Source organism: Anthonomus grandis, chromosome 22 (assembly GCF_022605725.1).
Source record: "Anthonomus grandis grandis chromosome 22, icAntGran1.3, whole genome shotgun sequence".
Classification (NCBI taxonomy): Eukaryota; Metazoa; Arthropoda; class Insecta; order Coleoptera; family Curculionidae; genus Anthonomus; species Anthonomus grandis.
In genome coordinates this window covers 11,703,447-11,991,804 of record NC_065567.1, presented here as the reverse complement: position 1 = coordinate 11,991,804, position 288,358 = coordinate 11,703,447, and the positions used below count along the sequence as shown (strand labels likewise).

General features: G+C 31.5%; 3 protein-coding genes and 2 long non-coding RNA genes across 5 annotated transcripts; 2 read left to right on the top strand and 3 right to left on the bottom strand.

The window, feature by feature from the left end:
• Positions 1–115,122: 115,122 nt before the first annotated feature.
• On the bottom strand, positions 115,123–228,253 carry LOC126749167 (uncharacterized). The gene is made up of 3 exons (XR_007664913.1): positions 228,165–228,253; positions 127,808–127,921; positions 115,123–115,343 (listed from the first exon to the last, which is right to left on the bottom strand). It is a non-coding gene; the product is annotated as an uncharacterized LOC126749167 (long non-coding RNA).
• A 14,269-nt stretch (positions 228,254–242,522) lies between these two features.
• Positions 242,523–242,915, top strand: LOC126748116 (tigger transposable element-derived protein 3-like). The gene has a single exon (XM_050457132.1). It carries the CDS (start codon positions 242,523–242,525, stop codon positions 242,913–242,915), a length of 393 nt encoding a protein of 130 aa, XP_050313089.1.
• Positions 242,916–262,257: 19,342 nt separating this feature from the next.
• Positions 262,258–262,905, top strand: LOC126748115 (piggyBac transposable element-derived protein 3-like). Its single transcript, XM_050457131.1, has one exon. It carries the CDS (start codon positions 262,258–262,260, stop codon positions 262,903–262,905), a length of 648 nt encoding a protein of 215 aa, XP_050313088.1.
• Positions 262,906–275,784: 12,879 nt separating this feature from the next.
• LOC126749166 (uncharacterized) lies at positions 275,785–276,940 on the bottom strand. Its single transcript, XR_007664912.1, has 2 exons — positions 276,602–276,940; positions 275,785–275,933 (listed from the first exon to the last, which is right to left on the bottom strand). It is a non-coding gene; the product is annotated as an uncharacterized LOC126749166 (long non-coding RNA).
• A 7,762-nt stretch (positions 276,941–284,702) lies between these two features.
• Positions 284,703–285,485, bottom strand: LOC126748111 (zinc finger BED domain-containing protein 4-like). Its single transcript, XM_050457121.1, has one exon. The coding sequence runs from the start codon at positions 285,483–285,485 to the stop codon at positions 284,703–284,705; it is 783 nt and encodes a 260-aa protein (XP_050313078.1).
• Between the last annotated feature and the right edge of the window lie 2,873 nt (positions 285,486–288,358).

The window sequence follows — 288,358 nt, the reverse complement described above, 5'->3', positions numbered from 1 at the left end:
AAGTTGCTGAAAAAGCTATAAAGTTAAGGCTAACGGATCATTTTTAAAAACATAAGATTATTTCTGAGATACAATTTGGTTTTAAAAAAGATGTTTCAATAGTGGACGACATGCACACTCTGGTAAATTTAATTCACTCAGCTCTAAATAGTAAGCGGAAGCCCCTTACTATATTTTTGAATTTTTCCGTACGAGAATGGAATGATATGGTGGTAGAGGAATCCTTGCATAACGATTTTAAAATAATACAAAATTTTATTTTAAGGTAGCTATTCCTACGTATTTATAGTAGCACTTTATATTTTAATGAACAATTTAGTATCTTCCAATTTTACATACATTTTATTCATAGGAATACGTTTAATAATAATAGTAATATTTGTCTTGCTTAAATCTAATTTGCATATGAATAACTAAAATAGAATTGACACAAAAGGTCTTATAAGCAGGAATTCGTGAGGTTTCTAGGGTTGGACACACAATGGCTTGGTTCTGAGCCCCTTTACGCAGAGCGTACTTACAATAAATTTATTTAATTACCGGACCTTATCCACTTCATCCTTACTTCGTTACGAAGAGTGGCGAGAATCTGTAAGCAAATAAATGTTGATTTTCGGAATAGCCTCAGGGAGTTTTTGTTACACATATACGGTTCCTCTTAATATTGGAAAATGTATTAAATTTTAAGTAAATTTATATCAATTAATTTTAATCTTAAAGTTAGTCAATACCTCAATAAGAAAAATTGATGAAACTATTATAGGATACAATTCATAACGATATTAGTAGACTGTTATATTATATTAGTACCAAAATAAGTCAATAGGTTTAAGTTTTATCAACGATAATTAAAGTGAGTGTAAAATGGTGAAGAGGAGTATCAATTTTGGCGGTCTTTTGTTTAAAAGTATATATATTATGATATATATTATGATATATATATATATATATATATTATGACATGAAAATTTAAATACGTTAATGATGTATCATAGTTTGTGTACTGTTTTGCTTGTATTTTGTGGTTTGATTAGTGAATTTATTTAGGGTTCTACTTATATTTAGTTTATTATTTTAACCTACAATGTCAAGTTTTTAACTAGGTCATCCTGTTTGGGCCTCAATTTGGGTTATATTGGTTATATTATTATATATCGCTGTATTTCTTATTTTCTAGAATTTGTATAGTCGCTTGCTTTGATTCATTCAAACATTGAATATTTGTAATTATTCTCATTCTATTTAATGTTAAACTCAAATTAATTTTTTTTTAGTTATTACTATCTCTAAATAATGAGTCCTATACCTAAAGATCCTTAAAAGTAACTTCCCGTTCTAGGAGCACACCTTAACAATATCATAAAATTATAGCTTTTTTCATTAAAGAATAGATGTATATATTAGTAACATAGTTGTAATTAAATTTAAAAAATATATATATAAATAAATTGTTTCCATTATGATTTAAGTTAGTTTGCGAAAAAATATAGAATTTCTTTTCTCTTTTTATATTTACATTTAAGTTTTGCCCCACTGTTAGGATTTAACATCGACGCGAAACCATAAACTAATCTTAGCGAGAGACGACTTTATCATAAAAAAAAAAAATTTATTCATATTTTTAAAGTTCTGCTAATCTTGTTACTTTTGATGAAGCTTTACCTGATTACACAAGTAATCCTTGCAAAGCTAAAACATTTTTTTTGGTATATTTTAAAGATAATGACATAAAATAAAATAGTTCTTATCTGTAAATACAAATAAATTGAGAATAGAATATGCTGATTTAAGTTTTTATTATAAATAACGAAATAGAATATAATTTTATTACAGATTTCGAGAGAACTTTTTTCCTTTTGGAAATAAGAACGATTCAGGTATGGTTATATCTCTGAGATTGTAAAGCTGCTCTCTTCCATGCTACACATGGCGTCTATAAGATTTTACAAAGCTATTTATTTTAGCATATTTTCTAGTTCTTTATTTAAATTTATCGGGGAACTTATGTGGTATAAGTATAATCTATTGGTATAAGCTTATAACCTTAGAATAAGCAAAGAAAAAAACAAATATATGAGAGCTGTCGAATTATTTGAGAAAATTAATTAAGTAATTTATTTTTACATATGTCATAAGTAAGTACAATGCTTAAACAATAAAACTGTTACAACAAATTGCTGTCATGCTATTTTTTCAAAAAATACTAGATAACATTCACCATATCTATGCGCGTAGAGAGTTTAAAAGTAACTGTAAATCATAGGATATTTATCTCCCAGCGTATGAAAATAAAATAATATATGTTTCATTCTTTTACAATTTGTTAGATCCATATCATCATTTCGTTAAGCCGACAAAGCCGTTGGGGACCCATGTCCATATGAATATTTTGGCCTCAAATTGATCAAGGATTCGATGGCTAATATTTGTCTGTATACCTTATTCGATGACTTCTGATTTTTCTCAGGACCTGACTAATCTACGTAGGACGAGAAGCTGAGCTATTTGCCACCATATGCGGGCTTACGCAGTTTGTGGAGGAGCCTACCAGAATCCCCGATTGAGACGGCGAGGTCGTGAGTCTCCTAGATCTGGTCTTGGCTTCAGACCCTGACTCGTACACTGTATCAGTACATGCCCCCCTAGGAACATCGGACCACAAATTGATAACAGTCTCTTGTCAGTTGGAGGTTAAAACGCAGGATCCCCTGATGCCGCGGAAGGTATGGCACTATAAATCAGCAGAGTGGAACCATCTTCGGGAATTTTATCGCTCATTCCCTTGGAAAGACGTCTGCTTTAGAACCAATAACATCTCAGAATGTGCAAACCAAATTACAGAGACGATCTTGGCAGGAATGGAAGCTTATATCCCTTTTTCTACTAAATGCGGATCAAACAACAAGCAATGGTTCAACCTGAATTGCAAAAAGGCAGTAAACACTAAAAATGCAGCATATCGCAAATGGCAAAATTCTTCCATCAAAAATCGGAGAAACTTTTTAGCCTCCAGAAATAGCTGCAAGCGAATTATTGATGAGTGCAAAGAGAGTCACAACAACAGGATCAAAAACAAACTGCTAAACTGCCCAAATGGAACAAGATCTTTCTGGTCGGTATCGAAAGCCGTTAGTCAAGGATTTGCTAAGTCGGTCTTGCCACTCCTAACAGCAGATGATGGTTCTATCGCGATAACAGCAAGGGAAAAAGCCAACTTACTGGGTAAACTCTTCGCGTCCAATTCTACTCTGCACTCGCAAGGCAAAACACCGCCATATTTGCCAAGGGTGAATTCATCGATGGGAGAAATTTCGTTTCCCCAACGAATTATAAAAAAAATTCTTAAAAGCGTAGACACCAACAAAACTTCTAGACCCGATGGAATTCCAGCCCTAATACTAAAACGTTGTGCAGACTCCTCCCTTATGTAGACTGTTCACGGCATCGTATAAACAGGGCCAATTTCCAACAAGCTGGAAAACTGCTCGAGTGCAAGCTGTAAAAAGGGTAAGAAGACGATGCCCTCCAATTACCGCCCGATTGCACTAGTTCCAGTAATATCGAAGATTATGGAGAAAGCAGTCAACCAACAACTGTTAAGATATCTGGAATCATCTGGACTAATCAGCGATCATCAATACGGCTTCCGAAAGCTTAGATCCACCGGCGATCTTCTGGCTTACATCACACACTTGTGGACGGAGGCCATGGAGAAGCACGGCGAGTCCCGCTCAGTCGCTCTTGACATTTCCAAGGCATTTGACAGAGTGTGGCATGAGGGACTACTAACCAAGCTCTCCTCAATCGGCATACAAAACTCATTATTGAATTGGATCAAAAGTTTTCTTGAACAATGAACAATCCAAGTAGCCGTCGATGGATACCTCTCCGACAAATTTAACATTAACGCTGGAGTCCCTTAAGGATGCATTATATCCCCCACCCTTTTCTTGATATATATCAACGATTTGCTAGGAACCACTGTCCATCCAATCTACAGCTTTGCGGACGATAGCATACTTATTTCCACATTTAAGTCCGCCAAACCAACGACAGCCGCAAGTTCTCAGAATCTTAGGCAGCAACAAGTAGCTTCAATCAACAACGATATTAGAGCAATCTTGGAGTGGGGCGGTAACAATCTGGTCAATTTTAACGCTAAAAAAACGCAGGCTGCAGTATTTACGATGAAGACTAACCTTGGTGGCCCGGAGCTGGTTATGGCTGGGAAAACATTGCCAATAGAATCATCTTCTAGGAGTCGAGGTCACCAACAGTGTCCTGGCATGACCACGTTGCCGAGGTCGCCAGGGCGGCTTCCAAAAAACTTGGAGTGCTTTTCAAAACGAAAAAAACTGTATACACCAGAACAGCTGCTGACTCTTTATAAAGCTCAAATTTGCCCTTCCCTCGAGTATTGCTCGCATGTCTGGAGCTCTGCACCCATGCATAGTTTAATCCTGCTGAATTCTATACAGAAGAGAGCTATTCGTCTTATCGACAAACCAGAACTGACAAAGAATCTGGATAGTCTGGAGCACAGGAGAAAGGTGGCTGATCTATGTTTATTCTACCGTTATTATTACGGTAAGTGCTTCTCTGAGCTGGCAGGCCTGATTCAACCCAGGGCTGTTCCGGCAAGAAGGACGCGTCTAGCAGTTGCGGCTCATCAACATCAAGTCCACCTGCCTACCCCAAGGACGTCGCTGTATCGGGACTCATTCATCTGGAGAACATCTTCTTTGTGGAACGGGCTTCCACCTCACATATTTCCCGACGCATACAACCTACAGCGATTCAAGATAAACGCCCACAAATATCTTCGCGCAAGCACCACTCCAAGAGTGACATAGGACTTTCCTCTTGTGCTTGTGTTTACCATAAAAAAAAAGAAAAATCTAATATATTTTCAGATTAAGCAAAAATTATATAAATTTAAAATTTTAAAAAGGTGTTCATTAATTTTAAGTATAATTAATTATTTATAAAAATATTTAACAACACCAGAGCAGATCTTATATGTTCTATTCTATTACTAATTAATTTATAATCAAAAGAATTGGGTTAAGGCCATCATAGTGCATTAAAGGAGTTCTATCTTTATTTTAGAGCGCAATTGCCATGAACCTGAAAAAACGAACGTGCTTTAATCAAAGTTCTTCGTATTCTTCAGTCCGTGTTCTAAATTATTTATGTAGTTTTTATCATGGTGTATGGTTATTGCTTTTTTGTTTTTATTCCTTGTTTCGACATTACGAGGTCCGACAAAATAACATAATATTCTTTGTCTAGGGTGTTTTTGTTTAAAATTTTAATTTGTGCTGACAGTGTTTTTTCGAACGAAAATATATTTTTAGAAACGTGAGACCTTAAAATTGTACCGAATTTTTTTAGTGAAATTTATTCTTTACTAAAAAGTCTAGACATCGGATCATCAATATTTTGTACAATTAACAGCATCAATATAACCTTTCTCTCCTGCTTTTATGGCTGATCTTAAAATATTCTTAATAAATATATTATGCATATACACCCTGTATCAGGAAAAGTAACTAGGCAACCTTGTCCGACTAGACTGGACCTACCAAGTCATAAAAAATCTAATAATTCTGTTGCTATTTTTTTTAAATATTCCGATTAACAAATCCGAAAAAACTTGAGTTTGTCAATCTTATCAATGTCAAAATTTTATAAAAATTCAAACGTGTATTTTTTGTGTTTAATACTTAAAGTCTTGTTAGGCAAGTCGTCTATCATGATTGGCTCTACAAACGCCGAGATGCCTGATAGACATTACATATTGCATTCTGTCAATAGATTTTGCATACATTAGTTCAAGTCCCTCAACTACTGACTTCTACTCGTTTTACCGATAAAGCCAGTTTTTTAAGAAATGCAATCAGTGTCATTAATTATACTACTCCATGGAAGGTATAGAAGAATTGAGAAATCGGATAATTGTTGGATGAAACGCAATCAGAAACGATTCTGGTGTTTTTGACAGAGTTTGGGAATAGATAAGGAGTAGATTGGATTCTTGCATCTGAATGTAAATTTGTGATAGAACATTCGAAAAAAAAAACTCTTAGAAAAGGTCTTTTATAATCACCTTGATTTCGACTTTAAATTTAATAACAAAACAAATCTATTACTTGGAAATTTTAACATTCCCCAATAAATTATGTTGGTAATCTATAATAAAACATTACTAAATTTGCTGATAAAGCACCAAATCTTTAGCTGATCTAAAGTAGATTTATTTGGATTTAGTTTTAAACCTTTAAATTATCTAAAAAAGTATTTAAAAACTTTAAAGATTCTAGACTTCAGACATTGATTAAGCTCTCGAGCTGCACCCGACCTTGCAAAAGAACTTTTAATTTGTGTGGATTTAATGCATCCATGAATATTTATAACACTAAACCAGACTGATATATCAGCAGTAAAAATGATAAAATATGGAAATATTATTAACGGAAAATAGGAAAAAATTGATTGGTTATAAATCAGCTTATCAAATACGTTAGAAATCACTGGTAGTATACTAACTGGTTATAGATCTGAGATCTTTATGGCAGCCACTAAATAGGCGTACAATTTCAGCCTTCTATCTCTGTACATAAAGTGACTCTTTTGTATCGGGCTTATAAAAAGCTTAATGAGCACGGATACCATTATCATGGAACACAGCTCATTTGAAGACAAATTCCTGCACCACAGGCGTTAATTTCCAATTTGCGCGATCTATAGTATGTTTTTTGTGGCACGGAATCGATATATTATTAATACTTTACGTTTACTTTTTTTAAGTCATTTAGATATTTCCACATTTTTAAATTCTGGTATAGATGTTTTGATGATCAATTTCCGTATGTTTTAGAATTTTTCGGTGTGTCTGTCAAAATAAGCAGGACCTTTGTTTTCTGCCAATATCGCTGATAAACTATAGTGCTGGATCCATCAAAATTGATTAGAATAATTTTAGTAGAAATAAGTAAAATAAAATAATCGCCATGTATGTTTATGCCAGTCTGGCGAATAAAGGTTGTAGTAATGCATAATATTGAGTCTGAAGTGACAAGCTAAAATGAGAACGATTAATTTTCTCCTACTACTCCTTTACTAACTATAGTCTGACCCAAACGTAGAGATGGCGGAGTCTTGCGGCTTATTGCAATCATTTATTTATTGAATCGGAAAATCGCCCAAGATTTCCTTTCTTTACAGGTTGACTGCCAGTCTCTTTTTCCCTGCCTTACTAAAGAGTGATTTGAGTACCATATATGGTACTCAGTCCGGAAGATAAATTCGAATATTGAGGGCCAAATTTGGTACACGGTATAACTTACAAAACTGCATGCCGTGTACCCCAGCAGTCGCTCGCATTGTATATTTCATATAGACTAATTAAAATTGTGGCCTCAGAAAACCGTTCTGTGATTTTAGCCCTTGGCTAGATGTTATTATAGTTTTTTAAGAAGGTCGTATATCAAAATTTAATAAAAACGCTTTTTTTAACTTAAATATTTATTTATATTGTAGCGTAAAGTTAACAAATAGTACAAAAAAAGTGAACAAGTTATCATAAATAAAAACATTATTGTAATTTAGATGTATGTGTCTTAAAAAAACACTCAGAATAAAAATATTTTTCGCAAGTAGAACACTTTGTCCACACTCGGGGAGTCTCCTTTTGTGCTGTTTTTCTTCCTTTCCTGATAGCAATATCCTTATAACATTGATTGCAGCGGTTTCTTTTTGGACATTTTATGAAATTGTATACATTAATAGTAGGCACACGATTTCGTTTAGCAAGCACATCTTTGATAACAGCCTCTCTAAATTCTGTTATATTTATATCTTTATTTGTTACTTTTGAATAAAGTGACAAAGCATTTACAACGGAAACATTTAGTAAAATGTCAAATGCAACTTTTGGGTACCATTTCAATGACCTCCTTGAAAATTAATTATAAGAATTTATTTGATCCGATACATCTATAAAGGATTTTCCTACATTATATTCTACTATAACATGTGGTTTAATATTGTCTCCTCTTCTTTGTATCACATTTACCATAGAAGGTATATGCTTTGAACTTATAGCTAGGATATCTCGCCGATCCTTCCACTTTAAAACCATTACACCATGATCATTTTGCCTTGCAACAATATCACCTTTATTCAGTTTTTTTCTAGTCACGTCAGTTGGATAGCGTTTTCTATTGACCCGCAGGGTACCTACTAAAAAGTGTCTCTATCCAGTAATTGTTCTGCCAACTTTAGATGATACAGACGTGCCAGGCTGAGCTTCCTTTCCAGCATAAACTTTATATTGCAAAGTGTAAAAAGGGTCGGTGCATAGCTTAAAAATTTTAACACCATACCGATGCCTTTTATTTTGCAGGTACTGCCTAAAACTTAGCCTCCCTTGAAACGGTTACATGGACTCTCTATTATATCTAATCTATGCATAATGACATTTCCGAAATTATAAAATGATTAAACTTATCCACTAGCAAGTCAATAAGGGGCTAAACCTTGTAAAGCCTATTTCCGGGCATCTCTGCCGAATTATCCGAAATATGAAACATGCTGAAAATAAATATATTTTTTTATAATTAAAACATAATATTATAATATGTTATAAAAGTACCTCAAAATCAACTCAAATCGGTTTCTAGCCATGTATTTTGTCAGCTTGCTGTTATATAACTGAGTGTAATGAGCCAGAGAGGGCATATCAACCAAACCCATCCACATAAGTATGCCTAAAAAGGTATGCATTTCTTGTCGAATAGTTGGCACCCAGCTTTTAATTCTGGCACTTCTCTTTATATTGGGCCTTTGGATATATTGTTGAGCGTAAACGTTTGTTTGATTTACCAACAGGGATACCACTTCTTCATCACAAAATAAAGAAAATAAATCAAATGGACTGGCATCTTGCATTGTTTCTATTAGGTCCGGGTTTATGCTTACTTCCTCGGAATTCGTATTATAATTTATGTTTTTAACCCTTTTCTGATCAGGTATTTGCCACTTGTCAGATATGGCATCATTTTCAGATGCTGGTACCTGCTCAATATTTAACTCTTCATTTCTTAAAACTTTATTTTTACTAATTTCATTCTCACTGTGCGAATCTTCACTACCTGGTTCATACTCTGGATCTGCATCACTGTCAAAAAAGTCTGAAACAGACGATGATTCCACCCTCTGGTTCTACAGTGTCAAACAAATGCAACAATCTCTTCTCTTCTTTGGAATCCATTATTACAATTTACACTTTTACACTCGCGACCGTTTCGGAAACCAACAACAAACAACGTAGTAAGGTTAAAAAAAGGATATATTTCACTGTCACGCACATAACACTTACAGTCACATTCTTAGCTGGTCGACATCTAACGTCAATAACAAAAACGAAAATCTGCATGTCGGTAAATATCAAAATTAGAGTATTTTATTGAGTGTACCAGAGATGGCTCTCGTGGCCTTCTGAGAAAAACACCTATCGTGGGACCATGAGTACCAACATAGGTACTCCGGTTAAAAAATGGTGTGAAATACTTAAAAAGATAGTATTTTACCCCCAAAAGGTTCTTACAATAGCCAACATTAAAATAATTTAAAAAAATCGTCGTGGCTTCATATGCCAATATGCTTCAAAATAGCTGCAGCATAAATGGCAAGTTAACCATGTACCACATTTGGTACTCATGGCAGTCAACCTGTTAATTTATTTTATTTTTCGCGTCTTTCTTTCTTTAATTTAACGCTTTTCCTATGTATTTCTATTGCATGATAATACATCGTTTATCATCACCTGGTCTTTATATACCAGCAATTGTATTAATTACCAAATTAATATTTTTATGCTGACATAACTATGACAGCTGACAATAAATTTATTAAACGGAAATAATTTAATCTATGACTTTTCTATAATAAATATAGGTCAACCATTTAACCTACGAAAAATTATATAGTTTCATAAATGGGAATATTAAAGGAAATAATGCGTTCATGTTAATATTATAATTCGACAAATCAACTGAATAAATAAAAGGTTACCGAATAGTTTTACCGTAGAAACGTGACGCTTTTTACTGGTCGTGTTTATAGTATGAAAATTATCGCGAAGAAAATCTCACGAATTTTGATTTTATTGTTATGCCACGTTGAAATTGGATGGTCAAGAATTTTATGTATGGATAATCACCATTATCAACAGAATTAATCTTGGATTTCGAATTTTCATATTTTCTGAACAAACGGCTGCCAGTACCGTAGAGTAATTAAAACTATTTCTTTTTTAGACAAGCTATTTATACTTTAATATTGTTAACATCTTTTTATTATATTATTAATTTTATAAGCTTGATCACAAACTATCCATCCCCAATTTAGTAGCAGAAACTTTTAATAATTGTTTTGTAGGTTTAGTAAATAAACTTATTTTTGAAATGGACAATAAGAATAATTGCATTTATTAAAATGAGAAAATAAATAATACCTTATTTCTGGGATCCTATTCATAAACTGAGGTCTGTTACCATAGATTTAAACAATAAATAGATTTGGCCGTCTCATCTAAGTTTTCCGGAAGCTTTAATAAAATACAATGTTCTCTTATGAAGCACGTCATAGATAATGTTATTGATCCCTTAACGTATCTTGTAAACTACTCCTTTTTGGAGGGATCTTTTCCGAAAAAATTTCGAAAAGGCCTTCTACAAGAGGTTTCTACGAGAGCTTTCTACAAGGAATAGCAAGTACCCTATAATAAAAATGTATGTAAAATAACATTGGCAATATTTGAAAGGGTGTATAAATAAAAAATATTTCCTTGGAAAAAAAATTTGCAAACAGACCTAGTATAATAAACGCCGTTGTGCCAAACCGCTTTCCCACAAAAAATACACGTTTTTAAGCTACACGATTATACTTTCACAGCTTATTAGCCACATACATTAACTTTGGTGGTCGAGTTATAAACACAAAAATTATGTCCATAATTTTTTTCTGGCCGCATTAATTAGGAAAGTTTATCTGGCTTTTTTACAGGTTACGTTTGCCAAAACATGGTCATTTGGAAACCCCCTTAATAATGTATTCACTACCACAGGCTACCGTTAGAACGAAAAGCTAGATATTTCTCGAGAATATTTTGCTTTTTTTGTTTCTATACATATTAAGTTGTCCCTTCGTACTATAAATTAGGAACAAAGTATACTCCAATAGTAATGGTAGAGAATAGGGAATCGTATGGACCTTAGCGATACGAAATCTCGCAAGTCATCTAAAATTTTAAGACTTGCTTTAAGCCAATCTTTAAGTAAATCGCCTTTTATCGGTTTTTATACAATAACTGATTTTAGTTGGTGATTGCGGCCTTGACACGCTGTAAATACTGCAAATGACTCTTAAGGAAAATTTTACCAAAGGAAAATTTTCATTTATGATGTACTTAGTACCTGAAACTTAATTTTTAACTAACATGTTTCAAGTAAGACACTAGTTTTTAACTTTGTGAATTATATTAAAAATAGAAAAGAAAGCATACATAGGGTTTTTCTATTAAATAAACAAAAAGAGTTTTGCGGATGAAAATTCAAAAGAAAAGATCAAAAAACAAAAATTAAATTGTGTGAAATTGTGACAGTTTGTAACTGCGAAACCTTGGCTAAAAAAAATGTTTTGCTTTAGTGATGAGTACACTTTTCCTTTGATTGGGCATGTAAATAAATAAAACAAGAGATTTTAAAACTTAGTTCACAGCAACCAATTTGTTTTACCATAACACCCATTTAAAACAACTTTTAATAAGACAATTCCTAAAATACCTACAACCAAGAAACAATAAATGTATGGACCAATATTTTTATTGAAGTAACTGATAAGAGCAACAACTAAGAGGTAAAGAAAGAGTACAGTTGATAAGCAAAATAATCTTCTAATTGATAACAAAAAAGAATTTTAATATATGGTGACCCCAGTGCCCGAAATTGTTTTAGGGCTCTAATTGAAATGATGGATAACTCTTATTCAATAACAGGATGTGTTTTTAGTAACTGTACTTGTTATTATTTAGCCAGTAATGTTTTTAATTGGGCTGTTGGTCATGAACAAAATTATAGTTTTGTAATGTTATTAAATTTATCTCAGACAGGGCCAATGCTCTCTCAATTAAAAAAGTATATGTCTATAAGTAAATTTACTAATTTAATTTTAATTTTGTGGTGTGATTTTTTACTATGTCCTATATCATATTATTAAACTATTAGTAATTGTATTAGCCAGTATACGATGAAGAATTTTTTGCGGTATAGGAGTTATTACAATAAAATGCTTATCCTAATTTTAGGAGTAATAGCATTTCGGCAAGTGTTTTTGCCGTCATCAGGCTCTTTAGAGAATATTCTATGAATAAATTTTTTCACTCTGATAAGGATTATCATTTTATTTGTGGAGGAAAGACTTTCCCTGCTAATTTTTTTTTGTCATATTGACTCCACTTAAAAATTGACTTTTTCCTTAGTTATTACAATAACTAAATATATTGATACTTTGCCACTCTATGGATCTCCTCTCTAAATTATTGTTTTTTTATGTGAGATGTAATATTCTTATCTCCAAGAGGATTATGATAAATTCAATACCAACCAATTTAAATTTTAATGTTTATGTGATGACCCTCTACATATTGCAATTGACGATCCTGTAAATATAGAGAATGAGTCCCTCAGCACTGTAGCTGATTGCGGGAAAAGCAATTTTTTATATGAAGGTCCAAAGGAGGTTGTATCAAGTTTATTTTATTGAATATCAATATGTTAGAAATAAAGTAAATGAGCTACAGTTATTTATGGATTCTCTGAAATTCCCAAATATTGTAACCCTTACCGAACATTGGTTGAAGCATGATGAGCCTATGGGGTTGGCAAATTACTCTGTTGTCTCCAAATTCGCTCGAGGGGAGTTCAGCCATGGTGGCACTATGATATTGATGCATAATGATTTCATTTATAGTTAGTTATTCTTTTCTTCTAATAGGAAATTTTAATTTCTTTCTTAATGAAAAAGTATTTGAATTTTCAGTAGCCTATTACAAAAAAAAAATTAATTTGTATATTATGGCAGTCTACAGATCCCCCTCTGAAAGTTGTGATCTTTTTTGCTGAGCTGAGAATCTTTAGTGTTACATGCTAATATTGTTATTTCTGGTGATTTTAACATAGATTTTTTAAGTACAGTAATCACGTGATGTCATTGTGTAATCTTTTGCGGTTTTTTAACTCGAGCATGCATATTGGTCAACCAACACGTATTACAGGTCATTCGTCCTCTCTACTCGATTATTTGCCAGAAGTTGGACAGCGTTAATATTATTTGTTGCTGTTCAAATACAGTAGAAATACTATCTGACGCTAAAGCTGTCTCATTTTATATTTGGAGCTCAAGGTCAAATAGAATACAAACGTGACAGACTTCATACTAGGAGCAACTTTGCGAAGTTTAGGTCTCTTTGCCAAAGTAGCAGTTGGAATAGAGTTTCGGATGCAGATAATAAACTAAAAAAAATTGCTTACCTATTTTGAAGTCAATAAAGCCTTCCAATTGTTATTAAACAAATTAAAAGAAACAAGCCACGGCATACAAGGTGCTTAAAAGTTTTAGGGAAAAATATGAGAACCTTGCCTTACAATTGATGCGTCGCCAAATCAATCAAAAAAGTCAGATTATATTGTTAACTAGTTGTGTGGAATGCCGCACAACTTTCGAATTGGATTCCAATTTACATACAGGCACACCGAACTCTTACTACTGTAATATTGCTTCTGAACTCAACCAAGGATGTTTTAAATAGATATAGAGCTTAGTATTATATGAGACATGTAGAGGAAACATTTTTCTTCAATCCTACTGATATTTTGGAGGTTAGAGATATTATGAGAAAAATTAGAAATAAAACATCAGCAGGGTGGGATAAAATCTCTTTAAAGATACTCTCGGCATTACCGCCCAATGCGCTTCAGGCATTTGTGGATTCATTAAATGAATCTTTCACTTCAAATACATTTTCTTATTTCCTTAAACAAGCAATTATTTTTCCGACTCATAAGGGAGGGAGAGGACTGCACCAGTCTTTCTAATTTTTGGACTAATAGCTCTCCTCTCTACCATATCTAAGATTGTTGATATGTAAGATTAGTAAAGGTGAGAATAATATCTTTTTTGGAGAGATTTAATATTCTAAGCGCTGCACAGTTTGGGTTTTAAGAAGCCAAGAGCAAGGGTGATACTATTTTTGATCATCTTCAATTTCTTAATGGCACACTTAATTCCGGTAAAGTTGCTCCAGCAGTGTTCCGTGACATATCCAAGGCCTTTGACTATTGAAGAGAGACTGTTCAGAGATATGATTTTAGAGGACCCTCTTTGAGTTCAGCTCCTATTACCGGGTGGTATCCAAAGGTTTAATTTTGATGGTCATTGCTCTGAGGAACTACATACTACTACAGGGATTCCCGAAGGTTATGTCCTGTGGCCGTTACTGTTTTTTCTTTATGCCAATAACATTCCTTTGCTCCCCATAAAGGGTAGAGTTACTTTGTTTGCAGATGACATCACCGTCATTTGGCATGGAAAACAAATTGACCAATTAAAAATATTTCTGAATGCTGATGATTAGGGAATGGTGCAATGCAAATCGACTTTACTTTAATGCCTCGAAAACAAATCTGTTAAGTTTCATACGTTTATTGAATTCTGTCACTATTAATATAGAGCCGATTTTAACTCGACAGTATTACAAGTTTTTCGAATTGACAATTGATTCCAGACTTAAATTCCAGGAACACATAATGTGTGCAGTAGGGTGTCATCAGGTTGGTATGGTCTTAGAATAATTTCTAACAGCTTAGACGTTTACGTGGCAAAAAATGCTTATCATGACCTTGTGGAGTCAAGTCTTAGCTATGGGATTTATTTCTGCGAAACATATCCAATATCACACAAAGATACTGTACAAATACTGTATTAAAAAAATAATGGATATTTGTATGTGATGTGACAATGGAAACAAGTATCCATTATCTCTTTAATACAGTTTTTGTTCTACAAAACGAGCAATTAGAGCTTTTTGTAAAGTAAGGTGTCGTGAATCTTAGGCATTTTATATAAGGCACTTTTTTGTGCAAAATTGAATCTTGACCCTTTGTTGCTTATATATGCTTGAAACAATAACTGTTGTCTTTAAAAAGCACAGCAAAAATATATAGGAAACAGTTTATTTGGTACTCGTCTTACATATACCATTCGCTTGTTCATTCCACGTTCAGAGCAAGTGAGAAGTTGTTTTATTTACATGGATAAGAAAATGTTTAATCACCTTCCTCTTTGAATAAGAAAGTTTTATTAGTTATTCAGACATTATACTCTAGTAGTAGTAATAGTTTTTTTTTAATGATGTTATGTCCTGATTACCAAATATGTATGTATGATTTGAAAACAAAAATTGGAACTTTATTTTGCTCTCTGATATTTACTAGTTCTACGTATCACTGACTTAGATTAAATGAGGCTCTGTCAATAACTCTGTTTACAGAAATAAAGTTACTTCTTGAATTTGAAGAAGACTTATTGACAATGACGAAAACTTTAGAGGGCATTCGCGATATTCACAAAAACTTAATCTTTTACATGGTATTTTGAAAAATGCAATTTTGATTTATAGCAATAGACAAAATTAATAAGAAAATAACTAATATGATTTTTTTTACGAGCTTCCAGATAAGGTATCACAAGCATGGGGTGTACGTTGAAGATAATAAAGTTAGGGCATGTAGAAAAAAAGCTAAGTTAAGACAAGTTAACTCGTTAATTATTTTGTGCCTTTTGCCTTTCCTACAATAGAATCTGTTTTTAACAATTTTTTTTAATTCTTTACATAGAGCTAAACTTTTGTTTAGTGGGTTAGTTACCGGTATTGAATATTTGCTATATTTAAATTATAATGAATTTAAATAATATGCTATATTAAATCTTATATATATTTAAATAGGTTATTTAATAATTAATAAAGATCAGTAAAATAATCCTTGTTCAATAGTGTATGGCAGGTGTTTTTCAATTTTTACTACTGGCTATCCTAAGGCTTAATGACTAATAGACGTGGACATTTATTACAAGACAAATAAAGGAATACAAGGGTTTAGACTGTCAACATTGATTATTGAATCGAATAAAAAAATATTACCTTTTAACGTAAATGGAACATGAAAATAAAATAATAAATCACAATAATTTTACCCATAAAAGAATGGAATTAAGAGTCATTAAAATAATGAAAACAAAGTTAGGGAAAACTCTATTTAACTACTTATAAAAAGTGTAAACAGTTTTCTAATTCCCTAAAATTGCTTATCTCAATATTTATTAATTATTCCTTTAGCTTTAACTCCGAGACTAATAAAGATATCGATTTGATGATTATCGTCGAAAGGATTACTTTTTGATTATGATAAAATAATTACATTATATCATTTAAATTTTTAGGGAAATAAATCCAATATCAAAGAAAAGAGAATATTTCATTTATTAAATTACATTAGGTGTTGAATTTAAATTAAATAAGTTTGAAATAATAAATTGATTAGTCAAACAACAAATTGTTTACATATTCACTGCAGTGAGGATCACCGCAGTCAATGTAATGTATTGATTATTTTCTTTTTAGCTACCAAACATTATAGATTTTTTCCTCCCATTTACCCTAAAGTTTGTAGCAAAAAGTGTGAAACCAGAAAGATTTGTAGTAAAATTATCGAGGTTTTTCGTGTAAACTTATTTTTAGGTAAAATATCTTTTTTTTTCTTCACCATAAAAATTACACTACTGACAATTTCTTAAAGTCACTCTCAGTAACCAATGTTTTTCAAACCTCCTTGAATATTGCTGAGAATACCTGTTTGCTTGCTACCGTTAATCAAGCACCCTGTAAAAGATAATTGCAATAAAAAATATTAAATATAACCCTATAATTTGTAAAGGTAATTATATTATTAGTGCGGATATTGTATGTGATTGGAATGAAGGAATAAATATCAGATGACACAAAAAAGTATATCAACCGCCAATTTATTTATTTCGGGTACAATTCAGTTTTAGAATGAAATTTGTCTGGAAAACTCTCCAGTGGTGTTTAAAATTCTTTTTGAATTTCAAGTCACGCGCTGTGGAACCGATCACAAAGTTGTCTGGTAAACGCTCTATTCAAATTGGTCTTACTCTTTTAAACAAACTGCAAGTTTGTTTCCTTTTTTTATAGAGAGCAACGTAGGAATATTGAATAATTTAATGCAATTTGATAAAAAGACTATTAAAAAAATTCTCATCGTGGTGTATTTAAACATATTTTTAAAAAAGTTATATATTAATTTTAAGTGAAAATATAAAATTTTTATAAATATGCATATTTGCCTTCGTGCTTGCGGCTATGCGATGTAGCATCGCTATGCTAAAGTTATTAAAAATCCATATACAGATCTATTAAATGTTCAGAAGTGTTTATCTTTCTTAATTTTGAATTTTTAAAGAGCTTAAAAAGTGCAAAGCTTATAAGTTTTTTTGTTCATTTGGAATTTATCGATTCATAAACAATTAAGGCTTGCTAAATTATGGCAGTTTTATACAAAATTCAAAAATGTTTAATTTTTAAATACAGCACAATCGAAATTTGACATGTTTAGTAAGTATAATTCTTTTATTAGCTGATCAATATACAGAAAATAATATCAAATTCTAAACGTATGTCTCAAAATAAACAGTAATTTAAACATAAAAGGTCTAGTATATCCTAACCAATAGATAAATAAATAAGTTATTTTACTTGGTACTTCTCCAGAAAGAATAAGCTAATCTATGTATTTTTTTTAATTTTAAAGCTAATCTATCTAAAAATAACAGGTGTTCATTTAAAAAAAAAAGAGCTGAAACCTTTTCTGCTTAAAAAAGTTTTTTTCTCTATTTCAAAAAAAAAATATGTAATACTAAATACAAATTCTGACTTATTATCAAGTCTAAGTGTTTTTTTACATCATTTCAACTAGCATTTTATTAATTTATTTTTAAAATAACTGTGCATTGAAAAGTATTAGATAAACAAGTGATTTAAGAATATAAGTGATATTTTTTTGTAAAGATGCAAACTTGATTTTATGCAGCAATCATATATTGAAAAGTTATAACTGTAAAAAATTATAATTATTTGTTATAAATATAATTAAAGTATATAGTTCTTATTGTAATATTTTGTAAAAAGTTTACCATAAAAACTGTGCGTTAATCGAAAATTAACATTAACATTTATTTTATTTTAGAATTTTTAATTAATAATAATAATAATAGGCCCCTGATGAAGTTAGGGTAAACCACCCAGTTATTGGCACCTTAAGGACTTCTCAGGTTTCACATACCCATTAGTTTCCAGAAAATTGATATTATAGTCAGCTTGTGACTAGTTTATGTTCTTTGATGATTGTACTTTGTTCTCAAATAAAAAAAAAAGATTTTTTTTTTTTGAAATTATAATAGCAAAATAATAAAAAGTAAAAAAAAGTTTAGTGCTTAATTGTTGGCATGCTTTCCCAGTCATTGGCACCCGAAATTATCCCAGTTATTGGTACAAAGAAGAGGCACAAAGACATTTTTTTTTATATAGACCTTTCTTTTCTAAACATTCTACATGATATGTTCTCGTACAATTTTTAAGTCCTGGTTTCGACCTGTTTATATTTTTCACGCAAACATAGCAAATTTTATTTTGTAACAAATTTTCCATTGATGAAGTGGATGCCGTCAAAGGTGTGCAGAGGAAAAAAACGCTTTTCTGGCGGAGAACTGAAAATTTGTCTAACATTGGTTTAATGATCATCCTTCCTTGCAGTTAGAGTCTTGCCTTTCTTTTCCTTTTCTGTCTTTTTTGCAGCCTGTCGCTTGAGTCTCTCTTGTTTTCTTTGATTCTTCTGCTCTTCCTCTTCCCTCTGAAGCTGTTCTTTTTCCTCAACAATCTTTTTGAAACCCAACGACGAAATAACAAGGCATTTTGGTTACTGCTCTTTTGCTCTTCCTCAGAGGTGTTTGTGGTTTAGGTAAAAATAATTCTATGGACGACAAATTATCAACTGGTGTCCGAATTTTGCTATCAGTATTCATCTTTTCATTGACGAACTGTTCTTTATTTAGGTCTAAAAATCTTAGGATATTATAATTTTCCCCTTCTAAAACAATAGACATATTTGCTATTTCCTCTTCTGTATAATTTGTTTCAAAATCGCCTTCTGCCATTTGCCTAAAGGATGTTGAAAAAAGATCTTCTTTACTTATTTCATTAAGGCAGTTAAATAATCTTTTTAAAGCTGCAAAATTTCGCGTCGTCCGATGTAAGTCCCGCCTGTCCCAGTTCCATACATTTTCGATCACCTATAGGCTTTTTGAACAAAGTCAAACTTATTTGTTTTTTTCTTTAAAGCCGTTTGATATAGTTGTTGCATCAAGTTTTTCTACTGCCGTTTACAAAATAGGAGCAAAATCTTCCTTTCGTAGTTTCATGAATGGATGATTTCTTCTCCAGTGCAAAACCCCTTAGCGCCAAATATTTTTTAAGGTTCTGAAACTCGCAACATCGGCAGGTTGAAAAATTCGAGTGGATATAGGGCTATTAGGACTATCTCCAGCCTAAAGCATAAAGTACTTACTTGGTATGTGACATGTGTTTTGTGTCCATCAACAAATATTATTACCTACTGGAAACATAACTTCAGATTTGATAAGGCTGGGATGCAAGACAAATTCAAGGCAAAATCAGTTAACGCATATGTCCATCCTTCTGGAATACTGTCCTTCACCGATTGTAGAAGTCTCTTGTTTGAGAAGATGATCATCGGCGGTGTTATTGTACCCAATGTTGAGAAGGTGAACATCATCAACAAATGCCATTATTTTATTCATGATTTTTTTAAAATGTAAATAAAAGTCTGTATGAAAATACAGTTAAATAATTCTTGATTTAAAAAATATACAGGGTGTCTAATAATTGAGAGCCTACAATACAGGGAGTATTTGATTTTGAGAATAAAAGTTAATAGGAACATATGTCGTAAGCCTTAAATTTAAAAAATAATGTTTAAAAAATTTTAAAAATGATACCTGGTGAATTTAATAAAATGAAATTTAAAGTTTTAAGATAAAACTCATTGCTAGAGATGAGCAAATAAAAAAATAGAATAGGGTGCTAATGATTGGGAGAATATTATTAGCAGCAATAATACAATAATTGGCATAGGTGCCAACCACTGGAAATATAACATTTTTCTCTGCCTATCATTGGCACCCTACAAATTTTAATTTATATTGAAAAATATGTATTTTTTTAAACGAAAAATCATTTTAAAGCTAACAATATCATCAACAAGAAAAATAACTATTTGATTAAGAAGTCATAAAGTTTTCACGTTACTTATGAGTACCAAACCCTTAACAAAATCATAAATTCCTACCTTGTTTCAGTTATCCGCATGACACGTCAAATTCGATTCGCAATTTTACTTAAACTTAAGGAATAATAACACCGCGTTGGCGGTTCACTAGTCTCGGCGATGTTGCCAAAATTACCTTAATTAATAAGTTGACGATAATATTGTCAGATTCATTTTAATTTCTGCAAAAAATTAGACGGGGTGCTAACAATAGGCTGAGTGCCAACGATTAGGTGTTTTACCCTATTTGCTTTAATATTTACTTTGATTTTTGCAACTAGTTTTGACAAAATTTAACAACTTATAGTTTTAAGTATTTTTTTAACTGATAAATAAATTCTTAGATAAATATTCTCCTAGATTATAGGTATTTAATTATCTTTATTTTGTGATTTTGTAAGACCTGTAATATTTTTCATTTGCAAGAGAGTGCAAAGCAAGGTAATTTCAATTTCTAACTAGGCAATTTTATTAGTAATTTAAACCATTAATCATACTGCCTCCTAGTATAACATTATGTAAGTAAGTATTAACATGAAATAAATACTGTTACTGTTTAACGATTTTTGCAGAATATATGGCCAATGAATTAGCTTGTTAAATTTTATAGTATATTTTACATAGTCCCTAGATTATTTTTGGCAATTCCAATGCAAACCTTATATGCCTTAATTTTTATTTCAATGCAGATTCACTTTAAATAATATTATTAGGAATACTTAATATTATTATTTAAAGTATATAAACGAGGATTATATTTGACAGACTAGCAGTATTAATTTGCTAATAATTCTAGTTTAATCAAATATATATATACAACTTACCTTAAATTTAATGCTTAATTATAAAATTAAAATTCAAAAGCTGCATAACTTAAATGGATATAAACATTTGCACCCTAACAATTTTTTTTAATCGTCGAAACTGAGCACGTCAGATTGTGCGGTTTGATGATTGACTTTGCAAAAACTAAAATATATCTGTTTGCTATTTCATTGCACAACTTAAAATTTTTAATTATGGTATCAACCTTGTTGTTAAATATTTTAAAATTTAGGATATTTCATACAAGACTAAAATTGCTTGTGCTTTTGGTAAATGCTTATCCATTTTTTTATGCATTTAAAACCTATTTAGATAAAAGCATATATGGCATACTTTTATTTATATATTTTTATCTTTATAATTTCATTTTGGGCAACTAGTCCCACGCTATAATTTAGGTCGTCATTTGATGATAATATTTATAAACATGAATAAGGAATAATATTATTTTAAATTTTTAAGAACTTATAATATTTAAAAATTTTAAAAATATCTAAAACCATGAAAAATAAAATAAAATGCTTTTAATTATATGTGAATTAAAACTACTGCACAATATTCATTTAATTTTTTCTTCTTATTTATTTTTATAATTACGATGAGGTGATTTACAAAAGGATTCTCCAGTGATTTTCGTTTTTTCTCGCCAGCTAATTTACTAACCTTAGCTTAGTCAATTTTGCCAGCCCTGCTCTCAGTTCATGAGTTAAATAATATTTTTTTTAAATCTTTTTATTTGCATAAATAAATTTTTAAGAAAAAACATTTTGAACTAAATAAAAGTTTTGTGATGAAAACTTATCGGTATTGCAATTTTCTATCCAAGCAGAATCTTGATAGATATTTACAGCTGAAGTCTGTCTTTCCGGACATTATTTCAAAAGTTAAGTTTCTTTAGTTGTATCAGCTATAATAATTTATAAGCTATTTTACTCGTTTGGGACGCTAATACACAAAAATATATACAAAAAAAAGTTAAAGAATAATACTAAAAGCAAACTCTTGTAAATTTATTATTAACATTTTTAATTTAATAAATTTGTTCGAAACTGTAAATATTTTTCTTTTTTATTACCGAGTTTTAAGTTTTGTTGAAGAAAATATACGAACTTTTCTAATTTAAATGGTAATGGAGAATATCTTATAACAAAAACAAATAAATTATTTCTAAGGCGATTTAATTAATAACTTATTTAAGATTTTCCAAGACCAATGATTTTTTCCAACTTCATTTTATATAAAAATACAAAATTTTATATATGTATAATAAAATTTTTATTGGCAAAAATCGCAAAATGCCTTTTTTAGATGATATATTATTGAGTAATAAGCTATAAGTGAATCTTTGATTTTTAATTATTTTTAAAATTGAAACAATTCTAAGATTGAAAATCTATTAGCAACGGGCTATTCATAAATTCATTAAAATTCACTTCGCTGCCCCCAAGCGAATGAAATGATCAATTAATTTAGCACTTACTAAGTTTAATCTAAAAGTATAATTATCGGCATAATAAATCATAGCCTGACAAATAATCATGCTTTCGAAAATTTAATTTATCAAGAGTAATTGTTATTCCAAATATTAATTACCAATTTCATAAGCGAACAAATATGTATTACCATTGTAAAATGATTATGAATAGACACTAGATACATGAAACTAGATTTTTGGATAAACCCAAAATAAATTAGTGAGGCTAATTTTTTTTAAAAAGATATTGTGTACTGATTAAAATTTTGTTTTTGAATTGAATGGATGCAAGTAGATCTTTGGAAAATTTAAATTATCTTTTAAACTTGAAAATTGTATATCAAGCCCTCCCGGTTATCTTTAATAAATAAAAAATCCAAGGATATTCAAAAAATTGTTTGAGTGTTTTAAGTTTTTATTGATTACTTTTTAACTGTAATATCTTATTACAAGTTGGTCTCAAGAAATTAAGGACAAATTTTAAAACTTACAAATTTAAATAATTTTTTGAACCCTAAACTCATTTTCATTCTTAATAAATTTAAGAGTAAAGACCTTTTGGATAATCTTTTGGATATCTTAAAAAATTTGAGATTATTACCCGTATGCGCGCCAATAGTAAACATAAAAATCTTAATTGCATACCAAAAAATGCGCGATAGCTACCTCTTAAAACCCCCCAAATTTCAATTGCATATCTTCACCGGTTTCAGAGCAATAAATAAATCGTAATTTTTTAAGAAAAATTTTAACACCCCGTATCTCGGAAAACAAAGCATTTGCGGATATAAGTTTATATAGCAAACTGTCAATATTTTTCCACCCCCTAAAATTTGTCGCACTTAATTACTAACACCTCGTATATTCTATTGACTTATTTCTTAATAAATCTCTCGCTAAAATTAGTGTAAAACTAAATTTGAGTAACAGAAATAATCCCAAAAAAGCGCGGAAAAAGTTATGAATGATACGAAAAATAAAACTAGTATTAAAAGTACTTTTTATGGAAAATAATTTAGCTGTACTCTAATGTTAAAGCTTTAATTAAAATTTAGTAATAATACTTACTATAAAGGTATAGGTATAAAGAATAGTAGGGTATTCTCTCTATTTACCCAGTGTTGGTTAAATTAGCCTCTATGATTATTTATACCGTAATAATCCGTTATTAATGTTCCATTTTACATTTCAGTGTAGTATAGATAATATAGTAATGATCACTCAATAGAAAGCACAAAGTTGAATTAAAAGATACGTCGAGTACATTTTGCTGGGTGCACTGTAGAGTATCAGAGAGAAGCCAATGCCTTTCATATACATAAATTATTTTTCATTTTCATATACACAAAGTGTATGATACAACTTCTAGCCGAAGGTAGTGTATGTTATGCTGAAATCACTGCTAAACTTTTTAAGAGCAAAACACACAGGCTTTAATGGAGGCATTGAATGTTATAAAAAGATTTTTTAACGATAATTTGTCGACTTACATGTAAGAAAGTCTCAAAAGATAAAACTCAAAGATATTTTTCAAATATATATATTATAACAATACTAAAACATAATTGCCAAACCAATGCTTTCTGCAAGTGCGACATGCAACTAAGAGCTTTTAATTAAATAATATCTTGGGGTGGTCATGAGTAGACCACCCTAAGATATTATATTTATAATAGATATTATTGAAAAGGAGTGACTATGTTAGGCGCATAGTGAACAAGCTTAGAAAATTTTAAATATTTTATGCTAAAGTACTCTTCTTTCTTAGTGTATTAGAAATACCAAGTATACTAAGCCCTTGAAGCGTCAATAATCAACAATTTTATTGTTATATAGGAAGTAGCGGCAGCATAGCCAAGTGTTACTTGGACAGGCTGCTATGTGTTACTTGGATAGCTATCTTTTAAAAAGCATTGCAATATAATCAACATAACAAACCACATTTATTTTTGCTGATAGTTGTATCATTTATGCAAATGCAGAAATGTATTGGGTCAATCGCAGTTTCGTGAGTTACCCCCATAATTCACCCAATCAAATGTCAAGGCGAAAGTACTAAAAAGTAACCAGATTTATATTAAGAATGTTATCCCATATTTAATATTGCTTTTAATACACCCATAGTTAATCACAGTTTAATATATATAAGTCCAGTATTTTTAAAGGTAGGCCATTACCGGATTTAAAAAAGGCATACTGCTTGCTAACATGTCGTTTGATTTTGTGTTTCTCTAAAATGCGCATAAACCTAGCGTACCCACAACTTCTACCTGCATCTCTCGGATGATTGTTTACCATATAATCATAATATGTTATACGAAATGTCCAATGCAAAACAGTCCACCCTCAAAAATTTTGAAAAATAAATTTTTTAGTGAAAAACGGCGAAACACACCAAATTTAATATTGAGGGAGACAGTTATTGACAGAAATTTCGTTTCTCTGGCGTCATCCCCTCACTCCCAGAACCCCAATGTGATTTTTTTAAATGAGAATAGGGATCGAGGGATACCTTTAAAACAATTTATTTTTCAAGATTTCCTGGGAGCAGTTTTTTGTCTCGGATACCCTATATTATAATTATGTATACTTTTAATATTATATAAAGAAAATCAAACTTATTTAAAAAAAAAAAACATTTTAATAATTGCAACAAAAATAATAATAACTAACTAACTAATATATAAATGTCATTATACAGGGTGTCCGGAAAAAAGAGGCCAATTCGCGGCCACATATAGGGTGGACCAAAATAATGCGACATTTAGGGCGTTTTTACGTACTGTCAAAGTTACAAATTTAAATGCTTCTTAAGCTCTTAAGAAGCTTCTCAATTACTCCTAAAATAAATTTACATTTTTTAATTACATATTTTAATTTGGTGTGTTTTCTTACAACTTATAAAACAATAATGACTCATAGACCAAGAAAGGTACCCTTTTCCGAAATGGCGGACATAGTTTTGATGTTTGGTCAGTCTAAAATATTAACTGTAAACTAGTAAACTGTAAATATCTGTCAATTCTCAACTAGGAAAATGTGACTCCAACGCTAGCCGCGAGACGCTATGCCCAGATATTCCCAAACCGACTTCATACCAAAAGAAAATATTTTTTAAAATTGATTCACCGACTAAGGGAGACTGGAAGTTTCAGCGAAAGACGGAAGAGTAATTGCGGTCAACCTCGTGCGGTTCAACCAAGGCAAGAGGAAGAAATTTTAAGAATTGTCGAAGAATTACCAAACATTAGTACTAGGGTTTTGGCTGAACGGGTGAGAAATATTGGGAAAACCACCCATTTTTACCCATTTCATTTTATAAAAGTACAGGATCTTTTATCCGACGATCCGATTCTTATAGAGGGTTATGTGAAATGAATAATAGAAATGTGGATTTTATATGGGCGATTCTGTTTACTGACGAATCCACGTTCACGAGAAACGGCATGACAAATATCTACAACGCACACATATGGGCTAAAGAGAATCTTAGCGCCATAGTTGAGACATATCATTAAGTAAATTTTAAAGTCAATGTGTGGACAGATGTTGTGGAAAACTTTCTTTTAGGACCTGTTATTTTACCAGGTAATTTGACTGGTGATTAATTTCTGTTGTTTCTACAAGAAATACAGCCCGATTTGCTTTGATGATTTGCCTTCTAATTTAAGACAAAATCTTTGTTTTTAACTCTTGCTATAAATGTTAGGAGCTATTTACATCAAGTATTTCGTAATCGCTGGATTGATCGGGGTTGAGATGCTCCTGTTCCGTGGCCAACCCGTTCGCACGAGCTTACATCTTTGGATTTTTCAGTCTGGGGACGTATGAAAGATGTACTTTATGTATATGGTCTTCTAATAGCTGGAGAGCATTTCAGGTTGAAACCAAATATTTTTTAAAGCCTTAAATTTTCTTTAATAAAGAGGGCTCGTATGTGTATACAAATGAATGGAGGTCACGTAGAATAAATAATTTAGGGTCATTATTCTATGATTTTTATTATAATAAGTAATTTAGCATTAATTTAGAAAAAAAAATTTACGTTTATTTTGTTAACTTGTTAAAATGTATCTAGATTTTAAAATAAAGATATCAAATAAACGGATTCTCAGGCCGACATTTACTAAGAATACTTTTTTTACAAGAAAAGATTGGATAATTAGAATTTTTTACTAGAACCTTATTATACAGGGGTACAAAAAAGTGTTGGTATTTTTAACACATGCAATATACCGCAGATGACGACCTCTGCAAGATATAGTGAACGGATTTCAATTTCTCGTTCTAAAAAACTCCCTCACCAAATTTTAATTTAATATCTTACAAAACACTCGACTTACTTCAAAAAAACGATTTTCTATTTCTCATTTTGACGCCCTGTATATTGAATACCGAGCGTCCAATTAAAAAATGGCATAACGAAAGTCGCATTATTTTGGTCCACCTATATATGGCCGGAGGATTAGCCTTCTTTTCCCGGACATTCTGTATAATTCTATAAGCTGGTTACAATAATATTCCAAAAAGGCGATGTCTAGCCTATGGCTGCTCAAACCTAATCTCCAATGGATTATTTTAATCTAAATTACAAAAAAAACTATGTTGCGCTAAAAGTCACGTGTAGAAAAAATAACCTAACACTACTATAGTACAGTACAGCATAGAAGCACGGAAACTACATTTAAATGAAAATAATCGTAAAGTACATAATTATTTATAAATTTCAATCTTTGGAAAGCAGCAAAAAGCATAGTGAAATGCCAAATCATAATTCTCTACTTGCTTACTTGTTTTCAAAAATTTGAGACTTTAATGCAACACGTCAATTTAGGAATGCAGAGGGATGTTTAATTTTATATTTAACTAACTTCTGTCAATCACCTCCTTACCTTATTTTGATATGTCAAATAAGAATCCCCATCGTATAACACATCATTGTAAGCAGCACTAAAATATGCTCAACAGTGCCAAAAAAAATTTAATCGGTTATAGCAAATAGTGAGCTAAAATATCTAGTAATAATGAATATTGTATAGACGTCATGCTTTAGACGTCAAATGGCTATCCTTTAGTGTGATACACAATTTTAAAGGGCGTACAATCTACCACCCAAGGTCACATCAAAAATGTAAGTTTATAGACTAATAAACCGTAAGGGTGTAAAAATGTGTTTTAAAAATAAACAATTTAATTAGTTCACAAAATTTATTTTATTAAGTGCTTAAAATATGCTACGTTATTCGCAAAATACTAATAAAGTCTGTTTTGAAATTTTTCACGAACATTGGCAAGTGTTGGTCCGCTTATATCTCTAATTTACGAGTAATTTGATCTTTTAAATCATTAATATTTTCAGATGAGGTTTTATAAACTTTGCTTTTTAAATAACGTCGAAGGAAAACATCTAGTGGTGTTAAATCTGGCGACCGTGCACGCCATTCAATTACACCACGCCTGCCAATTCACATCCCTGAAAACTGTCCACTAAGCTACTCTCGAACTTTCAAAGCCATTGCGGGGGAGCTCGATCTTTTAGAAATACAAATTATTTTGATATCCCAACGCCAATTTCATCCCCAAAAAAATATGTCTTTTATTACCACACATTTTTGCTTACTATTCGCTTATACGTCAACCAATTTTGTTTTTTCGGTTTGGTTAGATAGGAGACTGTATGCCCTTTAAAATGATGTATCACATTTAAGGTAGCCTTTTGAAATATATAAGTTTGACATCGATAACTTTTGAAATGAAACCACTCTATATAAAGCTTTTTTTTTAAATGCGGTATTGTATTTGGGGATAATAAATTTATCCTTATTTCTGGTATTTATAGAATGGATATGTAAGGTGGTGATAATCTTTTTTTTTTAAGATAAAGAAATCTTTTTTTCACAAATAATTATTTTATTAAAAGATGTACCTAGGTGAAGGAACAATAATTTCGTAGGCTATTTTTCAATTAAATGATTAAAATCAATGAAATGAACAAAAGGGCTGTGTCATACCTTATTTTTACCGTTCATTAACTCTTGTTTCATAAATTTATTTACTGAACTGATAGGTTTTTGGCTTGACACTCTTTATACATAGGTAAAGTTAATTATAGATTTAGCTAATATTAATTAGATCATCACCAGGAAGAGAGATAGCAAATGTAGTTTCAGAAATCCCTTAAGCATACTTTATAGCGAAGCAGTTCACTGATATGCTAATATTTCCTAACATTAATAATATCTGACAATATATATGGAAAACGCTTTCAAGCTTGGGCGGTTAAGGTGACAGGTTCAAAATTTTGCAGGCGACTGATTTCCTTAGAGGAAGCTGAATGTATTCACTTCGTTTTAATCTTTAGATTTAATAAATCTCTTTGTTTATTTGGCTCATACGTCAGATAATTGTGCCATAACTTTAAGCAATTATAAAGCTAATTAAAATTTAGATATAATGAGTAACCCTCTATTAAGAGAACACTATTAACTTCTAAATAACTTGTTTGATTTTTTTTAAAGCAAAAGAAATTTGGTTAGTACGTATTCATTGTTCTTTGTCACTTCCGTTTTAACGGGAAATTCCCTAAACTTTATAATGTTAAATGGCATGCCCCACATACCTATACATATTTTGATAAAACATTATTTTCTAACATGGTATATACACGACATACCACTTTTTACACATAACTCTTTTATGGAATTGAGTTACAATAAAACTGGTAACGATAAATTTGGCCCAATTGATATCATGAGAAAAATAAAACACAATACTATATTTAAACTCACTATATTTAATAACAATGCTAAAAACAGAACACTAATAAGAATTAAATATAACAAATCTCATTTCTTATAGTTCTAGAATTATTTTGAAGACAAATCTAAAAAATTCCAAACATTAGAAAAAGACACAGCATGTTTATATGCTTATATTAAGAAAAAAATATCACACACTACAAACAATTGAATTAAATTGTTAAATGCGAGTTAGATAGTCTTGGCTATAAATTTTATAAAACTGTCTTTTCTATGGTAAATGTAGAATTGAAATAAATATTTAATATCTTTTTAAATGATTAGATCAAACTACCTAAAAGTGTTTGCGATGGCCTAATCATAGTAATGCCAAAAGAAAATGTTTTCGTCTTTTTCTTTTAATTTAGTTTTATCTTTATTTGGCATTATCCTTTTTTAATTGTGATTTTAAAATATTTACAAAGAATCTTAGACAAACGTATCATCATAAAAAATATAAGCAAACAACTGTCATAAGGGTAGATTACTCTATATTTATTAATATATTATAAATAAGGAAATAAATAATACACTATGAAAATATTTCAAATAACTTGGAAGGCTTACTGAGTTTAGCCGGTATGTGATAGAATAAATCAGCCAACGTCCGGCAAGTTATGCATAAAACTAAATTTAATAAAATGTTTATGGATATAATAAGGAAGCTATACAGGGTGTAAATAAATAGATGCAAAAAGTTCAGGGCCTGATTCTTGGGTAAATTTTAAGAAAAAAACTTTATATGAACGTATGTCTTAAAAGTCCTAACTTTTGAGATACCGGGTGGTAAAAATTGAAGAAAAATATATGTTTTTTTACAATACCTATTAAACCCCTGTAGATATTTTAGTAATATTTGGTATGCATTTTCTATGCATCAAAATGCATTGTCGGAGGCTCACTAGTTAATTTGTATCAGTGACGTTCGTGCAAGGTTTAAAGTAAATATTTTTGATGAAAAATATGGCACACAACTGTTTATTTAACGTTTTAACCTTTTTTGTCTTTTACTTAACCTTTCAAATAATGTATTAACCTATTAATCTGTTACATGTCCGCTGATGATTGTTGGTTAATTACATACAATAGGGGACTGGTGGACAAGATTGGAGGTGATTCCTATAAGAAGCCCAGTTTGTGAAGAATCTGTGGCTAGTAGGGGCCACATTGGGGCGGGGTTGTTTGCGAGATGACCTAATTCCATGTAGATGGGAAGGTGATCGGACGAGAGTTCATGCAATACACGGACTTGTGTGGGCATGGAAATGTTTTTGAAGAAGAACATGTCGAGTACTTCTGGGGCACCATTTATCGAGATGTGAGTGGGTTCTTGGAGGAGCCATACATTGAATGGAATGGCTTCCGCCATTTCCTGTATGATGAGACCCTTTCGATTTTGGCGCCTGTATTCCCAGTCGAGGAGTTTGGCGTTCAAGTCGCCTCCTACCAAGATGGGGGTGTCAGGGGAGAAGAGGTTTGCCAATTGAACCAGGGTTATTTCCCTGGTGGGGCGTGAGTAAACGGAGCCTATCAGTATAGGGCCGCTACTCATTTGAACCGTAACAAAAGTGGATTCGAGAGATGGGTCTGGGCTTGGCGAGTGACTTATTTTTAAGTCACTCGCTTAAGTGGTGGACTTATTTTTTGATGGCTGTTAGAGTCCCACAACCTCTCTCATCTAACCTGTCATTCCTTATGACATTATAATTAGCTAAAGAGAAACGGTGTTGGGGCTTTAAGAACGTCTCTTGAATCAGGAGAACATCGAGGCCGTGATCTTCGAGAAGCCTTTGTATTTTCGTCTTTTTCCTGCCAATTTTCTTAATATTGACAGAGGCGATTTTTAACAGCGAAGGATGAAAACGAAGGGTGTTATTAAACGTTTTGAGGAGCAGGGGAACATGACTGCATCAGCTGTAGGAACTCTTGTTGCATGTTTGTCATGAATGCGGCGAACATTTCATGTTGAGTGGTTGTGACCTGTGACCTTGACATGTTGACCTGTTTTGGGGGAGGGCGCGGTAGGTGGCGCAGGGGTGGAAGCAAGTGCTGGAGCAGTGAGCTTGGCATTGTTTTGTTGTCCCCACTTGAAGAAGGAGACGGGAGGGACTGCCGCTCGTCGGGAGAGTAGCGAGCGGTTTTTCGCAATCTTGCGATAAATGGTCATTGCCGCGTTTCATGCATTTGGGATGCACGTTGCAACGAGATTGACCGTGACCAAAGAGTTGACAGCGGTGGCATTGGGTGCTGCGTGTTTTGGCTCGCTGAGCTTCAACACGTATCACCACGGTAGTCAGGGCACGAAGTTGGAAGATTTCCTTTTCTTCCCTGGGGAGTACGACTAGAACCATTTGGACTGGTTTCCTGTCGGCATTATACCAACGAGAGACGGAGAATGGGTAGAGAGACGGGAGAAACCTTTGGATTTTAATTCCTCATCTATTCTAGAGGTTAGCCATTGTTCAGGGACTCCTCTGAGGATGACATAGATTCTTTTCTCTTCAGGAAGAGCAAAATAATGGAATTGTTCCTTGTGATTCTCAAGGAAAGACTGTGTTCGTCTTTAATCCTCAATGGTTTGAGGATGGATTTTGATGCCGTCCTTTTGGTTTACGGCGTATCCGATATTGACCATAAGTTGATTCAGATGGGCTGTTATCTGATCGAATCTAGATTTGTCTCTAATGATAATAGGAGGGATCCTCTCCCTTTTTGGAGCTTGGGGGCGGGTTGGGGTAGAGGCTGGCTTTTGAAGCCGGGTTTTGGGGAGCCTGATGGTTTGGCATGGGCGGGATTGGATGGGGCGCTTATCGAATAGATTTTTTATTGAGACGGGGCAGAGCTTCTTCTCCTCCTTTTGGAGGAGACGACGAGAAGTCGTTGTCATCCTCCTTGGGGGGGGCCTGAGTAGGGGCTGTTTCGGTTTCCATTACGGAAACGGTCGTGATTACATGGGGGGCACGGGTTTCAGTAGTAACAGGGGTAGAAATGGGGGTGGATACAGGAGCAACAGTCGATAATTCTACTTCAACTACTTCATCAGAATTTGCGGACTTACCGGATTTGATGACGAGGCGTCGCAGCTCCCTGATTTCTTCAGTGAGACGGGTTATTATCTCCTGTAGTCTGGCCTCTCTTTCAGCTGCTTCGGCTTTTTGCTGGGCCTCTCTTTCTTTGGCTTCGGCTTTTAGCCTGGCTTCACGCTCAGCCGCTTTGGCTGCTTGGCGATCTAGGCATTCTTGGAATTGAGCGATCATCCGCTCTTGGGCTGCTAGGTTGGCCTGCAGTAGGGAAGCTCTGTCATAGTCCATCTCGCGACGGTTATGACAGGATCTTTCCTTTGGGATAAGCGGAGACCTGCTGCGGTCTGACTCGTCACCGCTGCTAGACATGAGTTAGTGTGAATACACTTGGTAGCACATTCACAGTCACTACACTTTCACTTTCGGAACACACACTCGTGAAACGCTTGATTAGGATCGGAACGCGTGGCGTCGAAAAGGCGCACACTAGAGGTCTAACTCTGGCGAAAGTCACGTCGGAACTGAGGCGTACCATATTTTTCATCAAACATATTTATTTTAAACCTTACACGAACGTAACTGGTATAAATAACAAAAATAGTGAGCATCAGAAAATGTCTTTTGATGCATAGAAAATGTATACCAAATTTTATTAAAATATCTACAGGGGTTTTACAGGTATTACAAAAAAAACATATATTTTTCTTCAATCTTTACCACCCGGTATCTCAAAAGTTACGCCTTTTAGGACATACGTTCATATAAAGTTTTTTTCTTAAAATTTACCCAGGAATCAGCGCCTGAATTTTTTCGCATCTATTTACTTACACCCTGTATATAGCTTCAATTTTAATAATATTAGTTAATGGCTAAATTAAAGATTTATTAAGGATTATGAAGTTCTGTACGACAAGGCTATCCCCATCTATGTTTTTATTTGCTCTTAGCCTAGAACACTTTCTAATTCTAATTAAATTTTTAATACGTGGAATATTAATAAATATCCAACATTAATAAATTGCAGCGTTTGCTGATAATCTAAACGTATTTTTTAAGGAATGAGAATGACTTAAGCTAAATTCAAATATAGTAGAAATGGTATTTAATTATTTGTTATATTTACTTAAACAAATTGTGATAAATCGAAAATCGTTCTATTTGGTAACTTGAAATCTAGCCACATTCATCTAAAGCATTTTGTTGTAGAAGAGAGCATTAAAATTTTAAAACAAAAATTAAAATTTAATGAGTATTAATAAACATATTCATAATTTCAAAATTAATAATGAACTGCTATTTTTAAATATTAAGGACAAGTTGGCTAACTATTATGTACGCTTTATCTAAATTATGGTACTTTGCGCAAGTAATGCCCAGGTCTTGTTTAACAAGGAAATATAAGTTAAGGCATTTGCACTGCTTTAACAAACACAATTTCAAGCATGGGAAAATCTACCGAAATATGGAATAAACATTTTTATACTATATTTACAAACACAAAAATTTAATAATTTATATTTGAGCAATATGGCTCATCTATGACGATTTTTTATCTTGAATCTCTTGAAAAATGCTTTCCAATGATACCATAGAAAGCAACATTTTAGAACATTATTCTGTGTTTATCAAGAAAAACAACAAATAAAAACACTACTATAAAATTTTTGTAATGATTTAATTAATTGTTGAAAATGATTTCCGCTATTTTTGAGATAATAATAAAGCTTACTTTCAAATTCTTCACGTAGATTTACAAACGTATTTTTTCGGAATATAGCACAGCATTGCTCTTACTCTATGGAGTTGCTCTAGTACCTCAATTTGCGTTTTAAAAACCTTAGATTTTAGGTAAATTCACAAAAAGAAGTCAAAAGGTGTTAGGTCGGCAATCTAGATGGTGAATGGCCACCTAGATCCATAAGAACTCTTTTTCATATAAGAACTCTTCTTCTAATACTTTGGCTAGCAAAATAATCATGCAACCATTGCTTAGCAGGAATTACATAATAAGGAGATGCTCCATCCTGTTGAAATTGTAGTAAGCGTTCTTCGAAAGATAAAATTCCGTGTATGTGCCTCAGATTTTCTAACTTCTGTACTATAAGTGGTTCGATAGACCTCTGTAGCATTTCAGTATACTCTTTAAAGTGTTGTCGCTATTTAAATTTCCTCATATAAATATTAGGCCGTTAATTACATCTTCCAATATATCAGCCCAAACATTAATTTTCTGGGGGTACTGGGTATGTTCTTCTCTAAATACGTGTGGGTTCTCGATATTCCAGTAATGCCAGTTTTGGCTAGTAACATGTTCATTTAAATAGAAAGCACATTCATTACTGAGACAAATATTCTTAACTAGGTTCTACCGTTATTCTATCTGTCATTATTTCATAAAACTGGATTCTTCTATCCAAGCTACCGTCTCGAAATTCTTGCAGTTTATAAAGATAAAAGTTAAGTAGCTTTTTATTGATTTATGAATTGCGATGTACTAACCTCGGTTGATTTCTCCTTTTATTTGTGATAGAACGAGATTTTTTTTTAAATTTGGCTACTAGTTGGCGAACATACTTCAAGCTTATATTTTGACCTGGATGCATCTTTTTAAAACGTTGAGCTATCCTTAAGAAATATTAGAGAAAAAAAAGAAAACTCCAAGCTATAAGGTTTGATGATGCTGTATTAGCGAAACATGTCACCACTTGATTAATTAAAAAAACATTTTGAGACTGAGACTTGGAGTTTTCTTTTTTTCTCTAGTTACGTAGGCCTCTTTGAGATAATGGACGAGTTCTTTCAACTTAAGAAATATTTATCCTGACTACCATGGATGAAAATAATATCTACACGTTCAGCTATGCTGTACACCATTATTAAAGAAAATAAATGCTGCTTTTCGCTTAAACTGAACCTCAACTCAAGTCAACTTTTCTCTGGTATATCGCATAATTTAAAGATAATTGCAAGACAACTATTGTGGTAAAAAAGATTATCAAAAATAAATGCTATAAACATATAAATAAATTATTATTAGCTCCTAAATCATATTGTTGCGTCCATAGATTTCAAAACAAAACAAAATTACAAATTTTTCCTACCGTTCGATAATACATAAATTTTTAATATGTGTCACAAAGTTGGACTAGACTTCGCTAGTGGTTGAACTTGGAAGAAGTATATTTTTAAGGATTTATTAAAGATACGCAACGAATTTATGCTGGAGCGATTTAGAAACTTTTGACACAAGTATTTCCCATGTGCCGAAAAGTTTTTACAAGATTTCTCACGATTCCATATAGATTTACCTTACATGACTTGGCGACTTTATCAAGGTGGTAAACAAGTTTAATAAAATATTACTTTCTTGTCAAAGAACTTGGTTTAAGCAAAACTAAATGTTTTAGAGGGAATTAGTTTCCATAATAAATCCATAAACAAGTTTCTAAATAATATATATTTGTTTTATTTACATTAAGCTATTTTTTAATTAAATTGTTCACTATTTTTTAATTAAAATAAAACATTTAAAATGTCCTTACCAAATTGCAAACCAAACAAGTTATATAACATTAAACAAATTTAAAAAGTTGTGTTTATTAAAAAAAAATTATAAACGTCGACCAATTTCGTCATAATTTGTAACAAGCGCACGTGTTTTGAATCATGACCCGTCGCCGCTCTATATTAAGCTCAATTACGATTTTTAAATATTTTATGTAAAGCGGATTTTTAAATATTTTATGCAAAGGTAAAACAATAAAACGGATTATACTGGAATATTTTATTTAGTTTTAAGGCAATAAAATTTTAACTGAATTATAAGAATGCTAAAGCGGCACCTCCAACTCGATAGACATAGAAATAGGCAAAAAAAAGGTAGAAAGTAAAGAAAATTTCTTTTTATGCGCGATTAGCACTCGCTAACCTTTTCTCTATGTCATTCGGAATTGTTCGGCTTTAGACATTCTTATACTACCCAATCAACAAACATTAGCCTATTTTTATGACTAATGGGATTTTTCACAGCCAACAATGTCAATTATGGAAATGTCATTCCACATTATATATGTCTTTTAAGTTAAGTGTGCTTTGTTATTGTTTCTAGTTTCATCGGATGTGCACGTTTTACGAAAAAGGTTTCTTATGGTTTTATTATTGGTTTTTAAATTAGATTTTTTTTACAAAGGGTATCAATAAGACCGCGAATTTTATGATGGATCCTCCTAATTTTACCCTATGCCTTTCCCAGTGTGTATCATAGCTTTTTTTTTCATTTAAATATATTTACTACTAAATTTATATTTGAATATTAGTAATAAAATATAAGTTTAATATAGTATTATTATTATTTTATTACATTTTAAAATAGCCTAGAAATGAAAGAGGAGGAACAAACGATTGAATTAAGAATAGAACGAAGACGATTATATATAGGGCATTTCCAACATTTCTATAGAGTAATAAATCCATTTTACTCCCTTCAGTGGAATCACTGGGAATTTCTCAATTTCGGGGCGTACACTAGCGTGGATTAACTATATGACCTTATAAACTTAATTATTATTTTAAACGTGAAATAAGTAGTTAAGAAGAAATATTGTTGATTTTAAAATCTGCTACAAAAACATCCCATCCCCACAAAAAAAAATAAATATTTTTTTTTCAATAAACTAAAAAGAGACAAAAGTAGTAGCAAGATCACACAACCTCTTTCTATAATTCTGTTCCGAAGGCTGCTGACGGCAACCCGAACTCTACCCCATAGGAACCAGCTGAGATCGAGAGTAGGGCTTAGACATTTTTTCTATATACTTACTATAAGTACTAAATAAATATATACAAAACTGGGTACAAAATACATAAATGTACCTGGTCAAATTTCTAATACTAAATGTAAAAAGTAAGAAAATAGAAAAGTAAATAAAAATAGTAACAAGAAAGTAAAATAAAAAAAGTAAAAATAAAGTAACAAAAACAGTCAAAAACATTAATATAATGTTTAAAAAGTCATAAAAAAATTTATAGAAATTTAGCAATACAAAATATTGCTATTCTACATTGTAAAAAATTTAATAATAAGCCAGTGCGTGCATGATACTCAAAAATGAATATTTAAAAAAAAAATCATCTACCTTATAAAGCTCTCTCCAGTAAATACGATTTCAAAGCATTGCGAAATCGAGGAAAAGATGTCAATGATTTAACTTCCAAAGGCAGATGATTGTGCATTTTTTTAGCTCCGTAAAGAATAGAGCTTTTTATTAATTCTGACCTTGGGATTGGCACATAAAGATCATGCTTTGCTTTTCGAAGTGGATAATTGCGAGATAGTCTATTAGGAATTTCTGATATATGCTTGCGAACCAAGCAAATAGATTCAAGAATGAATAAAGATGGAAGAATTAATATTTTAAATCTTTTAAACATTTCTTGGCAGTAAGCTTGACTATCAAGTTCTAGTAAATAGCGAACCGCTCTCTTTTGTAGTTTGAAAATGCGCTCAAACAGCAGAGTCACACAGCATGTGCCCGAATGGAAGGGCCTAACGAATATGGGACTCAAAAAGGGCATAATACACTGTTCTTGATGACGAAAGATTTAATTCCCTGGAGACTGATCTTATGGCAAAACAAGCTGAACTTAATTTTTTAGATAAAACATCGATGTAATTCCCACTTCAAAGAGCTGTCAACAAAGTCCCAAAAATTTCACAGATTTAACAACGTCCAAGCTGGTGTTGCTAAGTACAAAGGGTTGGATAGTACCTTTATAAGATAAGACTTTAGTTTTTGAGATGTTTAAGCAGAGAAGATTCGAATCGCACCACGATTTAATGTTGATAAGGTCTTTAGCAATAGTTGCATGAAGTGCCGCAACATCCGGATTGCTCCATGTAAAGCTAGTATCATCGGCAAAGAGACAGATTTTGCCGCTAATGTTAAGATGGGCCATATCATTAATAAACAGGAGAAACAGAATTGGGCCCAGAACTGAACCTTGAGGTACCCCACATTCTATTGGTCTGCTAGAAGACATGGTCGTATCAACCTTTACAAGCTGACTTCTGTAGCTAAGATAAGACTTAAACCATTCGAGAGGCGTTTCTCTGAACCCATAGTGCTGTAATTTGTTGATCAAGATAGTATGGTTTAAACAATCAAAAGCCTTGGAGAAATCACAGAAAATAGTTGCTGTTGAATGATGATTGTTTATACTGGAGTAAACACTGTTAAAAAGGGATAACATAGCATCATTAGTGCATTTATTACTCAAGAAGCCAAATTGATGGGGAGTTAGTATTTTATATTTAAACAGGAATGATAATAGCCTTTTTTTAACCAATCTTTCTTTGATCTTCGATAATGTTGGAAGGAGAGCGATTGTACGATAATTTGAAGTTTGCTCTTTATTTTCTCTTTTATGCAAGGGAATAATTATTGCAGTCTTAAGGTAGTTAGGAAAGACCCCATTTTAAAATGATTTGTTAATTAGGTTTCTCAGATGGTTTAAGGTGTTATCAGGCAGATTTGAGAACATTTTTAGAGTAAGACTATCTGTACCAGATGATAATTTGTTTCTTATTTCATTTATTGTACTTTGAGGCTCTGTTATTAGTACAGGGGTAAAAAAAAACCATATGTAAGTTTTCATTAGAGAGATATGAAAGTGGATCATAAGAGGGTGTTATAGTAGTCATTAGGTTTTTATCCACGTTTACAAAGTAATCGTTAAGATTCTCAGGTGAAGAGGGGATATTGCTAGTCGAAGAAGGCTTATTTCTTAATTCGTTAATAATAGACCATGTTTCTTTAGCAACGTTACCAGAATTAGCCAGCCTGTTATTATAATAAATATCTTTTGCGGCTTTTATTGCTTTTTGATACAATTTCCTGTATAGCCTTACATAAATATGGAAAAATATGCTGTCCGAAAATTTTTTTAGTTATGATAAAGAGCGCATATTTCTTGCAGACACACGTAAGACTTTAGTGGACCAGGGTTTATGATGCTTAATTTTGATGGGTCTATAAGGAAAGGACTTATTCGCAATACTTGTCAAGGTCTTCAATCTAACAATTTTTCTACAAATCTAAGAATTTCTGGAAAACTTAGCTCTTCCAATAAAAGAAATAGATCATTAGTTTTGTGTCTTAAGGACTGAATATTAAGTAGAAATACAGTAAGCTTGCTATTGTCCGATTTATCAGAGCGAGATATTATATTAAGCCTTGTGTTCACTAATCTTTGTAGAAATCTTCCTATCAGACTGGCCGACGTAAACTGCAGGACACTCTTTACACCTAATCTCATAAACTCCCGGAGAAGATAGCGGGGGTAGTTTAACTTTAGATTTAGTTAGAGGTCTTTTTAATGTATTATTAATTTTAAAAGCTAGGGTTATGCCAAAGGGAGAAAAAAAACGGGATAGTTGGGACGAGATTGATCCAAAATAAGTAAACGACCTAAAAGTATTATTATAGTTTGTTGTTGGATTAAATTAAATGATAATTTATACTTGTTTACATATTGAAAATACATTTTATATATAGGTTTAAGAGGGAAAAAGTTACTGACTGCTAATTGTTTAATGGTAAGGAATTCTTTTTTAAAAGCTTCACGAGAAAGTGGGATGTTAAAAAGTCTGTAAAACAAGGAATGGAAAGCAGCAAATTTATGTGAGGACGGTGATGTTGAACTATATTGTATAATATTATCTGTTGTTGCTTGTTTACGGAATATTTCAAAGGATATGTTATTTCTTTCCCTGTTAAGTAATAAATCTAAGAATGGTAAGGTGTTGTTCTGTTCCCGTTCGATTGTGAACTCAATTTTAGAGTGAAGAGAGTTGACATAATTATGGAAATTTATAACTTCCATTCAAAATTATACAGATATCATCCACATACCGTTTATAAAAAATGATGTTATTTTTAAAATTACTGCTCGTTATGTTTTTTGTTTCTAAGTTACTAAGAAATACTTCACTAAAAAAAGGCGATAAACAAGAGCCCATTGCTAGTTCTTCTTTTTGTTTAGAAAAACGGTTGTTAAATTGGAAAAAAGTTTGATATAACACAGTAGAAAGAAGTAAAAGTAGATTTTCTACCAAGAGTGAATCAAGTTTCCTTCTGAGAAGCTCTTTGACTAAGACCAGACAATCAGCCGGTGGAATGCTTGGAAATAAGTTTTTTACATCTAGAGATATAAGCTGGGCTGTATCTGGAACATGAACATTCTAAATGCTCTTGGCAAAATCTACTGAGTTTGTTACAGAATATGGCGCTTTGAAGTTTGAGACATTTCTAAGAACGTTATTAAGCCAAGATAAAAACTGGTAACAAAGGGAGTCAATAAGGGAAACCACAGGTCTAATTGGCTTGCTAGTTTTATGGACTTTTGGCAACCCATATAATAAAGGTGTTTTAGGGTTCATGAGATATAGTTTTTGTTTTGTTAAATTAAAATATTCTAAGGTTACCAAGGTCATGTCTAAGACTTTTTTAAATTTATTAAAGAATGGACCTGTAAGATCTCTGCTGACCCTTTCAAAGTCATCTGTGTTAAGAAAATCCATTACTTTATTTATGTAATTGCCCCTTTTTAAGGCATGTAATTACGATCCCTTATTGCCTTTGGGAAAACTATATCGTTGTCTCTCATTTTCTTTTTTATTGATCTTAATATTTTGTTATTGTTTTGATTTATTCTTTGTTTATTGTTAAGGAAACAATTTTGATTTAAAAAGGAAATTATTCTTTTAAAATGTTCTTGTTTGATATATCCGTTGACTGCAGAGCGTTTTCAGCCTCTATAGCCAATGTTTCCCTAACACATCGATTGGTTCTAGTAGGAAGATTAAATTTTAAATTGTTGTTGAGAAATTTTAATTCGACTTCGAAAAAAGAAACACCGCTAAGGTTCATAAATCTATCGTGAAAAACATAACTAAAATTACTTCTGCGATATTCGGGAAAATCATTGAGTCTAAGTGAAGTTATATATTTGTTTTTAGGGTTACTAAATTTCTTGTGTAATCTATTAAAAGTAGTAGAGCTGAAAGCTGTTACTCCATTCCTGAATTTACAATCCAAAGAAATAAATTTCGCATAATGAAATACATTGTTAATTTTGAAAAATAAAAACTTTATGATATTTTTATGAAAATGTAAATATCTTCATTATTCTCATAATTTTTGTACTCTTTTGCTCGTTCTTTGTAGTTTAAGTTGGTTAGTTAAATTTATTTAGGGTTCTACTTACACTTAGTTATTTATCTCCACCTAAATTGTCTAGTTTTTAAGTAGTTTATTTTATTTGAAAGCCCCATTTGAGACTCAATTTAGGTTATTTAGGTTACATTCTTGTAAATCCCTTTACTTTATATTTTCTTAAAATTGTATCTGAGAAAATATCTTGAAACTATTGGTTTCATCGGCAAAAATAATATACAAAATTCTAAATATTTCTAAATTATTCGATGGGTCTTTAAAAGGGATCATATTTCGTGACATTTTAATTAGTTTTGTTGTGCACCTGGGCAATAATTAAACGACAGTCAATTTGAGTCGAGTTAGAGTTTTAGACGTTGTCAATTAAGGTGTACCTGACATATGATGTAAGTCTTTCTGAAGTTAGTGTAGGAGTGTGTTCCTGAATTGCGTTAAAATATTATTTTTTATTTTTATGTAGGAGATTCAACCAATTTAAGGTATTGTGTTTAAGAAAGTATTCCTTATAGATTTATAGATTGACAATACTATAAGTAAAAAAATAGGTTTTTTTGTTAAATACAGTAAATTGTAGTACCGTCTTATTCGATATAGGGATGCATACTCTGTAACTATGAGTTTACCTACATATATATTAAAGCAACTAATTTGTCAGTCTACATTTGTTCTAATTATATCATGACAACGCTATTCTAATTAGTAGACGTTTTCCGTCGGACCTAAGAGCCGTCGTGTAGCGAAAATTATTACTATGAGATTTCGCTAGAGCAATTGGATATATTGTCATCTAGATTACCTTTGAAAACAGCCACCTTAAAAAAGTTATTCTTAAGTCGAAGGAATTGAGAATGTGTTTATTGCAATGGAAGGAAGATCCTGCAACAAGCATTTCATAATATTTACTTTACATAATGTTTGCCAGACAAGCTCACTAGAGAACTGACTAGAACGAATTGGGTGACCCTTCTAGAAAATACTTCTATAGTTGGAACCTTTGGTGTAACACACAAATCGCAAAACAGTTTTACTACTGACCAAGAAATAAAAATAAGATTAAAACTCACAGTTTTAAGGATCTCCTGAAGTTGCTAATATCGTTCGCCAAACACATGTCGAGAATAAAATAAAGAAATTTGGTTAGTGATAAAACTGTTTTGTGATTGAGACCGAGCAAGAAAAAATGAAAGCTTGGATGGGAAAGGCACTACATGAAAGGCATGTTTACGAGGTTCAACAAGAGTACGAGGGTGGTCCCAGAAGTACCCGGCCTGACCTAGAGATGTCGGTAGTAGTTTGAAAAATATCAGTGTATTAGAAAGTATACAATCTATAAAACATATGTTTCAAGTTTGAAGACGCCACGTTGTTTAGTATTTGTTTGGCAGCCATCAATAAAGAACGTTTTCAGTGAATTTGTGAAAACGGAGAAAATTGGTCATCGTTATGTGATACAATACTTTTATTTGAAAGGCCTCAGCCCAATCAATATAAAAGCTGAACTGGATTCTACTCTAGGTGAGTCTGCTCCTTCGTTAACAACAGTAAAATATTGAGTAGCAGAGTTTAAACGAGGCCGTACGAGCTGCCAAGACGAGCATCGCAGTGGTCGACCAAATGAGCTGACGACTTCAGAAATTTTAAAGAAAATTCGCAAAGTGGTACTGAATGATCGTCGACTGAAAGTGCGCGAGCTAGCGGACATAGTAGGCATTTCAAAAAGTGCGGTACATCGCATATTAACTGAAAATTTTGACATGAGAAAGCTGTGTGCAAGATGGGTGCCGCGTTTGCTCACTCTCGAGCAAAAACAGCGTCGTGAAGATGTTTCAATTGAGTGTTTATAGCAACAAAGCAGAATTTTTGCGTCGTTTCATAACCATGGATGAAACATGGGTTCATCACATCACATCTGAGACAAAAGAACAATCAAAACAATGGACTCAAAAGGTAGAACCGGCTCCAAAGAAGGCGAAAACCGTTTTATCTGGCGTCGGTTTTTTGGGATGCGCGAGAAATAATTTTCATTGACTATCTTGAAAAAGGTAAAACTATCAACGGCGAGTATTATGCGAACTTATTGCAACGTTTGAGTGAAGAAATCAAGCAAAAACGGCCGCATTTGGTTAAGAAGGAAGTGTTGTTTCATCAAAACAATGCACCGGCTCACAAATCCGTTATTGCAATGGCCAAAATTAACGAATTAAAGTTTGAATTGCTAACTCATGCACCCTATTCGCCATATTTAGCCCCCTCAGATTATTTTTTGTTTCCAAACTTAAAAAACTGGCTCAGTGGTCAAAGATTTTCCAACGATGAAGAAGTGATGTCTGCAGTTAATGGCTATTTCGAGGGGCAAGACAGTGTTCTTATTATAAAAAGGGTATCGAACTTATAAAACATCGCTGGGAAAAGTGTATAGAGCTGAAAGGAGATTATGTTAAAAAATAAATAATTTTTTTTCCAAAATTTTCGTGTATTCTTTCTTGGGTCGGGTACTTCTTGGACCACCCTCGTATGTCGACATGGCAGCGTCGAACTACTGATTGACTTCGGGACAGCTTTTCCCCGAAACTGGAGGGTTTCTTGTGGCTATCCAGACAGATGTAGGTATGGATGAGATGGAGTCTATTCAGCATGTCACCGGTGAATTTTGCACTAACGATATATAAAGAAAGACATGATCTAGTTGTAACGTTATTCTTAATCATAATAACCTAAGAGCGATACTTAATGAAAAGATTGTTAAGTACAGGGATCTAGAACACCAAATACGAAGACAATAGGAAAAGAGAGAATTGTGGACAGTTTTTTTTTGTAGAAAATGGACATTATGAATATCTCACAATGCCTTTTGATTTAGAACATTTTCCCAATCCGATGTCTGAATGACCTCATAATTACAAGCCTCCAAGGACATTCAAAATTTTAAATAGGGATTTTCAAAATTAACAAAAGGCAAATAAAAAATAAAAAATTATATCTGTGAGTATATAAATAGTTTAATTTCTAGGTTACATTGTGACACTGCAAGGCAATAATAAATTTATAATATTAAATATTTTTATATTTCATGTGAAGGTGTGATTTATCAAATTAATCGAGATTGCCAAAATTTAATTAATTTCTTAGATAATTTTGAGAGTACAATTACTTTCGCAAAACCTAATGCTGTCCAGAATTTTATTACAACTTTTAATGATATTGAAGAAATGATTAGATGGCTCAGAACAATTTACAATTCTAATGTTCTACCAATTTTTAAGAATATATTAACAATTGCTTAAAACCCAAGTAAGTTTTTATGAACACAAAATAATATTTGCTATATCTATCTATACCTATAGCAAAGCTTAAACCTATACCTATAGTAAGCATGAAATTAAAGCAAATGACAAAACCTATTCCAATAATGTTCAGCTAATAGAAGGAAAAGTTTTGCAATTGCCAGTAATTCAATAATATGAACTACAAAATTCAAATTCTTACAATTGAAGTAACTTTACCTTTTAATTATTGCTATAATATATATTGTAATATTAGAGTTTATCCAGAAGAAGAATATGATTCCAAGTTGCAAGAAGCTTACACCTGGATCTACTACAGTCAGAGCAAGAAATTGAGCAAACAAATTTCATTATGTTTCTCTCTTTAAAAAAGAGGAACGTTTTTGTTATGACAGTAAGAAGTGCCGACTCTTCATAACATAGTTGGCAGAGTCATAGTTTAATTTTTTTTAGTTGTATGTAATCATAATATTGAGATCCTATTTTTATTAAATGTATGTGAGGCCTTACGACAAGATTCACCGGTCGGCCATGTACACATCGCAAGATTTCTCGAGTATACCCGAAGGCACCGGCTGCACAAGCACACAAGACGTATAGGAGTAGTTGTAAGTAAAAGCGAGAAAAAAGATCGCTTCGCGCGCACATTGAAGAATAATGGGAAATATAGCAAATTTTGAAATTCAATAACTCCGTTATTTAAAGTAATAAAATTTTTTTCGATTGCACAGCGTTAAAGATAAGCTCAAAATCTATAAGAACGAGTGTGAAATGAAAAGTTGTATTTTTGGACGTTTGGGTGGATTTCTTCGTGTGGCGTCACATATAACCCCATAGTTTTAAGCTAAACTAAGTTTTTTTTATTTAGGAAATATTCAATCAACGTTTTAAGGTTAGATCGAATTTTTAGTTCTAACATGTTGCTTTATGCTATTTTCTTAGCCGTACTATTTAAAAATAAATTACTAATTATAAAGATATATTATAAATACATAAAATACATATAAATAGATTATAAATATTATTTAAAAAAAAGTAATTCTAGCATTTAAAGTTCATATTATTTTCATTAAATTCTAAGATAATTTTTACTTATTATGGACAATAAGTTTAAAGATTTGGATAGACATAATGTTACAAAGAAACTAGGTACTTATTAAAATAGATTATATAGTATAAACACTCATTTAAATACATAAAACGATATTATTCAAATAAACCAAAAACCAATGAAATATTTTGCCTCGTCATAAGTACGTCATAAGACTAGCAAGTTAAACCACAATATGAAACACGTCGCAAGTTAAACCCATATAATAAAATAAAAAGAACATATGAAACCAGGAGTGTGGTTTGTAATAAAAATAGTTTCTAATACAAAATGTACGTATGGGTAAGGACTAATAACAGACAAAGAATTAAATTTGCGAGAGGTGGCAAACAAAATTACATTTTTCTTGAAACATGTTTAGTTCGAATACGCTGACAAACGCCATTGGTAAAACGTAAAAATTATTCAGTGTAAAAAAAACCTCTTGATGCATAGAAATTATATTATTAATTTCCGCAGGTATCTCTAAAATGGTATCAGGAAAACGATAAAAAAAGTATTTTTTTCTTCAGCCTTTACGACTTAGTACTATGGAAACCAAAACCGTAGTAAATTGAGCAATGGATTTATTTATTTTAGGCAAAATATTTTCGATGTTAAAGCAGGTTTAATGCCAATTCTCAATTGCAAAAGATTATTCAACTTGCATAAATAGTTAAAAAACAAAATCAAGCTTTATTAAATTCAATTTTATTCACTTAATTAAATAATTTCAATCCAAGAGCTATTCTCTATATTCCGTATGAGTTTTAACAATAGTTCAGCATAGCAACCAGGTGTGATTTAGTGTAGGGTGCCAAAAATTTCAGTAAGGCGTTGAGGGAGCTAAATTATATACAGTGAAATATGATTAGTTAAACCACATCGCTTTTAGAAGGAGAAGATAATCCGTGCGAAAACCTGGAGCTCGTAAGCCACAACAGCTTTACTATAGCGTAATATTTTCTCATAAAAAAGGAAACTAATTAAGTGAAGGATATGATGATTTCTATTTAATGTAAGGAGTGCCTAAAAAAAAAATATAAATCACTATACCGAGTGGTGCGTCGCCGAGCGGAACATAGGAAAACCCATCTAAATTTTAAGGGGGTCAATTATTGGCTTCCCTGTACATTTTATGAAAAAAAATTTAAAATAACTTTTTGAAGAGACCAATCTGGCAAACCCTTGTGCAAAGTTTAAAAAAATTTTAATATCTTGAATTATTCAATTAAATGTAATTGCAAAATTACCAAATTTTCGGTTCAGGTAAAACCAAAGGGGCACCAGTAAAATGAATATTGTCACTGACGTGTGGAAAAGTGTCAATAAATCAGTGACAGTCGATATTTGAAAACAAGTATGAATTATTCAATCAATATGAATTATAATATGAATTATCAAAACAATATGGTTAGTACGAGGGTTCTTGGGCAAGAGGTAAATAAACATCATACAACGGTATTGCGCACTTTAAAAAAACACAAATATTATTTGTATAAATTCGAAAAACATCAAGAGCTGCAGGAAGGACATGAAGAGCGAAGAATGGAATTTCGTTTTGAAATTATGGAAAGAGCAAATAATGATAGGAATTTTTTAAGAAATATTTGTTTTACCGATGAATCTACATTTACCCTCAACAATGAACCAAATGTTTAGAATTGCCGGTATTGGAGCCAAGAAATACTCGGTTCATACACAATATCCCCAAAAAATAAATGTATTCGTGGGAATTATCGGACACCATATCATTGGACCCTTTTTAATGGACTATAACCTAACAGCTGAAACCTATTTGGACTTATTTCAAAATCATATTGGACCCGCCTTGGAAGAAGTTTTTTAGGAAGATAAATGACCTGGTACCAAATGAGAAATGATATAGAGTGCTTAAAATGCTTTTAACGGCAATATTATTGGTCCACGGTACCGGATACTTTGGCCAGCCAGGTCACCTGATCTTTCACCGAATGACTTCTTTTTGTGCGGTCATTTAAAAAGTATCATTTATAAAAGTGTAAAATTTGAGAATCTAAACCAGTTACAAAACGCTATTTCATTAGAATGTAAGTAACAATAGAAATGAATTTTATGAACGGTTAGGATATTGTTTAGCTGTTAATGGGGGGTTGTTTGAACATTTGATTAATTGATATTTTTATGTAATTCTCTATTATTTTTAAAAGAGTTATTGTTTTTTATTTTATTTTTCCACGCTTAGTAAAATATTAAGAGTTCTGTTCTCTTTTTTCGGATCTATTTTCGATCTTCTGAGTTAAACATTTACAATTATTTATTGCAATGTCTTTGGACTCGAATTTAGTAACAATAGGTTTAATGGTTGAAATGGACCATATAGGCTTAATGGGAAAATAAATTTAAAATATTTGAGATACTGCTATTGGTTTAATTAAATTTTTTTAATAATCGATAATAATAATTATTATTGGTTTAACTTCATCTTTATATTAAATAAAAGTTTAGATAAAAAAGTAATGTTAACGTGCCTTACTTTGAATGTACGGTAGTGAGATTGATAAAACAAAAAAAAACATTTCTTGTATTCGGCTGTACGTCAGATTTGACAAACCCTTATAACAAATTGTTTGCTGGTGGCTGGTGTCTGGTTTGAACCTGAACCGAAAATTTGGAAAATTTGCAATTACATTTAATTGAATAATTCAAGATTCGCTTATTAAAATTTTTTGAAGCTTTGCACGAGGGTTTGCCAGATTGGTGTCTTCAAAAAGTTATCTTACATTTTTTCTGTAAAATGTACAGGGAAGCCAATAATTGACCCCCTTAAAATTTACATGGGGTTTCCTATGTTTCGCTCGGGGACGCACCACCCGGTATAGTACATTGAGTCCTAAATGTGTAATTGTCATTCTTTTATGATACTAAATTTTTCTGTTTAGTATTTGGCTTAGTACCGCTATTGTCGCTGTTTATCGCATAACTATCTTAGGTTAGTGAGTATATTATGAAAGCTTTATTTTGTCAATATCTATCTATTTAAAAAAATAACAGGTTTAATATCTTCATATGTACCTTAAAAATTCTCTTTTGATTTAATCTAAAATCCTAATAAGGTTTTGCAATTTAATATTGAGTTTTTAGTATTTTAAAGAGCTACATCTGTAATACAGAAATAATTTTTCTTAATACACTCTACATTAAGTAAGCAGGGTAGATAAATCTATTTGTATAGGTTCTCTACATCTGGACTTCCTGACGCCTCTTTTCACAACAGTACAATTACGTTTAGGATATAATTATTTTTAAATCAGTAAAAAAAATGCAGTAAAATCTCTTATACTTGAAATCTGGTTGTCTGGCTCGAGGTTTTTTTTGAGAAAGCAAAAAACTTCTTTCGATAAAAAAATATTCGAAAAGCGCGATCGGATTATAAGCCATGAAACTGAAAGCAAGGATTTTAGACTTAAATTTAAAAGTGCTTTTATTTTAAAATTTGGCTTTATATCTCAGTACTATTATTGAATAATAAAATTTTACTCTATGCAGATAGTCACTGACATAACAAGTGTTAAAACACCCAAAAAACATATTTTTTTTAATATCAATGAAGCGATAACATTTGCAATATTTTTTATAGACAAGTAATAAGAAAAAAATTAATAACGTGTGTGTCAACTTTGCAGCTGAATACACTCCTGTATATGTCTAGTCATCGACAAAATGAGATGATCGATATCTAGCAATATGCAGTCGTACATTATCTTGCTAAAATAAGACGTATGTATGGTCGGCCCTCTAGTGGTTTATAGGACATCATTAACATAACTCGGAGCAGTCTTATTACTTCAACCAAGCCTTACCTTGTGTACATGTTGCCGTTCTGTACTCCAGTTCAAACGTTGATTGGTCTACTGTCAGGTGAAACACTCACCGTGGCCCGTATGTAAAAAGACCAAGGGTTCAAATACGATTATAGACTATACTACTATACGTCCAGTTAGGTCTTTTTCTCCAAGCCATTGGGCCGCGGTCTAATGCGTAGCAGAAGAACCATATCGGAGGGCTAGTTGTTTAAAGTGCCTAATATTGACGCTTTGTGGTACGCCGCGGTTGACCAGCTGGCCTTCTTCTTATTCCTCCATTTTCTTCCACCCATATTCGATATACACACATTATCAATCACAGGCAATAATTCTACTCCCGTCAATATCGCTAACATGGTGATCATTTTAAACACTTCGAACTCGAGACATTTTGCTATGCTTAAGATTAGTGAAAGCATGAGCAATAATAAAAAGTATCTGTACCAATTAGCTCTTAGAAAATGCTTCCTTCACAAAAATTAAATAGATTAAATTTTAAAAATGGTAAACAAAGATAAAACATATATAGTTCTTATCTTGCCGAAACATCAAATTAAAAAAGTTAGGCCTTCTAGGTGTAACTTCTTAGATTAGTGAGTATATTATGAAAGCTTTATTTTGTCAATATCTATCTATTTAAAAAAAAATTACAAAATTACTTTTTGATATTTTTTCTTATTTCGAATAGGTGACAAAGACTAGATAAAAAGTGTATTATATTTTGTGTTAAGAATCAATACCGTTTATAAAATAAATTATTAGTAAATTCTTCTGAGAGTACTAGATATCTCCTCCAAATGTACTCATAATGGCGACAAATCTATTACAAGTTTAATTTTCATTTAACTCTTAATAAGATAAATAAATAAGAGATACATCCCAACTTCTCTTCTAGTTCTTATTATAATCACAGCAACAAATATATAATTGATGAAATTTCTTTCCTCTTATATATTATCTGCATTCAATATTCTTTAAGGACGGAAATTAGTACCTACTTGATCAGTACTAATATATTTACATAAAGGAACATTTTACCATGATTCTTAAAAACGGCTTTTAGCATTGCATTGATTAACCAAAAAAAAAGAAAATATTTAAAATGTTTTATTAAGTACCCTGAGTAATTTTCAAAATAATACATCAAAAAGTAAATTTTTTAAAGTTAAATGACAATTTTTAAAACAAGTATAGGAAAAACTATGTATCTTTAATCACATCAAGTGATGAAACTAATGTAGTATGATGTGTGAAAATATAAAACTATAAACACCACTTTGTTTCCCAAAAAACCTCTTAAACATGCAACAAAAAAAATCAGTCTTTAATAACGTGTTTCCTAGAATGTATTATAAAATAAATCAACGTTAAACGTACTTAAACTACATACAAGCTTGAACAAAAACTATCTTTGTTGATTTTATCAGTGACCTGGAGGCAGGGAAATTTAGACCATATATTTTGCTCGCTCAGAAATCGTTTCTTGCATCTAATAAATTAGTTTTACTACCTGTGGGACGACTATAAATTGGTAAAACACTAACTTTGTTAAAATTTATGCAAAGTTATTTATGTTAAGAGATTACTTATAATAAAAGGATCATAGTTAGTTTTATAGACTAGAATATGGTATTTAAAAATTTAGTCGATCTGATGGTAAAAAAATTCAATATTTGTTTACTGGAAGGTGGTACGATTGGACAATTGTAGAAAATGTATAATAATTATTCAATAACTTAGTTTCTAAAGAGTTATATTTTAAAGCACAAAAAATAATATCTGGCAAACAGAGTAAATCGAATCAATAAACGAATATTGATTTTTTCATTTGAATGAAAGTAATAAAGACGAAATCGAATAACCTTTTTGAATCTCAGGGCTTAACATTTGAGCATTTTAAAACTATCGTAGAATTACCAAAATAAGTTAAGAGATATATTGAATACATATCATTAGGTTTTCTATAGTTTCCAATTTATTCTTCAGATAATTTTACTAAAATAATGCGATACATAGACATGTGGCCCGGACAGTGTGTACTTACTAATACAAATACAAAATACATTTGTGTATAACACAAATCTTTAAGGACATAAAAATTATAAACTACTATAAACGAGATGCCACGGGAGAAACTAGTTAACTAAATATAAATAGAACCTTAAATAAACTTAACTAACCGACTTATTTATAAGATAAAAAAATAAATAATATAATAAGAAAAAACTAAGAGGATAATTAACAAATTTACATTAGTATACTTTTTTCCTCTCTAATCATCACGATCATACGACCATACCTCCAGAATCACAGATAGGTCACCCGAGTTATGATAAGTGCTAGCCGGACGATGTTTTTCATCTTCGCTGTCGGTCGCTGGATCCGGTGCAACACATCGTTGATTCTGGTGACCATGAAATAGATCTTCTCAGTCCTTCAAGGAGCTTTTGATAGGGTTATATAACCAGAATTTGTTTCCAGTATTAAAACCGATAAATAAATTTAAGGCTTCTTAGGTGAAGCACACCCTGTGTAAAGGTATTACTTTACGATTCAGAGGTGGTGATTATTATCCACTACAACTAGCCGAAAACATGGTGAAACTCTTTTAATTGAGCCAATAAAAAGCCGTAAAGGTTGTGATCGATTAATTTTTCTAGGCCTAGTCTAACCAGAAGGAATCTACAGCTTTGACTTAAATGGTAAACTTATAACGATATGATCAACATATGACACATGAAGTGAGCATTGGAGTATACTCTGAAGTAATGGCAGAAATGAAGTATGCTGATGAAATTCGTCATCTAAGCAGACCTTTACCTATATCATCAGACTCTTACACTACATAGCTGCGATGTTTACATGAAAAACAATCTGCATTTTTCTCTATTTCCCGCCCTTCATAATCCGCTAGATTCTACTTTTTCTGGGCTAGAATCATTAATGGCACTTGTTCATCTTTCCATGTATTAAGTAATGCAATCAAAAATAGTTAAATGCAGTTAAACTGCTGGCTAGTGCTTTAACGATACCAAGAATATCAGGAAGATAAGTGATCATTTTCGTTAAATCCTTTAATAACTTCAAATTTATTGCTTCTCGTATTAGAGGTATTTACTATCCCCATCAGGATTGCTCAGCATCCTTAAATTTTCTTTCGTGATTCTTCTCAAAGTATGCATGATACCTCTTTGATAATTTGACCCAATCTGCAACTCCTTTCATGTGTATTCTCACTAAAAGTGAGAAAGTGTTTATTCTTATATTTCGTTGAAATAAAGACTTTTGTTTCAACGAAATTTTACTCAGACGCCCAAAAAGGCAATCTATCGATCATTTTTGATCTTAGTTGTGAACTGTATCTACTTTTGTTAAGAATAATTAAGTATAAATTGATTGATAGTGTATAAGTGCTTAGGTATAGAAGATATTCCAATCAAGGTGACACACAACATACCAAAACACAATAACAAGTAAACATGTATTTCATATATAATATTTTCTACTTTACTTATTTATATAATTTGCATATTTTATTTTAAAAAGAAGAAAAAAAACTACGAATCTAAAAAACTAAAATTCACACGTTCAAAAAAAAAAAGATTTTAAATTAATATTACAGAAAGAAATTATATAATAAAAATAGATGCTTTGGAAGGAATCTATGCTATAGGGATTCCAGTTTTTTGAACAGGTACAATTTTGTAAATTAATATTTTATATAGTTATATTTTTAAATAATACAGTTGTTATTTTTAAATTGATTTCCAATTTTTTTGTTTACTTCTAATACGTTTTCTGTCATTTTTTCAGTACCGGATAAAATTAAAACTAAAAGTATTACATATTTAAATAAATTTAGGATACCCTTACTCACAATTTAACTAAATTTTTGAATTATATGTAATAATTAATTTTGTTGTTAAAAAAATCATATAAAGTAGTCACCTCAAATGAAAAAGCAACCGTATTTCAACTTTATCTTTAATATTGGTTAAACTATTTTCTCTTGAATTAAAAGTTTTCGAATGCAAACTTTCTTTAAGTTGAGGAATTATATCCGCTCGATAAGGTTAAAGAATAAGAAGAAAGAAATACTATTTTCAAATTATCTTTACTTCGACAGCTTTTTATTGTTTTTTTACAAATTATTACAACCGGAAGTCTTTTACTTTAATAAATGTATGCTAGAGGAAGTTCTAAACTTTGGGGAAAGCAAGTTTTCTTGGGTCAAATTTATTTAATAAGGTTTGAAAGTTAGTTCGGTAAAAGAGGCGGTAGAATACTTTATGACTTGTGACACCTTAATTTTACTTATTATGGCGGACAAAATGATTCTCTGGAAATGAATTCAGACAGGTAATTTTTACAACTTTAGTAATGGATAATTTCTATAACAGAAAGAGCTTTAATTTTGATAGAAATATGCAAAATTTTATGAAACTTTTTTCCAAGTAATTTAGTAGTATTTAAGTAATTTAGAGTATTTGAAAGTAGAATATGAATGCTTAGGAACTTGTTAGACCTTAAATATTTGAATGCTATATTTCAATTATATTAACAGATATACTATAATATTATCATTAGTATATCATCAAATTTATTACACGACTTACAATCTATTTTTCTTTAATGAACTAAGAAAAAAATTTTTTTTTTGTTCACAACTTGATTCTTTAGCAAATCAAAATTATATTAGTTTTTCTCTTTTATTATTCGCAATCCGTAATTTTCTTAGCATTTTATTGCATGAATTTTCACATTTTCCCTCCAAGTGACATAGGGTGTAGCATAGTTCAGCCAACAATTTCAGTAGTACTACAGCAATTAAGGTAAGTGCGCGAATTTCCCAATCGGTGGATAGGAAGGGCAGAACCCGTCCAATCGCCTGCTTGGTCCCCTGACTTAACACTTCTTGGATTTAGGTATAGGAGATGATACATGAAACATACGTAAAATTCCACGCGAACTTAACTAAAAATGGGGTCCTTTCTTTTCTCCTATTTTTAAACAACCCTGTATATACTTATAAACTTAACGTACAAAAAAGCGAAACTTAAAATAAAAATCGACGGGTACGAGCGTTTGTACAAAAAACCCATCGCTTAGTTTTCCGACGCACTATATGTGTTTTTTTCATGAACTTTCCTAACTATTTTTTGATTGATCCTCTTTTTTTCTGAAATAATGTTAACATCGACACTTTTAAAATGCGATACTGGCCAACAAAAATAATTATTGTACAATTGTAAAAGTTAAATACGCTTAATTATTGTATTTTCTGACACATTTTAATTTTCTTGTCTAAGATAGTTAAATAGTCTACCGACGAATTAAAATAAAAGTTAGTTTAGTGCTATACGATTAGTCTGGCATTGAAGACCAATACCGACGAACATCTGCACGAAGCTCTTTGCACATCGACATCGCAGCTGTTAGTACCGCGAATGGCGAGTAGAGGGAGTGTGAAAATGAATACTCTTCCTGAAATTATAAAAACACAGACTTCTTTAGAAAACACAGACAGAGTCACAGACTTATTTCATCGAAAATATTAACTTAAATATTATTTTTAAATTTCGAAAATGAATAAATATTGATTTTAAGTTAAGATGCAATTTTAAATCATTTTAAAAATATTCAGCCATTTGATTTATAATATTTAGTATTTTTACGAGAAAGGGGCAATGCTAACAGCAATTTGACAGAAATTTAATTTCTAATTTATTTTACAGCTGTATTAAGAAATATTGAGGTATGTAGAGTGAGTAAGAATTATTAAATTTTTTTTTGTATATACGACAATAAAAATATACTATACCGAGCGGTGCGTCGCTGAGCGGAACATAGGAAATCCCATGTAAATTTTAAGGGGGTCAATTATTGGCTTCTATTTGTCTGTCTGGTCCATTTCAACCATTAAACCTATTGTTAGTAAATTCGAGTCCAAAGACATTGCAATAAATAATGAGAGAACAGAACTCCTAATATTTTACCAAGTGCGAAGCAATAAAATAAAATAAAATACAATAACTGTTTTAAAAATAATAGAGAATTACATAACAACATCAATTAATCAAATGTTCAAACAACCCCCATTAACAGCTAAACAATATCCTAACCGATCATAAAATTTATTTCTAACGTTACTAAGTTCATATTGGGAAATGGTATTACATTCTAACGAAATAGCGTCTTATAACTGGTTTAGATTCTCAAATTTTACATTTTTATAAATGACACTTTTTAAATGACCCTACAAAAAGAAGTCATTCGGTGAAAGATCAGGTGATCTAACTGGCCAAAGTATCCGGTACCGTGGACCAATAATATTGCCGCTAGAAGCATTTTCCAAGCACTCTCTAACCATACGGGCATTATGGGCTGGGCAACCATCCATTTGGTACCAGATCATTTGATGATCTTCCTGAACACCTTCTTCCAAGGCGGGTCCAAATTGATTTTGAAATAGGTCCAAATAGGTTTCAGCTGTAGTCCATAAAAAAAGGTCCAATGATATGGTGTCCGATAATTCCTACGAATACATTTGTTTTTTGGGGATATTGTGTCCGAGTATGAACAAAGCGATGTTCATTTTCGTGGCTCCAATACCGGCAATTCTGAACATTTGGTTCATTGTTGAGAGTAAATGTACATTCATCGGTAGAACAAATATTTCTTAAAAAATTCCTATCATTATTTGCTCTTTCCATCATTTCAAAACAAAATGCCATTCTTCGCTCTTCATCTCCTTCCTGCAGCTCTTGATGTTTTTCGAATTTATAAGAACAATATTTGTGTTTTTTTAAAGTGCGCAATACCGTTGTATGATGTTTATTTACCTCTTGCCCAAAAATCCACATACTAACCATCTTGTTTTCCTCCACACTCAGTAGAATATTAAGATCTCTGTTCTCTCTTTCTTCGGCTTTATTTTCGATATTCTAAGTTAAAGATTCACCATTATTTTTTACGGTACCTTTGGACTCGAACTTATTGACACTATGTGCAATAGTTGAAATGGACGGATGGGCTTGGTGGGGAAATAAGCTGAAACCATTTCAGATACTGCTCTAAAACTGTTTCCCGCATAATGCCACTTAATTATGGCTATTTTTTCGTCGATTGAATAATTCATACTACTATCATATTTATACACCAGATTGGTCTCTTCAAAACGCTATCTTACATTTTTTTTATAAAATGTCCAGGGAAGCCAATAATTGACCTCCTTAAAATTTACATGGGTTTTCCTATGTTCCGCTCGGCGACGCACCGTCCGGTATAGTAAAGTACGATTTACATACATACGTTGCAACCTTTGGTATGACACTCAAATCATGAGAGCGTTTTATCATTAACACTAACTACTATACCGTTTTATTCTTCTCTCGAAGATGCTAACATTGTTAGCGAAACACGTGTCAAGAGTAAAATAAAGAGTTTTGATTAATAATAAAACTGTCGAGTGATTAAATTAATAACGTAGACAACATTCAATAACTTTAACTAAAGTTTCGTTATTATAGTCTTTTTTATATAAAGACCGAACATAACTGTTTAAGAAAAACAGAAATATATTCGAAAAATACTTTTTCAGTAAATAATATTTAAATAAGAAAAACTAAGACATTTAGAAATGAATCAAGTATTTATTGGCATTCTTACATTTTAAAGCATATCAAACACAAACGGTATTTTTTTTGGAAAGCGTACTCCTAGCAAATTACTAAAACATTAAAAAATCAAATTAAGCAGCGATATGTTCGTACTAATTAATGAAAAAAATGTCAAAAGCTACATCAAGATTATTGCAGAATCACATTTTACAGCTCTTTCCCTTTGGTAACATTTTTGCCGAATTGCGGAATTTCGTTTAATTAAAAAGGAAGATTTTACTGGAAAATCTCTTTTGTGTCCGTTAGCGGATTTTCAGATCGGCTTTTTATTTTGGCTTACAACAGACCCTTAAAATGGCTAATAAACGAAATCGAGTTCCACAAAGTGACAAAAAGCTATAAGGAAAAAATAGTCATTTTATTTTTAAAATAAAACAACAATACTATTTTTAATATATTTTTACATTTAATTTTGGAGTCAAAATATATAGATATTGTTTGAATCTCGTTTGCTGTTATTGAACCGAAGGGCATTTATGCAGATAATACGGCGACGTGTTTGAGAATACCACAAACAAAATTCGTCTAATTGACAAACCCAGCAGGTTTCGACCACAAATTTTGATAGGAAATAGATACCTATTAGAATGGAAAACCGATAGCACTTTGCCATTTCCCATTAGGGTCAGGCTGCAAAATCTACAAATATATATTTGATTTGATTTTCAAACAAGGTACTCGTTTTAAGTAGTTTTGAAGTATTGACGTCTCTTGGAAATGTGCAATCATTCATATCATCACAATAATTATTTCAATGAATTGAAATTCATAATATTAATATAGTAGAATTAATATTAATATAATCTTTAAAATCTGATTCAATTAATTTAAATGCTTTGTTTATGTCACATTTATCAAAATCCTGATATATCGTTCCTTGGCATTTAATGTATAACATGTATAACTATAAATACCAGAGTAAATAGATTTTTAATTAATCGCATTGTGAAGTTATCACTATATTTACACACACTTAAAATAATTATTTATTAAAAATGAACTCTACAGTCCCTGTATCAAAACTTAAATCAAACTTTTGACTAGTTACATATTTTGTTAGGTATTACGTCAAGATTTCAATAAATAGCAATTTAATCTTATCAATATTAAAAAGAAGATCTTTTCGGCTATTTAAAGGATAACAAATATTTAACAATACATTTCGTTATATTTAATTTAATCTAAGTCCAATAATTTTCAAATAATAAAATTTACTCAAAGAAGAATATATTTTTTCTATACCGAGGATCTGAGGTTTTTTCAATGGACCTCTACGCTCGTTTTTTCTTTTCCATATCCTATGTTACTTTAGTTTTTATACTATCTTATTTTTTTTTGAATATCATTGATTCTTCCAAAAACACTCAAAGCTTTTTTTTAAATTGACACTTAAATAAACTGCTTTAAAAAGTAATAAAGAAAACTTAAAGAATATTTAAAGAATATTTTTTGAATGGTTAATCAATAATCAAAAATACATGGATAAATATACATTTACAATATTTAATTAATTTTAACAATGCCCTGTTCTACCTATTTCTTTAGCAATCCATGTATTAAAAAATTTAATCAAACAAGTAGCTATGCGTTTATCTTCATTTCAATTTTTTACATCAACATTATAAATGCACCTCTTTAATTTCGTAATTTTGTAAATATGCCTTCCTAAAATTGAGGAACTAGGTCAGTTTATTTTTAGTATTGGTCTACAGGTATATGAGAAATTTACCATAAGTACAAGGAATTTAATACATAATAATTCATCTTTATTAAAAGATTTAGTTTTTATTAATAAATATTGTAATGTATTTTGGGATTTAAGAATAATTATTGGGATTTAATAGCAATTCTTTTAATTTTATTAGAATAACCAGGAATAATTGGTCAAATAAGATTTGTGGTAAAAAGTGGTCGATTTCATTTTATACGCGAATTATCAAAAAGCAATTTTTCAAAAATTCTTTAAAATAATTGTTTTGAATTAAGATTTTTTTTATATTATTTATTTTGAATTGGTAAATTTTGACAATTACAAATATTGTTTGCACAATTGTTTAAACTTTTTACCACTTCTCTCTTTAGCATTATTAAATTATTTGAATTAAAATTAAGATATCTATTAGGATGAGTTGATTTACGTTAAATTTTAGTTTCAGGTTATCGTATTTTTACGATAAATTTTAATTTTGTAAACCTTTTTTAGTTAAAATATTTTGAAAAGTAAGCCCAAATAATTACAATTCGTCACAATAAAAAGATATATGTGGATTTCACTTAAATCAGAGGTATGCATAAGCTTCGTTGCAGGACCTTATATAACTTTAGAAAATCGAAAAAGCCCTCAGCAGGACAGCCTGTCAAGAACAACTAAATATATATTTTTATTAAAGATAAATAATAATCCCAGTAACCTATATTAAGAATATGTCAATCTGGTGGAGAACATAAAATAACTTTAATCTCAGTATAAATTAGTAATACAAGATACACTTACAAATATCCTAAATAACATAAAAAGAGCCCATTGTCAAACGTATTTCAAAATGCACTGAAGTCAATGGAGGGCATTTTGAACAGTTGTTATAGTAGCGTTATTTGTATGTTTCTTTATTTATTATTATTTTTGGTATATTTGTTTGAAAATAAAATATAAAAAAAAAAATATTATTTACTTTGGTTATGATATAAGAATTAACAAGAAAGTCGTAATATTTTTTTTCATTTAGTAACTATTCTAAATTAACGTAAATATCAATAATTTTAGGTATTCATTTTATTTTATTAAGGATTGCATTGCTAAAAGTCTAGTTAAATTAAATCATTCACATATTATGAAGACATACAAATACGATTATTTCGATAATGGTTGCTCCTAGCGATTTTAATAAGGTATACATTTTCTATGTAAAATTAAAAAGGGAATTTATTTTTTTACTTTTTTACTTTTTAAACCGATATACGGGGCTGAAAAAAAAGTTAGGCTCTAAAATAGTAAAAACTAACGCAACGAGCGCCCTTTACCGAAAACACGAAAGCTGTATACGAAATTTTCTTTTTTTTCTATGTTTTAAATTTTATGTTAGTATGTCAATTGGTTTAGAACCTATGAGGAAAAAAAATTATAACTTAAATAATACTTTGACACCCTGTACTTCAGTTACTATTAAATATAGGATAAGGCAAGTTGATCTCAATCACATTATTTTGACGTAAGGAATCTAGCGTTGTTCAATATCCCATTACTTTTGGGACACCCTTTATATATTTAAATATATTCTTTAGACTTTTTAATTTCGCAAATTAGTAGAAATAAGGAGAAAGTTATTTTTTAAAATTTTCTGAACAAATTAAAAAGAAAAGCAAATTTTCTTAAGTTATATGACAATTTTGAAAAGCAAGTACAATTTTATATTTCTCGCTGTTCAATTATCATCTGATATTTCGCTTTTTGGCAAATATGTAGATTATATATTGCTGCTCATAGGAATCATAATATCTAAATCATTTAATTCAAATGATAATTTAAATTAATCTGTTACCTGAAAAAAATAAAAGATTTTGTGAAACAAATCGATAAAAATTATTTTAATCCATGGTTAGAATTAAATTATTAAAGTTTTGTTCAAAAGTATTAAAATGTTATTCTAAATACACGGGTTAGTCCAAATTATGCCTTTGCCATATTTCTTTTAGTTTATGGCATAAGTACTATAAACCAACACATCTGAGCCCAAGGGGTATTATCTTCATATTTTTCTCGAATATAGTAGATACTAAATAATATTTGTGCAATAGCTTTTTTGTAGTAAGAAAAGAAAAATAAGAAGGTAGTTTGATGTTAAACGATTATTTATAGAAATGTTGAATGAATAATAAACATCTTTAAAAAATATATTTATAATATTATTTTGCAGGATTTATTAATATATTTTAACTCCACCTTTATTAGAATATTTACAGATATTGTTTTTAATTATGCTTCATATAGGGAAAAAATACAGTATAAAATATTGAAGGCTTTTAAAGTTTTTATTGCAAACTTAACATTAATGATCAAAAATAAAAATATACAGTTAGGAACTAATTATATCTACTTAACATATGTATGATAAAAATATTTAAGCAAGTAAATATAATTCGTATTGAACTGTAGTAGCAAACCAGGCAAAGAGCCAAACCAGAAAAAACAGTAATAAAACGACAGTTTTTTAATAAAAAAAACTATGCTATATTTAGAAATGTGCAATCTCATAAGATTTAGAAATAGGCGACTCATTAAAGAACTTATAAACTAAAAAGAAATCTTTCTGCGGAATTAAAATTTTTAACCTTAGACTATTTTCTTTATCTAACGAAACTAAATCTGAAACAGTGTTTTACTGTTTTAAAAACTTAGACTTTTTTAGATTTTCTAAAATATTTGTAGGAAATTTTTTATATTTTTTTAATTTCACCAACACGATAATCTTGTATCTCTCAACTCTTAGACAGCACGATTCTGGTAATTGTTTTTTTTTAATTAACCTAGTTAGATAATCTTGCTAACGCATAGGACTAGATTAGGGTAGAGCTACATTTTAACATAAAACTTTTGTGTATGAACCTTGAAGTTAAATTAATGATTTATTTTTATATATCCTGCATTGTTTTGCACTTACTAGTTGAAATGAATATTTATATACAGTGCTTTCATTTCAAAACAATCCACCCTTAATAACTTTCTTAAAAAAAAAAAAAAAACACGTCAAATTAGATATACAGGGGGACGTTTAATTATGCATTTACTGAAGTTCTGTCAATCACCTCCTCACCTCCAGCTTACCTCACTTTAATATGTCAAATGGGAATCCCCATTGTGTGATACATCATGGTAAGGAGCGTAAAATTCTCTATTCAACGGTACCAAAAAAAAATTAAATCAGTAAATGTGTAAGCAAATAGTTAGCTTTTAGTGTGGTACCTACATCATTTTAAAATTCTTACATTTTTTATAATAGATCATCAAAAAAAAAATACAAGCAATTTATAAGTTAAAATGTGTGGTAACAAACAGTACATTTAGTTCAAGCAAATTATTAATTTTTTTAAGTAAAGAATGTGTACCGTTATTTGCGAGAAAAAAGTGTGTAACAATTGTATAGCATTATTCTGCTTAACGTTAAAATTTAATTTATAATAGGCTTAGAAGAAATCTCCCTATTACATTCTCGGCAATTAAATTAAATTACTTAAGCATTTCGAAACTTTACTAAATAAAGTATTGGCAGTAGTGACTTGTTTAGCCTTGCTTGAAATTGCTTTTTTACGAGTTTTCATTAGAAGAATATTGAATAATTTTCGTTAGACCTTGGGGACTAAGAAAGGAAATGCCAGTGTTTTTCCAATTTGATAATTTTGTTTATAATTAAAACTTTTTAAAGAAATAGTTTTATTAAAAAGATATATTAAAATCTACTCTCAATTAATACTGAAAAATTAAATAATATTTTATTTATTAAGAAAATGCATAGCTTTTAGGTTATATGATTTTTGCGAAGTGAATAGCTTAGGAAACATTTATGTATAACTTATATTGAAAATTATAATAAAATTCAGTAATCAAAAACTTGCATAACTTAAATAGATACGATACCTTCTTAGAGAGTCTTTAATGTTTGTAGAATCTTTTATCCGTTGTAATAAAGTACTTAAACTTTGCTCTTATCTTTCGCTAAATATTACACTTTTGAACTCAAATTAAATGTAATAAAGGAAAATTCATCAGGTTAGGGCTTTTTATATAATAGCAGCCTAAAGCATTTTTGAGAGATATTTTACAGAAACTAATACATGGATGAAGATCCTTAGATGAAGTGGCATAAAATAAAAAATCCTTTAGAAGTAGCATTTAATCTATTTTTTCCGCCAATATGAATGAATAATTCCTTTTTTTAATAAGTTATTAAAAATTGTCCATATGAATATTTTTTTGTAAACTTGAGTCCATGAAAGCTTCTAATTTAAAAAAGAAGCTTAATTGAGTCTAATATGCTTATTCTATAATAAGCCGTCATTCTTATTTTAAGAATTGGCTTACCTAGTAATATAAATACTGATCAATTACAAAAAAATTGAGGCTTTGCTTATTTACATAATTTCATAGAAATATTAGATTTAGCTAACAAAAAAATAAGAAGAAATAAAACTTCCAGAGCCATAGTAACCTGTTACGTCTACTTTATTATTTGTAGTTTTTCCCTTATTTTACCCGTCCTCTGCAAATATTTCGCGTACCAATGCAGATGTACTCTATCTATATTACATATATTTTTTGCAGAGGAAGGTAAAAGCTCACTTGGGGTCAAAACTATAAAATCATTAGGATCAGAGCTCGGAAGCGATGTGGGTTCGAAGATTTGTCACGACGAAAATCGCTTTAATGCAAAGATAAATGCGTCGATTAAAAAAGATTATACTGATTCAAGAAAAATAGTTATGGGCGATATTGACTTTTGTCACAACCATAAATAGTTTCTTATTTCCGCAACTCACTATGCTTGTTTGTTTGTCCATAACGAATTTGTGCAAACCACTATTTGGTCTAACAATGGGGTCTAATGATAAATAAGTAAAGTAATCCTATAGTTAAAATTAATTAGCCTTAATTTATTTAGCTTATAGATAAACTTATAAATAATATTTAAATATATTTAATATAGGGATCTCAGTTTTTTAAGCTTTTAAACGGGTTTCTCGGGTATAGAATAATATACAACAACTGACAACAACAAGTGATATAATAAACAATAACTTTATTTTGACCTGACCCAATATTGCACTTTCGCTCTCATTTTCGATGCAAGTTCTTCCTAATTATAATAGTAGTTAATAACCATATTGATAAACAGTTTTTCTTCTTAATTACTTATAAAAAAGAAAAGTTTACCCCCGAACTTAAGTTTCGTGACACACTTATGTTACATTTTCTTTATTAGCATAGAAAAGAAATTAATTTTGGTTCTGTTCAGATTATAGAAATGATTATTTCATTGTGCCTAATTAAAATATATACCTTACGCAACACTTACCAGTGTTTCCCAATATTATGTTAGAGTACATGATATAAAAGAGGCTAAACAAGGTTATGTAGTGTAATAATAAATAAAAAAAGAAAAATAATAACTTTGAAAAAATTTTCAAATATTTGCCTTAAATGTGAAAATTATATATCGATATTCCATAGTTGTAAATTCTAAGCTAAGGTTGTTTGTAGAGAAAACACAACAGGTTTTTATAAAAATGAAACTGCAAACACTAAAGAAAACATTAATAAACAGTTAAGGAATGGAATAAATTCTTTTTTTCAAAGTTAATAATCGTTTGACTTTAATAAGGGTAGTCTATATTTTCTCTATATATATATCTGCATTACATGCAATCAAAAAATGCAAATTTTATCAAAAAAATTTGTGTCATATCTATATAAAGTATGCATTAAAATGCATTTTTCTTTTAATTCTCGTGAAGACGTACGTACATCAACATTTTTCTAAAATTTATTGAACATTATTAAGTTTATATAATTCAGTAGGTAAAATATTATTCTTACAATTTTATTAATAAATGCGTCGCATCCAATAAGATTATGCAGTAAAATGTAAAATTAATTTTTGTTCTAATATTTATAATGCTACGGGTATATCAAAGTTTATTGAAAATTATAAAGTTTATATAATTTTATAGAAAAAAAAACTTATTGTTTCAGGTCCAATTAAATTATACATTAGAACGTTTTTTGTTTTAATCGATTTTTGTTAAAACAAACAAATCAAACTTTAACTAAAATTTGTATTAATAAATAAATGCCACTTACTCAATTAATTAATTTATTTAAATCCATTTTTTCTTTTAATTTTCGTCAAGCCACATATAGATCAAAACGTATAAAATACTCAGTTTATATAAGTAAATATAATTCACAGTTTCACATAAACCCTTTATATAATTTAGCAAAAGTATAAATATTTTTTATAATTTTATAAAGAAGCGCATCACATCCAATTAAATTATGCAATAAAATGTATTTTTTGCAATAACAAAAGGAAGTAGGAAGAATCAAGTATATTTACAATAGTTTTTCCAATAAAGTGCGTCATCAAAACATGCAATCATAAAAGCCATTTTGTACTTCCAACAGATTTTCTGGTGAAATGGAATTGGATCATTAATAATTGTTATCTCTTATAACTGTGACTGTAACTTGCAAATAGTCTCCCTAAGAACTCTAAAAGTAAATGGCATCTAGGGAAAAATCTGAAGATCTTGGAGGACACTTAATATTACGAGTCTCACTAATAAGATGGTTTCTTTGGACTGGAATGGAAAGTATTTTTTTTAAATTGCTTTTACCATAGTATTTTTCACCAAGTATTTTTAAAATATTTTTAAAACAATTTTCATTAGCTTTTTCCATCATTGTTTCACAAAATTTTATTATTTGCTACTAGTTTTCGGAAGTTATATATATTTCCTAAGTTTTGAAATATTTAAATGATTTATACAAATGTTTTTTCCAAATACTGGTAAAAGTTTTATGGTCAATATCCAGCTCCTCTCTAATACTTCTACTTGATCGGGTTAAGTTTACGTCTAGGACACTATAAACCATTTTTTTTAGCCTTTTGTGCTCATGGACTCTTTCGAAAGAAGATTCTTGCACTTTATTGTAGCATCTTTAATAATCTTAAAGACAAAAGATAATCTTAAATTTCGAAACGACATTTAAAATTGTTTTAATTTTGCCACATTCAATTTTCGCAAGGAATTGCTCTATTTTCAAATGTAATTAAAATAAAATCGCAACATTGTACTGTCAATTTGCTTTCATAATATCATTTAATAATTTGAGCTCATTCAAAATGAGTATAAATAACAGCCATAATAAGTTCAGGAAAAAATATTAGCGTTATAGGAAATAATAAATTATTATTGTGATTTTGTCAAAAATAAAAAGCAAATATCTACCACGACTAAAATAATAAAATAAAATACGACCAGAGGCGGTATTTTGAATAATACGTTGTCTTAAATATTCCGAACTATATGAAGTTTAAACATCAACATAAAATGGAAAAAAAAATGTGAAAAAAAAATAAAATTCATAACAAACTGGTTAAAAAGGTTAACCTCGATAATTATCTTGGATTGAACATTAATAAAGAATTAAATTACAAAAATAATATCTGTCATGTACAAAAAAAACTGTCAAATGCTTTGCTAAAATCACGTCTGAAAAAGTCGTATATTAGGGGATCGGAAATTCCAATAAAGAAGCTACAAAATCACGCTTTAAAAATACAACTATAATAAACCCAAATTATAGCCTACATAACAGTTATATAAGGAATATAGGTTTCTAGAAGTTGCATAAATTATTATGTTAGGTTACAAAAACTTAATATAACTAATTAAACAAAAACTAAGATAACCTTAAATAAGACTGGTGACTTTCTCAGTCATTTACCCAGGGCAAGGCAATAATTATGTGTACATAACAAGATCAATGGAGAAGGGGGCATGTTGTTACGGGGGCAAGTTGTTACGGTAAAATTTTACAAGGTAGGCAACTAACACAGCTAGCGTATATTTTGCTGGATCTTGGCCCTACCGACCCGCCATCGTGGATACTTGGGCGTCACATGCTTTACGTTGATATTGTGTTTAATGTGTTTTTGGATGCAAAATTGTACCGGTATGTGCCTACTTTTGTGCTTAATTGTGCAAAATTGGTAAGTAGTATAAATATGATTTTTATACAGATTCAAAGTCTATATATTTCTCCTAATTCGTGCATATTTGCTTTTAACTTATTCCCGATATTTACCAAAAATTGTGAATCTAACCTCATTTTGTTCTCGTAGGGATAATTGTTACAATTACCGAGGGGCAGGTTGTTACTGTAACAACTTGCCCCATTTATTTTTAAAGGGGAATTAAATATTTACACTTCTCTATAAATGGTTTTTTGTTGTTTTCAGATATGTAAATATGATGCGCACGTATGTCAAGAAAACCACGAGAGGGGATATTCCAAACAAACAATTTGAGAGGGCGGCACAATTGGTGTTACAGGAAAAAGTGTCAATTAGGGACGCCGCTGCTCGATATGCAGTAAATTTTATGACTTTACATCGTTATATTAAAAGAAAGTCTGCGGTAACTACCATTAATACCGACACTAATAAACGCTTAGTCGGTTACGCTAAATACAAAAAAATATTCAACGATGCAGAGGAAAAGGAACTTGCGGAATACACCGAGCATTCTGCTAAAATTTATTATGGGCTCACTACATCTGATTTACGGAAGCTTGCTTTCCAGTTTGCAACGGCAAATAATATATCTATTCCCGATAACTGGAAGGAAAAGAATATAGCGTTAAAGGACTGGCTATTTGGGTTTTTAAAAAGGCACCAAACCTTGTCAGTCAGGACACCTGAGGCTACTAGCATAGGCCGTGCTACTGCCTTTAATCGCCATAATGTTTTACAATTTTTCAATAAACTTGGCCAAGTTTACGATAGATATAAATTCCAGCTTCAAGATGTCTATAATATGGACGAGACTGGACTTACTACTGTCCAAAGGCCTACAAAAATCATAGCAAAAAAAGGAACTAAGCAAGTAGGGGCCATCACTTCTGGGGAAAGACGTCAACTTGTAACCATGGCATTGTCAGTCAACGCAAATGGCAACTTTGTTCCTCCGTTTTTAATATTCCCACGGAAGAAATTCAAGGATTTTATGGTAGCAAATGGGCCCCCAGGTTGCGTTGGCGCATCACATTACTCCGGATGGATGACTTGCGAAATTTTTTTATTGTTTATGAAACATTTCGTCCAGTTTGTCCGATGCAGCAAAGAGAAACCTGTATTGATGGTCTTAGATAATCATGACTCTTATTTGTCGATCCCCGTATTGAATTTTTGCAAAGCAAATGGGGTCGTCCTTGTCAGTTTCCCGCCACATACATCCCATAAGCTTCAGCCCCTTGATAGGACTGTGTTTGGCCCACTTAAAAGATATTTTAATAGTGCTGCAGATGGATGGTTAAGATCTAACCCAGGTAAAGTCATGACCATCTCCTACCGTTTTAAAAGATTCGTTTTCCCTTGGTGTTTTACCTCACAACATACAGAAGGGGTTTAATGTAACTGGAATTTGGCCCTACAACAGAGACGTATTTCAAGATGATGAATTCTTGCCAGTAGAAGTAACAAACAGGCCATTGCCGGAAATTAATAACACAAAAGTGGAATTGGAACCTACAACAACTGCAGAAACTCAAATCGAAAAACACAGGACGCCATCTCTACGGCCTTCTACAAGCTCCGCCTGTAACCCAGTGATACATAGATCTTTTGACACAGAAATAGCTCATTTAACGCCCGAAGAACTCAAACCTTACCCAAAAGTAATGGCAAGAAAATTGAAAGGAGGTCGGAAGAAAAGAGTTTCTGCAATTTTGACAGACACGCCGATTAAATCGGCTTTAGAGGAGGAAGAAAAAGCAAGACAAAGAAAAAAAATATGGGAGCAACTAAAAGAACAATAGAAGATGAGTCAACAAGTGGAAAAAAGAAAAAAGGGCAGTCTAAGGAAAAAAATATTTTAACAAAAAAAAATCAGACTCTGAGAGCTCGGAAGAGGAGTCGACGTATCTAATTTGTTTAACTCCATTTTTCGAATCGAGAAACGAACAGTAGATCCAATGCACTGCTTGTAAAAGATAGGCACATGTTGCTTGTGGCGACGATAATGATTTTTATGTTTGTATTCACTGTTGCTCTGATACGGACTAGTTTAAGCTGTTTGATTTTATTATATTTTGAGCAACACTTTTATTTCTTTTTAACTATTTTTTGAAATGTTCCTTGACAATAAATTAAAATCATACATTTGATATGTTTTTAATATATTATTATAGATATCATACGAGCAAATATGTATACTAACTTAACTAAGTAATAAACTTCGTCTGAAAGATACACTATTGAAAAAATAAGTTACGGGAATGAACTTTGTAACAACGTGCCCCCTTCTCCCTACTGACAAGCGAAAAAAATCTCTAATCTATTACTGAATAAATTGTTATAATGAATTTCTCCACATATTATGAATTTAACAAAAACAAACATGGTTGGAACTAGAAAACAATTTAGCAGAATTAAATAATATGTCTCGAAAGCTAATCTCATTTAAGCTAAGTCTAATTGAATTATTTGTTTTGTTTAAATTTTTAAATTAAAGTTGTTTTGGTTTTATGTAAATATGTGGATTTGTATAATTTAATGTTAAAAACCAAATTATATATCTTATTAAATTATTAACTTTAATTGATTTTATTTAAATTATGATAAATATGATAAAATAAATACGTGATATTGAGAACCATAATATTGATGAGATGCACTGTTCTCATGGTCATAATTTGTTAGTAAATTGTAATCAGATATTTTTGTATTTTGAAATTTAATAAACAAAAAATTAAGATTTCTCCAAAGCTCCAGAAATTTTTCCTATCAATTCTATACCGGTATAGCTAAGGATCAATGTGTCAATCAGCCTGGATTGTTTCTTTACATTAATGAAGACAAGAAACATTTTAAATTAAACTATAACTTTATATTAAAAAATCTCTTCACTTTTCTTAGTTTTAATTTGTCTATTCGAAAATTCGCATTAATATTCTAATTAGCTTAAAAGACCAGTAAATGAATAGTATTACATGTTGACTTTTACGGATGAGACCCTTTGTATAGCTGATGAGAATTTTCACATTTTTTGAATTTAGATAACTTTACTGATCCTACTCCAAAAAAAATTATGTAATTTATTATTTATTTATTACGGCAATCAAATACTTTGACTGTCTTTATTTTGGTAATTGTTAATATTGAGTTAAATTATATAACCTATCAACGACTAAGGATGTTTAAGTGTCACTAAAGTTTGGTTAATAGTCGACTTCTATATCACCTTTCACTGAGTCAACACGTGGTTGTTCTATGACCTTTCCTTTCCTTCTAAACTACCCAAACTAACTAAAAAATTGTTATATTATCCTATTTATGCCCATATCCAGGCAGGATGATGCCAGATGCATCATGGGAGAAGCATTGACTATTGAACGTGGGTGTAAAAGATTGGAATAAGCTCCTCGCTCAGAATATAGATACAATAGAGACGAGAACACAGAAAGCAGTTTGAATAGCCAAGGTAGCTTAGATTATAAGCGGCTCCTGAGGGAACTCAGGGATATGGAGGAAGAAGAAAAGATAGAAGCCGATAACATATAGGTTATGCAAGCATGAATAATATTATGGAGTCAACCAATTGGTGCAACTTGAATCTTACATGAATTTATATTTGTATGAGAAAAAACACAGGGCACCTTATCACCGGATATTTTCGAGAATACATCAGAACTTCATTCATTAATTTGAGCCCAGAAACCAAGACCGTGGCCGCATAATCACATCAAAATGGTACAAGCCGTTACTCCGGCAGACTATCCCGCTCGAGTCATCTTCTATCGTTGGTTATTAAGAAAACTGGTATAAAACAAACTAATTAGGCACAATCGAATTATTATTCTTCCTTAGATATTATAAATTATAAAGATTGATAAATGTTTTGTCTATACATAGAGTTTACTAATTATTTTTTGGAAATTTTGTGGGATAAAAAAATAACATGGTTGCAAAAATAAGAAGTCAATAAAAAAAGGTATGAGATAAATATTAGATATGAGATAGAGATTAGTATAGAGAGATCCTTACTCTTACAATTCGTTTAATAATGTACATGTACTGAGCCAAGTATTAGAAGGTCTAGTCTAACAACAAATCATTTTCCCACCACACGAATTATTTCTTGTCGTTAGCTTATATTTAGGTCTTTTTAATTCAGATCTTGGATACGAAAATCAATATATAGCTGAAAAGAATAAAAATATTTAAAAAAATTCTGACAAATATCTTTACTAACAATATGCAAGAGATAACTGGCAGGAATGTTCAATTCCTAATTCTGGTTGGGTACGATCGATCCCAACCTGTCCCACGTGCAGTGTTTTCCTTCTTTATTTTATATCGCCTGAGTTTTTTCAGGAAGATAGTTATGATAAGCGAGAAGTTTTTCTACAATAAAATTAGCCGTGCCCCACTGTGTAATGAGATTAGGGGTTTCAGGGTACGCCAGTGTCCTTCTCCCATGATGCATCTCGCATCATCCGGCGTCAATAGGTTCAGGTAACCATCGGGGTAAAAAGAAGCTTGAGAGTAAAAAAAAAGAACTACCACGAATTGACGTGGTGAATGATGACTCGGAAGTCTCCACTTGCATTGTTTATTACAAAAACATATATTTTTCCGCTCGGCCACTAACGCCAAATAGGAAATCAGAAGTATTTCCGATTTCTATTTAGTTAAAACTTTGCCAATGAATTTCTATTATATGTTAACGCATATGTATTTTATAGTCCAAAAAAGAAATTGTCCTGTCGTGTATGTTTTCATGTTTATTTTTGCATTCCATAAGTTTCTGTCAACTTTCTGACCACCGGCGATCCTTATTTTGATATGTTAAATGAAAATAAGTGTGTGAAAAATTATTTTAAGTATCACGACACTACGACAAACATGATTACAGTTCTATTACCAAAAAAAATTAAAATTTTTCTAAGAAAATTATTAGGCGTCGTTTGTATTGAACTAAAAACAAGGCATATACTGGAGCAACAAATCTATAAAATGTTTTATTAGAAATAATTTGCTACTACCTTTTAACTTAAAAATTTATGTTTTTAGCTTTATGGTATGTTAAACGACAGTTTAAATTATACGTACTTTAACCAAGTTACATTTCTTGCCCAAAGAAAGAGTTAAAAAAGTTGCTTGATGTGCGTTTTAAATGCAAATTTACTTTTTTCCTTCTTTTTTTAATGAAGGCAGTAATTTCTAACAGTCAGATAAAGTCATAAGTTGGATGAAATAAGGTTATTTCCTAGTTTTTAATGCTCGTCACTTTTATTAAATGATATGTATTAAAAAAAATATTGATGTTATTTTACTACTCGTTAAATATAAATGTTTTTTTTTTGCATAAAATAATAATAATAAAAACATTGATTTTTAAAAGTCTTGTAAAAGAAATAAATATCATATTAATTATAAGATTAATAATGTTAATATTTTATCTTACTTTAGCAGATAAGCTAACTTAATGGCAAATCTTCCATTAGGCCATTGATTTAATTAAGGCAAAAAACATTAAAACATAAAGATTTATAAAGCGAAATTATTATTAGAATAAATACTTATTGAAATAACACTAACATCCCAGAAGAAATCAGGGCCTTTAATAAAAATGCCTTTAAACACCGAAAAGAAGCAGGTAAAATAAAATTGAAAATTACTTAAGAGTTGAACATATTTCAGTAAATGTGTTTAGAAAACATATATTTACAGTGCTGTTTAATGCTCGGTAAATAGCCTTCTGAACCTTGTGTCCGGCATGGATTTTGCTTTTTAGTTTAGTTTAAAAATGTGTTTTATTTGTATTAAAAAGGATTACAAATAAATGTTACATAGACATATTTATACATTTAGATTTCAGTATTGTCACATTTAAAAGTTGGCTTATACATATTGATGCTTGGCCGCAGTGTTAAAGAGCAGAATCTGCTATATGCAGAAATCTGAATCTGCTGGCCTTTTCATTTAAGTGAATAAAAAAACTACATTACCTTACATTCCAAAGATGAAAAACATTACTTGAAAATGCTTATGCGTTTATTGAATTCAATTCAGTCTTTATCAAAGAATGATTCTGGATGGTTATCAGTTGATTGAAGGTGGAAATTGTTACAAAACTTATCCTTAGAAATTTTAGGAATTCTACTCTTTAATGACAAAAGTTGTTAAGTTATATTTGAATTTTGTATAGTTGTAAACTTTTATAAAAACCGTAATTTTCCCGATAGGAAATTTTACAATAACTTTCAGAATTTATTTGAAATCGTTAGTGGTATGTTTTTTTTCTATTGGTCTGTTAAGTAACTTTTAATATTTTTACTTAATCCTATCTTAAAAAAAGATAATTTCTTTTAGAGTTTTTTTTAGTTTTCTTCTTGTTTTGGTCTTATCCTAAACTTCGTTTTACCATTTAGATAATTTTTATGTCCTTTTTGCCATTTTTGTAAATATATGCTATGTCAATAAATATTTATAAAATAGTTTCATGTAAACAGTAGTGAATAAAAGACTTATTATTATTATTTCGTTCTTTAAGTTACCTTAAGAATTGGTTGACTGTTTAACCCAAGGTTCTTTTAGATTTTGACTACTGCGTCAGTTATTTTTCTGATAGTCTTACCCTTGTTGTGACTAGAATGCACTACAAGGGTTGTGGTAACTGTTTCATTACATAACTATACCCCATAACAGCTTATTATCAGCTAACTACTAAACTTTCAGTTAAAGAATAATCTGTTGTTTTACTTTTTGATCTACCTATAACTATTTCTTTTAATTCGTATTGTTAATTCAGGTTACGACTTCCCTTTGCTTATTACTCCCATTGTAGAGTTTTTGCTTTAATAATTATACTGAAGTTGGGTACATCGTTGGCACGACTTGTAAAGCATGTATGATTATACTCTCATATTGACCTGAGCAAACATATTTTTCTTTACAATTCGATTGTGGTTTTTTAATATTCATAACAGAAGTTTCTTTAAAATTAAAAAAGAATGACGTTAAATGATTCGCCTGTACAAATACTTAAATATTGAATATTATTTATATTAGAATACTGATTATAATTTTTCTGTATTTCTATCCTCTTAAGCATATATTTTGAATTATGAGATATGCCTTTCGGACTAATAAAAGTTCGGTAGCACTCATTAACTTATTCTAGATTCTCTCTTTAACTTTGGTTAACTTAAATTTGGATAAACTTTAAACGGAACGAATGATTCTTAACATTACAAACTCAGTAGTTGAATTTCTAATTTAAATTTTAGCTGGAATAGGGACGACCTTTCTGCTTAGATATTTGAATATTTTGAATTGTAACCCTAAAATTTAAACTTTCTTAATATTGATCATCAGAGAAAGTAAAATTGCATCAATATTTAAGAAGTTTCACTTCAGTAGTGATTTTAAGTAAAATTAGATTACACTGATAGTCGTTATATGGTTTTGCTAAAGTTTTAACTTATAAATAAAAAATTGTTTGTTACAGCACATATTAATCAAATTCTATAAATACAAAAAATAGTTATATCAAAATCAAAACAAAAAGCCTTCGTGCGATTTGCTGATGACACTTTTGTGTATTTAATATAATTATGAAAATGTAAATACGTTAATTATTCTGCTAGTTTTTGTACAATTTTATTAGTATTCTGTAGTTAAAGTTGATTCGTTGGGTTTCTATAGGGTTCTACTTACGTTTGGTTTATTATTTTTATCTATAGTGTTTAGTTTTTAAGTAGTTCATCTTGTTCGAGAGCCCCATTTTGGCCCCAATTTAGGTTATTTAGGTTATATTATGGTAAATCCCTGTAGTTCTAATTTTCTTGAATTTGTATACTTGCTTGCTTTGACTGTCAATATTCTCCTAAAATTATTGGTCTCTTTGGGCAAAAACAATGAAGATAATTCTAAATATTTCGAAACTGTTTCATCGGGTTTTAAGAAGGACGCGCTTCGTGATAATTCATTCAGTTTTAATTGTTTAGTCAGTTTTTACCATGGAAATAATTAAACGACAGTCAAGGGGAGTTAGGTTAGTGTTTTTGACGTTGACAATAAAAGTGTCTTCCCGAATTTCGTTATAATATAAATAAATTTTACTCTTATATGCGATATTTCGAAAATAAAGTTTATATATAATAAGTATAGCGGCATAATTATGCTGCCTGCGTTAATAATAAAATTAAAAAAAACATCGGTCATAGCTTTATCTCAGAATAAGAAAGAACAAGCTTATTATTAAGATTTCTAGTTTTTTCACTTTCTTTGTTGTTTCTGTTTTGTTATCTCTCTTTCTCTCTCTCTCTCTCTGTTTCTTTGTCTCTTTCTTATTTTTCTCTTCTAATTAGATTTACTTCGTTTAGTAGAATAAATAAATAGTTTTATATTTGTAAAAATAATGACAGGTTTAAATTATTGTTAAAAATCTGATATTTTCGTCAAATGCTATTATATTAGTTAAAAATTTAAAAGAGATAGTAAAGAGGTAATCAAATTACTAAGGTTTAAATATAAGTTGTATTCAATAGATAAATCAGCTAGAATTCCTGGATATGTACGCAATCGAATGTAATATATATTGAAACAGTTGAACAACTGAAACTGCTTGGCAATTCCTTTAAATCTCTAATTGTCTTGGGACCAACTTTCTGTATACTACACAAACTGTTTAAAGTTCGAGTGACTTGAAAGCGCCGGATTGCAAAAGTATTTTTTTATTTTAGTTTATTTTTCCTACCGTCTATGTCAACTTTATATTGTCATGAACATTTTAGCTACTTTATTGCCAATTTGAGAAGTTGCGGCAGCCGAAACCCTTTTATAGAATCGTAACCTTCGTTTTACAGTATTTTGTAAAAGCTGTAAAAATAACGCTATGAGACGAACCTAATATTATTCAATAATGGTATGAAAAATATACAGAGTAATGCATTTCAACTATAATTTTTGTTGTAGCTGATTTTAAACTAAAGGTTTTTTTGGATATACATACAGGATGGGGACTCTGGACTAAATTTGCTATGGCACTGAAAAAAAATATTTTAGAAAAACGTAAAAACACGCTTACTAAGACTTTTTGACTTTAAAAATTTATTCATAATTTTTTTAACCCTCTCCCAAAAAATTAAACCTAACCCTACTTAATTTTTTTAAATATAGATTTCGTCGTCAAAATTTTAATAATTGTCAGCAGAAAATAGTCGCCTTATTTCTAGTACTAATGTATTTTGTAAAAATTTAAAATATTTGTTAAGTTGTGTTAAAATTTTGCGTAGAATCGGAAAATGCATAAAAAATATACTATTTCCTGTTAAAAAAGATAACTTTGGTTTCTACTACTGTTATGTAAAGTTATCTTCCGAATGTAGATCAGAAACAAATCTATAATTTTTAAGGGGCACTTTTTGATAAAGGGCGCGTTTACAAATCATTAAGCGGGTCTGGGACTTTTTTAGCACACAATATATGTTTCAATGTAAATATTAATGAAGTTAATAAGGGATTAGTGAATTCGAAATAGGGTTCTAAAATGTCGCTATATTTAAAAAATCGTCTACTAAATTTAGGCTATAATTGTAACTAATTTATATTAAATATATTATTTTTGTTTTATGACAACGAGCCCGTAAAGAATGTAATAATGTCGTCAAGTTTTCTATTTATTGGCTTCTAGAAAGCCAAAGGAAAAAAGGGATCATATGAAAAAGCGTACAACTGATTTGTGTTATCCGCTCTGATTTTAAAGAAAAATATCCAGCATCTACACTAAGGAAGAATGAGCAGTGTGTGTAACACATTATTCCGAGTCAATATAGTTTTAAAAAAGAATGTGATCATGGAAAATTGAATGATTTAAGAATAGGTTTATGGGAAAGCAGAAAAACAGAGATGATATTATCATCACTTCACCAATAGGCGCACGATAATTAAGTTATGGATATTGTTACCCTTTTCGACTAACAATCTAACCCTGCTTATCCGCCTTATGATTAGAGTCATATTATTTAGAAAATAAAGCTGAGAAATCATAAGATGCCGATATAGTATTATTAATAATAATAAATTTAATACAATGCCTACTGTCCCATCAAAAGAAAATATTTACATTAATATTTAAAGTTTGAAGTTTAAAAAAATATATAAGACAAGCTAAAAGTCCGTATTAAATTATTGAATTCTGTAATCAGGTTTTTTTCTAATATCACTTATTTTTATCTGTTACTTTTTGTCATCATTTTTATTATTATCATGATTTAGTTTTTAGTTCTAAATATTTAGGTCGTAAGTTATTTTCTCGTTCCGGTATTTCCTATGCCAGTATAATAATAAGCCTTAATATTATAGACGATTATCATATTTCATAATTAAATACGGATAATAAAGTAAATTATTTTTGATCAAGAGAAGCAAGTATGTGAAGTAAACGATGATGGATGACCATAAAGAGACTGATTAAAACACTTTAACTGTACTAGAGTATACTCCCTAAATTTAATATCGTAAACATCAATTAGGCTTTTTTTACTCTGGTCTGTCGCTATGGTTTCTTAATCTGCTTGATTGAAAATGATAACGGGTTATCATATTTTAGACTTTCTGAATCTATTATTTTGGTGAATGATTAATTTATTTATTTAAATTAATATAAGATTAAGAAACTTCTAACGTATAAATCATGATCGTGATTCTCATATACAGGGTGTTTCAGAACTATGGGATCAAACTTCTGGGGGTTGTTCAGTGCAACAGTAGAATCCATTTGAGTATAGGAACCCATGTCCGGAAATGTGTCACTACGCTACTACGGCCCTAAGACGCGTTTAAATTTAGAAAAAATATTTATTACCTAAATAGGATCTGATGCATTTATTTTTACCTTTTGTATATGATACCATCACGACAATTATTCAAAATGTCTTCCTCCAACCTCAATACACCGATTTAAACGCCGCACATAATTTCGGCGGACTGCACTAAAAATTTGATCCTCATTTTGAATGATTTCAAATGCTGCTGTTATTCATCCAATTAAGTCTAGCTCTGATTCTACTGGAATTTCGTAGACTAAAGACTTTACATGTCCCCACAAGAAAAAATCGAGCGACGTTAAATCTGGTGACCTAGGAGGCCAAGAAACTGCTCCACTTCTGGCAATCCAACGGTGCCCAAACCGCTGAGCCAAATACTCGCGTACTTGTACAGCAAAGTGAGCCGGCGCTCCATCATGGTGAAACCACATTTGCTGTCTAACGTTTAGTGGAACATTTTCAAGGAGTTCTAGGAGAACTTCCTCCAAGAAACGCAGATAAATAGGTCCTGTTAACCCTTTCCAGTAGAAGGTATGGCCCAATTAAAAAATCATCAACATTGCCTGCCCATACGTGTCTCTTGTGAAAGAGGCTTCATCGGTCCACAAAACATATCGTAAAAAATTTCGTTGTGCAATGATGTGATCCAGAAGCCATTGGCAAAATTGAACTGTAGGATGATAATCGACTGCAGTCATACCTTAAAATTTCTGGAAGTGGTAAGGATGGAGTTGTTGCTCGTATAGTACCCGCCAGACAAAAGCGTTACTGGTATTCATATTCTTAGCGACGTCACGTGTGCTATTTGATGGTTTATCGGTAACTCGCTGAAGCACCTCTTCTTAAAATTCGACCGTTATCACGGTTCGAGCAACACCAGTATCATGCATCTTGGTCTTAAACATGCCTGTCTAAGTGAGCCGCCGATGAACTGCAATGAACTTTTTGTATCCAGGATGCTGTTGTTCGGGATAACGTTCATGATACAACCGCGATGCTGCTCGTGCATTGCAGTTTGTTGCTCCGTATGCCAAATGCATATCCGCCAATTCTTGATTGGTAAAGTTTTCTATTAGCAATAAATGTTTAAAAATTGAAAGCTATAAAATGTTTAAACATGGCATTGAGAATTGATATTGATAAGCGTTCATCTTAAACAATTGTTGTTATAGTATCATGTACAAAAGGTAAAAATAAATGCAGCAGATTCTATTTAGGTAATTAATGTTTTTTTATAAATTTTAAGGCGTCTTAGGGCCGTAGTGGCGTAGTGATGCATTTCCGGACTTTCTATACTCAAATGGATTCTTCTGTTGCACTGAACAACCCCCAGAAGTTTCATTCCATAGTTCTAAAACACCCTGTAGAACAGTTTCCATTTACTTATTAATGATTTTTTTATATTATTTTGATCTTAATATTAAAATAAAAAAAATTACTAAATATAACCATATCCTAAACCATATTTAAGCTAAACAGTTCATACAAATATAGACCCTAAAATGCTTAGTTTTTAAGGGTAATAAAGGGTAATAAAGTTTTATTCTATTTGGTTTTTAATATACGTAGTATCATTTTCTATTAATTATCAATTAATAATAAATAAAAAAAGCAACTTTTAATTTTATTCTAAAACTCACTATTAGGGCAATATTGCTAAAATCGTTTTCTTTTAACATTGACTACATTTCCAAAACCTCTTAAAATAAATCAAGATAGATTCGCTCTCTGCTAGCAATTGTTACTTTGTTATCATAAATATTATAATGCTGGCGTTAATTATTATTCTTTAAGGTTTCTAAAGAAAAATACATAATTTTAAAAACTCTAACACTAAGCATATTAGTACCCACGTTTATAAACTTGAACCACATTTAAGAACTTGTCGACTTAATATCGGTTTAAGAATGCTCGCTATAAATGATGACACACCATTAAGTAACACCAACGCCGAAAATGTAATAATCATAGTGAAATTATTGGGCATATCAGTCAATGACTTTACGAGGAGCAATAAGTTTCATCTGCATGCTCATATGTAGTATAAAGTAAATATCTAGAATGGTACAAGATAGTAGCTGCACTTATAAATCAAGAAAGAGAAGCTAAATATGAACTTCAACGCAAAAAAAATTGATCTTCCATAAATACAAACCTTCCATTTTATTAAATTCATAAAAAAAAAATATTAAAAAGAACTAAAAATATCAAGTAAAACTTCTCAAAATGTGCAGAAATCTGTAACTTTGGATACAAGCAATACCGTAAGGTCTTTCCTGGATTATTTTTTGGGCTATGGCGCTCCTCAAAAGCCCCAGCGTTCAAATTTTGCAGATGTGAGATGTAGAACATAATAACAAGCTCCGAAAACGTTAATGCAACCTTTTTGTTTTTCGGTTCCTGGTCTATGTACACTGTGTCCCATTTTGGATGAGATTGCACGGTATCTTTGTAATTTTTTAAGATATATCTTTGCGCTTTTCGCGACCCTGTATCACTTTTTTCTAAAACTTTTAAAGCCACAAGCAGAAATATTCCAACTAATTTTGTTCCTGAATTACAGGGCGAAAACGAAAATGTTCACTTTTCGAGATATTATTATTTCTCAGGCCCTATAAAAGAAATGAAAATTGCTTATAATAATGTAACGAAATTCGGGAACACACTTTTATTGTCAACATCAAAAACACTAACCTAACTCGCCTTGACTATCGTTTAATTGTTTCCAGCGTAAAAACTGACTAAACAATTAAAACTGAATGAAATGTCACGAAGCGCGTCGTTTTTAAACCCCGATGAAACAGTTTTGAAATTAGAATTATCTTCATTGTTTTTGCCAAAAGAGACAAATAATTTTAGGAGAATACTGACAGTCAAAGCAAGCAAGTATACAAATTCTAGAAAATTAAAAATATTGGGACTTATAATAAAATAACCTAAATAAACTAAATTGGGGCCAAAATGGGATCCTCAAACAAGATGAACTACTTAAAAACCCTAAATAAGCCCTACGAATCAACTTTATCTACAAAATACTAATATAAGAGTTCAGAAACTAGGAGAATAATTGACGTATTTACATTTTCATAATAATAATATTTTTACATAGAAATCAATGGCGTATTTAAATATTTATTTTTTTTAGAGCACTGTTTTAAAAATTGGGCACAAACTTGGTATTTTTTAAATGGAACTTATATCACAACTTAATCTTTAGTTAATTTTAGCCTCAAAAATCAGAAAAATTCATATTTATATGAAACTTAAACGTGCATAAAAAACGTTTTGTTTATTGCATTCATGGATACTAAGTCATAAAGTCAATACAAATCAATAATAATGGATGATTAATTCAAAATTTTTTAAAAGTATGATATTATAAAATGTTTAAACCCTTCTAAGCAAAAACTCGAAGCAGCGCTGCAATTATATTTAAACAAGTAAAGAATCGACTTATTTTATTTTGTTAAAAAATAAAAAAAAAATAAAAAAGATAATAATAGGTTTTTAGAAAGATGTTAGTCATCTCGAGCTACTGTAGTCCAGTTAAAATCCAATCCAGAGTATAAGGTAAATAATGTTCGAGGATTGCATTCTGACGATCGACTTAAACGATTGGAATTTTCTTATTGGTTTTTAACCAAATCTAGCGAAGATCTGGATTTTGCATTTGAAGGCATTGGTATCAAAAAAACCAACATATTACTTTTGAATGGCAGCAACAAGGCCGATTTTGTTTTAGTGTTTTCTATTGGGCACTAAAAATTATATAAACAATTTTTGAGGGTAACTTAACTGTCCAACTATCACTGATTGGCCCGTAGATCCAGCGGGTGTTCCGTCTTGCTGGAAATATATCTGATGTGCCAAAAGTGTTTCCTCCAGCAACTCTGGTATATTATTTTGTAATATATTTAGGTATAGTTGGACAGTTAAGTTACCCTCAAAAATTGTTTATATAATTTTTAGTGCCCAATAGAAAACATGAAACACTAAAACAAAATCGGCCTTGTTGCTGCCATTCAAAAGTAATATGTTGGTTTTTTTGATACCAATGCCTTCAAATGCAAAATCCAGATTTTACCACTCATTAAAAATCCTTCTTAAAGAAATTGACTTTTTTTAAAACAGTTTTTTAAGATCAATTATTTTAAACGAATTTATGGTTTAATTACCTTATAGCTTAATTATATTTCTAATATTAAAATATAGACAGTTTAGAAGCTATATTTATTATTTATTATTTTTTATTAAACTTATGTGCTATTAATAATGATTATTTATTTGTTTTTTTAGGTGAGTATATTATAGCGGAAGTAAGAGAATAAAGGCACATCCCTATAAGTGATTTATACTGTAAGTATAGTTTTACAGTCTTACATATTTTAAAACATCATATTTATTAATGTATAGTAATTTAAACAGGGTGTTATTGAAATAGTGCAAAAAAATTCGCAGGATGATAGTATTCCTACAAATAGTAAAAAAAGTTCCAATGAATATAGGGTGGAAGATACATAATAGGGGAAGTAGTGTCGAAATAAAACCTCTGCCATAAATGTGGACTCTAAATCAAATGGTAGTATTGAAAAATTATTTGAAAAATCGGAAAGGCAAGTTTTTGCCTTTTTTGCCTCCTACCTTTTTGCAAGGGTAGGAGGTTGCTTCGTGAATCCTTTTTTTGATGTATTTTTTTTTGCAACGTGGACTCATTTTTTAAAAACTGCATACTTTTTCCTACAAAAAAAAGTACTCTTATGGCATATCACCCAGAGCGATAGTTTTCGAGAAAATATGGAATACACTATGTGTGAACTGGCAGACAGGCATATAATTGAAAAGGCGAATGAATTCGTCAGCGCCTAAGAGACACAAGTTCATTTTAATCCATGAACCAAGACCGTGACCGTTTTTTGACGGTACGTGCACCTTATGTTAAGGAGCACATTTTAGCATATGTAGAGGAAGATTTGGGGATATCTGTAAGGAGAATTGCAGCTCGGGAAAACGTGAGTCGCCATTCTGTGTGAACAACTTTTGTATCCATATCAAACCCAAAGGGTACAAGCTCTTGTTCTGGCAGACTATCTCGTTCAAGTCATCTTCTATCGTTAGTTATTAAAAAAACTGGTTCGTTTAGGTTAGGTTTGTTGTAAGTGAGCCCCTTGTGAGCATCCAGTACGAATCTAGATCTATTGTGGCTCACTCTTAGGTATTTAGACTTCCCCAATCAACTCCGACCTATTTAGGAGTTTATTACTTTTATTGGGAGAAGCATTAACCTAAGGTCTTCTGTCATAGGTAAGGCATTGTCGAAGATGGCCTGCCTGGTTCTTTCTAGTGCCGGACATCTACATAGGAAGTACTCTGCAATCTCGTCCTCCTCCGTGCTTAATCTGTATTCGGCGATTTCCGCCAAACCAATCCTATTTATGTGACGCAGTCTGCAGTGGCCGGTATATATACCTACGAGAGCTTTTAGGTACTTCCTATTAGGTTCCCTTATGGTATCTGTTACCTTCCTTGTTTCCTTGTTGTCTGATCATTCCTGTAAATCTTGATGGTTCTGTTTTCAAATTGCATTTGGTTAGGCATTCCTGCACAGATTTCAATGGTATTTACTTCCACTTGAAATGTTGATGAGTGTTTCCCAAGGCAGACAGATATATCTATCTTTAGGTTAGTGGAGTATATTCCAGCTCCTATTTGAAAATTGGTTTTGGACCCGTCTGAATATACTCGGATGTCCACTTTCTCTAGTTCTATCCGTTTTTGATCCCAGTGCACTTGGTCTGGTATATTGACCAAGGATGCATTTGTGTTTAATATTTTTTTGGCATTAGCTCTGAAGGCATACCAAGTGTGCTGCACACCTTCTAAGTTCAGTTGATTCCAGCTAGACTTTGTTTGCCGAGATGCGATTTATGACATGATGCAGCCTGTAAGTAGTTCTTATGGTTTCCCCTTGCAGGTATGTATGTAGAGGGACTTAAAACCATATTGGCCCGAGTTAAGGTTATATCACATAGGTAACATATATTTCTTTAGTGTAAATGGTATATTTTCTCTAGATAACTGGAGCTACTAGAACTGGTTACACAAATTGGTTGTTTATTCGCTTTTATTCGTCATCTCTTCGGAAGAGGCTAAAAAGCAGAAACACGTGTCGGCAGGTACTACCTTTACTTCTTCTACGTCTTTTTTTAGGAAGAATCCCGATAAAAATCATTTATTATTTAACTTTTAGTACTAACTTTCTTTCTTTATTAACTTAACATATCTCTTTTTAATATAAGCTTCTTATAAATCTCGAAGTTTTAATATATTTGTTTTTAATATCATAAATAATGGATAATAGGCGAATGTCAGTATCATATTTATATTATAACCAAACACTTCTATTTGACACTTACGCACTTATACCAGAAATATACTTTTGTGTTAGAAACTCACTCTTACCAACAATTTGAAGGGAACACCAAGAATCAGAGCAAGCAAATACATATCATCTAGAAAATTCAAACTAGTAGGATTTGCAATACATAGCCTTATTTGGGGCCCAAATAAAGCCCTCAAAGAAGAGCAACTTCATTTTTTTTTCAACACAAAATTTTGCTCATTAGGATACTAAAATAATAAACATATATGTTATTCCAGTTACTTTTTGACTTTAAGATATAACTGCTGGTGTACTTATATTTTTTTTATTTTGATTATTATTAACATATCTTCTGTTGTTAACATAATTTATTTGAATTATTTTAATATCACCATTTTCATAAATCTTTTAAATAGCGTACCCAAAATTTCCTTAAATTATCATTTTGTGTGATGCTAAGGATCTCCTGGTCATGCAATAGACAGCCGGGTGTATTAAAAGAGTTCTTTCATCTTTGAGTAATTTATTGGTTACAAAAGTGAAGGTCCATTTTCGAATCACATTTTACAAGATTAACCTACTTGGATACCGGTAAAGGCATTGGTTTTGTGCCAAGGTTGCTTACACACTCATAGTTGCAACGAAACAGGCAGATCAACGCTCTGTCTTTTTACAAAAAACCGAAAAACAATAGTCCTCTGCAAGCGTACCATTGTCATCTTTTGACAGGGGTCTAAAATAGTCCGCGAGCTTAATTAAAAACTGCATGTGGTTAGGCAACAAGCTTCGCAAATACATTCACAACTTCTAACACATTTATGGAATTAAACTTTTTATCAGCATAATAGACAATCAAACAGTAATTCAATAAACACTATCCTCTGACACCATATTCCCTCACACGTTTCCTCAAAAGTGTTTCCCACTTCATAAGTACTTTAGTACTTATATTAAAGTGCCTTTACAAAAGGAATTTGCTTAATTTTTGCAGAATATAGTATACTATAATATCAAGGGTTTTTGTGAAACAAAAATAAACCAATATATTTTATTCATAAGCTCTTCATCTCTTCTGTAACGTCACACCTAGTTTATTCTCTATTGGGAGTGTTTCTTGTGTGACATATCATCGAGTTTATTCTTAAGTTTAATGATAAATAAAATTAAGCACTTGAAACGTGTTAAAAATTTATTGTTTTAAAACAGAGTCAACAAAGTTTAATTAACAGTAAATATTTTTTTTGTTCGCAGGGATATTAAACCTAATTATAATATCGACCAGCTATGTAAAAGGAATGTTTAAAAAAATATTTATAAGGCATGATATAAATAGAAAAGCTATTCCCACCAACCAATAAAATATATAACCTATTAAAAAAGCGTTTTACAGGTTATATATTTTAGTAGTTGGTTACTTTCAAATTAGGTACAAAACAAGCCATTACTGCATTCTACTTACATAAAACACGTTTTTTTTTCAAGAATTCCGAAAGTTTTTTTTGTCGATATTTATTTTTTTTTAAATTTCACTTGTATGAAAATTCGCTTTTCAGTGACAAATAAATATTTCCAATTGACAAATAAAACTCAGTAAAATGCACGTAGAAGATACTGGCTTATACAGCTATAATTAGAAGATATGGAATTGATTTTTTAATAATTTTTTGTTCTCGTCCTTAAAAGAAGTTTCCCAATATTCGCAGACCACAATGACTTATTTTCTTCCCTGTTATATTGTAATGAAAATCAATTATAATTAATTATAACCTAATTCAGGTTATACAAATTACGAGGCAGAGTAACTTGAGTGTCTCACTAAAGGTTCCAACCCCCGGACTATAAAAAGTATATCTACCAAAATGAATGTTTGTAGGGACATCTGATATTTGATTCAAAGTTTAGTTAGTCAATAAAGAAGAAAAAAATGACACTATAGCCCATAATTTTTTCAATATTTTTCAAAACTTTAATTTGAATTGCTCACCTTTATCTAATTGAACTGGCTACAATTCTGTAAAAAAACAGGGTGTATCACGGTTGATGGTAGATAAGACGTTGAATTTTCAATTTTGTCAAGTACAGCAATTATATGTTCCGTATTTTCAACTAATATCCCTAATTTATTATTTTATAAACAATATAATTAACCTAAACTAGTACTTCTATGGTAGTGATATAATGTAGAAAATAAAATTACAAAAGAAGGGGCAGGTATAGCATTCTTAAGTGACTCTTTATTTATTATTCAAATGAGTTTTGCGAGTTAAAGGCAGTGCGGTCAGCAATTTATGGTAAGCAGGTGTTTACACTTTAACAAAGCACCCCAATTATTGTTATTTATTTATTGTATACTAATAGTATACAAAAAAAAACGACCACAATGCTTCATGAAAAATATCCCAATAGTAATTTAAATTGTTAATAGCTCCAAGAATTAATCGCTAAATGTAGTAAAATTATCTTAAACAAACGTTTGCTTTAACAAAATTAAATAATAACCTTGTTCTGAATAAAGCAGTAGAAATACCTGATTGGTTTGAAATTTAGTACCATTTATTGAAAAAGCATTTAAACCACACTGTGATATGCCAAGTAAGAATATCTTACTGAATAGTAGGGAAAGCACAAAAAATTATTTAAATATTTCATGTATATAATACAAATTCAATTGAATTTGGTAAAACAATGATGAATCTCATAGGTAAAAACTAGTAAGTTATGCAAGTTATTTGTCTTAATAAAACAAATTTTATCATCGATATCTCGGGATATACGCAGAAAGTTGGCGAATGATCCGCAACGAAATAAATAAGAAACTCTCGCCGCTAGGAGGTCCGTATAGGTCTAAATATTGGACGAGTTTGATTTATCAAAATAAATAGTAGCGAATAATTATTAAAATGTAAATAAAAATGTTGAGTAGTTTTAAGTGATTGTGTTTAGTGTGAGCAAGTTTAATAAATCATTTATCAATTTTGGCATATTAATTGATAATTGAATTTAGTGACTAATTCCTACCTAAATGCACAGTAAAAAATGCTACATTTTTATTGGACCTTAACAACACTATTACATACGACAATAGTTTTTGCACTATTTTCATTTTTGTATTTTATTACTTAAACCTATGGTTAATAATCATAGTTTACATTTTTTACGTCTATTTTATGAACTTAGGATTCTCCGCTTTTATTATCTTTAATAGCACAATTTGGACCTTATTCCATAGTAGATGATGCACTACTAAAAATGATGATCTTACTAAAAATAGCCTTTTGACGAATTTTAGTCGAGACTAGTACGTTAAGAAATAAACGCTAAAACCAATAAATAAACTACTAATTTAGTAAATTTAACTGAAGAAAATGGATGGCATCGAGATTAGTTATACCACAAACTTTAAATTGCTTCTGAGAACAAGCGTCATTTTTAGTTTAATTAGTAATTTTCGCTGCATCAACTAGAAGTTTTCGTTGACTAAACATTACAATTTAATTGCGTGAACTATGGATTTTTGTTGCACCAACATTTGTTATGCAAAGGTGTTGGGCATAATAAGACTTCAACAAAGTAGACCGCAATGCAGGAAACCAACTGGTATCACCCTGCGGGAAAGTTTTAGTCGGTCACCGGTCAACATTATCTATAAAGTTAACATTAACATTTCCGGGGGTTTAAGAATAATAATAATAATAATGATAATAAGACTAATAATAATAAAATGTCTTAATTTAAAAAAAAAGCAATATTAATCTTACTATAATATAACTTAATACTACATTGCCAAAGAAGGTGAATATTAGCTTAGAGCTACTCTTAAATATTTAACCTTCCTAACAATAACAGTTTATGGAGAAAACGAAAAAAGTAACTATAACTAACTATACTTTGGATTGATTTAAAAACAAAAATCTATAATATTTCTTATACACATTTAATGAAGTATTAAATATTAGTTTATAAGCATTAAAGAACTTAACGACATTTTAAGTAAAAGATCGCTCGAACAGAGCCGCGGAATGGTGCGGCATGGTCAAGATATTGTATCTAATATTTCGAGTGTGAACCTGGTTTCTTGGTATTAACTTTTCAAAAAGATATTCAAAACTTTGACTAACATGTAATCAATAAAGAAAAGTAGAAGTAAAGAATTTGAATAGGTAAGGTAGCATTAACCACCTCAACTGAAATATAGAGTCCGATATATGATCAAACTTTTTGAGGTTAAAAATAAATCTACAGCAAGTATTCTGCACGCGTTGCAGGTGGTAACGATTAATTTGGTCTAAGTAACCATAATTTAATAATATAATAACATAATATACAGGGTGTTTATAAAAAACTTCTCTAGTTAATAGTCTTTCTAACGATATGCCACATGTAACAAAAATAATTAGGTAACTTACGAAAAACAAATAAGTTTGTCTTCAAGGACGCGTGAACTAATTTCTTGAAAGCAGGCCATAGGGCCATCTTTGCCAATCCAAGTATTGGGAAATGCATTGTCTAGGTGCTCCCGGATCGCCAATCTCCAGTGCGCTGGGCACCCATCGTGTTGGAACGTCATTTGTTCTTCATTGAGAAAATTTGGAACCCCGTTCAAGAGTTCGGGCCGATTATTTAATAAAAAATCTAGATAATTATCTTCATTCAAATTATCCGGTAAATAATGTGGACCAATAAGTTATTACCAATTAGGCCTGCCCAAACGTTAACTGAGAATTTTCTTTGAAAGGACACGACTTTTACGTCCATATGTCGCAAGAAGCGGCAAAACTAAATGCGTCTTTGCTAGTCGTTTTCTTCAAGATCTTGCACGGGAGTGTAATGAAAGGGATGCTTTCCGTTGGCATGAAGGACAGACCAGACCTTCCATACACTTAGGTTTAGATTGGCAGCTACAGTTCGGATGCTCGTTGTGGGATCTTCGTCAAAAGCTTCCAGAATTCGTTCGTCATCAGCAACATTACGTTGTCTGCGAACTCCAGGTTCACGGCGATTTAAACTACCAGTTACTCTTAAGCGTCTAAAGGTCGTTTCAAAAGTATGACGATTAGGTTGGCGTCTATTGGGAAAACGCTCTTGGTAAATTCTTTTTGCTTCTCGTCCATTTACATCAGCTCTACCATATGCTATTAGGATATCGGCGTACTCTTCGCTTGTAAAGGCACCAGCAATAGTAGGCAACAGTAACAATAAAATAAAGTTAACGAAAATGAACAACAAAAACAATATGCGTGGAGCGGAGTTAAAAATATGTGAAGTAGCGGAGAAAGACAAGACTCGAATAAATAATACTCGTATTATGGTTAGTGACAGGTAACAGTTTAAGGTAGTAGCACGATAGCTGGTTATATGTTGTGACGAAAACCCTCATTATATATCCCTGAAGATGGACATCTTATATGTCCGAAACATGTAGGATAGATGATTTTTAAATAAATTTAGTGGAGGATGACAGAAACAATTTTAGTTACCCTTTGACTTATTAACTCCACTGCAAGTATGGACTACTTCTTCAACTATAAGGCAGTAATTTAAAATAGATAAAACAAGAGCCACTAAGAGTTTTTTCCTAGTTTTAAAATGTGTTTATTGGCATAAAGCATATGCATGCGTAGATAACACCTCTGCAGAAGAATATTAACATGCTTCTTGGACCTTAAAAAATTTTGTCCATTTTCAGTCCCAGAACCTTTACAGTATAAGAGAACAGAATAGTTTCATTATCCAATTGCATGTGAACAGTTTCCAGTATATTTTTATGTGATCCTCAGTTTGAAAACAAAACTATTTTTATTTTATTAGGATTATGCTCGTTTGAAAATTGATTCATTAGGTTCGAAGCTTTTCTCGAAGCAGAATATTCAATATTTACCCTTATTTTTTGGGTTCTACGCCATAAGTAAGTTTTAAAAAAGGACAAAACAACGTCACTACAGCTATAATATTTCAGTTTCGCTTCAAGCAAATCATGACAGATGGCATCAAATGCTTTCAAGAAATCAAGAGGTATCATAATGGCTTAGATCTTTTTGTCAAGAGCTCGCATGGTATTATGATATTATCGGTGACGTTTAAACGTAAACTAGCTGTAACAAACGTAAAAAAACTGTACTATGATGTCAAGAACTACAAGGGTCATAAAGAATTTCTTCACTGAAAAAAAGAAGATGTTACTAGGTGATTGCTATAGTAACTAGTAATCTATTATACTATTAAGAATTTTAGATAATAATTTATTTCCCAAACAAATTTGTCTTAATAAATTAATTGTCTTAACAATTACAATTAACGAATCCATAATATAAAAACATTCTTTAATAAAACAAAGATATTTATAGTCATAAATAATATAAATATTGTGTATATATCATTTTAAAAATGCTTGTTATTGTTGGGCTTGCTATTTCAGCTATAATTTTATCATAGTTAAGGTCATCTATTTTAAATAAATAAATGTATTTAAAGATATTGAATTCACAAAATAGAAAAAAAAACCATTATATTACAAAATAAAACATATCCTTAACGTTTAACTTCAAGCAATAACACTGGCAATCACTTAATATAGAAACTACTTAAAATAAAAACTAAAAATTCTAAAAAAAAATTAATATAAGGTTATTATATATATATATATATATATATATATATATATATATATATATATATATTAGAATGTGATTTATTTCTACACTTGAGTTGGCTAGCCTTTCGAGAAAGTGATCACCGCAATTCGTAGTGGGACACCTTAAATGAGTAATCCTCTTGATTATCACAATAAAAAAACATTTTATCGTGATAAGTTAAGAAATAAAGTACCAACTGTCGGTTATTATTCAAATGAGAGCTGCAGAAAGATGCTGTGCGGTTTATATATTTTGGTAATTTGTTGATCTGTCCATACTTTACGGTCACGTTTTGCTCTGTCAAGAAATTCCTTTACTGTCTTAGGAGCTGATTGTAATCTAAAACATACTCTTATTCGTATGCATCTAGTTTTAAGTAATGTATCCACCTGCCTACTAAGGAATTAATAAATTTATATGGGATAGAGTTATAATACGTACGTCATTATTGTTGTATTATAGTAAAATGCAAAATGCACAATACGAAGACCATATATCACAATCTAAGCGCATTTCGTTTACATACATTGGCACAAACTCGTAAGAATAAGGTGATTACGTTGACAACCATTTATAGTTTGGCCATGATAAGCAGAAGAAGTTTTATGACTGATGATCAATAATATATTCTAAGCTCTCGTAGTAACAATGTAATAGAATATAGAATTTTTTAATTGAAAATATATTTGGTTTTTAACAGGAAATATTTTTTAAAGCTTTAAAATCGTATTGTATATAGAATAAAATTACAAAATAAGTGTCATAGAGAATATGTCCTTATCGATTTTTGTAGCCGAGAGGATAATGTCTGTTTTGAACTTTTTTATGGAACGGTTACGTTCCCTAATAATATACGGTAAGAGAGTGGATGTAATTAAATTGAAAACTAGCCTACAAAATATTTGCCTGAAAAATACTTTTTAACGTGCTTAATATTAAGAATCTAAAAATATGCATGTAGATTGTTACTATAAACCGAATTATAGAGGGTGGTACGTAAGTTTTGTATGAACAACGTATATGGCAATGTATTCAACTTATTTTGTTGTTTAATTTTATGTGTACGTGTTAAAAATCATAGAGGGATATAATTTTACTAGTTAAATATAAAACAGCACATTCAAAATCGCATTTGAACATTCTCTGGGTATAATAATAAAGAACTGGCCTTTTGCGGTTTAGCTGTTAAAAATCCGTTTTAACCAGAAACTACTGTTCATAGCGATGCAGCAGGCAAACCCATTAAATAAATGGAATATCTAGAACGTGCTATTTCTAACCGCTGGTCCGTTAATTAGCCATGCTGATTTAGCTTAAACGATCAACTATTGAATTGGATTATAGGGGTATTAAATATTGTTACCCACAAAATAGTATTTGAGGTTATGGAATGCGTTTAAATAATATTGCCAAAGGGCGGACCAGAATTGACGAAATGTTATTTATATTACCCATACCGTCCCGGTCAAAATTAGAGCAACATTTTAATACCAGCGTGAGAATTTTATTTGCAGCGTAAACAAAGTTAGCAGAATCTAAATTGAAATATCATTTGCATTACTTAATTTTTCATTTTACCTTTGTTTAAATCGATTTAATTTTTTTTTAAATATAGAGGTAAAATTTAATTATATTAAGTTCTTAAGCCTTAAAATTTACGAGTAAGGGTTAAATAATATAATATACTAATACACTAATAAGAATTAAGCCAAAATCAAATTGATAAAAAAATTTTGTTTTTCCTAATTTTATTATACGTAACTTATGCTTTTACGCATGGTGCTACGCCTACCTACATATCCTGAAATAGAATTTTTGCTAATATATAAGTAATATATAAAAACTCCTATTACGCTACCCGACTATTACCTGCTTTTAAAAGTGATCCTTCTTGGAGTCTCACTTTAATAAAATTTTTCTTTCTTCGTTTTACACCGTACCGGATCATCACAATTTTTTTTTGATGATTTTTATTTATATATATATATATATATATATATATGAGATATTTAGTATCTCAACTATGCGACTCAATTTTCCATTATGTGCAATTTAAGCTCAATCATGTTTTTTGCCTAATATAATAAAGTTACATTGATCAATTTCTAAGTCAAACCATATTCCATAATAACCACACCAAATGAATCAAATGAATAAATGTCATTGTTTGCTGCTGAATTTTTACTTTTTTATAAAATATGTTTCGTGTGTTATTTCTTCCTTTTTCATTATTTTTTATTAAAATTTTATAATACATAATACGACACTACTAAAAAAATTTATATATGTTTTCAAAAAAACTTTTAAAGGCTACTAAGATTTAAAAAAAGATATAGGATATTTCTAGAAGTATTCTATTTAAACGTGCTACTAAAAACTAAGTTTTAATAGATTTATTATACACTTTATGTGAAATTTAGTAAAAACATACAGTTACTTAAGACGTATTGTATTTTATATAAACATCTATACAGTTATTTCTAGCTGCACAAATTGATCGGCACATATGGATAAAATTCAGGATAGTTTTAAACTCCAACAAATAGCAGTTTTTAATAATGAAAATAAAATTTTCTTCTAAATTTATTTTAATCTAAAATATATGTGACAAAGATAGTTAGAAGATAGTATCAGAAATAGTTAATGAACAAATTGCACCTTTGTCAAGTTTTTTATAACTTTTAATATTTTTTGCTCAGAAACAAAATAAAAAACATTTTGTTTGTCATTTTCGGTTGATTGTCAATAAAATTTTAAGGTTTTTTAATTTTATAACATACATTTATAACATACATTTATAACATCTAATAATTATTTAAAATATTGTTTTTTGGACACGGTAATAGTTTTTCTAGACTCATTTTACATATGTTAAATATGTAATTTTGTTTAAAAGTTAAATTTTCATTTCAAAAAGTTCATTTTTCCAATTAAAAGCCTTTCGACGGCTCTAATAATTCCAACCTAACCGAACCCTTATCAAAATATTTTTTTGTTTATTTTAACGTTAGTCATTTTATCTATGTCCTCACAAGAATAAAAATAAATAAAAAGTAGTATTGGTTTAATTTTTTATATTAATATAGTTACTACATATTTTTTTAATTTCCTATTTCAATGACAGTTGGATAGTGATCCAATATCTTATAATTTAACAATAGATTTGACAAAAGAGTGGTCGAGACAAGATTTTGGTAATTTTTTTCCCAAGTACAAACGTTATTAATATTCAAAATATAGTACTTTACGCTAAGAAGGTGTATATTCCTGAATATAGTTTGAATCTTGTTTCTCTTCTAGGATATTAAAATTAGTATCGCCACAAATAACGTGAAAATTCAACCTAGGCAGTTCAGATAAATAATGAAGCAAGTTTGCATTGAACAGATCTATATCTGCAAACGGTGGTCTTTATAGTGTGTTCAATATAAAGATGTTTATCATAGAATTCTTGAGATGCAAAAGAGATAAGAATTAGATGATTAAATTAGAGAAAAGTTGCTCATTTTCGAGCCTAACAATATGCCGTTTAGAAAGTTTTGAAATTCCGAGTAGTTCCAGAGATATGCCTAAAAAACCGAAATTTAACGATTTCGCTTTTATTTTTTCCTGACGTTTGGATATGGAATAAATAACATATTTTATTACTTATATAACGATGATTAAAAATAACGTGATATTACTCTGCAATGTTAAATCTAAACATTATACTTTCGAATACTTTAATTTAAAGGAGGGGATGAAATGATGGCGTTGAGTATTGGTGTAGTAAGCTATTTTTACTCACGTCTTAAAATATTAAATTAAAATCATGGTATTGACGATTTAAAAACTTTATTCATATACGTAGGTAGGTTACGTCATAGGTTGGGAATTTAAAACCTTTCTTAGCATATCAGGTGTAATGCTCTCGCACTCTTGAATAACTATTCTCCTCAGCTGATCCTTAGATTAAAATATACGGCTGTAAACAAAATGTTGTTATACCCTTCCAGAGAAAAAAATTGAACGGAGTTATATCTGGCGAAGGAGAGGGCCACGGAAATGTTGAATGTGTACGTATCCATCTTCCCGGAAATCTATTCAAGAAATGCTGCCGCACCATCCTGGTGAAACCAACAGTTTTTGACTTTGCAAGCAGTAACTTGTCCAAATTCTTCCAAAATACGTTCCAGTAAGTTGTGATCAGGGTGAATTCTAAAGATCCTAACCCACATCTGTTTATCACACAAGGCCTCACACCTGTTACCAGGTCTGAGGCCTTGATGGATTCTGAATTTAAACGGGTGGAATTTCTGTTTTCTCAAAATGAAATGGAATGAAAGTAGATTTTGGTATTCCAGTCAATTTTTGTAACAAATATTTCCATATTTTCAGTTCTATCTAATATTATATTATTTTCTTTTTTTTTAATGCACTGCTTTTTTATTGACAATGCTAGTTTTTTGAATGCATGCTGCCGCAATTGCAACTGCTTAAGATTTGAAGCTAATCGCGAAGACGGTCTGAAGAAGCTTAAGTTAATTTTGGTTAGAAAACCTAATAAACCAGTGTTGAGATTATAATAAGGAGAGACACCTTAAGCATCAATGCTCCAAGCCTTTGATAGACACAAGAAACCAGAAAAACTTTGGAGAGGTGAAGAGGTGCAAACTAGCTGGGTGATACCAAGCTCCACGTATAAGAATTAACCAGTTGCCACGTCCTGGAGAGAGCTTGGTAATAGCGAAAAAAATATGCGGCGGTGAGTGTATTCACCACCAATACATACCATCGTGAAGCCCAACATCATATCTGACTATAGAGTTTCATTTCTACCAGATTTTATCGTGGAATCAGAGAATAGAAAAAGGATCCCAATTATTGGATTACATGAAGCTAAAGACACCATTGGATTACCAATATGCCAGCAACAAGTATTAGTAGCAGAAATTATAGATACCGTTATATTAGGATTAGATATTAGGAATGCTCACTAGTCTAAAATGGATGTATATAACCGCATATTGATGATAAAAAATAAAGAGATTTCGATGCACTTCCTACATGATAATATTAAAAATGCCTGAGTTGTTAAGTTATCTAACGATATTACCATAGCATCTAACTCAGAGATGGTGGTTAATGCCACAGCTAGAGGAAAAGATGGAGAAACTGTTTCAATTGAACTTATAAATAACTGTAAAGTATACGGTCAAGGAATTCTTTTAGCGAAGACGTTATCCACTCAAAAAAAATTTACTGTTTTGATTCGAATGGTAAACTTGAAAAAATATGATCAACACCTAAAACAAGGATAGAATATTGGCACATGCTTTGAAGTAGCGACAGTCATAAAAAATCTGATAGAAGTCATTGATCATTCAAAAAGATCATTCAAAAAGACATTTCCCCATATGTTTACAAAACCTTTTTTGAAGAATCCTCTGTTAATTTAACTTTGGAAAAGTATACTAAATTAAGATGGCTTTTGAAAGATGACTAACATATGTTTTCCTTGCATGATAATGACCTGGGCAGTACTGAAATGAGGTAACATCGAATTAACATTGGAGATAATGCTTCGATAAATCAAACACCTTAAAAGATTCCGATTGCTTAATAAGGTAAGTAAGCTAAATAAGGTTTCCTTAATGCTTTAAGGCGTAAGAACATAAAAAGTGATTGAACCATCGCAGAGTCTCTGGACACCTCCAGTTGTACTAGTAAAGAAACAGGATGGATCTACCAGATCTTGTCCAGATTTTGTGTCGACTATCGAAGACTGAATGACATTACCAAGAAGAATAGTTATCCCCTACCAAGAATTGTCGACACCATGGATACACTGTAAGACTTACAATGGTTTTCAACGCTCGATCTGAAGAATTGTAATGAAGTTACGATATTCATTACAAGTCATGCTGGTCAGATTGTATATATATGTACAATATATATGTATGTACTAATTATCTAGACAAAACTACCATTCTTTTTTATAAAACAATATATTATTTCTTCGGGCAAAATTATTGTCCAGAATATTTAGTGTGTCAATTTCCTACTGGTGGTATATCCACCAATCGGTGGAATCGGTAGCTATTATTCGACAATTAAATATAGATTTACGCGCCATGGTACCAGTATCTCACTTATGGATGCGCGAAGTTTTTTGATGCGATTCCTTCTCCTTGCCCCGGGAGGTAGAGTGTAGACTATCCGCAGTCTTTTTGCACCGCAGTCTAGTTGACCGAATTAGGGGGATCCGAAGTGTACCAGTAGTAGCTGAATAGAATAATAAGGAAAGTGATGTAGTTAAGTGGTCCTGTGACCGCGGTAGTACAATAAGTAATAATTCACTTATGACTGGCTATTAAAGAATCTAAACTTGATTGTAACTAATAAATAAGAGGGTGCCACTTAGTTTTTTTTATAAACGAAAAAACTTTAATTCAAAAATTTTAAAACTAAGAAAAAGACTTGGTATATAGGTTACAATTAGCAATTAAATGACCCTGAATAAGGTAGATTTAAAGAGGCAAAAAAATCTCAATAATACAACCAAATTATATTTACATCAAAGATATGTACACACCTCATGTTCTAATCTGATAAATGTTAATAATTTGCTATGAATTAAAATATGAATAATGTTGATATGATTAAAATAAATTTGACAAAAGTAACATTTAAATTATGATTTCACTACTAGGTAGATTTCAGCACTTGAAAAATAAATTGCAATTATTAAAATTTTTAGTATATATTTGTATTACGCAGGGGAAAGTTCATGAACCTTTTTACCTAAGGCATATCAGCCTTAACCGTGTTATATCTACTCAACTACCAAAAAAGGTACTGAAAAATACTGAACAAAAAAATAAATAAAATTATAGATAAGAAATTGACGTATTAAATTATGATATTGATTAAATATTTGTAGCAATAAATTAAAATTAAAGCTATATTAATAAAAATTTAAATAAGTGAGACAATCTATGGTTAGTAATATTTAAATTAATGGAATAAGCTGGCCTGTATATTCCTCCAAGAAATGAACGGCTAGCCTTTAAAATCAAGGCTGTGAATGTATGCCATTTGTAGCTCAGTTATCCGGACTGGGAATCTCTAATACTAGCTCTAACTCTGGCTCCAGCTCCACCGCTTTCAGCAATTTCTCGGGGAAATCAAAAGCCTACAGCCATCAACAATTGAAGAAGAATAAAGAGGAAAACGGAAAAGTAAAACCCTAAAACAACGGTTGCCATTACAATTACTGTCCATAAAAAATGAATGGCGTTAAAAATGTGATACACTCACCTTGCTAAGTTTCATTCTTTATCCATCAAAATCTTGGGCATCCTGCACCAGAATTATGAATTAAACGGTTCCCTAAAGGAGCAAGATTAAGGACTATAAATTACAAACCATATTGGCCACCTCCTGCTTTACAAACTTCGGAAATAAAAAACTGGCCTTTTACGTGCGCTCCTACCTGCAACACGGGAACAAGTCATCGAAAAATGGACGCAGTACCGACTAAATCAGTAACGACCCCACCTCTCACTTGAGCTGTCAATATCAGCCAATCAGACAAAAAATATAAATTAAGACCAATCAGAAAAGTGACGGACCGTCAACAGAAAGCATGGATAATTAAACCAGGAGAGTGATGCATACAGTAGTTATGTGTCATTGACAGTGTGAATTTAAAGAAATATGAATAAAAGAAGTTGACTGAAATTATTAATGTAATTATTGAAATTAATGAAATATCAATGGAGCGTTAGTAAACATAAGGGGTAGAAAAATAAAACGCTACATAATATATGTTAAAAACAGATGATAATTAAAAATCTAGGATAGAAAAAAAAATTAGGAATTAAATAAAGTTATTAGGAACAAAGAGTCTATTTCAGAAACTAAAATGACCACCGAACCTAAGTTTTTGCATAAAAACTTTACTTTTATTTAAACATAGAACTCGACTCACTTTGTGAGAAATATATTTGATATATACAGCTACTAAAAAGTTCTGAAATTCCTTTGCCCGAATACAGGTTATTCTATTCTATTTTAGTACGATGCTTCTCGTCCTAACTTTAGTGAACATTTTCCGTAAATGCTATGCCATGTCAAAGAGTAGATCTATAGAACTATTAAATATGAGGAAATTCTCATATTTCTCGCTCTGATAGCCTGGGAGATATATGATATAAGGTAAGTACATAGGTCTTTGACAAGTATTTTCACTGATGCCCCAAACTGTCCTCAAGTTTGCAAATAACAATGGTTTTGTATAGTTTATTTTATTGTTGCTTTCCTTATTTTATTTATAAATACAAGAATAATTTACCGTAAAAATAGTCCTTGATAGCTTAATTTAACAAATTCTATAAATGCAATTAACCTTTGGAAAAATAAGGCACGTTTGCTATCTATTGTAGAAACAAGTATCTGAGGAGGCAACATGTAAGGAAGTATCATAAGTATGTTTCTTACAATTTGCCTTTTTTACTCTTCCTTAAGTTTCTCCTATTTTAATTTAATTTACTCACTATTGAGATCCTAATAGATAGAGAGAACTAACATTTAGTTATAGGAAGGACGTATATAATTTTTTATTCTAATAAAAAAATGCTGGTAAGTTTCATAAAAAAATGAGAATGGTTGAAAATGAAAATTGTAAAAAAAAATTATCGAGCTTGTAACTAACTTCAATATTTTTGCAATATTTTCTGTTCTATGAGAAAATTAATATTAGCGAACATTAACATTAAAAACTTCATACAAATTGTATTATTATCATTTTTAATAAATTTAATTAAAAACCATATTTTTATATTACGTTGTATGTTATTTCTTGTAAAAAATATGATTACGGGCAATTAGAATTATCGTTTTTAAATGATTCTATCATTTTATCCAGGTTTACTATTTTATCGAAACACACTACTAACCCATTAATGTGAGTTTTATAAGTTTTGTTAAAATTAGAGCGTTTCGAAATTATTTTGGAGGTTTGGTGGAAATATTAACCTCGTTTTCATTTTAAACTATTAAAGACTTTTTTTCACATTCACTTTTATTTTTATTACTTTTGGTATATATAGGATGCCAGAAAATAAGTCTGCACTAATGCTAACTTATTTATTTCAAATTCGCAAACTTGACGCATTTTTTTCCAATAATTAACAAAATGACAGCAAATAATTATAACTATCGCAGCTTTGAGTTATTCGAAAAAGAAAATAATTCTTAAACACATTACATATTATTAGTTCCATTAAAAGCAACACTTTTTCTAAACATAAAAGGTCTTATGCACACCTCGGGCAAAACTAGATTGCCTAAGCAACCTGCTATTGATATGCATATTCCATAGGAGGTTGCTAGCATAAATAGAATATCCATTAGTTCCATCCATGATGTACTAGATTAAACAAAAAGTCTTTGCTATTCGCATATTTTTACCCAGTGTAGTTTATTACTGTCAAATACCGACACAATTTTGCATTGCAGCATTTTATCTGAAATATTGATGATCTATCTATCTTATTACTTGAAATAAATATTTTATAGCACGTTAACATAACATAACATTGATGAATCGACTTTCTTTTGAACCCTACTTGCCTCACAGTCATTTAAATAAACCTACTTTATTTTAACAAATATTATCGTTATAACCCTTTAAAACCATGATTTTTTATTTTTATCTCATAAAAAAACGTTAATCCTGTTTAAGGAATCATTGATATAATCTTATAACCTTTTTATTCGCACATTGAATATGTATATTTTTAAGGTACACACTGTAATTTTTTTTCCTAATTAATAGTTTATTTTTCTTAATTTTGCTTAAGAAAGTTAGCGAACAAAATTAAAACTTAATACCTTTTCCACAGCAGGATAAAATAGATTCTATTCCAGCACAAACGGGTTTAAGGTAGTTTTCAAACTGAATAAAACTTTATTGAAAAGAAATTGCATGGGGCATTTGCAGCAAAAGGCAGAGGGTTTTTTTATTTCCATACTTAACTCGCTTTTCTAGTTTTGTTAATTCGTAATTTGTTAGGCAGTAAAGAGCATAGCATAAATTCTAAACTAATAGTTAAGTTATATTACCATTTATACAGTAATTTTCAAATTAAAACGCTGATCTTTAGGGGTATGAACTAACAAGTGAAGAAAAGCAATTTTTGATCCAAAATATTTTTAAAATTTTTATCATTCGTAAGAGATAACTAGATATTTTTGAAAAAATCTTACATAACACTCTTTTTTCATAATATAAAAATAATGCTTAAAACACCTATTATTTTTTTAAATAAATAAATATATTAAATTTTAACAAAACATCACTAGTATTTTCTAATAATTTGACCATGCCTGAAAATTATACGTCTGGCAAAAAAAAGTAAAAAAATTTTTTTATAAGACAAAAATATTTTTTTTAGTTATGACTCTTTGATTTAATTTGTTAAGTTATGTTTGATTATAAGAAAGGTATTATAAGATCGGTTAAAAACAGCTCAAGGTGCTTACCGCTTTTCTGCTGACTAATATTATACTTAAAGCAGCAGCAAACAATATTTTCTATAACGCTGTTGTTACTCACACTTATCTGAAACAAATGACAGTTTCAACGACTTTGATATAACTTTAAAATGCTAAACACCTTACCACCTGGATAATATTTCCAGGGTAATATTTTATCGGATACACCTATTCTACAGAATTCTAAGCCAAACACACCGCAGATTTGTCTCTCTTAATGTCGGTATATAGCAACGACAAATCTCACGTCTTTAGGTTACACCGAAATTTCTTGCTTGAATTGTTGAATTTTATAGCTTTCTGTTTTTGTCAAATTTAAAAAAAAAATAAGGGGCTTATTAAAATTTTTATCATATGTTCATATCACAAGCTGTTAACTATATTGATACGCCATTTTATCATAATTGTTTAATGCAGTTTTAGCTTCTTTTGCATTTAGATCAATATATATTTTACATGATTTTAAATATTTTAAAAGTAAGATTTTTCAGAGTAAGCTAAAAATTGTAGTCTTCAGAAAACTTTCGTTACAGAAAAATATAAAAAAAGGTATAATAATATTATATCCTTTTTTTATATTACAAAAATATATCAGCTTATAAAGTATATTTCAATTATATAACCCTCAAGGAAACGCGTCTACTACCACTAAGGAACGCGTTGGGTCTAATATAATAATATTTTGTTAGAGATATTAATAGAACAAACAAAAGGTAATATTCTAACAGAAAATAATCGCAATATTCTACTTAGTTAACCTAAGAAGTAAAAATTAAACTTATGACACATTTTAGGCTCCGCCTCACCGACACGCCCTGTATAATATTTATATGGCAATTTTTTCTTTGCAAACTTCACAACTAGGTACAGTATGTTCGAGGCATATATACTTTTTACAAAAACGGCAGGTATATTTTGTTTTACGATCTTTACAGAAGTTGCATCTTCCCCGTTTATTTTGAACGTTTTCGACAACTTCCACCAACTCGCAGCAAGTTGTCGAATTTCACGTGGCAAGTATTGCGAGGTTACTCGACTCTTCATGTAGTCCAATATGAGCTCCATACCAAGTTGTTTCAAAAAAATTCTTCTATCAATGCTGCTTTTATTAATATTATTGTTTCTATATATAACAAGAGCGTTAATACCAGCAACATTGAGGAGCCCATACAAGACTACTATGGGCCATCTACGCGTATTTCTAGCAACATTATACTTTGGGGTAAGTTGGTCGACAGTTTCGACTCCACATTTGGTAGAACTATAAAAAGTAATGATTTCTGGCTTGACTGCTCCAGATAAAGCATTAATGGAATCGTCATGATGTAACGTAGATAGCAATATCACCTGCTTGTTTTTTTTTGGGATATACGATACAATAGTTAAATCTTTAGTAAAGCCATACATACTTGACTTTTCTGGTCGTACGGTAAAAACCTCTTTTGGAATTTGACGCTTATTTTTCCTAAGGGTGCCCACTATGGTCAACTGATGATTATTTAGTAATCTGCCTCCAGGCCACTTCAACCGAGGTGAACCAATTATCCATTGTCACGTTTCTTCGGGATTTCGATATAAGGCACAGCCTTTCAACCACATCGGAAGCGTTGTTACTTACTGAATACTGCCCTGCAGGTTGTTTGCCACAATACATTTCCATATTTAGAGTATAAAAAGACTTTGAGTCTGTCAGTGAGAATACTTTGAGTCCATATCGGGCCGGCTTATTGGGTATATAGATCCTAAAACGACATCGGCCCCTAAAAGCCCACAACATTTCATCGATTGTTGTATGTTTTTCCACAGAGTAATGTTTTTGGCAATTTTGCACCACTGCTTCAAAAACTTTTCGAATTGGAGCTAGGTTGTCTTCACTTTCACGCTCTTCCCTTGTATGAATATCATCCATTCGCAAACACCTTAGTAAAAAACGAAATCTTCTTATAGCCATTGTTGCTGGAAAAATTTCCACTCCTGTACCATTCCTTGACCAAAATTCAAAAATTGATGTCCTTCCTCTATAGTAAACTCCAGCTAGATAAAGTAGACCAATTAGTGCGCTCATCTCAATTACATCTGTCCATGTTATCTTTCAGGTTTAATTTCTGGTATGTCTTATATTGCTGAGCAATCTTTATTGTTAAATGTGTAACAATAAAAACTAATTTTTTCTACTACCTTGGGTAAAGTACTTAACTTACACATCAGTGCGTAAAAAGTAATTTGACATTTAATTTATAATTTGTTAAAATTTTTTTGAGGTTTTTTTAACGCACTAGTGCGTAAGATAATTTGGTATTTTTCGATTTTTTTCAGTGGTTTTCTTCGGTAGTAGAAAAAACTTTTCAATTCGTGAGAATTGAAATTTCAGGAACGAAAAATTTCCTTTATTTTATATATTATTTTAAGCAGATAATTAATTTTTTTCTTATCAGGGATGAATAAAAAACGTCAACATGTTCTGCATATATTAAATTTTAGTAGACATTATTTATATTAAGCCGTTGTTTTCTGAAAGTGCAAACATTTTTTTTTTCTCATATCGCGACCCTGTAAATTTTTAATAGGAAGTAAATTATTTTCAGAACTCGTGCAAAAAGGTGTTGTCCAATAACCCCTTTTCCTGTTTTCTAACTTACGTAATTAAATTCAAATCATTTCCTTACTAAAGCGGCAATCTGCAATTCTAATTAAATTATATAAACGCATACATAAGTCACCTTAAATGGCTTAGTACTGATTATAGTCGCCCAGGCTCTGCCAAAATGTAACATGGTAATTTTAGGAATGTTTTACACATTCTTTAGAAAGGCGTAAATTAACTAACTCGACCGAAGATTTTCCTTTTAAAAATTAATTTAAAAACTTTATTTCTTAAGAACTAAATATACAATGGTTATTTATAGGTATAATGCCTACAACAGAAATCTTCACTCTCTAGGATATTAGAATATATGTACAACTGATTGTACATATACGAGAAATGTCCATAGATTTGGTACTCTGGATAGTTCTGGAAACGAATACTCAGGAAAGGTTTCTAGTTGGCTCTGAAAACTCTGCAGATTATCAAGATAAATGTCTTAAAGGTGTAGACTTAAATTAATAATAGGAAAATTGGTTCGAATGGTATTAAGGTCTGGGAAAATTATTGGTTGTTTATTGATATTGATTAACTTTTGACTATTGATAATAATTTGACTATAGATACACCAAAAACCGATTCCTAATTTTAATCTTTAAGATGGAATCTGGGCATTGAATTACAAGCACGAACACAAAAATTGATTATTTAAACAAGGATAACGAATTCATTAAAATTCCATAAATATCTTTCATATATCTAGGAGAGTTTCGCTACTATTTTGTTAATTTAATTTATAGTCGTTTTACTAATATATTTTAGATTTTCAGATATTATCAAATATATTCTATAGAAAAAATATTTTTTTTTAAATTTTCTTTATAAACATTTCCATGTTTATTGACAATATTTTAATCAAGTTTTTATATTACCACTTTAATCCCGAGTTTGATATTTTTAAAATTAACTTTATATTACTTTTGTAAACATCGAAAAATCTTTATAACTTATAGTTAGAAACTGATCTCAGGGCTCTGAAAGACTTTAATAGGCGAAGATATGTTGGTTCAAATTATAGAAAATGCCTTTGTGAAATCAAACGTAAAACTTTGTTACTTGCTGTCCTTTGAGGTTCTATGAATGCAACTTCCGTTTTCAGAAATTGCGATTATTTTACAATATAAATATAATCTCCGGTTTAAATTTCAGGGAGCGTATTATCACCGCATAAAGTTTTCAAGAGCGGTTAACTTCATAGTTTTAAGTTAAAATTCCTACCAGTGTTGAAAATAAACGCTTTTATCGATAACGATAAAGTAAAATCGTAATAAGTGTGAAGTAAATTTAAGGCTTTTAGAAAATGTTCAAAAAGATCAAGTGGCTTTTCAAAATGCTTAAGATTACATTACATGAGCACAGTCTGTTGAAACATTACTTATTAGTTGATTCATAATATCATATAGAGGATGTTTTTAATGGTAAATATTATTTAAATTAAATAATATTTAAATTAAATAATAAATTTTGGGTTACCTGGTATTCACTTTATTTCACTTAACGCTAAAACTAAAAATGTTATGTCATGTACTTAATTTTAAAAACCTTTATGCAAATAAATCGTTATTAACAAATGAACCCAATTTTAATATAAAAGATTTTTTTTTGCGGAGAACCTGAGATTTTAGTTTCACTTAGTCTAGTAACTCATCCAATATTTTTTTATATATTATACAAATGTAAATATTATTAATTATTAATTAATGTATTAAAGTTACTTTATAACATTCTAAATATTATTAGTTATATTTCCGATTCAAATTTTATAGGTATACCTAGATATACTCTTCAGTCCGCTTCAGGTCGCAACGAGTTGGAAAAAATATGTCGCGACGAAGATTTTTCAGGAAAATACTTGTCTGTGGTCAAAGCATATAAATGCGTGCAGTGCGTGCACTTGTTTCATTTTAAATTTTAAGCGTGTAGCCTGTAGTCGTGTAAATCGCAACGTTATTAAAAGCTTTTGTTTAATATTGTGGTAAAACAGACAGTACAAATTAAAAAGGTAAGTATCTCTACACATACGTTAATTTGATAAAAATTTTTTTTGAGCTGTCATATAAAATTTAAATATCGTTTTTATATTTTTGAAATATATAGGATGTTTGGAAAATGGATAGCCAAACGGAAATGGTGGATGATTGAACCTACTGCATATTTATAATGCATAATATTTTTTTATTTTTCCTGAAATTTAAGGAGTTTTTTTTCCATTTTTTAGATACCTATTACTCCTATTAGAAATCTCCCAATTTTTTTACTCTTCAGATTTTTTAAATTTTTGTTAGCACAATTAATTTTATTTTAAAAAGTAATGTTGACTTATTTAGACTCAAATAATATAATAACTAAAAAAAAAAACATAATTAATTTTGAACTTGAGGAAAAAATGAAAAAATGATATGCGTTATGAATAGCCAGTAGTCGCACTCATCCACTAATTCTGTTTGGCTACTCACCTTTCAAATATTAGTTATTTGCTTAATAAAAAAGTAGCATTTAATCTTAATATTTTTTTTTTATTTGAAACTTAAAAAATATATCTCTTTATTCATTCAGGCAAAATATTGGATAACTTGGATTTATTTTAATTTTGGATTTGTTTTATTATAGATGTCTGATAATCGAAAAAACCTTCTGGAGCACAGTACAGAAAACGAAAGCGTGAAAAAGAAGAATTAACTAAAAAGGCTTGCAGTTCACTCCAAGCGTTTTTAATCCCAACAAGATCACATGACAAACCATCAAGTTCCCAAGCCCGAGATGAAAATGTGACGGAGAGTATATGTATAATGGTCAATAGCGGAGAAGAGAAGGAGAACTCATCAAATACCAAAACTATATGGAAGATGATGTTTTATTAGCAGAACAAGGATCTGAAGTAAGCTTTGAAAATATTAATGTCTATAAGGATCCTGGCTATTGGCCAAATATTTTATTGGATAAAATTAAATTAACTCTGATAGAGTTAGGGCCTACGCAACTAACGGAGGCTGATATGACGTTTCCTTTAAATAAAGACAATAGAGGATTCTCATCTATTTATTATTAAAAAAAAATGTGTAATGGAGAAATAATTCCGAGGGTTTGGCTAGTATATTCTAAATTAAAAGATTGTGTATATTGTTTTCCTTGCAAAATATTTAAAACTTTTTCTGGTGGTAGTGGTTTGGTTGAGGGTTATAACGATTGCAGACATTTAAGTCAACTTATAGACAGATATGAAAAGTCAAAGGGGCATATTTGTAATACAAAATCTTGGCTTGATTTAAAACAATCAATTTCTTCTAAAACGACAACTGATTCACTAAACGAGAAATTCATAAACATGGAAAAAGATAGATGGGTTTCTGTTGTGAAAATTATAATTTATCTTGTCAAGTTTTTAGCCGGTCAAAATTTAAGTTTTAGAGGTGAAAATAACAAGATATACGAGCAACAAAACGGAAACTTTTTAAAATTAATCGAAACAATTGCCAATTTTAATGAAACAATATGCGATCACATTAACAGGATTAAAAGAACTCCATCAAATATGCCTCATTATTTAGGTGTTCATATTCAAAATGAATTAATTTTCCTTCTGAGAGAGCAAATAAGACATGACGTTATATTTATGTTAAATGCTAGTAAATATTTTTCAATTATTTGGGATACGACTCCTGACGTGAGTCATCAAGACCAACTAACTATTGTAATAAGGTTTGTTTTATTAAATAATACATCAAAGCAAGTCAAAATTAGAGAGCATTTTTTAGGATTCATTTCAATTTCAGATTCGACAGGACAAGGCTTAACTAATGTTTTATTGGAAAAATTATTGAATTGAACCCTAGAGCTTTTTACGTGCCTTGTGCAGCCCATAGCTTAAATTTAGTTGTTAATGACGCTGCAAAATCATCTTTAGAAATTACAAGTTTCTTTGCTATTGTGCAGGAACTTTACGTTTTTCTCTCCGTATCAACTAAACGTTGGCAAGTTTTAAAAGATGAAATTCCAATGTTAACACTAAAACGTCTTTACTTAAACGTCTTTACTAGATGGGAAAGCAGAATAGATGCTCTAAAAGTTCTTAGACATAATTTAGGAAAAATACATGACGCTTTATTTGCACTTTACTCTGATAATAACAGGGACTCCGATACCAAAACTATGGCTAATTCATTACTCTTAAAAATTAAGTTGTTTAAATTTATTTGTTCCATTATTATATGGTATAATGTGTTAACAAAAATTAATATTGCAAGTAAAGTGATGCAGTAATCCGATGTTGCCCTACCTAATATTATTTTAATCTTAAAACAGACTAAAACATATATATCTAGTATTAGATCAGATGAAGGTTTCACTGATATTTTAGAGGAGGCCAAAAAAGTTGCCAAAGATATTGATTGCGACCCTTCGTTTCCTCCCATTAATATTGTTAGACCCCGAACAAAAAAGCGTTTATTTGACTATGAGTGTGTAGACGAGGCCCCTAAAAATCCAGTTGATCAGTTTAAAATTAATTTTTATTTTGTTATATTAGACACTACATTATTAAAATTGGAAGAAAGATTCGAGCAAATGAACCAACATGATACGTTTTTTAATTATCTTAACAACTACATAGCTTTCTCCAAACAGAAAAATCAATTAGGTTTGCAAAATGTGAAGCTCTTGAGAAAATTTTATATGATCCTCAAAAAATGAAAAAGATATTTTAGCTCAAGATTTATCTGATGAAATTGATAATGTTGCATCCTATATTTCCTCTGAAATGAATGCCTTAAATGTCCTTACCTACCTATTTGTAAATAACCTCATCTATGTTTTTCCCAATTTAGTAATTTCCATTAGAATTTTCTTAACATTACCTGTCACAATGGCTAGTGGAGAAAGAAGCTTTTCTAAACTCAAAATAAAAAAAAAATATTTACGATCCACAATGGGTCAAGAGAGGCTTTCTGACTTATCAATAATTAGTATTGAAAAAGAAATTGCAGAAAATATAGATGTGTCTAAAATTGTTAAAACATTTGCATTAAAAAAAGCGAGAAAAGCAAACTTTGTATAATCATTGGATATGTTAGCTACCTGCCCCTTTATGTATACATATACATATTATAAAATGCATGTTGCCTATCTAAATAATATGTATGTATGTATTTAATTACAACTTAAATGTATGTATATTAATTAAATGTTTGTATTTAATTACAACTTATTTGTAAATACATTACATTACAAATAAATTGTAAATAAAATTATGATTTAATATAAAATAAAGTGTTTATGTCTCTAAAATATTTTTTTTTAATGTTAAATTATTTCAAGTTATTTATTTACAAATGTTTATCAAAGGCCGGATTCGGTAGGGTAAAGGAGGGGCGGCAAAGTTTTTTTCGCACCTGGGCGGCAGATACCCTAGGAACGGCTCTGTAATCAATTATATATTAATTATAAAAATATATTATTATATTAATTCAACTATACTTGTATCTACCATTTTAAAGTTCAAATGATTTTATAGATAATTTACGGACTTTAGTATCAAAAGTTTATGAACCAAGGCCCATCTTTTGTTTCATTTACTAGTTCTTTCTAATATACGTGTCTGGCCAACTTAGGGGTAGAAATTAATATATTAACTTGCAATAATAAATACTAGCTACAAGTTAAAAAGATAACAATAATGATTTTCCTACCTCTGTACTAACTAGAGTTCAATCCCAATTTAAAACTGGCATATACTCATAATGGCTTAGAATGTATATTCTCGTATCTTTTTCAATTATCGTTTTATATACCATATTTCGTTTATAATTACCAACGTTTTCTATATACCATAATTATTAAAGCTAAAGCAGAATATAATAAATTAATATTAATATATAAATTATTTCCGCAGTGTTGTGATTCTGTTATCCGGTAGATCTAGTAAAGGATATAATTGAAAAAACCTAAGCGGGTTGTCTGGAAAACTGGCGGCGACCAGTTTATGTAGTAAACTATCATGCTACTTTTTATTGAAAACTTTATTAAGAACAAGAAATACTACCCCAATATGCAGGCAATGATTCACTTTGGCAAGATTCTACAACTTTACTTGACTTATTTTATGAATTTAATTTATAGCAATATTAACGTATAAAAAAGAATGTAAAATGTCATTATATTAGACTCTTTTAACAAACAACATGCTGGAAAAACGGATGCATAAATTAGATTAATAACTTTGGCGCTAAAATAAATCTTAAAACAATGACCCTGTTTTAACAAGTACCTTTTATCCTGAAAGGTTTTTCCTCTAAAAGTATTTTCTCTGTCCTGAACCAGCGATTTGAAATCCTTAGAATCACATAATTTACACAGACTTTGTAAACGGAATACTTTCCTTTACCTAATTTAAAATAAAAGTATGAGGTGTAGGTTGATAATAAAATATTTATTTTACGGAAAGCTATATATTAATGTTGTTATATTATTTTTCAAGAATTGATAATTTCAATATGATTAAAGAAACTGTAGAATGATTAAAAAATTTAAAGTAAAAAAATTAAGTTTAACTGTGGGCAGAATTTGAATTGCGACTCAATATCCATTGCAAACAATTTTACTTATTTCCAAAAATTTGAATAATAGTAATAAAAATAAATAGTAATGGGCTTATAAGCATTTAAATTATAAACAAGAACCTTAACTAAGAGATATTTATTAATTTATTGAACACTTACGAGCAATCGATCCATCAGTATACCATCGTAATTTATAATGCTATACTGATGAATCGAATATTAATAATGCAACGTGAGCAAGTTACATTATGTAACTAGGGGTAGTTCAGAATCAAAAAGAGAAAACTGGCAATAGCTGTGAGACAATCGTTTCAGTTAGCTCTTCTAATTAATTCTTTATCGAGGATATTGAAAATATGAAAACATTTGGATAAATATACCTGGGGACTCACATAGTATTAGATCTTAAATATGTACAAAGTGTTTTTAGTTTCTTTTTTTTTATTTATTTTCTTATCATCACAAATAAAATGATAAACATAATTTAAATAAAGAATTATTTGTTATTGTTTATATTTTGTGAATATGTAGGTACTTTTCTAGTCCGATGATGACAAGAACACTTGCCGAATACATTACTCCTGAAATTAGGATGACCATTTTATTTGTGGAGAATAGAGTTCCCCTACTAATTTGTTTATGTTTTTAACATCAATTAAGCGAGTCTTAAATTACTGTTAATAAGTACATGCGGTGTTGTACTTCTTTAATATTCAGAAATTTGAGCTTTTAAATATCTTAACACCTGACCGATGTAAACACTATCGCATTCACCACATGGAATTAAGAATACGTATTATTTTATATGAAAACATTTAAGCAGATATAAAGGAACTTGCTTTTGAACTATTTCACTTAACTATAAGAGATATTAGATTTCTTCTGGCGTGCCTCAGGGCTCCATCCTTTTTTCAATCTATGTATCAAACATGGCAAAAATATTCATATCGTCTAAGCAGCACTATTACGCTAATGATACTCAAATATATTTCTCATTTGAACCAAGTGAAAGTTCCCAAGCAGTGGCTGCCATTAATTATGACCTTACCAGCATTTAAGAGTTTTCTAAAAATCATTGCTTACAATTAAATTCTATGAAATCAGCATTTATGCTGTTTGGGGGCAAGGGTAGCCGTAAGAGTTTTTTACAGTATTATAGGGACCTAATTCATATCAATAACGAGCCTATAAAATACGTCGAGCACTGCAAGAGCTTGGGTTTGATTCTGGATAGTGACCTGCGATTCACGCAGCACGTAAATTCATGTATTCAAAAAGGATTTTTAAACCTTAAAAATATTTATACACATCGTTACGTTTTAAATAGAAAAACAAAAATTCTACTGTGTGATTCGCTGGTCCTATCACAGCTTAATCATTGCGATGCAGTGTATGGTCCATGCTTGAGAACTGCTGAAGAGAGTAGAATTCAGAAACTCCAAAATGCGTGCCTTAGATTAATATATGGCCTAAGAAAGCGCAACCCCATAAAACACAAGCTTAAGGAAACCAGGTGGTTGACTATGTTATATAATTAATTTAAAATCTCCATCTTACTTATATAATAAAATAAAATTTCGCACAGATGTTCACAATATTAATACCCGGTATAAAGGAAGGCTTAACACTTCTGCTCCACTCAACTGAAACTTATAAAAGATTATTTTCTTATCAAATTTCAAAAATTATAAATAGCTGCCAAACTAATACCGAAAACATTTTTAGCTTATATTCTTTAAAAAAATATATTTTTAAGAAATTACTGCAGGAACAATAAAGCATAATTTAGTGGTTGTTTCGTTTCTTTTTTTCTCTTTTTTTATTTTTGTACTTTCTTTTCTCTATTCCGATGATGATAACAAAAACAATTAATGCAATAGACTATATACATGTATGTATGTATTATGATATACATACATATAACAGACTCTATCTTTTGCTTTGTGATGTGTTTTGTTTGTGGAGTTGAATTTGTTTCTTTTTCCTTGTGTAGGCATATTATTGTATAAGCATATTATGCTGTCACATTTTCTTTTTTTTGCTGGTTGATGTACTCTTTATAATTTATAGCGTTTATAATATTCCTATTTTGAAACTTGGTATAGTATAGATAATTAGGTTAGATAGAAGAACAGGCATTTATATATCTGAATCTTTGTGCGCTGAATCTCGCCTTTAAACTATTAACCTTGTAATTATTGTATTTTTTTTCCTAAATAAACAGACCTTTATTATTATTATTATTATTATTATTATATTTATAGAATGTTTATTTATGCAATTGTTTTAACATAACGAAGAAACCTGTTTGTGACTGTTAAAAAATATATTCTAAATATTAATAAGCTTTGCTTATTTTTTACTGTTACTGAACAAAAAAGCTTCGCTGAGATATAAAACGTATCTTATAGAGACTCTAATTGCTAGAACATACAACACAATACAAATATACTATAAAACAAAATAATTTCACTAACCAAGTGATTTAGTGACTTATTAGAAGGCAACAACTAACATATAGAGGGTAGATATATAAACTATTTTTCTAACCACTCTACAAGTACCAGAAAAAAAAATTTCATTAGTTTTGTTGATAGCAAAATTTAACTGTTCAATGTGGAGAAAAATACGTTAATTTTTTAAAATTACATCTCTTTCAAATTTTATGCACCACACTACGAACGCTTTAATAATATCTTAAATGAGTTTCTGGCCAGGACAAGCATTACTTGCCAAAATATTAGAAATGAAAATAAATTATTTTATCCATTTTACTCGTCTTACATCTATGTATGATCCTTTTCTTATAATGCAATTTTCATACCTGATCAATTTACAGTCAAACAACAAGACAGAGAATATCATTCTATATCAAAATAACAAAGATTTTTAAATTATATTTTTTCATTATAAAATGTTGGCGCACTTAACATAGGCATATTGACGTAATCCTTTATTAATAAAGAATTTAGCCAGGAAAACTATAACTAATTTATATGAAAAAAAATCGTATATCTATTTCATATAATCACACTATATCTGATTAAAAATCTCTATCTACAGAAAGTGCTGTTAAATTATTATTATTTCTATTACATAAGTAATAATATCATAAACATATTCTCTATAAATGTTTTCGGTATTAGTTTCTCTATTCTATATTGGTTACTTAATAGTATTATGATATTTTTTTTTACATTACAAGAACTGTGTAGGTTAAGTCTAACTAGCCAAGTCAAACTTCACAAAAAACATAAGAAGATTCTGGCTTCAGCTCTGTCTAGTACCCAAACTAAGCACCTAGAGTAATTTTAAAGAATAGGAATACGTAATGAGCTTTTTTAAAGACCTTTCAGAAACAATCTGTCAATTCTCTAAAACGTACTCCAAATGTTCAGATTTCTCGAAAACTGTTAGAAGAATGAAATCTCATAAACAGTACATTTTTATATAGCAAATGAGTTGGTTGACCTTATTTCGTTATCAGTGCGAGAGTATTATTAAGAAAAAAATCGATAAAAACTGAGTCTTTAGTCATTCAAAAAGTGTAGTCTGTAAGATAGGCGATATTTAAAACTTTTATACCTATAAAATTCTACCCTCGTACAGCCTTTACCCTCGCCTAAAACCTCGGCAAAAACAATAACAAAACTCTCTGCTCTTCTAATATGTTGTTTATTCATTGTTATATAATAATTTTTGCTAAATTATGTTATGTTAGTATTTTAAGTTCAGTATCTCAAATATTGTTTATGTACGTTCTAAATCTTATTTAAATTTTTATGTAGTTTGATGTTTTTTTCCATGTTTAAATTTTTGTTCTAAACTTCATGACTTGCTATGAAGTATATCTAAATATTTTCAGCGTGATATTAATGCTGAATATTGGCCCTCACGATAAATAAAACTATTTAATATCTATTACTATTTGTTTTATTTGGAAACCTCTGTATGCCTCTTTAAATAATTAAATACATTTAAATTAAGTTCTATGAATATTTTTATATAAAAATAATTTTAAAAAAATAAACTTTTACATCTAAGGTAAAAAATAAATTAAATATGTCCTATAGATTTCATATTATTTGAATTTGACGTAGGTGTACCTCCTTAAACGTATAAAGATGCTGTAAGTATCAGAAATACTTTTTTTCTAATGACATGTATCTGACGATTATTACTTTCTTGAATCTAAAAAAGAAAACGATTATATTTATATAAACCATAAACTTTTCTCCTAAATTTATTTTATTAAATATGAGTTACAGTTATGGACAACTTTACGTTATGTTTTAACACATATGCATAATATTTCAAATACTTATGAAGTGCCCTAAAGTGTATAAATAAAAATTTTTAATTTTTAAATTTAAAGAATTTGTTTCTAGATAAAAAAAATTATTAAAAAAACTTCTTGTTTTATTTTTAGTCTTTTAGTAAAAATCACTTATCTAATTGTAAATTATTCTATTTAATAATAGGTCTTAAAAGCTAGGCGGACTAAAAACCAATACTAATAATATGTACAACACAATACTAATACTATTATACTGAGTGCCGCTTCTCGTGGGTCCTGGGCTAACAGACCTGGTGTTGGGGGAGGGTGTGCTGACCTGGACGAAGGTGGGGGGTTGGTCGGAGCAGGGGATCAGTCTCGCCGTAGTGTGTCGCCGGGGAGGTCGTACGGAGCGTTGGGGGGGCTCGGGTGGAGTGAGAGATCGGGATCAGGGGGTTGCGGTGCTCCAGAGCAGTGGTCAGGTACTTGCCCTTCAACTTTGTCAGGTGGTCTGCCAAGGGTTGAGCTTGGAGATCTCGCAGGTTGGTAGTGTTGCGCACGTACCATGGTGCGCCTGATATAATCCGGGAAGCTCTGTTATCCACTGCTTGGAGCCTCTGCATGTGGCTAGGTTGGATGTCTGCCCAAGTGGGGAATGCGTAGGAGATAATAGGGCGAATGTACCTTTGGTAGATCCGGATCTTGGTCTTGCGTGATAGTTTATTCTTGGGGTGGAGCAGGGAGTATAGGGACGATAGCTGGCCTTTGGCTTTGCCCGCTTGAGCCTTGGCGTGTTTTTCCCAGATCAGCTTGCGGTCGAAGATAACACCTAAATAACGGGCCTGGACGGACCAGCCGAGATTAGTGGTTCCCTATTACAGATGGCCAGCAGGTGCTTTTTTCCTTTTTGAAAAGAACACCAGCTGGGTCTTCCTGGGGTTGACCTCCAGTCTCCAGCGATCCATCCAGGAGTGGAGGGAGTTTAGGTGTCTCTGAATCCTGATTTTAATATGCTGTTTGTTGGGAGAGGTGGTGAGTATTGCGGTATCGTCCGCGTATTGGAGTATAGTATTGTGTGGGGACGGAGGAAGGTCGCGCATAAAAACGTTGAATAAGAAAGGGGACAGAGGGGAACCTTGGGGAACACCTGCTCTTATTGGGTGGGAAGTGGAAACAAAACCGTCGGCACAAACACGAAAGGATCGGTTGGTCAAAAAAGAGTGGACAAGTTTTACAAGGCAGTCGGGAATCGATTAGTTTATGCAACAAACCGTCGTGCCACATTTTGTCGAAGACCCTGCTTATGTCTAGAAAAACAGCTCCGGTGTGCAATCCACGGTTTGCTCCTGAGAGAATGTGGAAAGAAAGCCGGGTTGTTTGATGGGTGGTGGAGTGTTTAGTTATAAAACCGAATTGATTATAAGGGATTATTTCGTGTCTGCTGCGGAACGTGGTGAGCTGATTGAGGATAGCTCTTTCGGCGATTTTTCCCATTGCTGAGAGAAGACTTATTGGCATGTAACTCAAGGGGTTTGTTGCTGATTCTCCCTTTTTTGGGAGAAGGATGACATCAGCGGATTTCCATTGGGTGGGGAAATATGAGAATTGAAATATACCATTGATGATTCTGGTAATATCGTTAACCTGAGTTATCGACGAGATGTTTTAGGGCTGGATTTTTTGTTTTTAGTGGCTTTGAGTATTCCACTGATTTCGGCTTGGGTTACCTTAGGAACCGGGGCTGCGGTGGGAGCTTGAAGGGCTGTTTGGACAGCATTCGTGATGCTAAGAGCCATTGCAGGGTTTTTAGGAGGGTTAGGAGAAAATTGCCCTTCAAGTAAATTAGCGAAGATCTCAATCTTTTGTTGCGGGTCGGAGATTTTGGTGTTGTTGTAGTTAATGAACGGGAGGGGTTTTTTCCCCCCTTTAACCAGATTTTTGGCGAGGCGGAAAAGCTCCAAAGGATATTCAATATTTTTTTCAATAACATCGAGTTTTTGCTCCCACCTCTCGGAGTTAAAGTCTTCGAGAAGTGATTGCACTCGTCGATTCGCACGGTAAAACTGTTGCTTTACGAACGGGTCGCCAGATCTTATAGCGACTTTTCTTAAATGGTTGCGGCGTCTAATTTCCTCTCTGATATCGTCTGGGATATGAGTTTTATTGAAATTCCTTGGGAGCTCTCTCTCTTGAAGAAGAACATGTCGAGAACTTCTGGGGCACCATTTGTCGAGACGTGAGTGGGTTCTTGGGGGGGCCATACATTGAATGGAATGGCTTCCGCCATTTCCTGTATGATGAGACCCAGTCGAGGACCTTGGCGTTCAAGTCGCCACCTATCAATATGGGGGTGTCAGGGGAGAAAAGGTTTGCCATTTGAACCCAGGTTACATCCCTGGTGGGGCGTGAGTAAACGAAGCCTATCAGTATAGGGCAGCTACTTATTTGAACCGTAACAAAAATGGATTCGAGAGATGGGTCTGGGTTTGGCGAGTGAAAGTGGTGTACTGATTTTTTGATGGCTATTAGAGTTCCACCACCCCTCTCATCTAGCCTGTCATTCCTTATGATATTATAATTAGCTAGAGAGAAATGGTGTTGGGGCTTTAAGAACGTCTCTTGAATCAGGAGAACATCGAGGCCGTGATCTTCGAGAAACCTTTGTATTTCCGCCTTTTTCCTGCCAATACTATTAATATTGACAGAGGCGATTTTTAACAGCGAAGGTTGAAAACGAGGGGTGTTAGCCATTAAACGATTTGAGGAGTATAGTATTTGATGATCTGAGCTGTAGGAACTGCTGTTGCATGTTTGTCATGAATGCGGCGAACATTTCTAAAACATTTTTTAAATATTAGGTATTGTTAATCAGATAAACTATCGCAGTGAATAATTTTTCGCGAAAACCAAATGGAAATCTTAAAAAGAAGTTATCCTTTTATTATTTTTTCAACCACGTTTGTTAGACTGGATATCAACGTTACGAGTATATTATTTGGAATCTCATTTTTTAAATACTGGCTTTTTTATACCGATACCAATATCTCTTTAACCAGAAGGAAAGGAGTTTTTTTGATTTTTTTTTACCTATGATAAATAGTATCTATTAAATTGCAATGCTTTTTTTATCGGTAATTGGTTGACCACTATTATTTAATCTATTTTGCCTTTTTTTTACTATTATTATGAAACCAATTTATTGTGTCCCATATTCCATTTATATTCCCCTTTTGTTCCTTTATTAAAATTTGCTTTTAGTAGTCTTCTTTTTTTCTAATAGATATAATTTTTGTTAAATATTTTTTATATTGTAAGTATTGTTGTTTTAGTTAAACATCATTAAAAAAATTTAATACATGTTTGTACAATTGTTTTGTTTTTTTTGGTTATGCGGTAATAAGACCAACAGTAATTCATGAATTTCTTTTTTTTTTTTGTAGTTTTTTCAATTTTATGATACTTGATATATATGATATTGTAAATCTTTAACAAAATAGCTATCGTGGCATAATGGTTCATAATATCAGTTTTTAAGGTAGGACTCTTTCAATAAAAATGTGATCGACAACTTTTAGAAATACCTTGTATTGTGGCATAATTATTAATTAAAGAAACAGCCATAATCATACAAAGTATTAAGATATTTCAAACTGTCCGCTTTATTAGATTTAATATTTATGTTTATGTCGGTGTTCAGAATGTAGGGATATCACTAAGTAAAATAAAGATATAAAAATTGATGTAAATTATTTGTAAACTTCATTACACCAGTCGAAGGAGACCTATAAGGCACATTTACAATTATGCTTTATTCACAGTATTTCAGTTTTATTCGCACTACTTATACACCGCACTACTTATGCACCAATATTTAGAATCTCTATTGAACAGCAATCGTCATATATGGTCTTACTATCAATCCACCATTGTTGTTAATAATCCCCCGACTATAGTACATCGTATAACCAGGAATATTAAAACAATCTTTGCCTAAAATGATCCATGTCTCGGTACAAACAATAACCTCAAAAGAAAAATCAAATTCTGCAATACCAAATTCTCAGGGACTTTATAATTACGTATATATTCATACACTTTATTGTAAATATGAATTAAAATTAAACTATAAAAATACGCTTATAAGTATGTCTATATCAATTGTATTTCAACTATAATATAGAAAGGTAAAATATGATATAAAAGTAAAGTATGATATAAAAAGGTATTTAAACAAAATAATACAATGGAGCAAGTATTCCTCTCAACCAAGTCGATTTCAAGATAAGATTTAATTACCACTTTATACCAGAGCTATTTGTAAAGATATATGATTTTTAAATAATAATTTAGTTCCTTGTTGTAGTAGTTTTTACTCGTGTTCTCTTTCTCGGTTCCTTTTGTTTGTTTGTGAACATTTTTCTAGTATCTTTTTTGTTTTTCTAACTCGACCGTTGTTTTACTCTTGGTGTTCGTATAATTCTTGCTGTTTATGACAACTTTTTCTAGCTCCTTTAAAGTATATTTCTTGCCTGTTCAGATATCTAACAGATTCGATTAAATTACGTGTTTTATTTGCAGATTTACCATATTACTTATAACTCTTTGGTCTAGGTGTACTTCTAATTGTTGGTTAAAGAATGTTATTGTATTATACAAAATATATTCTTCGCGGGTCTCCAATCTAAAAATATTGATATTTTTCTTACATTGTTTTCTTTTTAATGCTTCATTCTTTTTAAATGTCTCTTATCCAGTTCTTCTTGGATTTTGGCTGTTGCCTGAGTTATGCTTTTAGTTTGTTCCTTCTGGGTTTTTTTTTTAATAAGATCATATAGGTCCCGGATAGTCACGTCCTTTTCACTTGGTTAGAGATATTTTAGACAGCAGTACATTAACTGGAGTATGATAGGAGCACTTTTACAATAATTAAGTCAAAATAGATCTCCTTTGGATATAAGACTTTTAAAGTGATTATTGGCCCTAATTAATTAGATGAGTGAGCTTTTGAAACATAATTATTAGGTGTCAAGTGATCAAACAAAACGCTGTTAGGTCACTAAGACCGATATTAACTTATATTTGCTTTTTACTATCTTAAAGGCAAAATTTATATGAGCACAGTATACAGGCCGCTTCCATCAGTTGCCGAAAAACTATTAAATGCATTATTCATTTTAATTATTGAGGAGTCACCCTACTAATGCTTAAAACTTAAAATACATACATTTTATTCGACTGAATTTTTAAAATTAAAGTTAAATTAATTTCTAGTGTTTCTAGGAAAAAGCAGAGTGAAACTAAATTACCTAAATTTAAATAAAACAACTTCCAGAAATTTGTTTTGACTAATACTAAAAGGTTTAATTAAACACCTAACTAAATATAGAAATTTACTAGGGTATTAGTAAATGAAATGAAGTAGCCTTAATAACTTTTTACGCCTAAATGCTCCGTAAACGATTTGGATTCCAGTTTCTAGATAAATATATTTTACCTCAGCACTCGTAATATTCAAACTATTACTTCGAAATTGAATATTTATTTTACTGAGCTACCATTATCTTTAAATATCTTATGCCAAACATCGTATATACTTCGGCTAAAAATCAATTAGAGTATGGATGATGAATTCATGAAAAAAATACATGAAATAACAGTTGAATAGATTAACACCGTAATGAAGTAATTGGTACATAAAATATTTTTTAAATGAAATAAAATCCTTTAAAACATACAGAAGTCATTAAAAACAGAATTAAACTTCGAAGTAATGTTCATAACTAAGGCGGTAATTTATGGAATTAAGCCTTCCCATATATTTTGGGGATTACGTTTAATTTAAAAACGAATAAAGCTAAAAAAATGGATTTTCCCGTGAAATTTACGTATGCTTTGCATCAAAGCCGAAAATACAAAAAAACCTTTAATTTTAAAAGTTCTTTAAAATTTTGGCAAATGCTTTTTATCAATTTGATTTATTAAACCATTTTATCTAAAAATAAAAGAATAGTGGTGATACTTCGAGAGTCAGGGGGCAGAAAAAATAAAGCTACATGCCGACATGTGTTTTGTACTTATTCACTATTCAGTGCAACCAGAAAACCAACGGGAAAGAGGAAATACATAAGAAGTCACGAACTAAAGTGCCAACTGTTTGTAAAGGGATGATGATTTTGATTTGAATTATACTAGCGATAAGTAATAAAATAGCAATTATTTCTTTTAGGGTAGATCTTTGATTTTTTTTTCTCAAAAATGCAAAAAAGTGTAATGACCTTGTTTAGAGATTTTTGCAGCAGATTTCTCTCTTACTTCCAATTTCTGCTTTAGTCTCACTTGGCATTTTTCGTATTTATCGGTAAAAATAATGCTAATGAAATTTGCATTAGCTAGTTCATACACTTTTTGTAGATGATATGAGTATAACAGCTGTTCTTAAAGTACTTCAGGTATTATCATTTTTTGATGTATTAAGTTGAGCCGCTAATTTTCGAGTGCTCGTTAAAGGAGTATCGGCTACAGCATCCAAAATATTTTCTTCCAATTGTATCGTACGTACTGTTCTTCTCCGACCAGCATCAGTACTTTTTTTCCCAAAGCTTCCTAAAATTTCAATAAAGGAAGTCAATAATATCACCTTACTAAGTAGAATCGCCTACCAGTCGCCTAATGGTGATCAATTCATTGAAATGTCTTTTGATTTGGAATAGTGCGAATTCACAATTCAAGGGTCCCTTCTGTGAATTTGCAGAATCTGACCCTGGAACTTTGCTTCTTTCTAAACGGTAAAAAGTATAGATGCGGGAAAGGTATTATGTAATCTTATCTTACACAAACTTTTAAGAAAGTTGGCTAAGCCTGTAACTACTCGTTCTGCCATAGGGTGAATAATTTTTTGACAATCACCCTGTATGTTGGTAATGCAGCCGAATTGATTAATTTAATTTTCTATTTCGTCGTACTCCAGGCATACCATATACTCTACATAAATATGTATATACAGTGCATCCGTAAAGTAGCGGATAAATACAATAAAAATTAAATAGACCGTTTCTGAAAAAAATTTCCGAACCCGTCGATTTTAATATTGGGTTTAGGGTTTTTCTACCTGGAAATTAAATATACAGAATGACTCAAAAACAAGATATGATGTCATCAATATGTTTTTTAAATGGAAACCACCATTTTTTCCAAATATTTAAGGTTACAAAGGTATCAGAGCAGGGATAAGATCATTTTAAAGAAAATCTAAATACCTCTAACCAGTGAGACTATCATCAAGAAGGCAAGGTCCTAAAACTCTTCCTTCCACTCTACCGCATCACGCATTGACTTCTTGAGGGTGTGTATGACATTCTGTAACTCAATGAGAGTTTTTAGTCGCTCATTATTGACAATTCTGTTTGTTCACATGACCATTTAGAGTAAACGTTGAAAAAATATTATTCGTTTTACAAAATTATTGTTATTACATGATTGCTGCATTTGCTCACAAAATTCATTTCGGCGATCAAAATCATCTTCTGATAGCTCTTGAAGTAAGAATATTTTAAAAGGCTGTAACTTTGCTTTTTTCAATAATTTATGCATAGTAGATCGCAATAAATTAACATTAGAATCCGTGCCTGTGATTGTGGTTTTAAGATTATCTTGTCCGTTAACAGAACGTAAAGCTCATCTTCTTCAGTTATTGAACCCTGGTCAGCTTTTTGAGTATCCCGAACATGCCCGAAATGTGCTTCAACTTTGCTTCAACTTTTCTTACCATGCTTTGGCTAATAGGCGACCGATCAGGATAAGTTGCATTAAAGGACTGAAACACCTCCTTTTGAGTACGCGACATATCTCCGAAACCAAATATGCACAAGATTTCGATTATTTCACGTTTGGTTTATTTTCTCATATTTCATACAATAGCAGTAGCTAATAAAGTGAAGTTACTAATAAAACGCAGGATGACACTGCTTTCGCCTTTTAAAAAGAATAAACACCACTTGCAAATGTAAAAATAGTTGCACCAAAATAGCGGTCCCTTTTAAAGACTCATAAATCAATTTCGAAATGTAATGTCAAGAAAATACTGATAGTCAAAGCAAGCAAGTATACAAATTCTAGAAACTTTAAAATACATGGATTTAGACTAGTATTACCTAGATTATCTAAATTGGGGCCCAAATTAGGCCTTTAAAAAAATAAATACAAAAACTATAGGTGGAAATAGTAAGCTAAACGTAAGTAGAACCCTAAGTAAACTTAATTATTCAACTTAAACTACGAAATATGAGCAAAATATTACAAAAGCTATCAATATTATAATTAAAACAGCAAGTATATTTGATTAATTTGAAGAAATATTCATTGAAATATTTTTTAACAGCAAGTAAATAATCAACAAAAATGCTCTAAAATTTAATCGAAATTAGCATCCATTATTTTTTTTTCCCAAAACTCGTTTTTTTTTTAACTTTGCACCTTTCTGTGTGGCGTTAAAAACATACAAGCACACACAATTGATTTGTTTTAATCCAGTCAATCCAGCCTCACTCAACCAGAACACTACATTTTGAGGCAATTTCAATGATTTTTATTATTTGGTTTCGGGCAATATTGTGTGAATTAAGCACTTGCGTGTAACAAGATGAGCTTATACTCCTAGAAGCTTGTTTTCTATTTTTTAGCAAATTTGTGGGGAAAAAGATTTATTTACTTTTTTTTTTATAAAACTAAAAACACAGACGAAACGAATTTAAAAAGCGTGATAATGATAATGCATAAAATTATTTTTGAATAAGCGTATTATGTTTGCCTATTAAACTATAAACTATGTCGGACTCTTAAACAATTTTTTGTTATGGCCTGATACCTTCTATATTGTTAGTAATAATTTTATTAGAAGGTTACTTATGATTTCTTCCTTGTGTTCTATAAACAAACTTTTTTCTAAATAACTTTTATCATATTTAATTAGGAAAAATATAGGAAATCAAAGGTAATCCTCCAACGAGTGAGTCAGACCTAAAACTGGAAAGAGAAGTCAATCTTATCTTAAAGATATTTTTTTCTAGATGATAATCTCTGCGTTTTATATTGCTACAATCATGTGGCAATGTTAAGGCATTTTGTTCAAAAGCCCAAATTGAGTAAAAGAAATTTGTTCTTAAGAGAAGCAGCTTTCAAAACATATTAAAAAATTAAGCTTCTATTAGAGTTTTATTGAATTATAACTAAATGGTCATTACATAATTAGGAACTTCTTTTTAGTATTTCGATTCCACTCGGCCAACTGCACTTGAAGACCTGCGACAGCGCCTAATTGATTATTATCATCTGATAACCCCAACGATTTAAAATATCCGAAAACATCTTCAAAACCTTTATTATACTATGGAGACACAAGGTTTGCACTTTTATCATTTACCCGACTGACTAATAGGCATTTTGGAAAACAAAAGTTGGTAAAGGATTATAGCTAGGCAGATCGTACCAATACAAAACTCAGGGAGGTTATTATCTAAATAAAATTACTTATAAAATAAAGTATAACTCTTCTCTTCTTTCCACTTAATATTTTAGTGGTGGCTATCACGTGCACTTGTAGGTGATCAAGAATCGACGGATCTGAGCATTTTTTGTTGAAATGTATAAAACTGAACCTCTGGGATTATAAATAAATCGTTCTTTGTTATTTTACCAACTCGAAAACTCTTTCCATTATTATAGATTTTTTTCCTTATTACCAGTAAGTTTTAAATATTTTTATTTCTCATTTAAGTCAATTCACTAAACCGTTCTAAATTTAATGATGAACGATAATAATGATATGACAATGCTCAACGACGCTAACTAATAAGATCGTGCAAAATGAAGTATGGCAACTTATTTTTATTTAAAAAATGTGCTGATTGCTTTACGTTCGCACTTTAAACGCATTTTTCTCATATATTTCAAATATGTTCTTACAAATATAACAATTCATAAATTGAATCACCAAAGATAATAAGATTGTAAATTTCCTTTTAAAGCCTTCAGTTATTTTAATTTCATTATATTATACTAGTTAAAAGTAAATATTATCTTAATTAACCTTGAACTGAAAAGCTGTTCATGTTACTTCGTTTTATTCATGCCAAAAATGAACAGCGTGAATGTTATCAGTAAATCAAATCAATTTTGTAGTTTTTTTTACTATAAGTTAAATATTTATAGAAATAAATATAGATTTGTAGTAAAAAAAGGGTCAGGTTATATGTATGCATAATATTTGGTCTAATTAATATGGATGTCATCATAATATTCCCGCCGTAATTTATAAAGACATACCACGCTGCTCAAGAACGCTTACGCATCCTTTATAAAAAGGGTGTTTGGAGTTTATCATGAACTATGTAGTGTAGCGTCATGCTATTTTGCAAGTATGAACAGTTAGTATATTATATTTTTATTCGAGTTAGAACACCAGACGACAGGTATCCGTTGATTACATTTTCCTCTATTTCCGTAATATACCATTATTTGTAAGAGTTGCTTGATTCTTTGATATCCGTGTCCACCTTGATGACATTAAGGACTAGTCAGTATGTTTGTCGTCAAATTTACATACCTACTGGTAATGCGTAATAAAAAGTGGTTTTATTAAATAATAAAATCAGGTATTAAAATTTGAAAATAAAAATTTGATTACAAAGGTCAATTTCGTACATTTTGTACCTTTTCAAGTTAATAGGGATATCTTCTTCACGAAAACTCTTGATCAAGCAAAATCTAGACTCACCACGGTCCCTTTATTCGGACAATTCTGGTTTTAAGAGTCTAGAGTCTAGTAATAAGTTAATTCCGACGAAACCTCTCTTAGGTGATATAGCACACGTGGTGCAGCGTATGGGCGGATTCCCAGGAGTATAGAAGCTATGCATTATTTTTTCTTTATATCAAGCAGAAGAAAATTTTTTTTTGTAAAATGTCATTTTAGCACCTCGCAAGATATCATATTAATGGACAATATAAAAGTTGAAGTTTTCAAATAGTGTTGAATGTTGTTACTGAACACCAAGAGATAAAATTAGTTGAGCATCTTTGTACTTATAAAAGCGCTTTCATAGGGTAACTTTTTTGGAAGCTCGTAGGTTGGCCTTTGAGTTAATGGAGAATATACAGCTCAGCCATCCCCTTAACAAAACTGCGAAATTGACTAGAGCTGCCTGGCTCTGGGTTTAAAAAAAGGAATCCTCCACTTTTTATTAGATCCCTATTCAGTTCCCAGATAAATGTTGGCCGAAAAAGAAAAAAAGCAATTGGTAGTAAGCAGTGAACGTGAATTCAATGTCACAGCAGTTTGTGGAATTTAGGCTTCAGGAACTTACACTCCAGCATTTTTTCTTGTGACAACTTGTGTTTTCTTTACGTTATGACAATGACTCTGGATGGATGGACTCAAATGATTTTGTTAAATATTTAGACCACTTGATAAATCACGTTAAGCCTGGTTTAGACAACAAAATATGATTAATCCTTGATGATCACAATAGTTGCCGGACACTGGCTACAATAAATAAGCACGAAAAAATAATGTTATAATGATTTCCCTTCCACCTCATACAGGTCACTCTCTACAATCACTTAACTGGGCTGTATTTAGTTCTTTAAAACACCAGTAAGCAAAGAAGTGCGATTTATGGCATAATAATTAACATAATTATTGTATCATTATATGATATTGTTCAAATGTTTTCCAAAGCATTTTTTCATGTTGCTACTAGCTATGGAAGAAGCTGTAAAAGCCTTTCAAACCACAGGAATATTTTTATTTAACGATTAAATTTTTCCTCAGGATTTTGTCTGCCTGCTGAAGTCACAGGTGGCAACAGTCTTCTGGTGGGATGCTTGGAAATAGGTTAGAAACATCGAAGGAAACAAGAAATGAGTTAGGAGGTATTTCTGTTTTTATTAAATTTCTGGTAAGTTCATATAAGTTTTTTATTGAGAGTGCGTTAGAGAAATTGGTGAGTAGAGGGAGGATAGACGTTAACCAAGAGGAAAGTTTTGAGGCGGGAGAATCGATATAGGAATCTACGGGTCTCACAGGATAGTTTTGTTTATGTATTTAAGGTAGACAATAAAGAAGTGGAGTAATCGGATTCAATGGGAGGAGTGTTTCTTGAGCGTGTTTGTTTCAGAACTTTGAATAATTTATCTAAATCTTAAGTCAACACCAAAGATAAAATTCCCGTCACACACAGATCTGGTGTTTACAGACTAAAATATTCTCATCCTGACTGCAATGTGTGCTACATCGGACAAAGCGGAAGGAGAATCGAGACGAGAGTCAAAGAACGCATAATAAACTCATTGAAAAGAATAGAAACCGATTTATAACTAATACCTCTTCTCGTTCGCCAATCATATTATTGAGACCGGACATGAGTTCGAGCCTGGGGCGGATACCAAGGTGCTCCATGTTTGTCAGAAGGGGTTAAGGTCGGATCTTTTGGAAATCCTGAAAATAAATAAAGCCATCAAATCACCGGTTTACACTTATATTAATGAGTAAACTCAATTTGAGAGCAACACTTTCTTTAATTCCTTGGGTCCTAACAGTAACACTGACATTTGATTTGATCTGACTTATTAACACACATTTATTTGTTTATTTGTTTACACCCTATAATACTACAGTCCGATGGTTCTCTCTCAATCGCTCCCAGTACTCAGTAGAAATCTGCTAATCACATATTTTTCAATTTTATTATAATTTTAAATGTTCACTAGATGTCGTGCAATGTACTATTCAAGTATTGTTTGTTATTGTTTAGAATTTGTGTATGTGTTAAGTAACCCAGTAAGTATTTTACAATTTCATAATTTTATCTGTATTTTTTATGTCACCTGTCAAGAAAAAAATGTTCGTATATGTTTTTGAACTGTTTGAAATATATTTTAGAGTCTGATGATGGCAAGAACACTTGCCGAAATGCATAACTTCTGAAATTAGAGGATTAGCGTTTTATTTGTGGAGAAAAGACTTCTCCTACTAACTTTTCAATTTTATATTGACTCGACTTCAGAATGGACTTCTTCCTTAATATAAAAGTAATGTGTATATCTTTATTTAAATATATGTACATGTAAAAGTTTTTTTAACAAAATACAGGTAGCCGATTTAATAGTGGTTTTACAACGACACCGTACTATATAGGTGTACAAACATTTGTTCTGATTCGACGTTTTAACTAATGGCATCCTCTCGATCCCCTAGGTTGCTCATTTGTTTACTAGGTAGTTAAATTAACACTAATGATATTTCCAATTCTCTAAGTGCCTGATATTTAATTTACATTATTTCCTTGTGTATGAACATTATTTAAAATGTAAAATGTAAAATTTACGATTATTTTATCTAAATTAACTTTAACAAGTCAATTAAAAAAATTAATTCCTGAAACTTAAAACCACTAGGTATCATAGTGTTACCATGAATCAAAATCTGAACTAGAATTTTCACATGAAACACGTCAGGCAAAAAATTACACATCTAATATTAAAAACTAAAAAAAAATGCTTATTTTGCTGATACAATCTCAAATAACTTGCACTATAACTACCTGGGGAGCAGTGAAAAATGGACACAAAAAAATAACTAAATAACCTAAAAAATGGCCTTATAAATTATATTTGAACAAAAGTCAATTTGCTACTGAAATAAGAAAACTCTAAAAAAACTTAATCTGTGAATATAGACTATTCTTATTACAAGGCTAAAGCTTTATAAGAGAAATAACAAAGTGGTTCAGAACACTAAACTGGATATCTGCCTAATTCGAAATATAAGGCCATTATTCTTAAACATACTTAAATGATTAACAAGGAGAAAAATTAAACTCCAAATCAGTTTTTTGTTTTTTCATAAATTTAGTAAAATGAACTTTTACTAGCAAGCTTCAAATGGGCCTGCTTTTGCTGATTATTTTTATCTTTATTAGTGAATATTGTAATGAATATTTATATATTTTTTAATCTGACTTCACAATTTTTAAAACAAACAAGTACCATTATAGAAATTAAAAAGCTATACTATAAAATAAATGAGTATGCGTAATAAACTTAAATATCTTATTTGTGTAAACATCAAAAATGTAAAAAAGCAAAGCCCAAACCACTATAACAGATGGTAATTGATTAATTGATAAATTTCATAAAAACCCAGTCGTTCTAAGTATAACTTTAATTTATTTTTATGAAGACACGTAATATTCATTGTTTTAAAGCAACTTATAAAAAGTGTAATTCCAAAAGTTTATTAAAAATTAGGTCTCGTTATCAAAGCTGGTAAACACGATATGTAGCTGCCAGTCTGCCGTGCAAGAGAATATATTTTAACCAAGAAAATGAGCCTAGGCCTAAATCTAATGTTCCTTATTTTTCTGTTTTTTTTGCGAGAAAAACGGTCAAAGAGCAATATTATTTTTTCTTATGTCAGGTAACAGGTAAAATTAAATTATTTTCCCCCATGCTCAAACAATTATTAAAGATGTCATTTTTTTTAAGGTAATTATATAATTATTTTTTGTTATAATTCTATACAGGATGACAATTTCACAACCTATGATGGCTATATCAAAAGAACAAATAAAAATTACTAAAGACATTTTCTATATTAGGGAAAGGGAACAAAGTAATATAATAGCAAGCTGGTTTTCACTTATTTCTTTGCCTACGGCAGTACAACTTTATAATAGTAAATAGCAATCATGCTCTTGGGATACCTTATCTTAAAATTCATTAAAAATGCATGTAGGAGGTTCTTTTGTTCTTAAATATAATTTTGCCTAATTATTTTGCTATCGTAGCATTAATCCCAGGCAGTTTACGCCAGTGCTAAGTTATTCGTATCTAAAAACAATTAGTAATTTATCTGAAACAATAGTGTACTACAATAGCTGAGCGTGTGGAAATATTTTATTATTATTTAAAGAAGATCAGTGTTTCTTAAGAACAGCCAACATTTACCAACTCGTGGCAAAATTTTAAGGAATCGACTCGTCATGCTTCTACAGCAACCGGATTATCTCGCCTGTATTAGTCTATAAGGAATGTACTTAAATGACCTGCATTTTATTCCTATAAAACGCAAATCCTTCAAAAACTTAATGACGATGACAGAAGAACTGAATTTTGTGAAATTTTTGTAGCTAGAGTTACTGCAGAAATTATTGATTAGTCGAGGTAATCAATAATATTTGCTTCAGGGAGAAGTATTTTTTACTTAAATCAGCACATTAAAAAAATAAAATATTTGTTAATAATTTTGCATTACTAAATATAAACTTAAATTAATTTTAAAGTCAGTAAAATGTTTGAATGTGCTTTCTCAAAATCAGTATAAGTTACCAAGGCGTAAAACACGCGTCAAAACCTTATGTATTGGACCTAGCAAAGATATTACCACCGTTGATCATATAATTCTCTTAAATGGCTTAAGTAGTACTGGAAACCGAGATCTATCCTCAGAACTTTTTGACAAACAGTTAACAGATAGATAGATACCAGACTATTGTTGTAGATGGTGAATCTAGCTTTAAGACAAAAATTGGGTTCCTCAACGAACCATACTGGAACCATTTTTATATAAATGACTTATTTTATACTGAAATGAATAGTACAATTATTTGTTTTGCTGATAACTCTGCTCTTATTTTTTTTAAAAAAAGTCAATCAGATTTAAAAAGAGTATCTTACTGGTTAACCACGCAAGAGCCTTTAATTATCACGTCATTTTTCATGTCATTTTGCTACTCAGACTCTCTTCTTGATTTTTCAACAATAAATATAAATATTGACGTTAACATAATACAATCAAAATCGGTCAAAAAACTACCGTATTTGTGTATAATATTGAACCCCAATCTAAAATAGAATAAATATTTTTAACATGTTACCAAAAAAGTCAGACCTCTCATAAACAAGTTTAAAGAATTGTAGACTTACTTTAACATAAGCGATCTGTAATTTATCTTTGCAACACTTCTTACTTCTGGTATTTTAGTTTGAATGCCAAGTTTTAGAGGCTTACTTACAAGCACTGCGAGAAAAGATTTTTAAAATCATTTTAGAAAAACAAAGATCCTATTCATTGGATGCATTGCTTAATGCAGCTAAGATTTTTGATATAAGGCAATTATATGCCTAAAGTATTGTAACCACTCTTTTATTAAGATTTCTGTTTTTTTTTTAATTGACTGATGTTGAAAGTCTTTATTAAAGTGGCACATATGCTAACGGCAGCTTATCAGTCTAGAGAACATGTGTGAACACAAGGACCTGGTGGTGGGTTGGCATGAATTATTCTAGAGATGCTTACCTTTTAAATTGTGGGCGCCATCCAGTTTAATGTGTTTATTTGAAGTGCTTTAACTGGCAAATTGGTTCTTACTTAAACAAAAAGGATGTTAAGAAATATAATGCATAGTAAAACAAAAAATAAGCTTCAACTATAAACATTATATTATCAAAATATCCTACTTCTGGTCAATGTTCATTGTTTAAGCTTTCACTTAAATAAATCGTTCTAAAAATTATAAGACAAATTCTTGTTAAGAGTATAACCCCTAAAATCAAAACTTGATGCACTAAAGTTCTGAAACATTAAAAAAATCAATATCTTGCTATTATGTAACTACCCTGTGACCAAAGTCACTACCGCACATTACATTGTACAACATGTACTAAATCAAATAAAAAATATATATACTTTTTAGTGCGGTTGCTTACATAAGTATGATATTGATATATGTTGATATTAATTAAATATGATTATGACTCTATGAAAATTAGGATAGTGAGATTAAAAGGTATTAAATAAACTGTAGTAGGTATTAAATAAATGTAAATTATCAAGAAAAAACTTAAGACACTAGACAATAATTAATAAATTAAGGAGCCATTAAATGATATAAATTAGCCAATATAACTAGTTGCAAAATCAAAATCACAAGAACAAATCAGAAATCATGACATTGCTTACACGTTCCTTTTATCTTCCTTGACCTGGTAACCCTTTGTGCAGATTCAAGCACACCACCTAACTAAGGTCCAATCAATAACGTCACGAAGAAGCAATAAATCCTGATAAAGCTCTAATTTATGATGGGAAATGGAAACAGCATCTGAGATGGCTCGAGGTGGTCTTGGGATGGCCCTTAATACTTCGCTGAAGACCCGGCTTAAGATCTAGCGTAAGACCTTGCTTAAGATCTCATTTAAGAACTCACTTAAATCTTGGTTTAAGACCCGAAAATTAACACGTAAAACCTCAAAAATGGCGGGTTCAAAAACCATACGAAAAACAAAGAATAGGAATCAAGCTTACCTCAAGATGTTGGAAGGTCTTTTATAAAGTGTATTAAAGTAATCTCTCACATTACATGGCTTGTGTCGTCATGAGGTAACTATGATGTCGAATCCCAACCTCGAGCAATTCGAACTTGTTTGACTCGTTGACCACACCATTTGGAAAGAAAGCCAAAACGCAATTTCTGGATACTTGGTCGATGGATAATCCCATGCAGGCCCAGTTTTACAAGAATTGACAATACAACGTTGCCTTGCTTAGCTTTAAGTTGCAGCGAGTACGGAAATCAATCTAATCCCAAAAGGCAAAGTATTGAAATTACAGGAAAAACAATGGCAACAACAGCCCGGTTTTAAAAAGGTCAATACGTAAAAGTTGATCCTTGGGCATGGCGTACTTGACCAATGACAAAGACAGACAAATAGAAAAATCACGTTAGTCAGAGAGAGAGAGAGAGAGAGAGAAAAACAACCCGATTCCAGTAAATTGTTTGAAATTCTAAGCAAAGAACAACTATCTAGGAGTTCTTATTTTTATAATGCCATTAACTAGACACTAGATGTCGCGATCAGTACTATTTATACAATATTAAATTATTACATCATAAAAACAACATAAAACGCTACAGTATTATTCTCTGACAGTTCAAAAAAAGAGATATCAAACCATTCTCTTACTCACGGTAAAACAAATATTTGACCTCAAGTTAACCTTTAATGAACCTAACCTTAAAATAAAACACACTCGTTCAACGATCTTTTTGTCCAAAGGTCAACAAGGTCCCAAATTACAAGTTCAAGTATAGTTTAGTTGTTAATAAAGTCAAAACATAAATCTTGGCTACGAAAAAATGTAAGATACAAAATAAATAAAATTGATGTAAAGAACCATTAAAAGCCATAAAATTTGATCAAAAAAGGAACTAAAAAGTTTTTTGTATGGAAATAATGATTTTTTTTCCCGACTTCTAATTTAAAACAAAAAAATATTTTATGACATTTTTAACCGATTTTGACATGGAAATTTGCATATCTTCTTGTGTACTTTGACTGACTTTTTGTGTACGAATATTGTCTTTTTGTAATATATTTAGTTGTTTGTAGGAAATGAAGAACTTTTTACCAGCGAGAAGCTGGTTGACGGTGTTACACGCACCGATATATGAGCTTGTTTTTGGATAGTAAAACGAAAATTTTAATTTTTCTGCGAGTGTAACTTATTAGTATATACTACATATCTATGCTATTTTGTATAATTCGTTGTTATCTGTTTCACTAATAAATATAAATCTTATGGAGGATATAGTTATAATTAGTTAGAAATTTTAACCCCCACCGTAAAATTCCATAAGAACCCACATACTAATATTTTTCGTCTCACATGTATTGAGTGCGATATTTGTAAGGAGAAAAATAATGTGACACCTGCTCGCTATCAATTTGCAAATTATGTGCAGATATTACGGCATCAGAAATGAAAGTACTTCTATTATCGAAGAGGTCTATGAAATTTTATTGTGAAACAGGTCAAAAATATAAACTTCATAATCTTTTACTAAAATTAGTAGAATTACAAAATCAACTCCTAGATACCAAAAGTGAAATTATTGAGGTATCAAAGCAGGAAATTATGCTGATCTGGTGAAGGGCCAAAAAATTCAAGGAAGGGAAAATATAAAGTTTAAGTTGGTAAAATGTCTTTTATTACCACACATTTTTGCTTCTTTTTTTACTTTCTTGTTTGGTCAGATAGGAGATTGTATGCCCTTTAAAAGGATGTACCACACTTAGAGCAGCATTTGAAAAACAAAAGTTTGAGGTCAATAAAATATCCATTATTCCCAGATATTTTTGATCACTATTCGTTGTACGTCAACCAATTAAAGAATAGACATTTTAATGCTACTTACAATGATGTGCCGCACGATAATGGTTCCTATTTGATATATCAAAGTGAGGAGTCCTCACCGGTGATTGACAGAACTTTGTCAAATACAGAATTAAACGTCCCCCTGTATATCTAAATTGAAGTTTTTTTTTATTAAGGGTGGTCTGTTTTGAAATTAAATCACTGTATAAGGATTCGCATTGTCCATAGTAGTCAGTTCAGTTTAGTAAAGTTTGAAATATTGGCGCGCGATTAAAATAGTTGTAAATAAAAATAGTAAATATATATTTCTAATTAACTAAAACTTGGGGGAAGAACTACTGTAGAAGCAATGACAATTCTTCTTAATAAATGTATGACAGAAGGCGTGATACCCCAAGCATGGCAAAAGGCCCAGGTGATTTTACAGTACAATAAAGGAGATAACTATAACAAAGCTTTTGACTCCGTAGAGGCTGTTTTTAAGGCCATGATAAGTGCAAGAATCGGCTCTCGATACAAGCAGCTTCTCAAACACATATACGAAAATGCGACAATCACCGTTAAAATCTCGGAAGAGATAGAAACAAACAAAATTCAAATTAAAAGAGGAGTAAGACAAGGGGACACCATCTCCCCAAAGCTGTTTACACTGGCACTGGAAGATGTTTTTAAAACTCTGGACTGGAACGAGAGAGGCATCAAAATCGACGGCAAACATCTGAGCCATTTACGCTTTGCGGATGATATAGTACTCTTTAGCCAGAATATAATAGAATTACAGGAGATGTTGGCAGAACTTCAAAGAGAATCGAAAAGAATAGGTTTAACCATGAATTTAAATAAAACAAGAGTCATGTCACGGCTAAATCACGGTCAAATCATGTCACGGGCAGCCACGGGTAAACTGTCACACGTCTTGAGAAATGAAACTATTTCAATTAATTTGAAAAGAAAGGCCTTCAATGCCTGCTTACTGCCCGTGATGACTTACGGAATGGAAACCATGACACTCACTATTAAATCAGCTAACAAGCTTAGGACCACCCAAAGATCCATAGAGCAGATGATGCTAAGAATAAGCCTGAGAGACCATATCACAAATGAGAGTATTAGACAAAGAACTAAAGTTGAAGACGTCATAACACGCATAGCCCACCTGAAATGGAGCTGGGTAGGACACGTCGCCCGATAGGACGACTTTAGATGGTCAAGACACATCGTTCAATGGAGGTCTCCATACATAAACGCAGCGTTGGCAGACCATAGTTACGCTGGCTCGATGATGTCAAAAACAAAGTGGGCAACAGATGGCACCAACTGGCACAGAACAAAGAAACATGGAAGAATATAGGGGAGACCAATGTCCAGGAGTGGATTGTGAAGGGTTGCTGAAAGAAGAAGAAGATATTTCTAGTAGTCGTGAGTGATTCTGTTTTCATAGTGAAGTGTGTAAATAAAATAATTGACTATTTTTTATTGTTTAATACTTGACAAACGGAAAAAACGCTACAATATATATCAAACAATTCACTTAAGGTTTCTTAATTATGTAGCTCCGAAACTTTATAGCTTGTTGCCAATTATGATAAGATGAATAAATAACTTAAAAATGTTTAACACAAGATCTATAATATATATCAACGCATAGATAATATGAATTCCTTTGTTCAGATGCTCTCTCAATAATTATCTCCTTTAAAATATTCTTCTGTTGTAGTTTGTTAATTTTGGATAAGTAAATGTAATTTAGTGGCGGGTCTCTGTTAAACCAGGACAGAAAATAAATACACTGTTGCTGTTATAAAATATATTTTTTTGATTAAATTTGAATTTGTAATTAAAACTTATTTTTACTAACATTAAAAAATAAGGGTGAATGTCGCCCCCCCTAAGGGTTAAAGTTGTGGGGTTAAAAATTTAAACAAAAAATTGTTTTTCTAAAATCAGAAATCGACGGGTGCGAGCGTTTCTGTTTTGTAAATCAAGAACCTCTAAAAACTAGCGTTAAAAGTAATAAACAATGGTATTATTTCAAAATTTTTGACAAGCTGTCATACTGCGAAAACTTAAGTTAGAAACTTCAAACTTGGCAGTTATAACTAGAATAAAAAGACCTTTAAAATAAGCTGGTCTTGACTCCCACTCTTATTTGAGATTTTGAGTCAACCTTATGACTGAATGTAATTTAGTAAGAATATTAAATGGGAACTTACCAAAAAAGCAGCTAAATCATAATTTTAACATAAAGGACAAGAAGCGTTTTAGAAATTAAAAAGAAAAAAACTTATATTACTGAAGAAGATTATGCTATAACTGCTTTTACGCTGGATTTTCCCCAATGTTTTTCGAAAAGATCACTAAGCATTAGAGCACCTCAAATTGAAAACGTTAGTAAATCACATTCGCAAGGAATTTTTAAAAAAGGAAATCATTTTGAAATCCAAAAATTGTATCAATTACTCGTAATAAATAATGTTGTTAGCTTTTTCATATTTTCTTAATTTCTAAACGCATGGTACATGAATTTTATAAAATAAGATCCTTTTACGTCGTTTGAGCACAAGCAGGAGTTTTAATGAAGAATTTCTTGTAAATCCATAAATAAAAAAGCTTTTCCTATTTGGGAGTCAATCGGTGGACACACTGTAAATAACGGTCTGTCGCTTTTTAAAGCACGGTTTCTCTATGCATAAAGCAATATTCATTTTGGTTTTAAAACTTCCATCTTCTGCATTTTGATTTGGATTCAGGCCAAAAATGTGAGTGCTTTACCGAAATCTACAGTTCGGCAAACTAAAATTAATGTAAGCAGTTACTGCGACATGTTCAATAATGACTGACCTCGCACATTCTTGAATAAGACCTTTTATTTAAGAATGGGTGTTGAAAAGTCGAAAACTCTGTGATTTAGAATTCGTGTGTATATGATGGCGATCTCTTATAATAATTAATTAAGTAAACAAAATATACGAATTTTTTTCCCAATTGTCTTATTTATTACTTATACATTAAAGGGTTTGTCTTTACTTTCTGATTTGTATAATTGTAAACAAAGTTACTTAAATTAGACCCTTTTGAAGCCAAGTTGCTTTATAATACAGGGTGTTCCGTTGGTCATGTTACAAACTTCTAGGGCAGATAGAAAACGTCAAAAGAAAAACAAAAGTTCATATAAACATGGGTCCGGAAAAGCTTCCTCAGGGAGCTAGAGCTCTTTGAAAATAACCTTTAAAAACTAGTTTTTTTTTTATAGCTCCGGAACTACTTTAGCTACCGCAACCAATTTTGGAAGGTAAATTATTGTTAGTACGTTTATTCTTTTGAACCTACTAAATAAAAAAAATATTTACCAGGGGCTTCAGAATCAGGGGGGTATTTGGTAAATTTAGGCCCATTTCTTTAAGACTTTAATTTCTGCTCGTTTGGGCATTAGATTATGATGTTCCTATGCTTTTTACATAAAAAAGGTGCTCTTAGTAAAAGTCGGTAAATGGTAAATATCACCGTTTTTGTGAAAATTGATGAAAAGCAAGTTATGAGATACAAAAATGAATTACCTATTATTATTAATAAACAATTAAAAAAAAATCTGGCGTAAATAAAAAATAAATGTTTAAAAAAAGTTAAGGTAGCCTCTTTATTAAATTGGTACTCAAATTAATTAACTCTCACTTTAATTACCTTGAAGCAAAAAATGTTTAAATGATTTTAAGTGTAAAAAAAACCAACAAATTAACAATTTTAGGAACGTAAACAAATTTTATTAAAGATTGGTCTTATAAAAATAAACTTATGCCGGCCGCCACGATCGATACATTTATTGTATCTACGCACCATATTAAGGTTGACGTGGTTAAAAATATCAGGCGTGGTTTGGATTACTTCAGCAGCTGCGGAAATTCTGGCCACAAGGTCTTCTTATGACTCGACTGGAGTTTCATATACGAGATTTTTCATATGCCCCCAAAGAAAAAAATCTAAGGGTGTCAAATCTGGTGAGCGCGATGGCCAGGTGACAGGGCCTCCGCAGCCAATCCAGCGCCTTCCAAAATTTTAATTTATAAACTCGCGGACAATAAGTGAAAAATGAGCTGGCGCTCCATCGTGTTGTAGCCATAAGTTCTATCGTATATTTAGGGGCAGATCATCTAATAGTTCTGGCAGTACATTTTGTACGTTTTGCAGGTGGTAGGGCCGAAGAAGCAGTTCATTAACAACGTTCCATACCCTAACATGATTTACATGCATCGCATCAGCTACTGCTCGAGTACTTACTGATGGGTTATCTTTAAATCGCTGAAGCACTTCTTCCTCAAAATCCGGGATTCGGATGTTTCTTTGCGCGCCATTATCTTGGCGTTTTATTTTAACGGAGCCAGTCTCCCTGAGCCGTTGATTGACCCTTTCAAAAAGTGTGTGAGCTGGGATTCGCCTTTCGGGAAACCGCTCTTCATATAGTCGAGAAGCAGCTCTACCATTACATCGAACTTCCCCATAAATTAAAAGCATATCGGCGTATTCAGCAAAAATGTAATCTTCCATTACTTAACCATAATAAAAAGGGAATTAATATCATGTAAAAAATACTAACAGTGACAAATTTAAAAAATACTGACAGTGGCAATGAATTAGCATTATTATTATTATTAAAATAATTAATTTAGGTGCTGTATCTTAGTTTGGTTTTAGTCAATTTCCACAAAAACGGTGATATTTACCGACTTTTACTAAGAGCATCTTTTTTATGTAAAAAGTATAGAAACATCATAATCTAATGTCCAAACGGGCAGAAATTAAAGTATTAAAGAAATAGGCCTAAATTTACCAAATACTCCCCTGATTCTGAAGCCCCTGGTAAATATTTTTTTTATTTAGTAGGTTCAAAAGAATAAACGTACTAACAATAATTTACCTCCCAAAATTGATTGCGGTAGCTAAAGTAGTTCCGGAGCTATTAAAAAAAAACTAGTTTTTAAAGGTTATTTTCAAAGAGCTCTAGCTCCCTGAGGAAGCTTTTTCGGACCCATGTTTATATGAACTTTTGTTTTCCTTTTGACGTTTTCTATCTGCCCTAGAAGTTTGTAACATGATCAACGGAACACCCTGTATATGTATAATAAAAGATGCTTTATCTTAATGTGATGTGGCGCAGAGCAGTCTATACGTATAGCCTATTAGTATTAACAAGGAGAAAAATTAAAATCAAGCCAAAGACTTACAAATGAAGAACCTTTATAAGACTTTGACCTAAAGTTTGATTTTTCTCCTTGGTATACATCTAAAATTTTGAAAGTAATGGATGAATATTAAGGAATAATCAGTTTTATTAACCCTTGAATATCTATGAGGTTATAACTAATTAAAATAATAAGTTAATGCCCAGGTGTTACATTTGAGTTGTAGGTCAATATTTCTGACAACTTATGAAATATAACTCAATACTTTCATTTTAATGTTACATTAAATTAAGTTTATAACATCAGAAAGCACACATAATAATAAAAAAAATATAAGAAAAAAATTTTGAAACAAAATATTTTATATACGTATATCCCAAATGTTATAGAAAATATTTATTGTAATTACAAAACAGTGGATTACGTTTTTGCAACTTAATTTGTACATACTAAAATTTGTTGCTTATTTCTTCGTTTTTTTTTTACATTTATTTTGTTAAGTTCTTACATTTATCAAATGTTGTATCTTTTAAATCATATTTTCTCGGACTTTCTAAAGGGTTATGTTGCTCTAGTTCTTGTTTGCTTTTCTCGGTAATTCACAAAAAGCTGATTTTACGTGTGACTTGAGAAGCGTTCTACGTGTCATCTATTAAATTTTAAATAATTTTAAAATCTGAATGATAAAATTTCAATATCAAATCAATATTAATAAACATTATTATTTGAGATATCGAATATTGAGCTTCTTACAGCAGTTAAAAATCACTAAAAATCTTTATTCTTAAATATTATCTGATTTAAGGCTAATAAATATTCTTTATGCGTTCTTCGAATTAATTCAAAAACAGTTTTATAAAGGAAATTTTTTTCTTTTGTAAATTCTCTTATTCTCCTTTAGTCCATATTTCCCCCTTATTAGTCTCTTGATGATGTAACAAGTATATATAGATAACAATAATATTATAACCCATACCTGGCTGGATTTTTTAAAAGTTATTTAGTTATTTAGTCATGATGTATTTATTAATAAAAAAACGAAAAAATTATAATTTATCTAATTATTCTTTCATAGCAGACAGAGATTTTTTTTTAAGATATGTAATTGCACCACATATATTATTATGTTTACGTACTCTTTACCGATATCCAGTGAACCCGTTACTATTTTTTGATAAATGTTGCATGAAATTTAGCTATATATTCTAAGCTCCATGTAAATGCTGTGATTACAGGGTTAAAAAACTTAAATGGTTCGTTTAGAATTGCTAGCGTAGCTAGGTTGTGAAGGACCAGGAAAATATTAAAAAATTATATTTTATCCCATTTACGGCGTCAATAACGACTTACCTGTTGGTGTTTCGTTACTATATCAGGGCCGACCAGATTCTTTTACACACTGGTACTCTGCCTCAAAATCACGTTTTTTGAAATGCTTTTCGGTTCGAAGCACAAAACAGAACCTCCGTATGGGAAACGCGCACCTGTCGAAGTCATCATTGACGCATGCACGCGTTACAAATTATAATTGGTCAAATTCAATTAAGTCGGATTCGCGGTGCATTCAAGAACCTCTCAATGCGGCAGTTCTAAACATGCTGATTATCCTAGATTTAACTTTTACATGCTTCCATCGTAGTAAAAAAAAATTATTAAGGACTTAGATGAAAATAGACCACATTTTCCTCAAATATAATTTAATAATAAATGCTAGAAGTGTCACTTTATGATCCAGGAGGCGAGCTGCATGCTCTTGCCGCGCTATATAAGATACTCTGAAAATTCTATTAGGTTCACAATCGTGTTCAATGCTCGATCCGAAAAGTAAGATATTGGCAGATAAAATTGCACTCAGAAAATTAAGAAAATACCGCATTCTCGACTAAAACAGAATTTTGGCAGTTTACAGTTTACCCTTTGAACTCTGTAATGCTCCAGCCATCTTTGAGTGGCTTATGGAAACTATGTTATGTGCAACGAGAATAAGTTTATCTTAATGATGTCATCATACTATAGAAAAAACTTTTGAAAGAAGCTATTGTGTGGCCAGTCGAGAGCTGCAGCAGTTAAAGTTATTGAACATTCTCATATGTAATCTCACTCTCTTATGTAATTTCTCCAAACTTTTTGAAATAGTTCTTTATAATAGAATATATGCCCATGTCAAATTAGACATAGCACCTAATCAATTTGGTTTCATCAAAAATCGCTCCTGTACAGTAAACCTGGCTTGCCTAAATGAGTATCTGTGTCAGCATTTGGATAATCGAGGTCAGGTTGATGTAATATACCTTGATTTCTGCAAAGCTTTTGACCAAATTGACCACTTTGTACTTCTTCATAAGCTAACATTTTTTGGTTTTTCTACGGATTTCGTTGCTTTGATAAAATCTTACTTACGAGGTCGTAAACAGTTTGTTGAATATGAAGGCTTTAAGTCTCCTATATATATGAAGTGTGCTCGGGAGTTCCGCAAGGATCTAACTTGGGCCTGCTTCTCTTTTTATTATTTATAAACGATCTTGCCAATTTACTGTCTTGTCAGAGTTTACTGTTTGCGGATGATATAAAATTGTTCACAAAAATAGATACTGAAGACGATTGCGAATTCCTTCAGGTAAATCTTAACAAAGTAGAGAATTGGTGCAATGTCAATAGACTATACTTAAATGTTAATAAATGCTCTATTCTCTCATTTTTTAGAAAACTGTTGCCAATCAATTTGACTATAGAGCAAATAATGTTGTGTTGGCCAGAGTGGATGAGGCGATTGATCTGGGAATTACTTATGATGCAAAATTAAGTTTCGCTAAGCATATATCAAAAATAGTTTTTGACTCTGCCAAATTGTTGGGTTTTGTTTATCGAAGCTGTCAGCACTTTGAAAATATTAATACTTTAAAACTACTTTTTTTCACTTACATACGCTCAAAAATAGAATACGGATCTCTAATTTGGAACCCAATTTATACCTGATAGATGATATTAAGCGCATTCAGTGCAAGTTTATGAAGTATCTCTGGTTTAGAGAGGAAGGTGTCTTTCCAACCAGAGGTTTGGATAGTCAATTATACTTAAATAAATTTAATATTATACCCTTAGCAAAAAGAAGAGAAATTCTTTCCATAAAATTCTTATATAACCTTATTCATAACAAGATTGACTGTCCCACCCTTTTGGCAGGATTAAATTTTCGGGTAAGAATAAACTCTAGGCATTTTAGATTATTTTATGTAAATCCCGCTAGGACTAATATTTTGTTTAAATCCCCTATTAATATAATGTGTCAGAATTATATTAATATTAATTTACATGAACGGTTCGTCTTGTTTTCGGTTTGCGTGTCACCTTATTGGCCTGAACAGTTTTGAAGAGTGGGACACAGCTAGTTTAAACTAGGTGTAACAAACTAATCAATGTGATAACACAGTATTTCATCTTTTAACTAAGGTCTTTTAAATCTGCAGAACTAAAAGCTTACTTGTCCCAATGGAATTAGTCGGTTATACGAAATAGACTGTTAAAAAGCATTTGGAAAAGCGTAGATGCAAAAAAAAACACATAAATGACCGCCTGTCCTCGAAAACGGATTTCAGAAGTTCTTGAAGCTGTCTATGGTGGTGTTAACGGAAGATATTTTACAATTAGTAAGACCTTGGTAAAAGTGAGCAAAATGTTTTACTGGCTGAATAGTCATGAAGATGTTCAGCACTGGTGCCGACAATGTGAGCAATGCTCGTCAAACTCAAAAACCCGGACCAGAGGAAAAACGATGCATAAGTAATTACCATAATGTAGCAAAACCTTTGTTACTATGGAATACTTTAGCAAGTAGCCCGGGATTTATCCTATTTCAAATAAAGAAGTGACCACAGTAGCTGAAGGCTACAGGAAAAGATTCCAGACGATGATACTTGAGAGGGAAGCAGTTTTTAGAAGAGGTGTAAATACGTTAATTATTCTCAGATTTCTGCTTATATTTTGTGGTCTAACTTGATTATATCGATTTATTTAGGGTCCTGCTTACGGTCAGTTTTTAAATCATTTTTACCTATACTGTTTAGTTTTTTAAGTACTTCATCTTGTTTGAAGGGCTGACCTCTTGAAGGTTTGGGTCAGTATTTTCTTGAAATTATTGGTCTTTATCGGAAAAAAAATATTAAAACTCTAATCATTTCTAAATTGTTACAAGGTTCTCATAACAATTACAGGACAGTCAACGCGACTTAAGTTAGAGTTTTTGACGTTCTCAATAAAAGTGTATTTCTGACATAAATATATAATAATAGTGTGTTTCTGAATTTCGTTACAATATATTAAAGTATAAAAATCGTCATATTTATTTTTAAATATTGTACAGGGTGTATTAGAGGCTTATACTCTTTTTTAGATTCTAAATGGCATTTAAAGAAAATAAGTGTAAAGCTTTTATTTCCCAACTCTTTTAATTCAAATAGGATATTCACTATTTTATATTAATATTGAATTCTTCTCTCCAATCAAAGTCATTTTTACATTATTTTTACATTTTTACATTTTAACAAAAACATTTACTTTCTCTAGCGCAAGTAAGAATTTTGGCATTAGTCATGCAAAAAAATTTGTATTTATTCAATTATTGCCATTATAATTTACAAATAATTCTGTAAGTACCAAGGGTTTCAAATTGTAAAATTTGATGAAAAAAATGTGTAATTTGACTTAGTAGTAAAAGTATATAAATAATTTTATTTCGTAAAGCGTAAGATCGAGTACTGTAATAAATAAAATAAAAATAAAATAAAAGTCAAAGATTTCTGATAAATACGTTTATTTCCAGGTATGTAAAGCTGTTTCATCTTTAATCTCGAATTGCGACGTATGAATGCCTCATCACTTAGCTATTAGAATTTGTTGTAAGTACTACGTTTGACTTTATTTACGGCACGTATGCATGCAAATTAAAACTTTTTATCTGTGGGTTCACTTTTTATTTGTGAAACTAGAGTTTTTGCCTTAGGAGACATATTTCGGCATTTTTTTGTTTTAATTTGAACTTTATTTTTCCGACTTTGTTTAGAACCACATAATATTCTCAATCGGATTTTTGGATCGTGTTTTTGGTTCATTGTAAATGACAACTGTTTTATTTTTAGCTCTCATTTTCTACCACATGTAAAAAATCTTATTTAGCTAAATATAGCCTTTCTTGTAAATAGTTAAAACTAAATAAAAGATGATTTATTATAAATAATATTAATAATATACCACATATTTAATATATACAATCATCGATAATTAAAATAAATAGATTCCATACAGATACAATGGCTTCCTTTATGTGTTTATAAATATTTTTAGCTTTTACAGTTAAGTGCTGACATTTTAAAGAATCCTTTGTCTTCTAAAGTTTATATTACTTAAAAAGGCCCGGCGCCTTTGACCACCCTAATCCATCTTGCTCTCTTCGCTGCACCAAAGTAATTTTTCAAAGAATAAAAACAATGATCTATTAAAGCCATAGTTCAACAGCTGGAACATTTTTTAAATTTTTTAAAAAGAAAAATAGTATTTTTTAAACTTTAAAAGCAATATATGAGGGTACTTATATAAAGATTGATCCACTTTTTTTGTCATCTACGTAATCGTTATCTGCATCTCCAGAAAACTCCAAATGTAATTTTCTCTTTGCACAACAAGATGGTCTTTCGAGAACTCATTCAATAATAAATTTTTTGTAGTTGGCGAAATTTTGAAAATTTATGAAAAATTGTAAAAGAGATTAATAAAAACATTGTAATGAAATTCAGAAACACACTCCTTTTTGGATCACACTTACTCCAGGAGTACTCTTTTATGCCAGAAATACACTTTTATTCATAACGTCAAGACTCTTATCTGACTCGCGTTGACTGGTGTTTTAATTCTCTCTAAGATACACAACAAAATGAAGTAAAAGTTTACAAAATGCGGCTCCTATTAAACAATCAAGAAATATTTTATAAACGAGAAGCAAAATTACGAATTTTCCTCATTGTTTTTATCAATTCAGACCAGCAATTTCAAGAGAATTCTGACAGTTAAAGCAAGTAAGTATACAAATTCTAGAAAATTAGGAATACAGGGATTTGCAATAATTAAACGTAAATAACCTAAATTAGCTCCCCAATGGGGTCAACAAAGCCAGATAAACAACTTAAAATCTAGACACTAAAGATGAAAACAATAAACTAAACGTAAGTAGAATTCTAAATAAACGGATTCTGCTACGTCTATGAAAATTCATTTAAAGGGTGCACTAATAAGATACTGCCTCATTATTTTTCTAAATATTGCTCATACTGTCGGCACCAGCATTCAGCATGGACAACTTCAAGAACTTCTGGAATCCGTTTTCGAGGAAGGACTGTTAGATATATATTTTCTTTCCCATCTACTCTTTAACAATCCATCTTGTATGACTAATAAATTCCATTGAGATCTGGTTCTGGAGATTTATCAGTAATATCCCTACATTCTGGCTTTGAAATTTCTCAAGGCTTCAGTTCATAAATAAGTCAAATACTATGTCATCTTACTGATACTGGATTAAACTAGTTGCGCCCCACTGTTCAGTACTGTTAAGGCCAATAGGATGACAAGCAAATCCCTCTGAATATTGATTTGATTCTTTTTTATGGCAATGTTGACATGTTTCAATGCAAAGTCTTCTGGATAACGCATCTGCGTTCTGGTAATATTCGCCTTTCCTATGTTCTCTTGTAAAGTGATACTCTTGTAATTTTTGAAGCCACCCTACTATTTGTTATTTCAGGGTTTTTGAGTTGTAACAGCAATTTTAAAGAAGCATAGTCAGTCATAAGGATGAATTATTAGGCATACAAATATTTATGGAAATGTTCAATAGCGTTTACTGCTGCCAATAGCTCTCGTGGTAACCTCGTTTGGCGTCTTTTTGCAATTTAAAGTTTATAAAAATTATAGTTTAATGGTTGGTAAATTTACAACTCATACTGTCATAATATTACTGATAATATTTTTCTGAGTTTGGTTAGGCCTGCTATTTGTTCCATCATCTTATGTTCTACGTCTTCAACAATTATGAAATTTACATCCAAAGGGATTTACATCAGAAACCTGATAATAATAGAGTTCAAAAAAATTTTTGATGTATCTTTTGTCTACATTATCATTCCTGTTTGTATGCCAATTCATCAAAATGTTGCAAAAAATATGTGTTAGATAGGATGTTACTACATAAAAAATTGTAAAATTGATTAATTTTTTCAAACTTGTTTAATGTCTACTTTTATGTCTAATACTAAACACTATTTTTTAAGGATTACTACGTTTATGAAATTTTATAAAATTATTATCTGACAGTGACTACTAAAGTAATGTATTTTAGCCAAATAAGCTGTTTTTTTTACATTAATTGAAAAAAAAATACACTATTCATTTATAGACGTATTTCTATAGGTTTTTTGCATTATTTTTAAAATGTGTGCCAAACACCATGCATAAGTACGTATACCAGTTTCTTAAGTAGTGGAATTAAAATTGTCCAATTATTACTTAAAAAAAAAGTGTTTTAATTTTGCATATGTTTTTAACTGACAATTAGGCAATATGTATATACCAGATATGTCTGTCAACAGTATATTTATTTTTTTTATAGAATGTTGTTATTTAAACTTTATAATGACTGTCAGGTTTTTACTTCTGATTTATAGCTATTTATAGTTGTTTTGATATTTAAAAAAAAATTTGAGGCATACATAAGATGGTTAAATGTTTTAATATTTCCTAGTAGAATGAAAAAAAAAATAAAACAAACATATCTCGTACATGAAAAGGATATATATTTTAACATAAACTTTGTGCTTACAAAACTAATGAATGTTTTCATAAGATATTCATGTATGTTGATGTTTCAGGAAAAGTTGGTATGAGAACATACAGTGTTTTCATTCCAAACCACCCTTAATACCTTTTTAAAAAAAAATATATAAAAAAAGCCTAGTTGATAAAATGTTGCTTATCAAAAATCTTATCAAAAAATGTTGCTTATATAAAAATTGCTTTAAATGTTGCAAAATCGGTTAACGTAACCGATTTTGTTTTTTTCGGTTTGGTTATATTGGAGATTGTATGCCTTTTAAAATAATGTATGACACTTAGTGACACTGACTGAACAGAACTTTGTCAAATATAAAATTGAACGTCCCCTTTATATCTAGATTGATGTGTTATTTTTATTGTGTAATTTTTTAAGAACTTATTAAGGGTGGTTCGTTTTGGAATGAATGCACTGTATGTCATCAATAAACCAAAACTATTTCTTAATTAGCTAATATAGAGGGATTTTATAAATCGGAAGTTTTTTGATTTGACGACAGCTGTCAATCTTATGGAATGATAAATTGCGAAGTGAACCCATTAGGTAAAGGACCTTTATTATATACCATAATTTAAGCTTAAATAGTTAACTTGATTGTAAATATCATATCAACCATTAGTTAAATATTAAAATAAAATGTTTATACTTGATTTTTATACCTAAACATTCGACGTTTTGGTAATGGTAAATATATTAGACTAAAGTTTCAGTTAGTGAAATTGTAAATGTCTTTATGAACTTTTATGAAATTATAATTGTATATTATTGTATATTTGATAAATTATTGTATTGTATTATATATGTAATAAATCTTCTTGTTAAACGTGAATAATATTAACATAATATTAAACATGTTAACGTGTATAGCGCTGACTTTTTCTCCGATATTTATTGCTGAAGTTTAGCTAATAATGTACACCTGATGTAAACCAAAAATAAACCTTTATTCAACTAACGTGTATTGCTTGGGTAAATACCATTTAATCCTCCGTGACCTTATGCAGAAGTTTTAGCGAAATGTTTTACATCAATCTTCTGTAACAGGTACAAAGCTGCCGACCCCGGTAGCACCGTGGGCAAAGCGTTCACGATGCAATCGTGTGGTCTCGCGTTCGAATCCCAGCATGGGCATGGTTGTTTGTGTTTGTCTTATAAAAAAAAAACATTGTGGTTCGGAACCCACGTTAAACTCTAAGTCCATAAACAACAATATTGGGCGACCGTCGAAATACGACGCGAGTCCATTGTATTTGAGGAAGAAGAAGAAGAAGGTACAAAGCTCCTTAGCTAGTGTTTGCGAGTAGATCGTGGCTAATTTTCGGTTGCTTTTACTTTTACCTGCCAGTATCCACTTTTTAGATCGAGCGTTGAAAATCACTGTGATTCTGATAACGTGTCCAGTGTGTCGTCAATTCTTGGTAGGGGATAGTCTGCCTGTCTATAGGACTGTCTTTCTTGGTAATATTATTCAGACACCGATAGCCTACATAAAATGTGGTATACCCAATGGCATTTTTCATGACTGCCGCTATTTAGCATACGCAACTGTATTCTTTTTTTTCAGGTGTTGATCATATCTTTCAAGTTTGCCATTCCATCAAAATTGTAGATTTTTTCTGCGTAGATCACGTCCTTGCTAGAAAAATTCTTTAACCATATACTTTACAGCTTTCCTTGATCTCAATTAAAACAGTTTCTTTCTCTTTTCTCCAGTTGTGGCATTAACCGCCTGTGAATTTACTGGTGTGGTAATATTCTTAGGTAACTTAACAGCTCCCATATTTTCTTTACCTTAATATAGGGGATGCATACAAATCTCTTCAGGTTTTGTCGCCAATATTTTCATCCATTTTAAACTTCTGGGCATTTACAACATCCAACGCTAATATCACATCATCTATGATTTCTGCCACTAGAACTGTCTGTTGGAATGTTGTTAAGTCAATGGTAGTTTTAGCTTCATGTAGCCCAAAATCGGGTTCCTTCGTACCTCCGCTGACTTCAGGATTAAATTTGGTGGTGGTGAAGTCTTACAGTGAGGCTTTAGGATGGTATGAGACCGTGAGACTTAAGAGACCATTTCGTTGTTGCAACCGTAATAAGGAGGGGTACATTAAACGCCAACGCCCCAAGCCTTTGACAGACACAAAAAAACAAGAAAAACTTCATGAGGTCCAAGCTAGATATACGTATAAGTATAAGTATAAATTGTGGCGTTAACTTTACAGTGTTACTATTTTGCCAAGAGTTTGCAGACGGTAGCTCAGAATTATTGGAGGCTTGGGATTGTTCGAAGGTTCACTTATGACTGGCTATTAAAGAATATAATCTTGATTATAACTATTAAATAAGAGGGCGCCACTTAGTTTTTTTTTTTTTATAAATGAAAGAAAACTAAGAAAAAAGATTTGGTATATAGGTTTCAATTAGCAATTAAATGACCCTGGATAAAGTAGATTTAAAGAGGCAAAAAAAAATATCTTAACAATACAACCAAATTATATTTACATCAAAGATATGTATACACCTCATTTTCTAATCTGTTAAATGTTAATAATTTATTATGAATTAAAATATGAATAATGTTGATATGATTAAATAAAATAAGTTTGTCAAAAGTAACATTTAAATTATGATTAAGCTACTAGGTAGATTTCAGCACTTGAAAAATAAATTACAATAATTAAAGTTTTTAGTAAATTTTTGTATTATGCAGGGGAAAGTTCATGAACCTTTTTACCTAAGGCATATCAGCCTTAACCGAGTTATATCTACTTAACTACCAAAAAAGGTACTGAAAAATACTGAACAAAAAATAACTAAAATTATAGATAGGAAATTGACATATTAAATTATGATATTGATTAATTATTTGCAGCCATAAATTGAAATTAAAAGTATATTAATAAAAATTTAAATAAGTGAGACAAATCTATGGTTAATAATATTTAAATAAATGGAATAAACTGGCCTGTATATTTCTCCAAGAAATTAACGGTTAGTCTTCAAAATCAAGGCTGTAAATGTGTGCCACTTGTAGCTTAGCTATCTGGACTAGGAATCTAGCTCTAACTCTGGCCCCAGCTCCACCATTTTCAGCAATTTCTCAGGGAAATAAAAATCCTGCAGCCATCAACAATTGAAGAAGAATAAAGAGGAAAACGGAAAAGTAAAACCCTAAAACAACGGTTGCCATTGTATTCACTGTCGATAAAAATGAATGGCGTTCAAAATGTGACACACTCACCTTGCTAAGTTTTATTATCTATCTATTAAAATCTTGGGCATCCTTTACCAGAATTATGAAATAAACAGTTCCCTAAAGGAACAAGATTAAGGACTATAAATTATAAACCATATTGGCCACTTCCTGCTTCACAAACTTCGGAAATAAAAAAAACTGGCCTTTTACGTGTGCTTCCAAAACTAAAACCTTACTGGTCTCAATGGAATTCGTTGATCATACAAGATAAATTGTTACGGGTAAAATGTTTATAGTATGGGAGAGCGTAGATTGTAAAGAAAAACTTTGGGAAAAAATCCGCCAAAAGTTTTCTTCGGTGATGAACATCATTACTAGGAGAGCCAACAAGGTTGAAACCTCTAAGGAGTACGTCGACAAGATCATTTGCAAATGGTCCACGAACAAGCATCGGATAAACTTTCCCTAAAATTAACAGAATCAAATCACGTTTATAACACAAAGGCAAATTCCACCAGTTTGGGCCTAATTCGAATTATTTAGGTTATATCATTGTATTTTAAATTTTCGAGAATTTGTATACTTGCTCGCTTTAACTGCCAGTATTCTCTTAAAATTATTGGTTTCCATCGGCAAAAACAATGCAGAAAATTATAAACATTTCCATAATTATTCCATAATTCTTTAAAAAAGACCGCGTTTCCTGACATTTTAGTCAGGTTATTTAGTTTTGTTGTTTACTTTGAAAACAACTAAACGACAGTTAGCGCGAGTTAGGTTAGAGTTTTTTTGGCAACGTCAGCCAATAAAAGTATGTTTCTGGTATAAAAGAGGATTCCTGGAGTAAGTGGAGTCCAAAAAAAAGTGTGTTCCTAAATTTCGTTATGCCTATTTAGAGCGTTAATTTAATAACTTTGCTTTGTTCACAATAGTTTAAGCTGCTTAAGAATTTCAGAGTATAAAACTTAAATACTATTTCGCAGGTGGAATGTCTGTCTAATTTAACCTAATTTGAGACATAAATATTTATATTGTCTTTTTTGTTATTATTCTTGTATTTCATGATGAAAGTAAATGTTTAAAATCTTTGACTATGGATCTCCCTTTATTTTGACTTATTTATTGTTTCTCTTCGTGGATCACATAGTAAAAATAAACTTCTAATAGAACTAAGAAGTAAAATATTAACAATTTTGCAATTTAAACAAAACAAACAATTAGAACCTGCCAATTTGCCAAATTATTTGCAAACTAAAATAAATCGAGATAAATAGCCGTATCTAAATGTTAACCTATATTTTATGAATTAAAAGATGTCACTAACTTTATTTAATTTCATTATTGTACTTGTTCTAGTTATATTTATAGCATGTTCAATCAAACTATTCCTGAACGACTAATCTATACAGGATGTCGCAACTCTAATTACACATTTTTTTGCCTCTGTATATGATATGAAAAAAACTCAAGATAAAAAGTGTGTGTTCGGGAATACTAATTTTGTTGACAGTATTGGTATGTACACTGTATAGTGCCTCAAAACCATAGTTTTCCTTGTCAAGTAAGTTTTTTTTTAATGGAGCATATATTCGCCAAATTTTTACTTTTTATTGAATTCTACATCAAAAATGTATAATACACTGGACCCGGTGGCCACTTAATCGAGGTAAGTGGCTGTATCTCAGAAACTAATAATCACAGAACCTTTATAGAAAAAAATTTGTTATAAAAGCGGGCAAAAAAAAATGCTGGAAAATATTTTTAAGTTTATTGGTCGACCGCTAGAGGGCATTACAGCTACTTCAAATTTTAAAATTCAATTTTTCCCAAAAACCTTGAAATAACGCGCATCTTAAAATATTATTGTAATAATTTCCAAATATTTTCACACAAAAAAGTTTAAACAAAAATTTTTGTCACTTGTCAAATAATGGTTTCTGATTAATATTTCAAAACTGATTAAAAAATAGTAAAGATTTAGTATGGTAAAGTCAACACTATTTATTAGATATAGAATGATATAATTTTTACATTCCTATAATGACTTTTTTAAATCTATTTGATGCATATATTTTTAGTTAAATCTAAAGTATAAACATGCTTAACATACAAAAAAAACTATAACAGAAGAAAACCGCTCCAAGTAGACAAAATGGCTTTAGCCGTGCGAATAAAGTATGTCATGTTTTATTCTAAATTATTTTGGACTTTCATACAGAATTTAAATATAAAATAATATATAGGGTATTCTATTTAAAATAGATGGGTTGATATCTACTTCCGCCATTATCGGAAGTGTTTCATTTATCAAAATACTCTGCCAAATACTTACAACTTTCTTGTGCATACTTTTTCCGTTATAGATCGATCGGATGATTCCCGGTGAAACGTCCTGCCTATATAAATGTATGAGACAGCGGTGCCTCGCGGATTTTCGAAAAACTAGTATTTTTAGTTACTTTCTTTAAATAAATATTCATCTAAAAGCAAGTTTTCTCAACTCGACTAAGGCAATAGGAATTTACATTTTCTTTAATAACTTTACTTTGGGTAGTGATATCTGAATGCGGTTTTCACCACTCTGTTCAGCTTTGTTCCCTGCTTTTAATAGCATAAAATATATATTTATTATATTTTATGCTACTTTTATGTATTACATTTGAGTTTTTTGAAATAACTTGTTGAATAGAGTGAATCCCAAGTCTACGCTCCCTTATGGAACTTTAGCAAAAGCTAACAGTAATATTTTTTGATATAAAAATAAAGCAGTAAAGAGGCTTTTAACCAAAACTTATTTCAAAAGAATCGGCGCACCCAAAGCCAGCTTTCAGCTGTTTTTCTCACTCAAGCTAAAAACTCCCTTCACCAGTTTATTTGACAAGTGACAGAAATTCTTAGTGAAACTTTTTTGTGTGGAAATGTTTGAAGATTATACAATAATATTTAAGAATGCCCGTTAATGTTTTTTGGAAAAAAATGGAATTTTAAATTTTAAAGTAGCTGCAATGCCGTCTAGCGGTTCACCAATCAACTTAAAAATATTTTCCGGTATTTTTTTTGCCCGCTTTTATAACAATATTTTTTGTTTAAAGGTTCTACGATGATTAGTTTTTGAGATGTCAGAATAATTCTCGAGATGCAAGATGGCTTTATGAGGAACGTTTTCCAGAGCGCCTAATGCAATCGCACAGAACATTCGAGAATATTGAAAACCAAAATTCGAACTGGCTGAAATATTTGGGTTCGTTTTATTTATTACAGATCGTGCATGATTTGAATTTGAACTTGGAAAATAAAGTTCAAAAAATTCAAATCATGCACGATCCGTAATAAATAAAGCGAACCGAAATATTCCTTCACTCGTGGCTATGAATCCACATATGTCAGTGCGTGGTATCTCAGATGAATATACCCAGGAGTTCAGCGCAGCGAATTCTGACTAACCACGGATACCACCTTTTTAAAATTTTTTGGTGCGACATTTACAGCCAAATGACTACTTGAAAAGATTAGAATTTATAGCCTTTGTATCAACTCAGTTATATGATGAACCAAATTTTCTACAAAACATTATGTGCAGCGACGAATCACCATTTCATAATAAATAAATCGTAGTAAGAGTCATTATTAGTCTACAGAAAACTCATATTGTGTACAGAAACTCACTTCCAGAATATTTGGGAATAAATGCGAGGGTTTGACTTTTTAATATCGAATAATTGGACCAATTTTTTTGAGGGCACCTTGACTGGCCAAGGCGTTTACCATTTTTAATGTAGAAACTACCAACGCTGCTCTAGCAGAATGAAGTAATATGTGGCTTCAACAAGATGGTGTTTCATCTCATAACTATTAGATTATATCAAATTCACTTGACAGTACATTTGGAAGGTACTGGATCGGAAATAGAGGTCCTGTCAGGTGGCCAGCCCGCTCTTCCGACTTAATACCGCTAGATTTTTTCTTTCGGGGATATTTAAAGTTTTCACTGAAGATATGTTGAGGATTTAAAAAACAAAATTACACGTACTTGTTAAGGAATTCCGGAAGAAGTAGTTTAGGTAATAAACAGGTACGAACTCTGTCAAACTGAGAACGGTCAGCAGTTTAAACATTTACTATAAGTTTTTAAAAATTATTCTAGTTTTATAATCGTTTTTAACTGTTTTAATAGTAGATTGAATACGAAATGGATAATATTATGATCATAAGCAATTATCTCTTAAACCATTAACATTTGACGTATGATATATTTTTTATGTAAAATTACATGAAGAGTAAAAATTTGGTAAAATATAGAGGGTGTTCCATTAAAAAAAAAAACTTACTTGACAATGAAAACTGTTTTTGAGTAAGACAGTACATAACACTGTTAACACAATTAGTATTTCTAAACAAATACTTTTTATCTTAAATTTTTTTTCATATGATATACCGGGGCGAAAAAAAAGCATGAGTAGATAAAGTTTGGACATTCTATATGGGCAAAACCATTCAATATTTAAGATAAATTAATAATTCTCATAAGCTGAGAACAAAAGCTAATTTATTTAATTGAAGTTTTTGATTGATAACACTTTTAAATGGAACTTACACACATATGCGATATTTTTTCTGTGACTTATAAATATTAATGTTAGAGTAGATTATACGATGATATATTATTTAGAGAGACGTCAAAGATTGATTTTCATCCAATAGTATTATTTCGATTACCCATATACGAATGGTCTGGAAACGAAGTTTTCGAGCCATATAACCAGGCAGTCATTAAATTCTCATAAAGTTGTCGTAGATTTATTGTTCTGCTCGACTTCTTTCTTATATTAAAGCCTTTATTTTATTTTATATGACCCCTTCGAAAATATATGACCCTACCCAAAGTCCAAAGGCATCGCATAGGTATTTAGATAAATTATATTATTATGTATCGTAAAAAATCGATTTACTTTGTGTAAATATTTTAATAAGACACATATTTATTTATTTATTTAAACATACAAACATATATATTTAGATACAAAACTATCTATAAATCAATGAAAGGTGTAGATGAGTTAATTAATTAAAGCCCCTATGAAATAATATTCTTTAACTGCCCCTTAAAAGATGTAATCCTAGAGTCAAAAAAGCTTATCTGTCCTGACAGACCATTAGCACTTCGAGCCATTCATGTAATTGGCTGATTAATACCATAATTGGTATGCTGGAATGAGACTGAAAATATTTCTAATTGTCTATTCAATCTGGAAGGCACCCTCAGGTTAAAAAGAGATAATAACTCGGGACAATCTATAGTAGCATTTAAAACCTTATGCATAAAACATAAGTCGAGTAATGTTCTTCGTGACTCTTATATGGGTAAGTTCAGGTTATCCCTGTTGTCAAATCAGTTGTAGACCGTTGGATAAAACCCAGCATTTTCATTGCCCTACCAGTCACCTAATTGATGTGACTTTTAAAAGACAACCTGGAGTCAGAAACCTCTGTTTTGACACCAATTGCTAGATTATTTATTTTATAAAGAAAAGCAATAGGGTTTCTTTGCTTTGAAAAAGTAATCTTATGGCACTTATTGATATCTAAAGCCCTAAGCTTCGGCAAGACTACCCCATGGTTAACCCTATCAAAAGCCTTGGAAAAATCTGTATCTATTGAGTCAACCTGAAGTCCCTTCTCAAGCAGCGGTAGAGGTAGTTGACATACAGCACCAAATTAGCATCAGTAGATCTGCCTTTTATAAATCCAAATTGCTCAGGATTAAATAAAGATTTAAAACTCCAGGCAATCCTATGACTGACCAGGCAGTCAAGCAGCTTTTGCAACTCTTTGGTTACACACACCCCGATAATTGGAAATTTCATTTCTACTACCAGATTTAAAAATGGGTTTTAGAAAACTTCTCTTCCAGAGAGTCGGATAAGAACCAGTACCTACAGATTTGTTAAAAATGAACAGTATTGCCTTCGTAAGAACACAAACATATTTCTTTAGGAAGAATGCCGGAATCCCATCTAGTCCAGTGCAGAGCTTATTCTTAGAGGAAGTAATAACCCAATAAACATACTGCGTTGACAGAGTTAAATTGCTCAGACAAATTGATTTATCAAAATCAAAAGATGGTATGTCATTGACTTGCTCATCCGAATAGACGGATGAAAAGTATTCTGCAAATATATCCGCAGTATTCGAGATATTCATACTAATCCTGTTATTGTATGTCATTCTGGAGGGAAGGCTAAAACCAGTTCTTTTATTTCGAATATATGACCAGAAGTACCTCGGATTGCTAGCGAAATTCATTTCCATCTTATTAATATATTGTTGATAGCACAACTCTCTTAAGTACTTACATTGATGTCTCAAAAATACAAATTCATCATATTCCTGCTGTTGACCACTAATTTTAAACTTTTTGTGAATTTGTTTCTTTTTTATGATCAAACTGCGAAGTTCTGAAGAAAACCAACATGGAAAAGAAGAACTTTTGTACCTCTTTAGAGGAATAAACCTTTCCATTAAGGAGTAGATCACATTATAGAAAATTAAAACTATGATATCAATAGATGTATCTCCCAAAAACAATTGATTCCAGTCTATCCGAGCAAGACAATCGTTAATTGCTAGGTAATCTTCCTTACCAAAATCATAAAAAATATTCCTCATACAACAAAGGTCAAAACTAATTGCTGTATGGTGCAAGCTATTCTCAAAAATCTTGTCTATTGCACGTTCGACACTAATTAAATCTGAGCTACTAAATACAAGATCCAAGGCAACCCCGTTGGTATTTAAAACCCCATTTACCTGAAAAAGGTTATAGAAGCTAAAGCAGTTGGCCAGAGAAAGCATAGACTCTCTGTGATTCTCCAGACAACCACCAACCACGAAACCAAGATCATCATTCTCCCATCTAGCAAGTGGTAAATTTTAATCACCTGCCAAGATAAACAAACTACTTGAATATCTACTATATACATGTTCAACGGATTCACAATGGCTTAAATAGGCTTGAAGTGGAGATGGAGATGGTATATAAATGCAACTATCCTTTAATATTATATACCTTGTATTAATTTTAATAAGAGGTGAAAAGCTTTCCGTCCAGATTTAAATCAAATTTTTAGCTCAATTCCAATGGGAATTAAAGAATAAAAATATAAATATCTTTAACAACTCTGTGTATTTTGCTTTAAATCTAATATATATAATTCAGGTATAATATAAATGAATACAACCACTGCTCAAGCAGTCTAAGTCTAACCCAATATTTCACCTAAGGCAATTACAATTAATCCAGGAAACAGGAACAACCTGATATAACGAGTTGCGTGATAACAGAGTCGTGGTTTCTGGTGTATATTCATTTATTAGAACATTTATATCTAGAATTTGATGTTTTATAAAATACACTTAAAGCAAAATAGATATTGCACTAAAATTTCTGTTAAAAGATATAACAGGCTCAGCGAACATATTTTTATAAGAGTGTCATCATGAGCCCCTTTTCAAACATTATTACTTATCATTTTTTATACAATATATAGTACAAACAATTATACCAATTTTATAATTAATAAGAATTTATGGAATTATGAAAAGGTTTTTGATTAAAATAAGGTAGGCGAAGGTAATTTATTATAATTAAAATAGCATAAAATTCAATGAAAAACCTATTATAGCTAAGCTTTGAAATTTTTTGTAATACCGTAATCTTTAGTTTTTCATAATAAACGTTGTTTTTTTATTTTTTTTAATTCTCTACAAAACCCTAGTTTTATATTGCATTGCCCCTCTGCTTGAAAAGGTCATGGTTGTCTTTAGAGGAGAAGCGAATTAAATGTTAAATGACTGAAACGTGTGAAACGTGATATGTGATCAAATAGCCCCTTCAATGTGCATTTAAATATGTAAATAAAACAAAAAGGTTTTAGCTGTTTTAGAGCTTGGTTGATTTCAAAGATTCGATGACATACTTCAAAAGTTCTTAATATGTTTTTAACCTCAGTATATTCTTTGCTGCTTTAATTATTTTAAAATTTAATCCATTTTCATGTTAGTTTATATAATTTGAATAAGGAAGTTTTAAATAATTAATATTTATTCTTACGACAAATACGTACGTATTTGTTATTATCCTTATATATCTTTTGTAAATTTTTAGCATATGCTTAAGATAGCACTAAAAATCAAAATAATAAATTTTCATTTGTTGTTTAACATTGTTATCTAGTATTTTGTAGTTAACGTTAATTACAATTTGAAACTTTTTTTTTTCGATGAACTTGAAATGAATCATTTTATTTGCCAAAATAAAATAAGATAAGTATTTTATATAACAAAAAACAAATTTTAGTTGTTTATTCTAAAAAAAACATAGATAATGCAAGAAAATATTATTGCTTTTACCAAAAATAACTTTTTTAAATATATAAATATATATTTTAATATATGTCTCAAAAAGTAAAACAGAAATTAAAAATGTGACATATGAATTATGAGCTCCATTTTGGATACACTAATAGTGCTTCAATCAGCATAATTAATTTTCAGATAATTAATCTTATAATATAGATCGTCAGGGCCGGTTGTACTGCTTTGTCAGTATCAATTTATAGTATTAATTTTAGTGTCCCCAACAGTTAAAAAAATGGGACATAATCAATTTTTTACATCGAACACTAAAAACAGCTAGATCAAGCATGTCAGACTTTCTTTAAATGATACCTTGAAAGGTCGCAACTGCAAAAATTATTGTTTGTATAAAATAATGTGAAAAATAATTGGAAAAAAAAAGATAACAAATTGTATAGAAAAATCGAAGTAGCTGTAGATTTATCCAAGAAAATGCTCTTGATGTTTAAAAAAACATATAAGTTTTATCCGTATCATATAAGAATCAATCCATTTTTATATCGCGGAGACAGATAGTATTTTGTTTAATGCGAAGTAAATTAAAACAAAAACCTACATTAAGCCACTAGTAGTAGTAGTACGTGAGTTATAAAGACAGTTTTTTCGTTTCTAATATATGGTTATTTTAAGTTTTTAAATTGTCACCCTGTACATTTATCTGTGATTCTAATTTAAAAACTTTTAATCTGGCTTTCTATGAAAGCAAGAAAGTTAAAAACTAAATTCAATGCATATTTTTTATGGATAAAAGAAAGAAGAACTAACATATTTAAGTCATGTTGTGATCAACCTCTTGGGCTCACTCAACCGGTAAATTTTAAATGGCACCATCCATTTTGTAAAACCTCAAATTAAAGGTTTCATTAAGTAGTTTTTATTTGAGAAATTTTTGTTTAATTTGATATAGGGTCAAAAAAAAGTTCAATTTAAATTAAAGAGGCTGTAATACCTAAATATATTTAAACCATTGTGGCCCAGGTTTTAGATGCTTTAAATAAAGATTACCTATTTCACTTTGGTGAACTGTATCTTAAGGATATTATAAATGGTTAATGTAAAATAATTTCTAACGAGTTTAAGTTCTTATATTAAGACATTTTAGGAAAATTCCTAAATTAAATTATTTTTATAAGACCGTATTAAATAATTTAGACAACCCGGATAAAAGTTGAGGATTGCGCCTAAGTTGCTTAAAAATATTTGTTTTTCTAACGATATTGTTCTTTTTTTTATTAAATGGTTCTGTTAATAGACATAACAGTATGTACTGGTATGACAAAAACCAGCATGTTTTTAGGAAAGAAAATATAGTACCCAGTTTAAAAAATGCATAGGCGCAAATATTGTGTATTACCACAGATGTAAATCGCTCCACACGCGCACTCCGTGCGGAGCTATTTACATCTGTGGTATTACTATAGAAATCTAAATAAAGATCTAATATATTGTCAACATGATAAAGCTTTATCTCACTATATTCTACCTGTAAAACAATATTAAAACGCTTCATTTGCACGTCAGTGGTTTGGAAGAATGAGTCCGCCAAGATCACCAGGTCTAATTCTTTCTTCTTCTAAGCCCTTGATTCTTTGGAGGGTCACATGAAAACTGTTGTGTTTAAAATATAAGCAGATTTACTTGATGACTTTCCGCAACGAATTATAACAGAATATGCATCTATTTCGAAATGTAAGAAATGAACTTCAAAATTTACTCTATTTTTTTTAGCTCAAAATTTTAAGCATCTTATTTAATAAAATGGCATGTTACAAAAATTAAGTTTTTGATCCTATATTGAAATATTAAATAAATCTACAAAAATATTGTTAATACTACTCTAAAAGTCCTTTAATTTGAGGTATCACCAATGGGGTAGTGCTTTTTAGGATTTAGAGGTTGGAGAGCATGGGGCCCATGGGGTTGCTTACATTAATACTTAAATATGCTAATTCTTTTTCCCTCTATCTATAAATATTTGTAGCCAACTTGGTTTTTCCGCCTATTTTAATTTAAGAGATATTTGCATTCAAAATTTTAAAATTGACACCCTGTATATGTAGATTGAGGTACTTTAAAAATATTGGACTGTCCATTATTATAAATATTATCATACACATCAAAAAGTTTTCTTAAATATGGTGGATTTCCTATTTTAAAATCTATATTTTGTCTCTCTTTACCATTGAAAGAATAAAAGAAATGATTATCAAATTATGGTGAAATATCATTTCTGTAGCGAATATTAAACGAAAGCCGTATACAAGAATTTTGTACTTTTTAAATATAGAAATCAAAATTGCAAACCTAATTGCATTATTGTAAATTACGATACCATAATCAAATGATATTATTATACAGATAAGTGTGGCATAAAAAACACTTTCCTCGGGAAGCAATGTTTTAAATTATTTTAATGTTTGTAGCACCCCTGAAAGTGGCTGTTTTCTATTTATGTGTACTACGAAAGATAAAAAAGTATTAAAATAATTCCCAAGTTCCTTTGCTTCCTTTCACAGGTTCTATTCTATTATATACCTCAGTTTGTAAGAGTGGTATAGAGCCAAGTGAGCTCGATGTATAAATCTCAGTCTCATTTGCGTAATATTGTAGTTTAACATAAAAGTAATTGGGTTGAAAGGTAGACATTTGCAATTACGACAAACAAATCCAAATTAGTTTGCAATGTAAAAAAGAGCGGTCTCCGTAAACTATCTGCCAGTAAGTAAAACATAGCTTGTAAACTAAAGAACCGCTACAGTTTTAGTGCCCTTATTACAAAAAGGGTAGCACATCCAAGCTTTGTTGCTGCATCCTAATAATAAGCTTCAAAAAGTTTTATTAATTTTGCGTCACATACCTAGATATCATCCTAGATACAGTTTATAGATACTAGTAGAATTAATTTAGTGAATATTTGATTTAGTGATTATTGGATTATACTTTAAAATTGTTTTGTTAATTTAATAATATTAATTATCTGTAGCTTATACGTAGGCTTAATACTATGTAGTATTAAATTTCAAATAATAAAAATAATGCGCTAGTTTCAGTTTTACACCAATACTTTATTTGTCTTCTTAAGCTTTTTATTATTTTCTGTATAAATGTAATATAATTAATTTATTATTATTAATGTTAATTTATTATATCTATTAATATTATAATATTTATGAAATTCCTTGGTGGTGCGCTAAAAAGATTTTTCACCTTCAAATAATAAACGACAATAACAAATTTTTTAAGTATTAATAATATAATATATTACAACTATTTTAATATTAGTATCAGCTAATACCCGAGTTCATCCGTATAATGGATGGCCAACAATTAATTATAGATACACATATGAAATGTTCATGACTTTATTCATTCATCAAAGGGACATGTGTTATGTATGTCACGCCAATACATAAACCTTAATGTACAATCAATTTAAAGGTTGATTGATTTACGATTTTTTTATAATTTTGGTATATTATTTATTAAAGCTAATTTTCTAGTAAGTAAAAAGTTAGCTAAATAAAATACAGTGCTTATACCTACCTGCTTTAAACATGAAAATAACCAATCTTCTTTTTCTTCTTCTTATTTTAAGACAATGTCTTGTTTTTGTTAAGCTTTCGTACCAACGTTTTGGAGGTCTTCTTGGTAATCTGCGGATGGCTGGTTTCTCTTCTTTTGCAATTTTAGCTGCTCAATTGTCAGGCATTCTGTCGATATGATCTCTTCATGCTCTTCTTCTTGTTCTGGACCATGCGATAACGTCTTGTATGTCACATTGGGATCTCATGTCGGTGCTTCTCAATTTGTACCTGTAAGAGTTTTTCTCACAATTGACCTTAGCGTCTTCACTTATGTTGTTCTGAGGAGGTGCTTAGTAGCGGCTGTTTCTGCTCATGTTTCCGTAGCGTAGGCCATAATAGGTCGTACACATGTAACATCTCGAAGGTATCCTGATACGCTAGCTGCCGCCATTATTTGTGTTTGAACTTCTTCTTTCAGGTTTCTATTACTCGTGATTAACACCTAGATATTTAAAAGATATGATCTGTTCTACGCTTTTATTAATATTGTCCGAGACTTCTTTTTCTGGACAGAAATCACCATGTTCAATTTCTATGCGACTATTTCGAATCTGTAAAGTAATCTTTGCAAATTGTCGTCATCTTTAGATATTATCACCGCGTTGTCAGCAAATCAAATTATTTTAAATTCTTTCGTACCCATTCTATATCCTTTTCCCGTAGATCTTACTTCTTTGATGATCTTATCCATTAGGACGTTAAATAGTATTGGGCTAATACTGTTCCTTTGCTTGATTTCCATTAAGTCGGGTTTCTCTTGGAAATCTTATTGCAAAGTTTGTTATTTGGTTTTTTATAAATGTGCTATTTTCTATATTCATTTTTCTGATAATTTCAATTGTTTTGGGATGTAAATTTCCATCCTTCAATAATTTTAGGACATCGCTAAGTCTAACCCTATCGAATGCTTTTGTTAAGTCGATAAAGCACATAAAGGCAGGTTTGTTATACTCAACTGATTTTTTTGTCTTAATATGCAGATGTCTGAATATTGCATCTGTAGGGGATCTATTTTGTGGAAACCCCTGTTGTTCTTTACCAATGCCAATCTGTAGAAATTCTTCGGCTAGAATTTTTGTGAAAAGCTTTGAAGGTGCGCTTAACAGAATAATGCCTCTTTAATTTTGTGGATCCATCTGTTCTCCTTTTTTAAAAATTGGGATCATTATACTTTGTTCTCACTCTTATGGTACCTTAGATATGTTATATATTTTACTAAATAAAATTTGTATTTCATCCAATAATATGTCACCTCCATATTACACCAGTTTATTATTGATATTATGCAATCCTGGCACGTTTCGATTTTTTAGCTTGGACACTGCTGATTTAATTTCTTCTATTTGTATCTTTTGATTTTTATCTTCATTGTTTTAGGTGTTATCACTGTCAGGTTCTAGTCCTATCGTCTCTTTTATGTGTGTGTTACTATAGAGGATTTCAAAGTATCTCTCCCATGCTTCTGTAGTTATTCGTAACATATTCGTCAATAGGTTTTTTTGCGGTTTTGTAGCATACTCTATATTTTTCGTTGGCCTGCGTACAAATCGTGTTACATGTCCATTGAGTATTTCTCCCAGAACTCTCTTTTAATTTCCTGAATTGCTTTGTTTACCCTGTTTTGAACCATTTTGTAATCTTCGTACGTAATATTTGTTTTCTAAGTTGTTGGTAAGTTTTTCTTTTTTCCACCGCAAATATTTTGATCTCTTTGGTAAATCATGGTTTTGCGTTTCGCTTTCCATTTTTGTTCATCTTGCGTTGACCTAGTTCTTCCTTTGCAGCTGCTATTATGTTATTGCTAAGTTTCATCCAGGCAGTCTCAACATCATCTTCCTTCTGTATTGTATTTTCAATAATTTTTTGCTTCAGTCTTTGCTGATATAATTCCTTTAGAGTAGTATCGCTGATGGCCTCTATATTAAGTTTTTCAACTATTATGGGTTCATCTTTTGGTTTTCTTTGTACAGAGCCCCTTAATTTAGCTAATACTAAACTGTGGTTGGGTCCTGTATTGGCTGATCTTAGTACCCTTATATCCAATATTTTAGAAGGACGAATATTCCGGTTTGTGATGTTCTAATCTGTAGTTAATTGTTGGTCCCTGGTATTTTTTAAGATGTATTTAGGTTGAAGATGTATTTAGGTATATGTGGATATAATGTATTATTAATCTGCAGCTTTACGTACACAAAATTGGATTAGTTGTTCTCCGCTATTATTTAAAACTTCGTTGGAATGGTTTTTAATGCCATCGAGAATTTTGTGACTCAACTCTTGCATTCAGATCACCCAAAATTATAATTTCTTCTGATTTAGGTATCCTGGATATGATGTGTCATGGAGTTCGTCGTCGAACGAATCTTTCTCTTCTTGTATGACATCACAGATATCTAATATGTTCTTCTGATACTTCTCGTTCACAAGCAGACCCACTCCTGAAGCTACTCTATCATCTTTTGGTTTTCCACTGTAGATCAATACTGTGGAGACCTTGAAAATGTTTATTATTATTACATAGTATATAACTACTAAGTGGTTGTGTTGCAGGCAGGATAGTACAAAATAATCAAACCAAATATATTCGGAGCAATGTGTTGATTAGTGTCTTAGCAGAGCACTTTCGGTGTATGAGCCATCATCAGTGCTAACTGAAAATGAGTTGAATTTAATATTTTATTTTATTTTTATATTGGAAAAAGCATTTTAAAAGTAAAGATAGAGAGATAACATGTACTTATGTGTCGGGTACGCACAGAAGTTCTACATAGTGGGAGAAGCATTGTCACAAATTTAAACAAGATTTAAAACATCTAAAATTACACATACCACACCACTAAATGTAGAAAGACGAACAATACTTCAAAAAAGGGAAAACGTTAATACCCTTAAATGTTTAAATTTTAATTATGTTAGAAGGCGGGAAACACAACGTTAAAATAGGTTAGAATCATTCTATTGATAATTCCAGTATCAGTGTCAAACCTGTCGAAAATAAATTTGTGACAAATCGGTCTAGTGATATAGATATCTTCAAGAAAATCCAGTCGGATGTAATTTTTAGAAGTAACTGAAGAAGGATTTTAGAATTAGGCTTTGGACTTAAATTATGTTTACCAAATGTAGAAAAGGGTTTACTTAAGTGCTCAACTATACGTGTTTTTAAGGATCTACAACTACGTCCCATATATGAATAGTCACACGAATTAGACTGTCATGCCTGTCATACCTGTTGTTTTGAAAGTTGTTTTTAATTTTATGGGAAATTTGTCATTCTGATTTATGTTTAATGAACGTATCGTTAATTTTGTTATTTAGATAAGAATTAATGAATGGTAGAAAAGTGATTTTATCGTCTTTTTTAACGTCAGGAAAAACTTGATTTTTTAATTTAGCTAGTTTGATTTTATTAGGTTAGGGATTATATAATTAGATTAGAGTTATACTTGTTACTATTATACAATTCATTTAAGTATATTTATTTTATTTTGAAAGTTAGGAGAAAATGGAGGAATATTTAGAAGACGATGATGTTGGTGAAAGTGGTTGGAATGATTTAATATTATGTGGTTTGATTTAGTTGGTTTCCGATATATCTAAAATAAATAAATTATTATAGGCTTCTATTTCCAGTATAAAAGAACTTTTAAGATTAATTTGGTTTCATTTGTTTAGAGCGAATGGGCTCCCAATATATCATAGTTTAAGAAGCAGAGACAATGATGAAAGTATCTATACCAATTCAAAATTTCTTTATCGTTGTTAGTTTTTTTTTTGTCCTTCAAGATGTTTTTAATAATATTTACACTTCCAGATTTGGGTACTGTTATAAAAAGATTAGTTATAACAAAGGAATGCTATAAATAACTCTTAAGCAATTGCAAGTTTGTTAGTCTTCTTACAAGATTAGTAAAATTTTTAACATTAAATTAAGGGAAAAAAGCTGTTAAATTAGCAATCAATTTATGCATAAAGTTGGATAAAAGGAAATTAGAATATTGTTAAAACTAACCACTAGTTTTATTGGAATATCGATTTTATGTAAATTGGGTAAACTTATTATAAAATTGTGTTCTTTCTAAAAATTGATCATACTGAATTATAAGACTGGAAGCTTTTCTGACAGAGCTGCTAAAAGAACTGGAGTTTAAAATTATTTTTAGTCAAAAAAGTTCTAACTTTAGATATACATATAAAGCGCTTTTTCCATAATGACTAACCAATTTCCTTTGTCTAACGTTAATTTTGATGGAACTAAACTGGACTTTCTCAAGCTCGGGTTAAAACATCGTTCTAACAAATAAATTTCCTAAAGTGATTTATTTCAATTTTCAGTTCAGCTTGATAGTTTGTTTCAACAATTTGAAAACGTTTATTCGTTATGACATATTTAGTATATTAAATAGATTTAAATCAAATTTAAAAAATCAAAGTTTTACCTAAACTCTTCAAATAAGGTCGTAAAATCTATTACGAACGAAATAAAAAAATAAAATTTAAGAACTACAATACAGAATCAGCTGAAAATGTGTTCTTAGTTTTAACCCTTAGAACCAAATAGTAATGATAGTCATCGGCCGTTCAACAATACAGAAAAACTGGGGTCGTATTTTCGAAACCATGCGAGAATCTTCAAATGCGACCAAAGTTGAGAGGCAAAATTCGCACACGAATTAAAAAGTGCATTTTTGAACAGTATTCGAAATTTCATTCGCATGCGAACATCAAATGTAGTGGCAACGTAACAAAGTCGAGTGCTATTGGAGGCAATGTCAACCGGGATGAAGACGATAAAGACTTTTTAACCTAACCTAAAATTTAAGTTTACAAACATCAGGGAATTTTGAGGTTTTTTTCATGGCGTTTTTTGGGTTTTTGCAAAATAACAGATGAATATTGCGGTTTTGTGTCGAGGGAGCAAAAGAAAGAACTAATTTCATTTATGGAAGAGCACCCGGAATTAAAGTCGGGCAAATTCACCTAAAATTATTCGGCTAAAACTGCACAAGCCTTGCAGATAAAAGTAGTGCACAGATTACACAGTCTCTGGAGCACATAAAGAGCACATCAATTCTATCGTAATAGGCTTGCGTAATCTATATAATTTAGAGCATCTGAATACATTTCAAATAGTTCAAGAAATGAAGAGTACATCCTATTCCTTCTATCTGCCAGAGTTTCAGTCTCTTCCAGTGCATCGACGACGTTTCTTTGCACAAAATCGTTTAATATTGCCATTTGATTATTGTTTTTTTTTCAATAAACAACAAAAAAATCCTACGAACATACTTAACCAACTCACAAATTAAAAAAAAAAACAAAGCTAGCTTAAAATCAAAACAAGGCAAGTGGCAGAATTGCACCCGAACTTTGAAATTCGAATGGGATATACCCACGAACTTATAAATATACCTGGACTGCCAATTCAATGAAAAGTAAATGACCACTACTAGGAGGCCGCCATTTCCCGTAATTGTGTCCTTTCGATATTGGTCACTCTGACAAATTTTAGTTGTGCCAACTGTAGAGAAACAAAACAATTAAAGTTTTTAAGTTTTTTGTTTACAAAAATACAAAATAGAAAGTTACATATAGGTAAGAATTTAAGATAGTTGTGTTAGATCTGTGATTTTTGTGGTACTTCTTTAAGAATTTCGGTAAAATTTGTGAAAGAAAGTAATCCTCACCTAAAATGAGACAAAGTTTTAATCAATTTGCAATAGATGCGTGCACTTTAAAATATTTGTTTTATTATTCTAATAATCTTGAATCTTCAAATTCAGTTAAAAACACTTATTTTCTTTCTATTTTTACTATTACGACTTTTACTTTCTTTCTATGCACAGTTGCACAGTGTTTCTACATTAATAGGGTTTTATATAGTCAAAAATAAATAACTTTATATATTATTCTATCATAAACAACACAGACAGACAATTCACAATTATTCGGTTTTGAGTGTGACTAAACCAAATACTTTTAAATAAGGATGGTGATACATTATCCACGTATTTAATTTTAGGAGGAAATTAAAGGAGGAAGCTATATCGCCTGTTCCAGACGATATACCCAAGCGTCGTTTACAAATCGCCAAAAACTAGGGAATCCGCTATACTCACACGTCAAATGTCAACGTCGTCAACTTCATTACCGTTTTTTAATATATTTTTGTTGGCAATACTAAAAATTTTCAGAGTGACCAATATCAAAAGGACACAACCACTATAAAAATAGAGGCCACCATGCAGTGGACGTTGATTCGCATACGAAATTAGAGGATTTCGCACGAACAATCGATATTCGTATTTTCGACCGCTTCGTATGAGAAATTTTTCGCATGCGGTGTCTCGAATGGGTATATACCATTCGAATTTCAAAGTTCGTGTGCGATTCTGCCATTTGTCTTGACTTGTTTTGATTTTAAACTAGTTTTGTATTTTTTTTAAATTTGTGAGTTGGATAAGTATTTTCGTAGTGTTTTTTGTTATTTATTGAAAAAAAAAATTATAATCAAATGGCAAGATTAAACAATCTTGTGCAAAGAAACGTCGTCGAAAGGAATAGGATGTACTCTTCATTTCTTGACCCAGTATTGAAATGTATTCAGATGCTCAATTTAATAAATTATATTGATTAAGCAAGACTATTACGATAGAATTGATGTGCTCTTTATGTGCTCCAGAGACTGTAATCTGTCCGCTACTTTCATCCACAAGGCTTGTGCAGTTGGGTGAATTTGCCCGACTTTAATTCTGGGTGCTCTTCCATAAATGAAATTAGTTCTTTCTTTTGCTCACTCGACACAAAACCGCAATATTTTTAATTATTTGAATTCATTTAAAAAAAAAAGTCAATTTGCAAAAACCCAAGAAACGCATGAAAAAACCTCAAAATTCCCTAATGTTTTTAGAGTTAAATTTTAGGTTCGGTTAAAAATCCATCCCGGTTGACACGGCCTCCAATAGCACTCGACTTTGCTACGTTGCCACTACATTTCATGTTCGCATGCGAATGAAATTTCGAATGCTGTTCAAAAATGCACTTTTTAATTCGTGTGCGAATTTTGCCGCTCGACTTTATTCGCATTCGAAGATTCTCGCATGGTTTCAAAAATACGGCCCCAGGTATATTTATAAGTTCGTGGATATACCTATTCGAGACACCGCATGCGAAAAAGTTCGCATACGATGCGGTAAAAAATACGAATATCGATTTTTCATGCGAATTCCTCTAATTTCGTATGCGAATCAAAGTCGAATGGTTTCAAAAATACGACCCCTGATCTTGCTCACGTGGCATCTTCGCTGTTATGTGCAGATTACGTAAGCGAAATCGGTAGCTACATTTGAAGTAGAAGCAGTATTTGGTTGACAAAATATGTAAGCTTCTCATCATCTTCTACCACAAATTAAATTTAATTGCATAAATGTTACATAACATAACGCATTAATAGGTTCAGACCGTTCTTGACTTAAAGATCTCTGTGTATTTGAGAGAGAAGAAATTCTTATCGCCACAAAGAAAAGAATTCTATTGTCATAAATTTTGTTTAATTTCCAAATTAATTTGCTACAACAAGAGTATGGTGCTATAAGCATCTTATTTTATTATCGATGCAATAAAATCACTTATGTATCGGTAATGTATCCTGAAAAAGGTACAGCGGCCAAATTAGACGTTGGTGCTAAAAGTACCCACGCACCTTTACATTTTTTTAAAGCGTAATTTTCTCGGTACTTGGATAAGTTTATTATCCAAGACACCACGTATAATTTTTTTTACGATTTAATATATAACATCCATTAATCATCTTTCGTTACGTTAACATTTACATAATATTAACTAACCCTTACCATTCCGAAATATCTACGACGTTGTATCAACATAAGGCGGCTCGTAGGTTAATGTTTATTGATTTAGCCTTTTATTTAATGTCATGTAAAGATTTAATTAGATTAAAATATTTATAATTTAGTATGCGTAATAATAACTTGAATATTTATGTTTTTACTGCCAAGTTTAAAACATGGCAAAGGCTTTCGTTTGGGTTTATAAGTGTCCCTAATAACGAAGGTTTGGCTTTTAGAAACACCTATATTTAAGGGACAAATCCCTTAATATAACCAAAACAGTTTAAAAAATTTCTATGGAGTATGTATTTTAAGTTTAAAAATTTCGAGCTCAAAGTGACTTGGTTGATTTTGATCCTTAATAATTAACTGAATTATTAAGGATCATAACATCCTTCATTATTGAAGATGATATTTCCATGAATCCCCTTGTGCAGTAGTAAAATCGATTCATGATTTTTTAAATGAATTTGTACCGTATTTTTGTTACTAACAGTATATGAAGTTAATCAGTGAAGCGGTTTAAACTACATCAAACCAGCTAAATAAGCAAATTTTTGGTGTTAAAATATTGTAAAAATCAATCGGGAAGAATCTAATTTACAACTGCCATAGAGATAAGAAAATGACTCTACTGACTCGGAGCTGATCTCATCTATAAAGAAGGCAACTTATTTTGTTGTTTGGGTGAGCAAAGGATACTACATTTAAAATGCAAAAAAAAAACTTTCGGGATTAGAGTTATTTTAGTAACGTGTCGAAAGTCGTCCTAGGATCTTTTATTTTATTTAGGGTCGGAAATATCTTATTTAAAAAATTATTTATATGAAGACATAATATTACATATATTATGTATATGAAAAAATGTAAAAAATCTTGGATATTACAAATTATTCATAGTAAACTTAAGGAAAAGAAAATATTTTTATCATACTGGCATATGTTTTGAAAGTAATAATTAATAGTCAAAATTAAGATTGTAATAAAATTTTAGAAATCAAACTTCTTTTGAAGTCATCAAATATATATTCTTATTATTATTTGTTTCGTAAACCTTATTTACTTTATTATACTCTATATTATACGTAAATATTATACTATTAATACACAAATATATAATTTAAACGTAAATTGCACAAACAAGGAAGCAGGCTGGCTAAATATGTACAACCGAAGACTGTATGATGCCTTTTCATTATTTTTTATTCTAATTCGGTCTAAATCTCCCCTTTATTTATATAAGGAAATTGGATACCGTACAGATAATCATACTATCCACATCCGTAATAGGGAAACTCTTAACACCTCCCAAACAAAACAACGAAATATTTAAGGGTTTTTATTCATGCCAAAATAGTCAAAATTATAAACAGGGTTAGGTTGAAATAAAGAGCTTTAGTTCCTTAAATTTAAACAAAAAAAATTATTACAAATAGCTGAAATATGTAAAGTGTGTGGTTTTCTAGTTCTAATGAATTTTTTCTTACTCTAGATATTTCATAATGTAGATATAGTATTATATGTAGGTGATTGAATGTAGCGATAGGCAAGGGTCAAATCTGGACTTCATTTATGAATTTGAGTGCGTATTAATTTTTATAATTTCCTTTTATATTATATCTGAAATTTAAAATTATTATGGTAAATTAGGTTAGATGGAAAAACAGGCACCGGGATCCTATATAGTTGCTAATTCTTTAGTAGTTTTCTTTTTCATTAAATTTTCTTCTAAATCTAATATTTTAGTATAAGTCGCTGAATACCCTAATCGAACTATTATATAATAAATATGTTAATTATATTAACCATATTTTTATCTCATTCGTAGCAAAATAGTGTTTATATGTAAGTACAGAAACTAACTTAGTTTTAGCGTTTTTTTAGCCATATTAGTGTGGCTCTCTATACAAGGCTTTCTTTACAAGGTTCTAAGGTTAAAATAATTATAATTGAAAATATTGGCAAAAAATAACTTTGTTTAATTAATTAGTTAACCAACATATCCACATTATAAACACCTGTAATATAAATAAAGCTTTTATAGTATTTATGGACATGTCATAAACTAAGATCCATAAGCATTTTATGTGTTGGTTTTCTTTGTTATTGTTATTAGCAATCGGGGTTTAGGCGAAATACAGGACAGTGTCAACTTTGTTAGCTATGCCCAAGGACCTTCTGCGGACAATGATTAGGTAATACGTTTCTTTGTTACTGTCACTTGACTACTTTACAGCGTTTGACCCTCTTATTCACAGTCTTGTCACAATCTCTAATCACAATCAGTCTTGCTAACCAAACTGAATTTTTATGGGCTTTTATGGACTCAAAATGCAGTCCGATGGTTTGAGTCATAATTTGCTAATTCGGAACGGTGAATTAGAACGGTCATTGATGATGTACAGTTGGTGTCTAAAACTCTCAACATAGCTAGTGGGGTACCCTAGGGATCAATTATGGACTTTTGCTATTTGCATCGTCTACAGCTAACTTGCTTTATGCTTTTTTCAACCGTTTAATTAAATAATTCTGTTAACAAAAAACATGTATTGATAAATGTCTAGATATTCTATAAATATCAATGGTCAACCGTTAACCAGAAGAACGATTCTCAATATGTGCTTGCCGCTGAGAGTTGAAATACAATTCGCCACTCTTTCTCTTGCACTTTTCATCTTCTCTATTTGGGCTTGTTAAATTTGGGTTAAACTTTAGTTAGTAGAAAAAGAGTAGTTGAAATGTTATCGCGCTTCTTTTAACTTGTAACCCAGTTTTTTTGATACATTGATTTCTGCACCCTAGACTTAAGTTGGCCAGGCGTGTATATGTACTAACATTATTGTTTCTAATAATTCATTAAACATATCGGGAAATCTGTTTATCCATCAAAAAACCTTTGACGCCTACGTTCGCCAATTTTTTTTACTTATTGTTTTGAACAAAACTAATTTTGCTAAAAACCTTATGTCCTAGACGCACCTTATATCCTATTATCATTCTAAATCGAATAAAAAAAATGTCAGAATATTTAATTGATGAAAACAAAGAAAACACACAGTCATGGTCACTCACATATGTTGTGAGACCGTGACTTTGTGTTTTCGTCAATTTTTTATGTTGTTCTTTTTGGGAATAATGGATGAGATTTTTGTTTCAGAATATTTAATTTCCTTTGTTGCTTTCATTGCTCTATTATTTAAATTCGCAATTAAAAAAGCAAAATTGTAAAGTTAATCGTTTTCAAGAAAAAAAAACTGCAGTAAATAAAAGAGAATATTAACAAATTATTAAAATAGAGTTTTCATATCTGACAATTTTAATTGTATACTTTTATTGAGTTTTATTCTGAATTTTCGGATTAAGCAATATTTAAATTAGCCAGAGTCATGATGTTTGCCATTTAAATCATCTGGCAGGTTTGTATCCAGGTAAGCTCATATCTTTCTCTAAGTAAGTTTATATCATAACCGATGTATCTTTTATTAATATTCCAAGACGCTTCATAGACATTTCATCATTTTTAATATTATATAAATAACTATTTACACTTCTTTTAAATTAACACTGTCAATTGTACCTAAAACTGTTCCATCACACTACTTTCCTAGTTTTAGTATCCGTGCTTTCGTTGACTTGTCTGCTGACATTGACAACTAAGACAAACCCCACGTTATTTAATACACAAGACATCGTTATTTATTACCCGACGCACTTTTTTGAGGACTTATTATAGTGCTGCAGGGACAAGGGCCCGTAAAAGGCCAATTTTGTTGACTTTGAATGTTTGAGAAGGAGGTAGACAATATGGTCGACATTATAATATAGTCCTTATTGTTGTTTCCATTTATTTTGTAATTTTGGGGCAGTGTGCTTAAAATTTTCATGGAATATTAATATAACCCAACGTTCGAAGTTTCAATATAACAAATCAAAGTGTCGCACACTTAGAAAGTTGTTTCCGTTTTTTTAATTGACAGTAAGCTTCAATAGCAAACGCTATTTTAGGGTTTTTCTTTTCTATTTTAATTGCTGATTGTTCCATTCATTTTGTTTCCTAGGAGAATTACTTGAAAGTACAACCTAAACTTTGGTAGTGTCATATCCAGGATCACTATTTGGTAGAACGCTGCACGTCTTGACAAAATAACTTCTTACTAGTTGACATAATGGCCAGTTCATTACATTTTTTACTAACCATTTATTTAGCCTAGTTTTTATTATTTTTCTCCATTATTATATTTCTTTCTTGCTTAAATATTTCAGTATCAATGGTGCATTCTTTTACTTTATTAACCCATTAGTGCCCAAAGTTAGTTTTTGTTTTATTTTTAAATTAAAATTAGAAAAAATACCTTGTTATGGATTTAATAAACATAAAAAACATGTTTTTTAAGTTTTAATTCACTAGAGCCTTTGTTTTAGGGCGTCCCTTTAGAGGGACGCTGGGCAAAAGGAAAAAAAAAATAATTAAAGTAAGATAGCATGTTTATTATGTTTTGTATATAATTACATTATATCTTAGTTATCATGGTAAAGTTTGAAACAAATTTTAGGATGCAATGTTACACTTTTCGCAGATGAATTAACTTTTTCTTCCACATAGGGCACATCGGCGGTCGGTTTCATTGTAGACTATCAGATGCCCAATATTATCGAATCATACGTCATGTAACGGTCGAGGCACTCTGGTTTTTCCTTGCAGGGGTTTAGTATCAAAACTTTTCAAAAAACTTAGCGATATGTATTGTCGAAACGCCAATAAAAAAACAGAGCCAGGATGATTTGTTTTTAATTTTCGCATAAGTTACCAAGCATTCACAACAGATACATCTAATAAATATAAGACTAGTGGCCAATACCATTTCCTTTGTCGAAATCTTGATCTATAAGCCGCAACAAGATCATCTAATTTGTCCACACCACCCATATATTTATTATAGTTGGCTACTATTTTCGGCTGAGCAACGGTCTTCTTAGATCGGGTGACCCTGTCCCAACGAAGTGTATTACTTACTTCAGTGGTTTCAAAATTGGATGCAACAGAAACAACTTTATTATCTTTCCATTATACGAGCATGCTGGTGTCATTTCGATAATACTTATAGCTTCCCCTTTGCTGATTATTCCATTCCTTCTTAGTTTGTACCGGACATTTCTCTAAACGATTATCTCTTATTGTGCACAATAATTGTTTTTCGATAAATACTCAAAGAGAGGAAGGCCTGTAAAGTAATTATCCATAAAAATTTTATAACCCTTACCTGAAGGTAATTCGACTTGCTCTAGTAAAGATAGTATTACATCTCCACCCAAACCAAATTTCTTTTCTTTTTCTTTGTTTTGATCTTTTCTGGTATAAATCTCAAAACCATACATATATCCGCTACTCGAACAAATAGCCCAATTTTTGTAGCCAAATCTTATGGGCTTACCCCGAATGTATTGCTTGGCATAATGTTTTCCATAATATGGCACCATGCTCTCGTCAATGGATAAATGCTCATCAAAGCTATTGTGTGTTCTAAAATTCAGGTTTAGATGATCTATCAAGGGTCTCAATTTATAAAGCCTGTCGTCTTGGGGTAATTTTGAATTGTCATTAAAGTGAATATACTTTAGTAGAGTCTCAAACCGATTTCGACGCATGCTGTTTTGTAATATTTTTGGGATATCTTCTTCACTCGACCAATAGAGTCTTCTGTTTAGATATTTTCCATATCCCGATAAAAGAAACGCTCCTAGTACCACATGCAGTTCGTCCAGAGTAATATTTAGTTCTACATTTTTCTGCCGTGCATACCTATTGCTTTCCGTAATAATCAACGTCAAAAGTTCTTCATTGAAAAACAATTTAAAAAAATCGACCGGGGTAGTTGCATTTTTTGCATCCTGTGAGGATTCACTAGGGCTACAGACAATCACAAGGTCACTATTATTTACTCGGCCAGTATCAGGATCAGGCTTCCGCCATCTTGATTTTTAGTACGCGTACTCTGTTTGTTGCTTTGTATTGTTATTGCCTTTTAGGTTTTTCTGAAGGACAGATAAGGGCAGTAAATCTTCAGGGTCAGAATCGTCAAAGTCATTTACGTAAGCTATTTCACATTCCTGAGATAGGATTCGGCGAGGTAGGTCATTTATATTCGCTGCATGCTCGTCGTCAGATTCGTCGCTATCAACTTCGGTCTCATTTCCATTATCTGGAGGTAAAATATAGATGTTAGATTCCGGCAAGTCGTCATCCTCCTCTAAACAGTCCATTAGTTGAGCTAAGGTAAATCTGCAATAAAGGAGACATAGCGCTTAGCGTCCCTTATAAGGGACACAACATATGTAGTAACGTATTTTACACGCGGTTACAAAATCAGGGGTTCGATGACCTTTACTATTTTCTTTGAACATTATTTATAAAGATTCAATTAGTAATCAATGCTGAAAATGTTTATTTACATATACATAAAATAAAACTTACCCTTGAGTCCTAGTAGAGTACATGGAGGGATGCATTTTCAATAACACATGAATAATTTCGCGAGAAATAGAAAACAAAAACACCTGACACGTCGAATCAAGTCTGCTAAATACGCTTTGCAACTTTAAGTGCTCTATGTATCCCAACTTTTTTTTTATCGCAAGGAATTTGCTGGTCCCTTATAAGGAACGCTGGAACGCTAGGTATTAATGGGTTAATCTACAGTTTATGTTTTTCTTTCTAGATTTAGTATAATTCACTACCTTTGCAAACATAAAAGTGTGAAGGCTATGTCTTAAAAAAAAAAAATTATTAATTTTTTCTGCAAACGCTAATATAACTGAAATTTCATAAAAAAATTCCGAAGTACAGAAGTCTATAGAGTATAGATTAAATATTATACTGGCATTTTTTAAATTCGCCTTAATATTAATTGATAAGTATTTCTCAAGTATTTAATAATTACAAAAATATATGTATATGTATACATATGAGATACAAAAATATGTTTTGGTAATGGACATACATTTACTATAGGTATAATTTAGTTGTATTATTGAGACTTTTGCCGCTTTGAATTTAACATTTAAGGGATCATTTGACAATTAACTGTAATGCAGATAATTATTTCTTTGGCTTCCTTTTCTGTAAAAAACATAGTGGCGCTCTTATCAAACAATTTTAATCGAAAACATATATCTTATAATAAGTGAGCCTTCGAGTAATCCATTGGATCCTTTGAATCAAAGTATCCAATAACAAAGAAAATTTTATTAAGATACTCTAGTTTTACCTTATAAAAAATGTTAACATTTACAAAAGTTAAGAACGTGGTATGGTGGGTCTGTTTATCATTATGCAATTTTTATTTTAAGTGATTTCTATCTAAGGAGATGATACACAGGTGTGGATCAAAATTCAGGCGACCGCATGGTTAACGAGGGAATATTGACATTGAAGGTATCCTAAAAAATGATCTTTGTTTCTTGTTGATCTTCATGGGGATCTGTTGGTCTTGGCAAAATAAAGGAGATCTACAACTTAAGCTGATTTGACCTCCAGCCATTACTCTCCTGGTATGGATTGTATCTTGTTAAACAGTGAATTCTAAATTGATTTCTGACTTCACCTCTCAACGCGTAGACCTTCTTCGAACATCGTGAGCTCACATAAAATATGAAAACTCATCCAAAAAGATAATCGGATTCTATTCTAAAAATTAAAAAACGTATATATTTCCCACAGACAAAAATAGCTCATTTACAGAAAAATTTAAATTAATATTAAATATAAGGAAACAATTAGCAAACTCTAAATTCAGTTAAAAAAAATAATGGTCGAAGATGGTCGCTATGTAGCATGCAAGCGAGGAGTTTGAAAATCCGAGTAAATAGAAAGAGTAAAAACAATTTGATGATTTTAAATCTTCCATAGTAGTCCGACGAGGAATGTGCCCATTAATAACCTTTGAGGATAAAAATATTACTGTGAAAATGTAATAAATTAGTACTGCTGTCCACATCATGCATTGTCAGAAAGTAAAATTCGTAACGTATTTTAGTTCCTGAACTAGGTATAATTTTAAATGTGAACTACTTAGCGTTAAGGTTATCATTAAATTATATTTACCTTATTATTAGGTTAAACTGTACATAGCTATTTAAGTACATAAATAACTTATAAAGAAAGAATTCTTTAGAAAGAAGCCTTAACTAGGAAAGGGTCTATACAGAGCTTAATTCAATGAAATTCAATTTAAACTAATCCATATTTGAATGAGTGAATATTCCCTTTAATGCTAGTGGGAGTATGATGCGGCGATAATACGAAAATGATACGATGATGATACGAAATTTCTAATAATAATAATATACGGGCATATTTATACAGGGTGTTCATTTAAAAACTTCACACTACGGATTTATCGAAAACCACTGTTTAAAAAAAAACGCCGAAATACGTTAAAAGGTTTGTCAAGGGGGACAACTTTCTAACCTAAAATTAATTCACCCCCTTTCACCCTCTGCCCCTGAGGTTTATCCCCTTAAAAATTTTAAATGGGTATCGAGTAATAGCTTGTTTAAAAGGTTTTTCGAAGTCTTATATTTTGACGTTTGATTTTTTTAAATCGGTCGATTCGTTTTCGAGAAGACTAAAAAAATCTTTTTTTTATCTTAATTTGTTCAGATAGAAAACAAAAACATGAAAATTTTTATCAACACAGATATCCTGGGCGAACTGTATTTATTGTTATACCTGCTTAGTTATTCATAGTTGCTAAGGAAAATAAAGAATTTATTACCCTCAAAAATATAATACCCTCAAAAAATTAATGTATGGACAGGAATTTTAGGAAATAAAGTGATTGAGACATTATTTATTAACGGAAATTTAAATGGAGACATTTATTCGGATATGTTGGAAAATACCATCAATTCGTTTATCACTAAATCCATTGAAAACCAAATCGATGATGATGGAAACCCCTTTACTTGATGAGGCTGAAATATATTTCCAGCAAGACGGCGCTCCTCCTTACTATGTTCTTCCTGTTCGGCAAAGGCTAGACCACGAGTTTCCAGATAAATGGATAGGGCAAAGGGGGCCTATAGAATGGCCTGCTAGATCTCCTGATATAACGCCGTTAGACTTTTTCCTATGGGGTCATTTGAAATCTATTGTGTTTACTCCCCAACCTGAAAGTTTGGATGAACTTCGTCAACGCATCATCGACAGCTGCCATGATATCCCACAACATGTTTTTGAAAATGTCCGTCAGGAATTTGAACATCGCCTATATCATTGTTTGGCCAAAAACGGGCAACATTTTTAACACTTATTGAAATAAAAATTGATATATTTCCTTGTTTTTGTTTTCTATCTGAACAAATTAAGATAAACAAAGATTTTTTTAATTTTCGGATCAGCTTAAGTTATGTAAGAAAAAGTATGTTTTTGTACTACTTTATTTTATGAAAGCAAATGATGACAAGGAAAAAATAGACATCTTCGTAGTTTTAACTAAAGAATCGTATGAATATTGTGATGGTTTTATAGTTACAAGCAGTTCGATACAATCAGCAAGTAGTACCGTTAAATAATATATAATTTAAAATACCTAAAAAAATAACATAAAATAGAAAAAGTATTACTTTTAAAAAATCTTTAAAAAACTATTTATCCTAGTGGTACTTAAAAATTAATATTCTTTATAGACATTAAAATTATTTTTTTACCTAAACAATATGAAAGACCCTGATAAATCTCTATGGTGAAAATAATAAACATCTTTTCGTTGCATTAAAATGTATATTAGCTTGTATATTTGTAATTTTTGTATATTTGGTAAATGATATATTCGGGTAGAAAAGAATCCAGTAATGAGGGTGATATTTGTTATATTTTGTCTTAACTTACTAAAAATCAGAGTGAGATTGTAGTTGAAAAGTGGATTAGCAACAATCTGAAGTCGATTAATTTGAGATCTCTTGTTCTCTACATTCTCGATATCGGCTAATGCTATTACCACTTATCTAACCACATGCTATCCCTTCTACTCAATGGGCTATATCAATTAAAACCTTTTGTTATCAGCAAGTTGTGTGGCGCAAAACATTGATTAATTAGTGTTAGAAATAATCATCTTTTCATTAATTTTAGGCTTTTTATATTTTTTTATTGCAGCAAATTATTTTCTAGACAGAAGAATTTTTTACCTTTTTTTATTTTTTATTATGATGGTTATATGCCTTACCCACATATAAAAATATAATATTGATCTGTAAATTTATTCAGGTGATATTAAGTCCATATTAGTAGTTTAAAATATGCATATATAATAATAAACATAAATATTTAAATAAAATATGATTTACATATCCAACAAATACTAAAGATTTAAAAATAACTATGGAAGTTTCGATAAATATTTTAGATCTATATTATTTAAAAAAATATCTTACTGAATTATATTTAAATAAAACCAAGAGATAAAAGATAGAAAAGGTAACTTAGGCATCAACTTATACAAAATATTAAATTTTTTCACGCATAGTTGCCTTAAATTTGTCAAAAGTGAACAGATTTATATTGAACTAAACAGAAAAATTATATTTATATTTTCTAAAGATTTCCTGCGTTAAGAATACTTTAAGGAGCCTTTAATTAAGTCAAAAAAAGAAAGAAATTTTAATTTATAATAATATATAAATATAGTTAAATAGAAGTTCATATTTTGTAGAAGAATGTGTATATAAAGATTACAAAATGGAAGATAAAGACTTCCATCTCCAAGAAAAATGCATGTAGGTCATTTAGTTAAATGTATTATGCATTTCGGCTATGTAAACAGCCATCATCAGATACAGAACATCACAAAAAACATATACGTTCAACAAATAAAACTCAAAAAAAAACTACCCATTATCGGTAATGGGTACATGAACCAACATGCATTTTTCTTGGAGATAAAGACTTCCCTATTTTGTAATCTTTATATATAAATACAACTTATTTCCTTATATCTCTCTATCTCTATGCATATCGGCCATTTAAAATTAACTTTAAATTTTCTTATAATTAAGTTTTATTGTTATTATGGGGCTTGTAATAAAATTTTAAAATAAATAACATTAAGATTTTAAATTAAATAATGAGAGAAAATTGTACTATATTTATAACAAAGCCCAACCAGATAAATGATTAAATTTTGGGAATTTTACAAGAAACTATTATTAGTAAGAAAAAAAGTTAGAGAAAAAGAAAGAACTTGCTTATTTTGATTATTGAAACGATGTTTCGAAAACCAATTTATTTTTTTTAAGCTAAAAAAGAAAGAAGTTGAAAACATCAAAGGAGATATAGTAGAAATGTGTATGTAATTAACAAATATTATTCTCATTGAACAAATGCAACAAATGCTATAAAATATTAAACTGACACAAAAGTGCAAACCCTATGGTACTTTGTGTTATGAGTAGTCCTAATGCTACTAAGGTGTCTATGGACATTTTTCTTAAAGTTCTTCAAGCTGGAATATTTCGAAGAGATGAGCATTGAAAGTTGATTCCAGAGACTGGTTCTTTTCTATAAAAAGGAGTCCAGACATAACATCTGTAAGTACATACACTCGATATTCATGAGTCGCATCTTTCCGCTCCTTTTTTTCTATGGGCTAAGCTACCCAAGCTTCTAGTTAGCTCTGGATCTTCTATAAGATAGAATAATTAAATAAAAATAAAATAATTCCAGATCACCTAAAAACTGTTGACCAAGTAAACAAATATTTTTCTGAAATAGGACAAATAAATAGAAATTCTAAAATATTCTAGATTATTTAATTTACCTCTCTCCAATGTAGCCTTAATAAAAGAGTACAATATGATACAATCTATTGCAATCAACAATAACTTCCCTTTATCAAGTTTCAAAAAACTATATTTTAATTTTTTTAATTAAAATTTAAAGTACAAACTTTCATACCACATTGTACATCAGGAGGAAAGGAAACGTAATAATAAAAATTTTAGATGTTTAACTTACTTTGGAGGTATTTCCCAAGGGGTGGCGAAATTCTTTAAACCTTTTAACATCTCAATCGCTTTTAACACTTATAATTCCGTAAAGCGAAATCTGGTTAAATCATTGGATAAGCCAGATCCGCTTTCGAAATCGGGAGTTTATAGTTTGCATTGTGGCGATTGCCCTACTATTTATGTGGGACAGTCCGGGAGGAAAATTTCAACAAGGGTACAAGAACATCTAGGTCTGGTGAACAAGTTTAAAGCCACCGATATTGTCGAGACCAAGTCAGCGTTTGCCAATCATTTATTGTCAACAGGTCATAATTTTTCCTACCCCAATATTGTGGCAGTGGTCCATGACTGCCAGAAGGGCAAAAAGCTGGATCTTCTAGAGAAGCTAGAGATTACAAGAGCGAAGAAGAGTCCAGTTTTAACTTGCGTTAACGACGTATTCAATTTTGTGCCGAGACTCATTTTTAATAACATCTTGTAGTCCCCTCCTTTCTTTTTAAGCTATCGCATGAACGGTGTGTGGCTTAGCGGTCAACGCAGCAAACGGTGACAGTCTTGCTGCAAGGCTGTAGGTTCAAATCTCGATAGTTCCTTTTTACTTTTTCTTATTTTCTTGTATTCAAGTTCTGTGTTATTGTTTTTTATATATTTACGTCAGTTTTTTAAACTTATATTTTACCGTTCAGTGTGTGTGTATACTTGACCCAGTCGGGCGTGTTTTTAACCTTCTTGAGGTATACTTTTTTGTTTTACTTTAAGGTCTTTTTGTAATTTTATTTGGTTTGTTTAAATTATTTTTTAGGTCTGGTGAGGTCCGTAGGAGCGAAACACGTGTCACTACTCTAACAAATTAAAGAATTTTTTTGAGACCAAGACTTTGTGTTGTTCTCCTTTGATTTATTAATATCAATCTTGCCAACGAACGTTGCTTGGAAACGTATATACTCAACTATGCTTATAGATTTAATATTATATCTTCTAAAAAGTCGGAATTTAGATCCCTATATAGTTGTTCAACGGCACTGTGTGATATAGTAGACGATATTGTCACTTCTGAAGATTCTGGAATTGCAACTGTCATGATACTATTAGGTTATCTTAAAGCTTTTGATATGATGGATCATAATATCATGATTGCCATTTTGGAATATATCGGCTTTAAGGAAGATTCGTTTTCTTTAATTAATTAATTATTTTCAGACAGAAAACAGCGAGTTTGCTTTCAGGGAAAAAATTATTTTTACGAGTACCTCAAGGTATACATAGCATACTTGGCAAACTTCTATATAGCATATACACATATCTACCTATATAACATTGTAAATTCCTTAAAATAGTGTAAATATCATCTCTATGCAGTCGATACATGAATTTATTTGTCATTTATACCTAATTTAGCTGCAATAACAACAGAACAAATAAATCATAATTAAGACGAATTACTTAAATCTTCGAAAAATCATTTACTGAAAATAAATCCTAGCAAATCGACATCCATTCTATTCTGCAATGAAACCTCTAAAAACCAGTTACAGAACAGTATAAGGTCACAATACACCAGAATTTAAGGACTGAGTTAAAAATCTAGGCTTAATATTGGATCATAAATTAAATTAAAAAAAAATTTTGTTTAAAAAGGGCATACTCTATTTTGAAGCTAATTTATTCACATACATATTCATTATCACAAGAAACTAAGGCTATTTTCTGTAAAACATCTTTTGGTCAGCCTGGACATAAAAAGGGTTCAAATAGTACAAAATTACTGTCTGACACCTTTATTTGGCATAAGGGGTAGACACAGAATATCTCACAAATTGCTTAAATTAGGGTAGCTTAATATAATATTAATATTAGTGGATGGCGCACTTTACATTCGGCAGTATTTTTTTATAAAATTAATAAATTTAAATGTCCTCCATATCTCCACTGCAAAATTAAATATCGCACCGATGTTTATAACATCAATATCCGAAAATTAAACCTTTTAACTATACCAACACATAAAACTGAAACATCTAAGAAGTTATTTGCTTATCAAATTGCCTCTGTAATTAATAAATACAAAATAATGGACTTTTCTTGATCGATACTAGTCTTCAAAAGAAACTTTAAAGCCAAATTGGTTTAACATCATTAATTTGCACATCATCTTACTATGCTATCTTATTTCTATCTGATCTTTCTTATCTTATGATTTTTTAGTTACTTTCTCTCTCTCTCTCTCTTTTTCTCTTCTCTTCAATTTCTCTTGTAATTTTTGAACTGAAAACTATAATATTTTTTATTGGTCATTATTTTTTGACCATGTATAAGTTTTTTCCTTATTTGTATAATTTTTGCCTTTGCTCTAGCAGCTGCCTCTCTTCGGATAGTTTCTAGTTTAATTATGTATTATTTCATTTATAAGCATGTATATTTGGAAATAAATATTATTATTATTAATATTATAGAAAGTTAGTGGAGAAAGTCTTTTCTCCACAAATAAACTAGTAATTCTAATTTACAGAGTGATGCATTTCATCAAATGTTCTTGCCATTATTAGACTAGAAAGTTACTTAACACTTACACAAATTATAAACAATAACAAGTTTAGTGCACCAGTAGAATTCATTTAAGTATAGAAACCCATGTCTGGAAATGTGTCACTACGCCACTACAGCCCTAAGACGCGTTTAAATTTAGAAAAAATATTAATTACCTAAATAGGATCTGGTGCATTTATTTTTACCTTTTGTATATGATACCATCACAACAATTATTGTTCAAAATGTCTTCCTTCAACTCCAATACACTGATTTAAACGCCGCACAGGATTTCGGCGGACTACACTAAAAATTTGATCCTCGTTTTGAATGATTTTAAATGCTGCTGTTATTCGTCCAATTAAGTCTAGCTCTGGTTCTACTGGAGTTTCGTAGACTAAAGACTTAACATGTTCCCACAAGAAAAAATCGAGCGACGTTAAATCGGGTGACCTAGGAGGCCAAGAAACTGCTCCACCTCTGGCAATCCAACGGTGCGCAAACCACAGATGAGCCAAATACTCGCGTACTTGTACAGCAAAGTGAGCCGGCGCTCCATCATGCTGAAACCACATTTACTGTCTAACGTTTAGTGGAACACTTTCAAGGAGTTCTGGAAGAACTTCCTCCAAGAAACGCAGATAAATAGATCCTGTTAACCATTCCGGTAGAAGGTATGGCCCAATTAAATAATCATCAACAATGCCTGCCCATACGTTGAAATAGACCAACGATTCTGATGTTTTCTTGGAAAAATTGAATAAGGATTTTCTTCGTTTTAAACATGGCTATTCCTACTATTAGAAATACCGTCTCTTGTGAAAGAGGCTTCATCGGTCCACAAAACATATCGTAAAAAATTTGGTTGTGCAATGATGTGATCCAGAAGCCATCGACAAAATTGAACTCTAGGATGATAATCGGCTGCAGCCATACCTTGAACTTTCTGGAAGTGCTAGGATGGAGTTGTTCTTCGTGCAGTACCCGCCAGACAGAAGCGTTACTCGTATTCATATTTTTAGTCACGTCACGTGTGCTATTTGATGGTTCAGCGGCAACTCGCTGAAGCCCCTCTTCTTCAAATTCGACCGTTCTTACGGTTCGAGTAACACCAGTATCATGCATCTTGGTCTTAAACATGCCTGTCTCAGCGAGCCGCCGATAAACCGCAATAAACTTTTTGTATCCAGGATCCTGTCGTTCGGGATAACGTTCATGATACAACCCTGATGCTGCTCGTGCATTGCAGTTTGTTGCTCCGTATGCCAAATGCATATCCGCCAATTCTTGATTGGTAAAGTTTTCCATTAGCAATAAATGTTTAAAAATTGTAAGCTATCAAATTTTTAAACATGACATTGAGAATTGACATTGATAAGCGTTGATTTTAAACAATTGTTGTTATGGTATCATATACAAAAGGTAAAAATAGATGCAGCAGATCGTATTTAGGTAACTAATGTTATAAATTTTAACGCGTCTTAGGGCCATAGTGGCGTAGTGACGCATTTCCGGACATGGGTTCCTATACTCAAATGGATTCTTCTGTTGCACTGAACAACCCACAGAAGTTTGATCCCATAGTTCCGAAACACCCTGTATATATTGCTAAAAAAATCACAATTTTCTTAATTTATATATTTTTTTAACAGACAATTAGGTAGTTTATACAGACTAGGATAACTTTTCCTTCAAGTTTGTTGGGATAGCTAGCCACAAATTTTAAAAGAAAAAAATTATGTCAAATCATACCACAAAACCAAAAACATAGAAACATCTACTGCGAACCTTGATGATAGCATTAGTTCGTAACAACTTATGTAATATAGTAAATCTTAGAATAATTTACGAAAGTACATGAAAAAATCGAACATAAATTATTTAAGCGATATTATAAATATACTTCAAAATGCATCTTTATTATTTGGAGGCGTAATTAGTAATTTTTTTAAGTAAGTGGTGCAAAGAACGTTGTTATAGTTAATAACGTTGACTATTGGAACGTGCTTATACTATTTTCTAAATTCTTTTCCGTAGATATATATGCGTTCCATATATCCTGGCTTTAACAAGTCGGTGCTACGTTTCAGGTGACAATAATACGCCCAATGGCTCCATTCCTATTACTTTTATATTTTTTATTTTTTTTTATCTCAAAAGAATTATAAAAATTGTTAACAATACTGCAGAACTAAAACTGGCTATGTAGCCTTAAAAGGCAAATAAATATTTATATTTGTTTTTTATTCCTATATAATTCAAAATTATTTACTTTTTTTATTGAGCCGATATACTTACTAAAAAAATCCCAAAAAGGATTCCAATTCACTTAAAAAATATTCTTTTATTATACTTTCAAAATGAATAGCTGCTTACATGCTTATTAGAGATAACGTAAAATAGGTGTTCGAAATATATGAACTCTGGTATAATTTTTGTGAAAAGGATTAGTGCAAAAATATTCATTCTTTTAATTGTCGCGCCATGTAAAAGTAATTCTTTAAATCGCAAATTAAGGTCACTCGATCAACAAATGTAACTCACTTAAACAAATATGAAAAGAAAACTCAATATAGTACTACAAAAAAGAGGACAATTTACTTAATTTTTTTTTTCAATATGTTCATGAAGGCTAATCACAGGTTTCTAAATTCAAAATTTACACCTAAAATATCTGGTTTTTTGATGCTCTTAATTTATTTTTTTGTCGCTATTGATGTTAAGCAAAGTGTGCAAATATTTCAATATTATATTGCCTCTATGTTTCGGCCTAAGAAATGGCTAAATAAATACCAATGTTTACGTTTGTACTTTATATAAAATGTAGAAGTAACATTAATAAGAAAACATAATTTATTAAATCTATTTTATGACCTTTTAAAATGATCTGTTGTCCTTTCAAATCTAGTAAATTTTGTCCGTTATGCTCTTATATAGATCAATTCCACATAAAAAGAAATAAAAACAACAAAGCACAGTTATTTTATACACATACAGCAACCCAATTCTTGGACATTTTATTGAAATAATATTTTGGTGGGATTGCACATAAAAGTCAATGCGTCCTTGTTGCCTGTTTGGCCATCACAATAAAAATAAACAGGTTATAAAATTGAACATTACCCGAGAAAAGTGTATAAGGTCGCTGTTTCTATATATATATATATATAGGTTTATTTTGCGGAAAATAAAGCCCATCTGTCAATATTTTAAAAATCTGGCTACTACACACCAAGGGCCACATTCTTGTAATTGTTTCACGTTAAATAGGCACTCTATCAAAACTAAACAAACAACGTTTATAGTGAAGAAATAGTCCATACTTGCACTGGAGTCGTAGGTTAAGATAAAATGAAAATCCTGGAGGCAGACTGCAGGATTTTCATTTAACTTTAAACAACGTTTAGTAATTAACGTACATATTCATATTACAATATTCGATTTTTTAAAAGAAGAGATATCTAAACTGAAGAGATTATGCATGTAAGGATATTGATCAATATACTTACTATACAGTGTGTTCAAAGAGTCTGGAAGAATACATTTTGCAGGTGAACGAATTATCTGTTTTGAAAACGCTCAAACCCGTCAATTCCCTTTTTAGTCTCATTGCTGACATCCCATTAAAGCTCCAGTACTCCCAGTATCTCGCTAAAATCGCGCAAAGACGTTAGGATGGGCCAAAGAAATTAATAATTAATTGGCAAGATCTTAAGTTAACGTGCATTCTTATGTCCTGATTCAAGAACGCTAAGGGCGTGAGAGGTATCTGATTACATGTCTCGGTTGCAAACCATTCAAAATGTTGATAGGTCTCCAGGCGGAACTTTGAGGGTTTGTCTGGAATTACGATAGGTTTTCGAAATAAGCTGGTGTCCATTTAAGGGATTTCCAGCAGACAAATCGGAATTAATTCTGGGACCTATTGTTTATCTATGCGCTACAGAATTTGGTAAAAAAATTGTACTCATACACGACAATGTCCGCATTTTTGAAGTAGCACAATATTCAGGTATTTCCATGTTCTGCGCAAACCACCAACTTATATCGAGTACGTATTTAAGAAATAGTGTTTTAGACAATGTTTTTAACTACGAAGTGGACTGTAACACTTAAGATTTTAAAGAAAATACTATAGATTTAAAACTGATTTAATCAGCTAACTAATAGTTACAAAAATCGAGAATAATAATTCAACGAAATATGCATGACGCATTTACAACAAAACAACAAAACGAATTTGAACGTCTGTGTCTATCTATTATTTACAGACTTCTCTCCAAACGGATTCATCTCGCGACGGTCTCACGTTCGGGCGCTGGTAGGCTGGGTGAGGGAAAATGCGGCGTTGCGCGATGTGTTCTATTTTACTTTTACCGAAGTCCAAACATGCCCCCCACCTTGAAGAGCACGCACTTCAACACAAAATGTTTAATGGATACACTGTAATAATTCACTTTAAGTCTAATCCATAATGTCACAAGTCGGTAAAGGGCAAATCTTTGCAAAAGAACGCTTTATTATGCCACTAGAAGTTTTTAAATTTGCCACACGACAAACATTGTCCTTTCCAGGTATCACTTCCAATACTCGTCCCATCTTCCAATGTGAGGGAGGAAGATTATCATCCTTGACAAGAACCAGGCTTCCTTCCTTCAAATCACTCACATTCTGTTTCCATTTTGAGCGCTGTTGGAGTTCGTTGATATATTCCTTACGCCATCTCGACCAAAAATGCTGTTTTAAAAGCTGAACTCGTTGATATTTGGACAATCTGTTTTCTGGCAAATGTGTCAAATCGGGATCTGGTAACTCCGACAAACTTCGCCCAACCAAAAAATGAGCAGGAGTTAAAGGGTACAAGTCGTTTGGGTCTGAAGAGAGGGGAAAAAGGGGACGTGAGTTTAGAACAGATTCGATTTGCACCAGTAAAGTATGCAACTCCTCATAATTCAAGTTGGCGCTACTTGCAACGCGTTTCAAATGGTACTTTACAGAACGCACTCCGGCTTCCCATAGCCCACCAAAATGGGGAGATTGCGGCGGAATAAAGTGCCATTGCATGTTTTCACTTGCAGCAAAGGAAACTAATTTATTTTCATGATTCTTTAAGAAACTATACAATTCTTTTAATTCTCGGTCAGCCCCAACAAAATTCGACCCGTTATCTGAAAAAATGTGACTGGGACGACCCCTGCGAGAGACAAATCTGCGAAATGCAGCTATAAATGCTTCTGAGCTTAAGCTGGTGACAGGTTCCAAATGTATCGCCTTGGTAGCAAAGCAAATAAAAAGACTGACGTAGCATTTGGTCAACCTTGCACCTCTACCCTTTCGATCTAATATTTGTAAAGGACCCATATAATCAATTCCTATTATGCCAAATACATTACCTTCACTTAGGCGAGACTTGGGAAGATCTCCCATAATGGGGTGTAAATTGGTTGGATTAAATCTAGCACAACGTAAACATTTGTGTACAATAGTTCGAGATAGATTTCTCCCAAGTATAGGCCAAAATTTTTGTCTAATTACGGACAGTAATAATTGAGGAGGAGCATGTAAAAGGCGCAAATGTTCATATGAAAATAATAGTTTAGTAAAAGTATGTTTCGAACTAATCAATATTGGGTGTTTTTTATCAAAAGTGTAAGACGAATTTTTTAATCGACCCCCTACTCTAATAAGTCCATTATCTATAAAGGGATTAAGACTAAGGATTTTACTTTTTGATTTAAGTTTAAGACCCTTTTCTAAGCTAAAGTATTCATCGGGAAATGAAATTTTTTGTGACAATCTAGCTAAACATTTTTCAGATAAAACCAATTCATTTGTAGTTAAAAAACCAATATTCTGCGTTAGCTTATCATCTGAATCCTTATTTTTTATTCGAAATAGACAATTGTTGGAAAATCTTAACAAATACGCTGTTATTCTCTTAAGCCGTTCGTAAGATGAGTATCTTTCAAAAATAAAGGAACCATCAATTTCTTGAGCTACCAAACCAATATTATTAGAAAGATTTCGAGTTTCTGGTAATTTATTTTTCTCCGTGTAAATATTTTGAGGCCAATATTCATCATTTTGATGGAGCCAATCAGGTCCAGACCACCAAAGCTCTGCATTTGATATCATACTAGGAAAAACGCCTCGAGACAATAAATCACTTGGGTTTTGTTTACTGGGTACATGTCTCCATTCATATGCCCCAGTAAGCCTTTGAATTTCAGAAACCCGGTGCGAAACAAAAGTTTTCAAGGAGTAAGGTTCAGACTTTAACCATCCTAATACTATGGTTGAATCAGTCCAAAAAACAAGTCTATTAAAATTCAAATTTATGGACTTTAAAACCTTATCAGCAAGTTGAGCTAATACCAAGCTTCCCTGTAACTCCAATCTTGGCAGATTTATAGATTTTAATGGAGAAACTCGTGTCTTGGCACATAATAATCGAACTACAACTTCCCCATCTATATTTGTAGACTTTATATAAATAGAACCACCATAAGCCCTCTCAGAAGAATCGGAAAATCCATGAAGCTCATAGGAAACAGCTCCAATGCAAACAATATGTCTAGGAATTTGTAATAAATTTAAATTAAAAAGTTCATTGTAAAATTTAAGCCACAAACTATGTATTTCCTCGGGAAGCGATTCATCCCACGAAATCTTTAAAAGCCACAATTTTTGCATTATAATTTTAGCTATAATAATGCAAGGAGACAACAATCCAAAAGGATCAAATATTTTACCGATATGCGATAAAACGACTCGTTTAGTTATTTTATCCTCAGGTGGGGTTGAAATTTTATAAGTTAAATGATCAGATGTACTTAGCCAAACTAGTCCTAAATCATTAACTTGATCATGCTCACCAAATTCTAATACATTAAATTTATCATTTGATTTACTATTAATATTTTTCAATATGATAAGTTCATTTGAAAACCATTGTCTTAATGGAAAGCAAGCTCGTTCCAAAACATCAGATATACTTTCGCTCAAATACGAAGCTTTTTCTAAAGAATCGGTAGAAAATAGCAAATTATCAACATAAAAGGATTTTTTTATAGTTTCTGCAACTTCAGGCAATTCAATCTTACAGTCTTCAGCTAATTGAAGTATGCAGCGAATAGCAAGAAAAGATGACGATGACTGACCGTATGTGATGGTATTTAAATTATAAGTTCTTATTGGTTCAGCAGGATCAAATCGCCACAAAATTCTTTGTAATTTTCTATAATTCGGCTCCATAGCAACTTGCCTATACATTTTGGCTATGTCAGCAGAAACTACGTACCTACCCTGCCTAAATCTTAATAATATACTTAAAAGATCTTCCTGAATGACAGGTCCTACCATCTGTAAATCGTTCAGTGAAAGGCCACTAATACTGGGAGCTGAGGCATTGAAGACTACTCTAAGATCAGTAGTGAGACTATTTTTGAGGACGCCATGATGAGGCATATAATAGGCAATTTCACTAAAATTTTCATTTAAAACCTCAGACATATGACCCAAAGCAAAATATTCAGACATAAAGTTAAAATATTTAAGTTTAAATTCAGGATTAGAAACAAACTTTCTTTCTAAAGAGTGAAATTGACGTTCAGCCAAATGCCTCGATTCTCCCAAACTTTCAATTGGTTTTTTGAGTGGCATGGAAACAATAAATCGACCATTGGTATCTCGCTTGTAAGTATCAACAAAATGTTGTTCGCAATCAATTTCTTCCTGCGACCATGGTTTGTGGGATTTAGCAAAATCCTGCTCAATATCCCAAAACCTTTCTAGATTTAAATTTAATGAGCACGTGGTACTTAGATTACAAACAACGTGATTAATATTCTCAATGAAAACTGCTCCAGAAACAACCCAGCCAAAACGAGTTTTTTGCAAAACAGCTCTGTTTGAACCCACTGAAATTTGCCCTATGCATAATAAATTGTAAAAAATATCGGCTCCTATAAGAATATCAATCCTATTTGGTTCATAAAAAGAAGGATCCGCCAAAGAAATATTTTTAGGGATTTGCAAACTATTAATGTTTACCCTACATCCTGGTATATGTCCCGTTATTTCAGTCATGACTAAACAATTTAAAGTGACACTATAATCATTATACATGGACCTAACAAAAATATCACATCTGGAGTTAATACAAGAAGCCTTTTGCCCCAAACCTCCAACAGTAATTTGACAAACATCTTTTTTGAGCCCTAGTTTATTACAAAAACTTTGAGTCACAAAACAAGATTGGGAACCACTATCTAAAAGAACCCTGGCCGTTTGAAAGTTGCCCTTTGAGTCACGAACCTTAACCAATGCTGTCGACAATAAAATGGTGCTGTCTGACTTTAATGATGTCAAAGATTGGCACACATTCGAATTTTCAATATTTGTTTCATTTTCCAAACTTGCACTATTACTAACATCTCGTGAATTTTCTAAATGCAAAATAGTGTTGTGCTTTGACCCACACTTAGCGCAACCACTAGCCCTGCATACTCTAACAAAATGTCCTGGCTTCAAACAATTAATGCAAACCTTTAAAGTACGCACCTTTTCTATTCTACTGCTTACTAATAATTTTAAAATATCTTCACACTTATTAAGGCTATGTTCACCCTTACAATTTGGACAACTAACAGTACTAACCAATAAACCTTTGGTACCATAAGAGGTTCCTGCACGATTGTTACCAAAATTATCAGATTTGTGCCTAAAATCCTTTTTACTATTACTTTTTTCGCGATATTCGATAGTTTCTAATAAGTCAGCGCGTCGCCTTAAAAACTCCTTTAAATTTTCCCAATTTGGTGAATTATTTTCGACACCCTCACAAAGATCTTCACCAACTACGGATGCTCCAGAATTAAAATTATTTTGGAGGTAATCACAATGCTCCTCCCACTCGCGAAGAGTCGAAATATCTAACTTTGTGCTAACTAAATGTACTATGACAGTACCCCAACGGTTTACAGGCTCTCCTAACTGAGATAAAGCACTTATGTTTTTCGAAATATTATCTATTAAACAACGAATCTTAAAACTTGACTCTTTTTCGATTTTATCTAAGCTAAACAGAGATTTCATATGTTTATTTATCAAAATTCTTTTATTATTATATCTCTCACACAAGGTTGTCCAAGCTACCTCATAATTATCACTATAAAATTCTAAGGACTTTACCACCAAAGCGGCAGAACCTTCTAGGGAGGCGCGGAGATAGTGGAATTTTTGTATTGGTTGTAAAGTATTATTTTCATGAATTAAACTGCAAAATGTGTCTCTAAACTCCAACCATGAACTATAATTTCCATTAAATTTGGGCAAAGAAATAGTTGGCAGTTTAACAGAATTTAAAAAATTATTAGTATTTGGCAACCCTGTTTGTTGCTGAGACTCACCACTAGCAATATTTCCACCATCATGCCCATCCCCATTATTTTCTGTACCAGCTGAATTAAGCTTTAAAAGATTTTTAGCACGAGCCACTAAGGAATGGTATTGTTCTTCAAAGCTAAGCCTATATTCTAGTTCTTTATTAAAATCATCGGTGGCAAGCTCTATTTCATTCTGAAAGCCTTCGAATTTGTCAAAAACATCTTTTATTTTTAAAATTCGTTCTTGCATTTCTATAAAATTGACACTATTTAACGTTTGTTGACCATCTAAAGTTGCTAAATATTTTTCAAAATTAGTTAACTGTGCCTTACAAGTCCCGCGAGATCTATTTAATTTTTCGCTTTCAGATAATTCCGGCATCTTGAAAAATGAGACAGCTTACATACAAAACTAACGAAAATCTAAATCCAATTCATGTACTACACAAACAGGAAAGGAATAAAAGGAATACTCACCTTTGGTCGAGTGTTTTTATTTTTTATTATTTTGCCTTAGACTTTATTATACCTGGTATCAGGATTTTCCATACGAATTCACCTGTATACTATGCCAATCTGCTGCCAAACCATAAACACGCAGCCATACAGGATTTTCCAAGAAACTACGACGATAGATCAAAACTAATTCACAATCCAGCGAAGAAGACCATGTTTTTAACTACGAAGTGGACTGTAACACTTAAGATTTTAAAGAAAATACTATAGATTTAAAACTGATTTAATCAGCTAACTAATAGTTACAAAAATCGAGAATAATAATTCAACGAAATATGCATGACGCATTTACAACAAAACAACAAAACGAATTTGAACTTCTGTGTCTATCTATTATTTACAGACTTCTCTCCAAACGGATTCATCTCGCGACGGTCTCACGTTCGGGCGCTGGTAGGCTGGGTGAGGGAAAATGCGGCGTTGCGCGATGTGTTCTATTTTACTTTTACCGAAGTCCAAACAGACAATGAAAGAGTAGCTGGACTGTATACAAAAGCAATGTCTACAAATTTAGTAAAATAAGACAAGTTGATTATTTAAAACAACATTGACAAATGAACAAAGATCATTCCGAATAAATACTCGGCTGATAGATAAAGATATCTTACTTCTTTCAATTGTTATGCATTATTAATGTCCTAGTTTACTATAATGAATTCATGTGTTTTTGATAAATTAGTGTTCCGCAGTGTTTTCAACGTTAATTCAAATGTGTTTTAATATTTTTCAAATAAATTTTCAAATTTTTATTTAATTATCTTCTAAAACATTTTTTGTCCCCAAGACCATTTTGATGTGTGTAGAAGCAGAAACATAGATAGCAATAACAATTTGGATAGTATATTCCAATAAAAAATTCTTTGCTTTAATATGTCTACCAATACATAATATTTTACTACCAAAAAAATAAGGCAAAAAGCAGCACTTAACTTAATCTTTTTAGATAAGATTAATTGCAAAAAAATATTAAATACGTTAAAGTCTATACATACAATAACTTTTAGATATGTATGCCCATATTTAAGGTTTCTCTATTTTAAGCCTCTTTTACTTCTCGATTACCCGACCCATTTAGAAAAATCCAAATCAATCTTTTTCAAGAAGGTACGCTTTGTAAAATGCTCTTGGCCACCATTAGTATGCGAAAACTATGTAAAAGACAAATGACACAGTCATGGATTAATGGGTGAACGCAGCTGCTATGGTAATAATAATTTCGCAGAAATATTTCAAAATAAAAAACACAATTGAAGATTGCACTAGGTGATTGATTTTGGCATCAAATACCTAAATGTAGAATGCTTTGATATATGTCTACTTTTATTTTATAGAAGAGCCCACTATTACTTAGACGCAATATCTAAAGGAAACGCAATCAAATAGGCTAATTTTTATCACGAAGATATTGCGATTATTATGCATTGATTTTTATGAAATAATGCATGACTGTACATTGTATTATTCAGAACAACACAACCTTTATTTTACCCAATTTAAAGCACGTCAAAATAAACTTTATGGCTAAGCTTATAAACTTGTGTTGAAAACTTTCTAATCATAATATACCCAAAGCAGCGATAACTCTGTTATAAACCTTTTAAAAGGATCTGTTTTTGATATTGAACACCGAAACAATATAATTTACAGCAAAGTGTAATATAAAAAAACATAAACAATAAAACAGAAGAAATAACTTAAGCTAGATAGTAAATATAGTAACTCAAAATGATTTATTGAAATATTCTTCATAGAAACCTTGTGGCAAAATTAGTTTTTAAGTTCTTCAGACTTTTTTAAGGTGTCTAATAGTTCTAATTGAGTTAGGAAAATGATTATTAATTTATCGGCTAATAAATATCAGAGTTTCTTGTAAGTAAGGAGGTATGAGTTGAAAGAGGTAAGGTGGTTTAGTTGGATAAATGGTCAAAAAAAAAATCCAAGCTTTTCAAATTTTTTCTTTCATTGCCAACGTTTTGGCCTATATCAGACCTTTTTCAGGGTAAACAGAAACATCAAAGCTCTTCATTTAATTGTGATAAGTAGAATAAGGTTTCATATGATTGTATCTCATTTATTTGTTGTTGAGGATATGTACTTGTTGGTGCGTAAGTAACAATGTACTTAACAATAACGTTTTGAAACATTATTGTCAAACGAAGAGCTTTGATGTTTCTGTTTACTTTGAAGAAGGCCTAATATAGGCCGAAACGTTGGCAATTAAAGAAAAAATTTGAAAAGCTTTGATTTTTTTTTTACCACTTATCCAACTAAATCCTTAAAAATTAAAAAAATTGGACTGGGTTACTTAAACAACACACAAAATTAATTTTGTAGCCACCCTACTTTTTTCCATGAGGTTCCACCACATTCTAGACGAAAAGTTCATGAACTTGGACCGGGCGCAAGGGATCCATTTTTTTGGCCTCCTCGCTCCCCGGATTTAACGCCTTGCTTGTGACTTTTACCTCTGGAAAGTTAAAAGAGTTATTTAAAAGAGTTGATAATTATATCATTATGTAGCAGTAAATATTCCAGAAGAACTTTAAGAGCGCATTGAAAATTCTTGTGATTTAATTCATGGAGATCAGGATTTTATTTTCGAAGCTTGTAAAGAGTCGCAGATCCGCCGAGCAAGATTGTGTGTTAATTTTGAAATTTTTCTGCAAAAACGGTAATCATTTAATGTAATAAAGATTCGTTTCAATATTGTGAAGTAAGTCTCTAATAATGCAACATTTATATTTGATTTGGTATACTAACTTCTTTTGATGATTTCTGCAAAGTGTGAAAATAAATAATTTAACTTTCAAAATACCCTGTATATCTTACTATTTTATTTCAGGATAGAATTTCAGGTTCGCTTTTAATTGAATTAATTTAAAATTACTTTATACATTTTATTATATATTTCAGCTAAAAATGCAAATAAATCTTAAGACATTAAAATTAGGAATAAAGTTAAATATTTTATGTTTTTAGTTTAGTTTTTTAAACTTCTTTGAGGGCACAAATTGGACGATTTGTCCCCAATTTGGGTTAAATCCTGCTAGTTTGAATTTATTAGACTTTGCGTACTTGCCTGATTTGACTGTCAGTATTTTCTTCAAATTATTGGTCCCCATCGGCAAAAACAATTTACAAACTTCTAAATATTTCCAAATTATTCTATTCCTATAAATTATAGGTTTTTAAAAGGGATCGCGTTTTATGACATTTTAATCAGTTTTATTGCTTATCTTAGAAACAATTATCTTCCAGACAGGAGTGTGATCCTGAGCTCCATTAAAATATGTTTATTAAATTAAAATCTGTATGGTTGTGACATATTCATAGTGAGCTTGTTTTGTTGGATATTACGTCACTGTTATAGTAAAAATTAATTAATCTCAGATACTTGAATATTAAAAAGAAAAAGAAAGTAGACTTAATTTAACCTAAGGCCAATACATTTTAAATACAATAATTTTTTTGAGGGCTAATATATTTTTTTATATACCCAAGAGCTCATACATTTTATATAAAAAAGTATATTAAAAAACATTTTGAAGAACGGGATAGAAGTTAGAAAAGATAAGTAATTTGATATTTTTAATTTAACTTAATTTTATTTGCCCTTATGACGGTAGCAGATTTAACGACGGAAACGTTGGTTTATTAGGATACTGAAAAAAAGAAACCAGCTTAGAGGTCGATAGATAAAACTCAATATGCTTACACATATACAAAGTGGTTTCCAGGAAATTCCATTGATCAATTATGACAAATTTATGACAAGGTTAATTTTGAAAATTTAGCCTATTGATAGACTACTATGTTTTTGGTTTTAATGAAACTATGTCAGCTATGCCAAGACCCTTTACGTTACGATATTTGTTAATTCCCTAAAAAATCATATAAATTTTTTAAATATTTAATTTCATTAAGATTAAAAGCTTTCTCTGATATTATTACAACATGTATCAAAATGTAGAAATGCAATAAAATCTTTACGTCCAAACGTTTTAGATTTTGTCTCTTTTTAGAATTTGTAGCCAGCCCGACTTAGTCTGCCACTTTGTCGTAACTCGCGTTATCTTTTGGGAAAGTTTTATTAGTTCGTAGACTAATTATTCTTATACATATACATAAAATCCTTATATACATGTAAATATTACAAGTTTTGAAATATCCAACATAATCGTGATATTTTTTCTATAAGTAATGTATGAATTTTTTTCTATAATAATGTTTTCATTATCAAGGCCTTCATTCAAAGGTTTTCATTATGCGTATAATGTTTATGTTTTACGTAATTTACACGAATAATGTTTTCTAATCTGAAAATATATAAATAAATAATGGCTTTGTTTGTACTTTTCAATAGTGTACATAGGCAAAGTCTAGCCAAAGGCTAATCTACTTAACCTATTTAAAAAATGTAAGCAAAATTATTTTAGATAGCACAACAGAAAGAAAAAATTAACATTTGTAATGGCAATACTAATATTAATATAAAAATAAACAGATATACACCCATTGGTCCATAAAAATTAAAAAATTATAAAATAAGAAATACCTACTGACAATTTAGCTATTCTGTTTTGTTAAAAAATGCAGCTTTAGTTTTTTCTTGAAACCCGCTAGTGACATTTCTTTTATAGGATTCGGAACAAGGTCATTGTAAATTGCCACAGCATTATACAGAAAACTACGACAAAAGAAAGCTGTTCGATATCCAGGAATTGACAACTTATTTATAAATCTCAGATTTGCTTCATGTAAATTTTTCCGAAAAGTAAGTTTTTTGCGGAGGTAGGCAGGAGTAGATGACGCTAGCAGTATATGCATATATGCATAAAAACCGCCATTTGCAAAGAGAATAGATTTTCCACGCGCAGCTAACTAAGTTCACATAGCCTTGCAGAGACTATCATACTTCTCAGTCCATAAATAAATCTGCAGCATTGATTTTGCAGCTTTTGCAAACAGTACGCAGTGATTTTGTCTAAACATGGAAAATAAACAATATTGAAGTAATTCATAATAGGTAATACTAAAGACTCACACAGTTTTTTCCTTACCTTAAAATTAATTATATTTCTGTTTGCATACAATGGCTTTAAAGAATAGTATGACTTTTTAATAACATTAGAAACGTGTAACTTAAAGCGCAATTCATCATCCAAAAGCAATCCAAGATTTTTTGCATATTTAACCATACTTAGCTGATTACCTCCCACAAAAAGCTTTAAACCGTCCAATGCAAATCTTTTTTTGTTCTTAGAAGTAAAGCACATAACACAACAATTTGAAGGATTGAGTTTTAAATTATTTTGAGAGGAAAAGAAGAAAATTCTAGAAAGATCGTCGTTTATTTTATTTGATGCCTCCAATACAGATTCAGCTTTAAAAGAATGATAAATTTGCATATCATCCGCGAACCCCTAGATCTGGCAGTATTTTACAACTTTAAACAAATCAGAAACATACATCAGAAATAAGAGAGGTCCCAAAACAGATCCCTGAGGTACTCCAGATGTTACATATTTAATATTTGAAAAAGTCTGATCTTCCAAGACCACCATTTGCCTTCTGTTGGATAATTAGGATTTAAAAAACATTTGGGAAACATTATCAAAGCCATAATAAGCCAATTTTGCCAAAAGCAAATGATGATCCAAGGTGTCAAATGCTTTGGAAAAATCAAGCATTATAACTGCTGTGGAGTCACCTTTATCCATTGCAGAAATTATCTCTTGGGTAACGTTTAGAAAGACAGATGTCGTGCTATGTTGTTTTCTAAACCCAGATTGCTTATGCGGAATAATATTATTGGAGGTGAGAAAGTCATAAATTTGCGGCTGTATAAACTTTTCCAAAACTTTAGCGATGACCGGGATAATGGAAATTGGTCTAAGGTCGCTGAAATTAGTTGGATTATTAATTTTAGCCAAATGTGTTAAGAGAGAAATTTTCCACATACCCGGGAAATACCCAGTTTTTAGGCAACAGTTTATAATATGCGTAATATGTGGAGATAGCTTTGGAATACAGTGTTGCAACATAACGCTGAAATTGAATCACAACCGTGTGCATTTAATTTTAGGCTTAAGACTATTTTAGAAATTGCCTCAACTTTGGCTAATCGAAATGAAAAATTTAGATCATGCTTAAACTGTTTGTTCTGAAAATTAGCAACTTCTTCGGGGCAACTACCTAACGGGCTATAAATTGAAGCAAAATATTTTTTCTCGCCTAATCATTCCCACCACAAGATTACACATCTGTCTATAATATGCCCAATCCGTCAAATTTTTAGATTTTTTAAAACTTGACAATGCCTTATTTTTTTCTTCTATAAAAAGCTGCACATTTGCAGTTATCCACGGGGTATAAGGCTTAGAAATTTTTGACGTCGTAAAGGGTGCATGTCTACCAAATAATGAGCAAATATTACTAGTAAGATACTGAATTTTTTCGTCTAGATTATTGATATAGTACACATTATCCCACACAATTTTATTCAGGTCCTTATAAAAATCAGTTTTATTAAAATGTTTAAAATTACGATAGAGTTTCGTTTTTATCTCCCTACTCGGTGCCGCAACCTCGATACTACAGAATATAGTTTGATGGTCACTAATTAGATCAGCGTTAAGTACTGCTGTACTTGTAACATTTGAGGGTTCATTAAAATAGATAACATCAATGAGTGTTTGTGCCATAGCAGCAATACCAGTAGGCTCATTTATTAACTGAGTAAAATCATAAGCTGTAAGACAATCAAGTAAAATATTATTTGTAAAATGATTAACATTAACATCACCCAGGATAATAATATTCTCATACTGTAGACATGCATGCGATAATATATCATCAAAACATTCAACACAACGCCCTAAATCTGACCTTGGTGGTCTATAGACTGTTCCAACAAGAAAAACTGTTTTGCCTATATTAACTTTAATAAACAAATACTCTAAATCATCAGAAAAGTCAATGTCAGCAAAAACTAAAGAGCTTTCAAAAATCTGTCGTACATAGACAGCCACGCCCCCACCCCTACCACGTCTATTCTTTGCAAATAATTTGTAGTTCGGGATCAGAAAATTATCAGCCTCAGAATCGCTTAGCCAGCTTTCAGAAATACACATAATGTCAGTATTGGTTAACGTAATTAAATTTACAAAATGTTTAGAGCCTGTAAACAGTGATCGGACATTTAGATGCCCAAAATTAACATTTTTAACTGTATTAGCTTCCATATCAGTTTACCAAAAATACACAGCAGACCAACAAATTATAACAAAACAAAAGAAAAACAAATCAAATTAAAAGAAGGAAAAAACTTCTAAATTAGGTTAAATAGGCACAAGTATGAAATCTAAGAAAAAATAAACAAAAAGAAGTTTATCATAGGTGCCTTTGAACCTATAAATAAATAGACGTATAACATATAAACATATTTGCACATATAAAAAAAGTATATATATATATATATATATATATATATATATATATAATAAGTTTAAACCTAGGCAATAATACATATTGCAATATATATACATATATCTGTCTTATTTTCTATTTAGTTCCCTTCTTGTTTAATTTTTACCTTTGAAGTCTTGACCAGGCTTGATTTATGCACTAATTCGGTTTTTCCCTTTTATTTCGGGTATTTTTAACTAATGTTGTACTATCAAAGAATCAATCATTATTAGTAAATAACTTTTACAGATTTATTAATATACAACAAAGCCTCCGGTTTTCAACTACGACGAGTATGTTTCAGTTTGTGTTGATACTAACTGCATGTGTGATACAACTTTTACCTTTCTTCGGTTGTTATAGGTAGGCCTTAATTTAGAGACGCTGCCTCAGCAATGTTTTTTAACCTTATTCAATTTTTTTTTGGTTGGATCATAGAGTGCTGAATGCAAAAACCAGTGCTTAACCCTTTTTATTAATATTAATAATACTATTGTTGATATTAAATACGCCAAAGGATAGTACTAGGCCCACTTTTAACTATAATTTACTTAAATAGCCTTTTAAAAACAATAACTTGTTAGGATTGTAAGATATTGTGATGACAGTCATGTTTTATATGCAGATGCAGATATATACTTGGGAAAATTTGAAAACAATCGACAAAAAAATTTCTATTAATTTAAAAATATTAAGTTTTACTTAATGGTTGAAAAATAAAATATATAAATGTTCCAAAACAACAATTTACTAAAAATGAGGCTAGAAGGAGAATAGTGTGTATTTAAAATAATAATATAAACTCTAAGTCTTTTATGCATTCACACACCATTAGATACCAATCGAAGGTAGGACTTGAAAAACAAAAATAGAACAAGATAAATAGATTTGTGTTATGCTGGCCTTTTCTTTAAAATATCCTGTTTACTGTTGATTTTAATGCCTACATAAAACCAATGTTACATATTTTGTATTCTAATTAAACTTACTATTAGACTTTGACAATATTTTTTTTAACATATCTTGGCACAATGTCTTGATAATTATTATTCCCTATCTACCAGATTTTTATCGTTTCAGTCATACGGGAAAGCTACATGAGTGCGGCTGTTTTTATTAGTTTGTTTATTATTTCTTAGTGATATAGTTTTACCTTAAACAGCTATTTACATTTCATGTTTTTGCAAAATTTAATAATTATATAAATTTTCACCACGCTTTCCATTATTTTATGTTAACTCTTTTCTAACATGTCGAACAACTTTTGCCTAAAGTTCTTTATATTTAACTGCTATTCTTTCTTTCAAATATTCTGAATAAGGCTGTATTTAATGTAGATGCTCATATAGAAAGAAATCTGGAGGCGATAAGTCAGGTGATTACGATAGCTTATCTTTTGCTCTTCTTTGAGCAATTTATTCGTAAAGAAATTTATTATTTAGCAAATTTCAAAGTGGAATAAACTAATGTGGATTTCTATCTTATTAGAAATTAATAAGTACTTCTTGCATAATTATGCCGACAGCTGTATCAATCTCAAAAATTAGAAAAACTGACAAATTAAATGTTTTTAATGTATGACGGTTCAATAATAGTACTCCTTAGCTAAAATATTCACTTTGTATGGGTTTTGCCTATGATCTTCTCTAAATAATCTAAAATTTTTATTGCACGAGTAACGATATTTTTTTTGTTAATATACCAATAAATATTTTTGGTATAAAAAATTCTTGTACCAATTATGTTGGTTTTCTTCAATAAAATTTATCATTGTTTTAAAAAACTCCACACTTCATTCAAAAAGCCATTGAAGAACTTGTCATCCTTGAACTGAATATCCTATCCCATCCTTGAATTAAATATCCTATCCAGGTAACGTTTATATAATATTAGTACTTTCCCTACTGTTTCGCTTTCCCTCGAGTTTTAAAAGTTAAAATATTAAAAAGGCTTAAAAACGAGGATTTGGTATATAAAGCTAATTAAATCTATTTATTACCTCAAGTCAAGTATTGGATTTGAGTGCATCATATAATAAAATATAAATATAATAATAAAATATACCAGCATTATTAAAGTGCAACATCTTGCTGAAAGAAGATTATTTTGTAAAAATTCTCATTTTCACTAGAAAATAGTCGTGTTAATTCTGGTATCCCCGATTTTTTCCTGTCAAGATTCACCAGTGAAATTATTATCAAAAAATATTGGGCCAATAATTCGATCTTCAATGCTTGTGGGCTAGACTTTAGTTTTTGCTTGATGTTGTATATACTGCTCGATAACACTCTTTGGATTTGTTTCGGCATAGTAACGACAAGTTTTGCTAGTTAACCTAAAAAGGAAACCTATGCGATAGATATTTGCCTACATGATAAAATTTTGACTTAAACTTTAAAACGCCATCAGCATCCACCAGAGGTACGAACTCTCCATTAATTGCAGAAGTAGCTTCGTCTGAAAAAAATAAACCCCAGTCTAAAAGTATTTGACCCATGATCAATCAAATTCATCATGGCTGCGCAAAATAATAATCTACGATCAGGATCATCCTCCTCAAGTGGTTTTATTTTAAATGCATTTTTTCTGCTGACTTTAGAATTTTTAAAACTGTTTTCTGATGTACATTGTATTCTCGAGCTACTTGTCTTGTCGGAGTGATGGGTAACTCTTTTATATCCTCGCTTACCGATGGCTGTTTTTTCTAGGGGTATCTCTTACATGTACATGAGTTTTGAGTTGATCGTCAATTTTACTCCCAGTTCTTTGACTCAGTAGGGGCAAATTAGTATCACTTAATCGAAATAGCACCAGAACCGCATCTTGAGTTTGCATCCGGTTTCCAAACTTAGCCATGATTAGAGTTTCGAATTTTGAACTTTCTGCTAAATACACTGAGCAAAATCGCAGCAGAGTGTTTTTTCTTAGACCTTTTTTGGCTAAGGTAAGAAGAATTTTTATAGTGGTAATGAAACTATTTTTGCAGTATGCGTATAATTAAGTTTTCTGTTAGCTCTATGCAAAAATTATAAGATTCTTTCTTAAAATAGAATTTTTTTTTCTCTACCAGGATTTTTTTTTCTTTTCATAAAGATTAATTTTCTAAGCAATAATTAAATTTCTCTGCCTTTCTTTCCCATCACTGTTAAAAAATATTAATAAAGTCTTTTCTACGAGAATAGCAAAGTTTTTTTTCTGAAACAGAGAAGGTACGTCTCGGCGTAGATGTTTACACTATACAACGGTCTTAGTTTGATCAATAATGTGCCGCCAATTTGAAGGAGTGATAAGGTAATAGAGTATAAAGGAGTGAGTAATTGGGTGTATGCGAGAGTAACACATTGTTACTGATTCGATGTCGTCGTCGGTAAGGTAGGTGTTCGTTCTCATTTCGCCGGAGGCAGTTCGGGCACTACGCATACAATAATTAGTTGTTTATTAATAATCACCATAGTTTTAATTATTGTTTAGACGGTATGTTATAGCATAAAGGCGGTGCGTTGGTGATAAAAATTGCTGGATAACATACCATGAAAGGGCATTTTAAAAAAAGCTGTTAGCAACTTGGTGCCTAGGAGAGTATATTAAAAATTTTGAATGTAGTACCTATATCTCCATATACTATTAGTGTTTTATTGTTTAAATTCAATATGTAAAAATAAAGGTGTCAAGGGATTACGGATAACAAATAGACTTTTATATTTATATGCGCTGATGTAGGCCATTTTATTTTATTCAATATATGTTACTATATCTTCGATCAATATTCGTAGTAATATTTTGTATACATATAATAGCCCTTACAATAATATATATAAAGTTATATTATTTATTATAGAATATTGTATTATTTACACTTTCCTGTCCTAGCATTATTATTAGTTAGAGCTAAAAATAGGTTGCCTGAAAAAAAGGAATTTTCCACGTTTTATAAAGATATTTCAAAGATAGCAGTCTTTTCTATACAGTGACCGCCTAAAGTTCCGCATAAATTCGATAAAAATTGGAGACATGATTTTTTGAGAAAACGCTCGGACCCGTCGATTTTTATTTTAAGTTGCGCATTATTTCACATAAAATTTTGTATACAGGGTTGAACAAAAAAAAAGATATGACATCATCGGTCATTTTTTTAAATGGAATGCTATATTTTTTATTACATTTATGAAATACAGGCAAAATTCCAAGTAAGTTTCGTATAACACACCTTATTTCAAAACTCAACTGTTTCAGAAATATTTACATTTAACCAACAAGAAAGTAAGTATTTAAAGTACGTCTATTTACAAATTAAGGTAAAATCGAGGATAAAAATAATGTTATAAACACTGCCAATGGTTTCTATTTCCATGATTGCATTTGTAAAGAATCTCCATTTTCGAATTTCACTGTCAGTTTGAAAATTAATCGTTTTTATCAGAATAAATTATGGCTAATTCAACAGAAACCTAACAAATTGAAATTGTGATGATGCTAGGGTACGGGGATCTAGTGCGCACGCAAAAAGGAAGTGAACTGTTTAATGCCAAATGCCCAAACCATCCTATTTCTCAGTCAACAGTTAGTAGAATAGAGCACAAATTCATAACTTCAGGTCATATTTGAGATTTGCCAAGATCAGGTCGTCCAAAAATTTCTGAAGAAACAAAATTAAACGTTCTGCTCTCCGTCGAAGAAAATCCAAACAATGCAACTTCACAAATTTCAGTTGATAATAATATAGCCGAAACGTCAGTAAGACGCATCTTAAAAGCAAATGAATACCACCCTTATAAAATTAGACTAATACACGAATTAAATGAGGACGACCCTGATCGAAACCAATTTTGCGAGCAAATGATGAACATTTGCGATAATAACCGTCAGTTTGTGTTACGAGTCTTGTTTTTCGGATGACGCAACTTTTTGTTTAAACGGTGTCGTAAATCGGCAAAATTGTCGGTACTGGTCAGTGTCAAATCCACACTGGGCAACTGAGGCTCATACACAGTACCGTAAATCTATTAATGTTTGGGCTGGTATCGTGGAAAATAAAGTAATGGGGCCATACGTTTTCAAAGAAAACTTAATAAGACAACGCTATTTCAACGAATTTTCTTCAAGAAGATCTTATCCCTGCTTTGGCTGCCCTATACCCAGATGAACAAGACCCTGCTGTCCCGACAGATAATTTGTGCTTTCAGCAAGACGGCGCACCGCCACATTTTTTTCGAGATGTCCGTAATTACTTGGATACAGTGTTCACAAGAAGATGGATAGAACGAAGAGGGCCAATAGAGTGGCCGGCCAGGTCACCAGACCTAAATCCCTGCGACTATTTTCTATGGGGGCACCTGAAAAGTAAAGTTTATATTGAGAAGCCAAACAACGTAGAAGATTTGAAAAATAGAATTAGATATGAAATTAGACGTATATCACCCGAAATAATTGATAGTGTTTTACATGAGTTTGTAAACCGTCTTGCTTTCTGCCAAGAAGTAAATGGGGATCAGCTTGAATACTTGATACATTAATAAGAGTTTTCACAGTTTATAACATTTTATCCTCCATTTTATCTTAATTTGTAAATAGACGTACTTTAAATACTTACTTTCTTGTTGGTTAAATGTAAATATTTCTGAAACAGTTGAGTTTTGAGATAAGGTGTGTTATACGAAACTTGCATGGAATTTCGCCTATATTTCATAAATGCAATAAAAAACAAAGCATTCCATTAAAAAAAATGACCGATGACGTCATATCTTTTTTTTTTGTTCCACCCTGTATACAAAAATTTTTGCGATATAATGCGCAACTTAAAATAAAAATCGACGCGTCCGAGCGTTTTCTCAAAAAATCATGTCTCTAATTTTTATCGAATTTATGCGGAACTTTAGGCGGTCACTGTATAACTAAAAAATATAACCATTATAGTAAATAACTGACTTCCAATAAAAAAATATTTTCTGTGAATAAACTAATTATTTAAAAGAGCTGGTTTGGCTTTCTGAAAGAATAAAATTACTGTTCAATATCATTAAAGTAGTTCACTGCATCTGCTAATTGACTCTGCTATTTCTGGAGAGCTACTCTTCTAATTTAGTGAAAAAACTTTATAAAAAACTACTCTTCTACTACAGTTGAGAGATATTAGTAAAGTGAACTTTACTACCTTAATAAACTTCTCTCTTAGCGCCTATTTTAATAAATTTTTTAGCTAAAATAGCCAAAAAACTTGCTGGGAAGATAAAAATTTATTTTCAGTTTATGGCATTTTGGCATAAATAAATACTCGGTATAACTTTCTGTCTGCAGATGCACTTGATATTCAAGAGTCCCATCTGCCTCTTAAGTAGACTTTGCGTGTAAAGCTCTACGAGGAATGATATGGGCTACTTCGGAAGACCATTTACTGTAATAATATCGATTAAACAAAGTAAGGCTTGCTACTTCCATTATATGCGCCAAACTGTCCTAGGTCCTAAAAGGTTCTAGTTATCTTTGAATATTCGATAAGACGTATGTTCCTTTTACAAATGAAATCAAGCAGCTTCAAAGTGTATTCGGGTGCAATTCTCAAAAGATAGACGAATCTGAAGCTTTAAAAGCGGTTTCGGTGTATACAGCCTTTCCATTTTGAAAAGAGTCCCAAGTCTCTTAGAGAAGGTGCCTTAGCCTGATCAAGACATATTGCTTCCAATCTCTATAACAAGCGAACTGACGAAGACTGCGGCAAAGTAAGCCAAGACATTATAAAGCTTGGATAGTAAGGCGGCAGAGGCAGCCTTCTTTATAAACACTCTGTTACACCCTGCCAGTGTAAAATCTAAGACGTTTAGGACATATGTTCATAGAAACTTCTTTACTTAATTTTGTCCAAGGAACACATTTCTGAATTTTGTCGCAATATTAAAAAGATCATATATTTTGGCTAGGTTCATCACAAGATTAGTATTAAGGTTGTTTAACGATTACGCACGTTAAGGTGCTTAAAGACGAACACATTATATTAAGAAACATTGTGCGAAAGTGAGTTACTGCCTATAAATGCTATTATTCTGCCTAATGCATATCGTTTGCAATATACTGTTTATATGTATATAGATCTGTCTAGTAGCTAAATTAGTACGAACCTCATATCATATAGGTAATAATAGTAACACAGGTACTCAAAACTGCTTTGGTAACGTAGAAATGTAAACTGTATGCTTAAGACTTATTTGCGAAGACTTCGCTATAAAATGTTTAATAAATATTAAATAAAAGCCGAAGTCTGAATAATCGTATCAACGTCTTTCTATAGAAGTATAAAATCAAGCTCAAATTTGTTTAAAATATATTTCATAAGAATTTATTTATTTATCGGACATTAGCTTAAAAATAATATCCCAATAATTTTTTGCGTGAATAGATTCTTTTTTTGTAAAAAGTGCCAAATAATGTACAATTACTATTGTATTCATTGGCTAAATTTTACGAATACTGCGCGTTGCATATGCAATGTATACGTAATGCCCAAGAGAGTTTAAAATCGAGAGGAGAGATTGGTTTATTGTTTTTTTTTACCTTTATTTATGTTGCTGATTGTATGATAATGCAAGTAGTTATTTCCTATACGGTCGTTAAAAGTAGTGGTATGTTAATTAATGAAAGTATATTTCGCAATTTAATGAGGTATAGATATAGTTAAAAGACAATATCTCAAAAGTTTTTTTCCACGTTAGTTTCGAATCGAAATGTATCTATAAACTTTGCTGTTAGAAGCATAGTAGAAGCTTTGGTATTTAATAATTAGGCTTCAAAAAATATCAGCGATCTTTTTTAATTTATCTTTTATACTTACATCAACATAAATATATTTTCTTTCGGTGTTTTTTACTTCCTCTTAATCCTAATATGTAGCCAAATATTAAATCTTGATAATCTGATTGTTCTTCTACACTAATTGTACTTAACTAATTATGAAACAAAGCACACAGTTCTTTTTATTTCTTAAGTAAATGGATGGTTTGTAAATAACTCTCTATATCAATAAAGAAAAACGATACTATGTTTTCTTAGTGAGAATATCTATATTTTTTCACATAAAAGTGTTACATATATTAAGAACATTCTTTTCTTTTTTATTATCCTCATTTCGGTTTTAAGTCAATTGTAGTCAATATACATGCCTTCGATGCCTTCGATTTCGATGGTGGCCCATCGAAAACGTACTGTTTTCGGCAAAATCAAAAAATACATCAAGAATGTTTGTCAGGGGGACAACTTTTGACGTAAAAACCATTTCAAAAAACTCAACTTCCTAAGCGGAGGTTACATCCCCTAATTTTTTTCAAATGGGACGGAGGGTCAAGTGATACCTCCTTAAAAAGGTCTTGCCATTCCCTCAAATAAATCCTCGACCCGATTTCCACACTCATTATTTAAAAAAAAAAACTGAATAATCTCTACTCTTTCTGCAATTGAGTACAGCATAATTGACAATAAATTTAAAGATTCAACAATTTTTAAACACTTTAACCACAAAAAAGGTATCTAGTACAACTAATTGACCTAATTTAAACATGAACAAAGAAACCGGATATTTTTATTCACTAAATGTGCCTAAAGAGTTTGCCGCGAAAACGACAAGTTCATATAAAAGACAAAAAATTGTCGCATTCTTATTTGTTTAATTGAAATGATTAAATTAGTGTTTCGACTTAAAGATGTGTTCTATGTTCACTCTGGGTTCAGTCTCACTCTCTGAATAAATTTTAATTATAGGTATCGTTACACATTGTTCAACTTTCAAGGGCTCATATTTCTTAAACGAGTGACTCGATTTTTAAAAACTAAGCAGCGTTGTATAGGGAATGACAAGGCCTTTTTAAAAAGGTACCACTTAACTCCCCGTCCCATTTGAAAAAAATTAGGGGAAATCACCTCCGCGTAGGGGGTTGAGTTTTTTGAAATGGTTTTTATGTCAAAAGTTGTCCTCCTGACAAACATACTTGATGTATTTTTGGATTTAGCCAAAAAGTTTTTTCCCAACCTGCAATACCTTGCGGTACGTTTTCGATGGGCCACCCTGTATATAACTGATAAAGTGTAATATGTCATTTATTTTAAACTATATTTTTAATAAATCAAGTGGATATTTTAGAACGTTAACATCTGCCAACCCTAGAGATGGATGTTCTTGTTGGTTAGTTTGGGTTTAAATAATTTTACTGAATATTCAGATAATTAAATATTATGCTTGAGAGAGGCTTGCGATAGCCACCTAATTATAATACCATTCCACTCCATTACCTATGGTTGCAGCTCTCATCTTGATAGTGTACTTTGCTTGGGTAGCTGACAATAAGAGACCACTTAAAAAAATTGTTATAATAATAATAAAAAAATATAGCATCGTCAAATTTGTTGGATGTATTATTGTAGGTTGGGGTAGCGGGTAAAGGACTGAAGATGTGAATTAAACCTCAGTTTTATTATTTTCTTAATTTACGTTTTTTTTTTGAATATTTTATAAATAGATACTAAATGAAAATAACCGAAAAATATCCAAAACTACATACTACTAAAGTATTTCAAGTAATTCCGTTCATTAAACGGTAATACAAGCGCCAATTGCTATTCTTACATATTTACAATGAAAGTAACAGACTGTTTTTAACCTAGAGAATTACCTTAGCACTAATAACTACCCGTTACATTAAGCAGATAAAATTAAAATTTTAATAAACTTCACAGAGAATAATTAATATACGAGTATCACGATTAGGAATCACAATTATTGAATTCAACTAGTCTATATAAAAAAATAATTACAAACTAATGGTTGGTCAATAATAACTATACATACTTTAAATATAATACATATAACTTTAAAGAATGAAAGCTAGCACGGACAGTAAAATGGTAAAAGAAAAGGTTATTCGGGATATTTCTTGACACGAAGCAGAACTAATAAAGATGGAACTTGCCCTGAAGAAGCCAAAAAGTAGAAATACATATCGGCAGGTATTTTCTTTTAATGATCCCATAATTTTGTTATTACACGCAGCTACTTTGTTGAGTTTAGGGATTAATAAATGAAAGTTCAGATCTTGATTATTCCCTAAACCCGATGAAGTAACCACTTGGACTATAAGCAACCTTCTGGTTTGTTAAATTGTAAAATTTTGTGTGTTTTTTTAATTGTATTGTATATATATGTTTCTATTTTCTTTATTATTTTTGTTTACAAATTAACTAAATTTTTTAACTATAAAGCGTTATTATTATAATTATTATTAAATATTTTAAAATAATATAAAATCAAACCGTAGTATCAAAAATGTAAGCGAACATATTAAACTATAGAATTAAATAAATCTAACTAAAACCCTCTCAATAAATTCTAGTTCCTATTAGAACTTCTATTCTTTTTGCCTCTTAGATAATTACTGATGCTGTCTCTAAGGCTTAAATTTATTGAAAATTTAATTCAGGTGAATAGAGCCTCTAACAATGCCGTTATGCTATCAATATTAGAGCTTCGACTTGTTTACAACTGTGCTAGTGGCGCATGTAGTGGCAACCCTGTGTGTAAAATTAGCATACAAATACTATTACTCTCCATTACTGTCTTCAACCGCTGATTTGGAACTAACATTCACACAATGACAAAAACAATTCAATACTTTGAATGCTTTAGGCGTTGATTAAAAACGATGTATTATTAGAAAATTGCGAATTTAAAAAGTTATTTATAATAATTAGTTATATAGAGTGGCCCATAACACAAAAGTTTATAGATACAGACATGATGTAAGGTACCAATTTGCTTCTGAAGCTTTGAAATACAAACAATGCGTTTGACAAAAATCGATTTTATTTGACTTTAAAACTTTCCGTGTTTGTCAAATAATTACTTAAACTGCCAACCTCCATACAATGATCTTATCTTCAAAACGTTGTCTTACAAGTTGGAACATTTGCAGTGTCACTTTACGACATATGTAACGATTAGTACTTTCAGAACTTCCAATGTGCCACTTTAAGTACTTTAAGGTTATTTTTTATGTGATCCTACAAGAAAATCTAGGAGAAATAAGTCTTCCCACTTAATTGAACCTCCACTTATACAGCACACTGAAAACGTGTGATTTTAATAGTTGCGGACATTTAGAGAATACTGCAGAGGAACCCCACCTTTGACACTTCTTGCTCTTATTGAAAATGAAGTTTTTATTTATTTTAATATGCCGGGTGGTTCTCTATGATATTTGTTATAGCTGGGTGGATGGCAATTTGTAATAAACCCAAGCACATATCGCCTGCTTTTTAAATAATTTGCACAATGAATGAAATTTCCAAACATACCATTCCATAGATTTAACTTCTGGAAGTGTTGTGTGTGTGTGTGTGCTTTGTGAAAAATTCTTAGATTGTTATCATTTACTAACGTAGGGGAGAGTTCCCTTGAACTGAACATTTTTATTGGAATGGCTCTAGCGGCTAAACGATTCATTTAGGAATTGAAATATTTATATCAACACTTGTCAGAAAATCACGCTTTATATTTCTACACTTAAAAGTTATAAAAAGATAAGTCAAGATGTTCAATTTTATTTTTCTTATTGTTTACCAAGTATCCGATTCATGAACAAGTTTCTATAATACGTTCCGTGAAATGGACACTTGACGATTTTTATACGGTTTTCATAATAATTAACTGATTACAATACAGTATAAAAATTTAAAAACATTTGTAACAGAAAAAATTCAACCTTTCCAGAAGTCCACAAGAATTGTGAGCCCATTTCGTGCAAAGTTTGCAGCCATTCTTCTTTGCTGTTTTGATATTCACCTTCACAGATTGGACAAACCGAATTTTCCTTTTCTTCTTCTCGATCACATGAATCATCTTTATTCTTTTCCACGATTTTTTCACACAATACTTCTAGGTTAGCAGGTATCGGAGACTCATCGTGTAGTGATATTTCCGAGGATATATCAGGATCAGAATCGTAATAATTTTTAGCAACTTTTGGTAACTTTATATTCATTTTAATTTTCTTTGCTGATATTTTTGCTTTTTGAGATATATTTGTTTTTCGTTTCTTCGCCTTTTCCTCAAATGCTCTCATAACTTCATCTTTTTCGGCAGTGTCAGTTATAACAGCACTTTTTCCTTTTTTTCTTTTACTTCGGACTGATTTCCGTGGCATTGCTTTTGGATAGGGTCTAAGAACTTCAGGTGAAATTAGATTTAGTTCAGCTCGACCTTGTAATGTAATTGATCGATTTAAGGTCTCCACACTTTTAGAACAGCAAGGTCTAGAATGGTCAGAGCTAGTTGAGGGGATAAATTCCAAACAGGTGCTGTTAAACTTGGCGGTCTGCCCACAGGAATTTGAAGTGTTCAAAACTGTTCAAGTTAGAAGTTGACTGAGATAAATCATTGGACTTCTTGTCTTGTTCTTGGATTTCTTTGCTGCAAGGATTTTGCCTGTCGGTTACAGATGATGCCAGAAAGTTATCTTCAGTAAATATTGATGAATTAAATGGATATATTCCTATTTTCAGAAAGCTCTTACAAATATTGTTTATTGAAAAAGATTCACTATATGCAACATTAACAAATCCTGCAACTTCGTATAGACTAACGGTTTTGCCAGGATTTAAGACAAGCCAAATATTTAATGCCACTTTGTACCTTGCCTTAAAAGGGCCGTAAACTGTCACATCAAGTGGTTGCATACGGTGACTGCAGTGGGGAGGGAGTATTAAAATGATTATATTATTTTCCCTTGCAAAATTAATTACTTGTATATTCACATGAGTAATGTGGTTATCCATAATAATCAAAGCTTTATCTTCACTCGTGGGTTTAACATGGTTAACAAAATACTTTAGAGACTCTACAAATATTTCTTCTGTAATTCACCCAGATGGATTTGCAAACCCTTTAGACCCTGTCGGTGCATCTTTAAGCATAATGTCCTTAAAATAAACCCGAGGAAACACGAATACAGTGATCTGCCTGCAGCATTTATAAAAAAAAGTGTGATGATAAGCGTTCCTCTTTCGGCAGATGCAATTTGACCAACCTGTTTGGAACCCCTTACTGCTATATGTTTTGGTGATTTTGTAACTGTCATACAACCGGTTTCATCCAGGTTCCAAATTATGTTGGCTGAAAACCCATATTTCTTGTACAACCTTTCTAATTCGGAAAAAAAGGTGCCACGTTTGATTTATTAAAACTAGATGCTCTGCTTAAAGACGTATTTTCTGGCTGATGGATCGACAAATCCTTATTGCGTTTCATAAACCCATGAAGCCAGTGAATTCCAGCTTTAGATTTTTTTTCCATTGTGGTGGAATAGATATGTTGTTCGCCAATGCAAACTGGTATGCAAGCTCTCTTGTTTGCTTGGTAGTTAAGCCATGACACATTTTCGATGTTGTTTTAAGGTAAGAAACTAATAATTGTTCCTGTTCTGCCGAAAAAGTTTTTCTGTTTCCAATATTGCGGTGTTGCAATAGCGCAAATTCATTGCCAGGCGCACTTTTCGCTTTTTTTACAAGTACAGCTAATAAAGACTTTGAAATGCCGAAGTTTTTAGCTGCACTCCGAAGCGACAAATCTTGGTTTACAATTGCATCTACAACTTCACGAATTTCTTCGTCAGTCTTTCTTGTTCGCTTTGACATAATAAGCCAAGCCTAAAAAAAAAAATCGGTCAACTATTTTACCCTGTTTCATGGATATCGTTGGTGTCCAATTCATGGATTTATTTACTTTAAAGTGAACCCGTATTTTTACTTTTATGGTTTAAAATATAAATGAGATCAACATATCTGGGTGAAACTAGACCTAGTAAGCAAACAACCAACACAAAAATCTTTCGGATATCTTCAAAAATAGCCAGTCTAAATAAATTCTTAAAACAGGTAAATATTTACTTTGCTTGCCACAAATATTTCGCTGAGTGTACTAATACCAAACGATGACGCCGGCGCACCGATACTAACGATACACGTGGTGGTGCCACGTGTTATACGGTCAACTAATATACAGTAAGCATTAGAAATAGGTAGGTATGCAACCAAACATGCATAAACCGATGTGTCTGTTTCATGGGTTGTCCACTTCAAGGGAACTCTCCCCTAGTTAAGAAAAAACTATAGTATATATCTAGAAAAAAATATAGTCTTCTGAGAAGCATATTAAGTAAGAAATTGAAATGGTGTAAATAAATTCGGTAGGTGATAGTACTCCTAAAAATAGTGAACAAAGTTCTTATAAGTATAGGGCGGAAAATGCAAATTAAGGTAGTTAGGGGCACTTAAAGTGTAAATTTAAAAAATGTTTTTTTTTAAATTGTAGATTTAAAAAACCAGATAAAATTAAAAAAAAATCCTCTGGCATAAATTTCGACCCAAAATCAAATGGTGATACTAAAAAATATTTGGAAAATTGGAAAGGGTAGTTTTTGCAACGATAGGAGTTGTTTTACGAATAACTTTTTTGAAGTTATTGTTTTCGCAACGTAAAATAATTATTTAAAAACTACAATGGTTTTCGAAAAAATTCAAGGTAAAGAGTTTGTTTTGATGGGTTGCTAACTGGTTAATTAACATAAACTTTGTGTTTTAAAAGTAATCAAGTAGTTATTAAATAATTAATTAAAAAATTAAAATTTCATGATTTTTTAAAATACCTTATAGCTCTAAAAAATTAAGTAAACCAAATAACTAAATTCCTCATTAGTAAATACGTAGTTATTTTATTCATTAAAGGTGTGTGGTCTTATCACTTTATTTGTTTTGCGTGTACCCACAAAAAGGTTCTGGTTCACAAGTAGTGTTGTCAGTTTATTGTTGTTGAAGTTTGTGTCAATATCAAATTAGACAAATTATGGAATACACTGTGCGTGAACTGGCAGATATGGAAACGATCTTTTGACTAAACGCAGGACATCTTCTTACCGGATATTTGCGAGGATTTATTAGCGCCTAAGAGACATAGATTCACTTATACCCAGAAATCAATACCGTGGCTGCAATTTGACGGTACGTACACCTGATGTTGAGGAGCGCATTTTAGTACATGTAGAGGAAGATCCGGGCATATCTGCAAGGAGAATTGCAGCGCGGAAAAATGTAAGTCGCCATTCTGGGTGGACGATTCTTTATACCTAATTCCTATATCTACATCACACTTAAAGGGTCCAACCTCTTGTTTCGGCTATCTCGCTTAAGTAACTTTCTGCCATGGGTTAATTACATTAATGGTACAAGAACCCTTTTTTTTGGCAAATATTTTATGCACGAATGAGAATATATGGAATTTTTAGTACACATCACTGGTTCAATGAAAATCCTCATGCTAGTGTGGAAAGTTAACACCAAATTCGATTCTCAGTTGTTTGGCCGCGAATTCTTGGCAATCGAATTATTGGATAATTTTTTCTATGCCTAAGCTTAATTTTACATCCTTTGAAAAGTCACTTATTTCTTATTACAATAAACATTTTAGGCTAAATGATCAAAGTTTCCTTAATTTTCTAATATATGATCTACCAGCACTTTTAGAGGAAGTTCCCCTAGCATATAGCCAGATCATATATTTTAAGCTTGTGTACCATAGCTCAATTTTCCCTAACAGTAAGGGATTTTGAGTGGCATTGGATAGGATGTGATGGTCCACAGACTTCGCCCGCAATATCACCAAATCTTAATCCACTAGATTTCTCACTTCTAGGCTCACTTGAATACTTTTGTTTACTCAGTACCGATTAATATTGAAGACTAACTACGGCAACGCATTATTGAAAGTTCCAATCAAATTCGCACAACATCAGGGATATTCCACAGGGTCTGCAGATCGTAAAAAAAGAGCATATATGTGCATTGAAATGAATGGTGTTCACTTGGAACATATACTACGAATGAATTAAGGAATGCATTATTTTAATAAGGAATTTTGGTAATTGGTTTATTCCTTTTTTTTGAAACAATAAAATGTTTGAAAAATCATAAAATTTTGATTTTTGAACTATTTATTTAATAAATACTTTGTTACTTTTAAAATGAAGTTTATATTGATTAGCCAGCAGCCCATCAGAGCAAATTCATTGCCTTAATTTTTCTCGAAAATTTGTACTCTTGTTTTTTTTACTCTTGTGGCACTTAGCAATGTGGAACAAAAGTGCCTTTTTTGTAGGAAAAAGTATGTGGTTTTCAAAAAATAATCCCACGTTACAAAGAAAATACCCTTGGATAAATTACCTTTCCGATTCTCAAATAACTTTTCATTACAACCATTTGATTTTGAGTCAAAATTCATGGCAAAGGAGGTTTTTTCGAAATCTAATCTCGTTCTTTAAGCCTACAATTTTAAGAAAACTGTTTTTTAAATTCACTCTTTTAGATTCACTCTCCTGATTCCCTTAATATGCATTTTTCGCCCTATATTTATAGGAACTTTTTTACTATTTTTAGGAGTACTATTATCCTCCGAACTTTCTAACACCATTTCAATGATACCCTGTATATGTAGGTATTTTTTAACACATGATTTATAAGCTGCTTCTTTTTATTATGAATAGAACCTTCTTCGCAAACTTTAGTCACCAATTTGCAAACAGACCAGAAACATTTTGTCAGATTAAACAGCTCGACAAAACTAATTTCCACGTTTACTGCTCTTAAAACAAGCTTATAAATTTCTCTTCTACATTCAAGTATACTATAACTGACCAATATAAGGTTTAACAATTTTCAAACACTTCAATTATAAGTCACAAAACAACTAACGTAATAATCCAAATGTGAAGCACGAAACCGAGAATTATTTACTCACTGAAATAAGTCTAAATGAATAACATCAATAAAAAAGTGCATTCTTTCGAAAAAATTTACTTTACAGTGAGGTTTAGAGTGAAATTAAATTAATTTTTCTATTTATCGTCAAACACGTTCTTGGTATTACAAAGCTCAATATTTTCTAAGAGCGGATTGATTTTCAAAAACTAGGCAACTCTATATTGTTATGGGGAATTAAAAGTTATTTTCAATATACAGTGTGACCCATTTGTTTTCGGGCCACCCTGATAAAAAGTTTATTTTTGGTGCGATTTTGCTCGGGTTTTTTTTAAATGTTAGGTCCAGAAAAACTGCATCATTATAACAAAAAAAAATTGCCATGCAAATTCCAAGGCCTACTAATGTCAGTTTTTAAGGGCCAAATTTTAAGAAACCATGCTAGGCATTTTTTTAGCAAAAGATTGTACACACCACTGGATTCGGCATCCCCCAAAATGGCCTTATACCAAATTTCACCAAAAAATATTAAGTAATAACAATTTTATAACAAAAAATAAAAAGGGAAATTATGCATTTATTTACATTTAAAAATGTGTAGATAGCCATGAAAAAAACAAATTGAACAAAGATAATACAAGCAAATAACAATTCCAAACTAAATACAAATAAAAACAAACAATAAACTAACATAAATAAATACAAATACAATAAAAACAACAAACAAAAAAATAAAAAATTACCCGCTACTAAATTTTTGAAATTTCTACTAATCCACCATTGTTTTCTATGCATTTTACATTCCTTTTGCCTACATTTAAAATAACTTTACGGACTGGCTCTGGAATAATTTCTGAACAAACCTGGATTATTCTGACTTGTAGATCTTCTAAATTTTGAGGTCTTGATTTGTACACTTTTTCTTTAAGTAAGCCCCAGAGAAAAAAATCGAGTGGCGTTAAGTCAGGGGATCGCGGTGGCCACTCAATGAAAGGACTGTTTCGTCCTATCCAACAGTTTTCAAAATGTTGATTTAACCAGTCTCTTACTAAACGAGCATTATGGACAGGACAACCATCTAATTGAAACTTCAAATTAAGGTGATATCTTAAGGGTAAATCTTCTAATGCGTTCGAAAATTCATTCTCAAGAAAATTCAAAAATTCAATTGTATTCAAATTACCATTAAAGAAAAAAGGGCCAATAATTTTGTCGCTTAGTATTCCTCAGCAAACGTTAATTTTTTGAGAATACTGTCTCCTTGCATTTATTATAAATTCTGGATTCTGCAAGGAACAGTGGCGGCAATTTTGACTGGAGACTACGCCATTTGTAGTAAAAGTGGCTTCATCGCTAAAAAGGATTTCGTCTAGAAAGTCTCTGTTATTTAAATATTTTCCCTGAAGCCAATAGCAAAACTCTAATCTTCTTGCCTGGTCACCATCCTCTAAGGTGTGCAAAAATGTTGGCTTAAATGCTTTTATGTTATTTTTGCAAACATCTTCTTATACTTTCTCTGAGGATGTTAAGGACCAAACTAGCCGTTCTGACACTACTTCGAGGATTGCCGTTAAAATATTTCAAAATGTAATTTTCATTTCTTCTGAGCCCACGCCGTCCATTATGTCTATTTTTAAGTAGATCTTTCGAAACAGATCTGTTTCATTGAAAATTTTATTAATAGGTTGCACAGTACTTAGACTTACTGGTCTATCAGGATGCCTAATATTAAATTCTCTGGCAGCTTCTCTCATCGAACGCGTGTTACCACCAACAAGACGAACAATTTCAATTTTTTCTGTTAAATTTAAATTTTCCATGATTACTAATATTATCTAAACACGTTCTATTACCACTTTTGACAGTTAGATGTCAAATGTAACAATTCAATATTTCAATAATTTTTAGACACAATAGAGTTCAATATTTCAATAATTTTTAGAGACAATTTAGAAGTAAAGCGCATTTTTTTTTATTATCATAAAATTGTTATTATTTAATGTTTTTTGGTGAAATTTGGTATAAGGCCGTTTTGGGGGATGCCAAATCCAGTGGTGTGCACAATTTTTTGCTAAAAAAATGCCTAACATGGTTTCTTAAAATTTGGTCCTTAAAAACTGACATTAGTAGGCCTTGGAATTTGCGTGGCAGAATTTTTTTTTGTTATAATGATGCAGTTTTTCTGGACCTAACATTTAAAAAAAACTCGAGCAAAATCGCACCAAAAATAAACTTTTTATCAGGGTGACCCGAAAACAAATGGGTCACACTGTAGATATTTTTAAATCTTGTAACCTATTCTCATTTTAGAAAAATTGGAGAATGACTTAGAGGGTTAAGGGTTTTGCTAGTTTTTCTACGCGAAACTTGTTTTGACTCAGAAACAAACGTACATGATGTTGGTTTTGCCGAAAAGCTCTTAGATTCCTACTTAAAAAAGTCTTACCCGTCTTACTATAGATTTAGCTTTTAGAAATACCTCTAATGATGTCAAAAAAGAATAATATGGAAATTATCAAATTTTCTTAAACAAATTTTTAGTTAATTCCTATATGCCACATTAAGCACCCTGTTAAGAAAAAAAAATATTTTAAGCAATAACTAAAGATAAATTATACTAGTTTCTCATTCTGGCGGGTACGCGCTAAATTAATGACTTTTAGCACGATTTGTACACCTGCTTCTTGGATTAATGCCGGATAGTTCACCAGCTATGGTGAATTATATATGTATTTGTCATATTATAAGAAAGTTTTTAGATTGTTCCAGATTTTTTATATCGAACCCCAAATACTACACAAAATTTGACAACCTTGGCCTTAATCACGTTTTACTACACGTTTAGTACAACGTTCAAGTATGTATTCCTATATTTTTGTTCGGTGTACCACTAATGACAAAAAATATAATGATTCTTTTTTCAACATTCTCATTAGAACAGTTCGGGCAGTAGCAGGAAGTTAAGCCACAATTGCGTCTATAGTACCTTAAGACAAATTAATATATATTTTTTTGAAATTATAAATAGGTCATTGAAACAGAACCAATTTTTTTGAAAAAATTAAATGAATAATTTACTTAATAGCATATAACTTAAAGCAGTAATATTAAAAATTTCCCATAAAAATTAGGCGAAATAAAATAATAATATAGCGCTCGAACGTTACCAAAAATATTCTAGTAATAATTCGAAGAATAACAATACTATAATTATTATTCCTGTCAAAAATAAATATTTAAAATAAAAAATAATTTTAAACCTATTAAATTAAAATATACATTTAGTTTTAAAATGTTTATTTCTAGGTTGCAGAAAAAGTAATGTTAGTTATATTGAAAAAAAATGACACGCCTGCATTTAATATTTTGTTTCATTTTAAAAATAAAAGCGGTTGAATTAAAAATAGCAAAATGATGACAGAAAAGGATTTTCAGTTTATTATTTGTCCCTAATTGCAATTGCATGCGGACAAAAATTAGATAAAAATGAAAATTTTGTAGCTATATGTATAACTACAATATATGACAATCACTCATTTATTTTTCTCATATATCAATTGTTAATTCACAACTTCTAGAGTAGTTTTTGTATAGCATACCATATGCCTAAGGTCAGCGGCTTGTTAAATTTGACGTAATAGACTAATAAAATATACGAAATTAAAAAATTAAAATATATACAATACTTAGGGCAACAAATGTTCAATTTGTTGTCTATTTACTTCAATCCATTTTTGAAGTCGGTAAATAACTTCCATTTGGACAGTTTTAATCATTTTCGGTTCGATTACTTTAGTTTTTTGTCGAATTCATTGCTTTAAATCATCAACAATATTTCGTCTATTTACATAAACTTTGGACTTTAAATTCTTCGAATTGATTAATTTCTTAAAGAATTCTTTGTTCTTTATTTCATCTACTTACATAAACTTTGGTCTTCAAAGAGCCCCGTAAAAAAATCTAATGGAATTATATCCGGTGATCTTGGTGGTTACTCATAGTTGGTTGATCTCTCGTCTAATCTATGGGTAGGAACAGTTGCATCACGAAATTGTTGCACAATGATGGCAAAGTGAGGAGGTGCCCCCGTGTTGTTAAAAACATATTACTAGGTATCATCATCTATCATTATGTCACAGGTATCATTTCATTACCAGGTATGTGAGCCTCTTGTGAATCAGGAAATTAAACAACTAAAGCAAGGACCAGTAGAAAGTCCAAGCAGCGGTCTTCGTATAACGTTTTTTTTAAACAAAAAAAGGGTCCACGGATTCAATTTTGTACAAAACCTGCGCACACATTAATTTTTTGAGGGCGCTGTGTGTCGCATTTTTCGGTCCAATGGGGATTTTCGGTTGCCCAATATCTGCAATTTTGATTGTTGACGTATTCATTTAATGTAAAGGTGGCCTCATCAGAAATGAATGAAATTTCCATTGTCATTATTAGCCTTAAAAATCAGCCCGCAAATCTGCACTCGACGGTCAAAAACGTCTTCTAACAATTCATGTTTCAACTGTACTTTATAAGGATGATATTTATTTACACCAAGTATTTTTGCCACTGACCCTACTGATAAATTCCAATTCCTGGAAACTGTATTAATTGCAACTTGGGGATTATTCTTCGTTTCTAACAGAACATTCAGCGAAGGCCGTGTTCCGTAAATTTTGATTCAATTTTTGTAACGCTGGATCTAGTAATTGCAGGACGATCAGCATGAGTTGCATTAAATAAATTACAGACTTCCTCTTGTGTACGCAAAGGTCTTCAAAAGTAAGCATCATGAGTACTTTAAATTCTTTCTCAGATAACGGCATTTTATTAAAAATTATGCGTAAAATAGCAGCTAATATGAAAACTATACTTATAAATGCATGACAAAACGTAATCAAGTAGGTTCTAAAACTGCTTAAAAATAATAAGATCTACTTTCTTTCTAAAAAACTACATAAAAAATTAACGTTGGCGTTACAGTTTCTACTTGAGATACCCTGTAATCAAAATTTTTATTGCAAAGAACGCACTGAATCAAATGGACAGCAAATGAAACATTTGTTGCAATTAAAATAGAATACATTTTTATGTTTTCATTTTATATGTTTCGTTAGTCTACTACCTCATATTTGACTAACCATTGATTTAGGCATATGGTTTGCTATATAAAAAGTATTCAGAATTTATTATAAATTGTAGAACATTATATTATTGTTCTGTTGTTCTATTTAAAAAAATAAATGTTATATATATAATTTCTACTTAAGGCACCATGTATAGATTTTTTTCTTTAAAATACCCACAAGGGGCAATACTAATCAATGTCTCCAAAAAATAAAAGAAGAAAAAAAAACCTGAATTTTAAAGGAATTGGCTTCATTCATCGTGAATGCACTCTATATGACAGGTTAATTTGCATTCAGGTATTACAAAACCCCAATATTACTGCAAATCAGCGACGTGAACTTTAATATTCATGACGTTTGTGTTTGTGTTGTGTTTGTGTTTGTGTTACTGCTTAAATAAGAAGTAATAGGATACATGAAAACGACCTTTATGCCAGACGTCCCATAAGAGCTCCAGTATTTTCCCGTGAAAATCGCGCAAGGAACTCATATGCCCGAAGCATCAGACTTCGCTAAAAAGCGTGAACCGGGATTCTTTTTACCGATGACTGAAGCTTTGGTTTATGTTTTGATTGTATAGTTTCACTTGGTATAACCTCTATTCTATAAATAAATATATTTGTATACCAACGCTATGTATAGGTGGGCAGTAATAGAATGGAGAATGGGCGTGAGAAAACGGTGTGATTAGCAATCGCTAAAGGGTTTAACCAAATTATTATTATTTCAATTATTTTATGTTTTAATATATGGCTATTGTAGTAGTAGTAATGGTAGGGGAACATTGTTCGGCAGGTAGGCGTAAAATTCCCTTTCCGCCAACCCCTGAAACCCCATCATCACCGCTGACCATCCTCTGCAGTCTCCCTAAGCAGGCGACCCATGCTCCTAAGGAAGGAGAGCAGGCTTTCCCAGTTAAGGTCCTTTAGTTCCTCTCGTGGCAGAAACCATGGTTTCTCTCCTGATCTAAGCCCATCCTTCGCATTCTCCTATAAAAGGATATGCCGTTTTCTCCGCCAGGCCACATTAAGGCACAGCGGGCTGAGCAGCACGTCTAAGATATACAGATGTCGGTTGAGTCTGCAGTGACCTGTTAGGACTCCGGTCAGGTTTGCTATAATCCCTCCGTGCTGGGACAGCAGTCATGCTATTCTAGCTTTAGTTGGATTTTATAGCAGTTCTTTGGCTTGTCGACAACCACTGTTCCTACTCCAGTTTTTCCTGGTCTTTTCTCATGCCCAATTATCTCGGATATGGAAGAAGTGTCTTTTACTTAGTCCAAGGTAGGGTTCGGGGCTAATCCGTGGGAGAGCTGATCTGAGCCTCATAAACTCTTTCGCCCGCTCATTGCCCTCCACTACGCTGGGTCCAGGAATCCAATACACTTAAATCGTCTTCCTCCTGCCTAATGTGTCCAGCGCATCCCTGCAATCTTGGACTAGTTTGAAGCTAGTCCTGGGTGCTTGTAGACTCTTAACGCAGCCTGGCTGTGAGAGTAAATGATTACTTTAGTCTCCGAGCTCTTTGACTTGGCCATCTATGGTGGCCACCCTGAGAATGGCGAACACTTCGGCTTAAAAGACTGACGAATGTCTTCCCAACCAGAAAGCTTGCTCTTGATCAGTTTCGCTACGATAAACTCCAGCTCCTGATAGCCCTGTGTGGGCGATTCTTGAACTATCTGTGTATCATATTTGCGAATCCTTTCGAGGTCGAGCCTCTATGTTAGGCCATTCTTCCCTGCTTGCTATGTCAACCTTAAACGAACCTCCTAACCACACAGTGTTCTCGGGATTTATATTAAGAGGCAGCATAATCGGCATTTGGCCATGTGGCGTTATTCTTCATCCTTACGTAGGTTGCTAGCGCCTCCCTATACATCCACATCGGGAGTTTCGACAAGCTCAGGAGGATGTTAAGCTAGCCTTTGCAGCCTAGCAAGTTTTTAAGTATTTGAAGACTCTTTTGTTGCCGTCCACAGATCACCGAGCTTTACACTATTCTAGGTCTGATTACAACAGTATTATAGTCAGTGTTGGGCTTTATACCTTACTTTCTGCCAACTACTGTTTAAAATTGCTATAAGCTAGGGATTCTTTTGTTGACTGCCTCGGTGACATGTTTACTCCACGTTAGCTTGCTGTCCAGGTACACGTCTAGGTACTTGAACACTTCCCTGATTTGCAGAGGTTTCTGGTACATTAATGGAGGCCTTAGTCCTGTAAGATTTCTCCTTTTCGTAAAAAGGATGAGCTCTATTTTGTCAGGAATTACAGAAAGGCCCGATTTCACGCACCACCTTTAGAAGATCCTGCATGCGCTTTACATGCGCTCACACACTACCTCAATAAATTTGCCTGTGACTATAACCAGTCCGTCATCAGCATAGGCCTGCGCATAGAACCATTGCTGCCCAAACTGCCATAGGAGACCGTTCACGACCAGATAGCAGAGCTCTAGCGATAGGCAAAGCTCTGCTTGGTGTTCTTCCAGAGCTGAGCTGGCAGTTCTCTCTCGGAACGCTGATCTAACGCAACGAATTAATGTTGCGGTTGTGCTCCTGGTCAGCTGTCTTATATGTACAGAATTAATTTACTGCCCGCTATCGGTCACTATTTCTTCTAATCTCCAATCAGCTAATCTCCAATCAGATTCACCGGACCGTATTCGTAACCGAATCGTCCTCTCCTAGGTAGTCAGTCTCAAGGAGATGTTTTATTGTCTCCTCTTTAGTGCTTGTGCAGCTGTCTCCTACCTTTAGAGAGTCTATCTCACGTCTCTTATCTAAGCTGAGAAGTTTGACTAGTCTAGCGGAATCCGATATAATTTCCAGTTCACTACAGGACCTCTGCCAGCTAACTCTTTTGTTTCTTTCTCACCTCTGTCTTAAAGCGCTTTTTCACCTCTTTATACTCATTACTTAAGCTCCCCGAAGTGCTCGATGGTGGGTCCTCCTAGACGTCCTTTTGAGTTTATCGATCCTTTATCGGTCCTTTTGAGTTATCTTCTTTTCTAAGAAGACATTCTGCCTCAAAGGCTTGATTAAGGAGTTGACCTAATTCTCAAGCCTTCTTTGTAGGTAGCCCAGTCCGTGGTAGTTGAATTTCTTCTAAGATATAAATTTGTTATAAAATTTTGAAGTAGCACAATATTTAGGTGTTACCATGGTCTGCGCAATTTGCCGACTTAATCGAACTTATCGAACACGTGTGGTATGTTGAAAAGACTTATTTTAAGTCAATTAGTGTTCCATGCAAGGAAAAAGTTTCTAAACTGCTGGCTATAAATTCAGCAGAACGAGATTTTATTTGAAAGCAAAAACAAAGGAAGTGACAATTTATTTAGAAGCATACCAAAGAGATATCTAGCTACTACTAACAACAGGGATGCTCATACACTTTATTAACAGAGACTTTTTTAATAAACTTTCTTTAAATTTTGATATTTTAAATTTTTTTGTATTTTAGTTCTTTAAATCTCATACATTATTAATATGCGGGTATACTGCTACAATGACTTTTTGTATTTTTGAGGAATTTATGATTAGCAGTGTTTTTAAAATTAAATCAGGTGTGTTAAATTTCAATATTTTGAAAATAAATTTCCATACCTTTATTTATTTCCTTTTCATAACATTATTCTCTAGACCATTTTGATGTGTGTATTTTTTAAAGATAAACGAACTTGTTCAACACAAACACGTCTACAAACAGTCATATTCACGACTGACGAATTGGAATTTTATAGTCATCACCCCTTGGATGACAATTTTTTTTACCATTTATTTTATAACCGGTCGGACCGATTTTCCTTTTTTAAATAAATGGCTTTGTTATGTGATACTATCTGCAATACTGTCGGTTTAGCAATTGGGTTTTTTTTGCTATTTATATCCTTTTCGTATGCCGTCATTTATTTAAATTAAGCCCAAATTAGTAACGCGAATTTATACGCTATTTTTTTAACAGTCGTATATCGGCTTTTAATAAATATTTTCATTAAATAAGTATTGCATAGTCCATTTTATTTTCAGCTAGGGATAATAAATGTTTAAATTTTAGTACAATTTTAGGTACTTTAGCTTTAAATGTTTATTTATTTAAAATAATAGGCATTGCTTTAAGAGTAAACTGTGTGTGTCTATTTTTGCAAAAAAAATGCCTTCAACACAAAAAAATCTGGTCTACCTAAAAAGAATTGAATAGCTTTTTTTTGTTTTAAAGTAAAGTAAACATTTTTCATGGCAAAAAAGAAAGTTAGCATGGAAAATTCAATGACAAAAAGAGCGGTTCTCCACGATACTCCATGAGTTTGAAACCAGAAAAATTAAGACTACTTAACGAGATGCATTTCTGCTTATTAGTTTTCTTCTTTCTGCTCTGTTTTGGAGGAAATAAACATTTGATTAATATTTTCGCTATTATAAAGCATATTAGATAAAGCTATTTATTATAAGACAAGTAAATTTCATCTTTGGTAAACTATACTTTTACCAAAGATAAAATATATAAGTTAATAATAATTAAGAAAGTTAATTTTGGTCTTTCGGAAAAAATGAAGAGAAATAGGGTGCTATTTATTTTCATCACTCTCCTTACTACTAAAACAGAATGAATTATTCAAACATTTGTTAAATGAGAAGTTTGCAAGAATAACTTGGTGGTCTATATTTTTTAAAGTTTTAGAGTTACTACCCTTCATCATGCTCTAGTTTAGCATATGTCAACGCACAAAGTTTTCAAAAGCACTAAGTGATGTCTGACTATCTAAGCAGATACAAATATATGTGTGTTTCGGCTGCTGCCAGCCCCCTTGAACACATATAAATAGCGCAAATTTTCGCCTATAATGTTGACGTGCTTGCATAGGTTGATGGTTAGCTCTACCTTTGATTTACTCCCGTAAATACCAGCCGGGAGTTCTGAGTCGGTCTTGGCGCCATAGGGTGAATAAACAAATATCGGCTTTTTCTAGCCTGCCATGTTCCCATATTTTCTAGGAAAGTATGAGGACCGGAAAATATTATTACTAATAATTAAAAATTCGAAGGTGTGAAAAAAGTAAAATGACTTGATGCAATTCAATTCAATGTAACTTGAGACTGTATATATTTATCCATCTTATTGTAAGTAGTAACTAAAATAAAACTATAAAAATGCGCCTATAATTATATCTATATCAACTATATCTCAACCCTAGTATATAAACATCGATGGCTATTTAAACAAAATACTGCAATGGAGCAAGTATTCTACTCAACTAAATTGATTTCAAGACAAGATTAAATTACCGCTTTATCCCAGCGCTATTTGTAAAGATATACAGGGTGTCGCACCTTAGTTGTTTGTTAAGCGATATTTTTAATTTTTATTAGGAGGCTGTACAGCTGTTAGGCTTACATTTTGCCGCGGGTAAAAAATACAATACTTCATAGACCTACGCTTTAAAATGGTTTTACATTTTTCGATGCAAGAATAAACTACATTTAGGATACCATTTATTTCAACTTCGAACCCCTTACAGAAAAAAAAATTCAGGCCTAGGAGGTCACGCTACAAAATGACTATTGCGACCACCCCCAATTTATCTTGAAAATTTTAATGATCAAAATATATATAACAATATATTTAAAAAGAAGAAAGCATATCGGGATTTTAAATGTTATCATACTAATAACTACAAATTTAGCTTTTTTTGACAAACAATAAAATACCAAGCTCGGAAGGCTTTTAAAATCTGTCATTAGGATAGAGGAAGCTGAAGACCTTTCCTCTTTTTTTTTCATTTATTGGCGCAAGGAGAGGCCAGTCTTTGGTGCCAGCAACAGTCTACGATTCTTTTGGAAGGAGTTTTGAGGGTACTGCTAATATTGTTTCAGCATCTGCATTGTTTTTTCAGGCTGCATATAAAGATTCTAACCAAGCAGATGAAACCTATTTTTACTCTTGTTCTTTGGATTATGTTGAAGTTTCTCCGTCAATTTTTGCTAATGAAATTGGAGCTGCAGGTAAAATATTAAAAAACCAAATGATCACTGGCCCAGAAGGAATTCCCAATTTTATAGCTAAACATTGTGCATATATTCTGTGTAACCCCTTATGTCATCTTTTTAACCTAATCTTCAAAACGAGCCAGTTTCCCTTAATTTGGAAAATAGCCAAAGTACTTCCCATACACAAGCAAGATGACCTACAGAATATTGAAAATTATCGTCCCATATCCATTCTATGTAACTTTTCCAAAATCTTTGAGGTTATTATTTACAATTCTCTTTCCTTAAGTTCAATCCAAACTAAGGATAAATTAATATGGTTTCTTTACCAAAAGATCATCTACAACCAATCTTTGTACCTTGTCCCGAATTATCTCCTCTGCCTTTGAAAAAAAGCCAAGTTGCATAAACTGACTTCAGCAAAGCCTTTGATCAAATAGGTCACTACATCTTACTGGAAAAGTTGAGGAAACTATTTAATTTTTCTGAAAAGCTCACTGCTTTCGGTTTTGCCTGCTATCATCTTATCTGATTGGTCGTCAACAATTTGTCGAAATTGAAGGCTACAAATCAAAATCCTTTATGGCTACCTCTGAAGTTCTACAGGGGTTACATCTAAATCCATTACTTAACCTATTCAATATTTCAAGTATCTCTTGACGATCTGAAAATCTTTTGGCATGTCACGGACGAGTTGAATTGCTTATTGCTGCAAAGAAATATCAACCTGGTTAAGAATTGGTATAACAATCATCTAATTCTTAATGTTTCTAAATGCTGTGTTATGTCCCATCATAGAACCAAATCTCCAATAATATTTAGCTATAACATTGCTAATTTAACTTAATGCAGAACGAAATTGTTAAAGCACCTAGGAATTATTTTTGACGATAGGCTTTCATTTGTTCCTCATATTGACTCATACTGACCCTCATAGCTGCTTCTTTAATACTTTTGGGGCTTATTGTTCGGAACTGCAGGTTTTTTAGCAGTTAATTTTCTTTGATAATGCTTTATTTCTTTTCGGTTCGATCCAATATGTGTTAATCAATAGCTGAATATGTGTATCTGGTTTGGTATCTGTCTTACGAATGTCATATTAACTTCCCTGAAGACATCCAAAGGCGCTTTTTAAAATATCTTATTTTTAGACAGGATGCTGCCTATCGAGTTAAAGGTTATAAACACAATCATCTACTATCCAGTTTCAACTTAGAAGCTCTTGTTTTAAAGAGAGAGTCTTTCTCTGTAGTATTCTTGTGGAAATTGCTCAATGGTCACATAGATTCTCCAACTCTTGGTCTTGGACATATTTCTTTGCAGGTGCCACGCCTTTCGCCCAGAACAAAGGCTACTTTTGGTCTTGATCGTATCAGAACTAACATTAAATATTGAGATCCTATTTTTATCATGTCGAAAAACTTCAACAAATTTGCTTCCACCTTTGATATCTTACAATGCTCTCTGAGGCGCCTAGTTAACAGATGATCACGAGGATTGTTACAACGTGAGTGAGTTGAGCAGTCGCTGGAAGATAAGTTGACCTTATCTTCTTCTATTTTGCATGTGTCTTTTTTTTAAATTTTACTCAGAATTTTATTTCACTGGCTCTGTTAGATAATATAATCCAGAGTTTAGTTTTATTTTTTTTCTAGTTTTTAGTACTTTATGTGTTATATTTTACCATTGCTAATTTTGATTTTCTTGTAATTGGACTCTTGTAATTTTAATTGGTTTGTTGTAAAAATAAAGATAAATAAAAAAATAAATGAAATAAATTTACTTAAATACAATAGCAACAGCAACAATAACAAAATAAAACAAAACAAAATATTTACATTAAGTGTTCTATATGACGGCCATCTGAGTCAATACATAATCTTGTCTTTTTGATAAGGACCAGCGATTCTTTGAAAAAGCTTTATTTCGGAATTTATTGCAAGCCTACTCAATTCTTTCCCAAAGCTGTTCCCGAGTTTTTATGTGAGCCGCAAAAACTTCCAAATTTAAATACCGCCAAACGTAAGAACCCCAGGGATTTAAATTGCGGGATGTAGAAGGCCAAGCAATTGGACCACTCCTTCCTATCCATTTATTTTGTTAAGTCTGATTTAAATATTACCGAACGTTTACATCACAGTGTGTGCCATCATGCATCAATCAATAATTTAGATGGATATTTAAAGGTACTTCATCCAGTTGTTTTATTGTTGTAGGTTCGGTTGTGGAATCGGTTTTTAAAAAAAAATTAATCATTCATTAGCGTTTAACGCCAGGCATCATCTTCGTTAATAATCGGGTTTCTTTCTGTATCATGGTTTTGTGCATGCACTGATCTTGTCTGATGAAGTGCAGTAAGCGTAGATCTGGATAAGAGTAACGTAATTCGTAGTGGCCAAGTGTGAAAAACGCAGCTTGATTCAAGTGGGTCCAGCAGATGACTGAAATGTTTATTGGGCGGGCACGCAAACTTGCCGCACATTATTTAGCATGGACAGTGGGTATCGGAGTAACGATAATCAGTAAGTTACCTAATTTTTATTATTTAACAAAAATAGTGTCAAGTTCCATACACCAGCAACTCCTTATCGCTTATCCTCTAAAACTACCAATATATTTACCCAATCTCAAATTTACTCATCAAACTTGTTTTGATATACGAGATTCTTTACAAGAACTTTATTCCGAGGGTCGAATTTTCTAAGAATAACTCTCCTTCTCATATCTTGCTTCCTTTTTCCATTTCTTTATTTAGCAAGTCCCTGTCGTAAACCTCTTAATCCTTTGATTTCATTACGATATCTTTAATACTAAGTATTTTGTCCCTAATCTTATGATTCACAAGTAACCATTAAGGAGACTTGCCAGTAGTTCCATGTGGCGTTACATTATACAGTGAATGCTCTCCTTGCGGACAGCTCCTATAAGCGGACATCTCTTTTAACCGGACAAAGTTCCTGGAACCGAATTTCAGCATATCATTTTCAATGTTAAATGCATTCCGATAAGCGGACGCTCTTATAAACGGACGCGGACACTTGATTTTTCTGTATGTGATCAAAACATCTCCCATAAGCAGACGCGAAACTCTAATACCCGGACGATTTTTAGTTCCGCTTATTGCAATGCACATATCTACATACAAAAAATTCGTTGATTCCCCATTTACGCATTTCGTTGGCTAGCCAGTATGTAATCTTGTGGTTTATCTTCAGTTCAGGCAAATTCGTAGTTGATTGAGATATTTTATTCATTTATTATTATTTTATTTATTTATATAAATAGGGTGTTTATTAAAGTCATACTCAATAGCTTAATTTATAAAAAAAAAGGAGTTAAATCTACATGGTAACTAAATATAAGTAAATATACAAGATGGTCTTAAAAAGGTAAACAAAAATAAATAAAAGATATATATATATATATACAAGTTTATAACCCAAAGGTAGATACCTAAAGATATATATATAGCTTTCCTGTTATTGACAATAATTAGTTTTTTTTTTGGTATCTTACAAGAAATAATTCTGAGAATTTTTCTATAAACCTTGATAATTTAATTTTAGGCAGGAATATGACTTATTAGTGGTTTTCATATACAAGTACATACTTATTAATAAGGGTTGTTTTAAATAATTTTTTTTAAATAGGATTTTGTTTTACTGATAGGAAGGTCAGGGTCAACTTTTATTGTTTAATCAAGTTAATAAATCTTCATTGAATTTTGTTGGTATACAGGGTGGACTTTAATCCCTGAATTTTTTTTTTTTTTTTTTAAATTAATTTAATTTTATTATAGAATTATACAGGGTGGTGTACACAAGTAGTATAAAAGATACTTGAAGTAAATTTTTTTTTCTTATTTTGGTACTACAGGGTGAAACAATTAGTGGTTCCAAGTAACTTGTCTTATATTATAGGGAGTTTTTTTTTTCTTTTCCTTTTGCTTTCCATATACTTTTTTTTTAATTTTATATACTAGATGCTTAAAAAGGAAAAAAAAAAGAAAAGGGGGAAAAAAAAAAACAAATCCGCTCTACAAAGTGGGCGTTTGGCGGAAGTTGGATGACTCAGTAGCGCGAAACATTGGAGTTGTCCAACTCAGTCAATGGGTAGACTAACTTTGTACAGTTAGCTGGTGGTGGTAAAATTCCACTTAGTGCTCTTTTACCAGTATGGGGTGTCTTCCATTAGAACATACCCATACTAAGGCTCAACAAAAATATTTTTAAAAAAATTTATGGAAATTAAGGAAGGAAGGGGAGATTGGATTTTCATTTTTTTTATATAGTACTTTTCTTTTGAAAGTTTTTTTTTTTTTTTTTGATTTAATTTCCTTTTGGTAGATTTAATATATTATGGGGTGTTTGAAAGTTTGAAGATTACTTATCTACTTACATTTCATTTTCTAATTAGGATTATAACTTGTTAAGATTTTCTTTTAATGTAACGTTTCAGCTAGACAGGGCTAATTAAATAAATTACTTATAGTAAATCTTTGAGGCGAATTGAATTTTTTTGGGCGAAATTCTTTTGCTGGGCTAGGGGAAAATCGGCACTGCTGGGTCATGCTTACTGTAATACTGTGAAAATATAAATTGTTTTTGAATTGTTTTTCTGAATTTGGAGATTTTTTAAGAGTGATTTAGGTATAAAGATATTTAGAGCTTATAGAAATAAAATTTAGATAGGTATTTTATATTAGATATTGTTATTATAGATATATTATTAGGTATAATTATTCTAGGTTGGGGGGGAATCTTACTGAGGTGTTTTACTAACAGTGATTAGTGTTGCAACTCAGTAAAGCGTTTATACTGTCATTGGGATTTTAACGTAGGTTAGGGGCAGTACAAACCCGGGACTTCAGATTTTTTTTTTTTTAATTTTTTTTGGAACGGGGTGGGTTGCACTGTGTGCACCGTACCTTGTTAGCGGCTTAGTTGCTCAAGTTACATCACAATACACAATACATACAGGGGACTATAATTAAAAAAAAAAAAAAAAGGGAAAGAAAAGAAAAAAATTTATTATTATTTTTTTATTTTTTTGTTTGTGTTATTGGCGGAGATATTTTTGGGGAAAATGGATATAAATAAATTGGAGCTGGACGAGCTTGAGTATGAGCTATCATCTCGAGGTGCTATCACGGCTGGTACTCTTATTGAAAAGCGTCAACGTTTAAGGTTATATTTGAAATTAGAGAAACTTAATAGCTTGCCGATGTTTGAGGTAATAGAATTGGACCCTGATAACGAAGTTGATATCTGTACAGGAAAGTGTAATTTATTGGAAAGTGCTATCTCAGGTCTTAGTGAATTAAATATTAATAAAGAGTATAGTAGGTTGCGGTCTAAGGCCTTACATATCCAGGGTCGTTTCAAGAAGTTATTAGAATTTCATCCTGATTTTTCTGAAGAAGTAATGAGTTTGTCTACTCAGCTAAATTCTATTATTGATAGGTTAGAAATGGCCAAGAGAACCTTGACAATGAGTGTAGAGGAAATTTTGCAGGTGCCGGTTACTATTGAGGCTTCCCCTGGAGAGGACTCCCTTCTGGATCATCCTCTTCCTGTTTCTCAAGCTCAGACAGAAGTCTCACAGCATCTTTCACCCAATGTGATTCCTTCGACGGTATCTGTAAATCCAGGTCCCTCTTGTTTGTTTCGGCCTGCTTCAATTCCGTTTACTCGAACAGCACCAACTTTTTGTGACCACACTTCGACACATTTAGTTCAGTCACTTCACACCATTCCTTCTACGAACGTTATTTCACAGGATCCAGTTAACCCAATAACGTGTTCTTATTATTCCCCATCGAGGAACTATTCCTTTCCTCCACAATCTAATTCCACCTTGAAGCGGAATGTACCCGTGTTTACTTCTGCTAATGCTAATGATGTCACGATTCCGTTAGGTTCCGATGATCTGGCTAAGAGCTTTTCAACAATTTCAAAATGGCAGTTACATTTTGATGGTTCTGGTAGTGTTACCAATTTTATTGAGCGTGTAGAGGAGTTGGGTTTTGCTTGTGGAATATCTTGGAATCAGCTGCTGCATTGTGCAGTAATTTTATTTTCGGACACAGCCTTGTCTTGGTATAGATCTATACGCAGTGATATCAGGTCATGGGAAGAATTGAAATGTAAACTTAGGTCTGCCTATTTATCGTCAGAATATGAGGAGGATATTTGGTGTGATATAAGGAATAGGACACAAGGTCCAGTGGAGAAGTCGGTAATCTTTATTGCACAAATGCGAAACTTGTTTCGAAAGTTACGTGAACCTCCATCCGAGGAAATGCAGCTTCGCATTATACGCTGAAATTTGCTCCCCTCATTGCAAAATCAACTTGCACTTCACAATTTCACCAACATCACAGAGCTGGAACTTGCAGCACAAGAGATTGAGAACATCCAATTGCGAACTCAACGCATGCAACCTCCTCCAGTAAACCCTAATAATGTCGCCGAGCCTAAGTTGATGTATCAGCGACCAAGAAACCCTCGTGTACATACAATGAATTCTTCACCGCACCTTCAGAATTCTCGTGGTCCGGTGGTTTGTTGGAATTGTCGTAGTACTGGCCATTTGAGTAGTACTTGTCCACAACCCTTTCGTCGACACTGTTTCCGTTGCGGTCGGGAAAATGTGACTACCCGTTCATGTCCAAATTGTAGTAGGTCGGGAAACCCAAGGGCGAACTGTTAGTTAGTCGAGAGATCAGTTCGATTCCTAAGGTCTCGACTAGTAACCCCAGCTACCCTATTCTAGATTACGCCTTCGCACAGTGCAAGGGTGATGATCGTCCTCATCTCGAAGTCTCGATATTTGGTATGAAATTTATTGGCTTACTGGATTCTGGAGCAAATGTTACTGCTATTGGTTTAAGCATATGGAATATATTACAACGTTCAGACATACAATTGTTATCATCACCTTTTTCTCAGTGCAATTTTGGAAATCATAGTTCTAGTAAAGTGATTGGCGCAATTAACTTACCTATTGTTTTGTATGATAAGGTAGCGGTTTGCAGTGTTTTGGTAGTGGAGAAATTGAGTTGTCCATTGATATTGGGTACCGATTTTTGGAAAACTGTTGGTGTCGTTCCTGATTTGCAAAATGGTTGTTGGTATTTTGGTGTGCCGTCTCAGGACATCTGTATCACTGAAGCCATTATTCCTCAGGAAACTTTAACCCCAGAACAGCGATCCGCCTTGGATAAATTGACTTCAAAATACTTTTCTTTAATGGGTGGTAAGCTTGGTCGAACAGATTTAGTGAAGCATCAGATTAATACTGGTAATGCCCAACCCATTCGTTTGCGCCCTTATAGATACTCACCCGCCACTCTAAAGATTATCGATGAGGAGGTTGATAACATGCTGCAACTCGATATTATCGAGCCATCACAATCTGCCTGGTCTTTCCCTGCCTTAGTAGTACCGAAAGGTAATGGTAAATGGAGATTTTGCGTGGACTATCGAAAACTAAATTCTGTTACGGCTAAGGATGCTTATCCGATCCCTTTTATTGATAGTATTTTGGACAAATTAAGAAATGCAAAGTATCTTACTTCGTTATATGTTAACTCTGCATATTGGCAAATCGAGGTTGATGAACATTCACGTGATAAAACTAGTTTTTCTGTCCCTGGTCGGGGACTTTATCGATTTAAGAGAATGCCATTTGGGTTGACGAATGCCCCTGCAACTTGGCAGCGATTGGTAGATACCTTATTGGGAGCTGATTTGGAGCCACATGTCTTTGTTTATTTAGATGACGTAATCTGTATTTCTGAGACTTTTCAGCAACATTTAGAGGTTTTGGAAGAGATTTTCCAGAGATTTCATAGAGCCGGTATAACACTCTCTCAGGATAAGTGTAAATTCTGTCGATCCGAACTTAAGTATTTAGGATATGTTGTCGATAAAGATGGACTTCATGTCGACCCGGATAAGGTGACAGCCGTATTGAACATTCCGACTCCAAAGAACACCACCGAAGTCCGACGTGTCATCGGTATGGCGTCCTGGTACAGGCGTTTTATTCCTCAGTTCTCAACCGTTATTTCTCCCCTTACCGCTCTTCTTTGTAAACACAAAAAGTGGAACTGGACCCCAGAATGTCAAAATTCGTTTCAGAACATCAAAAATTCGTTAGTTTCCGCTCCTGTACTTACTTGTCCTGATTTCTCGAAACCCTTTTTGGTTCAGACTGATGCCTCAGCGTATGGGATCGGTGCTGTATTATCTCAAGAGTTTGATGATGGTGAACATGTTATCTGTTACATATCTCGATCTCTGTCTAAAGCAGAGAGGAATTTTTCCACCACAGAGAGAGAACTGTTGGCCATTATTTATGCTTGCGAGAAATTACGACCCTACTTAGAGGGATACTCCTTTAAAGTGATAACAGATCATCATAGTCTGAAATGGATTCATAGTCTGAAGGAACCAACAGGACGGCTTGCCAGATGGGTTTTGCGGTTGCAACAATTCGATTTTGAGGTTATTCATAGAAGGGGCCAAGATCATGTTGTGCCGGATGTTCTCAGTAGAGCTGTGCCAGAGATTGCTAAATTGAGTGTATACCAGGAACCAGAAGTTGCAGATAAGTGGTATCGAAGAGTTTTCAATCAGGTCGTAGAGAATCCTATTAATTATCCCCAATGGCGAATTGAAGGAAATTTACTTTACAAGTATGTGAAATGTTCTTACCCGTCTCTTCGAGATGATGAAGATTTCTGGAAGGAAGTAGTGCCCAAGGATCGAAGACGTATGATTTTGGAAGAAAATCATGATCATCCTTTGGCTGGTCATGGTGGTGTCATGAAGACATACGAACGATTGAAGCGTCGTTATTATTGGCCAAAAATGAGAGCTGATGTCCTCCGATATGTTAGGCATTGCGCCAAATGTATTTCGCAAAAGCCCCTCCGGGAGCGACACGGATTAATGGGACAACAAACTCAAGTTTTGAAGCCATGGAACACGATTAGCGTCGATCTTTTTGGGCCCTTGCCTCGTTCTACTCAGGGTTACAAATGCGTATTGGTCGTCTTGGATACCTTCACTAAATTTCCTTTGTTCTTCCCTCTTTGCTCAGCTAAGGCCCCTATGATTTGTCGTCTTATAGAGGAACAAGTTTTTCTCATTTTTGGTGTTCCCCAATTTCTTATTTGCGATAATGGTGCTCAATTTCGAGGTGAACTTTTTTCCAAACTGTGTGAGCAGTATAAGGTCAATATCCGATATACTCCGGCTTATCATCCCCAGGCCAACCCCGTGGAGCGTGTGAATCAAGTCCTTAAAACCATGTTAAGTTGTTATATTGAGGATAATCATAAGAATTGGGATCGACTTCTACCTAAGGTTGGTTCTGCCATAAGATCTTCGGTGCATGAAGCCACCGGGCTCACTCCCTATTTTATGAATTTTTCCAGAGAATATATGCCCTCGGGCGACCAACACAATAATAGGGATGTTCCCAGTATCACGGTTGGCGACTTTATGGCACGTTCACGTGAATTAAGTAAAGTATATAGGGACGTTGAGGAAAGACTGAAAGCGGCGCATCAAAGATCAAAGAATCGTTATAATCTTCGACGAAGACCAATTAGTTTTGAGATCGGTGAGCGAGTTTATCGCAAAAATTACGATCTTTCTGATGCTAGTAAAAACTTTACCGCCAAACTCGCACCAAAATTTTTGGGCCCCTTTACAATAAAGAAGAAGTTATCTCCGGTAGTCTATGAACTGATTGACGAAAAGCGCAAGTTTAAGGGTGCTTGGCATGTTAAAGATTTGAAAAAGATCCCAAAAGAAGAGCTACTCGTTGATTCCGATTCCGATTAGACTTTATCAATTTTGCTTACTGGTCGGGACGTATGTTTTTTTTGTGTTTTACTTATTAGTTCTTTTGATTTTTCAATTCAAATATAATTTCTTTTTCTCCAGTTTCTTTCCTCAAAGCTGTGCGGACTGGGTATTTTGATGTTTTTGCGGTTATTGGATAGTAGCTACCTTGTTTGTTTTTCTCTTTCTAGTGAAGTTTCTTGTGGTGAAGGCCTACCACTTGAAGCATTTTAGATTTCCGATTAGGAATTCTATCAGAAATTACTAGAAATTTTGTGTTATTTGGTATTTCGTTGGTTATTATAGTATTATTATTTCATGAGTCAATCAATTTGAAGTTTTAATTTTTCTGACTTATTTTAATGCTTGAATAGCATTTTCAAATAATTAGATTGTTCGCACATTCTTTACTTCCCTTCCCAGTTGGATGCTTACTTCTCTTCGCATGAGAATTACTTTTCTGGTAATTCTCTTGGGGGAAGAGGGGGAGTTGTTGCAGGATTAATTACGCTTTAGACGGGATCTGGAGAATCCTAACTTTTATTCATTTGGTTAAAATATTTAAAAATGACTTTATTCTAAATTTTTCTTTCAAAACTGAGACACCCACCATAATTACAATTGCCTTCGACTCTTAATGGAATTCGCCAATATTTTTCATTAAACCACTATCAATATTATCACCATTTTAATTCTTTGTTATTGTTTACAATATGCTGTGCATGGAGAAGAGTTCACGGCAATTGAATTGGTCAACCGGTTTACTAAAGCGGACGCCAGTGGCGCCGCGTGTCGAATTATTACGATTTGGCCCGTAATTGTACTTTCCACTAGGCACTCTATGGTTTGCTTATTAGTGACCTATGTATGGGTTTTGGTTGGGCCCATAGCGGCTAAACCCATAAAGTAACGAGTGAAGTTCCTCAATCTCCGGTCTTGCGCCCAGACGTCTTTTGGACTACTACTTAAGCAGTTCCGCGACGCATCTGGGGGTCTTTCCAGCTCCTGCGTCCGTCAAGAGTGAACCGTGCTGCCCGCTGTGACGGAGAGAGGTTTGAAATAAATCTATTATCATCTCTCTCCGCCAGCACCTTTTTTTTGTTAAAATAACATCTAAAACTAAAATGCATTAGTGTTTCTTCAGTTTCAACGAAATATTTTTGAAGCAGGATGGGTTTTAGTAGTTTGATGCCTCTCGAAACTTCGTAAGTAGTTTTCACCGTTGGTGACATTTTATTTCGTGTTCCGTGTTTCCATTGAGAAATCTCTCTTAGGGCTCCTTAAATATGACAGTGTAAACCGCCAGCCGTGACCCAGCAGTGATGAGGATTTCGCCCTGAGGCCTAAAAAATAATTTCGCCGCCCTTAGCCCCGTCAACACACATCATGCCGTAAGCCCTATGTGGTGAAAAATTGCCCATCGCGGGCTCTCGCCCCCGAAAGAAGAACACCATGGAACTTGACCCGTAAGCACATTCTTTTAATCTTAACCATATTCTTCTTTTGATTTTTTTTGTATGATTTAACATGAATTTATTATCACTTTCTCATTTTAATATTTAAAACTTAAGTAACTATATTTATGGTATAATTATCTAAATTAAAACAATTCAATGTTACGCCTTATTATGTAATGCTTCCGAAGTGATCACTGACGAATTCAGGTATCTACCTTTGGGTTATAAACTTGTATATATATATATATATATCTTTTATTTATTTTTGTTTACCTTTTTAAGACCATCTTGTATATTTACTTATATTTACTTACCATGTAGATTTAACTCCTTTTTTTTTATAAATTAAGCTATTGAGTATGACTTTAATAAACACCCTATTTAAATTAAATTAAGGTGTTTTACTACTGAGTGAGTGAGTGTGACTGAGGCAACTGACCATACAGAGAACCCACGAAGCCGGCCTGATAGGTTCTTTTTTTTTGTTCCATCTTTTAAATTTAACAGGGTTTCTGGAACCTATCAGATCTAGGGAGTTGTTCTTGTTGTTTAGAACTCTTAAACCAAGACTGTCGAACAAACTCAACTCCCTAGAAATAGCCCCTGTAAACCGGATAGTCTTGCCGGGATAATATTTATTACATAACAATTGTAACTCTTAAATGGCACCAAAAAAAAGGATGCTCTCGTTAAAGGAAAAGTTGGAAGTTGTTAACGTATTAGACAGAGAAAGTATTTCAGTTCGTCATTTGACAGAGAGGTTTAATATTGAGAAAACGCAAGCAGCTGAAATTGCCAAAAATAAAGAAGATATCAGGAGTAAATGGCAATCAGAAACTAATATAAATCAAAAGAAGGATTTTTTAAAAAAGGAAGGTTTTGCTATAGACAAAACATGTTTTGAGTGGTTTGTGAAAGCTAGAAGTCAGAACATTCCAATCTCAGGGCCGTTAGTGAAAATGAAAGCTAAAGAAATCGCCATTACTTTGGGCTATAATAATTTCAGTGCGTCCGACCGGTGGCTGCAAAAGTGCGGCGCAAGAGACATAGTGTGAGTTTCAAATGCAAAGCTGCTGCAGTAAATCAAGTTGATGTTTCACGACTTTTGGAGAAACTTCTATTCATGTTGCTTGGCGACAAACCAGAAGACGTGTACAACGCAGATGAAAGTGGACTTTTTTTTCGCGCATAGCCCGACAAAACTCTGGCCCTTAAAGGAGAAACATGTGTGGGTGGAAAGTTGTCTAAAGATAGACTAATCATTTAATTCTGTGCAAATATGGCCGGTGAAAAATGCGATTTGATTGTGATCGGGAAAGCGGCTCGTTCCCGTGCTTTAAAAAACTTTGCTATTAAGGATCTACCAGCGACTTGGAAATCCGACAAATAGGCAAGGATGACCCGAGAAATCATGTCTAAGTGGTTACTGGAATTCGACCGGAAAATGGGAATCCAAAAAAGGCAAGTTCTTTTATTTTTGGACAATGCATGCTCTCATCCTCGTGGCATTTGATTTTAAAACATATTTTAACAAAAATTGACGATGTCCAAAGTTATCTGAGCTTACAAAGTCTATTAATGTGTAAGAAGCTTTGTATTTTATAAAAACAGCATGGGGTAAAGTAAATTCCTAGTAGCTAAGAATTTGCTGAGGAAAATTATTGCGATGCTGAAGACGATCTGCCCTTGGCGACACTTGCTCAGTTATTGCGACATGCCAAACATGTAGGAGTAGCAGACCCCCAGAAAGTAGATGATTTCCTGGCCTTAGACAATAACATAACAACAGAAGAAAATGCCATTGACAACTTTTCGAATTTGGATGTAGAAAGCCCAGGCCAACTTGAATATGGTAGTCCAAACGACTCAGAAGAAGAAGTGGAACTGGTGGACTCACTAAGAGGTTCAAAAACTATAAATTCATATGGGGAAGCTCTAAATCATATTTCTAATTTGAAAAAATTTGCTAAAGATGATAAACTTTTTTCAAAAAGGTAAAGAATAATGTTTTTTTTTTAATTCTCGTACCATGTATTGAAGCATTTATGTTTTTGTATGCGTATAGATACATATAGATATATAGCATAAATACATACTTTAAAAATGTGGCGAGTTTCTGTTTCATTTTTTTGATGAGTATATATCCCGTTATTTATACTCTATACTCACATACTCTCTTTTAAACGGACACCTCCCATAAGCGGACAAAAGTTACGGAACCGTGAGTGTCCGCTTATGGGAGCTTTTACTGTACATCATCAGAAATGCCGCGAATTTTTTTCTTGTAGTCTTTAAATTTTCTGATAAGGAATTTTCAAGAATTTATTGATATCTTCAACTTCTCCATTTGCCTGATGCCAATATAGCAAGAAATGCACAATATCAATTTCGTTGGCTGAACAATATGTCTTAAATGCTTTGCCATTAAAATTGGAAGCATTATCTATTTTTTATACTTTGTGAAAGTTGCAGCCTACAGAAAATTTCTTTTAAAGCAGTAATTACAGTAGCCGAACTGTTATTCTTTGTAAAAACTGCTTCAACATAGCAGAAGTAATATCAATGACAACCAATCCTAATTTGGTTCACCTGACATAAAATCAACTGCTACGTCACTCCATGGTTCTGTTGGTAACTTTCTTCTCACCATAGAGGTCTGTCTGTCATAACTGTCTCTCCTGAGTGACTCTCATATGCCTCATATTGTAAAGATTGACATCGAAGACTCATTGTCATTACACTAGTAGAGAGCAATGGGTGTCTTCTGTTAGGAAATTTGTCAACTGTATTAAGCTAGTTTAACATTATAGTGCGATTCTAGTAACTAAATAAAACTTCTTTTTGTTTCTGTCATTTCATTTTGAGCCTAACAACAAAATTTAAGGAAATTTTAAATTATAATGAGCATTTCCAAAAAGATTTTTATTTGATTAGATAAAAACAGTGTAAGAAATCTAAATAAACTCAAGAATACAAATTTGCTCAAAACTAAACTAAATAAATTAAATTTAAAAAACATCATTTATTTCAGAAAAATACGGCGAAAATAATAAATAAAACTTTTTTTTTATTAATAAATATTTACGATAAGCCCCTTACGGACCCCACTGGTGAAAATTAATTTTGTTCTTGTAAGTCAAAAAATGCCCCCTATTTAAAGAAAAAAACCTGTAGATCCGAATGTAAGACGTTTCAAAACTTTTCCATTAAACGCTTAATTATTTTGACTCAGTGTCTCTCTTTTCATAAAACAATATGTTTTTTTTATATTAAATATGTCTTTATTAAAAAAGCCTGATTAATTTTGCTTATATCCAGGCGTCATATTTAACAATGAAAATTCAATCTGGCTGAGTCGCAAACTAACAAAAATATTACGGGTATTGCATAGAGTTTCCAGTATCGAAGAATAGGGCAATGTAATATATTGAGAAAATTGAAGAAAATGTTTGTTTGTTGACAGGTTTCATCTATCTTGTTTAGTGCGCTTGATAGAGTTAATCAAAAACACCGCAAACTACGAAAAATTGTTATAATATCAACTTTGGGGGTTTCTTTGCGACTTAGACTCCTTTAAGTTTTTTCCAATATAAATCAAATTTTAGTAATGGCGCTATTGCTTTCAACCAGTAGAGTAATAACGTCGTAATTATCCAGGTTTAAGAACAAATAAATGCAAAAATTATTATAATTTATATTTATTAAAATTACATAAATTTAAAGCAAACATTACATAATTAAAAAAAAAAAGCACTAAAAACGTAAATTTTTTAAATAAACATAAAATGCTTGCTACGTATGCTGTTATAATGAATATATATAAATAAATGATTATAATTTTAATTAAATGACTCTCTTGAATAAAATAATATTTTCTCATATTAGGCATGTTTTTTTATGTTTCAGTTAAAAATATCTTCAAATTATTTGTGACGAGCAGAAAGCTCCGCTTTGCTTTGTTTTGCCTTGCTTTTAATTTAAAACTAGTCACTTAAAGACTTTTTGAATATATTTTTACGTCCTTTAAATCTGAGATTTATATTTCAGTGTGCTTTAAGATAAAAGTTCAATTAGGATTTTAATCGCAAAAAAGGACAATTTAAAACAAGGATTTCCATTTAGTATGAGTTTACTCTTAATTGGGGTTTTATGGCTATATAAACTAGTACTCATTTTAAATTATTTATTTATTTGTAATTTATTATTATAAAATTATTATGATGACCGAATTCTTTGTAAATATTGGTAATTCTTGAACTCTCGGTAGTGTGAAACTCCGTGCCTGATTGACTACTAAAATTTTCCCGCTGGATGGTATCAGCTGGTTCACTGTACTGTTGCAGTCCTATTGTGCCCCATAGATTTATTCTCACATGTTCAGTTCTGTTGCTTCTAAGAAGTCCAGTATTTTGACCAGTGGTAAAGTATCCTCTCTGGTGAAGGTTTTACATTGTTCAGGACTATCATTCTGGCCTGATTAAATGCTTCGCGGAAGTATAGAATATGAGGAGTGGTTCCTTTCTCTTCCCTACAACCTCTATATAGCAGTATATGTACTTTCCCGAGTCTATGTGGGTATTAGAGCCCAGCTCGACTATCTTTTTCAGTTATTATCTGGAGTGCCCAGCACGTTCTTCCCCTTTCTAAGGGCGAACTACCCAAAAGTTTAAAGAGTTTTCGCTTTGGCAATTGTTCCAGTAGTTGGCAGTAGTTTTTATGCTCAATTTCCAACTACTATCTGATATTTCCTTTTTAGGTTTTATCGCTGATACAGCATGTTGGTTTTAGTTTTATCAGTTGCTGGCTCCCTTCATTGTTGAAAGGGGGCCATTAGGAGATTGGAAGGGAAGTTGGATTATTATTCTGCAGTCTTTGTTAGATCAGTGGTGCAATGTCAATAGACTATATTTAAATGTTAATAAATGCTCTATTCTCTCATTTTCTAGAAAACTACTGCCGATCAATTTTGCCTATAAAGCAAATAATGTTGTGTTAGCCAAAGTGGATGAGGCGATTGATCTGGATATTACTTATGATGCGAAATTAAGTTTCGCCAAGCATGTAGCAAAAATAGTTTATGCCAAATTGTAGGGTACTATTTATCGAAACTGTCGGCATTTTGAAAATATTATTACTTTAAAACTACGTTTCTTCTCTCACATGCGCTCAAAATAAGAATACGGATCTCTAATTTGGTACCCAATTTCATCTATCTGATAGACGCTACCTGATAGATGATATTGAGCGCATTTAGCGCAAGTTTATGAAGTATCTCTGGTTTAGAGAGGAAGGTGTCTTTCCGGCAAAAGGTATGGATAGTCAATTATACTTAAATAAATTTAATATTATACCCTAAGCAAAAAAAAAGGGAAATTCTTTCCATAACATTCTTATATAACCTGATTCATACCAAGATTGACCTTCCCACCCTTTTGGTTAAAATAAATTTTCGGGTACCAAGAATAAACTCTAGGCATTTTGAAATATTTTAAATCCCTTATTAATATAATTTGTCAGAATTAATATATTTACATGAACGCTGCGATATTAAATTGTTGACAGTTTAAGGTCCATTATAGAAAGTATAAAGTAGATAGGTGATGCAGAGTTTTTCTAGTATGTATATGGATAGTCTGTTTAAGTACATAAAATGTGAAACATTTTGTCAAACAAACAAAAACTGCAGTACAAACTTCAATATATTTCTGTTGTTCCTTTTTTTTATTCTTTCCTGTAATTGGGTCTTAAACTGTCCTAAAGCGTTTGTTGCTGCTGACAGCTGTAATGATTTAAATACAAATATTTGGCCCCTTGGTACTCCTTCTCAGTTGGACACAGGTTTGGATTCGGAATAAGATGCCTGTAGGTCTGTTGTTTTTAGGCCTAGAACAAGAAACTATTGTCAACTTGTTTATTGATACATCAGAAAGAGCAATATCAGGCGATACGAAATCAGATAAATTTGTTACCTATTGCTTATATCTGTGTTTTCATGAATACAATTTTTTTTTAATAACTTCTATAAAAACCTATCGTATTGCACTCAGATCATAGAAATTTTTGACGATTCCTGATTTGTGTTTGCCACTTAGAGGGAAAATGAAATACGCTGCACGTGTAGGACATCTCTACGTCAAATTTGTAGTTACTATACTTAATACTGTAATTATTTACCTTTATTTTAAGTTTAAAGCTAAACTTAAAAAAATTTTGTCATAATAAAATATTTTGTTAATTTTACTTATAAAAAAAGATCCTATAATAAATTCTTATTTACAAAATTAAAACAATAGAGTAATAAAAACCGACATAAGAATCTGGGTAAAATAATAATCTTGAACGAGATACGAGTAAGTAAAGGCTTAATTCTTTTTCCAGAAAATTTTACAGTACTGGTTTTAAAAAAATTACTACTTAGTAAAAATAAATATTTTTTGTTTGATACAAAGACGTTAGAAGAAATATAATATAAGCCTGAAACCGAGACACAGAAAAGCGCAATAATAGAAAAATAAAGAACCAAGATTTGTGTCATCAGATTTCTGGGATCGCTTAAACGAGAACAAATTTATGTATCTGTTACCGTGTCAACTATCTCTAGAAAATCCGCCGCCCAAATCAGAAATTTCAGTGGGAAATCGACGACTTTATCCTCTCTATAAGTCATCTGGGAATTTTCTGGTTTTCGCTCAGTAGACTTCTAAAGAGAAGGATTTTCGTCCAGTAAACATCGAAAACTAAAGTATAACGATATACAATAAAAATATTATTCATTAAAAGATTTTAAATCTAGTAAATTTGAGGCAAATTTAGGTCACCATCAAAAGCAAGAAGCAACTTACTTTAAAATTAGAATTGTTTTTTAAATGTTTTTTAAATATCCTATAAAACTACTTTCTGAATTACTAAATCAAATTTTAAAAAGCCAAAATAATAGGACTAGATAAAATATTGCACTATATTTATATTCACTTTTTTATTGGATGGAGAATATTTGTATTTTTTACATTTATTTTAAGAAATCGGAATGACGTCAAATATTAATATTTAAATAAATAAAAAACCAAAGTTAGTATAAAATTAAAAAAATATATACATCTACTTTAAGTTGAGATGTTTTTTGTATTTTAAGTCATGGAAATATCATTGAAAAGTTTTTAAATACTTTTATAGTTAACAGTGAAAATGACTGAAGTAAGAAAACTGATATATCATAAACAGTTGGAATTATGCACTTAACTGCACAAAAATACATTAACAAATTTTTAAATACTGTTTAAAAAGGTGGTACTATTAAAGTGGAAGTATCTTTCGTATCTTAATACCGAAAAATTAATATTAAAGCGAAAATATTATTGTTTCTAAAAAATCACTTATTCTAAACAAATGAAAAACCTGATTTTATTAGGATTCAAAAATTTTACTTTACTTTACAACTTCGATAGTAAGCTATTTTTATACAACACTAAAACGCAAATCCTTTAGGGTGAAATCACGCTAAGGTATTTTGTCACTTTTGCTGTAATTAGAAGTTCAGCTCTCATATCAAAGCCCCTGTTTCCGTGACAAAATAATATTTCCGCCAAGGCTAGAATAATTTTTAACATAAATTAGCAACGACTTAAATTATAAGGTTTAAAATTCAGAGTCTTATAGCTTCGTCCTTAAGACTTAACGTATATCATTTGTTTTACGCTTGTCTTCTTAACATTCCTATAATTTTTTTTATAATTAAAAAATGGTCCTTTAACTATTAGAACAGATTTTTCTTAATCAATGAAAAGGGAAGCAAAATTTCGATTTAAATTTTTTCACTTTTCATTAAAATATAGTGCATCCGTGAAGTAGCAGCTTAATTCAGTAAAAATGAAATCGACCATGTGTGAAAAAAATGCCCGAATCCGTCGATTTTAATATACGGTTTAGGATTTTTCTACGTAAAAATTAAATATACAGGGTTACTCAAAAAAAAGATATGACTTTCTCAATATGTTTTTTAAATGAAAACCACAATTTTTTAATGCATAATTAAAACGCATTTTCTTACAAAGAATATGGTACAAATGAATAATGGTTACATAACAAAAATTTTGAACTTGAAATTTTATCCGAGGCGAATTGAAAATTCTTTTTGAACGTTGTCAATGACATCTGGAGTAATATTTCTAATTTTCTGGCGGATTTATTCTTTTAAATCTTCTAAGCTCGCTGGTTTAGTGACATATGCTTTACTTTTTAAGTATCCCCATAAAAAGTAATCGAGAAAAGATAAATCTGGCGATCTGGGTGGCCATTCAATGAACCTTCGTCCACCTATCCAACGATTTGGAAAAACTTCATCTAGATAATTGCGAACCTGTGAAGCATAGTGTAGCAGGGCTCCATCTTGCTAAAAAAAAAGATTACGTTGGTGCATGTCGGGTTTTTCCAAATCTGGATACAAAGTATTCAGAGCGGGGATAAGATCATTTTAAAGAAAGTCCAAATACCTCTTAGCAGTGAGAGTATCATCAAAAAAGTAAGGTCCTAAAACTTTTCCTTCCACTATACCGCACCACATATTGACTTTTTGAGGGTGTTGTGTATGACATTCTGTGAACCAATGAGGGTTTTCTGTCGCCCAGTATCGATAATTCTGTCTGTACACATGGAAGTGAAAATTTCACCGTTTAGAGTAAACGTTGCTTCCTCAGAAAATATTATCCGTTTTACAAAATTATTGTTGTCATTACATTAATGCTACATTTGCTTGCAAAATTGATTTTGGAGATCAAAATCATCTTTCGATAGCTCTTGAAGTAAGAATATTTTATAAGGGTGGAACTTTGCTTTTTCCGATACTTTATGCACAGTTGATCCATAAGCCATGCCTGTAATTGTGACTTTGGGATTATCTTAGACCCTCAACGGAACGTTAAGCTCATTTTCTTCAGTTCTTGAATCCCGACCGGCTTTTTGAGTAACCCGAACATGTCTGAATTCAGGAAACTGAACCAAGTCCTTTTGAGTATGCCACATATCTCCGAAACTAATCATTCATGAGGCTTCGATTCGTTCGGTTCATTTTCTCATATTTCAGATAATATCAGTAGGTATAGTCCTTTTATTCTCACTTGAATGACGATAAAAACGATGAAAGCGTGCCGACGAAAGACCGATAGACCGGGGCCAGTTTCAAACCTACTTTTTTTCCCAGAATTATCTTGAGATCGCGGTACACCGGCAGCATACTCTGCCGCGGCGGATTTGCAAAGAGAGGCCGCCCGATGCAGGTGTGCGTCGGCATCGGTCCTCAATAGCAAATCAATGCCCATACCGCCGTAAAAAAATTGCCTCTAATATTTTAATATTTAGATTATTTTAAAACAGTGGCGTAAGATTAAGTTATATCGTGAATTAAATAGACATTTTAATATATTTGAATGAAACGTGGTTTTACGCATGACGTAATCAAATACCATTGGCTTGGGTTGGATTATTATGATGATAGGTATTATGAATTATATATTAGGACGTATTCACAAAACCACGTATTGTGTTTTGAATACTCTATGCTCAAGACACAAACGAATCATTATACTTTATGCTGGCAGTACAGAAGGATTTCTTAAAAATGCGTTACTTTTGTTTGCTAAAGATATTTCCCAATCTTCTGAAAAGTTTCTTTTAGAATATGAAATATTGGTAAGCATATATGTAAGTGTTTTATATTAATACAAGGTGTCTCAGAAAGTTTTACTTTGAATACAAAGCAGGTCATCTCGTGAAAGATACTACTAGTTAATAAGGTCTGATGATGCCTTATTTTAAGCGAAACATGTAACCTTCGGGACATAAAAATATTTTGAGACCGAGACTTTAGACGAGTATTTTATTTTGTCTCGACTTACGTAGGTCTCTTTGAGATAATCGACGAGTTCTTTCAAAAACTATGGACACAAATCGCACGTTATTGTACATCAAACCGATTCATTATTGCATCTGTCAATTCCGGCAATAAATTTTCAAGGATTGCTTGACCCATTGCGAAAAAGTAGGCAATTTAATATGAACAGCCTTATAAGTTATAAATAAAATAAAAGTGCAAAACTCTGAGACATCTTGTATATTATGTGAATTTTTAAACCACATTGTGTATTAAATTATAGGGGAGTGTAAGGCAAAATGGCATATCAGGCAAAATGACATACTTTCTCATTCTACGGAGATTTTTAATATATTCGGCAACACTGTACCCAATTACTATAAGCCTACTCGCGGATGCGACTATTAGTAATGATCCGGCCATCAAACAGGGTTATAGTGCTTGTCAAAAAAAGTTTTTGTTTACACGTGTTGGAGCAGGCAGAAAAGATTAAGGTATGTTATTACGTTTTTGTCGCTTTTTGGCTAAATATAAATAAAACTGTTCACATTTGCATATAGTTTTGCAACCATTATAGGGTTGTATTTAATGTAGTGAAGTAGTTTTTTTAATAGTGTTTTGTTTCAATAGATTTTAATGAAATAATTTAAAAAATGTTACCAAGAGGCAAAATGACATATCCCTTTGGAAGGCAAAATAACATAGGATGTCGTTTTGCCTTTCAGTGTGAATATGCCGCTGATTATTCATTAATACAGGAATTTTGTTTTAGAGTGGTGTCTAACTACTCCAGAAAATCGAATCGCCAATCCTGGTCAACGGCAGACATGCAAAAGGCAATTGAGGCAGTTCGAGAAAAAAGAATGGGTTGGTTAAGGGCTTCTAAGGCATTCAATGTTCCACAGGCCACCCTCCGAAGGCATTATAATAACAAAAATTTGTACGCTCGTGAAGGGAAGAAAAGTCTGGAAAGATTTAGAAAATCTATAAATGAAGAAATGGAAAAAGCTTTATTAGAGCACATTTTGGATTTAGAGTCAAAATTTTTTGGGTTAACACAAATAGAGCTCCGTACGATTGCATACGAGCTTGCCGATCGTAGTGGTATGCCACACCAGTTTAACAAAGTGAAAAAAATAGCTAGCAGAGGGAGAATGCGGATTTTATACAACTGCTGTGATTTACGTAAGCAGCATTGGTAACTATATCCCTCCAGCTCTAATTTTTCCTACCAAAAAGAAAAATGAACTACTTTATGATGGAGCACCTCAAGGAACGCTTAAATTATATAATAAACCTGCCTATATGATAAAACCATTATTTTTTAAATGGATTAAACATTTTGTTCAATATGTTAGACCCACTTTCGATAATAAAGCCCTGCTAATTTTGGATAGGCATACAAGTCACAAAGATTATAGTGCCCTAAAATATGCTAAAGAAAATTATGTAGTGGTTTTTTGTTTACCGGCGCATTGTACCCATAGACTTCAACCACTAGATGTGTCATTTTTTGGACTTCTGGGATCCTATTATGATCAAGAAGTAACGAACTGGTTAAAGGCAAATTCTGGGAGGACAGTGTCGATGTATCACATTTCTTCACTGTTTGAAAAGGCGTACAATAAAGCAGCCACTGTAGGAATTGCTGTTAGTGGTTTTAGAGCAACCGGTTTTTGCCCACTAAATCCACAAATTTTTCCGGATCATCTTTTTGCCCCCAGTTTAGTAACATCACTGGTTGAGGATACCGAAAACACGGATATTGAAAATTCAGGTAAAAATTCACCTAACAAACATAATAATGATAAGGATGACAATAACCAACCCGGATACTCAAAGGACAGTGGCTGTTCAACTTTCGGTAAGGCCCCTGCTTCGAATATTAACAGAAATAAAATGGCAAATATATCGAAAATAGATAAAATTTTAGAAGAAATACACCCCAAACCTGTAGCTAAGATAGCAATAAAAAAATCAAGAACGGAGTCTCAAAGTGTCATAAAAATTTCTCCATTTATTAACGAGTTAAAAGAATTCGAAATAAAAAAAAGAGAAGTCAGGAAAAGTAATCGAGCCCGGGTTACCAAACAAGTTTTTCATGATTGAGATGAAGAACTTGAACCTTCTGGAAATGAATCAGAGGACGAGGATGATCCAGCGTGCATCTACTGCAATGAAGTTTTCAGTAGATCTAGGTCCAAGGAGCAATGGATAAAATGCCAACTCTGCAAAATCTGGGCTCACACTGACTGCGCAGATGTGTCAAAAAAAACCAAGCAATTTATTTGTGATGCATGCAAAGATTAGTTTAAGCAAATGTATTTTTTAAAGAGTGGGATCTTTAGAATAATGTTTTCCTTTTGTTCTTTATGATTTTATTTGTTTTCATAAAAAGTTTACTTTATATACATTTGTTTAATAAATGTTTTAAACCGTACATATTTTTTGTTTTGAAATTTAATGTCATTATGAATATGTATGTCATTTTGCCTACCTGTCTATGTTATCTTGCCTACACAGTGGTGGGCAAAATGACACTTTAAGGTATTTGTTAAATATTTTATTTCTGGTGAACATAACCTGCTTTTAGTCTTAAACTTTTTTAAATATAGTTTACATACACCAATAATATTTTAAACATTAGAATAATGCGTTTAACATTTTTTGAAAAAAAATTATGCGGTCTTAAACACAAAGTATGCCATTTTGCCTTACACTCCCCTACTTTATGTCCGGAGAAGGATCTCTATCTTAAAAATAGAGATTTTTGGTCTCCTAACTTAAAACATTGTATAACGTCAAAACCATAACCCATGTAAGCTTTACAATAATAAACATTTTGGTAGTATTGATTCTAAATCTGTTCAAAACCAAAAACAGATTTAGAAATATTAACAATTCATTCAGATCAAAGCAGTTGAAGTTAATTTTTTTAGTAAAACTATTTTTATAAAAAAACTGAATTGAAAATATTAAGATTATCTTATTATATTACCCACCCGCTTTATTTTAACGGCACACCTCTGACGGCGGCAGAGTTCAATATATTTTTTTGCGGTCGCTTAATATTTGACTTCTTCAAGTAAGAATAAAAGGACTATAATAAAGTGTAGTTACTAATAAAATGCAGGATGACACTGCTTTCGCCTCTCAAAATGAATAAACACCACTTGCAAATGTAAAAATATTTCAAATAGTTGCACCAAAATATATTCACTTTTTAACACTGACACCAACAACTAAAAAACCAGAATACCAATATTTAATTAAGATTTTTAGAAGGTATTTTTAAAATTTTTCATTTTGTCATCACTTTTCGTTCAAAATTGCTTATGTAACCACTATTCATTTGTACCATATCCGTTGTAAAAAATACCTTCGTTCTGATTCTGCATAAAAAAAAATGGTGGTTTCCATTTAAAAGACATATTGGTGACGTCATATATTTTTTGTTGAGTCTCTCTGTATATTTAATCCACGTAGAAAAACCCTAAACCCAATATTAAAATCGACGAGTTTCGGCATTTTTTTAACAAACAATCCATTTCATTTTAATTGAATTTATCCGCTATTTTACAGATTCACTTTATTATAAATATAATTGTATTATGTAGGACAGTTTTTAAATCCAAAAGCTTATTTAAATTTACATTTTATATAAGTTGTCATATTTTTTTTTAAATACCACAATATATTATCAGTTAATATAACTCAATTTTTGGGATTTTATATAAAACATAGCAACATAAAATAATATGATCAACATTTCCTGATTCGGGTTAATTTTTTTGCGAAATCATTTATTTTGCCATTAAGTTATTACTTAAAGTTTAAATTAAAAATAACAACCACTGATTTTAATGATTATTAACAAATTGATGTTTGCCGTTTATAGATATTACGATTTCAAAATTGTTCCTGATTATTAAAAAATAACCCGAGAGAAAAAATGCAAGTTCCGTGGGTTAAATTCATTCGAAAAAGATCCCTCATAAAAACCCTAGAAACGAAGTAAAAAAAGAGATAACTGGCATATAAAAAGACCGATAGAAGACAGACCTAAACACACCCTCTATTTTTGTTCGCTTAAGAAAACAATTTCTAACTTACTCCAAAAGGCTGATGAAACCTTTTAAAAAACATCCCATTTAAGTCATCTTGACGTTTTCCTTTCTCAATTCCGCCAAACTTCTGACTTTTCTGCTTTTTAACTACGGTCAAATTAAGGCCTTATCGAAGTTAAGATGTGCAGTCTTTATCACAAATAACTTATCAGAGACTCTTATCAGTTTTTTTTTAATTGGTTTCACTCACCTTTATGTATTTATTAGTAATTAAATACAAAGTGATTTTTACAAAAAATAATCAATAACATTAACATGACTGTTCCTAGTGTTTTCAAAGCTTTTGCACATTCGGATAAGAGGCAGATTGGTCTATGCTCTATTGGCGTTTTTTTTCGGCTCTTTGTTTATTAATTATACTTATTTACCTAATTTTATGAATATTAACTTATATAAGCCAACAGATATGCAATAATGCTAATTAATAAAAATAAAGGGAAAAAGAAACGTATACAAATTTCGTCGCAAAAATTTATCTTTTTATATTATTTCTGAAACCTGCTCTTTAAATTTAAACGATAAGCTTATATTCCTATATTAAGTAATTACAGAAATTTCAATCCATTTCATAATAATTTTTATTACTAATTATTATTTACCATCGTAGGCCACACCATGCTGATACCTTATTTGATAACTCATAACTAAAAAATGTAGCTAATTCCATCAGATTTATTGTCAGTTAATTCATTTATTTAAAATATTGGCACATATCTGCCTATTAATTGAGCCTTGATTAGGTTGCAGAATCAAATATGTTCATAAGGCTCTGGCGCTCTCTCTCTCTATACAAAGATTTTTGTACAATATTCTGTTTATTAACCCATATTAAGCTCGTCTCTTCATGTAATGCCTAAATAAAAGGCATTTTGACGTCATTGAAAACAATAAAAATAATAATAGCTGTATTGGTGCCTTTATTTTTTTTTGGTGTGAAACTCACACTGAACCTTAGAAGGAAAACCTTCAAAAAATAGTTTAATAGGTGCATTTTATTAATTTAAGAAATGATAATTAAATTCACTGTTTATGAATAAATTAGCCAAAACTTGGTAATTAAAAAAGTTGTAAGATTAATTCAAGAAAAAAAAAATTACTTACGACTAGTAAAATAAAAACACAACTCACCAAATTTGTTCACCCCAACTATATCCTCTAAGTAGCAACCCCTGCTTGTGATACCTTATTTTACCTTCGATGCAATAGTTTTTACATATCAATATTGAAAAATTACTTAATTAAATTAAAATAGTATTTTTTATAATATCATTTTATTGTACCCCATCAAGTAGGAAATGTAATTTAATTTTTATTAACGATATATTACCATATGCGTTATTGTCGTTCTAAAACCAATGGACCAAAAATTCCAGAATCAACAGTTTTGTATTTATGTGTCTACTTAAATAAAAAGTGATTCATTTTAGTGACTTGAGATTTGTATTTTATCAGTTTGCTATAAGCTGTATGACCAGTCCATAAAGTAGAATTTATTACAAAGTTGCATAGTGCAGTAATTGTGGTTCAACCATTTTTTTTACTTGCGGCAGTACCAGATTTTTGAAATTTGTTACTCGTCGGCGATTATACACGTGACTAACATTTTACTCCTGATGCTTCTGGTTAAATACTTAAGTTGTTCTTAAGGAAAACTGGTCTTTTTTACAATAAATAAAAATTATGTCTACGCGTTTAGCTGTACTCTGCATCATTACTGCAGGTAAATACAAAAAGCCTTGAAGTAAAACTTAAAAGCTATAATTCTATTAATAGTAACGTTCGTCATGTAGAAATATGAATACAGGAATACCTTTCAAAATTAATTATTTAAAATACCACTTTTTTAGACTCCTCTTATCACCACACTATCCTCTTTTATGCTACAGGAACAAATATTTTGCAGGCATTAATAAAAAAGAAAAAAATATAATATATAAATAGTACACGTATAAACTGTTTAAGAGTTTTACTATAGATGCTACGATACTTCAATAAAAGCATTTTTAAATATTTATTAAATTATTATTAAAAAATACCATTAAATTTATTGTAATTTAGTATAGTTCTATTCATTAAACAAAAAAAAATAGTGTATAGTTTTATCAGCTGTTATATTTGTTTTACTTTAGCTCCATTCTATAAATTGCTTTAAACGAGTTTAATTTTTTTTGTCCTCATATAGCGGTTTTAGGTTTAAGTATCGCCATGTATATATTTTTTTAAAGCAAGGGTTATTTTTTTATTAGCCTCAGATATTATCAGTTAGACCTTTCCTGATGTAGAAAGTATGATTTTTACTATTGTCCTTAACGGAAATAAGGGAAACAACCTAACCTTGTTTTAAATTGCATAGAAAATTGTATATACCTACATATTTTAGCAAAGGACAAACAGTTTTGTCAAAGATTTATTATATTTATTATTAGTAATTTCAAGAGATCCATTTACTTACTCCTTGGCTTATTTTTATAAAGATATATGTATATCTAAAACTATAATGGAATCTGGTTGATCAGCATATGTACATCTTGGTTGATTCGAGCATAATTTATAGTATAGAGTTAAATCTTCGGAATTTAATTTAAAATTCAAATAGACCTTTCGGTTATGATTTGTGTCTTAAAAGCATCGTAGCTAAATATCCGCTAAAAAAAAAACAATCTTTGCGACCTCAGAGCAGCGCGACCGGCTTTGTAATTGCTTGCTTTCCTATTGTGTCTGTAAAATATAAGCTTTCCCTATATTAATCCTAGTGCTATACATTATTCTTCTTTGGAAATATGGATTTGTAATTTAAAATGGTTTTGAGCAAAAATATTGTTATGAAATAAGAAGCCCTCAGGTAAGAATTTAGTTTAGTCCATTTAAAATACCGATTGAAATAAAAAACTAGCTTTCTTAAAAAATATAAGTTTATGGATTTTTTGTTCATAACGTCAGTTCTCTTTTCCTAATTTATTATAGCATGAAAGCTAATCAACTTATTTCTCCAAGATATACAAAAACCAACATTACGATATTTTCAGTTTTTGAGGATTGTCTTTAAGAATCTCAAGACAATCCTCCCGAGGTTCTATTGCATTTTCCAACATGTTTAAGTAATGGTCCCTGTCAAATTTGGCCCAATAATGTGATTCCGTAATATGCCAACCAACATATTTATTTTTTCTGGGTATTGTGTGTATGTTTCACGAAATATGTCGGGATTTACGTCACTCCAATAACGGACCGTAAATGAAAATAATTTCAATTTTTTTCAGCAAGGGGACATGGATCAGGTATTCTCGATTAAATCAAGTTACAAATAAAATTGTATTATTGATTGTACCATTAATAAACCACATAAGTTTTTGTGTGGAACAGTAACTTTTATGATAATAATTTGACAATGACAGTGATAAAAAATGCATCTACAAACAAATTGCGTGTGAACAGGTGTAGTAAAGAAAACAAAAAAAAAAGCGAAAAATAAGATTTTGAAAGGCTGGCTATTCTGCTATAGGTAGAAGTTATCCCTTAATATTCTGGGACCATAAAGTATTCAGTAGAAGCTGTCAAACGATGTATCGCATAACCCCTTTTTCTATTTAATTTTATTTGTCTAAATGGCGTTCCGCTGCCATTAATAAACAATGGATACGCCCTACAGGGAACTAAAGTCCAGCACGGCTAGAACGTGTCTTTGCTTTTTCCTTAGCTTTGCCTCCTTTACCACGACTCGACATATTCGAACATAAAGCTTTTTGAAATTAAAACAACGATTACGTCGTGTGCTCTAAATGCCAAAGCTTCTTGCAGTTTATATTTAAATAACCCCAAAAATAATTAAATATAATTTTTTGAAATTTATAAATTATATTGCAAATAAATTAATCAATAGAGACGATTAAAATACATGATATTGCTACTAAATAGTCAAAAATATTTTATATAACAAAACGTCTTTACATGTTCCTTACCTACATATGAGAGAATTATAAAATTTCTTTTTAGTATATGACATAAAAACACTTTCTACGCCATATTACTAGTTATCAGAAAGTCCTTACAAATCATCTTATCCTTTACAAATCAAATATTCTTCATTAATAAATGATCACGTGAAATTTTCCGCTATAGTCAATTCACTATCTTAATAAGTTAAACATATATAGGAACATACTTTCTATGAAACTTATCAATAAAACAGTTAGTTTTTTGTCTATTCCAAAATTATGTCTAATAAAGTTGCAACATAATACAAACGAATAAATAATATTTGCATATGCTTATTTAAAAAACTTAGTTGTTTGACTTAGGTTTCTTTTGTGTAAACCTGTCAATCAAAAGTAGCATATTTATTTTAGTTAAGCACCTATGAAACAAAATTACATTGTTTGTATTTATTGTAATATTGGGTAATCCATTTAATTTAATGATTCATGTGTATATGTAGATTTTTTCTCAATAGTTAGCTTACACTGTAATATGAATTATTTTTATTAATCGCTGTACATTTAAGGTCTAAGTGTACAACGATTAATAAAATAATTACTCATAAAAACGTAATATCTTGTAAATTAATAGTTTTTTAGTTATAAAAAAAATAGACGAACTAAATTATATTGGTCAACATTTTTAAATTCTTGAAATCAAAAGATTGTATCAATTAATTTTTATAGAATCATCCCATATAAAAGTTTTCCATTATTAGCATTTTTATATTTCTATCTAAATTCTAAATTCCCTGAAAATCTCTGGATACCCTCTATGTATTTTGCATCACTAAACTCTCCTAATAAACTTTCTTAAGTTGGATTAGATAAATGTCATGTCTCTAATTGCCCATTTTGGTGTATCAAGGATTTAATTTTGGAAAAGAAAATTAATATAGTGGGAGTTACTGAAGCTGGGCTTAGCAACACAATATCTACAGAGCTTTTGCAAATTAATGAATGTTTAAGGCATCAAGACGGGGAGATAAGAGGCGGTGGAGTCGCATTTTTCTTTTACAACATATTATTCCCTGCTGCCCTTTAAGAGAACAATACAATGGATTCAAATTAACTATCTCAGCGAAGCATTGCACTAAAAATGGTACTCCTAAATTTTAATTATCTCAATTATTTTCATGGGCATGTAATTTTATTTTCTTAAATTATCTCTAAGGCTAATGAAATTATTTACGTGCGAAATTTTTATGATAAATTTGTTAACCCAGATACCCCTACCGTCCGTTATAACAATCACCTAATAGTTCGCTGCAGATTTGAAACTCTGTCACTCCGCGTTAGATGGCGTTGGGTTATTCGTTGTTAAAAACGCGTGTTTTAGCGAAATTTTGTTTTCTAACCTCTTGAAGGGAGAGTTCTGTATGCGAGAAAGTATTTGGAATACCAGGTGCCTAGTTTCTTGTAAACAATGGATAATTATAGGTAAATATACTGATAAACTATTCATATTATTTTTCCATCTTGTGAATAAGTAATTTTGGAAAACATCAATCTTTATACTTGTAAACAAATGAGTTAAAAATTTCCATCTCACCGGCAAAAATATAACCTTAAATACTGATGTCCGTTTTAACGGACAGTAGGGAAATCCGGTATTATTCGATTTTTTTCCTTATATTTGCAGTTATTGGAAGCGGCCCTTGAAACTTCATGAACTCATGGCAGAAATTGAAAACCTTGATGACGATGAGTTGATTCCTGATGCTATTGCCGTTCTACCGCCAGTTAACGCAAATGAATATAACACTGATGAAGATTCCGGCGACGAAAATGAAGTGGATATAAACAACCTCCCTGGAAGTCAGCTGATGACCGAAGTTGAGGTAATATTTGAAAACAAGGAATCGGACCAAACTACAGTTGAGAGTGATTTTGATAGCGACGATTACCTACCTTTGTCTACCTTTCTTACGAAAAAACGACCAAAATTATCGACCTCAAAACCAAATTACTCTTGGAAAAAAGGTGACATCAACCAAGATTTTCCAGAATGGTTAAACGCAAGTGGTCCAAAAAATTCTTTATCTCCTTTAGAATTATTTTTTCAGTTTATAGATGACGAAATTATTGACTTGGTTGTAAAATATTCCAATTTGTATGCTATTCAGCATAATCGCCAAGGTGATATACATTCCAGTGAAATAAAATGTTTCGTTGGTGTTTTACTGCTCTCTGGATACAACCCATTTCCTCGACGATCAATGTATTGGGAAAATAACAGTGACGCAGGAAATAAGTTAGTCTAATCGGAGATTTCTCGAGATCGCTTCAGTTTTATAATGCAGAATTTGCACCTGAATGATAACAACAATCTTGAAAATACCGATAAGTTTTCGAAACTGAGGCCTTTGTCTTCTACTCTGAATTTCAGTCATTTGCACCCCTTGAAGAGTGCCATAGCGTGGACGAGCCGATGGTACCCTATTACGGCGGTCATGGATCAAAACAGTTCATCCGAGGAAAGCCCATTCGTTGGGGTTATAAGGTATGGGTGGGAACAACTAAAAAGGGGTACATTGAATGGTTTGAGCCGTATCAAGGGTCCACAACTATTATTTCTGAAAAATATCGTCCTCTTGGCTTAGGGGCTAGTGTTGTACTTCAGTTTGCTGATATTATTCAGTCTCAATGTGAAAAAGCTCCTTTCCATATCTTTTGTGACAATTTTTTTACGTCATTACGTCTGTTGGCTGAGCTGACCTCCAGGGAGCTCAAAAGTACAGGAACTCTGCGAGAAAACAGACTCAGGAGATCAAATTGCCCTCTTGAAAAATTCAGTATGTTCAAGAAAAAATCCCGTGGTAGTTTTGATTATCTTTTAGAGGAGAACCAAAATAATATTGTATGTAAATGGAATGACAATAGTGTTGTTACAATCGCCTCAAATGTAACATCTCCTTTTCCGACACAGCAAGTCAAACGCTTCTCTCAGAAAGAAAAGAAAATGATACATGTTGAGCAGCCATGTTTGATCAAAAAATACAACGAAAACATGGGCGGTGTTGATAGGGCTGGCCAAAATATAAGCCTTTACCGCGTAGGAATCAGAGGAAAGAAGTAGTATTTTTGCTTGTTTTCACATGTTTTGGATATGGCAGAACAAAACGCATGGCAACTTCATAAACATTCTGGCGGGAAAATGGACCATTTGCAGTTTAGGAGGTGTATTGCTGCGGGATTATTAGAAACATATAAGAAAGAAACAAAACGGGGGCCATCTAAACCAGGCAAATACCTGCACTATGAGTCTAGATATGATCGGATGGATCATCTTGTGAATTATCAGGAAAAGCAAACCCGCTGCGCATTTTGCCACAAAGAAGCAGCATTCAGATGCCAGAAGTGTGATGTTGCACTTCATCCAAAAAATTGTTTTTTAAGTTACCATACTAAAAACTAATCTATTATTATTGGTTAAAAAAATCTCGTTTCTAAATAAAGTTTTATAAGTTTATAAGAATAATTGAGTTTTAGTACCTTATATTGCTATGTTTAAACCGACGGCTTTTACAAAAAAACCTAAAAGCGGAACTAAAAAATTTTACTAGAAAAATATGTTTATTTTAACCCAGTAAGTAGATTTACAAAAGTGTATAACAAAAAACAAACGTTAAGAGTTTCAGGGGTATCTGGGTTAATAAGTGCTTATTTAAATTTTATAAATTAAAATATGTTTTAACGAAGACAGTTTGCCCTATGTTAAAAACATATAAATTATTATTATTTATAAGATTTAAGTTTTAACATAACGTAATATTTATAAATATTATAACATGAAAAAATATTAAAGATAACTTTTATAACATGCCCCATAATATGCCCCATTTATTATTTCACGTCGCATTACTAAAGAATGTCGTAGTTTACTGAGTATCTTAAATCAATTAAAAAGATAGGGATCAAGCACTAGCAAATTACAAAAAGACAAGCATTGACACTAACTAGACTTCATAAATTATAAAAGATCTTTAACCTCATAACAAAAAAGTCCAAAAAAGTATCGAATAAAACAGATAATTTAGTACTCTTGCGGAAAGTATTATACAATTACAGTTTTCTAACCAAAATAATCATCCATTAAATTTTATTTTGCTCCCAGAAATGATATTGGACTATTTATGATCATATAACAGATTGAAACTTTTTGAGTTGAATTTTAAATATGCATTCTATTTTTCCTGTCCCACTTGACTTATACTATTTGGTGCGACACTACAGAAAATCTCTTTCCAAACACTGATGAAGGCACTTGTTATAATACCGGTCCCAAAAAGTAGTTTTATTGAAACTATCATGAAACTGTGACCTACGCTTATATTATAATGCAGGCATTTTTCCTACGATTTCAGAAATTTTAGAAAGGTACAATCAATTAAGTAAATATCTTTCCTAAACATTTCTTTCTTTGAAAAAATTTATTTGGCCCTCTTGAGTATCTTTAGTATCATTTTGGGTCACTGATGTAAAAAAAACTTACTTTAGAATCCACTACTTTCATTCTTTTTATCTTCAAGGCTCAAAAGAATACGCTTTCTAAAGCATAATCTTGTAGGTATAATTTATACCCGAGAAAACACAAATATATTTGTCTTTCCTTCTAAGCAAAAGTGATATGGCCGTGACAGCTCCTAATTTTAACTTAAATGAACTTTCTAACAAAGCAAAAGATCACATCCTCATAATTATTCTTAAAAACTCATTAGCAATTCTCTTTCGTAAATCTAATGACTTATTTTTTACGTATTTTTAATAGGTCAATTTGGAAATAAAGACAATTGCGAATAAATTTTGATTTATAGATCTTATGCATAATAGAAAAATAAGTTTACGAATAAGCTCGGAATACAAGTGCGAAGTCGAAATACACGATGGCTTAAAAGATTTTCCTGCTGTTGTACGTGAACTTAAGAAATGTCTGAGTCTTTTGTTCTTTCAAGATTCAACTATTGTGACATTATGTAATATCCTTGCCTTAGTTTCCTTAAACGAAATAAGGTTCAAGTAATGCAAAATGCATGTTGTAAACTTATTTTTGGTCTAAACAGGCGCGACCACATATCTCAGAAATTGGGTTTACTTCGATGGCTTAGAATGGATAACCACTGAAGAATTCATCTGGATGCCTTTCTGCATCAGATTGTAGCAATGCAGATTGCATAAATACAGGGTGTTTCAGAACTATGGGATCAAACTTCTGGGGGTTGTTCAGTGCAACAGTAGAATCCATTTGAGTATAGGATCCCATGTCCGGAACTGTGTTACTACGCCATTACGGCCCTAAGACGCGTTTAAATTTAGAAAAAATATTAATTACCGAAATAGGATCTGATGGATTTATTTTTACCTTTTGTACATGATACCATCACAACAATTGTTCAAAATGTCTTCCTCAAACCTCAATACACCGACTTAAACGCCGCACAGGATTTCGACGCACACACACTAAAAATTTGATCCTCGTTTTGAATTATATCAAATGCTGCTGTTATTTCTCTAATTAAGTCTAGCTCTGATTCTACTGGAGTTTCGTAGACTAAAGACTTTACATGTTCCCACAAGAAAAAAATCGAGCGACATTAAATCGGGTGACCTAGGAGGCCAAGAAACTGCTCCACCTCTGGCAATCCAACGGTGCCCAAACCGCTGAGCCAAATACTCGCGTACTTGTACAGCCAAGTGAGCCGGCGCTCCATCATGCTGAAACCACATTTGCTGTCTAACGTTTAGTGGAACATTTTCAAGGAGTTCTGGGAGAACTTCCTCCAAGAAATGCAGATAAATAGGCCCTGTTAACTGTTCCGGTAGAAGGTATGGCCCAATTAAATAATCATCAACAATGCCTGCCCATACGTTGACAGACCAACAGACCAATTGCATAAGGATTTTCTTCGTCCCAAACATGGCTATTCCTACTACTAAAATACCGTCTCTTATGAAAGAGGCTTCTTCGGTCCACAAAACATATTGTAAAAAATTGGGGCGATGCTGCTCGTGCATTGCAGTTTGTTGCTCCGTATGCCAAATGCATATCCGCCAATTCTTGATTGATAAAGTTTTTCATTAGCAATAAATGTTTAAAAATTGTAAGCTATAAAATTTTTAAACATGACATTGAGAATTGACATTGATAAGCGTTGATTTTAAACAATTGTTGTTATGGTATCATGTACAAAAGGTAAAAATAAATGCAGCAGATCCTATTTAGGTAATTAATGTTTTTTTATACATTTTAACCCCTCTTAGGTTCGTAGTGGCGTAGTGACGCATTTCCGGACATGGGTTCCTATACTCAAGTGGATTCTTCTGTTGCACTGAACAACCCCCAGAAGTTTGATCCCATAGTTCTGAAACACCCTGTATTTGCACAATCTTTCTAAATTTAGAAGTTAATTTTCTCAGAAATCTTTTGCATTTACTTCAATTTCTCTTTAAAACCAGTTGCCAGTAGAGTTTAGAAGTTTTAATATTTTAAAGTTTAAGTATAAGCTTAAAACAGTACTTCTTTTGAATCAGAAAAACTAATGAGCATCGGCTGCTATAGTTGCTTTTCTATCACGTGTACTTATGTCTCCTGCAGTTTTAAACTACAATAGAGGCGGGTCATTCCAAAGTGATTCTTGTCCACTTTGAAGAATTGTTGGCAGATTGAAAAAAACGGATAAGTTGAGGTTTACCAGCATTGTTGGTTAAATTAAATTTTAATATTATACATTTTGATATTCGAAAATGTATAAAGATTGTCCCATAAATCAGTTTTGCTTGGAATGCCTTAAAAATAAAATTGCAAATTAGATAACAAATTAGACAAATCTTGTAGTATTATACCCATATTTTTTTTAGTTTATTTAAACTCAAAATAAAACAAAAGTCCAGCATTAAACTAAATTAAACATTTTACTTTGTATGACAAATTTTAATTTATCAACTGAGAAACAAAAAAAGTGCTTGTTAACAAAAAAACGCTTTAAAAAACTAAATTTTAAGGTCTTTAGGCTCCTCTGATAATTGGCAAAAGTTATTATCTTCTTCCTCTTGGATAGTATCATATCGAGTTTTCCATTATTTCTTCCGATGTAATACAGCTTTCCATTAAGTTTCTAAAAAACTTACACTCAGAATTGTCCATCCACTGGTCACCAAAATGAGAGTTCATTAAGGTTTGAATATCTTTAACTTTCGTAGGTTTCATGAGCACTCCTTTTGGAAGATTGTAAAGACTTATGTTGGAACTCTTTTTTCCGCGCTTCCATAGACTCGCAGACTTGCCAAAATCACTTCTATAGAATTCCTCTCCTCGCGCTGTCACATCTCCTTTCTTGTTCTTCGTAAGAATGATCCTCTTGCATTGAGATATCTTAAAATGCCACGACTGCACTCCTTTAAAACATTCTTTAGCTATTTTTCGCCAATCTCGTACCACCTGGCAATCTTGTAATTTAAAAACTGTTGCTTTTTCTGCAAAGAGTTCTATATAGGTGTTTATGTTTATTATAGTAGGCATCTTTCTTAATTTTTTCTCTATTCTACCAAACACACGGGATGGTAAAAAAGAGTGACCCATGACTGGAAAAACTAATTCAATTTCTTTTAAAGAAATTGAAGAAATTTTACTCAAATAGTAGACCAGCATGCCAACCATTACTGAGTTTCTATTTTGTCCTCCGCATCCGTCTGCACAAAGTCTTAGTTTCTTAATGTTGTTCATATCAATAAATGAAAGCAAGTAAAACACTGCAGACGCGATGTTTGAGCTTTTTTGGTATTCGTGCTCCATCCAGGTGAACAAAAATACGTTTGTTTTTGTTAATTGAGAAGAAGACGTCCCTTTTACAATAGAAAAATTATAAGTATATAGTTGCCTACTGTAATATGCTACTTGATCAGGTACTTTTGGATTTACTAAAATTTTTTGATAGTTATAGGAGAAAGTCAACATCTTTCTCTTCCTTCAAAAAGTCATAAAATGTTTTACTGCGCAACTTATGTACCCTTTTTTCAATAAGTTGGTTTTTTAGATTAACATCTTTTGTTGTCTTTATTTGCTCCGATACCGAGATACATTTTGAGCAAGCATTGGTAACTGGTGACCCAAAGCCAATATTATAATCTTGTGTGAAAATTTTTCTAAAGAAACTTCTTTTTACCTTTAAATTATTGGGCGCAGTATTATTATACATATCCATTATTTTTTTAATAGAAAGATCACAAGAAAGGTACTGTCTCATACTTTTACCTCTACAGTTATGACTTTCTACACCTTTCTTCACAGAGTTCCTTTTCACTATATTTAATTCCTTTAATCTAGCGCCACCTCTTTTTTCAACAGGCATTTTACCAGTTATAATATAGCGATTAGCAACCCTTTGAACTCTGCTCTTTGTTACATGTAAAATGCCTAAAAAAGTTTTTTGACAGACCTGTATATGAAACTTATCAGTATTGTACACTTTGACAAAATAATTTATTGTAATTTGTTTTCTTGATGAGGTTGGTTTTGTAGCTCTGTCACGTTTTGGCTTTCTTATATCAATATATTTCAAAATATAATGCATCTTGTACCTCTTTTTTCTTAACTTCGTAGAATCTTTCATAAAAATGTTTCACGTCTATCATTTTTAATGAATGACATCGATAAGTAGCTTTGGTGGAGTTATTACAAGTCGGGTAAACCGGTGGTTTATTCGCAAAATACCTAAAAAGAAACACAAGTTGAAAAAAATCTGAACTAAAAAGACCTAACAATAACTAATAACCCTTAACCAAATTAATAATGTAGCCAAAAAAAACAACAAAAAACTAGGAATAACAAGCCTTACCTCTTTTCTTTTTTAATATTCTTTTCCCACAAATTTGGATTGGATATTGTTTTTCGTCCTCTACCACGTGGCACAGCTTTAATTGTTTCTTCCGCCATTATTAAATTTTACAAATGACCACTCTGCTAACGTTTTACTCGCGTAAAAAGTTGCAAACATTAATGACGATAGGAATAAAAAACGCACCACAACAAAGACGTCACTATAACTACAATAACAATAATGTCCACGTTAAATTTCGCGCGCTTTAAAATCCGACTTTGTGATTGGTTAGTTGGATATGACTCGCTTTGAAACAACACCTCTCGCGGATAAGAAGCGTTTTGGAATAACACGCAAAATATGAATGCATTTTTAATGGGATTAGAAGCAATTTGGACGAAAATTATGTGTTTCAGCTGCAAAATGTCAACGTATATTTTTGATATAGGTTTTTTTGAAAAAAACTGGACAAGACGCACTTTGGAATGACCCGCTTCAATTCATGTCTTTTTTGTTAAATGTTCCTAATAATTTATAATTTAATATGTGCCATGTTTCTGTTATCACCTGTACTGTAACTCTTAATATATTTATCTTTGTAAATCTTAAGGCTAACTTTGGTGTTGGAATTTTGAAAGTAGGTTTGTCTCATAAATTATTAGAATTGTTAAGGGTCTCATGGATCTATAGTGTTTTGTTAAAGGAAACCAATTTTCTCATGTAATGTTATGGTTAAGTAGAATAGCAAACTTCGCTATATTGATGTTTTTTTTAGTGTTACCTAACAAAGGCCAGATTTATTTATTTATTTATTTATGTCTTAAATTATAATTTACAAGTTACAAGCAAAGTATATCAACACTTGAGAGAGTTTATAAATAGCAACCTTTAATTTTGTATTTATTTTCTTTTTAGTGTAACAAAAATTGAATAATTTTGTTCATGTGTTTCCATGCATCATTTTTTTTATTTGATTTTGGTGTCGCAACCATCACTTATTTCATGGATTTGCCGTAAACTTAGTGAATAAAACAACTCTAGTTTTCGCAAAATAATTAGTAAAATTAAACGTTCAACATGTTTACAGTGTACATAGTAAATGAAATCAAACGAGTTTTTATTTTTTTTTATGTAGGGCCTACCTAGTAAGTAAAGGCAAACAAATGCGTTTGCTAGCAGTCGTTAAGACGTACTCATTAACCCAAAGAACCTATACCGTTGTATTCGTTCTCCTAATGTCTGGCGTATCTCATGGTATTTAATAATAATTAATAAAAATGTAGTACAAGACGTGAACAATTTATTATTTTTCTAAAAAAAATATTCATTCATTTTGCATTGATATCAAAATTATGAAATTGATTCAAAACTATATGTATTGATATTTGTGGATGATTCACTAATATATTCTTAAATTACCACATCTGTAATAAATAAAATATATAACAAAATAAAATAACATAAAAATCTAACAAAATGGAAACTAAAAATTGTTCATCGAGTTTGGTCATCGATGCAGTATTGTGAGCAATTTGCTCAGTTCGATCGGTTTGCGGTATTTTTCATGTTCGTCTCAAGACGTTCTAAGCGCAATGGTAATACATTTATGGAGCGGTCGGCCACGATTTGATCTCGGTAAATAAAAAATAAATAATAACATTTCAAAAGTAGTTGCGGAAAACCAGGCAGCTAGAGAATCCTTTGATCTCATGGATTATTAAGAAAAATTCCTAACCAACTTTACAATTTCATAAAAATGTATTTTATGAAAGACATACAATTTTTTATAATATTTCATGATTTGATTTCAAAAAACCAATGGAATCGGATAGAAAAGGGTCAAACTCTCTGAACTTTTTTATCAGAAATGGTTTTTACTTTCAAATTATTGGAAGATAATAGATAATAATAATGAAACAGTATTATTATAAATAAGATTTCTTATTTGAACAAGCCAGGGTTTTAGGAATATACATATGTTTACTCTATATACATCAATTTAAACCTTTTAAAAAAGGTAAAATAAAGTATCAATAGTTGTCTCTTGTCGCAGCTTTCTATTATACAGATAATTGTTGGCGACCAAATTTAGGATGTGGTTTCAACAAAATAATTTAAGCTAAAATTATACATTTTTCTTGTCTGTATAACTTTATTCCGAAAAAGTTACCAAACAAGTTTAAATATGTTTAAGAATTTAAAGTATTTTTAAATGTTCTTAAACTGATTTGCTCCAAGAATACAAATAAAGCCAGAAGATTTATAATGCAGATAGTTAAATAGAATTACAATTTCCTTTGTATGCTACTTTATCAATTGTTGTTGTAAATAGATACTTCTAGCAAACATGTTATTTAGATTATCTTCCCTAGCAAAATCTTATTTTTTCGGTTAATTTTTTTGCATTTATACTAAACTAATTTTTGCGTTCATATAATAATTAAAACCTGTGAGCGTCATTTAAATAATTTTATAATTTTTAATACGTTAAATAAATTCAAAATAGTCCAAAATAATCAAAATAAATCATAAAAATAGAATAAACACCTTGTAAAACAACTGGGCGCTTGGGCGACTCCAAAGTAGAGATGGTGACGTGTAGACCTGAAATAATAAAAGTAACCTGAGCACACTTATTCCCGTAAAATTAATTAATAATAAAAAAATTAAGCATGAAGTCATTAATATGAAAAATATGAATTAATATGTTTTAAACTTGCTCAGTGATTTTACTTTTACGATAACCATTTAATTCATGTTCACCAACGTTTAACCAATTAACTTAAATATCCCAAAATTCATTATTCACCAATTTATTATTTTTATCCGATTGTTAAATGTCCCAGTAACGACAACGTACTGATATTAAATGATATACAATCGTTCAATATGCCAAAACGTGAGCACTACATTACTCACAAATCGTAGCCAAAATGCTACCAAAAACATTATCATAAAACATGAGACTGAGACAGCAATCTCCGATCTAGACCACCTGACGATAACACACTTTGTACTGAGGGGTGCAATGGACACCAAAACGCGAGGGTCCTCTCCAAATACAAAGCCTTGTTAAATACAACGAGCTGTGCAATGGTCCCAGACCAGCTCAGTATCTTAACAAGAAACAATAAACAATCGTCACAACAACACAAGCAAGACAAACAACAATCGGTCATTAAAATATTTCATTAATCACATTTTATTTAAAAAGGTAAAATATCGGTGTAATCAGTGAGATAGAAATAAGCATACTCTGTGATAACACTCACCCTTTCTTGTAGTAAAACACTACACCAAACCAACACAGCTTATTTCACGTCGCAACACCCTTTATTGTTTTTATTAAATAACTTCACTCTTTAGTGACCAAAACTCAAATGAATTTTATAAACCAAATATTTATCTCATTCTTTTATCGAAACCCATAAAAATAATTCCCGAGGGGAAACGCTAAGTGTAAACCGTATTTGGTTACTTACGGTACCGCTGAGCTAGCTTTAGTTTTGTAAATATCCTGGACCTCTTTTCGGTCAGACCGATAAATTTCATCTTAATGACTAAGAAAAATATTTCAATTCTTTAGAAAATAAACAGGGTCTTACATTCGGCCATCCTGCTATCAACTCGTCTCGAGTTGATCAGCATCCTCAGCATTAGGATCGGACAGAACTACCCCTTCTTCATCACTGCTCAGATCCGACTCACCAGATGAAACTCCACCAGCTGGTACCCAGGGTCGCATACGATCAACCGCAATAACATTTTCATATGTCGCTTTTCGAGTGAGACGACGTGACCCCATCATATCAACTACTATGTAGCGATCATTTGGTAGTACTGTTTTTATGACCATTGGACCGTCATATGGTGCAGATAGTTTCTTGCTCGTTCCTGTGGCAGGTTGATTTTTCATAATCAGGACTAAGTCACCAACTTTATATCTCTTCGGACGCTTTCTTTTCTTATCAAAATATTTCTTTTGTTGTTCTTGAGATGAGGCTATCTTTTCAGCAGCTTCTCTTCTAATTTCTAACAAATTATTAATAACATCCGGAATTTGTTGAACTTCATCAAGTAAAATACTGTCACTAGATCCTCTTGGTGAATATCTAAATAAAAGTTGACTGGCTGTTTTTCCTGTTGATTTATTTACTACATTATTTATTGCAAATTGAATTTTCTTAACGTTATCATCCCAAGTATTTTCTTCTAAGGTGGAAGAAAGAAGAGCCCCTAATATGGTTCTATTTAGCCTTTCCACTTGTCCGTTGGCACGTGGAGTTGCAACAGCATTGAGTACAAGTTTTATATTATTTTGTAAGCAGAAATTTTTGAAATGATAAGCAGTAAAACAACTTCCTCGATCAGTAATTAATAACTTAGAAGATCCATAGGTTGCACAAATATTCTTGAGGTATTCAATAACATATTTTGTTTTAGTGGATTTGACAGGTTGTAAAAAGCAGAATTTCGTAAAAGCATCAATGCCAACAATCAGATACACATTTGATTTTTTACTTTTAGGGAAAGGTCCTAGATGATCAATATGAAACATATTAAATGGATGACAATCTTTTCGAATTGGATAAAATTCCTTTCCTTTCCTTTCTCCCAGAATTACGCTTGTTATACAAAAATCGAATGAACCAATAACATCTCAGAATGTGCAAACCAAATTACAGATACGATCTTGCCAGGAATGGAAGCTTATATCTCTTTTTCTACTAAATGCAGATCAAACAACAAGCAATGGTTCAACCTGAATTGCAAAAAGGCAGTAAACACTAAAAACGCAGCATATCGCAAATGGCGTCAACATCCTTCCACCGAAAATTGGAGAAACTTTTTAACCTCCAGAAATAGCTGCAAGCGAATTATTGATGAATGCAAAGAGAGTCACAACAACAGGATCAAAAACAAATTGCTAAACTGCCCAAATGGAACAAGATCTTTCTGGTCGGTATCGAAAGCCGTTAGTCAAGGATTTGCTAAGTCGGCCTTGCCACCCCTAACAGCAGATGATGGTTCTATCGCGGTAACAGCAAGGGAAAAAGCCAACTTACTGGGTAAACTCTTCGCGTTCAATTCTACTGTGCACTCGCAAGGCAAAACACCGCCATATTTGCCAAGGGTGAATTCATCGATGGGAGAAATTTCGTTTCCCCAACGAATTATAAATAAAATTCTTAAAAGCGTAGATACAAACAAAGCTTCTGGACCCGATGGAATTCCAGCCCTAGTACTAAAACGTTGTGCAGACGAATTGACTCCTCCCTTATGTAGACTGTTCACGGCATCGTACAAACAGGGCTCATTTCCGACAAGCTGGAAAACTGCTCAAGTGCAAGCTGTACCCAAAAAGGGTAAGAAGACGATGCCGTCCAATTACCGCCCGATTGCACTAGTTCCAGTTATATCGAAGATTATGGAGAAATCAGTCAACCAACAACTGTTAAGATATCTGGAATCATCTGGACTAATCAGCGATCATCAATACGGCTTCCGAAAGCTTAGATCCACCGGCGATCTTCTGGCTTACGTCACACACTTGTGGAGGTCTCAATAACACTTGTTTTATTTCATTAATCTTAGAATCGGTAAGTTGTCCAGAGAGCACCCAATCCGCTTGTTCGATATGGAATATATTTAACGTATTTGGTGATTGTTCAGTAGAAGAAGGGTTACGACTCAGAGCGTCCACGTGTTTCATTCGATTGCCTGGTCTATATTTAACATCAAAACGGAATTCTTGAAGTTGAAGCCACCATCGTACAATTCTTGGAATAATTTGTTTCTTTTCACTACTTGCCTTTAAAGAATTACAATCTGTAACCACAGTAAAATCAATTCCTAGAAGATAGCTTCGAAATTTCTTTAAACTTTCAACAACTGCCAAAGTTTCCAACTCGTAAGAATGATAATTCTGCTCTGCCCCTATGGTTTGTCTACTATAATAAGCTACTGGATGAAAACGTTCGTCTGGATGTAATTGTAAAAGAATTCCGGCTAAACCTAACATACTCGCATCGGTGTGAACTTCGGTAGGTAAAGTTGGATCAAACAATGTTAAAATTGGTCTTTTAATTAATTCTGATTGTAATTTTCTAAAAGCGTTCATTTCATGTTCACCCCAATTCCATTTAACAGATTTCTTCGTTAATGTGGTTAACGGCTTTGCTATTATAGCATAATCTTTTACAAAGTGCCTAAAGTACCCTGTCAGCCCTATAAATTGTCGCACTTGGTGCACAGATGTTGGGGGTTGAAATTGTTCGACGGCCTTAATCTTTTCTTTACCTAGGCGTACTTCACTTTGACCCACTTCAAAACCCAAAAATGAAACTGAACTCATTAAAAACGAACATTTTTTTAGATTTAGTGTTAAACCTTCGGCGCGAAATATATGTAGGATATTTTCTAAACTGTGAAGTGCTTGATATATTGTGCTATTATGTAAAAGAATATCGTTTAAATAAACGGCAGCGTAACTAGAAGCAGGTTTTAGTATTTGGTTCATAAATAGCTGAAAAGTTCGGGGTGAATTCGTTAAGCTAAATGGCATTCGGTTAAACTCGTATTGTCCGGAAGGTGTAACAAATAAAGTGTATCGTTTGGAATTTTCTGCGACTGGGATTTGATGGTAACCTGCTTTCATATCTAAACTGGTAAAGTATACACCACCTTGTAACCTATCAACCTGATCACTATCTTCGGGATTAAAAATCGGTATAACATCTCCCCTAACAGATGTTTCCGCTTTACGAGAATTAGAATTGCTCTTAAAAAATTCTTCCATCATGTTAGTGAATCGATTAAAATCATTATTTTGATTTTTACCCTATCCACTACCAGTACTACTACCTACGTTATTCATGTCGACTCATGTTAACCAAGAAAAAGGATGTAAGTGTATGCGGTATTTAAAATTCTTTAAAAGAAAAAAAAAGAACAAAATAAATACTCGTAATATTCATAACAATGCAATACAAACAAAATATTATTATTATTATTTATTTATTTTTTTTTTTCTTTAAACCATAAATGTCTACCAACATCATCAAACCTTAGAGTCACGCCCGGTGTTTATTTGTTCTTAATCCCACTTCTGAAAAATTCTATAATAATTAAAACCTGTGAGCGTCATTTAAATAATTTTATAATTTTTAATACGTTAAATAAATTCAAAATAGTCCAAAATAATCAAAATAAATCATAAAAATAGAATAAACACCTTGTAAAACAACTGGGCGCTTGGGCGACTCCAAAGTAGAGATGGTGACGTGTAGACCTGAAATAATAAAAGTAACCTGAGCACACTTATTCCCGTAAAATTAATTAATAATAAAAAAATTAAGCATGAAGTCATTAATATGAAAAATATGAATTAATATGTTTTAAACTTGCTCAGTGATTTTACTTTTACGATAACCATTTAATTCATGTTCACCAACGTTTAACCAATTAACTTAAATATCCCAAAATTCATTATTCACCAATTTATTATTTTTATCCGATTGTTAAATGTCCCAGTAACGACAACGTACTGATATTAAATGATATACAATCGTTCAATATGCCAAAACGTGAGCACTACATTACTCACAAATCGTAGCCAAAATGCTACCAAAAACATTATCATAAAACATGAGACTGAGACAGCAATCTCCGATCTAGACCACCTGACGATAACACACTTTGTACTGAGGGGTGCAATGGACACCAAAACGCGAGGGTCCTCTCCAAATACAAAGCCTTGTTAAATACAACGAGCTGTGCAATGGTCCCAGACCAGCTCAGTATCTTAACAAGAAACAATAAACAATCGTCACAACAACACAAGCAAGACAAACAACAATCGGTCATTAAAATATTTCATTAATCACATTTTATTTAAAAAGGTAAAATATCGGTGTAATCAGTGAGATAGAAATAAGCATACTCTGTGATAACACTCACCCTTTCTTGTAGTAAAACACTACACCAAACCAACACAGCTTATTTCACGTCGCAACACCCTTTATTGTTTTTATTAAATAACTTCACTCTTTAGTGACCAAAACTCAAATGAATTTTATAAACCAAATATTTATCTCATTCTTTTATCGAAACCCATAAAAATAATTCCCGAGGGGAAACGCTAAGTGTAAACCGTATTTGGTTACTTACGGTACCGCTGAGCTAGCTTTAGTTTTGTAAATATCCTGGACCTCTTTTCGGTCAGACCGATAAATTTCATCTTAATGACTAAGAAAAATATTTCAATTCTTTAGAAAATAAACAGGGTCTTACATTCATTCATTTAAAAATAAGTATCCATATTGAATAACATGTCACTTAGTATTTTTTTTATTATTTGCCAGTATCTGTAACTAACATTATACAGGGTGTCATTGAAATGGTGTAAAAAAATTCGGGGGGTGATAGTACTCCTAAAAATTTTAAAAAAAGTTCCTATAACTATAGGGCGGAAAATGCATATTAAGGGAGTTAGGGGCACTGAAAGGGTAAATTTAAAAAACGGTTTTTTGAAATTGTAGGCTTAAAAAACGAGATAAAATTTCGAAAAAAAATCCTCTGCCATAAATTTTGACCCAAAATCAAATGGTGATACTGAAAAATAATTTGGAAAATCGGAAAGGGTAGTTTTTGCAAGGGTAGGGGGTTAATTCGTGAATAACTTTTTTTAGGTTATTTTCTTCGCAACGTGGGTTCATTTTTTAAAAACTACATACTTTTTCCTACAAAAAAGGTACTCTTGTTGCACATCGCCCAGAACGATGGTTTTCGAGAAAATTGAAGGCAAAAAGTTTGCTCTGATGGGCTGCTAACTGGTTAAACAACATAAACTTATGAAAGTTATGGGGTTTCAAAAGTAAACAAGTAGTTATTAAATAATTAATTGAAAAATCTAAATTTCATGATTTTTAAAACTATTTCTACTTCTGGGGCCACTTGAAAACTTTGGTTTACTCAGTGCCGATTAATACTGAAGAGCAACTACGTCAACGCATTATCGACTGTTCCAATCAAATTCGTACAACCCCAGGGATATTCCACAGGGTACGCAGATCATGGAGAAGAAGAGCAGATGTCTGCATTGAAATGAATGGTGGTCACTTTGAACATTTACTATGAATGAATTAAGAAATGCATTATTTTAATAAGGAATTTTGGTAATTGGTTTATTTCGTTTTTTAAAGCAATAAGATGTTTTAAAAATCATAAAATTTAGATTTTTCAATTAATTATTTAATAACTACGTGTTTACTTTTGAAACCCCATAACTTTCATAGGTTTATGTTGTTTAACCAGTTAGCAACCCATCAGAGCAAACATTTTGCCTTCAATTTTCTCGAAAACCATCGTTCTGGGCGATGTGCAACAAGAGTACCTTTTTTGTAGGAAAAAGTATGTAGTTTTTAAAAAATGAACCCACGTTGCGAAAAAAATAACCTAAAAAAAGTTATTCACGAATTAACCCCCTACCCTTGCAAAAACTACCCTTTCCGATTTTCCAAATTATTTTTCAGTATCACCATTTGATTTTGGGTCAAAATTTATGGCAGAGGATTTTTTTTCGAAATTTTATCTCGTTTTTTAAGCCTACAATTTCAAAAAACCGTTTTTTAAATTTACCCTTTCAGTGCCCCTAACTCCCTTAATATGCATTTTCCGCCCTATAGTTATAGGAACTTTTTTTAAAATTTTTAGGAGTACTATCACCCCCCGAATTTTTTTACACCATTTCAATGACACCCTGTATATAACTTTATTTAATAAAATACTCTTTGAAAAATGCGTAAAGTTGTAACTTTAATATCGACTGTTTTATAACAATCCTTAGTTACTATCACAATCAGTATAAAATACTGCATTTTTTGTAATGATATAAAATTTCCATCTCATCTGGCCGCAATATTTAAAAAAAAGTTTTTGGTGATAATTCGCCTCCTCTCTGAATCAAAAATATTCAAATAGGCACATTAAATAATTAAAAAAAAACTAAAAAGCTAAAACAACCAAGGAAGACAAAATATTAAATCGTTTAATTATTCACATTTCTCTGGAAATTCTCTGCTACCTGCTAATTCGCTGAATTATTAAAGGAAAAAACACAAATATTTCTTTATTCGTGAACGGCATATTTATTATTATTATTAAATCACTTAAATTTTGTCATTGTAATCTGGATATTCTTGAACATCTGAATAAAAAAACGTTTTAAATCAAATAAAAAATGAAAGATTAACCGGATATTTTACGGATACCATATTTTCATACTATTTTTTAAAATTTATTATCTACTAAAAATATATTTTTAAAGCAGGCAATTTTTTTTAATATGTAAGGTAAAATTCATTTTAATTCCCCCAATAGGAAAATATTTACATGTTTATAAGGGTGGGGGATTTGGCTAATATTAACAGCTTTTTTTATGGTTTCGGGTGGTTGGGAAGTTCCGTATATTATCTTTTATATGGGATTGGCTTACTATCAGATTTGTATTTTTTTATTCATTTATAATCCGAGTTATCCAAACTTAATTTTTATCGTTCTTAAATAAAGTATTAGTTAAAGGTATTTAATAATAAGCCGAATATTATGCAATGTAAGCAAAGTGAGAATATTTAATAAAATAAAGCAAAGCTCTTTATTTTTGGATTCTAAGCAAAACTTATGCAAATTATTTCGTTGCATTCCTTGTTACTCCAATAGTGAAGATAGTTCAGGGGTACAAGTAGTGTTTTATTTTTGAAATGGACAGTATGGTGTAGCAGGGTGGCTTAACTTATTAATCTTTAATGAGATCTAAAAGTGGAATGGGCCTTTAAGGAACGTTGTCAGGAGGCCTCTAGGTGGCCTCTTCTAGTGGAATTTTTGCATTATATAGATAACTAATTTTGATTCTAAATTTGATATACGTGGTCTAATAGAAACATGGTTGTCTGAAAATAATCAATCCTCCAATTATGAAATTCCGAGTTATATTTTTTAAGGAAAGATCAAAATAAGCGCGGGGGTGGAAATGCCCATTACATTAATAACACCATTTAATGTAGGTTACTCAATGTAGATTTTGTTATTCAGGGTCTATTTACAATAATCTGCATAAGTTTTATATTTAACTCTGAAACATATTTTTTTGCTTGTATTTACCGACCCCCTGCATCTACTCAACAATTCATCGAGAAAATTCAAAATCTACTGGTATTAAATAATATTCTTTATGAGAATTTTATGCTAGTAGGTGATTTCAATATAAATTTTTTGCAAAATTATTTTATAAGAAATAGTATAAAAGAAGTAACTAAGAACTTTAATAATTTTAAACAAATATTAACAGAACTAACTCGAATAAACCTACAGGCAACTACATAAACCCTAATAGACTTGTTTTTTACTTACTTAAACAACTTTATTAGCTTTAAAGGATTATATCTGAAAGTATTTCAGATCATAACCTAATATACGCAGATTTCAATATACGATATACAGCGTGTTTCAGAATTATGGGATCAAACTTCTGGGGGTTGTTCAGTGCAACAGAAGAATCCATTTGAGTATGGGAACCCATATCCGGAAATGCGTCACTATGCCACTACGGCCCTAAGACGCGTTAAAATTTATAAAAAACATTAATTACCTAAATAGGATCTGCTACATTTATTTTTACCTTTTGTACATGATACCATAACAACAATTGTTTAAAATCAACGCTTATCAATGTCAATTCTCAATGTCATGTTTAAAAATTTTATAGCTTACAATTTTAAACATTTATTGCTAATGGAAAACTTTACCAATCAAGAATTGGCGGATATGCATTTGGCATACGCAGCAACAAACTACAATGCACGAGCAGCATCGCGGTTGTATCATGAACAGCATCCTGAATACAAAAAGTTTATTGCGGTTCATCGATGGCTCGCTGAGACAGGCATTTTTAAGACCAAGATGCATGATACTGGTGTTGCTCGAACCGTAAGAACGGTCGAATTTGAAGAAGAGGTGCTTCAGCGAGTTGCCGATGAACCATCAAATAGCACACGTGACATCGCTAAGAATATGAATACGAGTCATGCTTCTGTCTGACGGGTACTACACGAGCAACAACTCCATCCTTACCACTTCCAGAAAGTTCAAGGTATGACTGCAGCCGATTATCATCCTTCAATTTTGTCGATGGCTTCTGGATCACATCATTGCACAACCAAATTTTTTACGATATGTTTTGTGGACCGATGAATCCTCTTTCACAAGACACGATATTTTTAATAGTAGGAATAGCCATGTTTGGGACGAAGAAAATCCTTATGCAATTTTTCCAAGAATACATCACAATCGTTCGTCTGTTAATGTATGGGCAGGCATTGTTAATGATTATTTAATTAGGCCATACCTTCTACCGGAACGGTTAACAGGACCTATTTATCTGCGTTTCTTGGAGGAAGTTCTCCCAGAACTCCTTGAAAATGTTCCACTAAACGTTAGACAGCAAATGTGGTTTCAGCATGATGGAGCGCCGGCTCACTTTGCTGTACAAGTACGCGAGTATTTGGCTCAGCGGTTTGGGCACCGTTGGATTGCCAGAGGTGGAGCAGTTTCTCGGCCTTCTAGGTCACCCGATTTAACGTCGCTCGATTTTTTCTTGTGGGGACATGTAAAGTCTTTAGTCTACGAAACCCCAGTAGAATCAGAGCTAGACTTAATTGGACGAATAACAGCAGCATTTGAAATCATTCAAAACGAGAATCAAATTTTTAGTGTAGTCCGTCGAAATCATGTGCGGCGTTTAAATCGGTGTATTGAGGTTGGAGGAAGACATTTTTAACAATTGTTGTGATGGTATCATATACAAAAGGTAAAAATAAATGCATCATATCCTATTTAGGTAATTTATATTTTTTCTAAATTTAAACGCGTCTTAGGACCGTAGAGGCGTAGTGACACATTTCCCTACATGGGTTCCTATACTCAAATGGATTCTACTGTTGCACTGAACAACCCCTAGAAGTTTGATCCCATAGTTCTGAAACACCCTGTAGAATTATACATAAAAAATTACATACTTTCAATCAAATATTCAAGAAAATATAGGTCCAAAAAACGCCTTAACTATCATTTAATCTAATAGATTCACAAACTGTTATAGTTTGCTTAATATTAAGCTTAATTAAGAGACGATAATATTTCTATCAAAGATCTTAAGATCTCTCATTCTTACTGTATAAACGCTCTAATACTACATAAATAACTTCATAGGCCATCATAAAACTTATAGTCAAAAATAATGAGCCAAAGGATTAAAAAGAGACCTGGGACCGATAAGTATATTATCAGTCATTTCAAAAGTAACGGAAAATTTTTTACATGCTCAAATAATTAAACTTGTTTTTTTTTGAAAGATATATTTAATTGCCAATCTGGCTTTAAAGAAAATTGTAGCACAACTACCTGCCTTGTTAAAATTACCGATCAAACTAGAAGAAATAAAGAAAATACAAATTTGACATGTTTTATACTGCTTGACTATACTTAAGCCTCCGACACCTCTTTCAAAGTTACTTAGATAATCGATATTGCTGTGTGGTTACTAAAAATGAGCATAATACAAAAAACTCTAATTTCACTCAAACAGCAAAAGGAGTACCTCGGGCCCGATTCTGTCACCACGTCTTTTTTCAATATACATGTCGGCTATACGTATTTTTCTAAGAATATTAAGATAAGGATTTGTTTTGATTAGTGATAGGCTTGGTATTAAGTTACTGTCACCGGCAACCGACGGTACGGTCGTCCATTAATTATTTTTATGAGTCTGGGTTCATGTTGATTTTTAGTGAAGTTTATTTAGAAATAAAATAAAGGACATGACTCAATATCTTTTAAGAGATATCGGGAGAGTGGAACGAAGCCGGGAATGAATGCTTGGAGAAGCATAAAGGAAAAGAAAAGGCAGTCTTTTGAGAGAACTGATGATAGATTGACCGGCTTCGGATCACAAGTTCTTTTATTTTATTCGCGACGGTACGGTACTTCATACTGACGGTACGTTAGCTAATTCGTTTATTTAGTTTAATAGTACATATACTTCGTGTTTATTTGTCAATATAGTAATTAAGTGTGTGTTTCCACGAATTATGAGTTTTACTTACTTATAACGAGCATGTCCGCCGAAAATAATGAAAGTGAGTCTCCGACATACATATATCGCAAATATAAAGAGGTCTCTTAATTTCTCAGACATTATGCAATATGCTGATGACCCACAACTTTATTTACCTCTAAATTTTAACAAGAAACAGCAATCGAAATTTATTATTAACACAGCCTTAAAAAATAGTTCCATATACTGTCAACAATATAGTTTAAACATTAATGTCTAAAAATCCCAAGTCTTAATCTTTCACTCAAATCCTCAAATAAAATAAATTGTAAAAAGAAATATGAGTAAGTGTTTATTGCCGATAAATAAACAAAAAATTAGCAATAAACTATTTAAGATTAAAAAATATTTTGCTCCTAAAACGATATTTTTGTTCTAAAGTAAAATATTTGCTCTGTAAATCTCTCATCATTTCTTTATTTGACTATGGAGATATCGTTTACTAGCTGCAAAATTCGTGCATGAGATTTGCCTACTCAATACCTTACAGAAATCATATAACGCCTTATCTTAAGAAAAAACAAAATCCTTAATATGTCTAATTGGCGAAAATACCACTATTATCTGTTTGTCTATAAAACCATAAAACATGCCGTAGCTCTTTAATAAATTTATTTCGTTTTTTCACAACCATGATACCCGCTACGTTGAAATATTTCAGATTCCTAATTACAAAATACAAATTAGAAAAAGTATTTTCAATATAATGCGACAGTCTTGTGGAATGGTCTTTCAGGGTATGCTAAAAGCTTGTCAAAAAAGAAATTCGCAGTATTTATAAAAGATTACCTACAAGAATTGCAATAAAAATTAAAAACTCTAAACTTAATAATAATAATATATCAGTATATATTTTTTATATAGGTATTTATATATTGGCAAAATACCATTTGTTTTATATATATTTTTGTTTTTGATGTATGTCCCTTGAGAGGGCTTTTGCTTGTGTGCAAATAGTGGAGTCCTCCACTATTTGCTAATAGGTGTCGCAAGCCCGTCCTTCTGCTACCGTCTTGTCCCGCCACGTATATATTATATAAGTTGGCGAATAGAAGACTACACCTAGGCATTATAAATGGCAACACCGCTTCTCGCTTACTTTCTGGTTGATAAGCGGCGCGGCGAATTACACTGGTCTGATCTTAGAATATTGAAAGGCCTTTCAATGTTCTAAGGGTCTATTTTCGGCACGGCACAATCCGCAGACCTTATTTTACTGTGTGATTGCATACTGCACTGTTTCAAGTCTTCAAGCGCTATTTTATTTAGGGTTGCCGATCTTGTAGAAAAATATCGATTTCCGGGATCGATCTAGATCGAAGCCGGTAAAATCGATCTACGATTAAATCAGAGAGAAAAGAATCGATTCTTTAAAAATCGATCTCTGATCTTTTCTTTGTCGCTTAGCAATCTTAACATTAACGAATATCAAATAATCGGCCCAATTTATTTACGTTTTATGGGTTATGCATAAACTTACATGCGTGGTTTAGTTGTTTATGTTTACTGAAAAAACAATCGCTAATTATGTATTATTATTAAATAAAAGATAAAATTAGGAATATATATTACTAGATTCTTAATTAGAATTAGTTATTAAGATATAGTATATGTAATGGTTACAATTAATAAAATAAACACCTACTTGATTTGCGAAACAAACTTTTATTTAAAATTTCAAGTTTAACACAAATAACAAAAAAAAATAAATGTTTACATTCTAAGTTCTCACATTAAAACTTAAAGCTTTATATAAATTCCTAAGACCTAAAAATAACTCGGAGTACTAGTACTCGCAGTAACGCAAGGAACAAAGAAAATTAAAAATTAAACTTTATAGTAATGAAATGGAGTATTTCATAAAAATAAAAAGTAAAAATAATTATCTTTTTATAAATTCCAATGACTAATATCTAGGGAGTTTAAAAAAAGAATATGGGAAAATCGCTTGCTTGACAGTTTATTACGAGATGGATCTAAAATATTTCCAGCCCTAGAAAAGAGGCGCTCTGACGGCACTGACGTCGCTACTATTGAAAAATGTTCTAAGGCGGTTGCCGTCAATTTTGGGTAGATACATTTATGAGTTTTCCAAAACTCTAACGGATCTGATGTTCTTGGAATAATCGGCTGTTTTAAATATTGTTGCAGTTCATTGACGAAGCTACTTTCGGCCCCTTCCCCTTGCTGTATATTTTGTTGGACTAGCTGATCATGCAAAGTCCAGATATTATCTATATCTTTAACATTTTCAGAAGTATTTTTTGTTGTAATAGGACTAACAGGTTCAGGTTCTGAGTGCTCGGACTTCGTAAAAGTATTTTCTGCCAATAAATGTTTAATGCGATTTATCCATTGAGCCAATAATAATGGTTTTTGGAAATGCAGTCTCTTAAATCTGGGATCTAACAGAGTTGAAATCCCTAACAGTGCATTTGCTTCCACATCGCCAAATCTTTTAGATATTTCAGTAACTGTGATCCTCTTAAATTCTTTTCCCGTATCTGTTTCAGGTTGTAGACTTAAAAGTTTTTTTTCCAAACAATTAACCATCGGGATCACCATGCTGATAGTAATGTAATGATCCCCACATATCTCTGTAGATACTGCTTCTATTGGTTGCAGAACTGCAATTACTTCGTTTATTATTTGGATATCTTCCGCGTTTACCATGGCTGGGGAATTCTTATGTTTTAATAAAATAGTACTGATAGAATCAGATATTTCTATAAATCTTTTCAGCATAAACAAGGTCGAGTTCCACCTGGTTGGAACCGACTGCAATAGTTTGAGGTTACTTATATTTCGTAATTGATCAGATGCCAAGACACTATGTTTGAAAAAAGTTACTATTTCTTTTACCTTTAGTATAACTGGTGCAATATTATCTGATGTGCATATTTTTTGAGATACAAGATTAAGCGTATGAGAAAAGCATGGCAAATGCTTACGCTTTTCCAGTAACCGGTGCACTGCGTTCACTATATTTGCTCCGTTATCAGTAATAATAGCCGAAATTTTCTCAAGAGGTATATTCCAGGAATTAAAAATAGAGTTAAGTCGTTCAGATAAATATTCCCCCGTATGTCTGTCAGAGAGTTCTTCCAACGCAATAGTTAAATCAACTAATTTTGTTTCCTCAATAAAATGGAGAGTTACTCCCATAAAACTGCGAGTATTTAATGTATCTGTCCATACATCTGATGTCACACTAAAATATCTAACAACATTTATTTTGTTTTTCATAAGTGTGGACAAACATTTGTATTTTTCATCAATTAAACCCGAAATTTTGGTCCTTCCAGGAATATTATAATGAGGAGCGACAGTCTTTAAAAAATACTGAAAACCTATTTTTTCTGTCGTATTAATTGACATATTATCTTTAGCGATCATAAAAATCAGCGCATTTGTTATTTTATTAAATTTATCACCACCCTCTGAAAGTGACACTAAGTCTAAAAACGATTCGTCGATTCTTTTTTGCCTTTTATGAGTTTTGGCAAAAGACGCAGAACTAGAACTATTACTAATATTAATATTATTAATACTACTACTCCCTGGAGCTTCAGGTAAAAAATTACATTGAGATTTAGTAGAAACTTCTGAAAGAGTGTCTGCATGGGCTGAATCTGTGTCTGTGTCAGTACACTCCTGTTCCTGCTTCGAGCTCGAAGATGTCGTGTCATTCTTATTTAGGGTAACAGTAGAACTGCTGGGGACAGCAACACTAGACTTCGCACAAGGAACTGGAACCACATTTTTGTGAGCTCTTTTCAAATGGTTTAACAGATTGGTGGTGTTGCCAGACGACTTAAACTCTTTGAGGCACAATTTGCATTTACCGCCATTTTCAGTCTTAATAAAAAAATTCCAGGCATTACTTTTCTTCATTATTTTCGGCATCTTGATGTCAATTCACATAGATATTTATCTAAAAATAATAATATGAAATAGCATTTTACCGTGATCACTTTTACATTTTGATATTAAATATTGCGTTAAAATATCAGACATGTGTCAAATTTTGTGTCGAAATATTGGCATTACTGATCCTGATAAACAACTCAAAATTAAATAATCTGCTATGACATAACTCGACCGTTTACGCCTATATTTGCCATGATTTTATTAAACTTTAATGAATAATTATTTATTTTATAATATTGACCGGTTTGAAGAATTCACCAAGGTAAATTCCACTTTTGAGCTTAAAAGTTTTTTTCTTAGACAAGTAAAGAGAGAGGACCCGTAACATCCATATGTCATGCGTGTTAAATTTTTTATACAAAAATTTTACCGTTTGGCAGCGGCGACTCTAAGGTTTTTTTTTCGAAACTTTTAAACTCACATTTTGACACTTGTCAAGGACCTTAAAAAAAAACAAACTGTTTTGTAAGAAAATGCGTAATTTTACAATACTAATCACTACGCCTACCCTACACTATAGGATCCTATAACCTTATTGAGATAAAGCCGGTCAATGCTTGAAACATGAAATAAACATAAACAAATAGAGAATAAATCGAATAAATATATATAACTTAATAATATAGTTTTATAGGTTATGGAGCAGCCGCCAGCGAAGTAAATTTTAAACATTTAATAATCATAATTCGTAATTACCATTCCTTGTTTATATATGCCGCAGATTCAAATAACAATATAAGAAAAAGTTGTACTTACCACAAAACGTATTTAAACTGCAGTTCAGCCAATAAACACTAACTTGACTAACTCCTAACTCATCGCGCGACGTCTACATTGGTACAAAACATTTCACAAGAACTGTATCAGCTGTAAGCCTTAACGTAACTACATACTGATTGGCTGACGGCTATGCTAGCCTGGGATTCCCCTGTTATAAAAAGACTTGACAGACCAATGATGGTGCGTTATCACTATGTAATGTATGAACTATGAACGTCATGAAGGCAGTCATTTGTTTATTAAAATTGCTCGTCTAGCACCACAAAATACCGAAAAAATTTGTTAGTACGATTTCGATATTTTTTAGATTTAATAAAATATCTAAATAAAAATCGATTTTCACTTAAAAGAATCGATTTTCGATTTAATTCTAAAAAAAATAATCGATTTAAAAAATCGATCTTTTTGACTAAAAAGATCGATCCTGAAAAATATCGATACAGGATCGGCAACCCTAATTTTATTTTTTTTTTAAATATTTATTATGTCTTCCCCTTCCGAAAAAGTTGCACCATAAAACTGTAACGAGTATTTGGAAAAAACATGGATTCAAATGTTTTAAATATTTCAAAACTCAGGAGGTGTTTTCTAAAGACCAGAGGCGAAGAATGGCATTTTGTGAAACCATAATAGAAAAGGAAAATGAAAATAAAAATTTCTTAGAAAATATTTTATTTCCAGAGTTAAAAGAGTCCTCTTTGTCATTGCATGGTAAACACAATCCTTTCATTGTTCGTTACTGGTCTCAGGAAAACGAGCACAGAAGTTTTCAGTTCAAAAGTTCAAAAGTTGAACATTTGGGCTGGTATTTTGGGCGACCATATTATTCGGCCATT

Coding starts and splice junctions, on each gene's coding strand:
- LOC126748116 (XM_050457132.1), top strand. CDS start 242,523: ATGGCACCAAAAAAAAGGATGCTCTCGTTAAAGGAAAAGTTGGAAGTT.
- LOC126748115 (XM_050457131.1), top strand. CDS start 262,258: ATGGTACCCTATTACGGCGGTCATGGATCAAAACAGTTCATCCGAGGA.
- LOC126748111 (XM_050457121.1), bottom strand. CDS start 285,485: ATGGTAAACGCGGAAGATATCCAAATAATAAACGAAGTAATTGCAGTT.